Source organism: Mercenaria mercenaria, chromosome 6 (genome assembly GCF_021730395.1).
Source record: "Mercenaria mercenaria strain notata chromosome 6, MADL_Memer_1, whole genome shotgun sequence".
NCBI lineage: Eukaryota > Metazoa > Mollusca > Bivalvia > Venerida > Veneridae > Mercenaria > Mercenaria mercenaria.
The window spans coordinates 7,007,156-7,294,238 of NC_069366.1; the positions used below are offsets into that span (position 1 = coordinate 7,007,156).

The 287,083-nt window shown below is 34.6% G+C and overlaps 6 protein-coding genes and 2 long non-coding RNA genes across 13 annotated transcripts; 3 read left to right on the forward strand and 5 right to left on the reverse strand.

Moving 5' to 3' along the window:
- The first annotated feature begins 205 nt into the window (after positions 1 to 205).
- Positions 206 to 11,133, forward strand: LOC123549826 (uncharacterized). Of its 4 annotated transcripts, XR_006686094.2 has the most exons (6): positions 206 to 269; positions 1,964 to 2,036; positions 2,373 to 2,652; positions 4,123 to 4,259; positions 8,904 to 8,990; positions 9,503 to 11,133. It is a non-coding gene; the product is annotated as an uncharacterized LOC123549826 (long non-coding RNA). The 4 variants fall into 4 exon arrangements; XR_008371243.1 differs by lacking the exon at positions 4,123 to 4,259; XR_008371242.1 differs by lacking the exons at positions 4,123 to 4,259; positions 9,503 to 11,133 and having other exon boundaries at positions 8,904 to 9,162.
- A 4,611-nt stretch (positions 11,134 to 15,744) lies between these two features.
- On the reverse strand, positions 15,745 to 39,984 carry LOC123550353 (uncharacterized). The gene is made up of 6 exons (XR_006686240.2): positions 39,879 to 39,984; positions 35,251 to 35,802; positions 34,273 to 34,383; positions 25,128 to 25,358; positions 24,796 to 24,916; positions 15,745 to 20,031 (listed from the first exon to the last, which is right to left on the reverse strand). It is a non-coding gene; the product is annotated as an uncharacterized LOC123550353 (long non-coding RNA).
- A 14,632-nt stretch (positions 39,985 to 54,616) lies between these two features.
- Positions 54,617 to 77,920, reverse strand: LOC128557562 (uncharacterized). 3 transcript variants are annotated; one of them, XM_053545016.1, is made up of 5 exons: positions 77,593 to 77,920; positions 59,382 to 59,933; positions 58,882 to 59,126; positions 57,556 to 57,733; positions 54,617 to 55,986 (listed from the first exon to the last, which is right to left on the reverse strand). In XM_053545016.1, exons 1-4 carry the CDS (start codon positions 77,660 to 77,662, stop codon positions 57,560 to 57,562), a joined length of 1,041 nt encoding a protein of 346 aa, XP_053400991.1. In that variant the 5' UTR covers positions 77,663 to 77,920; the 3' UTR covers positions 54,617 to 55,986; positions 57,556 to 57,559. The 3 variants fall into 3 exon arrangements, with proteins under 3 accessions (XP_053400991.1, XP_053400993.1, XP_053400992.1); XM_053545018.1 differs by lacking the exon at positions 77,593 to 77,920 and adding an exon at positions 70,803 to 71,004; XM_053545017.1 differs by lacking the exon at positions 77,593 to 77,920 and adding an exon at positions 61,335 to 61,549.
- A 24,155-nt stretch (positions 77,921 to 102,075) lies between these two features.
- LOC123549828 (DNA topoisomerase I, mitochondrial-like) lies at positions 102,076 to 139,579 on the forward strand. The gene is made up of 17 exons (XM_053545019.1): positions 102,076 to 102,199; positions 102,466 to 102,499; positions 118,149 to 118,996; positions 121,315 to 121,406; positions 122,146 to 122,245; positions 122,587 to 122,806; positions 125,784 to 125,905; positions 127,661 to 127,783; positions 128,515 to 128,702; positions 129,365 to 129,428; positions 129,987 to 130,211; positions 130,770 to 131,024; positions 131,833 to 131,947; positions 133,158 to 133,285; positions 133,789 to 133,883; positions 134,370 to 134,519; positions 135,595 to 139,579. Exons 1-17 carry the CDS (start codon positions 102,158 to 102,160, stop codon positions 135,695 to 135,697), a joined length of 2,904 nt encoding a protein of 967 aa, XP_053400994.1. The 5' UTR covers positions 102,076 to 102,157; the 3' UTR covers positions 135,698 to 139,579.
- Positions 139,580 to 144,620: 5,041 nt separating this feature from the next.
- On the reverse strand, positions 144,621 to 153,510 carry LOC123549830 (trafficking protein particle complex subunit 2-like protein). Its single transcript, XM_045338266.2, has 6 exons — positions 153,386 to 153,510; positions 149,782 to 149,954; positions 148,302 to 148,389; positions 147,516 to 147,595; positions 146,401 to 146,479; positions 144,621 to 145,205 (listed from the first exon to the last, which is right to left on the reverse strand). The coding sequence occupies exons 1-5, from the start codon at positions 153,425 to 153,427 to the stop codon at positions 146,440 to 146,442; spliced, it is 423 nt and encodes a 140-aa protein (XP_045194201.1). The 5' UTR covers positions 153,428 to 153,510; the 3' UTR covers positions 144,621 to 145,205; positions 146,401 to 146,439.
- A 1-nt stretch (position 153,511) lies between these two features.
- LOC123549829 (FACT complex subunit SPT16-like) lies at positions 153,512 to 215,833 on the forward strand. The gene is made up of 25 exons (XM_045338264.2): positions 153,512 to 153,669; positions 180,272 to 180,370; positions 181,100 to 181,264; positions 184,882 to 184,941; positions 185,325 to 185,417; positions 186,057 to 186,203; positions 186,692 to 186,846; positions 187,656 to 187,828; positions 188,515 to 188,679; positions 198,395 to 198,507; positions 201,415 to 201,585; positions 202,154 to 202,269; positions 202,471 to 202,553; positions 203,562 to 203,632; positions 204,216 to 204,343; positions 204,862 to 204,997; positions 206,776 to 206,902; positions 207,356 to 207,474; positions 208,064 to 208,189; positions 209,104 to 209,292; positions 211,479 to 211,648; positions 212,135 to 212,264; positions 212,864 to 212,999; positions 213,437 to 213,511; positions 214,323 to 215,833. Exons 1-25 carry the CDS (start codon positions 153,601 to 153,603, stop codon positions 214,619 to 214,621), a joined length of 3,315 nt encoding a protein of 1,104 aa, XP_045194199.1. The 5' UTR covers positions 153,512 to 153,600; the 3' UTR covers positions 214,622 to 215,833.
- An 11,314-nt stretch (positions 215,834 to 227,147) lies between these two features.
- LOC128557937 (tripartite motif-containing protein 45-like) lies at positions 227,148 to 228,872 on the reverse strand. Its single transcript, XM_053546613.1, has one exon. It carries the CDS (start codon positions 228,543 to 228,545, stop codon positions 227,148 to 227,150), a length of 1,398 nt encoding a protein of 465 aa, XP_053402588.1. The 5' UTR covers positions 228,546 to 228,872.
- A 9,110-nt stretch (positions 228,873 to 237,982) lies between these two features.
- LOC123550355 (tripartite motif-containing protein 45-like) lies at positions 237,983 to 240,502 on the reverse strand. The gene has a single exon (XM_045338786.2). The coding sequence runs from the start codon at positions 240,342 to 240,344 to the stop codon at positions 238,938 to 238,940; it is 1,407 nt and encodes a 468-aa protein (XP_045194721.2). The 5' UTR covers positions 240,345 to 240,502; the 3' UTR covers positions 237,983 to 238,937.
- Between the last annotated feature and the right edge of the window lie 46,581 nt (positions 240,503 to 287,083).

Consider the following 287,083-nt stretch of genomic DNA (forward strand, 5'->3'; position numbering starts at 1 on the left):
CCCGGGTTCGAGCCCTGGATTAACTGCAAATTTTTCTTACTCTGACATTCGAACAAGTTGTCCGATTGGTTCAAACAAAAATAGATTTGCGAAAATAAAAATAGCAATCTTGGAAATCCAAAATATACAGAAGACGAATGTGAATGGGTCGTTCTCAGATCTTCGTTTAGAAGATCAAGTACTTTAGTCAGATTGGTGTCGCGCACTAAACTGTTTACGTATGCACCGGTTAACAAAATCGATGTGTTCCGGCACTCGCAGTCAGAAAGGTAAGTTTTATTTTTCAAAATATTCTGTTAAGTACTATTGTCAACGTATAAACACATGTTCAGTCCAAACTTACGATATCAAAGATTGAATTTAACCCGGATTTTTTAGCGAAGCCATTTGAAATCATTGATTTTAAAGGTGTGTAGTTCTGTTCTGTCATTCTCTATTCATGACTTGTGTTTACACGAATCTTCAAAATGTGCATATTTATGTGGGTTTCATTGGTGAACCAGTGGCGCATGGAAGCTAAATATACTGTTAATGGCAGTTGATAAGTGGGAATGGTCAATTATTTATGTTAGTCAAAATGTTAGTTTGACAGACGACAACAACAACAACTCGTTATAGTTTGTTTCAAGACATTCGGTTAACAGCTACACGATAGCAAACTAGAACAACAACAACAACAACGACATCTAGAAATACGCATCCAAAAGATTTGTTTAAGCCTTTTTATAAAATGAAAACAACCGAATTTCGCAAAATATTATACCATGAGTTTATACGAGTACATACTAGAGAAGAAAACGTACAACGTGTACGGTATATACCGGAGAGACAGCACGGCCATTAGGTGGCAATAAACAGTTTTTTTGCAGTCCCAAAACAAGTCGTGGCGCCCCAAATAACCCAACCGGTCTGTAACTGTAACGAAGCACACCTGAAAAAGGAAACATACATTTTTTGATTCACAATGACTGACTTCATTGAAAACATAGTCAAACAAATTTCCATCTGTCATCTTGGGTATAACTAAGGCTGGACCTCTGTTGAAAATGGCCGCGAAATCTGGTGACAAAAACACACAAAAATGTCAAACTTCAAAAATCCATAGGAAATTCCCTGAAAATGATAGAATCATTTAGTTTACTGCTCCAGAATTCCAAGACACACCAGAATCTGAAAATGTGTTCAAAAGTATGTGCCATCCGTACCGTTTTTGAGCTATTTACAATCTACTGAGGCCCCTGTCAAATGAGCGTCTGTTTTCCTGACTAGCTGAAAAAAGACATAGTTTCGCATTCACCGCCATTTCTCAGCAGGTACTCGCTATACAGCATTGACTGGCTGAACAATTAATTTTCAATGTCCTCTGATTCTAATGATTTACAGATAACTTTCATTCATTATTATTTACATGACCAATAATCTACCCAATTTTCTAACTTACCTTATATTTCTGATTTTGACCCTGGCCAATTCGACTGCAGGGCTGGAAACTGTTTACTGCCTCCTTAGAAGGCTTTGACGAAACGAAACGAAACGAAGAAAATAGAATAATAGAATCATTTTGATTTTGTTCGATGATACAAACTGGAGCATATTATGATCTGTTTGTTGGATGATTTTAACATAATGTTTAACTGAAAATTGTTATATGATACTAGAAAAGCGTATTGCAGTTTTTCCTTGAGTACCTATACTTTCGGATAAAATTATTTCGGATGTAATATTTGGCTACTGTAGTATTATGTTTTTTCTTATGTTTAAAAAAATGAGACATGCTGGGCAGTTTTCCTGATTTTATTTTGTTATAAGTTATACATTAAAATAATGTATGTGTCATTAGGATAAAATAGAGCTGCATTTGGAGCTAGAGTCTCCGAAAGGAGGTACATCAGATAGATACACAATGGAGTGTTTCATATGATAAATTACGTTTTAATTTTATTAATTACTTTGTATATTTCAGAAGCTGTGTGTTCACTGTTGGCACATTGAATGATTGACAGCATTGGATAAATAATGCTCTATTGGATAAATACGTAAGAAAATAACATTTTAATATTTAAGGCAAATGATTTATACATTTGAAAGGATATGTAAATTCAAACTATTTTAAATAATTTATAAATGACTGCCTCCTTTGTAAAACAAGATTTTATTTTTATTTTGAAACTGATTGTTACTGTTATACTCAACAGTTAATACAAGAGAATAAAAAATACATGTGATATCAATGTCTATTTGCGTTTGACCTACTTTTAAACTGCCAGTTTACTAACTTAAATATGGACGTTAAAAAAATTAAAACGGTGGATAGATAGTTTTAGGTAATAAGGGTCTTAAGTTTTAGATATGAAGATAAAACTATATTTAAGGTAAAGTACATTGGACAGCTGAGATTGTGGTGTGGACAGCTGAGATAGTGTTTTGGACAGCTGAGATTGTGACTTGAACAGCTGAGATTGTGGTGTGGACAGCTGAGATTGGTGTGGACAGCTGAGATTGTGGTGTTGACATCTGAAATTGTGATTTGGACAGCTGAGATTGTGCTGTGGACAGCTAAAATTGTGGTGTGGACTACTGATATTGTGGTGTTGACAACATATTGTGGTGTGCACATGTGATATTGTGGTGTGATGGTTTAAAGTAGCAAAGGTATAAAGCATGTATTATATTATTACATTTCATTATACAGTCGAGACTGCCTTAACGACCCCCTGAATTTAGTGACTCCCTGTCATATGCGACCCTATTTTATGCTCCGGACGCAATTTACTATTAAAAGAGTCTGAATTAAGCAACCCCCTGCCTTACGCGACAAGCGACTGTGAAATCAGGCTCCCAAATCGATATTTAGACCGTTTTCAGCGACTTTGAGACGCTCCCTCGCAAGACTTTACACGATAGAGTTACCGTTCTTTATCTCGCGTGAAGTTGTTTGAGACGAGAACTTATTTTGTTTACAAAAAATGGCTGATGAAAAACATAAAAAAGAACTGTTTTGACATTAGAACAGCGTGTTACGGCACTTGAATTGCTCGATTAGGGAAAACCAGCGTATAAAGTCGCTGAAGAATTCAGAGTCGGTGCATAAATTAACTTTATTCCTGGTGAAACAAAAATATGGCGGTATTTAACAGGAAACGACGAAGTAAACACAGATTAAAGATGCAGTCAATAATCGAATAAATGTCAATGAACAATTAGTACACAAAAATATAAATATCATAAATCTCATGAGCAGTGTGTAAATAGTTCAAATGGAACATTTATATTTTACTGCTCTCCTTTATTTTCTTGCCAGATCATGAGCTTAAATTTGTTTTATCAACATCATACGAATGATGCAAATTATTTGAAATTTATATTTTATCAATATGCAATTAAAGAAATAGTATTTAATCATTTTCCACTCCTACCTTAAAAGAGGCCAATATATAAGTATCCGATATTCATGTACTTTAATTGGAAAAATATATGAAACCAGCGTCATCCTGTTAAGTGAGACTGTTTTAAGAGACTCCCTGTCATATGTGACCTTTTTCGCTGCTTCCCAAAGTCGGTCTCTTAAAACAGTCTCGACTGTAGTTTGACTATACAAAGGAGAGCTTTTATACTTACCCTGAATTTAACAACACTTAAATCTTCTGCAAAGTACTCTGAGTTCTGTTAAAGTCACCGATGTCAATTGACTCAGTTGTAATGATTATTTGAAAATTGAATATTTAAAAATAGCTTTTACTTACTCCAGAAACAACAGTGTTAAACATTCCTGTCTGATGTCTCTCATATGACAAAACTATCTTTTAAAGGTAAATTTCAAAATTTAGTACTGTACGTTTCAAGAGTAGAATTATTAACTGAAAATGAAATATATGGCTAACCAAATAAAATGCCAAAGATCTAAAACAAATGAATATTCCATACTAATTATGTTAAGAAAGGATAACTAATAATTTAATTAAATATGTACACAATGTCAGTTTCAGTACATTTGGTTTTTAAGTCCACATGTGCTAACTTATACAGGGACATTTTTTTTTCAATCTGAATAAATTATAGGATAGATTGTTTTAGATAAGAAGGGTGTTAGGTTTTAGGTATGTAGATAAAACTTTATTTCAGGTAAAGAACGTTTGACAGCTTAGATTGTGGTGTGGACAGCTGATATTGTGGTGTGGACAGCTGAGATTATCATGTGGACTACTTATATTGTGGCTTGTAGAGCTGATATTGTGGTGTGATGGTTTAAAGTACTAAAGGTATTAAGCATGTATTATATTATTACATTTCATTATAGTTTGACTATACAAAGAAGAGCTTTTATACTCAGTTACTCACCCTGACTTCAACAACACTTAAATCTTATAAAAAGTACTCAGAGTTCTGTACAAGTCACCAATGTAATTTGACTCAGTCATAGTACTTATTTGATAATTAATTATTTAAAGACATGACACAGGAATAAGCAGTAACCTGAACCTGAAACAACAGTGTTAAACTTTTCTGTTTGATATTATAAACTGATAAGACAGATTATCATGTAAAGGTAAATTTAAAATAGAGCAATAGAATTAAGTGCAATTTAAATATAAGGCTGACTCAAGAGAATGATAAAGATCTGAAACAAATCAATTTTGTATACTAATTTTGTTAAGAAAGGATAGCAATCAAAACAATTTACAGTGTCGTTTCAGTATAGCTGGTTTTTAAGTCTACAACTGTTGTATATTGACAACATTAACAAAATCATATGTATTACATATATAGAATTATGTAAAAAGATTGTATTCATGTTAATAAGTTGAAACATATATGGGAAATTCAATTTTAAAACCTGTATTAGTGATATGATAAAACTATTGGAAATTAAATACTTTGAATAACTACAAATTTCTAGTTGTAGAACTAAAAAAAAATGTTACATTGTAATTAAGTTGCCCAGGACAAAGTTTACAAATAAATTTTATTTGTGTTGTCTTCCTGACAACTCTGATCAAACACACAAATGCACCATGATGACAACAAAAATATTTTATTTATTAAAAATGTTTCCAAATATTGAAATGTATGCTGTCATTTTAGTGATACACATAATTTATAGCACAAATGACATCTAGTATACAGGCCATGCATGGCAACCTGATATTCCTTTTATGATTTTAAAAAGAAATATCTGATTTATATAAAACCATTGCAAGTCTTGTTCTGGTGAAGGTAACTTCTTCCAATTTTCAGATTTGAATGTTTATTTTTGACTTTTTTTTCTTCAAAATTTGGTATTTTTAATTTAGAATGTTTTGCCACTAATGCAGGTTATGAAATTACTCATGTCTAATTCTTCAGTTGTGAAAAGTAATATTAATTATCACAAAGTAAAATGGTGAAAAGTGTGAGAAATGAAAAACTGATCCTTATGCTAGTGAGATAATTTATAAAACAGTAAAGAAAATGAGATAGATATGCATATTAGAATTAAGAAAGATATTTTGTTTGACTTTAATACAGCTTTTGAGGTACATTAAAAAACTTTTGAATTGCCAAAATGCCTGTGTCATACCAAGAGGTGCTAAATATCTTTATAAAATCAAACAAGGATTGTGCTAAAGTTCATGAAATTATTTGCTCAAAATTTGGAATTCAACCAGAAAAAGTACATGCAAAGAGCCTCTATGGCAAATTGAAAAGGGCTTTAATAAAAGCTAATAGATTGAAGAATTCAACACAGGAGGTGGAATATACCAGATTTCTTACATCATTCTTCAAACTACCTGAGAGTTGTGCACTTAAAAAAGATACTGAAGAAACCAAGAGGAAAGAAAGTTCTGAAAAAATGAAAACAATATTTGAACAAAATATAAAGATCAGAAAACTTACAAGTGATGTAATGCTGCTTAGACAAAGACTAAAATCAATAAATTTGTCAAGGCTTAATCAAAGAATTAAGAGGCAGTCATTAAGGATCAGAACACAAAACATCCTTATAAGTAAATAAATAAAGGAGCTGAAGAAGATGTTGAAAAGAAATCAGTCGACTAAGTCTACACAGTGTTACACTTTTAAATTTGAACTACAAGAAATAAAGGAAAAAATTGATGAATTAAACGAAGAAAATGAAAAAAATACCAGAAAAACATCTGAATCAGGAGTATTTGATTGTAGGACTGAAAGCACAGGCAAGCCCTATAAGGACATTGTAAGGGAAGTATATTATGATTTAATAAGTTTGAATGTAGGAGTAAATAACATTGAGAAAGTTATTTCAAAAGTGTTAAAATTAGTAAATGTTAAAACAAGCAATCTTCCATCTGAAAGGACAGTCAGAAATTTTCAAACTGAGTTGGGCATTTTAACCAAACATCAGTTGAGTGAAGTTATAACAGTAGTGAAAACTTAACAATGCATCGGGATGCGACCACTAAAAAGGGAAGACATTTCTATGGGGTAGAGATATATGGGAAGGAACAGACTTATACAGCAGCGTTAAGAGAAGTGCCTGATGCAAAAGCTGAGACATATGTTTATGTAATCAGTGATTTACATTCGGAAATTAATCAAGTCAATAATGAATCAGATTGCCCAGTTTATTTTCAAAAAGTAAAGAATTCTATGACAGATAGATGTGCAACAGAAGAAAAAGTAAACAAGATAATACAAACGGAAAACAATATGAAAATAAATTCTTACAGGTGTTCTGTTCATCCTGTGTTACAATTTCAAGACATTTGTGAAAAAGAAATCATTGTAATAGAAAAAGAAAATTGTGAAAATCTTAAGAAAGATATATCTACTGGAAATGTAATAAAGAGTACATCAAAGCTTTTTTTTCAAAGATGGTACAGGGGATCCAAAATTGGCAACACCTTACATTAAAAGTAAGGGATTTGAGAAAGTACCTATTGAAAATTTTAGAGGTAATCGCTTCAACACCTTTTTTTACAATGCTTTAGGTATCTTTTTACTTAGAGTACACATCATTGATTATCTCCAACAAACAAAGACTTCACAGAATTTCATTCAGAAGATAATTGTTGAAGGATTAAACAATAAGTTAATCATTAACATGCTCTGTGCTTTAGCTATAATTTACAAAGTGATAACAGAACCTTACATGAAAATGACAATGAGGAATGACTATAGTACTTTACAAATGGCTTCATTTTATCAAAGGTTGATTGATGTTTTATGTATCGGAGTAAATGATCCAAGGAGTATCATTATGAACAAAGTGAAAATAGAAGTTGGACCGCAAACGGAAAGTGATATACACATTTCAGATGAAATCCTTTCAGTAGCATCAGACAATGCTTTCATAGAAAATGTTGTCAAGAGATTTTCAAAAGTTTTAATTAACAAGTGTAAAAAGACCTTTGCAGATTACATTGAAGGTGGCAAATTTCAAAACCCTTCAGAAAATGTTATTAAAGAATCTGAATTTTGTCCACAAAATAATATTACAGTTGAAAGGCTTATGGCAAAATTGGATTCAGGACTCAATAAGGCACCTAATATTAATATAGAAAATTTAGAATCAAGAATAATTTATCAAAATAATAATACAGGACTGTGGATTGAAAGAAAAGATCAACATGAAAAATTCAAAATCATATCAAAAGCAAGAATGAAAAGAACTCAAGTTCAGAAAATAAATAATGATAAAAGAAAAGAAATAAATGAGACCTCTATTATAACAATTAATGAAAGAAAAAGAAAAAAATTGAAAGTGAAGAAAGAAAAAGTGCAAAGGCATTAAAACTACAAGAAGACATAAGTGTACATGGGATTGCAAATTGTGAAAAAGAAATAGAACAGAAATTAAATAACATGTCAAACAAAAAAGGAGAAACTTAATTATCTAAAAACACAAATCAACAATTTAAAGAATTCTATATTTCTGAATAATAAAACTTTAACACAATTTAGCAAGGCTAGAAAAGTGCTAGGTGTTGAGGAACTGAAAATCAATTTATTACATCTCTTAAAGAAGAAGGAATTACAATCACAAATATCTGACCCTCTGGAATGTGTAGGAAAAGGAATTTATCATATTTGGACAGAAGAAAATGGAAATGATAAGTCATATTCAGGGAAAATTCTGTCTTCCGACAAAGGAGAATTTAAGGTGATTTTGGCAATTCAGAAATTTATTAACTAATTGCATGTGTTCGTTTAATTTCACTGACAACAATGAAAGACAATGATAGAGGTTCCTTTATTTTTATCTTTATGCAATTAAACCTGTCATTACAAGTCAGGTAAAAGAGAGAAAACTGATTAGTACATTTGGCCAAATTACAAAGACAAAATTAAAAGCTGCTTAATGAAGATTTACTATGCTATTGCACAGATTTGATTGCATAGAAGGGCACAAACAATGCTATACTGATGAGCGATACTTTTTTTTAAACAAAGTTGTCATTTTCCCCTTAATTTTCATCTTTTTGTGTACATGTTCTTTGAATGGTAGAAGGCTTATAATAAGAACTTGGATACCACTCATCTGTTAAGTTTTCAATGAACATGATTGTATGAATTCACCTCACTATTAACTTAAAAAAAACTCTTTTTTCAATAACATTATGCACATTTGGTATTAAGATATTATACTGACAGATATAAACACAGATAATGTTTAGACTCACTTCCCTTCGGACAATGGTTTAATTCTGATGTTGTTTTTAATGGATAAAGATTCTAATCAAATTTTGAGATGTATCAGACATTTGTTTTTTTACTGTAAAATAGTAACAGTTTATGTATTTCTTCACCTCAATACCCAATACAATGAATTCAAATAAGTTTTTATCAGTTAATTATATTTCTAGTAAAACTGAGTAATGAATAACCATTCAGATGCTGAATATATCTTTATATGTGCATCTTATAATGTCTCATTTATTTTTCAGATTAAATATGAAGATCATAGTGTGTTTGATGTAAGCATTGACGAGGTGTGTGAGGACCTGAGAAATGGCACGCTTCAGTTCATATAGGTATCGTATAAGGGTTATAAGTTGACATTCGGATAACTTAGATAAGCAAGGAAACATCAACAATCCTCAATAGCTACCAGTAAATGTATGACAATAAAGTAGCCAGTGTGTTTTAATAACATTATATCATTTATCTGCAAAAGTAACATAATAAAACCAAAATTTATGCGTATTAAATAAATTATTTGAGCCGCGCTGTGAGAAAACCATCATAGTGGCTTTGCGACCAACATGGATCCAGACCAGACTGCGCATTCGCGAAGTCTGGTCAGGATCCATGATGTTTGCTTTCAAAGCCTATTGCAATTAGAGAAACTGTTAGCGAACAGCATGGATCCTGCCTGACCAGACTGTGCGGATGCGCAGGCTGGTCTGGATCCATGCTGGTCGCTAACGCATTATGTTCGTTTTATCGTGGTGCGGTTCATTTATAGAAAATCAATTTTTGTTAATTATTTTTGTATATATTTGGTGTTTATTTATTTAGTAAATGTTAATATATTCAATTTCAGATTTATTCCTTACTACCTTCCTGTCAACTATATCTTCCACAGCATGATTCAATCTAGTCTCAATCATTGACTCTGGTTACCTCACTAGATGGTCCGTCCACAGAGTCACAAGCAACAGATACTAAAACTCGTCAAAGTACATGTACTTCAGTCTTCCAGAGGATATTGTTAACAATGATGATTTGATGTCAAAAAGAAAATGTATTTGAATAGCTATATTTCTCTTGTGTCACTTGGGTGTCAAAGATCATTTTAGAGATTGTCCGGGCTGTAACTTTGCAACGCATAAACGGGCTTAAATGTTTGCCTCAGCTAGACAGTGTTGTGTTGAACTCACAGTCCTTTTGACCGCTGGCGGGCTCGACATGTTTCCTGTGGGCATTTAGTTTATATTGCATATACTTCAAATAGATACACATTTTAGAATACCGGTAGATAACCAAATAAGAAAGAAAACATTATTTTATTTGGAAAATTTTAACTTCAACTTTCACTGTTATATTATTATATAATCACTTATGATGAGTATGAATGCAATATAGACACTGTAGACAATTAATCCCGCATTTTTGTTCATATGAACATACAATATCTTGTTATCTATTATTGTCAATCATTGGTATGTAAGATTTTTGCCATAGGTTTGAATAGCTGACAAGCATGGTAGAAATTATTATAAACCATTAACGGGCTAAATGTCTATAATTAACTTGTCCATCTTTCAGTATGGACAGTATCATTAAATGAAAGGGATGGCCACCAAAACATACTGACTGAATGCAAACAGTGAAGATCTTGATCAGGCTATACGGATGTGCAGGCTGATCATGATCTACACTGTTCACAAAGGCAGAATCAATCGTGTCCAGCATGATAAGGGTTAAATCCGTTGTTTTTACTGCCTTCTTTTTTGGCTCATTATTGTACAAGTACATATACAGCATTGCTTTTCTTACCATGTAATAATGCATATGATTGGTTTTCAAAATAACGAAGCTCTTTCTCCTCTCTCACCATACTTTAAATAAGTTCAGTTTTAGAAAGTGTTTTTGGGCAAATTATATTCAAATCAATGTAGTCAATGAATGTGTGCAGTTTCAGGTGAATGGCTCAAGCAGTTTTATATCAAATTATATAGTTAATTTTGTCCCCTGTGCATCCTAGAAAGTGTGACATTTTCTATGAAGGGAAGTTTTCAACTGTGTTTTATTTTTTCTAACCAAGCATTATTGTAACAGCTTTAATTTTTTATGTAAGTCAAACTCTGCACATTTAAAGGAAAATACTTTTTTTCATAAACTACATTTTATTCTTACCAATGTTTCAAATCTTGTGATGGAACCCCCTTCACAAATAAATATGAAAAAAATACTAAATTTAAATGTTGGTCACTTAAATTTCATAACCCTATTGCTTTTCTTATGTCCTAATGTTTTACAAGATCTTAATATTTTCAGCTATGAAGATACAATTAATATGATTTTTTGTTTGATAAATCAATTTAGCAGAACCTTGATGAATGTCTATACACCCCAAAATGTTCCCTTTGCACCATTTTAGTTGTTAAGTGTCAGATATAATTTGAGCCGCGCCTTGAGAAAACCAACATGGTGGCTTTACGACCAATATAGATCCAGACCAGCCTGCGCATCCACACAGTCTGGTCAGGATACATGTTGTTCGCTAACAGTTTCTCTAATTGCAGTAGGCTTTGAAAGCAAACAGCATGGATTCTGACCTGACTGAGCGGATGTGCAGGCTGGTCTGGATGCATGTGATCCCAAAGCCACTATGTTGGTTTTCTCAAGGCGTGGCTCATTTTATTTTTAGAATAGAATGTTATTTTACTTTACTTTTTCCTTGAGAGGGAGTTACAATGGATATTAAAGCAGCTTTTGACTTCACATGTAAAAGATTGTTAAACATTCACAAAGCCAAAGCTGTGCATCCTTTTTTAACATTCTCACGTGAGGAAGCCATCCAGCTGGCTTACGGAAGGTCGGTGGTTCTACCCAGGTGCCCGCTCGTGATGAAATATGCACGGAGGGGCACCTGGGGTCTTCCTCCACCATTAAAGCTGGAAAGTCGCCATATGACCTAAAAATTGTGTCGGTGCGACAATAAACCCAACAAAATAAATAAATAAATTTTTTAACATTCATAAATTACCTTAGCATTACAGTAATATGTACTAGCAGTTCTATATTCTGAGCAATGTGTACACAATGGTTAGGCAATACTTAACGATTTAGAATTATGTAAGAAACCCTGGAAAATTTATAATTCATTCTTTGCTTTTTTGCCAAAGTTGTTGAGTTTCAAGTTAAAAAGTTACTAATACTACTTCTTAAGCTGTTAATTTAACCTCCATATGTTAATGGCCGCTAGTGAATATTGTGTAGTTGAAAGAATTTTGATTACTACTGATTTATTGTATAAATATTTTTGGCTGCAATTTGTCCCCTGTGTATCTTCTCAGTAACATTATAAAGTATGTATGTATTTTACTATTCCACAACATACATCATGTGCCCTGACTGCCATATTTGGTTAAATCAAGTTTTTATTGTTTTAATCATCGTTTATTTTAAGATTTACACTGATATTGAATATTTTTACTGAATTCTGTGTATGACAGAATATTTATGCTGAACCCTTTATATAACATAAGGTTTTATACTGTATTCTGTATATAGCAACATTATTTGTTTGTAAACTTTATTGCACATAAAATATCAAAAGCATTAAAATGTTTTAAGCTGTCAAAACTTGCTTTTAACTATTCCATTTCTATATTCAAACACAAAAATTGACTATAGCAAAACCAAGAGGTCATTTGGGTTAAAATTATGTTAAGGTTACTTCCCTTTGCAAAAAAAACTGTAAAGCAAGCTAGAGTTGCAGTTCTTTCTTAATCACAGGAATGTTTTGTTAGAAGATAATTTGCAATAAAATATTAATTCAATTATGATAGATTGTAAATATATTTTGCTGTTTTAAGTATACTGAAGGACTTCCAAACATATTTCTATATTTTCTAATCTTTAATTCTGCAGTTGAAAAAATATTGTTCTATCTCTATAAATTATTCATACTTTGAAACTTCAAGGTACATGTACTTATTACTATTAAATAATACAGTTATATTTGTTAGCTGTATTTGGCTGTTTTTCTGATAGAAAAACTCTTTAAATTTAAGTTTCGGTCCTGGTTCGCCTGCTGCGCGACTGTTTACTGATATATTTTATTCAATCTTAGATTAATATTTAATGTTAGGGCTTCCCTTAAATAAAAGAGCCCACCCGCTTAGCTCAATATGGAGAGCGCAGATCTACGGATCGCGGGGTCGCGAGTTCGAGTCCTGGGCGAGGCGTATGTTCTCCGTGGCGATTTGATAAAAGACATTGTGTCTCAAATCATTCGTCCTATACCGCTGATTCATGTAATTGAAACTGAAACTGAATAATTTGATTAAACGCCTATTTTTATACAATGATATATTCAATGGCGTTGTACATAATAATAATAATTAATATTAAAACAATATTAATAATGACAATAATAATAATAACAGCTTTATTGTAACAGACAGTCATGACCGCACCCCTCCCTTGAGGCCATTGTACCCCTATTGCGAATACTAGTGCTTAAAGCATCACATGGTTCGCTCAGACGAGCTGCATATAGAGGTTCAAACCACCCGGTTAATGATGCTATCATATACTATTTAAGAAAGAGATACTATACACTACCCAACCCGTAGAGCCTTGCCAACAAGTGCGTTTAATTAAACAAACCTTGGAAATATAAATGTTGAAATGTACCACCTTTTACAAAAAATTAAGAACTATCAACAGCTGTTTTCGCAAAATAAACAGTTATCAAATAATTTAAAACAATTCCGCGAAATCTCTGAAAAACAGTGTCGTAAGATTTTTTTGGAATATGTCAAGTGGTTTATTTTGTGTAGTTCTAACGGCAGATCATTCCAAAGTTTTGGACCAATAGTACAGAAACTTCTATCATTGAATGTTTTGCACTTGTTGTATGGAACAACATAACGACATTCAGAATTTTCAGACGATCTCAAACCTTGTCTACTAGGAATATACTCTAAGCAATTCTGTTAAATACAGAGGTGCTCTGTCAGTGTGACAGCTATATATGAAAGAAAGTATCTTGAATTCAATTCTTGCTTTCACCGGTAACCAATGTAAGTGATACAATGCTTGTTTAGAACTGTCAAATTTCCTCCTGTCTAAGGATTCATGTGGAGAAGTTGGCAATTACTTGTGGAGAACGGGTTTGTACTGGTACAGAACCCAGGGACACTGATTAGGTTAACTGTCCGCCGTTACATAACTGAAATACTGTTGAAAAACGGCGTTAAACCAAAAAACAAACATACAAACTTAAAGAAAAGTTATTTGAATTCGAAGGAACGTTGTTTGTAGTTTTTTTAACTTAGGAGTATTTCAACTTGGGAGCTACCAGCCTTTTAACTTGGGCGCTACCAGCCTTTTATAGGGCGCTACCAGCCTTGTCTTGGGGGCTACCGGCCTATAGGGTCGCGGCCTGGCCCTAGTATTGTCCACATATTGTATTCTCAATAATGATTAACAATATAGAATTGTATTTGGAGGACTTAGACCTCTGACTGTAGGCCCTTGGTATTGGTCTATTTATTTGCCAGTTACCCCACCCATGTACAGAACCGCGGGGGCACTACAATATTATAAATGGGGCAAAATTTGCTGTTTTATCAGGCAGTTATCATTCGGGACAGCCGTGCTCTTGGCGACGCCACCCGTTGAAATATTGCATATTGTGTTTAGGCAAAGATAGAAACATTTTTAAAATCCTCTACTGTAATACATTTGTATATCCGCCACTCGTTCACACCCTATCTCACAGTTTACTTACTCGTGGTACATCACTTGAAAATAAACATAATTTTATCAAAATTTCATAACGTTATGTTGCAACTGATAAAACAATACCGGTAGTCAGGCGTGGATAGATTTATTTGAAACTCAACTTGAAAAACTCGACCTGCTAAACTTAGAAGCGCATATCCTAGGAGACTTCAACATTAATTACTTGCCGGAAAATAAGTATGAAAACTTCACAAATAAAAAATGGCAGAATGTAATGATGAAATTTGGTCTTAATCAATTTATTAAGATCCCAACACGAGTAACAAAACTAAGTTCTACTATCATTGATCATATATATACTACACGGTGTGAATATGTAAGTGAAATATTGGTGCCAAACTACAATATTAGTGATCATTGCCCAATATGTTTCACGAGATCGATGAATCAGACTAATAGTCAGATAGTCACAAAACAATAACGTACAGGTCTTTCAAAAATTTTGATGAAGCCAGTTTTCGGGACGACTTATCAACTGCACCATTTTACTTAACAGAAACATTCTCTGACCCAAATAAATCATAACATTTTCTTTATTCTATTTTAAACAACATCCTGATTAAACATGCACCTATGAAAACGAAAAGGATAAAACGCGACATACAACCTTCGTGGTTTACAGAAGATATTAAAAAAAGTAATTGTTCAACGGGATAATCTACATAAGGTTAAAAAAATTTATGAATACAAGATTTTGCGAAACAAAATTGCATCCATGATAAAGAAAAGTGAAAAGAATATATATAACATTGCAATAAAAAAAAATAAAAGTCCAAGCTATTTGTGGAAAAATATAAGAAATATATCAAATAACAATACAGAAGAAAATGGCATATCATTGCCATCAAAACTGCTTATCAATGAAGAAATAATTGATGAGCCTTCAAAGATATTGATCATTTCATTAATATGTCAAATATCGTTTAAAAGACAGAATTTGTAACAAGCAATTTTTTAACTTTGGAAATGTATCTCGACAACAAATTGAAATTTAACACATTTAATATTGAACCAATAACGGCATTTGAAGTTTAAAAATTATAGACAAATTAGATACAAATAAATCAACGGGATTAGACGGCATTGGTCCTAAAATACTTAAATATTGTGGTGACTATATCATGTCTGCAATTGCATTTTTGATAATATAAGATTCTTTCACTAGCTGTAGGTGCAGATGGGAATATTTGGCTATGAGTAACTGTTTAAGCGGTAACGAGGCTCCTGCCGAGTTACCGCGTTAACAGTTACCCGAGAGCCAGATATTCCCATCTGCACCTACAACCAGTGATTGAATCTTTTTCTTGCATGCCATATTAAAAAAATAATAGTAAAAATATTATAAATGATTTTCTTATAGCACTTTTTTCTTATAGTAGCGTACTAACAAAGCGCGGGAACTTTACGTCCGTAAACAGGAAGTACGTCATGGTGTTAAAAAGTCGAAAACATCGTAATAGTTCTGGTTTTGTTTTATCATCTGAATTGTAACGTTATGTGATTTCGTTTTTTGAATCGAGAAATATTTTATAAGGAACAAAGAGAAACTATCAAGATATTTTATTTTTATCCCATTTTACGTAAAACATTATTATTACTACACAAATCTTCTGTACATATATAGTTCGTTATACGATATTTACAGCACGAGAGACATCTTACACCCCGGGGTGTAAGATAGAGTTTTCGAGCACCGGTTAAATCACCAGAAATCCCAGTCTGGTATGCAAGAAACAAGAGTATCGACACATGTACGTTCCCAGATTATTTAAAAGAGGCATTTGTTGTTCCAGTATTTAGACAAGGAAACAAAGAAGATCCAAACAACTATCGCCCTATCTCAATTTTACCGACAGTATCTAAAATATTTGAAAGACATATAGCGATTCAAATACAATCTTTATTTTTTTTTTTTTTTTTTCAAAAAAAAAGAATCAAATATCATACACGAAACTCAGTCAGGATTTAGACCCAAACATTCATGCCATACAGCTCTTACGCGATTAATAGATGCCTTGTTAAAAGACGTAGATTCTGGAAAATATGTAGGTGCTGTATTTCTTGACTCAAGGAAAGCATTTGATCTTGTTGATCACACTATTTTACTGCGTTAATTAAGATTGTATAAATTTACAGATAATACAATTAAATTATTCCAGTCGTATTTATCTAGATCCGAACAAATGACCATTACTTAAGGCGTTCCACAAGGGTCAATTTTCGGTCCCCTGTTATTTTTACTTTATATCAATAACATAGCATTATCAACAGAACAAGGTAATATTGATCTATACGCTGACGGCTCGACAATATATGAATCTGATTATGGTATGAAAATTGTGGAAAATAAACTCAAAGAAAACTTAAATAAAATTGAAGATGGTGTTTTTCAAACAACATGCTGTTACACCCATCAAAAACAAAATGTATGCTAATATGTACAAAACAAAAGCAAGCAATTGCAGCAATTTGAATTTAACTATTGGTGGATCTATCAAAGAAAATGTAAAACTTCAAAAAGGTTAAGGAATTTATATTGACAATACACTCTCGTGGGATATACAAATAGGTAAAGTATGTTAAAGTTAACTCAAAAATTGCACTATTGAACAGGATTGTTTATTTTTTTATAGAGGATATGAAAAGACTTTTCTACAACGCATATTTGTGTCTGTTTTAGGTTACTGCTGTACAGTTTGGTATACAGGAAGTAAAGGTTCATTAAATAAGATTTTTGCACTACAAGGAAGAGTTGCTAGAATTGTTTTGAATAAAGAACTGCAGACAAGTAAATCTGAAATGTTAAAAGAACACGGATGAATGAAAGTTTATGAACGATGCAAATACCATACTGGAGTAATGATATATAAAACTACAAAAAATCTTGTACCATCTTACATATCTGATATTTTAACATTTTCCAGCAATGAAATTTATGGCCTTAGATCAATTGTACATAACGATATTTTAATACCTAAATATCGCACAAATTATATGAAAAGGTCATTTGGCTATAATAGTGCTGAAGTATGGAATATCATTCCACAGAATATTCGTTGTGTGAATTCACTTTCTTCTTTCAAAAACAAATATAAAAAATACCTTTTAGGACCTGAATAAGCTGCAACTTTTTTTTCTGCCATTGCTATTTTTTATTTTCTTTTGAGTGGGTGAATGTTTATCTGAGTGATTTGACTTTTTTTTCTTTTCATATACAAGTAAAAATATTTTTTCTAATTAAATGGAGTGTTTGTCAAGTGTGGATGTTGAATTCAAACGTTTATCACTTAAATTCTGTCTTTTTATTGTAATTAGATAATCAGTATCAATATGTTGAACTGTTGTATTAATTTTACAGAAGGCCACATTGAAACTTAAGATGTTTAATATGTTCTAACACTGTTATATATCTTTATGTGTTACCTTCTTTAAATAAAGTTATTATTATTATTATTATTATTATTATAACTAAACATCATAATTTATCTCTGAAACGTCATGACGTCTTTCCTGTTTACGGACTTTTGTTTCCCGCGCTTTGTTTAAATATGCTGCTATAAGAAATAGCTCTAAAAGGAAAGTCTGTCGATTGATTTTAATTTTATTATTATATCTTGAATATGGTATGCACTGTAAAATATCTATCACTGGCTGTAGGTGTAGTCTGGCTACTGACTAGATAATGTTTTTAATTATTTTTTAAATCATTCCTCTTGTATATTCAGACCAATCTTTCCTGGCTCTGAACATCTAATCTGGTAAAATCTGCTCAGGGCTTGTGACCGATATTTCATGATAAACCCTTAGCTGACTAATCACAAGTATGGTACACTGCAATATAGTTCTCTTGTAGAAAGGGATCTTAATCAGCATTTAGTTAACAGGAGGTCAGCACATGCCTGAGCTGAGATTCAGTTTCATTTTTAAAATCTAGTCTGGCTAATAAAACGAAAAAGCATTTAATTGCCCAGTCATGTAATAACAATAATACTTAAATGAAAAGACATCAACAAGTCTTCTTATCGGTGATATTAATATATAAAAAGTATGTAAAAGTACATGTATGTTACCTTGAATATTAGTAAGTTATATCTAATAGTGGCCTAGCCAAGTCGAAAATTGGGCTCATCGGGCCAGGCCAGGCCAGACCAGAGATAAGAACATGCTCATCATATGTATGGGCCATTCCGTGAGAAAACATGTATTAGTGACAAAAATCAAAACTGAGATGACAAAATAGTCATGAAGGACATTATTTTCCCTTTCAAATATGAAAATTTGAAGTAATTATCTTCACTACTTCAAGAACTACAATGCTTTTAAATCCGTCTGCTTTTCCTGTGCTTTAAACAACTTATTATTTAATAGTTATGTCATGTTACTTTTTCAGGTTTTCTTAAGGAACGGCCCATATATCTAGTAAATATGTTGTTAAACAGATATTGGGATAAAGAAGGACATAGGGAATGATAAATACTTTAACAATGGACTCCTGTATATTTTATGTCTTAAAATATAAAAAGATAAGTGTAATTCGGTCATATCTGGTACCTATTGTGCACCAACAGGAAGTAGCAAAAGTCTGAGTTTTGAAATAACACCATTTGTTTATATATAATTTTTACAATTTTTGCAGCTGTTATTGTACTGTTGTTTTTGTTAATTAAATAAAGTGCATTTTCGCTATGCAATGAAAGCAAGTAAGCTCGATACGTGGAAAGTAACTGTTTATATCACAGCCACAATTTAACACAGTCTTACTCCAGAAGGGGGTTTACTTGCGGCATCATAAGTCAAGAAATATGTAAGAAATTGTCAACAAAAAAGAATCAGAGTGACAAATAAACTATACAGTCATATTTAGTCAGCTGAGCAAAATTATAAATATATGTCCACAATATAAAAGTCACATGTCCAGAGCTTGTCTCCAAAACATTATACCTGTTAACAATATATGAAAAATAATGTCAAACAGTCTTAGCATTTCCTAGTTTTAGCAACGAACTATTGCATTATTCTGTAGAATCTTGCATCTGTATAACACTTTTTTTTTCTATTACATATTCTTACATTTAGATTTCAAAAACATGATATGTAAAAGTATTTGAATTTTATGCAAGCAACATTATTTATCCACTACATAGCAGTTATCCATTAGGTATCCTTTGTAGTGCAACATGTTTTCAATAAAGAGTAAAGTACTGACCGCTAATCTACAAATCAAAGTTTTTAACAACAGGGTCTATTTATCACATGCGTGAATGGCATTAAATATCCTTGAATCATCAGTCCACATAACAAGATCATTATCTGCTGTAATAGCTTGACATGATTAAAAGTCGATCTCCAGGATTCATAGACCCAGTGTTTTGAGAAGAAAAGGGACATACTTATACAAAATTTGATTAGCCTCAGGAGTTATCTACTGTAATCAAAACACAGAGTCTGAACACAGACAAGCTATAGCTGCAGAAGAGAATATCCGGCTCCCGGGTAACTGTTTACACGGTAACTCGGCACAGCCTTCGAGGCCGGATACTCCCATCTGCACCTAAAACAAGTTATTCTTCCTCCGCTCTCGTGATCCATCACCTGAAAGTAAACAAGAAAAAAAGAGTATTGCAATGAAATATTTCAATAAGTAAAAGCCATCGTAAAAAAAGTTTTTAAAGTTAGTTCTGCACGATCAAATTTCTACAACTTAGATTCGACCAACAGTTTTTCAAAGTATCATTTTGACATGACATTAATTTAATTCTGTAAATTTAGAAAAATTCCTAGTCTTATATGTAGGTCCGTGTGCATAATTGAGACATTATTGCTTTGATGAATGACTGTTTCAGTACTTTCACTTTTAATCTTTTGAGAAATATTCTTACACAACCCAATCTGTTTTCCTATTTTATCATGCAACTACTATGCAAAGTGCCTGATATCACTTGCCTGATATTTGTTTTTGATATCACGTCAATGACCTGATATCAAAATTAAGCTCCTCCCATATAGACGGACTAGTTTTAACATCAGTTTCCTTCCAGATTGAGGTGTATTACATAGTCCAGTTGTAATGTTTCACGACTTTTTTCTAAACACATTCTGTAATCTCAGTTACTAATTTCTTTAACTATGACTGTCTCCACTTTTATCGCACAGACAATAGTACTTAATGACGCCATTGTGTAACGTTCATCATGACATCACAATGTTTACATCGATCGATTCTGGGTAAGGTTTCATATGGGAAAATTAGACCGATCGTGAAAATCACCACAAAAGCCGATAATAAGTTTGGCCAGGTAAATCTGCTGTCGAGACTGTTCACTAGTTTTCGGTCTACTCCGTATTCTAGGCCGACGTCTAACAAGTAATCCCTTCTTCGCCAATGTACCGTTACATTAATACTTTTGATCATATGAATTTAAGGAATATTGTCAAGTCTAATTTACAGTGATTGCAACGATATAGTAGAAAATAAATTGGAACTAATCGGAACCTAAATGGTATTTAGTGGATTAATCTGAATACCTTTATAGCGGTAGTCTCAACAATCACCGTATAACAGAAATATTTTAGTTATAATAGAAAAAAAAAACAAAATAAAAACAAAAAAAAAAAAAAAAAAACAATCACATTATTATAAAACCGAGCAATCACTTTGCAAAAATAATTTCTACTGTCTTTCAATCAGATGGAAGCTCGCTATTATAATACATGTACATTGTTTGATGATAATGATTATGAAGTAAAGCTTTTAAATAGTTTTTTTTTGTGTGTGTGTAATCAAATTACTGCACATTTATTATTATGTCGCGAGCGGTGCCCAACTAGCTTAGAATCTTTTGCCAGCTCGAAGATCGAAATTCAACTTCATAACTTGTCGAATTTTGATCCCAAGCTACCCCTGAAGATCGAAAAACGTCAAATTTCAAAATAGCTTTTAATTTTGGACCTACTCAATGATCGAAATTCATAATATTCCAAAAGCCAAATTTCGATCTTGTATTGAATAAACAACCTGTTCAAAGATTGATATTGAATTTTTTAAGTCAAATATCGAACAAGCAATTAATGTCGAGCCAGCTCGAAAATCGTACTTCAAATTTTGAAAAGCTGAATTTCAATATAATACTGAAACGGCGATCTGCTCAAGATCATAATTCAAAGATTAAAAATCGTGCAAGATATATCGAAATTCAAGTTTTTAAAAATCTAAATAGATTATTCCCGGTATTAAATTTCAAGCCTGCTCGAATTTTCAAAGCAATCGAATTTAAAACTGGGATTGAATGTGAAAGTAACCTTTGATACAGCTGAAATTCGTACTTGCATTAATTTTATTTGCGAGCTCGCTCGACGTTTCGAAAATCTACCGCTGCATGTCGAACAGTTCGAAAATCAAAGTCAAATTTTAAATCTGAATATCGAGCAGGTATTGAATTAAAAGCCAGTTTAAAGATCGCATTTTTTTTAAATGCCGATTGACTAGAAGTTCATGCTAGCTCAAAATACTTGAATTTCGATATTCCTGCTGGCTCTAATTTCAATTCTGCATCGAAATTCGATGATTTCTTTTGATTTTAATTTCGATTTTCAAGTTTGTGCGAAATTCAATGTAAGCGAAATTCAACGTCATCCTTTAAAAATTTGAATTTCGATCTTCTGCTTCTAACTTGCCCAAAATATGCCGCCTCAAATTTCAACGTTTTGAAACTTATAAGTCTTTTTTTCTTCTTACACGTTCGAAATTTAATTCAAGCTCGAAATCAGTTCCTTAAGATTTCCATTTTCGATAGACTCGATGTTCAATGCTGGCTTGCATAAAACACTGAACATTTCAGTTTCAAGCTTCGAGCATGATCCAAATTCGATGCAAACTCGAAATTCTTCCTTTTAAAATTTTGAATTTCGATCCTCAAGCTGTTTAAAATGGACTATTTGCTGTAAAAAAATCATATTATGGAGCGTCCACTAATTTATAAATCCGTACATGTGTGCAGTTTAGCGGGTGAGAAGAAATCAGTCTTTACCGTTAAGGAGCTTAAATTCCGGAAATATACGAGAATGTTCGAGTCTTTTCGATAACGGAAAAAAAACCTATACGCATCTGAAAAATGCTTAAAAAAGACCAATTTCTTCTTCACCTAGAAAACTGAAGTTAATATGAAACAATAGCTAAATAAATATAGATTACTAAGTCGTTTGCAAAGGTCTTCAAGGGCAAATAAGAATCTATTTATTCCTTATTAAACAGAAGAAATTTCAGCAAATTATCCATATTTTTCTATGTATCTAATTGTAGATAGACAGATATAAAGTATACGCAAAAAGACCATTTTCTTTTAAATTCATTTTAAAAATAAAATATTCATCAGAAAGACAATGCATTGAATATTATCACATCGTTTGCAAAGCTAAAATACCTATAATACTTTTTCCATAAATATAAATAAAGTAAAGGGCTCCTTCTTTGCGCTATATAACAATAATTTCACTCGTGCGAAAAAATCGATGGGTCTAATTTTCCCATATGATTAACGGGCACGACAGACAAAAATAACAGACAACTGTCTTTTGATATCACTGTTATAAGGCTTTGCAGCCTTTCCAGCCCATATAAACCTTGCCCTGATAACATCAATATATCAAAAGACAGTAGCCTGTTATTCTCTATAGAAACAGACGAATGAATTTGTGATGTTATTATGCGACAAAAGTCGATAGTCATCCGTGATATCGTGTTAGAATCGAAATAATATATCTCAAATTGAGTAAAATTGTATGTCGTTCAAACACGTATTATTATATCATCCTGTGACCTCGTGTTGTAATTCCTTCACATTTGAACTCCATACAATGACTTTATTTAACGATAAAATCACTTTTTGGTATATATTATTTCTTAGTATTCAGTCGAGTCATATTCTACAAACACGACTACTCTATCATATCCGGATAATTGACATTTAGCAATCCTTTGTAAATGTACCAAACGTGTAGAACTACCTAAACATGCGAAGGACAACCATTTACGTGTAAAGTTCGTTATTCATTATCAAAGTATTGCATAAAGTGTTCCGTTTAAGAAAAACATTACACCTTGCAAGTTGAAGAAGTGTCAAATTAGGCTCAATAATAGCAGTTAAATGTCTTAAAACATCATAATATATATACACAATGTACACACGTTTTGTTTAATAAGTTACAAAAATAGCAAAAGTATGATATTTGCAGTTGACATAAAATTAGTGGATAAAGATGATAACCTAGTATATGAACCCCACAAATTTTAAAGTAACTCTAATAATAAAAATCGTTTTTCTATAAACAGAAACAAAATAAAACTTATGCCTACTGTAGCTATACTTTTAACATTGTATTGTAACGATAAATGTATGTTCAAAGTGATATTGAAACCCGTTCATTTATATAATAATCTAAAGTGTTCGGTCTCTAGAAGTGTCATTCACGTTTTACACTGGAACCATGATTTAGCACGAGTGGCATTATCTTGTTACATACGTACGCTAATTCAATATCCAATGGTGCTCAAATGAGTAAAAGGACGGCCCTGAACAAAGAATCCAAAACATTTGATGATTGATATGTTGAAAGTGTGACTATGAATTTTGAGCTAGGATGTGATCTTGTACGTAACATGATGTCTGGCTATGGTAAATGTGCGTTAAAATTTATTTGAATATCCATCTATTTTTCACAATTGCGATTGACCGTTGAAAATTGCTCTAAGCGTCTGGTTGCGGTAAATGGTATTTAAACAAACAACATTGTAAAAATGCTTTAAATCGGATGCTAGAATCCTTCAAATATTATTTGTGTGTGTCTATATTTATTTTTGAGAAAGTTATTCAAATCTTTCATAAGAATGGTTTTTATGTCGTAGTGAATGTTCACTAAAGTCATTTTAACATCAATTCATACAGAAAAAAAATGAATAAACAGGAGATGAAACCCACATCTATTACCTTCGACTTCTACATTTTTGTATGTATGGCATTTAGCTGTGAGTAAGAAATGTAAAATATAGCATGAAACAGTTTGTATTAAGGTCACAGAACGGATACAAACAACCATTGAACAAAAATATCTATATGTGGTACCTCGGCCATTTAAAGCTATGGGTCTGAGTCTTGCACGTGACATATTGCTTAGTTAATGGTAAATGTTTGTGGAATATTATTTGTATATCTATTCATGCAGAAAGTAACAGACCAAATACAAAAATAACCTAAAATCTCTGACCTCTAAGAATGACCCTGAACATTCACCTAGGATGATCAGACTTGTGCTTACTTTGTTTTCGTCAAAAAGCGCTGAAATTGTACTTATCACAATTACCATTTTGTGCTGCCATGGTTTCACCACGTCTGCCATTTGCTTCTGTTAATAAATAATCTTGTACACCATTCCTGTTTGAAAAAGTAACTTCTCTACCATCGGAAGGCAGGGTATTATTTTCCTAAAATAAAAAGACACTTTGATTAATCAGAAGGCTAATGTTCATATCAAATTACCATTTTTCTTAATTTGGTATTAGTCACATTTTTCGAGTGTCTTAATACTCAATAAAGGGTGGTTCAACTGTTAACATTGCTATGAGAACTGAAAACCCAAATATGAAAAAGCAAATGTCAGAAACAATTTGTCCTTTCTCTAATGGAGAAACCTACCTGATTTGCCACATCTTTCAGAGTCGTATCACTTTGTTTGTTCAGGCTCATGATTTTTTTCAAATTTCTTCAAAAATTGCTTAGGTTTAATGCAGACTTTCAAAACAAGAATACATTGGAGTATGAAGGTCAATAGAACAAGGACAAACATCGTAGTGTTGTTAGATGTATAAGCACGCGAATCAGGCAGTTCATCTGAAATCTCAACATCCGGTTTGAACTGGTTAAAATCTGAAAATAATTAACACATTGGTTTAATCGTTCAATAATTTGAGGGGAAATAGTTAATAGTAGTACAAAGTAGCGGTATTGTTTGTCTGCTCTTCACTGCGGTGCTTGAATGGTTATAAACAAAATAGCCAATCATAATCAGTACATCAAACACTTTGAATGCTGTTACATTCATTCATTGAAATGTATAGACATGAAACATATTGCCCTGGCCATATATATGTGACTGTCAATTTGTAACTATACGTACTTCTATTTCTTTTTTCATGCAAATCATGTATAATTACCATCGTGGAAATACAATATAAAATCTTGTTTAAACTTGAAACTGTTTTTTTTCTGTTGTATAGCAATTCCCTAGGTTTTGTCAAAAACAAAAAACTTTCAATAGAGGCAATATTTTACCAGCTCTATATGATTTAAAGACAAACAGCTGATAGTATTTAATCAGTGTAAAGGCCTTGGCTATTAGCTAGAATCACACTGCCCCGGATGGACTTGCGGATGAGTTCCACTGCGAAAAAAGAGTTAATATACGGGAGTGTACGGGATCCCGTATATTACCCATATACGGGAAGAAATACGGGAAAACTAAAATACGGACGTGTACGGGGCTTGTATATTTAAAAGTCCGTATACTAATAAAATACGGATTTCCGTATACTATGAAATACGGAATTCTTAGTATACGATACCCCGTATATTATTGAAATACGGGAAATTCTAAAAAGGGTTATTCTGATCGTATACAACACCGTATATTCCCGTATATGTCTGGTGTACGGGAATACATAAATCCGTATATTACGAAAATACGGGACGTATATTTCCCGTTTATGTTTCATATACAACCCCGTATATTTCCCGTATATTCTGGATATACGGGATATGTATAGTTTGTATATTTCGAAAATACAGGGATTTATTTTCCCGTATATTCTTCGTATACAACTCCGTATATTTCCCGTATATGCCGGAAATACGGGATTTAAATAATTTGTATATTTCGAAAAAACGCACGTATATGTCCCGTATATGCTTGGTGTACAACTCCGTATATTTCCCGTATATGCCAGAAATACGGGATTTAAATAATTTGTATATTTTAAAAATACGGGACTTATATTTCCCGTATATTCTTTGTATACAACTCCGTATATTTCCCGTATATTCTGGATATACGGGGTATGTATAGTTTGTATATTTTGAAAATACAGGGATTAAATTTCCCGTTATTCTTCGTATACAACTCCGTATATTTCCGTATATGCCGGAAATAGGGATTTAAATAATTTGTATATTTCGAAATACGGGACGTATATGTCCGTATATGCTTGGTATACAACTCCGTATATTTCCCGTATATGCCGGAAATACGGGGTTTAAATAACTTATATATTTCAAAAATACGGGATGCAATCATATGTGTAGTGAAAGTTATATTTCTCCGGCCATTTCAACGGACAAACGTTTCGCATGTTTTCGAACTTGTACGTGTATGTAGAATGAATGCCAATATTGAAAGAAAGAAATGTTTAATACTAATATGACATGAACTGAAAAAAGCATTCACGGACCAAAACAGGTATAAATTTTTAAAATCAAACATGATGAATCCATCATTTCATCTAGCGCGTTCCCGATTTATTTTACATTTAATCTAAATAGCGATTGAGAAAAGAAAAAGGATTAATCAATTCATCCCTATTTATTTGTAGTGATAAATACATCCGTTGATCATCGCCATTGTAAAAATCTAATGCAAGCATAAAATTAACTGTTTTTCTGCACATTTCCAAACGCTTGTGCATACAATGCAATATTTATAGAAAAAAAGAGGAACTACATCCATTTATATTTTGTACTGAAAAAGTATATAAGACATGCATTGATACTTTACTTATGAAATCAATTCTAATATTTTACAGACGAAAAATAATCGATATAATGTGTCTGCGTCCAAAGATTCGAACAAACGCCTTTCATATGAAATATTTTACTTTTTCTGTGCGCACGTGTTAGCTACCACGTGCGTATGTGGTAATTCACACGTGTGCGGGTGATAACTATCACGTGCGCAAGTGACAGCACGTTATACTACCATGTGCCCATGTGATAACTAACACGTGCGCACGTGTAAGCTGATCAATGAAAAAGCGTGAAAGATCTGCAATTTTCTAATGGATGTCTTTCATTAAGGAAGTGTTATTTATGGTTAGCTGTAATTTACGAAGTAAGTGTTTCTTGTTTATGAAAAAAGGCTGATATCTCGTTAGTTTCGTTGGTAATATTTCACGTTCGCACGTGTCAGCTAACAACTGCGAACGTGATTAGCTATCACATGCGAACGTGTATGCTAAGATAGTTATTACGTGCGCACGTGTTAATCAACACATTCGCACGTGGTATCTAACATGTGCGAATGTGGTGCTAACACGTGTGCACGTGATAAATGAAATGTTTCCTATGTCCCTCTATTCCACTGTAGTATACACTGTGGCAGACTATTTATTTCTCGTGGAAGTAGGGTCCTTTAGTATTGACATAGCACATGTGAATATTTCGTATATTCCATAAATTCATTTTCAATGTCCAAACATAAATAGCGATACAAATATTACATATATAATTCTTAGTTGATATTATACTATCGCATGTGCAGGTAGCTGGGCGGCAAAGCGTTTAGCTGCCAGTATCAGGGTAGTGGGTTCGAGTTTTGGCCTTTTACCTTTTCCCCTAAATTTATTTGCAAACTTTCCATTTATTTGTCAAACGCACCGTGATATTTATGGTCCATTTATTAAAAGTTATCATATTCACCGTTTGTAAAAAAGTCAATTATTTAAAAATTATTCTAGATAAAAAAGAAAGACACATTACCAGTCACAAAGCGTACTAAAAATAAATACTTTAAGAGAAAAAATAAAATTATATAAGATAAAACAGGTAGCGATAACATCACATTACTTTACTTTAAAGCAATGATAACCGTGGTAAAGTGGATGGCGTGACACTGATTGACTGTATAAAATACAAATATTGCTTAAAATTAACGAAAACGCTCGAAAAATATTGGCAAAGATTAATGAGTGTCTTTCATTAAATCAAATGATATAAGCATTTACACTGATTTACCCATCTCCACGAAAATAAACTGTACATATAATTTCTGCCGAACAGTTTTACTGCAACATTATAATAATTGTATGCATATTAACTAAATCAGATAGATAGCCCATGTACCATAAGCCTGGTAACCCAGTCTGACAATTTCTAACATTTTTCTACCTGCAAATTGACAATATCAGAAACTCGATGAATGCAAATTAGCGCAAATTAATTGGGATCTTCAAAGCATACAGATATTACGTATCCAATCAGTTGAGAACACGCTTCGTCACGCTTCGCGCGTTCATATATCCCGAAGCGATAACATCTGGCTCAAGTGACCGCACGCGATAATCTGTATTGCATATTTCAGATGGAAAGGAAGTCACGAGTAAGTACTTATTTGATTTATATGTTTTAATTTTTTATAAACTGATTTTTTTTTGTGACAAACCAGACCATGAATTATATTTCAATTAATCGGAAACACGGGTTGCTTTTTATTGCTTTAACAAATTCAGAAGCGTCAAAAAGGTCAGTTTAATTTTGTAATCTTAATATAAAAAAGAAATTCAGAAATAGCCGTCAAGTAGTTCATTCATTCATTCATTCGATTGATCATTTCTTCACAACTAATCATTTAACTATTATTTCATTCATTCTTTCATCCGATAGTCTACAAGGATGTCAGTCACCAAATGTTGATGTTGCAAGTGTTTGGAATAAAAAAAATCATTTGATGAATACCATTGGGGTTAAACGAGATTAAAGTTGAAAGGACAGAAACAACTCCAGACAGAAGTTTTATTTCGTAGAAGCTAGGTAGCCGAGGCTAGCTTTAAGAATGAATAAGGCGCACGCACGTTCATTCATTCGATTAAAACTGGAATCTCGGAAAAGCATTAATAAAGTTAATAATTACAATCTTTTATTTTTAGAAATGGGTACCGGTAATCTGACAAAATAACGCTTTTTTCTAGATGGCACTTTTGCATAAAATTACAACATCTCTTGCCTCTGTCTAGAGAGAAAATGTTTTTCTCTGCGAAAATATCAGTGTCAGTATGAAGAAATTAACACTATTTCAGATTATTTTATCTTTACAGACTTTGTAAGTCTATGTAAGCGGTTGTCATGCGTATTTTTTTTTCAAAGTATTTTATAAAAAAAAGGTTGGTAATAATAACAATTTATATTATGTTAGAATTTGATTATTAATCTGAAAGTTATAAGAATTTTATAGTGACCTAAAATACATACATACTATAGATCTTTTGCATTACTAATTTTTAGTAACATCTTTAAAACCGATAAAGCGGGAGAACAAATAATCCAATTTGTCGATTTCCGTACAAAGTGTTGTTGTTGTAACACGAGGGTGGGGGTAGGGTGAATCGATAACTAATAGCTTTGGTCATTATATTTTTTTTATCTGATGCATTTACAGGCAAACGGTTTACTAACGATGTACTTGAATGAAGTTTAAATTAATATTAAAGTGAAATGCGGAACAAGTCGAATATGTATATAATACTTTATTTATTGTCAAAATAAAAGTAATATTTAGTAATATGAATATGGTATCTACCATATTTAAAATCGTTACATATTATACATCTAAAACAAACATTTACTTTCAGGACCATACATGTACAAACAATAAGTAATTGCTCAGCTTAGTCTGTTATTTTAAATCAATTTTCAACGGACCATTTTGACATTTTAACAAATTAAAGTTGACGATATTTCCGATTGACTGGTATTTTTTCAGTTCTCTGTTTTACGCCATTTTACAGCTGTAAATCTTCAAATATGACCACAAACGTCTTTTTTTCAGCAGGGCGCAAAATGATGTACTTAACAGGTTAACCATTAAAACCATAAATTTAAAGTACTATCACTTGTATAGTGGGTTATCATATTTTTATGACCCAGCTTGAAACAACACTGACCGAATATTTCTTATCCCCAGGCAATATTGTAATACACAATGAATTTAAAGGGTGATTAAACATTTGACACAATTAAATTATCTTATTTTTAGTGTAACTGTATGCAATCTTGGGGTTAAAATAAATTTAAGAAATAACGCAATGTTTAAACGAATACTAAAAAAAGGCACTGGCCTCCAGATCGTCCGACAAGAACAGAAATAAAATATATAACTGAGCCGTGCCATGAGAATAACCAACTATAACATAAGTCTTAGTTTTCGACCAGCATGGATCGAGACCCAACCTGCGCATCCGCGCAGTCTGCTCAGGATCCATGCTGTTCGCTAACAGTTTTTCTATATTCCATAGGCTTTGAAAGCGAACAGCATGGCTCCTGACCAGACTGCACGGATGCGCAGGCTGGTCTCGATCCATGCTGGTCGCAAACCCACTATGTTGGTTTTTCTCATGGCACGGCATTATATTTTTTTTAGATATATGGATATTAATGGTGTATAATTATGCTACGTATATGACAGACTATAATGTTGCGGAAAACACATGGAGAATTAGATGTTTTAACTAATTTTTACGATAAAAATTGTATATTTAACGCGCATTAAACCTAAACCCTCCCTTGCGTTATAATTGGTAACGACAGTGGAAAACTTCTTTATTGCCGCTGCGGTCAGGGTTCGTTTCCCGGCGCGACCACATGTCATTTTATTCGTCATAATTTTCACATCATTTAATAGATATAATTATCAGTATCCATGAATTGCAAGAGTCGATTTTTTATAACTTTTAATGCGTGCATTTTTTTTTATTCCAGGTTGACACAAGAGTTGTTTACTGGAATCAGAAAACGGGACGACTATTTATTTTCACGATAGAGAATATACTTATGTGTGAAGTTTCTACTAGTTTGATCAACAGATGCAGACAGACAGCCCGGATGAGCCATTCGTTCTCAGTGACATTCGTAACAACAGATAAAAGCTTTACTTATTGAGATCAGGAAACTGAATATTTCCATGTGGTTCATCATTTGTAACTGCTTACATATCGTGTTCCAGTTACAGAACCAACATGCGTCTTTTTAAAGTACATCTTCGGACATTAGGAGGGGTTGTACTGCTCTTTTTAGAAGACGGCAAATCGAAAAGCCTATAGCGGTAATCAGCATTCATGGGAATAACGAAAACATGTACAGACAATAGTAAAAGAAGTGATACTCAACTGATTTGTTGAGTCAACCGCGCAGAATTAAATGTGCGAATTGCTAGTTTTTCAATCAGAAATGAACATATAATAATATAAAGAAATGCTTGATGTTATTGATTGCTCACATTTTAATTCTGCTTATTTCATTTGGACAAGAAATGAAATGATTCATAACCGTTTGAAAAACTGATTTAATAAAGTATTTATGTTGAATAAAATGTTAGTTTAATCTGACATGTCTCCAATTAATAACAATATGATTTTTTTCTCATTACCCTGTCTTTGTCTTGCTTTTTTCTAACATACCGTATTCTGCTGTAGTATCACCGACATTCATTTTGTCATCTTTCAGTGTGTGCCCATATACAAAATCAGTTTACATAAAAGAAAAATACGGGTTTGTGTACTATACACGCATATACGGGGAAAAGTCTGGTAAATGTATCTTTTAGAAATACTGGTCCGTGAATTCCCCGAATACGAAAACCAAATTCAGTCTAAATGTGACACAATTATTGATCTGTTTACTCTGCATATCTTGCATAAACGGGGAAAAACTGGCCGTTATATCAAAAAACTCAGGTTCGTATATCCCGTATATCAGATGCAAATACATTCCGTATATGACACAAGTACGGGATCCGTATATTGCGTATACCATGCATATACGGGACTAGTCCGTAGCCCGTATAATAAAAAATACAGTTTCGTATTTTCCCCGTATATGACACAAGTACGGGATCCGTATATTGCGTATACCATGCATATACGGGACTAGTCCGTAGCATGTATATCAAAAAGTACAGTTTCGTATATGCCCCGTATATGACAAAAGTACGGGATCCGTATACTTAGTATATCATGCATATACGGAAAAAATCCGAAGCCCGTATATTAGAAAATACAAGTCCGTATATGCCCCGTATATTAGATGCAATCACAGTCCGTATATGACAAAAATACGGGATCCGTATACTACGTATATCATGCGTATACGGAAAAAATCCGAAGCCCGTATATTAGAAATACAAGTCCGTATATGCCCCGTATATTAGATGCAATCACAGTCCGTATTGACAAAATACGGGATCCGTATACTACGTATATTCGGAATATACAGGTCGTATACGTGTTCCGTATATTCTAAAATACGGAAAGTATACGGGAAAAAAAGTCTCAAGACCCTTCGAATACATGAAAATGAAACTTATGTTAAAGCAGGACACGAATAAACGCCATTTCTAGGGATTTTTTAGGAAAGTTCGTATATTGCATATATACGGGAAATATACATTTATGTATATTCGGCGTATACGGGATCCCGTATATGCATGATAAATATACGGACTTCCCGTATACTAGATGTTCCGAATACGGGATCGTATATTAGGTCCGTATATTTGTAATATACATCCCGTATACGCCCGTATTTTCGAAATATACGGGACCGTACACTCCCGTATATTGACCCTTTTTTCGCAGTGTTCTGGATTCCCATCCCCGGATTGCTTTGGATGTGTAAGAAAAATTGGGTTTTGCGAATTTGTTACGTTATAAATCTTTAACGCAACCGTAACAGAACCTTAATTAACCTTTTTAGAACCGGAATAAAACCGTAATAGCTCGTATTTTTTACCACTGTGATTGTCTTCCGGACTACGATCTTTTCAGAACTGTTAAGGATTTAATACGGATTCCTTTGAAAATTTTTGAGCATGTTCAAAACTTCGCACTCTTGCACCCGATTTCTGAACGGATACACCGGATGACTTACGAATGAGTTAGGAGTTGTATGGATGCGTTACGGGTGCTATCCGGAACTCACCTGCAAGCCCATCCGGGGCAGTGTGATTCAAGCTTTAGTTTTCGATCCGGGATAACACAGCTCTGAAATAAATCTTGAGTCTTGAAATTTCGGCCAGCTTTTTTATAGATCCAGTGGAAAATATATCATCTAGAGTGTTAACAATATGTTCTACCACTTGACATAATGATCCGGATATTAAAAGATGGCTAACCTTTGAAAATAATCTAGAATTCCTACATAAATTTAAGAAGTTTTCTATTACTTTACCTATTGACCTTGGTTTGATTGAAATAAAGTCCATTCTAACTTTTATCTTGACATCTTAAATTCTGACAAGGTTTACTTTGGATATAGTAGAAAAAAAAATTGCCTCCAGAGTGTTAACAATGTTTTCAATTATTTGACATTTGTGACCCAGTTTTTAACCGAAGAAACCCCAGTTTAGAACTTAACCTAATTTTTGTAAAGTCAAACATTATGGTCAGGTATTGTATGGATCCATTTGAAAATGAGTTGTTAACATTATTTTTCTATGATGACCTAGTGACAAAAAAAGGGAATTCTTTAACAGTAGAATTTAGTGAACTCCATGATCTGAAAGGACCAAATAGTAAAACTGAAATCTCACGTGTAAAATAATAAGAATATATATAATCAAGATTACAATGAATATGAATTTGACTTCCATAAACAAGAAGCCTGCGCAAAATTATTCCGAGTTTTACATTTAAAGAAGGGCGGATAAAGTGCAAAGTTGTGTAGAGCAACAGCAACAAAAAAGAAATATAATCATGTAAAATATCATATAATAATGCAAGTAATATGTTGAAAATTAACATACAAGGGCACTCAGTTTGGCATTATTCACACGGCATCTTTGAACATATGAAGCTACATCTGAAACACCCTGTGCCATTCCAGTACATGTCAGTACTACAGTAAAGTGTCGAATCTGTGGCAAAAGAAAGGTAAAATCATTTAATTATTTGCTACAGAAACTTTGGTTTTCTAACATTCCAATGTTAACTACTTTTACAGAATCTTGTTAACTAATTAAACTAGAGTATTCAATTACTCTTATTTGTATCTTATTTTAAGAAAAATAAGGATATTGATTTCAGATTTCTTTGCGAGAAATAATCAAATAGAAGCCAGTGGATAAATTTTGTGTAATACGTATATTTTTTACATGAATAAGATTAATGCATTTAGCGCATTGAAAACAAAATGTAAGTTAAACATTGAAGTAGCAATGGTCAGCTTAATTACACAAGTACGAAAGACCGGTGGTGACATTTCTATTTCAAGAATTCACGATTTCTGAGTATGAATTCGTGAAGTAGAAAATATGAAGTATTTAAATGAAATCGAGAATTCTTGAAGTGGTATTCGTGTAATCATGAAATCGTGAATAATTGAATTCTTGAATTTTTGACATGAAATATGGAAATCGTGAAATTATGAAGTTGTGAATTATTGAATAATTAAAATCTTGAATTATTAAATAACTGAAATGTTGAATTTGTGAAATTCAGAATTATTTCAATTATTCAGGATTTCAATAATTCAGAACTTCACAAATTCAACATTTCAATTATTGAATAATTCAAGATTTCAATTATTCAATAATTCACCACTTCATAAATTCACAATTTCAATATTTCATGTCAAAAATTCAAGAATTCAATTATTCACGAATTCAAGAATTCTCGATTTTATTTAAATACTTCATGATTTCTACTTCACGAATTCATACTCAGAAATCGTGAATTCTTGAAATTGAAATGTCACCACCGGTCTTTCGTACACAATTTATTACCTCGACACACTAGGTTTAGAAATACATCTACATTCTCATCAATATTTTCGTTTGGTTCAAGTACATGATGTTTATCCGTGGCGAGATTTGTCCAGAATTCAGATGGTGGACTTTTGGTTCCGTGAAATACGACAAACACCTTTCTCCTCTTTAACTCCCTAAATGCTTTTTCTTTGTCATCTATCTCTGACTTGTAATTAACAATGAAAAATATCTCTTCAGCTGCTGTCTCATTTTTCTGAAAGTTACTTATTATGGCTTCCTTTAAAGATTTGTATGAAATTATATTGTATTCGGATAGTCTTTGAGTAACATTAGTTGTACTGTGAATCCAGTCTTGCTTTTGGCCGTTTACTTTAATAGTGTCCATTACATTTCTTAACTTTTCATTTACCGTGTCCAAACGAATATTGGTTCCTTCAGGTGCATTGTTTATAATTTGTAGAACATAATGTACTTGAACATCAAATGTATCTTCCTCATTGCTTCGGTCTCAGATGATATGAGCCTTAAACGGCAAGCAAATTTGCTGATTATCACTTGGCTCAATCTCTGAAACAGACATTCTGCTTATTACAGGTATTACAACTGTTTTATATTGGAAAATGATCTTACGTATAACCTTTTAACTCTTGTTGACTGAAACAAAAAATAAGATAAAATCTAAAAATAGATGTCCTGACATTGCGTCACAATAACAGATAGAAGAGCATAGTATTTATGTGCTGGTCCAATATCTCTGCAGCTTTTAAACAACATTATACTCGAATACTATCGATGGCTTGAATATGAGGTGCAATAATCATTGACACGGAAAATTGGAAACGGTCATTGAATGTTTTTATCAAAGTGATTTTGACACAGTTTAGCTCATTTGCTCAAATTTTTGGTCTAAATGGTGGAGAAAGACCATAGGCACTCCACCTTGCACCACTGAACTTCCATAAGTAACCTGGATGGCTTCCTCACTTGAGGAATTACTACTCGTTGAAGATAACCATGCATGGCTTCTTTCACTTATATATCTTACATTTAAATATTTACTTCAAATGTAAAAAAAACTCTCATTGAATATATTTAACTTTATTAAATATATTAATTAATTGTGTATGCAGAGCTATTTCATAATTAGATGTTATTCACTGACAGCTAATTGTTTACCGTGTTCAGCCATGAATATATACAGCGTGTGCATTTTTAACCTGTTAATACACATAAACATGTTGATTTTATGTTTACATAAACTGTATGTAGTATTGTTTATGTATTCAAGTTAAGAAATGATAAGTTCCCAAACGCGGTTTATCGTAGAATAACCCGAGTTTTGAGTTCTTATGCGTAAGAATATATCACGAAGGCCGTAGGCCTGAGTGATATATTTTTTTTCGCATAAGAACGAAAAGCTTGGGTTACTCTACGATAAATCACACTTGGGGACTTATTATTTTGATTCTAACACGACATACTAATATCAAAAGTGTTAGAAAAAACTGGTAACTACTTTTTACGACCGTGCTTCACACATGGATAGGATGACGTCGTTGCACGCGAGTGGTTTATTGCAGAATAACCCGAGATAGATTTTGCTCTACATGTATGAAGGTTGTTTGCTTGTCGTGTTAGAATATGAAATAAATATATATTTAAACAGCTTCATATGGTTGGCTTATGCAAAAAATAGATTTTCCGGTATCCCGATCGACCTTGATAAAAGACAGCCAACATTTTTTTCTTTTCGTTTTTTTAAATGATGATTAAAACCTTTTTAACAAGGACTTACCCTAGTCGCAAAATCAAAAACGAGGGTGTCCATATTTGTCATTTCTTACACTGAAAAAGTCGCATAATATCCCAGTAAACAAAACAGATCAAGCAGTGACAAGGCCATCTCTAGCTGTCCCGTGGGACTGATAATACACCTGTTCCCGATACCATATAGACTCCGTAACTGTAGAGTTCAAAGTAAAATACACAAATAAAACTGTAAAAAGATCCTTTTGAAACAAAGAATGCAACCAAGAAGAATAATAGCAGACCGGTTTTATTGAGTCTGTTCATGAGAAGTAATGAAATGTGCAACCCTCTCACGCCCCCAAAGAAACCGGCTTAAGTGGAAACTCTATTGCACATAATTTTGAATGGTTCCATGATCCCAAAGGTCCAGAAAATATAACAACACTGAATCCAAGTATGGGGGACTTTTTTACAGCCGCCACACGGCACTTGAAGATTGATGCTGTGATGGTTAATAAATCTGTAAAATGATCCTTAGGAAGCAAAGAATTCAACCAAGAAGAATAAGTTCGGTTTGATTGAGTCTGTTCATAAGGGGAAAATGAATCAAGTGCAACACCTCTAAACGCCCCTAACAACGCTTTAAGCAGAACTCTTGAAATTATTTTGAATGGACAAAGAAAAAACTAAATGAATTTCTTATCATTCAAAAAATATGCTGGCATAGTCAGGTGTTTTTTATTTTATTGATTTCATCTTTACTTCCTGTATATATCTTGGGGGGAAGGCCATTTAACAGCTATTAAAACTGTACATTTTGAGTGGTGGATGAAAAAACTCTGCAGATTTCTTTATGGAATAGATAATATTTTCTTAAGGATGTGCAGGTGCTCTGAGCTATATTGTTAGACAATATAATCCACTCCAAGGCTCCTGGGGAAATAGCATGTAAACGTCATAAACCTGAATCTCCGCGGCAGAGGTAAACTCTGATACAGAGTGATCTCCGGAAAAACGATTTACAGTCAACTCGTCCCCTAGTCAACTCACCCCCTAGTCAACTCTTCCCCATTTTGGTCAATTTCGTATCCCTTGACGGTTTTAAAAATGGTCATTTCGACTGTTATGAAAAAATATGTTCTAAATACAATACATGAAAATTGTACTTTAAAAACTACATTTTTTTTTTATAAACACCTGATCGTATGTAAAGTGAAGAGTGCGTACAAGTTCATAGTTTAATTGTGCATTGACTAAATCGTTTTCGCCTTGAATTTAAAGACAGGACATCGCAAAATGCTGTAATGGGTATTTAAGTTTTAACAAATTAGAACAAAAAAAATAGTTTTTCCCAGGCTAAAGATAGAGAACTGATTCACCAAACACCGCAATATTGTCATATATGTTTAAATATTCTGAAAAGTTGGTTTTTGGGATGGGTTTTTTTGACCGGTTATTGTCTGGCGTCATGCATCGTTCGTGAGCATCTGCCTTGTTAACACTCTAGGGGCACATTTGTAAAAACCTTTATGGAACTTGGTCGGAATGTTTTTCTTGATAATCCTAGGTTAAGTTTGAAATTGGGTCAGTAGGGTCAAAACAAGGTCAAACGGTCAAATCAAAGGAAAAGCTTTTTACTTTTCTAGAGGCCACAGTTGTAATCATTTTATTCATGGATCTCGGTCAGACCCTTTTCTAAATTTCATTTAAAGCTTTGGGGGAAAATATTTATGACCTTTATATCAGATTTCCTTGTTGTTGAACGACTTTTAGTAAGGTCTTTGCGGTATGAGGCTTGTTCTAAAAAGGACTTTGATTATTTACATCTGTCTGATTAGGAAAATTTTATCCGATTTTGTTACATAATTATAGTTTCTTCCGGTAATTAGTTGGAGTTTTGGGTTTTTGAAGTGCCATTATTTTGCCACTGTGGTGGTTGAATGGTTATTTCATTCACAATCAAAAAACACTTTATCCTGTGATGTTCAAAATTTGATATACGTTATTAGATGTTGTGGCTGCCAGAAAGAATATATTGGTGAGACAGGGGATTTTTACGCAAACGAATAACTGTTCACCGACAACAGATAAGAGACAAAAACACACGAATGCTATATGTCAGTGAACATATCGACACATGTGCTGGACAAAGACAACCATCTTTTTATGATCTTTCCTTTGGGTAAAATTACAATCTACAAATGCGATTTTAAGAAAAGAAAAAGAAATATTCCTTATCAATATATTTAAAACCAGAGCTTAATTCAAGAATAAACTAACAAATGCAAATAACCAGTCAAGAGTAACGTCCCTTTATTTTGACGTCATTTGACGTCGTTCCTATGCAAACGTTATTGACGTTTTTTTCACTCCTGAAGATCTGCATAAGCATGAAACCGGTTGAGTTTCTTTTATATTTATTATTGGACAGAATCAAAAATAAACTGCATATGTAATATATGTGGATCTCCTTCACTTTCTTCTTTTTGTGTTTTCAATTTTTTAATTCTTCACAGTGTATGTAATAACATAATAACTTTAATATTCGTAAGACCTTGATTAATAGCAATATACATCAGATACTGTAAGACAACAAAGGAATGAAAACTCCGTTAAACATTTATTGTGTTGTGAAAATACACTTGCCATACATTTCATTTTTTCGTTTTTGGTAAACACAACTGTGTTTTCTCCACATGATCTCTTGGCTTATGGATGAATTTCGGTATAACAATTGCCTCTCATTTTATCCTATTTTTCATGTAAAGACCTTGTCTCTTTTAACTGTGAACAGTAATTTTCTGTTTTTTTTTATGTTCTATAATTTTATTGTAATTAAACGAGGCTGGAATGCATGAATGAATAAATAAACAAATAAATAAATAAGTACATACCTCTGCATGAGACAACAGTCACAATACATAGAAGTACAAATATCACAACGTTAAACATGGTTAATTAAGAACTCCCTCACACACACTAAACGCATGTCTGATAATAAAAGTTGTACATATTGACGATCCGTTTAGATAATTTTGCAATGATATGACTCAAAGGGTCATTAGTTATCAATACGATTATTGATTTTTGGATAAAAAACATTTTGTGTGACATCACTGTATTGTTATGGGTAAACACATTAAATTTAACACAGATATCAAATTCCGCAAAGCAGGAAATACCTTATTAGATATGCAGTAAAAGTGAGCCTGAATGATATTCAAAAAGAATGGTTTAGATATTTTTGAAAAATAAATAGTCGAAAAGTAAAAAATACAGATAAAAAATGTGTAGACTACCCAAAATGACAATGGGGATGGTTTTTTTAGTTTAAGATCGAAATATTTTCAATTAGTTTAAAGCAAATGTAATAAAAAAAAACCTGACGTTCCCCAAGTGAAAGATATATCAATCTTAAAACAAAGCATTTTGAAAACCATTTGCACATGTAAACCATTTAGTTTTGAAATAAACAATTTTTTTAGTTGAATACTTTGTTCTATCTAAAAAAAGTTTGAAGAACATTTCTTCCCAAACTGGATTTTCGAGTTTTGTATATCCATGCATTTTAAATTTCGAAAAGAGCTTCTTGATAAAGAAACTAAGTCATGGAAAAAGGGTTAGATGATTATTAATGACTGAATGGTTTGTGTTGTCTTTTTCATATTTAATACAATTTAAAGTATTTTTTTCTTTTAAATCTAAACAAATATCAGTGATTTCAAGTGTTTTGTTCATTATTTGAAATATCAAATATAGTTGTACAACAAATATATCTTCTATCTTGTTGAAGTCGCAGGCGATACGAGTCTTGAACGGTTTGCATGTCTGCTTACCATTTTTAGTTCGAATATTGTTAACTCCTGCAACAATTGCTGTATTAAGTTAATGGGGGCTTTATATTTTTCAAAAACATACGTAAACAGTGTTTCCATATGAATAAGAGTCCGTTTGCAGAAAATTTCTTTGAATCTTGAACTTGTCCATAACATTGACTTTACATCAGGTCTTGATTCCCCTTAAGCTTTGTTCAAATGCCAAGCTGTTTCCCCAAAACCATAGGTATACAATCTTTCCCCTCTTTGTGAAAAAAACCTGAATGCATGTATTGAAAATAATACAGAGAATATTACTGATGAAATTATAGTATGAACAAGCAAACGTTTACAGGACTGACAATTTAACCTTACTGACAAATACTAAACCGTTTTAAAAAGTACCAACAAAGCTTTTTTAATTTTACTAAACCCTAAAATACGAGTATAAACATAAATATAAAAAAAATGTTTTTATTCCTGTCTGACCTTGACATTTAAGGGCAGGACGTCGCACAAAACGATGACAATATTTAAGACGACTTTTAAAACGTTATAAAAAGTGAAATATTCATATTGTCAAACAAAATCATCAAACATCACAGTGTTATTATAGATAGTAGGTAAGACACAAAAAAAGTCTGAGAAACTGCATGTTAGATTTACAAGCTGTAGTCCGAAAAACGCAATGCGATGTTATTGTATTTGACCACCTGACCACTCATGACCTGTGAGAACTTGAAACTAAGATGATAAATCGATCATTTATCAAATTTATGACCACATAGTAAGGTGAGGCTCGAATAAAGCATCAACGGAAACAAAGAACTAAAATAGCCCAAACAAACAATGTCATAACCACTGAGCATGTCGTTTCTTTGATAGCTTGATAAGTACACAGCAAAAGTAGGATAGGAGATGCACGGAAAGCTCTATATGATAGAGAATTAGGAAATTAGAAATAATTGATCCCGATTACTATATTTTTAATATGTATATATATACTAAAGCTGATTCTTTAGACAATAATGTAGTTTTTTCCCATATCAGGAATTTGGCTGGTGTTCCACTATAAGGTACGGTCATTCAGACGGCAACCGTACTAGCTATTCCATGAAAAAAGATTCCTAAGCTAGGGTCAGGTAAAAAAGAAATACAAATTTTTTATATTACTATGGATTATTCCAAAAAATAATTTCGATCAATACTATAAGACCATGACTGTTTCTCCCTTCACTCTGTAAACAATAGCTATTTATGGATAGAACACATCAATATTTTGTTAGGATTAACCTTTATACATTTGCTGTGACTATAACAGAGTTGGTGGGCCTGTGAATATATACAGACTCCGGTATAAAGCAGGGCCGTATTCATAAAGCATCTTAAGTATAAGTTAAAAAAATTTATTATTTACTTAAGTATTACTTAAGTAAGAAATTTATTTTTCTTAAGTATATTTTGTTATTCATAAAACAACCCAATAAGTAATTTTTTGCTTTTATTGTGGACGAAAACGTTAAAAAACAACATTAATTTCAGATAGATACAACAGGCATAGTTATGTTTAAAGTGCTTTTATCTGAAAAACAACACTTTAATCGTACTCACGACACCATTTTGTTTTCTGACTTAAGTCATTCTTATGTTCTTTAAATTTAAGCTGTTTTATGAATAGGACTTAAACGTTTACTTAGACTTAAGCTGAAATCACAACAAACTAAATAATATATTTACTTCAGTCAAAATTTACTTAAGATGCTTTATGAATACGGCCCCAGATTAAAAATTTGAACAAATATCTTAAATGTATATATTTGTAACCATGGTGATACTAACCTTTTCCTTTAGTCAGTATATTATGCATACTATACACTAAATGCGTGCGGACATGCAAAAAAATGAGTAATTTTGCGTGCCCTGCAATTGATAATAATTCCGGGCATGCGCAGAAACGGCTGCACCAACTCTGCAATGAGAAACATTCTTATACACATTTAACCGATATTCATGTACAATGTATTGCACAGCAAATAAAGAACACTGTACATGCAGAATGCAATGCATCAGAATCTGATGCGTTATTTTAAATATCTTTTTTAAGGGATTGGGCAAAATGTATGAATTACCGCACTAACTATTGAACTGCGAGGTTATGGATATCTGCAAACCAGATCTGACCTCCAGTTCACGGTTTGCATGTCTAATATTAGTTATGGTGGTATGATAAGGAAGAAATAAGGTAGTATTTCGTATCTGTAATAGATCGGTCAGTCCTGGCCATTTAGCTGAAGACAATACTTGTTATTAATGAACTTGAACCTAGTTATGAAAGGAGGGACAGATGCGTTTGTGAAGGGTACTAGGTTTGGACATAGATGAATGTACGGTAAGGTAGTGTAAGTATAATCAATACTATGGTAGTTTGCCCTAGTTCAATCCTACAGTTGGGTATCGTGTTGATGTTTCCTCTTCGAAGAGGCAATAAAATGACTTCCTATCTCATGTTTAAAGGAGAAGTAGCTGTTTTTAGATAATTCATTAGCACTTTTTACCTTTGAAAGACTGAGATGACTAAAATCTGTTTACCGCCTCGGGAGCCTAGTGGTAAGGGGTCCGCTTCGAGTACGGGAGGTTTGTGGGTTCGAAACCCGGCCGATCATACCAAAGACGTAAACAATGGTACTAGCAGCTTCCTCGCTTGTGGGTCAGCATTAAGGGGATAGTGCTAGGACTGGTCGCCCGGTGTCGTATAATGTGACTGGGTGGGGTATCATGCCGCGTGTCTACGGGGTATAAAGTTGGACATTGTGCTCATTGCTACAAGTAGACACCGTCGTTTATATGACTGAAAAATTGTTGAAAAAGACGTCACACACACACACACACACACACACACACACTTAAATCTGTAATACACCAATTCAGACACCTTAATGTCATTTTCATTTCTTTGACATAAATCAAAAAGACTTTGCTTTTAATTGCTTTTGCTGTGCTCTTTACCGCTAGTGTGATAAAATTTTAAAAACAAAATCATTTTTCGAGTGAAGCAACCAGTACGACAAAACGCTAGTAAGTGCAAGAAGATACTGTTTTAAATAGAAATAAAAAGTGATGCCATGTATGACATTCCTTGTGTACATTTCTTGTGTTAAGATTACTAATGCCAAATGATAATTAGTTTGATCATAACTTAACAGTTTTACCCAATGTATAAAAATGTATTGTGTAAAGCAAATGTCAGTTTTTAGAAAACTCCCTTGCGACTCTCTTGAATTTTTTCATAGTTTATCAAAAAAGGTCTGCCATTCTAAAAACATAGTTTGAAAAAAGGTATGAGGTAATGGGTGGAATTTTCTTTGTCGTCGCGTGTACGTTGGTTAGATATAGTTTTGCTATAAAAACTCGTGATTAAAAAAACTACAGCATCAACGATGACGAACATGTAAGCTTGTCTGTATTTACACTTCCAAACTTACACTGACCATATAAACTGATACTTTAGAGGCTGTTGTCCTGAAAATCAATATGGTCAAATTCATTCTTTCTTGATGTATAAAGAGTCAGTCTCACTTAATGTGGAGTTGATTCTACAGTTCACCTTAAAAGGGAGTCCCATATAACCTACTCCCATATACCCCTCTCAAATGATTTATCTGTCCATATTTCCAAACAGAAAGACCACGCAACCATTGCTAATATCCCCAGCATCTTTTTCAGGCTAATACTGCTGGCACAGTACAGATTAGGCTACCACACAGTAAACACTATCATAATGAAGGCAGAGGTACTCATTGACTGAATTCTAGGAAATTCCTCTATTACTTTGAAATTTAGACCTGTTAGATGTCTTTAATAAAACTTTATTTCACGTAGTTTTATATGAGTTATTTTTTCTTTTTTTGCCAAAAAATATTTCTTCAAATATACACACTTTTTTTGGAAAAACGTCAAAAAGTATTGCATTTTTTAAAGTGGTGGCGAAATAGAATATTTTAATCGCAAAAACATTTATATAGTTTTTTTGTCAGTGAACAATGCACATCCGATTCTCAATAAAGGAAACAGACACAATTAATGTACTATGAAAAAACCCTCAAAACGATGAAAAATATTTATTCAATCATCAATTCCGTGCCGTTTCCCGTTCTTTACAAAGTTCATTTATGATTTAAATTTTTTTCAATGTTTCAAACTTTGGGTATGGACCTTCACATTGTCATAGTGTTTATAAATAAATAAACTGTTTCATGTAAAAAGGCGTATAGTGTAAAAAAATGTCATTTGTCATGGGAAATTACGTCTCACTCTAAAAGGAGACTTCAAGCTGAAACATTATACAAACTGTAAACTATAAACTGTACGTCTGTTAAGAATTCCAAAACCGCCGACAAAAAGCAAGCCATATGTTTAATGACGTAAAGAGAACGCAAGCTAGGTGTTTATTGCCGCTAAGAGAACCAAAACCCTTTCTTATTGATAAAAAAAAATGATTGTCAAGAATATTCTACATAAAAACTTTTGTTGCTAATAGAAACAATTTTATTCATGCATCTTTCTGTTGCAAATAAGAAATTTTTAGCCTACATAAATGCATTTTAATTTCTAAAATGAACAATTATCAAGATAAAGGTCTCCGTTTCAAAAATAATTTTGATTCAAACAAGTTCAAATCATTTATGATTCACATGTCACTGGAAAATACTAATGTACGAATTCACAAGGAATAGATGGGTTTTTTCTGTATATCACTTTTATAGTTTTTGATTCTGTAGGAAATAGCATATTCGCCGATCAAATATTTTTATCTTACTCAGTCGATGACTTGTATGTTTTTGCCGTATTTGTCTTCTTCTAAAGTTTCCAGTGAAATGTCCTCCTGTTCACCATTGTCTAGCACTGTTCCGTCGGCATCATCTTTTTATGCTGATTCTTCAGATCAAGACATATGATCAAAATAATAATAAAAATTAGTAAAACTGTCACAGTGATATAGAAACCAATCTCGATGAGAGATAAACGTACGAGACCACTGTTACTATCAGTTGCCATATTTGGAATGTCAGTACATCGATTCAGCCGTTCAAAATCTAAAAGGAAAAGATATGATTTTGCTTACGTTTTTTATCTAGACCTCTCATTATATTATCGAATTCAATATACATAAGTAGTTTAAAAATTAAATGTGTCGTTTTCGGACACAGAGGATCCGTTTTGTTAATACAATAGCAGGTTTACTGAAGGTTTAAACTGAGTAAAAGAAAAACCCATAGTAAACTGACAAAAGGCATGGGTAAAGGACTCATTATTTTTGGACAACTTTTTGACTTCATCTGCTAGGATTACATCTGGTTTGGAAATAAAAATCCTAAAATCATGTTTGTATACATATATCATATGCGGATACTTTTCACGCGGTCTTTAATGAGATGTTACTGTTCTCTTTATATGAACATAAAAACGCTATAAGTATGATATTATAGATGGTACTCAGAAAATACCAAAGTCGATAAATGAATTCAAGAAGCTGTAAAATAAATATTATGCCTACATAAATATTTTTAAAATACTGCGGACAAACATCAGTGCATCGGTAACAATAAGGAAAAGGATGAAAATTGGCAATCATTTTAATGTCGACATGCACTAGGGGAAGTTTACTTACATTTTTTTTTTCGTTGTTTTTTTCCGCTGTTTTGTCGCAAGATTCAGATATTAATTTTTCAGGGCAGCCATTCTAGTTTTTTAATGTCATACGCAAATTTTATTCTTTTTACTTCAGGTCATTAAATTCAAGTATATACCAGTACATAATTTAAAAGTACTTACAAGGACATGCCACCTGACAAAATTCAGAGGGTTCTGAGTACATAAACGAACATCTATAACACGTGCTGCTGTCTCGCCAATACTTATTCGTATCACAATACAGTTTCGAATCTGTAATAAGATATATACTTAAGGAGAAGTATCAGCTTTGTGAATTTTATTTATCTTTTTTTTTCATTTAGGTAGCATCTTGAACCTTTACCATTTAATATGTTGTAATGTCTTAGTTCTGATAATGCAGTAGAAAGATATAGGTCACTAAAAGGGATAAAGGTCGTACCTTTCTTCAAATTTTGAACAAGGCTTAGGTTTTGAATTTGTTTTGTTTTATTTTTGTTTGATTTTATTATGTTACCAGATTAGACTTTCATTCATTGTTTAAATGGTTTCTCAACAGATTTGCTCGTCGTGGCAAATAAAAACAATTAACATACTACAGTTAGAAAAAAAAACAGAAATCTGAAAGGGTGTAGTGTGTTTAAAGTGCTTCTTTGAACAATATCATCTATATGAGATTCATCTAATTGTCAGTATTTAAAATAGTTGCATCAATTTACTTTTGTAACTGTGATTATATATAGCAGCACCGAAGGATAAATAATTTATTTACAATGTTGTTATTGTTTCTTCAGAGAAATTTTATGGATGAAACGCGTACTTAGAACTATTGATTGACCCCATACCCCGCTCGGTTTTAGTTGTATGTACAATATTTTATCTTTTTTACATGAGCATTTAATCATCTAATTTGTACTACTTTTATACACTACGTTTGAATGTAAGCATAAAATCGAATAGTTTAGCATGAAATACGTTGACATTATCAGTCAGATCGACCCCATAGCCGACCGGAAGTGTGCTTTGTACTTTTGGCGCAAACAACTGTCCATTTACTGTCTTAAAGCGTGATATGTATATTCACAGTTCAATTACATATGTACAAAGCAGGATTTGTTTTCTAAAATTAAAGTTGTTGAACTAAGAAAAAGTAGAAGTGTTGCTTTTTGGTTCTTGCTAGTCATATATATGCTAAATTTCGTCTGCATTAAACGTTCAATAGGTAAAACCGTGAACAATTTCTTATCAATCTCATGTTGTATCTTGCCTAACTTTTAAACGAATGTTTTAATAAGATAAAAAAATATACGATGTTTTAAAATTGTTTCCTTATTTATACGGTCGTATCACTTTGTTTGATGCTGCTCTTAACTTAGCATTGAATTTTTACCCTGTTTGCGTTCTCAGTCTGAACAGACGGTCCGGCATTTGACGTTTCCCTCATAATGGTATAGTAACGAATATGTAGAAAGGTCAGATTGAGGGGTGTCTATTATTAGCGGTGACACCCACCCAGCCCATATTATCTTTCTATTATTATTTTACCCAGCGGTAAACTGTAACGGTTCTACATTAAATACACAAAAAACTAATATCGTTGAACTTGCCAAGATGATATTGGCACATTTTGCCAATTGATATATATTGACAATTATGATCCCTGACGAAATACACTACTCTTTAAGAAGTTTGTCAATTATAAAAAGGAGGTCATCAAATTATAAGGTCTACAAATGTGTCTTTTTGTCTAACCTATCACTTAGTCCGAGCTGAATACTGCTTTCGTGTGCAATATGCCAGAGTGCACACCGAACCTGTTCATTGGACGTTTTTTATATTACCTTTACAAACTTGCTCAAAAAATGTTCCCGGTCAGTTTGTCAATATTTTCTAGTGACAGTTCTTTGTCGTAGCAATCTGGCCCCAAATCATCGGTAGCTCTCTGTTTCTGCGAACACATATACGCCTTTTTTCCCTTCATCACTTTCTTTGTCCTTCTGTTTTTCTACTTGGATCTTCCATTAACAACAAGAAAAACTCTCTGCAATTCTCAGGACTATTGTTGTGAGATAATTATCAGAAACTTGGCCTCAGATGTGTTTATGGGATTTGGTGCCTTATATTTCCCGGTCTTATCCGACTATCAATTCACCCAGCTGGGAATTTGAATTATCCTTTATAAAATTATAGGTTCGATTTAATGTTGCGGCCAACACAGACAAACGTTAACGGAGCCGGTGACGATGCATTTATAAGTTTTGATATTTGTTGTTCTTTGATCATAAAATGAATCCATCATCCTATACATATCCCTGATAATGTAAGCCACTATTCGGTTCGCATTTATGTCGGTTTTTTAATTCTGAAAGTAAAAAATCATATAATAAACAATAACAGCTGTTCGTTTGTACAACCAAGGTGCGACTTGTTCATATCAACACATCATTTATTTTGGAGGATTTTTTTTGGATGAAAGTTCGAGACTGATCGACTAGTTAAACAAAACGAATAAGAGGGTTATAAATAGCGCTTTTTCGCTCCTCGGAGTTGTTGTTCATGATCATTCTTCAATTCAGCTATGAAACAGTTTTATATTTGAAATCAGGACCACCGTTTGTGGATTTTCAAATTCTGGTTCATAAGAAATCCCTACCCTAGATTAGTTTTTTGGGGCGTTTGTTAGGTTTAATTTCATGCTGTTACTGTACAAACGTCCTGCCCCCGAAGCAGTGGTAGGTCACAGGGTGTTACCCACTTTGGTAAATGTGGTCACAATTCATGGGGCAATAATTCACGGTTTGCAGTCTTAAGGGGGTTATAGCTCAACAAACATTGCATATAAAGGATTCATTGTTCTTGGCCATATACATTTTAGCTCGAATTTTCAAAGATTAGGTAGAGCTATCGGAACTCGTCGGTGCGTCGGCGTCCGCGTCCCGATTTGGTGAAGTTTCTGTATGGAAACTTGGTATTCCAGTTAACCTCTATTGGGGAATGGATTGAAACTTCACGATCTTATTCTCTGTAATAACAAGTAAACTGGACTTACATTGCACAGGTGTCCATTACTTTATTTTGCGTTTTTGACTAATTGTGCGCCCATCGACTTTTTGGTTAAGGTTTTCTATGTAGCTGGTTCTCAGGTACGCTTTAATAAAAACGGATTGAACTTCATACATTGTTCACTGTGATAATCTGACATGCACTGTTACAGGTCCAATAACTTTGTTTTGATTTTAAATTGTTACCCTTTTCGACTGCAGTTTTTGGTTAAGTTTTTGTATGTAAGCTGGTATTCTCAGTATCCACTATTGGGTTTGGATTTGCAATTCCACCACACTTGTCACTGTCATTGCTATGACATGTTTTGCGTAGGTTCAATAACTTACTTTGCATTTTACAAAATTATGACTCTTTCTACAACTTAAGCTGTTTTTGGTTAAATTTGTATATGTAAGTTGGTATCTTATACCCATTAATGGAATTGTTTGAAACTTCACACACTTGTTCACTGGCATGATCAGACATGCAGTGTCGCGTTCTATAATTCTGCTTTGCATTTTTACAAAATAATGCCCCTTTTTGACTTCTGTCATGAGCTGATAAACACTGTGCAGGTTATAACTCTGTTTCGCATTTGTACAAAATTATGCCCCTTTTTCGACTTCAATTCATTCAATTGACAAGGATGTTGAATAGACGAATAGTCGAGCGTTGCTGTCCCCCGACATCTCTTGTTGAACTTTGAGCATCACAAACAAAAAATCCACTATAGTGGCTATTTCAAGGGCCGTAACTCCGTAATTAGCACAACAATCTCAAGAAGAATGCCAAGTGTGCAAGGTCATATCAGGATAAAGACTCGCGCAAGGTTTCATGAATTTAAATCAATTACCATTAGGTGAAAATGTGCATTTTCGACTATATCATGGGCCTTAACTTTGGAAATACGGGAGTGAGCCAGGCGAAAAATAGAAAGTGTGCAAGTTTATATCATGATAAAAATTTCATGCAAATTTTCATTAATTTATATTAAATACTTTTTGAGATAGGCGTGTCACAAAATGAAAATGTACATTTTTGACCATTTCAGTGAGTGATTAAGAAGCTCACCCCGGGCACCTCTTACTCAAGTGACCTAAAAAGTTCCAGCTGTTAACATGTAGAGAAAAGCGACCACGCTCCCTAGTGACTATGTTTTTGCCAAATCATAAAACTTCGTGTACAGGTTGGTTTAAAAATAAGAGCAATTTCTCTGAAAGCATCGAAGACAGCAAGCGTCAACGGTGCCAAACACAGCAAGGCAGGCACTATATATACTGGACAAATATAGCAAAGAAAATAACAATCAACAAGATAATTTTATGATAAAGAGGCTCAGTAACACGATACCAAACGATACATAGCATATTAAATGGTATACTCCACAGGGTCAAATACTTTTATAAACTGTAATAAACTTTAAACTTTGAATATTATTATATGTCGTGCTTTCTAACACTTAACGTATCATCCCCCACCCACCCACCTTCCCCTTTTGAATGTATGATTACAGTATTGATATCTAATATTATTATAATTTCACTGTAAGAGACAAAAATACCTCTTTGAGTAAAAGCGTAAGTCCAAATCACTAGAAAACCTAAAATCATAACAAGTCTCATCGTAGCTTACAATTCGTTCTTTCTTCAAAGTAGACGACTAATAGTGAATAATTTCACAACCAACCAGGAAAAATTGCAAGTTCTGCATTTTTGAAATATCTTTTTTTAATGAATAAGAAAACTACAAAACACGCAATCGCTGGATTATCAAATTACCTTTTGTTCAAACAATATTGTATTGTACATATATATTTTCATACTTTCGTGCAGCCTTATACGAAGGGTTTAAGAAATGTAATTCATAGGTGTGCTCTAGAAGATGTAATTCAGAGGTGTGTGCTAAGAAATATCATTCAGAGATCTGAGTAAGTGAACGCCTTTACATAGCTGAAAAACTGTTGAAAAACAAATGGCGTTAAATACATGTCGCGCTTCACCGTCGCAGTGTCACCATCATACTGCTGGCTTCGCCTTTGCATTGTCGCGCTTCTCCACCGTAGTGTTACTATCGTAGTGTCGCGCTTCACCATCGCTCTGTCGCGCTTCACCACGGTAGTGCCACCTTCATACTGTCACGTTTCGCCTTTGAACTGTCGCACTTTATCATTGTATTGTTACTAACGTAATGTCGCTTTTCGCAATCATACTACCGCTCTACATCATCATAGTAGCTCAGCAAACTATTTTGGTGATATATCATCGTTGGACTAGTAACAACTCATAGCTGGCTAGTTGTTCTATGTTAAGCCGAAATTCGTTAAATGCAAGTTTGTAAAATTGATATTACCTCCCTTTACCTATCTTGGTTGGGCAGCCAGGATAGATACCAATGAATTAGAAAGCTAAATACTATTTTAAAACTTACCGTTCGGCTCAGATTATTATCCCCCGCCGATGAAATCGTACGTTTGTGTGCGTCCGTCCGTCCACAGCCATGTCTCAGTAACTAGCAGGTAGAATTTCATGAAACTTAAAATAAAATGAACAAACATACTGCGATGATGTCCGTCAAGTTTTTTTTTTTTTTTTTTTTTTTTTTTTCTGATTGGTTCCCTTAGAGTTATTGGTTATTGCCCATTATTTACTGAAAATGCCCTAAAATGTCGGTCCGCAGCCATTTCTCAGTAACTAGCAGGTAAAATGTCATGAAATTTGAAATAAAGATGAATCAGCATACTGCGATGATGCCCTTTAAGTTTTGTTTTGAATTGGTCAATTTCCCTTAGAGTTATTGCCCTTAATTTAATGAGAAATTCCCAAAAATGTCCGTCTGCAGCCATTTCTCAGTAACTATCAGGTAGAATTTCATAAAACTTGAAATAAACATGAACCAGCATACTGCAATAATGCCTGTCGATATTTTTTTCTTTTTTATTCAGTTTCCCATAGAGTTATTGCCCTTTATACATGTGAAGTTGTGTACCCACACCTGGTCACAACCTTGACTTGGTCACATCCCCTCCCCCTCCCCCAACCCCCCACAAAATCCTTGTATTTATTTATTTCAAACCATCCATGAATATTTTATTAACATACAAAGTTGTACCTTTTCCCCACCTCATTATCCACTCAGTCATGCCCACCACCTCAATCATGCATCCTTCCCTCCCAACCCCATTTTTATTTTGTTGTTGTTGTTTTCATTTTTATTTTTCCGTCAATATTTATAATCAACATGTGAAGTTTTGCCGTTCAGATGCTTCAGTATTTAACCACTCGGGCTAACGCCCTCGTGTTTCAATTCCTACGCATCTGAACTCTGAACCGTGGTAAATCAGCCGATAAACCACACAAAGGTCTTGATTATCTGATAAATCTTTAAAGATAATATATTTCCTGGTTTAACTGATCTTACATGTAAGTTAGAAGGGATCATATTATGGTAGTGTATAGCGGTGCGTATATGATACTTTTTAATAAAATTTCATCTTTTTAGAGTGGCAAAAGGAATAAGTAATGCAATAGAATTGAAAGACCTCTAAAACATTCAATATGATGTAAACATCAAAGCTAAATAACTCTAGTCCAAGGATGATATATCACCAAACTAATTTGCTGGTTACTTCCAATGTTGTTTTACAAGTTTAACGTAAATCTGGTATGAGCAATTCATTTATGGCATTCTTAAAACAGGAAATCTGAACCAATCAATAATAAAGCATTTTCAGAAGTAATCATTTATGATCGAGATACAGCAGCTACCACGCGGCTTTTAGAGACTAAAAACATGAAACTAATAATGTATATGTTGGGTGGAAACTTTCCAGTTTCATATCTGACTACTACAGCACCTCACAACTTGTATTTCGCAAGAGACTGAAATGTGCATTTTGTTGAATCAAGTATCCAGAGACAGAGAGACAGTGAGACCTCTAAAGAACAGAGAGAAAAAAAGCAATGAGGACTGATGTATTATGACAATAATATTGCTAGCATTAAAGAAACCCAAGCCTTTCTTTATAGTGACAAACATTATCTGAGGATAAAACTATTGTCGATTTCGAAGAAGGGCTGCACCAATGATCCATGTTGATAGGTTTTACTATTTAGGCTTGGGCAATCTGAATTCTGCGAAGATATTCAGACAATCAATTCTTTGAAAAATTCAGTTGTACTTAAATTTGATTTAGAAGAGAAAACACAAAAAATCCTAATCAAAGTAAATAGAGAAAGAAGAATCAAACCTATTGTGTATGAGCCTTTCCGGCATTTAATTATAAAACTGATGGTTACATGCCTAAACGAAATGAATTGAATGTTTTAAGAAATATCCTGTAGTTAATAGTAACAGTCAACATCCAAATACTCAAGTGCCGCCAAAATGTTTCCCATTACAAAAGTGTGTCATGGGCATCTAAGTACACTCATGTAAAGTGAACAGGACTGAAATATATTGCTATTACAAAAAAAGCTAATGTGACAAACAGTACAATTTATATAGTACAATTTATCGGACCACATACTTACAAAACAAGCAACTGCAGCGACGCAACAGGACAATGTCTTAAACGCTGTTGCCAAATTAGATGAAGAACATTTTGATGCAACTGAGCATATGCCTATATTTATACATAGTGTGTGGATTCACAATGGAATAATTATTGATTGACTTTATTGCATTTCACATTTTTTCGCATGATACATGCTAAATGGATGACATTGTCATACGTATTTAGAGAATGCTGACGAATTTAAAGCCTTAGTTTACATATACATATTTTTAGTTATCAAATATTTATTTGTAATGCTATAAGTCCCATTAAAAGATTAGAAATATCACGTCTCTTAAATTTCTGTTTGTAACTGTAATCGCACGGAACCCTATTCTTCGGAAAACATATCAGAATACATGTATTTTGTCCTAAAAGTGTCAAATCTAGAAAACGCGTAATAACTAGTTAATACGGAGATCATTCAAATAATGTTTGGTTTTTTATAACTTTATCCACTTTCATTATGTTTAACTAGTGATTAATTCGAAAGTACAAACTATAGAAAGAACGGTTGTCAAAAGTAAAGGGCAAAATTAAAGCAAGAACTGTGCAATATTCAATATTTATTCATTATAAACATCAAGTATTTACAAAGCAGGTATTCATCAATGTCAATCATCTATAATTACCTTCTATGAAACTCATTAATACAAGGTATATGATAACTACCTTTATGTCTTTTAAAAACTGAAAAACACCTGAAAATCACATTTACCTATTCAAATAAGGAGGGAGAGCAATTACATATTTTACATAATCTATAGCCCATAAATTATCTCCCTGTTTAGGAAAAATAGATTCATTTCACCACTGAAAAACAGGTGAAAGAATATGCATGTATTTATGAAAACCTAACGCACTCTTTTTGCTAATAACATATTATCAAAAGTTATGCTTCAAGAGATTTTCTTAAAAATTTAGTTGACTCCGATTTGAAACAAACTATAGAAAGTTGCATCTGCACAGTTCTATAAAAGCAATTGGGTTCTATGTTTCTATACTCCCTTAAACTGAATGACACTTCAAATGAAAAAGCACAAGCTTAAGTCAATCAAATTGGCGAAAATTCAAGTTTCGAGTTTAAGGTTTACTGAAAATCTTGAATATATAAAATGATGAAAATATCCTGACTAAAGAACAATATGTAACAATAAAGTATGACTCTGGGTTACGGAATGGCAAGTGACAATATATAATATGACATACATGTGTATATAATCTTTATAAGCTAAGAAGTTCGAAGCACACGCTTATTTGCAGTGAAAATATAAACACAGGTAGCATAAGCACACAGAGAAATATGAGCATATTTTGAAGTAATCGTTCAACGTACATGTATCATTAAACAAAAATAATTACTTCTTGAACTTGACTTCCTTGGTGATTCAAGGTGGTACTACGGATACCGTAGGAGTGCTGTGCGAGCGCCGTATGAACCCACGAGATACGACCGGGCTCCTTGCGAGCTACGCACAGCTTGTTTGTGACGTCCGTACGGATATCTTACTACTGCATCCTCGAAAGATCGTACGGGGTCCGTTGGTACTGCAATCAGACACTGCGATTGTACAGAGACCGTAAAGATTCTAAGATTTGTGGACTCGTACGATTTTTTTAAACCGTACGGACGTCGTACAATTTTGTGACCAAGGCATAAACTCTAAATAATTTGCTATTTACTACTGAAAATGCTTTATATACTATATTCTATTGTAATGACATTACATGTCTTAGGCTTTTTTTGATAAACAAACTATTGTGGTCGCTGAGTTGCGATACACTGTTGAGTTAAGATGTCAGTTTTATCTGCCTCCGGTCTTCTGTTTGCAAAAAAAAAGTATCTCTTCAAGGGAAGGATTTTTGACTTGATCCAAAACGCTTCCTTGTCGTTGTAGCTTGTTAAGGAACCCATACAAGTGCCTGAAATAAACATAAGTTCCGCTTAAGTAACACTGTGAGTTATGTTGTATTTTTATTGCAGTTGCTATCACCATAATAATGAGTCAGGGTGAGCATGATTGTTTGGTTAACATAGGCCATACTTCTCAGAGTACCAGCGAATGTAATTCTTTTAAGACATCTGTCATTAAGAGCTAACATATGCTTAATAAAATTGAAAATTATATATGTATAAAGAAAATAATCTGTGAAACAGTTGCGAAAGGAACACGAAACCAGGAAACAACGGTTGCTGAAGTCGTTTATGAATATGAGTAACTGCTAGGTGCACAATAAATGAGTAAAAGATAAATTCGGTTGATTTATATCCCTTACTAGGAACGACTCTCCATTTCAGTGAAACATGCTTCTCTTGCCAGCATTTCGATTCGCTGGATTCCCTAGCGGAGATAAGGAAAATAAACAATTTCTAACTTACACTCGCGTCTGTTAATTTTCATAGGTTATTAAATTCCCTTACTTTATGAATTCCATATTGTTTTAAAAGCCTCTGAAGAGGTAAAGTGTCAATAATTGGAAATCAAATATATGTAATTTTTTGTCTTCAGGTTTTAAGCTTAAGATTAATTCATGCCTCCTTGTTTGTCATTTTGCTACATGTATATGTTAAAATTAAGCAAAATCTATTAAACACCTGGTATGCCTTTTTCTAAGCTGCCGTGTTTCGATATCAATATACCCCTATAATATTTTCAAACTGGAGATTGACCTTTCACAGCCATTTTCATGTGTTATCCTATAAATTTCTGATGTAAACGTAGGGCATGTTAGCAAAATCATAAAAATTAAGCACACTAGACATCAAAGTAAGACATAAGTACAAATTAACATTTTGTAGCACAAAATGTTGCTGCTGACATTTTATTGGATGAAAATATCATTTTTGGTATTATACGCACAGACTTACAGGGGTATACAGGTGGAATAGAAGACAAAAGAATAAGAGCTTCTAATTATGACAGTAAATATATTTCGTACATTTTAATGGCATAAATAGATTGTCAAAGTCTATTCTAAACCTACTATTACTAATTAGAATATAAACACTTCTGGTATATTTATCTTTGCCATCTTCATATTTAAACTGTCACATATGCCAGATATCATTATTTCTATTAGTTAGATCGCAGAAGGTTGATTCCAGTAATACTTACTGGAAAGCAGCCTTTAAATCTGAATTCAAAAGGATTTATATAAAAAAAAATATATAGTTAAATACAAAAATCCAACATACAAATAATTATTGTTTCAGACGACAATTTAGACATGAATCTAACGGTCAGTGACATGAAACGAGATAAACTCATAATGTTTTTAGAAAGCAACCAATTAGATCGTACCAAAATAATGAAAAAGTTCCCTTCGACGATTCTGTTAATTTAATTCGTCATTATGGATTTATGTATGTCAGAAATGCTTACTATATTATAGTGCTCATTTGATATATTGGTGACATAAGGTATCTCTGGCTCCAGGACAGGACTTTGTCTACTTCGTTATTACGGATTTATGTATAGTAGAAACGCTTACTAGGTTATGTTTGTTCTCCATTGCCATTTTGTTGATTGATCAACGGATGTTCCTCTTGCTCAAAGTCTTGTCTTGCTATAGGAGGAATAGGTAGGTTGGATTGTCGTCCAGCTACAGTCATGTCGAGAATTTCTCCCTCCACAGTCGTACTGGCGTTTGCATCAAGACCCAATTGTTCCTGTAAAACATTTCGTATCTGTCTCTAAATTTTAATATCATGCAACAAAAAATGTTAAAATAAGCAATTCTATTTCAATGCTTGCAAAAATATTCAAATCACTTCCAATAAAAATTGTTTTTATATAATAAAAAAGAGCACCACTGTCCGGGGCAAAATACGCCAAAAGAAACGCGCCAAGGCTAAGGGCCATATGTAAATATCTTGAGAAGTTATTGAGCAGAAATTACTTTTGCAAACGGATGGACGACCAGCAACATGATATAATATTTCCAGCAAAACAAGTAACATGACAGTGGTTATGAACTTGACTAAGAAATTCCCAAATCAAAAGGAGTCATTGGTGAATGTTCTTTTAGTAATAATGGCCAGTTTGATTTTGCTCATTGGCTCATTTATCTCAAAATCATAACAGTTCATCTATTGGAACATGGGCAATGTACGTGCCAACTTTGAGGATCTAAGGCCGCGGTTTTCTTAAGGTGCGAAAACGATAGTTGTCCCACCGGTCACTGTGACCTTGCGTTTTGATCCATTGACTTAAAAAGTACCTGCTACAAGTGACATTCACTGACTATGATTAATACCATATCAAGTTCTAAAGTTAAAGCATTCTTACGTTATTGAACAGAAACATAATTACTCACAGATTAACGGACAACCCATTCCCACGGGCGTGTAAAATCTCAGCTTAAATGTATATCAAAAATACTACTTAACTGTTACACTATGTTCATATCTAGTGTTTTGTTTTTTTTATTGTAATCAAGTCTTTGTAATTTCTGTGATACTCCTTTGTATAAAATCAGTTCTAATGACTTAAATCTGTAGCAGATTTGAGACGGAAAAACCTGAACTAAAACGTAAAACTGACAACATTAAATGGAAAGACGTCTCTGTTTGTATTACGAGTTTCTTGCTGCATAATGTCTATTATAATCATCCGGTTATTACATAGAAGTGCAATGAAACATGCAGTCGGATAAAATTTCTTTGGATTAAACATTGGATAAAGTAATGTTAGTGATATGCAATAATTCACTGTTAAGAGGCGTGAAAAAAATCCTGGATATTTCATTTAAAACTCTGATACATATATTTTGATTTTTGCTATCGATTGTTGGCACATGAAAAGGTTTGTTACATACTTTGGTGAACTGGTTCTCATTCCTATCATTTAGTTCCTGGTCTTGTCCGTCTGCACTATGTTCTGCAACTGGAGTGTTATCTTTTCGGAAACATGTACTGCAAAGACTCTGCAAATTTCTTTTCACACGCTCATGCAGGAAGTAATATATGATCATCAAAACGATGATGATGCTGTTTATAGTTGAATGGACATCTATATGACAGTTACGATCGTCCATTATTGAGTCTGTGTCTGGTATAATATCTACAAATATGTTTCAGGTTTGGTAAATGTAAGTTATTTTACGGAAATATTAAAAAAAACATCAATTATACATGTACTAGACACAATAAAAACGTAAAAGTTTTCATTCAGCTTGATTTTGATTATTAAAGTTTCAGTCATTTGATGAAACGGTCTTTTACTAAATAAATGTATTAAATTTAATCTTAACTATTTCTAAACTAGCCATAGATGTATGGCAAGAAACGACAACAGGAATATTAAAATTAAAATTACCCCGACAAGTTTGAATTAGGATGGACTTTGCAGTACAATTAATGCTACCAGTGTTGTCCTCTAATATCACGAAATGGAAAATGTCAGTTGCAAGATCTGTCCAAACATGTTTTGATGTCGGTTCTCCAGAGAAAATAATCCATGTGTTTTTCTTTCTAAGCGCTTTAGCTGCTTCCTGTTTATCAGCTATTACTGAATTGTTATTTACTACTAAGAACACTTCCTCTGCCATTTTATGATTTTCGTTTCTGAGAATAGCGTCGCTGATTTTTCTTTTTGGGATAACATGTGTTCCAGAGTGCCCAGGTTTGTGCTGTACCAGTTGATAGATCCAACTTTGGTTTGTGCTTTCCTTTCTAAAACGCATTTTTGTGTTTACTTTTGCGCCAACTCTGACCAACGATACCTCTGTGCATTCAGGAAAATCAAGAATCAGTTTTATTATCAAACGCATTTGCTGATAGAAGGATGTATCATCTCCACCACCAGTATGCCATATAAAAATTGCACTGAATGGCATGCATGTAGGTAGAGTATCGGCTGACTGACCCTCTGAAATATATCAAATGCGTAGAAGTTTGAATTGAATACGGTAAAGATCGTTTTCAAAGGTTTTCTGACTATTACCGTTCTATTCTTAGATGTGAAATACTTGTAAACAATGTCAATTGAGGGTTTCTGTTTTCAAGGATCGAATTGGTTGTTCTTCATTGTAGAACTGACCGGCCGTTTATATGGGTAAAGTATACATTAGGCCTATGTTCAACGTTGTTGATTGTTAATTGTTCTAAGTATAGGGAAAAATATATGTTCTTTATTAAAATTTCCAAACATGAAAGACGCAATTTAAAGATCTTATAGCATATACATGGGTTGATATAAAACTCTTTTTAGCCTAACGGTCTAAATATCATATTATAATTCTAACATATGTTGTATTATATTTATCTTATTCAATCCTACAAAACGGTTTGACAATGTAGGACACTCATTCTTCAAGGTAAGCAACCTGTTTTCAATGATTTGCAAGTTATTGGTTTTCATACTTAGCTTTTCCTGATCAAATATATTTTACTTTGGTAAATATGTGAAATAACTATTTTTATAGAAGAACATTTACAATTAAATGTCATGTAAAACATTCATTTGTTAAAAACCTCCTAATTGATCTCAATTATACAGATGTTAGGTGCATACTGTGTTAACCTAACATGCAGTACTGTGTATACATAAAAATGTTACTTTTTTGTTTTTACATAAATGTTATGAAGTAGTTATTCATATTTCTAATTACATGTATGAATTTCGGTCAATTGTATCCTTAACTGCAAACATATCCAGTTTAAGTAGTGCTTACTTACAGTTTTGTTCCAGGATAATATTTGTTATTAGTTATTTTCAAAAAAAATCATAACAATAATTAAAGCAAACACCTGTTAAATGTAACAAAAAGTTAAATCAGGTCGAAAGAAAAAAAAAGGTAACACGCTTAAAACGATATCCGATATCTGCCATTTGAATTGTGTATTATAAAACCGAAAGTAACCCACAAACTAAAAAATGAGCATGCAATATTTCATCATTTAAAACTGTTATTGTGACCTCTTAACCTTTAGACTGCTGGCGGCATGTGATTCTGCCTTTGCGACCATTGTAGACCAAGATCAGCCTGCACATCCGTGCAGTCTGATCATGGTCTGCACTGTTCGCTATTCAGTCCGTAAATTTTCAGTGAACACCCTTTTGAATAATGAGTGGTACTGCCCACTTGAATGATGGACCAGTTCATTTTAGAAATTTAGCAGGCTAAAGGTTAACAAGATATGTTGGAAATAGCCAAAATACAGTTATAATATTGATGCAGCTAATTTTACCAAAAAGTTAAATGAAATGGCATCCCTAAAAGGCAAGTTAAATTTACATGTAAATAAAAAGTCAGAGATTAAAGAGTACCTGTGTCATTTAAAGTTGGAATCATGATCGTCAGAGAAAGAAACATTATAATCCAAATCATCGCTGATACCAACAAATTATTCCACACTTATACAAACTCTTGAAACTGCATATTCGTTATGTATAATATTCATTGATTAATTCGGGCACAACATACTATAAAATCTCTATCAGTAGAGGTAATTTCATATCCGGGTATACCTTCCATATTGAAGTGATCATGTAATGTAAACACTTGATCTATAAATAAAATACAGTAAGAATTTCTAATTTTAGACCGAATCGTGTTTTATTTACTTTTTAAATGGGGATTGAAGTGGGTATGTTTCGGGAGAAAATAGTTTAAGCTTATAGAAAAGTACAAACTCATTCTTTGAATTTAGGTTAGGGTGGAATCGTCTGTGGTATGGGAAGACGTAGATGGGGTTGGTGTGCAAGAGGACATGAAGAAAGAATACGTCGCAAAAGAAAGTGATATGTGTCTGCATGACAAAATATCTTTAGAAGATAGAGGAGGAAGTATCCCTAGGGGCACTGACCTTTGGAATACCTTAACCAAAGTTGTATTACCCTCCCCTATGTGAGATTTGCTGACATTAGTAGCTTTAGTTTAGAAACGTACTGTTACACACACCGTGCGTATCTTAACATAAATTGTAAATGAAACACTTATTTTTGATATGATTACGCTGCTTCGCTCTTGTCTTGACTAATGTGACCGATGATGGAGAAATAATAGTTTGAAACATCGTATGGTCCCAATATAAAATGATGGGTTTGCCCTAATCGAGATAACATGGGTAGAACTAAACAAACTGAAATTTAGAATAGGGATCTAAGGTTATGGAGCCTATATATGATAGGAACTGCCAAAAGACAATATTTAAAAAGCAGGCACCATATCCAAGGGGTGATTATACAATACCCAAAGTTATGAATGCGGAAATATTGGAACCACTCAGGCCAATAAACCAAACGTGTTTTAACTAATTTTCCTGAACCACTCCACCTTGAATCTAAGTTTCTGGATCGGAGACACCTACAAATATGAAAAAACACCGCAGCCATGAGATACTTACTTTTTAAAACTTACCTAGACCATAAACCAGATATTTACAACCTTAAAACTTTGTTCTTAACCTGAAATAGACCGGTGATCTGTCTCAAAGTTCTGTTTCTAACATTCTCCAAACACGTAGTGTAACAGATATATCAAGAGGATACAGAAGCCGCATCGAAAATTTATTATACCAAATTCCCAGTGCAATTATGGCTGAATTACTTTCTGACGCTTTAAATTTAATGTTATCAGGCTGAATTATAATATCCGGATTTAATATTGATGTAAATATTCAGTCGGTTGGTATTGTAAACTGGCTTGTCATATTAAAATCGGTAACTTTAAAACTTTAAAATTATTAATGATAAAAAGTTCAGAATAAGAATTTTGATACATGTCTCTCTAAAATATAACTCAAACAATAGACGATTATGTTAGCAGATAGTTTTGGAAAGGAAATGCAGGACCTAACGATGTTACTAAATGAAAAAAGAAATATATTCAGGATAATACAAACTTGCATTGAATTCTCTGGTTCAAACTTTCCCTATATATCGTACTGAATCCAAGTTCTCTTCGAAAATTAAAGGAAAGTATTAGTTCTATGCAGACTTTGGTTATAGCTTTTAACAATATCATTGTAACATTACACATTTTCTACACAATATATAACAAAATGATTACAAAATAAAACATGTCATAGCCACAAGATTGGGCACATATTTTGAAAGATTACACAGATCAATGCATAATGTATCAAAGTCAGAACTGATGACAACCAATTAAAGCTCTATACTCATTTTTGGATCCACAAATAACAAAAAAAAATAATAAAAAAAATATAAAGACTTAATACACTGCTGATTCTATGTTATGTACTTTTAAGAATATCTCTCTTCTTTTGACATCATATTTACCTGTAATAAAATACTACTTGCAGATATAGTGCTCTAATTGAGAACTTGTAAAGTTTATTTAATAGTTTTTAAATAGCATTCAAAGAATTCTTTGGAACTCTAGTGTGTTCTTTTCTGGTCATCGAAAGTTCTTGATTGTTTCATCTAAAAGCTATTAAATAGACATTTCAAGTGTTCGATTGTAAGCAGTTACGAGTTTTCTACCCTTTATACAAATTTACAACACAATCTCATACAAGAAATACTGGTGGCATTAATTAAGAAAGCATTTTCAAGAAAAAATACTTATTATAGGACATGTATCATACAGCTTGCGTAGTTGCGATCAGGTATATGAAACGTTGTGGTTTCTCTTGGGTAGCATTTGCCAATTATGCAATATAACAAAAAGAGGACCTCAGTGCTGATTTTTCTTTATAATGTAATGAACGCGTTTCCATTATTGTTCTGTCTACTGAGACTCAGTTTGAAATAAGTAATATTTTAGTAATTAATTGACAAAACAGCTCTGTTTAGGCTCAATGATCATGTAAACAAACACAATCTTCTACCAAAAACCCAATCTGCTTACAGGAAGAAACATTCTTGCGAATCAGAATTGTTACGTCTAGTAAATGATTTACTTCTAAGAAAGAAGTCAAGGCGCTAATTGCCATCGACCTCAGTGCCGCCTTTGATACTGTAGATCATGACATTCTTGTTGATGTGTTAAACAAGCAGTATGGCGTTCGTGGAACAGCACTGAGCTGGGTAGATTCCTATCTGCGCCCCAGAAGTTGCCGTGTAAGTGTCAATTCGGCCATGTCATTTCCACGCCAATTAAATTGTAGCGTTCCACAAGGGAGCTGCTTAGGACCCTGGCTATATTTGACATATGCGGGGACACTGTTTGATGTTATTCCGCCCTCGATTTCAGTTAACGGCTTTGCAGATGACCACACTGCTAATAAACGCTTTAAACCATCATCTCCAACAGTAGAATCCCAGGCAATACAAGAACTTGAACAATGTGCTAAAACAATCAATAACTGGATGAATGAAAATAAGCTCAAAATGAACACTTCAAAAACCGAGTTCATCATGTTTGGTAGTAGGCAACAGCTCTCTAAGTGTTCAATTGACAAAATATGCATTGTAGGTGATGAAGTGAAATCATTTAGCTTTATTCGATATCTAGGTGCATACCTGGATGAAAACTTGGATCTAAATGAGCATGTAAAACGAAAGTGTAGAGCAGCAATGCTCAACTACTTCAGAGTAAAATGTATCCGGAAATAACTCACCAAAGACGCTACCGAAACCCTTGTGCTATCATTTGTGATATCCCATTTAGATTATTGTAATGTCATTCTGTATGGTATTGCTCAAAGCGAAGTAAACAAAATGCAACGAATTCAGAACATGTGTGCAAACTTGTGCTAAATCGAAGAAAATATGACAATTCCAAGCAAGCGCTGTATGATCTTCACTGGCTACCAATCAAAGCCAGAACCACATTCAAAATACTCACATACATGTATATTTGTTCAGTTGGAAACTCTCCAGAATATCTTTCTGAACTTCTCATAAAACAAACACAGACAAGGAACTTGCGTTCTTCAAATTCCGTTACTGGGTGTGTCGTTGTTCCTTTCAACAAGCGCAAAACGTTCAGCGACAGAAGTTTTGGTACTGTTGGACCTAAACTCTGGAATGAATTGCCTCTCGAAATAAGGAACTCAGACACAATAGATGTTTTCAAAAAGAAGTTGAATACTCATTATTTTGGAAATTACTTTGCACTCATTTAGAGACTTTGTCTGTGAATTTTAAGAGATTGAATAACGTGAACTGGATGATTTTGTTGTGTAAATACATTCGAATGTGAACTATTTTATAACAAATACAAAAATACAGTTGTTTAAAATAATTTCTGTCGCAATAGCCCACTTATTCTTACTTAATAACAAACAGCCATCTTACTGTATCTTAATACTCTAATATCTTATTAATTGTATGTGATGCCTGATCTTTTCTTTAATGCTTACTAAATAGTTTATTCACAATGTTATTTATGCTCATTTATGTCATTTGTCATTTAAAATGTCTTACTTTTTGTCGTATTTTTATGTATTTGTAAAACGCCATTGAATATGTTTTACGTAAAAATAGGCGTTTAATCAAATAAAACAGTTTAAGTTTTTCAGTTTTTCAGTTTAGTACTGTTGTAAATTTAGCAGTCTTATTAAAGCTGATTTATTAATTGATTCTCCTGATGAGAAACCTTGGTCTCAGCTACTTGAGTTGTCATTCACCAGTTACCCTCATAAATTGCTTGGAACTGGAGTGTGTATGATTTTGTATCATTTTATCAGGGTATATTGTCATCATGTACCATTGTAAACATGTCTGGTTTGTTAGAGTTAGAGGGGATTTTCTTTTCTTTTCGCTCGGACCTTGAAAATACAGATCATAGGATCTAGAAACAAGAAATGTAATATTTTACAATTATAACAAAATAAGTGACTTCAGACCAGAGGAATGAGAGAATTATAATTTTGATGATTATATTTCCACCACTTAGACTATATCTCTAAATAAACTAACATGGAAAACTGTAACTGTAGTGTTATTTTATCAATGGAGTATAAACCCTCACCCCCGAACCTACGTTTTTCAACAGTACGTAGTGTACCATTCAATGCGAGGGAGAATTATGCTTACTGTCCCATCCAGTCAAATTGTTACTTTGAGAAACTGGATCAGTAACGTATGTTCTGTGATAAAATTGGGAGATTTTGGACAAGAAAATTGATATTTCTGTTATTAAGAAATTAATATCAATGATGACAGCATTTTTTTTCAATTATTTCTGAAACATTTGCGAAAACTGACGGCAAACAAAAATCATTATTAAAGTACGCTCTCTGAAAAAAAATTATTCTTTTCATGAGATCTCTGATACATTCATATAACATTTTTTCTGCCATGTACAAAATGTAGCATGAATCAGAATGAAAATAAATACCATATTTTACCGGTTTGCCCTTGTATATGGCCTAGTATTCATAAATTCATATATTTTATGAGTTCAGCTCAAACGACTAAGCTTGTCAGTTTAGGAAAATATATCGTTAATATATGTACAGTTGACTGACTGTCCATTCCACCCAAATCGTACATGACTTACTTTTCTTTGATGTGTGTATGAACCGCTACATTGTAATTTGCAATGAACGTGTACATGTATTTTGCCAAATAAATTTTGAAATAAAGTACTTTTACAGCAACCAGTCACAAGTTTCAATATCTCTAATGTAATATAAAATTCAATAAAATCCAATCAACATGCACGAATGTGTGATTTCCTCTGGCTAGCACACATCGTCCTTATGATTATTAAATCTTGCATTTTAGGCTATTTTTCTGGTCTTTTTTACCTTATACTATTTCTGCTTTACTGGAACACAACAATTAGCAATTTCCAATAAAATTGCTTGTAATACTTTGAAATGTTACATTTGATTTTACTAAAGTAAGCATATCCTTTGATGAGCTAACATGTTAAGATAAAAAATCAGAAAAGAACAGAAAGCAAAAATACATTTGAAACAAATGAGTCAAGTCAGAATAAGGTTTGTTTGACATACGGTAGAAAGTGGTTCGAGGTCTTAAACGATCAAAAACGAATGTATATATATAGTTGAAGTATATGAATTGCTGCCTATTACATTTTTGGATTTAAAAATCGAAAAACAAGACATCTTACAGAAACTGGCTGACTGAACCGAACACCTGACACAATATTTGTACGAATGACGTAAAAATGTATTAATATAAAAATGTATGGTGTTCATATGTGGAAGTTGTTCACATATGTAAGACAAACAAATATTATATGCATTTCATGCTTTAACTAGTATATTTCATCTGTTTTATTTCTTTATATATCAAGTGATAGAAAATCTTTTATATACTCTAATATATTCAACATTGATAAGCGTGTAGTAAAGCCTAATCAGCATCTCAAAACACTGGATCAAATTTTACTTCCCAGGTATTTCGGCAGTTCCTTCAATATAGCATATACTGTTTAATAAATTCAAAAGAAATATAAATGCGTTAGTGTCCTTTTTGCCTATTAATTTATTTTACTGTATTTAAATAAATTAAAAATCAAAAGGATAAAAATTCGTAAAGAGAATGTTATCTTATATTTTACAATCTTTCAAATCCTTACGAAAGCTGACGGAAGCTACTGAAAATCTTTAAACACATCCACAGGAGTCACTGTTTAAATTCGTTTTGGAGAAAATGGCCTATATATACTGGAGAAAATGGCCTATATATACTATATTACACTTGTAATATAGAACATATTGGTAATATTTCCTCAAGGATTCTTTCTTTTTACTGGGTTTTACGACACAATCTGAAATTAAATGGTAACTTTCCAGCTTTTAATGGTGAAGAAAGACCCCAGGTGCACCTTCATGTATTATGACATATTGGTAGAACCATCGACCTTCCCCTCGTGAAGACTTTTACCGGTAGCCTACAAACGAGGTGTTAGTTTTGGTTTTACTTTGCACAGACACAGTACAGGTTATACAGTGCCAAACAGGACTAAATATTGTGATTTCACATCCCGTTTACATAGAAATTAAAATATGAGGCATCACAAAGATACAACAAAACCAACTGGTCCGTCTCTTTTAATCGCCACTTATGAAACCGTGGTTACAGTTCTTTTTATACACAAGTACTCTGAGAACCACATGGGACTAAAGAATGTTTCGAACCCACAACGTTGAGGGTCAAGTGATCTGAAATCTCCGACCTTAACCACTCATGGACATGGACGCCCCACCCCATAAAGTTCAATGCAGTTTTAATACAGTACTTATAAAATTTTATACTATTCTATAAAGGCCGTTTTTCTCCAAGAACAACGTTTGATATCGGCCCCTATGGAAAACAAGAACAATAGTCCAACAGGAAAAGCCACATTCAAAGAACGCTGCCGCCCATACAGCACTCCACATGGAAATATGTGTATGTGCAACTGTGAAAATACATACAAATAACAATATGATATCCCCATGTAGAAATATTCTAAGGATTGTTGTCAATGCTTCACATGATGACACTTACCTTCTGAAACAGCCAGATGCTTTCTGGTTGAACCGAGACTGGTGATCTTTGTACTAGCTCTCAAAAACTTAGGCTTTTTTTTTTTTTTGAAAAAAAAAATTCATTTTTAAAATTAAGAACAGATATATAATTGTGTTTGCAGACAAAAAAGTTTTACAATAAGTTTTCTGTTTTCTATAAGTTGGTTATATATTACCCCTGGCCAGTGATTTTAGATTTGCCAATTTTTTTCTGTTGTGTATATTTCTATTTTAATGTGAGTAATGCTATTTTCTTTTTTTCCTGTTTAACCGTCATATGATTTGCCAAAACATGCATAAAATTTAGAAACAGGAAATAGTTACAAGTGCAAATTTTCCAAAGGCTCGGATCAATGAGAAGGCTCGGATTTACGAGAAAGAGGCATAAGTGTTTCATCCCTCTATATAAAATCGCATTTAAACATACTTAGAAATATCAAAGAAGGTTGTTTTGTAAGGTAAATAAATCAAATATTCATTAATATTTTAACGTTCTAAATATCATATTATAATTCTAACATATGGTGTATTATATCTTTCTTATTTAATCCTACAAAACGGTTTGATACATGTAGGTTTTTATCTTAAACACTCATTATTCGAGGTAAGCAACCTGTTTTCAATGATTTGTAAGTTATTGATTTTCATACTTAGCTATTCCTGATCAAATATATTTTACTTTGGTAAATATATGAAATAACTTTGTTTGTAGAAGAACATTTACAATTAAATGTCATGTATAACAGTCATTTGTTAAAAACCTCCTAACTGATATCAATTATACATATATTAGGTGTATACTGTTTTAACCTAACATGCAGTACTGTGTATACATAAAAATGTTACTTTTTTATTTTTACATAAATGTTATGAACTAGTTATTCATATTTCTAATTACATGTATGGGTTTCAGTCAATTGTATCCTTAACTGCAAACATATCCAGTTTAAGTAGTGCTTATTTACAGTTTTGTTCCAGGATGACATTTGTTATTAGTTATTTTCCAACAAAAACAAAACCATAACAATAATTAAAGGCAAAGAAAATCTACTATATAAGTGATACCCCATCCCCTCCCTAAAAGCCAGAAACTTTAATCCCCAATAAACAGGATCCTGTCTGGTCCAGTCTGATAAGGGCCCATATAACCAATATAGACTTGACATGTAGTCCATGTCAGATGATCATAAATTTCATTGATATGTAATGATAATTGCTTATTTCTAGTGCTATACATTTCACTGATTGAAATGAAACTGTTTTTTCAGATTATTCACAAAATTATTTTATGTGATTATATACTAATTGTAATTGCTCATTCTTGTTAAGTAATGTCCTGAGCAATTAGATTATAATTGTTACATCGAGACAATTCTCATATTTAATGAAAAATGAAATAATTATTTAAAACTCAATAAGAGAAATGACAAACATTTTTTGTCAATAATTAATTAATTATGACCTTTTTGTATCTAACTAACAAAATAAAAACAGAAAAACTGAATATTTCTGGATTTTATTTGAAACTAAAGAAGCGCTCAGTTGCATTTTCAATAAATGAAAAAGAAAAAAATATGGACCTTCATGATAAAATCCAGCAATAAACAGATATCATTGTTCAAAATACATATGATTTATTTATAGATGAATTATTCATTATTATCAAAAAGGGCCTGAATGCATATTTTTTATTTAATTATTATTTTTTTTTATAAAAATCAAGCAATAATGAGATATAATTGTTTATAAAGCTTGATTAATTGAAAAGTAAATATGCTGTTGTATTTTATCACTTTTTCTGTTTAGTCCCAATTTAACCAGGCTTTCTAAACTCCGTTATAAAAATGAGAACTGGTTTGCTGTAAAGGTGAAAAATATCACATGCAATCTATGTTCTGCACAGTAGCTATACAGTAGCTTAATATGATAAACAGAAGCAAGTCTATCAATCGTCCAGTCTTGTATATTGGCTCTTATTGCCATTACGTGGACCATAGGCCACATACCTTGCATATCAGAATCAGTCTCTTTAAAGCAAACACCTGACGTAACAAAAAGTTAAATTAGATTGAAAGAAAAAAATAGGTAACACGCTTAAAGTGATATCTGATATCTGCCATTTCAACTGTGTATTGTAGCGTACAAACTAAAAATGAGCATGCAATAGTTCATCATTTAAAACTGTTATTGTGACCTCTTAACAAGATGTGTTAGAAATAGCCAACATACAATTATAATATTGATGCAGCTAAGTTTACTAAAAAGTTTAATGAAATGGCATCCCCAAAAAGGCAAGTTCAATTTACATGTAAATAAAAAATCATAGATTAAAGAGTACCTGTGTCATTTAAAGTTGGAGTCATGATCGTCAGAAAAAGAAACATTATAATCCAAATCATCGCTGACACCAACAAATTATTCCACACTTATACAAACTCTTGAAAGTGCATATTCGTTATATACAATATTCATTGATTAATCAGGCACAACATATACAATCTCTATCGGTAGAGGTAATTTCATATCAGGGTATATCTGCCATATTTAAGTGATCATGTGATGTAAACACTGGATTTATTCTATAAATAAAATACAGTAAGAATTTCTAATTTTAGACCGAATCTGTTTTATTTACTTTTTAAATGGGGATTGTAGTGGGTATATTTGGGAAGTAAGTAGTTTTAGCTTATAGGAAAAGTACAAACTCATTCTTTAAAATTTAGGGTAGGGTAGAATCGTCTATGGTATGGGAAGACGTAGATAGGGTTGGTGTGCAAGAGGACATGAAGAAAGAATACGTTGTAAAAGAAAGTGATATGTGTCTAAATAACAAAATATATTAAGAAGATAGAGGGGGAAGTATCCCTAGGGGCATTGACCTTTGGAATTCTTTAACCAAAGTTGCATTACCCTCACCTATGTGAGATTTATTGACATTAGTAGCTTTAGTTTAGAAACGTACTGTTACACACACCGCGCGTATCTTAACATAAATTGTAAATGAAACACTTCTTTTTGATCCATTAAACGTGTATAATCAATTTGATTACGCTGCCTCGCTCTTGTCTTGACTAGGGTGGCCAATGATGGAAAAATGATAGTTTGAAACATTAACGTAAAACTAAAATGAAGCCAATAATCTTTAATGAAATCAAACAACTTGTGTATTCTTATAACCTTGATACAATGCGTTTCAAATAGCAAAAGTGAAAACTCCACAGATCGTTTAACACGACAAAAACCAAAATGTTGCAGGCTCGGTTTAATGGAGCCTGTCCACGGACGGTAGTGGAAATGGATGCTACCGTCCATGCCCTCTAGCCCCAGGTTGAGCAGAACTCAACATTTACATATGCAAGTACAAAATATAAATTAGAGACATCCGTAGATGTGTTCATACGGTGATGCACATGGAACTTTCGATGATACACTAGTGCGTAATCCCATGAAAATCAGCGTACTGTCCCCATATAAAATGATGGGTTTCCCCTAATCGAGAAAACATGGGTAGAACTAAACAAACTGGAATTTAGAAAGGGGATCTAAGGTTATGGAGCTTATATATGATAGGAACTGCCAAAAGACAATATTTAAAAAGCAGGCACCATATCTAAGGGGTGATTATACAATAACCAAAGTTATGAATGCGGAAATATTGGAACCACTCAGACCGATAAACCAAACTAATTTTCCTGAACCACTCCACCTCGGATCTAAGTTTCTGGATCGGAAACACCTGCAAATATGAAAATGCACCGCAGCCATGAGATACTTACTTTTCAAAATTTACCTAGGCCATAAACCAGATATTTACAACTTTAAAACTTTGTTCTTAACTTGAAATAGACCGGTGTTCTGTCTCAAAACTCTGTTTCAAACATTCTCCAAACACTTAGTGTAACAGATATATCAAGAGGATCCAGAAGCCGCTTAGTAAATTTATTATACCAAATTCCCAGTACAATTATGGCTCAATTACTTTCTGACGCTTCAAATTTAATGTTTTCAGGCTGAATTATAATACCCGGATTTAATATAGATGTAAATATTCAGTCAGTTGGTATTGTAAAAAATCAATACTGTTACCAACTGGCCGGTCATATTAAAACTGGTAACTTTAAAAGTTTAAAATTATTAATGATAAAAAGTTCAAAAGAAAAATTTTGATACATGTCTCTCTAAAATATAACTCAAACAATAGACGATTATGCTAGCAGATAGTTTCGGAAAGGAAATGCAGAACCTAACGATGTTACTAAATTAAAAAAAGAAATATATTCAGGATAATACAAACTTGCTTAAATTCTCTGGTTCGAACTTTCCCTATATATCGTACTGAATCAAGTTCTTTTCGAAAATTAAAGGAAAGTATTAGTTCTATACAGACTTTGGTTATAGCTTTAAACAATATCATTGTAACATTTCACATTTTCTACACAATATATTCCAGAATGATTACGAAAAACGCATGTCATAGCCACAATATTGGACATATATTTTGAAAGATTACGTAGATCAATGCATAATGTGTCAAAGTCAGAACTGATGACAATCAATCAAAGCTCTATACTAATTATTGGATCCATAGATTACACAAAACAAAAAGTATAAAGACTCAATACACTGCTGATTCTATATTTAATTTATGTACTTTTAAGTATATTTCTCTTCTTTTGACATCATATTTACCTGTAATAAAATACTACTTGCAGATTATAGAGTGCTCTAAAGTATTGAGAACTTGTAAAGTTTATTTACTAGTAATAGTTTTTAGATAACATTCCAAGAATTCTTGCAAACTCTAGTGTGTTCTTTTCTGGTCATCGAAAATTCTTGATTTTTTTATCTAAACGCTATTAAATAAACATTTCAAGTGTTCGATTATAAGCAGTAAAGAGTTTTCTACCCTTTATACAAATTTACAACAAAATCTCATACAAGAAATACTGGTGGCATTAATTGAGAAAGCATGTTCAAGAGAAAACAATTAAAATAGGACATGTATCATACAGTTTGTGGAGTTGCGATCAGGTATGTGAAACGTTGTGTTTTCTCTTGGGTAGCATTTGCCAATTTTGCAATATAACAAAAAGACGACCTCAGTGCTGATTTATCTTTATATGTAATGAACGCGTTTCCATCATTGTTCTGTCTACTGAGAGCCAGTTTGAAATAAGTAATTATTTAGTATACTGAAAAATTGTTGAAAAAGACGTTGAAAAAGACGTTAAACCCGAACATACACACGCGCGCGCACACGCACACGCACACGCACACACACACACAGACACACACATTATGAAATGTACCATTCAATGCGAGGGAGAATTATGCTTACTGTCCCACCCAATCCAATTGTTACTTTGAGAAACCGGATCAGTAACGTACGTTCTGTGATAAAATTGGGAGATTTTGGACAAGAAAATTGATATTTCTGTTTTTTAGAAATTAATATCAATGATGACAGCAAATCTTTTTTTTCAATTATTTCTGAAACTTGTGCGAAAATTGACGGCAAACAATGCCATGGTTGAGGAAAAATCATTATTAAAGTTCGTTCTCTGAAAAAAAAATATTACTCTTTTCATGATATCTCTGATACATTCCTTTAACATTTTTTCTGCCATGTACAAAATGTAGCATGAATCAGAATGAAAATAAATACCATATTTTACTGGTTTGCCCTTGTATATGGCCTAGTATTCATAAATTCATATATTTTATGAGTTCAGCTCAAACAATTAAGCTTGTCAGTTTAGGAAAATATATCGTTAATATAGGTACGGTTGACTGACTGTTCATTCCACTCAAATCGTACATGACTCTTACTTTTCTTTGATGTGTGTATGTACAGCTACATTGTAATTTGCAATGAACGTGTATATGTTTTTTGCCAAATAAACTTTGAAAACAAAAAGTACTTTTACAGCAATCAGTCACAAGTTTCAATATATCTAATCTGGTATAACATTCAATAAAACCCAATAAACATGCACGAATGTGTGATTTCCTCTGGCTAGCACACATCGTCGTTATGATTATTAAATCTTGCATCTTTTAGGCTATTTTTTACTGGTCTTTTTTACCTTATACTATTTCTGCTTTACTGGAACACAGCAAGTAAATAAAACTGCTTGCATTACTTTGAAATGTTACATTTGATTTTACCAAAGTAAGCATATCCTTTGACGAGCTAACATGTTAAGATAAAAAAAATCAGAAAAGAATAGAGCAAAAATACATTTAAAACAAATGAGTCAAGTCAGAATAAGGTTTGTTTGGCATACGGTAGAAAGTAGTTCGAGGTCTTAAACGATCAAAAATGAATGTATTTATAGTTGAAGTATATGAATTGCTGCCTATTACATTTCTGGATTCGAAAAATCGAAAAACTAGACAACTTACAGAAACTGGCTGACCGACCTTAACACCTGATACAATAGTTTCACGAATGACGTGAAAATGTAATCATATGAAAATGTATGGTGTTCATGTGTGGAATTTGTTCGCACATGTAAGACAAACAAATGTTATTTGCATTTCATGCTTTAACTAGTATATTTCATCCGTTTTATTTCTTTATGTATCAAGTGATAAATAAGGGATCTTTTATATACTCTAATGTTCAACATTGATAAGCGTGTAGTAAAGAGTAATCAGCATCTCAAAAAACTGGATCAAGTTTTACTTCCCAGGTATTTCGGTAGTTCCTTCAATATAGCATATACTGTCCTTTTTGCCTATTAATTCAATTTACTGTATTTAAATATATCAAAAATCAAAAGGACAAGAATTCGTAAAGGAGAATATTATCTTTTATTTTACAATCTTTCAAATCCTTACCAAAGCTGATGGAAGCTACTGAAAATCTTTAAACACATCCACATGAGTCACTGTTTAAATTCGTTCTGGAGAAAGGCCTATATTTACTATATTACAATTGTAATATATAACATATAGGTAATATTTCTTCAAAGATTCTTCCTTTTTACTGGGTTTTAAGACACACTGACACAATCTGAGGTCAAATGGTAACTTTTCAGCTTTTGATGGTGAAGAAAGATCCCAGGTGCACCTTCGTGTATTATGACATTTTGGTAGAACCCGACCTTCCGTAAGGCAGATTCCCTTCATGAAGACTTTTACCCTACAAACGAGGTTTTAGTTCTGGTTTTACTTTGCACAGACACAGTACAGGTTATACAGTGCCAAACAGGACTGAATATTGTGTTTTCACATCCCGTTTACATCGAAGTAGAAATATGAGGCATCACAAAGATTCAGCAAAACCAATTGCTCAGTCTCCATTAATCGCCACTTACGATCATGCTAGAGTAAAACAGTGGTTACAGTTCTTTTTATACACAAGTTCTCTGACAACCACATTGGACTAAAGAATGTTTCGAACCCACAGCATTGAGGGTCAAGTGATTTGAGGTCACCGACCTTAACCACTCATGGGCATGGACGCCCCTCCCCATAAAGTTAAATGCAGTTTTAATACAGTATATATAAAATTTGATACTATTCTATAAAGGTCATTTCTCTCCAAGAACAACGTTTGATACCGGCCCCTATGAAAAACAAGAACAAAAGTCCAACGGGAACAGCCACATTCAAAGAACGCAGCCGCCCATACAGCACTGCACATGGAAACATGTGTACGTGCAGCTGTTAAAATACATACAAATAACAATATGATATCTTATACATCTTGATATATGCCCTTTTCTCGTTATTCCGAGCCCCTTAACCGGTATTTCAGTTCTTGTCAGTAACAGATTTAAGTTTCAAAAGAGTTTTTGCAATAGTTTGATAATCCAACATCTTAACTTAAAAAATCCCCATGAAGAAAAATTCTAAGGATTGTGGTCATTGAATAATCACATGATGACACTTACCCTCTGAAACAGCCAGATGCTTTCTTGTTGAACCGAGACTTGTGATCATTTGTACTAGCTATCAAAAACTAAGGTTTTTTTTTTAAAGTTCTTTTTTAAAATTAAGAACAGATATATAATTGTGTTTGCAGACAAAAAAGTTTTAAAATAAGTGGTTTCTGTTTTCTATAAGAAGGTTATATAAATATCCCAGTAATTTTAGATTTGCCAAATGTTTCTGTTGTGTATATTTCTATTTTAATGTGAATAATACTATTTTCTTTTTATTCTTTTTAACTCTCTTATGATTTGCCACAACATGCATAAAATTTAGAAACAGGAAATAGCTGCAAGTGCAAATATTCCAAAGGCTCGAATCAATGAGAAGGCTCGGAATTACGAGAAAGACGCATACTAGTAAGTGTTTCATCCCTATATATAAAATCGCATTTAAACATATTAAAAATATCAATCAAAGAAGGTTGTTTTCTAAGGTAAATAATTCATTAATATTTTTAAGAAAGTATCGGCAGTTCAGGAAAACGGTGTTTGAGCAATATCAAAGAAAGAGTGATTGCCAAGACAGGTTATCTTTCAAATACATGACAAGTTGTTGGAATGGTGTCTAGCTGATCCCTCTGTTTATAATGCTATTCACATTAACCCTTTACTTCATGTGCCGCACAGCCTTACAAAATATAGAAGCATCAGTTAGTTGGCTGTGAAGACGGTGACTTATTTGAGGTTTGTCCAAATAATTGTACTCAGGAGTTGAATATCGTTATATATTTCTGACTGGTCGATATCCCCCTCCGAGACCTCAAGGTAGACAACATGAAATATCAGAATGTAAAATCGGTTTACCCGAGGTCTCATTATTTAAACTAATTTGAGGTATGACAGTAAAAATGTATCAGTGTGTCTGATTGTCGCAAAAGATAGCCTACTATACCAAGCGGGCCTCCGTGGCCGAGTGGGTAAGGTCACTGACTTCGATTTACCTGCCCCTCACCGATGTGGGTTCGAGCCTCACGTGGGGCGTAGAATTTTTCATGTGAGGAAGCCAGTCAGCTAACTTATGGAAACTCTGTGGTTCTACCAGGTGCCCGCCCGTGGTAAAATAATGCCCAGAGGGGTGGTGCACCTGGGGTTTTCCTACCATCAAAAGCGAAAGTTGCAGTTTGACCAAAGATTGTGTCGTTAAACCCCTCAAAAAAATGTACAAGTGATAGAAAAATAACAAGGTACCTCTGTCATTTGTAGTTCCTGGTGCGAACATCAGAAGGAAGAGGATTCTTATTCTCCAAGTCAACGCCATTTTAAATCCACTTTCGCTTTCACAAAGTAGAAATTTCTGGAATTTTGGATCCCAATCTAGGTCCGTATGATATAAAGAAAAAATTAATAATTGTTCAATTCAGCTGCATATCATACATATCATAAAGAATTTAGAATAGATCCAGGTATAAGACGTGTATTCATCCATAAAAATTGTCGGTAAATTGATCTGGGCTCATTAATCTCGTTGTTTTACGCGATATTTGTGTACACCGTTTCTTTCCCTATACCTTCCCTATATCCCAATATCTTCGGGTGTTTTCGCTATTTTACGCGATATCCTGTACCCTGAAAATATCTACATTCATTAAAATAACCGATAACTTTAGTCAATGGCACAATGGTGGTAGTGGTAAACTCTCAGCCTTCTACGCATGTTAGTATGGGTTCGAATTCAGTGCAGATATTTTTAATCAATGTTATGTAATTGTATATAAATTACTTTTATTCTTACAAAAGTTACTGAAACCTATCATTTGTTCTGTGTCTTGAATTGTCCGTCGAATTAACGAACACATGTCCGGTTCTGAAGATTTGTTGAGAAAGCTCTTAATCCATTTCAGGGTTTCGCCACGTTTACCATAGTCATGTGTTTTATACAGGACTTTCTCATGGCTATTTTATCGACAAGGTCATTTACAAGCATAATTAGCTGTGTCACACAGGATCTTTTTTCTCGGAAACCGTGTTGGAGATGGTACAGAATGCCAAGGTTTGTAAAATGTTTGTAATTGATGAGGACGCTATATGCTCTAGCTAGGGTTTTGCAAAGTACGCATGTAAGGGATATGGGCTTGTAGTTGGCTGGGTCTGACCTATCGCCCTTCTTGTATATGGGGGTTACATTTGCATTTTTCCACTGGGAAGGTATAGATCCCTCATCAATGGATTTCTGAAAGATGATTTCAAAGATTTGTGATAGTTCCTTAGATAGTGTTTTAAGAATGATGGGCTTGCTCTTGTGATATGGATGTTGAATCTTGTTTGGAGTGTTTGAGGAGAGAGTAGAATATTTTGGTGTTTGGCTTTGATGAAAGGGAGGCGTCAGACTGGTTCACATTTAGGATATGTTCAAGGTATTTTTGATAAGCCTCTTTTATTTTCTTTCACACAGTATGTCCGGGGGCCAAGATATATTTACGATCAGAGGATTTTTTGATTTCCTAAATTTTTTGAAGGCCATATCACACCTTCTGATTATCCTCTTAAGACTTTGACTTACCCAGGGAAGATGTTTCCTAATGGAGGACATTTTAGACGGAATGAATTCTTCTGATAAGTTATTTAGAGTGGATGAGAATCTTTTCCCATAGATCTTCAATTGATAGGGTGGAATATTTGCCCTCCTTTAACATTTCCTGACGGTATTTATCAATTGACTGTTTAAATCCTTCCCAGTTTGCTTTTTGTATAGCGGGATTTTTCGAGGCTATTGATAACAAATTTTGGCGGAAGTGTTTACTTTGACCTCAACAATGATATGGTCGCTGATGCCAGGGAAGATGTTAACCTGATTGACCAAAGTTGGATTTGTCGTGAAAAAATAGGTCTAAAATATTGTTTTCTCTGGTAGGTAGGTTTATCATTTGTGTGAGATTTGAATCATTTAGGGCCTCAGGATTTCTCTATAGTAGGTTGGATGTTCACAGTCAAAGGATGGGCTCATAGTATCCCAGTCCATCTTAGGTAGATTCAGATCCCCAGCCACCCATACATTAGAGAATCTTTTATTTACTTTAGCAAAAGATTGTGCAAATTCTACTGAGCTATATTAACATGTACGTAGAAGGATGTTGAAAAGTAGTGTATTTCTTTCAATAAATGAACTATAAATCATGATAAGTATGACATTTTTTCCGTCTGTTATGTTTACAGATGAAACAAAAAAAATATTGATATGGTCAGACAGAGGACTCGAACCCACAACTCCGAGATTGGTAGCTCACATCTATATCTACACTTGCGGCATAATGATGTTTCAATATCCATATTCATGCTGCAAATATGGCCAAATAAGTAGCTTAAAACTGGTAGTAGGTGGTCTATGAATGTGCACATCAATTTCTGCATACCAAAATATTCGTCAAAATATGTAGTTTTCAGAACTGCCTGATGCCAGTTTCTAGTCACTGGGCAAAGTCCTCAAATTCAAGATGGCCACCAATATGGCCGCTGATGCATGAAAATGATACCCAATGCATAAAATTGCAAAATAAAAGAATTTAACTGTTGTAAATTAATTTGTAGTTATTATAAAAATGTGAAAGTTATAAATCTGCAAAATTATATGCATTTATCGATATGAAATACAACTTTTTGACACCAATTTTATATGGACTAAAATGTGATGAATACTATTTTCCTGAACATACGGTCAATATACTTTGTTTGTATTCCTTTCTTTACTGTTATTCCTTACACAATGCAATCCCGTGTTGAACAAGTGATAATAAATTGTAATAACATTATTATTTTGTTAAGGATACATTTAAATTATTGATAATATATATATTTAAGTGGGTGGGGTAATTCAATATAGAGTATATCTAATAACAGGTAAAATAAAAAAAATAAATTGATAATCATCTTCACTTATGTATACATCCTACTATAGTTTCATTATCAAAACAATGTATAAAGTACGATATATATATTTAAACGAAACGTACCAAGTTTATTGAAAAAATGGCCGCCAACATGGCTGCCGCAATGTTTTTGCTATGACTTATATTTTATACCGGCAGCAACACCTTTGAAGACTCTGATATAGCTTTTTGATTTCTTTGCGTTATAACAGTCTTACATATGTTGAAACCTTAAAAATCCGTTCCAATTCTATAATTAATTCTGCATAGGAGATGTTAGGCCTACGTCTGATTGAGTTTGAGAAAAATTCTCCCGCCTTTCCGGAAAAGTTCAATTCTATATGAAATTTGCTCTGTTCTTCCCCCACTTATTATAACGTGCATATGTTTCAAACTTATGACGGAAGGTTCGCCAACTCGAGGTGCCGTCCAATGGTGGCAGTTTTGGCAGTTTAAAGTCTCTTTTTGGAATTTTCTTTTGGTCTTGCAGAAGTCCGTTCGTTCCGAAATTCTGTGAGTCCAACACCTCCCACACTAGATGAACAAGCTTGATGTACAAAGACCATTAAGAAAAGATTTTTTATGTGACTATCTTTATGGCCCTTTGATAGTTTTGCTAAATAGAATATAGAGAAAAATCTTGTGTGTCCAACTTCTCAAACACTATTGAAAGGATATGCTTGAAAGTTTCACAAATAAAGTACCTGCATGTGAAGATGACCATAAAAATGTACTTTTTTCTGTGACTATTTATTCTAGAAATGTGGCCCTTTCTTAATTTCACAAAACAGACGAAATTTGGTGTATACAACCCCTCATACACTTTTTGAAGGGATGGATTCAAAGTTGCTAAGATGCACAACCATACCTGAATACAATTTGATTCAAACTTTTAGTCGAACATCCTTCATGTGAAGTTTGTCTGTACTAAAAACCTTTGCTGTTAAGAGGATGACACAGTATGTGGGTGCATCCATGTCCAAACGACACAAACCTAGTTAATTCATGTTGTAATGTTATTGCATCCATGTTACTTTTATTCTTACATTATTTTTGAAGCTTATCAGTTTTTCTTGTGCACTGACGCCAGTTCCTTGAAGTCTCTGAATCTAGTCCGTCCAAAGAAAGGCACGAAATAGCTCCTTGGTGATTTTAACTTCCCTAAATTCTTCTAGGCCCACAATCATGTATCTTTAATGAAACCAGGCTGTGGTTCTTCTTTTATGACAATATTGTTGATATCTTAGATGACAACAATTTTACGTAAATGGCAAGCGAGAACACACGCCTAGGAAATACCATATACTTATTTCTGACATCAACTCTTACATTCCTGGCATTTCAGACCATTGTCTGTGCTTCTGTTAATATTAGACCAAAATTTAATAAACAAACCTCGCGTAAAATGCACCTTTCAAGAATGCAAACTGGGATCATTTAAAATCATACATTTACATATCCAAAGCAGACATTTTAGAAAGCAATACCCCATTCTTGATAAAAGTGAACTGTACAAGCCATGAAAATATTATCCACTCTGGCATCCAAAATTATGAACCAGTCAAAAATATAATTAGTAAAAAATCTCTGCCTTTGCTAAGAGCTGATTAAGGCCGGTGATAAGTTGTACCAGAAACTTAAAATCTACACAAGAAATACATATCCATCAAATCATTAATCAAAAGTTAAATAAAAATGTTACATGAGTCAGACATGGAAAACATATTTGACATTGCACAGCAAGAAAACAGTAGCAGCACTTTCTCAAACAAAATCTCTTCAATCAGACAATAACAGAAGGCCAACATACTAAATGATCAGTTGCAGTCTGTCTTTTCTTGTACGTCTCTGTTTTTTGTAAAATGTTCAGGGCAAACAAAATATCCATAGATGCAAGACAAAACGGAAAGGCGACAGAACGAAAATACGACGTTAACAGGAATCAGCCGCAATACTTTCCCTTTTTCTTAATTAATGTAACAACAAAAAATGAAATCTGGAATTCAGGAACATTATGTGTGTTTTTGACTGTGACACTAGTTTAGTTACCTTTTCTGGCGGAAGTGATAATTATGCCCTGTGTTGAACTACTACGGACTTCCAAAGAAATTTCTTATATATTTTATGAGCTAACATAGCAACTGCCGTGAGCCTCCCGGTACTTTGACTCAGTGTTGTTATATTTTCTGGTCATTTTGAATCATGCAGATCTTTCTTTGTTGAATTTAATGTCACAACGAAACAATTATAGGTCATATGGCGACTTTCCAGCTTTTCATGGCAATGGGAGGGTCCATGTGCCCCTCCGGGCATTATTTCAGGCACGAGCGTGCACCTGAGTATAGAACCACTGACCTTCCGTAAGAAAGTTAGATGGCTTCCTCATTTGAAGAAAATTGTTCACCCCATGCGAGGTTCTGAATCCATATTGAGAGGCAAGTGATTTGAAGACAGTGACCTTTGCCAACCAGCCCCGGAGGCCCCGGATCAAGGAGTTCATTCACAGAGTTCTGCTTAAGCCGGTGATAGGAGTGGAGGACTGGGAATGTTCTACATTTCACAAAATGCACCAGAGAGTTTTACATATACCCAGCTCATGATAATAAGATTCAATTCTTTATTTCTTAAAATGGACCTATCTAGAAAAACCGAAATTCTACTTCCAAAAATGACTATAATTTTCTGTTTACTCCCAGATTTAGTTACGATGACCTTTACTTTGATCAAATGGTTTTCATTTTTATCACAAAAAGATCTGTTTCGTTTGCGAGATGTAAGCAGTATTCAAGTAGGTATCACAAAATAGTGAAGAATATTGCTAATCCTTAATATCAAGATGCCGACCATTCATCTTAGCATGTGCACTGTTTAATATAATGACAGAATTGCTACTGCATACTATACTTGCTTTTTACACTACGTTCATTTAGTGGGGGAGGCATATTGATTTAGTGTTGTCCGTCTGTCTGTCAATTTGTCTTGCCGTCCGTCTGTCCGTCTGTCCGTAGCCAACGAATGAACATTTGTTGGGTACAGAGAACAATAGGTAACGGTAAATTCTGTTCATTCCGTAGTGTTTATTGGGTACTTTTTGTCGCTTATTGGGTACTTTTAACAAAAGAAATACCCAATAATGGTCCATCTGTGGGAACGTCCGCACAAAGTTTGTCCACGCAACTCCTCCGACACCACTGGATGCATTGTGCTTTCACCAAACTTAACAAGAGTGATCATTGCCAAGCCGCTATTTGTGCGTTACGTAAGCATTTTCTGCTTCGAAGATTTTCAGCGGAGTTATGGCCTTTGATTCATCAAATTTTATGATGTTTTGGCAACTTCTGTCATATCATTATGCGGATTTCCACCAAACCTGACAGGAGTGATCAGTGAAAAGCCTCATTGTGCATTTTGTTGGCATTTCCGGTCCGATAATTTTCAGCGGATGAATGGCCCTTGATTCGTCAAATTTTATGGTGTTTTGACCACTTCTCTTATATTACTGAGTGAATTTCCATCAAACTTTACAGGAGTTATCAGTGCCAAGCCTAATTATACATATGATCAACATGTTCTAGTTCAGTGATTTTCACCCTTTGTTTGTCAAAGTCTTTGCACTATACCACTGGTTAGAATTCCACCAAACTTCACAGGAGTTACCACTGTCAATTAGCCTAGTTGCGAAAGTCATTGGAACGTAATGGTTCAGTGATTTTCTCTGGAGTTAAGGCCGTTAATGTGTGGCATTTTGCAACTTCTTCATGGTAAGTGGTGGGACACATGAGTGTTTCATGAAAAACAATATTTAGTTATGCTTTAAAATGATCTTCTTATATGTGGTCCGGTGTTCTAGTGGTAACACGCTTGACTGTCAATCCAGAGGTCCGGGGTTAGTTTAGTTTAAATATATTTCATTTCAGAAATCCATGAAACATTTACAAAACATTAGTTAAGGAATGGACAGAAAGCTATAACAGCTTACGGTTGTCCCCTCCTTATTGGTACAAATACATATTTTCTCATGGCATAATATAACTGATTATACATTAATACAGTATTATATGAAGGAAAAAAGCAATGACATATTTCAACAAAACAAATATAAGGCCCGGGGTTCGAGTCCCGGTGCAGGCACTGGAAATTTCTGAGATGCTCTTGAGTGTCTCCCATCTACTTAAGAGGCATGTACTGGTTCTTCCCAGGAAAGACAGCTTCGCGTGTATAGGCGCTATACACTGGGCACGTTAAAGAACCAGACGAGCTAGACTAAGTTAGCTGGACAGGCCTGTATCTAAAAAGGATTTCTCTCTCTGTTCTGGGGGCTTTATCTCACACTCTCTCTCTGGTCAGATCGCTCTGTTTCTGTATTAATAGAGGATGAATTTCGTGCCTTGTGTGGTTGCGTTTGTGCTATGTAAAGCGCCTTTGAACGTGTTCATCATGAAAAGGGCGCTATATAAATCTGGTATGGTGATAATAATAATAATAATAATAATAATAATAATAAATAATAGTGTGGATTTATAATGATAAAAAAAATAAGTTGGGTAAAAGGTATGTGAAACAAATGCACTCTAAACTGTATCTAGTTTACAGAATATCAAAATATCTCAATGCTGATTTGAGGAAAATGTTTTATAACTCGCACATCGTACCAATTTTGCTACAGATAAATTATATGTGGAAATTCCACTTAAGGAAACATAAAAATCTTTAAAATTCAAAACAAAACACCAGCTGGACTGTTACTGAAAATTATACAATACTCTTTTCCGTGTACTTATGTGGTTAACATTCCCAAACAGGATTAAATACTATATTAGTATTTTGGTTTATTTAATAATAAAATGCTATGTTTTGTGCGTTTATGAGTATAAAGCCCATTGGGACTTCTTGCAAATCCGTTAATCGAGCTAGCGAAGTCCCAGCATACAGTTCTTATACTTATATATAAGCTTGCTACAAAAATAAGTCATTTGCTTTCAACCAGTACCAGACAATCAAACTATATGTCTGGATATCGATATTTTAAACATCTAAATAGAACAGCCAAAAGACCCGGCCAAAGTCAATTGTAATTCGCCTTTAAATAAAAATATAGTTCCTGTGATCATTTAAAATATTAATTGTTGTATCTAGTAAAAATCATATAGTTGTGTCGATTCAGATTTGATCTTCATCGTCAGAAAAAAAGTTTTGGTTCTATTTGAAATTTTGGCGTCAAATTTATTTTGAAAGAATTATTCGAATGACGCCATATTGTCTATATTTTTTAAATGACGTCAGATTTCGCGAAGGGCCATTCTAGACATCGTTATTATAATGCAGCCTTCTGAAACAGAAATAAAAAATGTATACGGTATACATTTTTTATTTCTGTTTCAGAAGGCTGCATTATAGAATGACTATGCTATGTTGATTTGTATGTGTAAGTATATTTATATAAGACAACTGGACTCACTGAAAATAAGATTTATAATGTTTGTGTGTAAAATTTAATGTGTTTTACTCTCTTTAAATAAAGAATTTATTATAATCATAGCTCTAATTAATTAATAAATTACAAAATATCTCTAAAGTCGTTCATTCTCCATCTTTGATAAATTCTTTAAAAATATGCTTCTACATCAGCCAGTGCTCTTAACCAATAATCTTAAATGTCCCTTTTATCCCAAAGTAGGTCAGTTATTTTTGGATATAACAAGGTGAGGCATTCCTCGAGAAATAAACATCCCTTTGACATCAACAGTTATGTTTTTGCTAGGCACTGCAGTGTTAATTAATACACGATTTTTATGTATTTATTGTGATTTTATATTAGAATACATGTATATTTCAGGTAGAACTGCAGTCCGCTTCGATAGCAGATATCGAAAATCCTCATCAAAGTCGAGGTTTTTATCATGTTCTATGGTGGCATATTTCTGCCACGAGATAGCTAGGTAGTATCACGATAATTTGTAAACTTTCCAGGAAATGTGTGCATTTTTTTATGAAAACATTTCAGCAATAAATAATATTTTCTAGGTCTAGATATTTTTATTCATTTCCTAAAAATGTTTTAGCGCAAAATTTCGCGTTAATGCTTGGAACTGCCACGAGATGCTCGGTAACGATCATGATATCATAAAAATTTTAACTTTCCAGCAAAGTTATGCATTTTTCTGAAAATATAATCGTAATAATTCTTTTTCTCGATATGCCTTTTATTTCCAGGAAACTTTAGGTTATTGCGATAAACTTTTCAGAAAAGTTCGAAATATTGAGATAATTTCTGAAAGTATCGAGAAAAGTAATCTAGCCAATAGATGGCAGTTGTGGGCACTTACAGTATCGAGAAAATAATGTAAATTATCGCAATAATATTTCCAGGAAACCTTCCACTATTGAAATAATCTTTTCAGAAAACTTCGCTTTATTAAGATAATTTTTTAAGTATCGCAATAGCTACCTAGCTACCTTGTGGCAGAAATATGCCACCGTATGTTTCATTTTGTGCCATTTCTTTCTAGATCATCCCTGACTTCACCATCTACTCCAGGACGTTCTTCTTCCAACCAGGTTACCTCTAAAATGTACATATGCTTCTTCGCAATCTTTTTTTTGTGGAGGTGTTTTTTTCCTGGAAGCAATTGAATCGACTGTATCGTTTGCATCTTCCTTCAGCTTTTACTTGGTGCAGTCAACATGGCTGCTATTTGACTAGTTTTTTGTCGGGTTCAGAGTCACAATTTTGGTCGTATGGCTCCGTTTCCCGCTTTTGACGATGGACAAAGATCCCAGGTGCCCCTTCTGACATTATTTCAGGCTTGACGGACACCTGAGTAAAACCACTGACCTTCAGTAAGCCTACTCTCATGAAGAATTATACACCTCAAGCAATGCTTCGAATCCTCATCGGTAATTAAGGGGCAAGTGATTCGAAGCTAGCGACCTTAATTAACTACTCGGCCACGAGGACCCCATAGGTCATTTACATTACCTAGAATGACTTGATTATTATTTATATTTATCTTGTTATCAGCCTGGCGTTGGGCCCAAGAACTAAATATGCCCACTCTTTCTTGTTCAAACTGTAACTGTCAGTGTCCTTCTCTATCCATTTTATATTATGTCGCATTTAAGATACGTATCCTCCAACGTCCCATATTACTTTACATTGTAATACCATCCGGGTCTTCAAGTCCAGGCAGGCCAAATAATTTACTGATAAGATAAGCCAGTGCCTTAGCCTTCTTTTGCGTTTGATTTACCACGGTTCAGAGTTAAAATAAGCAGAAACCGAACCATGTAATGCCCTATGACAGTAAAGTTGGTAGGCAGTTGGTAGTTGGTAGTTGGACTTCGAATAACCAACTACTTACAAAGTTTTGCCATTTTGTTATTCAAAATGTATAAGCAGTCTGATTACCTTTAAAAACATAATGATAAAAAATCATTCTAATCCATGTTTTGTTCTTTAATATTAACCCTTCATTTTTTAAAAATGCATTCAGCATCTCTAAAAGTACCTTGAGAGCCAGTTGCCAATTCGCGATATGTTTCAGAAAAAGCATTTTTCAGTCACAAATGGATAAAATCATTCATATGTATTTTATATTGTTTTTTCATAAAAATATCTGACACTTTCAACATAAAGATCATCTTGGAAACACTCAGGAGAGCCTTTGCCAATTCGCGTGCGAAAAAAACCAACTGCCTACGGGTAGGCAGTTGGGTTTATTCGACATTCTACTGACAGTCAGTGTTTGGTAGAACATGAAAAAAGATTATTCAACCCTTGTTTTTGGGTTGTTTTATGTTATTTATTTATTCTTTAAATACATTCAAGAGTTTTAAAATGCACCAGAAGGTCATTCCCAATTCGCGATCTGTTTCAGCAAAGCGGATTTTTCAGATACATATGAATAAAATAATTCAATTTTACATATATTTTGTACTTTCAAAACAAAAATCCGACACTTTCAACGTATAGGTCCGTCTTGAAACACTCAGGAGAGCCAGTTGCCAAATTTCCCGCGTGCGAATAACCAACTGCCTACTGGTGGGCATTGGTTATTCGCATTTTACAGACAATCATAGTTTTTGGTCGAAAATGATAAAAATATCAATCTATCCTTTTTTGGTTCTTAATGTTAATATTTATTCCTTTCAATGCATTCAACAGCCCTAAAAATGCACCGGGAGAGCCAGTTGCCAATTCGCGATATGTTTCAGAAAAGCCGATTTTTCAGACACCTATACATAAAAAAATTAAATTTTTAAACATATATTTTGTACTTTCATATAAATATCCGAGACTTCAACGTATAGATCAGTCTTGGAAACACTCAGGAGGCCAGTTGCCAATTCGCGTGCGAATAACCAACTGCCTACTGGTAGGCAGTTGGTTATTCAACATTTTACTGACAGTCATTATTTTGGTAGAACATGATAAAAAATTCATTCTAACACTTGTTTTGTTCTTTTATGTTACTATTTATTCTTTTAAATGCATTCAACGTCTCAAAATGCACCAGGAAGCCATTGCCAATTCGCGATATGTTTCAAAAAAGGGGATTTTTCAGACACATATGCATAAAATAATTCAATTTTACATAATTTGTTCTTTCGTATCAATATCCACACTTTCAACGTATAGGTCATCTTGGAAACACTCAGGAACGCCAGTTCCCAATTCGCGTGCGAATAACCAACTGCCTACTGGTAGGCAGTTGGTTATTCGGCATTTTACTGACAGTCATTGTTTTGATAGAACATGATAAATAATTAATTCAAACTCTTGTTTTTTTTTTTATGTTAGTATTTATTCTTTTAAATGCATTCAAACAGCCCTCAAATGCCCAGGAGAGCCATTGCCAATTCGCGAAAATGCTTCAGAAAAGGGGGATTTTTCAACACATAGAATGAAATAATTCAATTTTACATAATTTTGTTCTTTCGTATCAATATCCGACACTTCGAACGTATAGGTCAGTCTTGGAAACACTCAGGAGAGCCAGTTGCCAATTCGCGTGTGAATAACCAACTGCCTACTGGTGGGGCAGTTGGTTATTCGGCATTTTACTGTCAGTCAAAGATTTGGTCAAAAATATAAGAAAATCAATCTAGTCCTTTTTTTCGTTCTTTAATGTTAATATTTATTCCTTTCAATGCATTCAACATCTCAAATACACCAGGAGACCAGTTGCCCAATTCGCGATATGTTTCAGAAAAGGCCGATTTTCGACACATATGCATAAAATAATTCAATTTTACATATATTTTGGGTTTTTTCTTTCATATCAATATCCGGCACTTTCAACGTATAGAATCATCTTGGAAAACACTCAGGAGAGCCAGTTGCCAATTCGCGTGCGAATAACCAACTGCCAAACTGTAGGCATTTGGGTTATTCAACATTTCACTGTCATCTTTGGTTTTGGTAGAACACGATATAAAATTCATTCTAACCCTTGTTTTGTTGTGTTTTATGTAGTAATTTATTCTTTTAAAAGCATTTCAACATCTCAAATACACCAGGAGAGCCAGTTTTTTTTTGCCAATTTGCGATATGTTTCGGAAAAGCCGATTTTTCAGACACAAATATTTAAAAAAATATTCAATTTTACATATATTTTGTTTCTTTCGTACAAATATCCAAACTTTCAATATAGATCATCTTGAAACACTCAGGAGAGCCATTTCCCAATTCGCGTGGCGAATAACCAACTGCCTACTGGTAGCATTGGTTATTCAACATTTACTTCAGCATGTTTTGTAGAACACGATACAAAATTCATTCTAACCCTGTTTTTGTTGTTTTATTTAGTTTTTATTCTTTTAAATGCATTCAACAAGTCTAAAAAAAAAAAAATACACCAGGAAGCCATTGCCCAATTCGCGATATTTTCAGAAAGCCGATTTTTCAGCACTATAAATAAAATATTTAAAATTTTACATATAATTTGTTCTTCGAACCAATATCCGACATTTCAACGAAATAGGTCAGTCTTGGAAACACTCAGAAGACCCCAGTTCCCAAATTCACGTGCGAATAACCAACTCCCTACTGGTAGGCAGTTGGTTATTCGACATTTTTAACTGACATTCATTGTTTTGATAGAACATGATAAAAAATTAATTCTAACTCTTGTCTTATTCTTTAATGTTAGTATTTATTTTTTTAAATGCATTCAAAAGTTCCAAAATGCACCAGGAGAGCCAGTTGCCAATTCGCGATATGTTTCAGAAAAGTCTTTTTTTCAGACACATATAATAAAAAATTTCAATTTACATATATTTTGTTTCTTTCGTATCAATATCCAACACTTCCAACAATAGGACAGCCCTTGGAAACACTCAGGAGAGCCAGTTGCCAATTCGCTTGCGAATAACCACTGCCTACGGGGTAGGCAGTTGGTTATTCGGCATTTTACTGACAGTTCATAGTTTGGAAACATGATAAAAAATTCATTCAAACCCTTGTTTTGTTCTTTTATTTTTAGTATTTTTCTTTTAAATGCATTCAATAGTCTCAAATGCACCAAAGAGAGCCAGTTGCCAATTCGCGATATGTTTCAAAAAAAGCAATTTTTCAGACACCATATGAATAAAATAATTCAATTTTAAATATATTTTGTTCTTTCATATCAATATCCGACACTTTCAACGTATAGGCTAATCTTGGAAACACTCAGGAGAGCCAGTTGCCAATTTTCGCGTGCGAATAACCAACTGCCTACTGGTAGCATTGGGTTATTCGACATTTACTGGCACTCATTGTTTTGATAGAACATGATAAATAAATAATTCTAACCCTTGTTTTATTCTTTTATGTTAGTATTATTCTTTAAATGCATTAAAAACATCTAAAAAGGGCACCAGAAGCCAGTTGCCAATTCGCAATATGTTTCAGAAAAGCAGATTTTTCAGAAAAAATGAATAAAAAATTAAATTTGTACATAATTTTGTTCTTCATATCAATATCCGACACTTTCAACATATAGGCTAATCTTGGAAACACCCAGAGAGCCAGTTTCCCAAATTTCGCGGCGAATAACCAACTGCCTACTGGTAGGCATTTGGTTATTCGACATTTTTACTGACAGTCATTGTTTTGATAGAACATGATAAAAAATTAATTCTAACTCTTGTTTTATTCTTTTATGTTAGTATTTATTCTTTTAAATGCTTTATTTATTCTTTTAAATGCATTCAACAGTCTCGCCCCATGTGGTTCTGGGACAATCTGTGTATGAAAAGAATTGGAACCACTGCCTTACCCTTGCATGATCGTAAGAGGCGACTGATAGGGTCTTAACACTTGGTTTTGCAGTAATTCTGTGATTCCAGCAGGTATGCAAATTTTGATTCCATACCTCATGTTTTTATTTCAATGTAAATGAGATGTGGAACCAAAATTTGTAGTCCTGTTTGGCGCCATATAACCTATACTGTGTTGGTGCGCCGTAAAACCCAAGTAAATAAATAAATAAATAAATCAACAGTCTCAAAATGCACCAGGAGAGCCAGTTGCCAATTCGCGATATGTTTCAGAAAAGCCGATTTTTCAGACACATATGAATAAAATAATTCAATTTTACATATATTTTGTTCTTTCATATCAAATCCAACCTCTTTCGACGTATAGGCTAATCTGGAAACACTCAGAGACCCATTGCCAATTCGCGTGCGAATAACCAACTGCCTACTGGTAGGCAGTTGCTTATTCGACATTTTACTGACAGTCATTGTTTTGATAGAACATGAAAAAATTAATTCAACTCTTGTTTTATTCTTTATGTTAGAAATTTTTTCTTTTAAATGCTTTCAAAAGTCTAAAAATGCACCAGGAGAGCCAGTTGCCAATTCGCGATATTTTTTCAGAAAAGCCAAATTTTCAGACACATGTGCATAAAAAAAATTCAATTTTACATATATTTTTTTTATTTTGTATCAATAACCGACTCTTTCAACGTATAGGCCAGTCTTGGACAGTGATTGCCATCGTTTACCAAGGATATAAAAAAAATGATACCGTCATTGCTAAGCATTATTCGGATAGAACAGACTCTTTCTCAACTAGAAACCCCTCGCATGAATGAGATGTGGAATTGAACTCTAAAATTATTGAATTTTTGTTACGATTCACCAAAATTTAATTATTGTAAAATATCGGAAAAGGGTTTCCCATAAAATTACATTTGAACGAACTTTCTAAATGTTTAAAACATTCTGAAGTACCTATTTTCACGAAATTAAATCGAAAACGGGCTTCATACTAGTTTTTTTTCTTTTTCTTTTTTTTTTTTTACAAAGCTAAGTTAGTATTTTGAATGACTGTGTGAACAGTTTGAGGTATGTACTAGGGTAAAAAGTTAAAGGGAAACCGATAGTAACAGAAAAGACAACTATTCTTCAAGCTTTGAATTTTCAATGTTAAAATCATCAATGGAAATAAACAATGTACAGTATTTTTGTCCGTTTAAATATTGACCTGGCAGTCCCTGAATATTCCGTGTATTTCCGTAAATTAATGTCCGGTGTCAGAACCTATATAGCGATATAACTATTACATATCATATATTTCTTAAATGATATACTGTCGCATGTGCAGGGAGCTATGCGTACAAAGCGTTCCGCTGCCAATATCAGTGTTGTGTGGTTCGAGTCCTACGTCTGACCATATCCCCAACACCCGCCCCCTGCTGCAATTTTAGTGCAAACTACCACTTATTGTATCAAACGTATAGATCTTATATTTATGGTTCATTTATCAAAAGTTATCATATTTAGATTTACCCGTTTTAAAGAAGTGGAATAAAATTGTTTATTTAAGAAACTTTGATAAAAAACAAATTACTTGACACCCAGCGTCCCAGAAAAGAAAAAACAATTAAAATTTATGAAATATGACCCCAAAATAATGTAAATATTGCGTAAATCAATGAAAAAGCCCGGAATATTTGAGAAGATTAATAGTGCCAGTTCAATACTTTGAACAATCGTGGATATATTGTCCGAAGTATTGACCTAGCTGTCATGTATATTCCGTGTATTTCCGTAATTAATTCTCTGTGTCCGAATCTAAAAGCGATCTAATTATTGCGTAAATAATATCGCTTGTGCAAATAGCTACGGGACAAAACGGTTAGCCACGATCTCGGGCTTTTGGGTCCGATCCTCATTCTGATCAACGTTGGTTTTTTTGTTTTTCAAATTTCATCTCCAAATTTAAAAGGCAGAAAATTGATACATCTATCTCATCAAATTTTATGGTTCTTTATTGAAAGAAATACACTTGTATTCAAGATATTATGTTATGAAATTTTGTATTTTTATTGATAGGCATTCAAAGCGAAGGAAGGAAAAATGCCGAGACACTCGGAACTGGGCGTTGCACAAAAATGACGTCAGGGCCATGTTTTCTAACACAATAGCAAAAATCTCGAACAATATGGCGACAAAGTAAAATCGGGAAATCAATCGCATATATCCTGAATCTTTTACAGTAAAAAAACTTACTAACGGGTTGTTATTTATTTTATAAAATGACGCAAGATTTTGGTTTTGCTTTGATTTTTCAATAACTAAATATCGAGTTGAAGTGTTTTTAAATTTTATGATTTATATATATTCTACATATCATAATGAGGCCGCGCCATGAGAAAACCATGAGAGCCGCGCCATGAGAAAACCAACATAGTGCGTTCGCTAACGGTTTCTCTAATTGCAATAGACTTTGAAAGTGAACAGCTGGATGCGCAGTCTGGTCTGGATCCATGCTGGTCGCAAAAACACTTTGTTGTTTTCTCATGGCACGGCCCAAAATAACCTGTTTTTTTTTAAAAACATTCCTTCTAATTAATTTTCACACACTGTCCAGTGTAATTACCAAAGTTGACCACTGCCGTAATCTATAGTCCCGCTGCTGAGTGTTAATGTCCATTTTATTGACTTGGGAGTAATATTAATGACATGCATCGTCTTAGCAATCTAAACCTGATATATGATGTAGTAAATGCACTTCCGAATTTAACCTATTTATACAAGACATAACTACTCTATATAATGAACAATCCACTACGCCCAATTTTTTTTGTCAAGTATCCGCTTTATATAAAGAAGTACTTAATTAATGTAATGTATTTGAACGAAGTCCGTATAAACAAATATGTACTATATATAAGGATAAACCACTTAATATAAAAAAAAATGTTTTCACTTTTAAAAAATGCCAAATCACTATATGTAAAGAAGTGTGCACTTTATATAATAACCCTAATCACCCTATATATAGATGTATGCTTTTAATATAATAGCACAAACAGACCCTACAAATGCATTTCACCAAGATAAGAACATGTCCGCACTATATTATATAAATATTGCATTCCTGAGAGGGTGGTATGAAAAATGTTCACCGCGAGATATATGAATATCGACCGAGGCGCCACCGAGGGCTATATTCATATTTCGAGGGGTGAACATGTTTCCTATCACCCCTCAGGAATGCATTATTTATTTTTTATATCGAAAGGATATAAAGGTCAAAACATTTAATGGAAAATCAACATAATAATTTTGGCCTAAATGATTTAATTAACAAATTTAAAAAATTTTTTATTAACCAAAAAAAGAAGACAGAAATTTAGAAACTTTTTCTTGTTAGCACTGAGAAATTGTGGCGACATTTCTAAATTTAAAGACTTCTTTGAACGATTTAGCCGAGACGTTTACATATCACCCCTACATTTATGCTCATATTCAACATTGCGTCAGTGCGAAATCGACAGCATAACATTCGAAAAACGGCGATAACTTTCTTATTTCTAAAGGAAAGACATAAGTGTGACCATTCATTTTCTGAGTTAGATCATTTCCATTCTGATGGTAGAGCTAATGGGTTTTAATTTCAATATTTGATAAAAAGTTGTTTTCGAAATTTTTGGCACGTAAACAAATCATTAAAAAAGAAGATCGGCCGGGTTCACACATGCAGGGAAAATCAGAAAAGGTAATTTGCTGAATTTCAGTCTTTTAATCAATGCAAAGTATCATTATCTCAGCGGGAGATATGAAAAAATAATATCACATGCGCCAGAAAAATAAAATAGCGTTTTTGCGCAGTGATTGAAAGAGTAGATATTTATATGTAAAAAAAAAGTTAAACGTTAAATTCAATGCTTCAACCCTTTTAGCATGTTTTTGGGAGTGAAAAAAATCGAATTGCAACTGTTTTCCTGGTCCTTACGACGAATGCATGCATTTAAACGGTAAAAGTTTTAAACATTTCAGAACAAACCAACGTTAATTGAATGATTTTTTTCATTTTTCAACAGAAAAACAGATATTTTGAAAAATTGTGAATGGCAGTTGTTATCCAAAGGCGACTTTTTTATAGGACCGGTAAATACGAAGAGAAATAGGTACTTTAGGTTGGATTAATTTAGAGTCTTCGAAACAATCAGAAGACCCAGATGCCAATTCGGTCGCGAATAAGAAACTGTCCACTAACAGTTTGTTTTCGGCATTTTTCAGGGAAGACCAGTTTTTTTGTTTATTTATCCTTTTTTTTTCTTTTTTTCGTTTTTAACATTTTTTCCAATTTGGGAAAGGGAAATTTTCTCCTGGGTTGAGCACTGATTTTATCGGCCTTTAACTGAAAATCTTTCAAATTTACAATGCCTTTTAACCTGTTCGAAATGAACTTAGACATTTTAAAACCCCCGTTTAGATGTTCGGGCCCTGATGAACTCTGCACAATGTTTACATTCCGATGCGTAATAACCCCATTTGCCCCAACCGATTTATGACATAAGATTCCTCGTCCAGCTTGACTTATGACTTGAAACTTCTTGAAACTCGATCTCATCAACGGGGTTATTAAACTTGATCTGCAGCTTTGTTTTCCGGTGACTTGCTGCCATGTGAATATATCTACTGGTAGGCAGTTGGTTATTTTACATTTGTCAAAAATTCACTATTTCGGTCGAAAGTCATAGAAGTATTCAATTAAATAGAAATATCCATTTAAACATTTAGTGTTTACTTACAAATCAATATCTGACACGTTCATTGGAACATTCAAAGAGCCTGTGGCGTGCAAAAAAAAACAACAACAAAAAAAACTGCCTACTTGTAGTCGGGATTAATCTCACGCATTGAGTTTACGCATACATTGAATGTACACTAGTAAAACCTATGTTAAACCTAACCATAACCTTTAGTCAGTATATAGAACACAATAGAACACACAATAGGGGCGTATATTAAATATAGGCGATTTAATGTTGACGCGTACATGTAGCAGTAAGATTGTTGTGCCATTTACAGAAATTCATTTTTTCAGGGCGAAAATTAAATAAAAATATTAATCCGTTTAAATACATTTCCTAGTCTTTGCAAGACCAGAGAGCAAGTTCTCGTTCATAAACAATTTTTTCGGACATAAGGCGTAAAAAGCCGATAACCAACCGCACTGGCTCTCTGGAGTGTTTCAAAGACATTATCCGTTGGAAGTGTAGGATATTGATATCAAAGAACGAAATATTGTAAAAATTTAATTATTTTAATGCATATGTGTTTGAAAAATCGGCTTTTCAGAAACATATCGCGAATTGGCAAATACTCTCCTGGTGCATTTGAGACTGTTGAATACATTTAAAAAGGGAAAAAATATTAAACAAGGACTAATTGATTTTTTTATCATTTTTGACCAAAACTATGACTGTCTGTAAAATGCCGAAAACCAACTGCCTACCAGTAGGCAGTTGGTTATTCGCACGCGAATTGGCAACTGGCTCTTCTGAGTGTTTCCAAGACTGACCTTTATGGGTTTAAAGTGTAGGATATTGATACAAAGACAAAAAATTGTAAAATTGAATTTATAAATTAAACGAACTTACCTGTAAGGTGAAGTTTGATTTCAATTCTGTCGGACCAATCCACTGAGAATTATGGGGTGAACTCGCCTGCTGTCACGTGACCTACCTCAGACTTCAGAGTATTATACTATATTTTTGTGAACATGGAAATAAGAAATTTGGGGGGGTTTCGAAAAAGAGGGGGCCTATAATTCTCAGGGATTGGGCCGACAGAATTGAAATCAAACTTCACCTACAGGTAAGTCTCGTTTATTTATCAATTCTATCGGACCAATCCACCCTTTTGAGAATTCTAGGAGTTTTTTAGAGTCCATGTCCCCAAAAAAAGTATTTTAACTAAAAGGGTTTTTATCAGAAAGAAACAAATGAGTTGATGAAATCCTGTATTGCATAATGTCATTGTGACAATTGATACATTTTAAAAAAGCTTGATTTATCTTGAAATAATATTTCAGTCATACTAAACTAAAATAAAGCAATAAAACACAAATGACAAATTAATTATGTTCCATGCATAATAAAATTCATAATTGTTTCAATTAGTCATAAAATGCAATTAAAATCATATAACTATACACAATTTCTCCAGAAAAAACCCAATTTTTAATCTAATCTATGTAATATCCCAAACCTAGTACTCTTGAGTTTTTGCAATAATTTTGCACATGAACATGACATGTATGCATTGTCTTATTAATCATCACTGTACTTAAAATTGCTTTGCTATAGGATAATCATTACTTATTGTTTGTTATAAAAAGTTCTGAATGTACAATCTCTTTTCCAACCTGCTGTTTTTAAAATTGTATTAATTGGAATAGATTTTGATGCTACTGCACTAGTAGAAGCACCCCTTGTACTGTGTGCAGAAAAAGTAGAAATGTTTATTCCAGCTAGTTTAAGGCCTAATTTTATCCACCTTGCGATAGTATTTGATGTCACTGCACCATGTGGCTTTTGCAGAGTAATGAATAATTTTGATGTATTTCTTAGAGTATTAGTTTTTTCCAAATAAATTCTTAATGCCCTAACAACACATAATTCACTATCATGACAATACTCTTCAATAAATTGCTCTGCTAAATGAGCGCTTAAATAGCCAAACGCCTGAATGACGAACCGTGGTAAATCATACGATAATTCACAAGAAGGTATACGAAACATTACTCTTCGGGTAAATGAAGTCCAGCATAATATTTATTAAAATATGTCAATGAGCATGTCAGAATAAAAACAAACTATGCCTTCTTGTGATTGATCGTCTAATTTACCACGGTTCATCGTTCAGATTCTTCAGTATTTATCCACTCGGGCTAACGCCCTCGTGGCTTTGTTTTTTTCGTGGGGGAGGGTGTGTGTGTGTGTGTGGGGGGGGGGGGGGGTTAACGCCGTTTTTCAACAGTAGTTCAGTCGTGTAACGGCGGGCAGTTAACCTAATAAGTGTTCCTGGATTCTGTACCAGTACAAACCTGTTCTCCGCAAGTAACTGCCAACTTCCCCACATGAATTATCAGAGGTGGAGGACGAATGATTAAATTCCTACGCATCTGAACTCTGAACCGTGATAAATTAGACGATAAACCACTCGAAGGCCTTGATTATTTGTTAAATATAATTGATCTTGATTTTATTCTTGTATAACTTGTCAGAATTTGTGATATTTTCTCTCGTCAGAGGTTTAAATATATTGCAGCATCGTTTTCTTTTTACATTAATGTAAATGTCAATTGTCTGAGACTTTCATAAATGTTTCTGTCGTATAGACATCTCTGAAATCGTTTAACCATACTTGTATCTATAGGATATAGGCTGGTTCCATTCACTACATTTTCAATATGTTATACACAGCCTATTTTTAGGATATGTCTATTATCAGAAATTTTTAAGGTACGTATCAGTTGTTCCAGCTATTATACAATAAATACTGTTGCTCTGGATCTGAAGGACTGAGTGAACCGTGGTAAATTACTCGAGCTCATACTTTGTAAATTCATTCTGAGTTATTTAGAAAGGAATAACATCTTGACAAATCTAAATCATGGTTTTCGTTCTGGGTATTCCACAGAAACACAACTTCTAGTCACCATGTAGGACCTAATGAAAAGCTTCGATCGTAACATACAAATGGACATAGCCATATTAGACTTTTCAAAGGCGTTCGACACTGTCCCACATAACAAACTTTTACACAAAATTGAATCATATGGAATCACTGGAAACATTCATAAATGGTTAAGATCATTCTTGAAGGAAAGAAAAATGAAGGTACTTGTAGAAGGAGAACATTCCAAAGAAGTAGATGTCTTATCAGGTGTTCCTCAAGGCACTGTGCTGGGACCTTTAATGTTCTTATGTCATAAAAATGACCTATCACATGTAGTAAAATCACAAGTACGTTTATTTGCAGACGATTGCTTACTGTATAGACCAATAAGAAACCAAAGTGATCACCAAACCCTACAGAACGATCTATCCAACCTAGAGAACTGGGCAAAAGATTGGGGAATGCGTTTTAATGCTAAAAAGTGCTATATACTAAGCGTAAAGTCACGCTCTTCATTTCAATCAACTTGACAATACAATTCTGAAAGAGGTTGAAACAAACCCGTATTTAGGAATTACTATCTCAAATGACTCACAGTGGTGCACCCATATAAGAAACATCTCCAAGAAAGCAAATTCAACCCTTGGGTTCTTAAAAAGAAACTTGAAGCATGCTCCTAGGGATAGTAAAAGATTAGCACATGTTGCATTAATTAGGTCAACACTCGAATATGCGGCTATTGTATGGGACCCTTATAAACAAATTTTAAGTGATATTACTAATCTTGAAAAAATTCAACGACAAGCAGCTAGGTTTAATAAAAATGGTTATAAATCCCGATACGATGGTTGTGTAACTGAAATGCTTGATGAACTTGGTTTACCACCTCTTCAAGATAGAAGGAAAGAAAAACGACTTATAATGCTATTCAAGATCGCTAGGGGTATGCTTATGGTACCAGCAATCAATGCTGACAAGTTCCTTAAAAAAAATCCAGCTAAAAGGCAAATCAAAGTGAAAACATTGGACGATTTTAAAACCAGCAATATTGTGACCAAATTCCAAACAAATAACACTCAGTGCTATAAAGTTGAACTTGCCAAACAATAGTTTCTTTTTAAAAACAATACCCGACTGGAACGCCCTTAATGACAGTCAATACGTGCAGAGACACTAAACGGCTTTAAATGTGCCGCAGAGAAAAGGGACTAAGTTCCCTTCGCGCAAACCCGTAGTTAATGTGCCAGAATTGGACTTCTACTACTTAGTACGTACATATACAGTACAGATACAGACAGAGTGTCAAAGATTTTGACTAATTAGGCCTAAATATTTGTTTCATTCTACTGTAACTATTTTACTCGAAAAGCGGCCGAAAAAATGCTACCGACGTAAACTGCCCGACCCGACGGTTATGAAGTGTTAGCGCGCGACGCCCCTGTAATGAAGTATTTCGACCCCCATAGAATAATGACCCCCGGTCATTATTCTATAGAAAAAGTGACCCCCGGTCATAGTATTATGACCTCCAGATCATAGTACTATGACTCCCCCACGTGAAGTAAACTGAACCTCACGAAGAATATTGACTCCCATAAAAAAACGACCCCCGATCATTTGGTCAAATTTAGTGATAACTCGTGTATCTAAGGCCTAATTGCTGCATTTTATGCCCCCACTCGGGGGAGGGGGGCATATAGATTTGCCCTTGTCCGTCCGTCCTTCCGTTTGACCATTAGCCCCAGATACCATCACTTGACACAGAAATCAGAGCATTCCGCAACGGGAAAAGGGATTCTATTTCTAGACGCTGTATCTTGGTGTATACATTTTTTTTCAGGAAAATAACAATTCACAATACGTTCACAAAATACACCAGTGTCAATATTAATCCCTGCAAACTTCGGTATGAAGTAATTCTTCAGAAAAAAACTGCACAAGAAACTGCTAGCATAGAACTTAGTATTAATAGAAGTTGCAATACTTAGCAGTGGCAATAAAGTAAGGTAATGGCAACAATAGAAAGTAGTAGTAGTAGTAGTAGTAGTGGCAGTGGTAGTGGCAGTTGCAGTAGCAGCAGCAGCAGCAGAGGAATAAGTGACAGCAACAACAACAGCAGCAGGAGAAGAAGAGGTAGATGTACAAGACGTATTAGTGGAAGCAGGTATAGTAGTATCAGTAGTAGCAGCTGTAGTAGTAGTAGTAGAAGTAGTAGTAGTAGTAGAAGAAGAAGAAGAAGTACATGTAGTGATAGCAATAGAAGTAGCGGCACCAGTAGTAGTAGTACAATCAAAATGTTAACTATTGGCAATGTAGGGTATTAGAGTTGTAGATCTGGTAAAATTGTCCGTTAGGTTTGGTGGGGATCACTTTTTAATAGATATTATCGTCGAAAGTCTTTATAGGAGCCGGTGTTTTACACGGAAAGAGTAACTTTTTTCAATAGAATAATGACCGGGAATCGATATTGTATGAGAGTTCGAATGTAGTAATTTCGGCAGTGAGTATATTACATGGAAGGAGTCACTTTTTATAGAATAATAACCGGGGTCGTTATTCTATGAGATTCGAAGGGAGTCATCTTTAGGGAGTCAGTATTTTACTTGGAGGGGTCAGTTTTCTATAGAATAATGACCGGGGTCGTTATTCTATGGAGTTTTCCAAGGGAGTCAGTTTTTTATAAGGGGAGTCAATATTTTACAGGAAAGGAGTCACATTTTCTATAGAATAATGACCGGGGGGTCGTTATTCTATGGGGGTCGAAATACTTCATTACACCCCCAAAACCCACCACACACACACGTCACCCGCTTCCATGTTTGATGCGCCCCCGCGTAAGCACTAAACAGCTGTTGACCTCCTTTGACCCGGAATATATGACGTCATCACGCATGCGCAGAAAGCAAATTAAAAACTTAGTCGCCGCACAGATATTTTGCTGAACAATCGACTATCATTGAACAATACACTTTTGTTACAAAATGGCAGAAATCGAGGTGGAACGGGCATCAGGAAGCGCCGATGTAAGTATTTGAATTCCATGTCACTTTCTGGATAATTTTAAATAAAATCATTCAAGATTTACATAAGTTTATCTCAAAAAATATTCGACGTTTTTTGTCTTCAAATTTTCTAAGTCCAAGATGGCCGCTCAAAATGGCTAAGTCCCACGCCGCCACTAAAATTTAGCGCGATTTGAATGTGAATATCTCTGAAATTTGTGAATAATTATCTTTTATAATTGAATGTACGATTAATTGTACTACAATGAACGGTTTCTGATTTTCAGGGAGCTGGTGACAGCATGGATTCAACAGAATCTGGTAAGGAAGTTGGCCTACTTTTGTTTATTGTGAGTTCACACTTAGAAAATTTTCACTCACGAGGTCAAAAGTTGGTTAGGGTTAGGGTTGTTGATGGAAACAGTAGGTTGACATGAATCAATCAAAATAGGAAGTTTTTCTCGTTGTCAAAGTAAAACAAGATTATTGGTTAGTTTAATTTTAAATTAAATTTAAAGATAAATGTAAAACAGGGACATAGACTGTTATAAGTAAAAGGCAGTGGGGATCCAGCAACCAGACCTCTAAACCCGGAGTCTAGAGGTCTTGTAATCAATATGAGTACTGAAAATAATATTTGAGAGGAGTCGTCGGGCAAAAAAAAGGTCCGTTTCCAGTCTCCCTACCTACCCTCTTTATTTTACTCCCTACCCTACGGGGATAATTTATTTCCGCCTTTTGATTTTTAAAAAATATTTATGTTCATTTTATACCTTTTGCGTCTTTTCGCTGAAATACGCGATTCTGATTGGTTGGCAGTTATATCAAAGATGGCAGCAACGGTGAATGCCGGCTTAATCAGTTTTTGGGCTTTGATTTAAAGCTTGTTTGCATTATAATATACAGGTCAGAGAGATGGCTTGTTTGCACCTGGCTGGTTCATTTGAACCAGGGTGGTCCAATTGACCTGTGACAAGACATTGTATACATAGGCCTAAAGAACCATAAATCATGTGCCGCACGGTTTCTTGGTTTTAGAAGAGAACTTGCAATTATTGTGTGGATATTCGCATCATGGCATGGGCATTTTATGGTTTACTGAACTTTTACTTATGCAATGCAACTAAATTTCAGTGAGTTTGACACTAACAACAACCTGTGAATTGCTTTGCAAACAGGTGTGTTATTTTGTACACTTAAGTCACCATAGAATATTACAAAATTTTTAAAATAAAATAAGGTAACTGTTGGAAAATCTTTATTTAGGCCATTTGTAAAATCCGAGAGATAAAGGAATAAAACATACTGACTTCCGCTGATCTGAGATGCAACCGCATATTTGTATCCCCCTGCATCCGTAACTAAACTGTGCAGCATTCCCACTGACTTTTTGAAAAGTGGGTACATGTACCCACATACTTTAGAAAATGTGGGTACATGATAAAAAAGTTGGGTACAAACCATACAAATTGAAAAAAAATGTTCCAACTGAAACAAAATTATAAAGTAAATGGGAAGTGACACTTTTATTCAGCCTGTGTTAATGACAGTGGTGTTTTACATGCACCACAGGGATACAGCTAAAAGTCACTTCTCCTTATAGAAAAGTGGAGAGACTTCTAGTTGAAAAATAGAAATTTATGAACATCATTTCTAACTCAGTATACCCCCCCCCCCCCCCCCCCCCCCGCCCCCACACACACACCCAGCAAGCTTGTGAAGCAATTTGAAAAGATGGCTATAATTTTCTTGTTTCAATATGGATAAAACCTATTGATGTGACCATTCATTTTCTTAGATACATCATTTTCCATGCAAAGAGTTTTTCTTTATTCCATAATTCTGAAAAAAAACCTGTTTTCAAAAATTCAAGCAGACGCTGATAAGTATCACCCGCTGAGTTTTTATAACATTTTTTGCTGCTATATCTTGCTGCAACATCATAGCAACAAAAAAAATGTTATAAAATAAAAACTCGGTGGGTAACGCCAAGTTTTTATAACATTTTTGCTGCTATATCTTGCTGCAACATTATAGCAACAACAAAAAAAATGTTATAAAATAAAAACTCGGCGGGTAATACTTATAAATTTAGCATGAACAGTATCGGACTCGAATAAAAATGAAAAATTGCCCGATGAAAGTCAGTCCGCAACCGGTCATTTTGTAAATATTAATAAACAAGCATGCAGCTTACGAGTCTTTCTTTTACAATGGAGACCAAATAATTGTGTAGTGGATGCCAGCTGACCGCTTAATTATTCAACAACTTGTTGAAAAAACGTCCAAAATCGTTGTTTTTGCACTCGCTCATGTTGACAGTTATCGGTAAGTGTCAAAGATGTAACTGCGTCGTTGATTGGCTGAATACTATCACGTCTAGTTTTACAAATTATTTGATTCGCTGTCACAGTTCTCGCGAAAATCTCACAAGTACCTGGAGTAGGCGGAGCTTAAATTATGCCATCGGCATGTAAATTCAACTCGTCTTGACATGTAGCAAATTGTCAAAAGTGTGTATTGCGGTAATTTGCGTGTACGGATCAAAAATAATGCCTGGTTACTTGAATTTCGGCTCTTTGTCGACGAACAGTGTATTTTCTGTCAGATTTTTTACGCGTGCATTGTACAGTGTGCGACATTAACGGTAGCCCGATCGCCAATGGCTACGAAAAATCGGCTCGGGCGACAGAAAATCGGCAGACTGTAGCCTGCGGGCCATGAAAAATTTCTGAGGAATAAATTTACAAAAAAGTTCATTGCAAACGTGGGAGCAAAACAGTTGCTTTGAAGCTTCAAACTTCGCTCAAATCCAATCTCAAAGCGAATTCAAGTCGCCCGAATTGTTTTTTTTTTTGGATGTGCACTCGCTAATCTTTTGACAATTTGCTCCTGTCATAATGTGCGTCGAATACACATACACACTCGCCGATAGCATAATTTAAGCTCCGCCTACTTCAGGTACTTGTGAGATTTTCGCGAGAAGTGTGAAAGCAAATCAAATTATCGGTTTCACCAGAGGCAATTGTAATAGGCCAATCAGCGCCGCGGTTACGTCTTTGACACTTAGCATTTAATTGTCAACACGTGCCAGTCGTTTTCTAAAGAAATTGTCCGATTAATTGGAATTATAGACACAATTATTTGGTATCCATGGTAAAAGAACGACATGTAAAGTATTAACTTCGTAAAACTAACTTGGATGAATTGATTTGGATACCAGTATGTATTTCAAGGTTTGACACAGTTTAGTTTCCGTTTTATTTGAATGAAAAACTGTTCACACAAGTGGTGACTCGGTATAAATGATAATCCCCTTTTCATCCTGCATTCATATATTACATGATATAGCAACAAAAAAATCGGCGTGTTAGATACAGCACCGACTTGAGCAGAAAACATTTTTTTCTTAGAATTTTGTATTGAAACAATAATCACTGTGTATGGTAAAATTGATGTAACCAAGAAAATGAATGGTCATTGAATCAATTCACAGTGTCGAGGTAGAAATATAAAAATTAATGGAGTCTTCCAGCTTCTCCCTAAAGTCTCTCCACTTCTCCTTAAATCAGTCGGAGGGAGAATTGACTTCTCCCAAAACAATAATGGGGCTAGCAAGACCCCTGGTCTGTCTACTGCCAAGCTTTGTCTACAAAGCTGTTTAGATCTCTTTTCATGACTCAGTGTCCTTGACTTTCTGCACAACTTTGTGAACACTGTTTCAGATTTCGAAATCAATTCTGAAAAACTCGTACAAATTTCTGAAATATATCAATATTCACCAACCTACAGCAGTATATTGAAAGAAATTAATAATTGCTTAGAATGAAAGTCTTGTTCATTCTTGAGCAAAAAATTAGTGGGGCTACAAAAAATTCTGTCGGGCTACAAAAAATTAGAAGTCCGTAGCCCCATTGGCTACGGTGTTAAAAAGTTAATGTCGCACACTGATTGTACCTGTGGAATTTTAAAACTTGAGTGCAAGTGACTTTTTATGCGTGAATTACGCGGATTTTTGCGTGAATGGGAATGCTGCTGTGGCAGCATTTATCTCCCTTTATACTATTTCAGTTATCTCCCTGCTTTCGCCAGCATCAAATGGCTACTTTCAGTCACATGGTCATAATACAGTTGGAAAAATTGCAAAATGGCAATGAACTGATGAAACACAGCAAAATGATGTATAAAAGCTGAAAATTACCGTAAATTTGATGCAAAAAGTCATGCTTTACTGACAATTCTAATTTCTAAATCTGTTCCATATTCTCTTCGTTCTGCGGCAAAAATCTAGTCAAGACAGCTTATATAGCTTGTCTGAGTACGAAGTGCATGCTCAAAAGTAAGCGTACACGCCAAAACAAGATTGTGTATGTGTTTCTAAGCGCATATTTTTACAAGTTTTTCATCACAATTTGATATTTATGACAAATATGGTTCATTAGGCCAATGTGTACATGTCTTGTTATGGGTCAACTGGACCAGCCTGGTGCAAACAGGCCATCTCTCTGACCTGATATAGAATGGTCAAAAACTTACTTACAGCTGTTCCAGATCACAAATTAGTTGATGACATATATTTCACCAGTGCATGTATCATGATTTACCTAGCAGCTCTCTACGTTGTCGGAGAAAAAAAAGATTCCTACCTACCTACCCTCATTTTTTTCACAGAAGACCGGAAACAAACCTTTTTTTGGCCAGACTTTAAGTTAATAATTAGGCCATGCCAAATTAATCTCTTGGTCATCGGATTTTTTCAAAAGAAATTAGGAGCGGGCCAGCGAAATAAAAATATTTGTTTTTGGATTTCACCTATTTTTGGAGCGGGCGAGGAACAATTTGGAAATTTTTTTTAAAAAACTTGTCATAAGAATCAACAAGCACTGCAAAAATATATCAAAATGGCTTGAAAATACATAAAAGAACCAAAGATCTTTAAATGTTGCAGGTTTAATGACAAACTGTTCCGAAAATACATGGCAGCCACTCAACACCTGACTCAAATATATGTTTTATGTTTACCGGGTCGTGTTACATTGTAATATTTACATAAACAAATTGGAGGGACAACAGGCAGATACAAAAAAATCTGGCAATTAGACCATATTTCTAGTGTATAGAACTAATGTGTCCGCTAAGTTTGTATCCTAGGCAAGCCAGTACCCTGGCCATATAATGGGTTTCGCCTTAGATTCTATGATAGATTCTATGTCACTACTTAAGAATAAGAAAGCTGTTACTCTCATGTAGTGTATAACAGAAATCTCACCTCACCAGTACATTAGGTACCCATGACCTATATATCATAGTGTCTGTCAACTTTCGATGCAATTTCACCAGATGCCAGGAAATCCATCATCCACTGTTTTGCCTTAGATTCTATGTCACTACTTAAGAATAAGAAAGCTGTTACTCTCATGTAGTGTATAACAGAAATCTCACCTCACCAGTACATTAGGTACCCATGACCTATATACCATAGTGTCTGTCAACTTCCAATGAAATTTCACCAGATGCCAGGAAATCCATCATCCACTGATGGCCCAATTCGCTTGTAAATTCAATGACAAATTTTGCACTTTCTGTTGTTCTTTGATTTCACATTTAAAAATTAACTTTAGCAGATAAGGAAAGACTTATTTTTGATAATGCAAGTCTTAACAATAAATGCATTATCATCCTCAGTTTCTTTTTGATAAATAGATCTGATGGTATACATGAAACAAATCTGAAAAAGGATCTATAAACAGTTATATAATATTCTTGTATTTCAACTCTACTTGAAAACTAAACAAGCAAATTCAATGAATTGGTATCCCCCGCAGAAAGGGTTTGTGGTGAGGAATGGCAAAAAATATACCCGGCAAAAAGTTAAGGATTTTACTAAGAAGCAAATGATTTCATTAGTCAAAATCATTCTAACAGAAAATGAATGCCTCTTTTTGGGGGGTGGGGGGCGGGTAGCGTGGGTGACCGGGTGAGGGTATAAAAGTTCACATGTTGATTATAAATATTGATGGAAAAATAAAGATTAAAAAAAATTGTGGGAGGGGGATGCATGATCGGTGTGGTGGGCATGACTGAGTGGAGAGTGAGGTGGGGAAAAGGTACAACTTTGCATGTAAATAAGATATTCATGGTTGGTTTGAAAAAAAAAAAGGAATGATTTTTTTGTTTTTTCTTGGTGGGGGAGGGGTGTGACCCAGGCAAGGTGGTGACCAGGTATGGGTACACAACTTCACATGTTTATAAAAAAAATTCATGGAAAAGAATGAAAGAAGTTTAATGAAATTCTACCAATTGGTTGGTTTGTTATGTACAATTTTTTTTAAACAATTCAAGGGCAATAACTCTAAGGGAAACTGAATCAAAAAAAAATTGACGGGCATCATCGCAATGTGCTGGTTCATGTTTATTTCAAGTTTTATGAAATACTACCCTATAGTTACTCAGAAATGGCTGCAGACTGACATATTTGGGCATTTTTCATTAAATCAAGGGCAATAACTCTAATGGAAATTGACCAATCAAAAAAAAAAGACTTGACGGGCATCATCACAGTATGTTGGTTCATCTGTATTTCAAATTTCATGAAATTCTACATGCTAGTTACTGAGAAATGGCTGCGGACGGACATTTTTGGGTTGTTTTTTTTTTTTAAGTAAATAAAGGGCAATAACTCTAAGGGAAATTGACCAATCCAAAAAAAAACTTGACGGGCATCATCGCAGTTTGTTGGTTCATGTTTATTTTAAGTTTCATGAAATTCTACCTGCTAGTTACTGAGAAATGGCTGCAGACTGACATATTTGGGCATTTTTCATTAAATCAAGGGCAATAACTCTAAGTGAAATTGACCAATCAAAAAAAAAGACTAGACAGGCATCATCAAAGTATGTTGGTTCATCTGTATTTCAAATTTCATGAAATTCTACATGCTAGTTACTGAGAAATACTACGGACATTTTTTTTTTTTTTGAAGTAAATAAAGGGCAATAACTCTAAGGGAAATTGACCAATCCAAAAAAAATTTGATGGGCATCATCGCAGTATGTTGGTTCATGTTCATTTTAAGCAGGGCCCTCTCTACATTTTGGGGGATTGGGGCCGGGGCTCTTGGAGGGGGGAATTTCGCGTCGTTTTCAAGGGAGGGGGGAATTCATTCTGGAGATATGACATCTGATCATAACCCCTTAAATTAAGGTCAGTTGAGTATTACAGATATCAAACTAATGTGAATATATCTGAAGTATTGTACAGAACATAATCTATTGAAAACAGGCAACTTTTATTTTCTTTTATTAAATCAATTATGTGACATCCAGTCGAGGTTCACATGTCGCTCTTTCGGTACTTTAGGCCTTTGAAGTGGTTAACAGCCTTCTACAGCTGACGCTCTGTCAAATGGCTGGCCCTGGAATGCACAACCCTGATTGTATTGTCCAAATCTATCTTTGCGCATTTCGCCCCTGTTGCATCCGTGATCTTTTTACGGTATGATTTTGCATTATGCGACATTTTTTTCAAAGGGAAGTAACTTTGCATACACGCTTCCGGAGAACTGAAAAACGCGCGTATTATACGGATCAGTAAAACTTTATCAGGGCCATTAAGTTACGAGACGCTCCTAAGACTATCGGGTATTGATTTTTTTCTTGAATTTTTTTTTCTTTCGATGGGGAATTTTTCTATACTTTGGGGGGGGAAAAACATACTATTTCGAGGGGGGAACGGGGCCGAATTTCGGCCCCAAAAATCGGCAAACAAGGGCCGTGTTAAGTTTCATGAAATTCTACCTGCTAGTTACTGAGAAATGGCTGCAGACTGACGGACGTTCCTGCATATGGATACTTATGTGGCTACTCTTTTGTTCTCTCTATTGTTCTTTAAGTCACGTAAGAGAAAAATAGCCACATAAAAGCCTTACGGAATGAATGACATCAAAGAAAAAGTACAGTTACCTATTGTTCCTATAGCCACCTAAGTATGCAAATGTGAGCTCGGACGAACTGACGGACGGACAACGCCATTTCAATACCCCACTCCCGATTTCATCGGCGGGGGATGTAAAGTAAGCCTTTAATGCATGTTTTCTTGGATTGTGAGTTTGTAAGCTCTTTAGGATTCCTTTGCCCTAATAAAGTTCCATGTGCGTACCCCGTCTCCGCCAGAAATTGTGTTCATTTACACAGCTGATAGAAGCAATTTACCAGGGCTCACGCTGTCAGTCGCCATTATCGCCATTTGCGATTATTTTATTTAAATGGCGAATATTTTTTCATTTTGGCGACAGGAACTGGCGATTATTTTATTTAAAAGCTACATAAATAATTATGCCAAGTGAGACAGTAACCCGCGGTCTGCTAGTGTAGAAAATCAATAGAGCGGACTGTTTATTACCTCGTGTATTCCAAACACGTGTCAACTATGCCGATAACATGATGCAGACGACAATTAAACCGATTATAACCGGAAGTTAATCTTACTTATCTAGCTATCAATCAGATTGAACTGGCAGGCTACTTTTTTGGAACATTTTAAAACGCCAGCGCAAATTTTCTTCAACTCTATATTCGGCAGACGACAATTAAACCAATTTGTACAGGCAGTTTCCTGATGAAATATTAAATTGCCATCTATAGTTACCGTTAATTTAATTATAATTATAAATCTTTAAAAACATATTATAAACTGACCTAACTGTCGACGGTTTCAAAATGTATTTAATCAGGATCTAGGTTAGATATGTATTTTTAATCTAAAATGAAATTGTTCCAAGCAAAAAAAAAATTTTTTTTTTCGAATTTTCAGAATTTGTAAAGAACGTGAATTTGTTGAAATATTACAGGCCAGATATTTTTAATAGTCTATTTTTTTTTACCAAGACAATTCTGGCATAATAAATGTTTTTTGTTTTGCACATTAATTAAAAAAATATCGGAAAACCCAGTCCTGTTTCTATTTTTAGAAACATGGCCGATACGGGCTCACTGAAAAACAACATATAAATGTGCTTGCATACTGTAATTAGCGTAAGTAAAAACATTCTAAAACACTTAAAAATTAGTATATTCACTGAATAAAGCATCAAAAACTTGTTGACAAAAAGCTGTAATTCAATAGTGTGCATAGATGCCAAATATCACATATTTTTCGCGACTTGATTGTTTTGTACTTTTCAAGCAATTTAAGTGCAGTTATGGTCAAAAGAATCATGAAAACACTTTTGTATAAAGAAAAAGTATAAACATGAATGATACTCAAAGACTTGGTAAACTTTCCATTGTGTGCAACTGTGTCCTTATTGTATGTGCATGAATGGGGCTAATTGAGCCATTGCCCAGTCCATAATGTCAGTCAATATCAACAATTTCAGCTGCCTTACACAAACTAACTATGTGTCCTGTAAATGCCTTCAAAATCCATCAGAATATAGCATTTTAAACTGTTATAGTGGGACCCCACCACCAATATTAAGAGGTAATTTCCCTGAATCCCCGATTCCCACACCCCATGTTGGGGCCTGCTACTTTTTAAAGTAATTAAGAAGATATATATGTTGAAATTTATCATTTTTATTTTTATAAAAATTGCATGCAAAGATCCGCATTAATTTTGGCTATTAATTTTTCACAGGTTAAAAAGTTGGCTATTATTTTTTGGAGGCCAGTGTGAGCCCTGAATTTACCATTCCTTAAAATCAAAGTTATTTCAACAATACATTATTTTATGATGTAACACTGGATGTGAAGTCCAAACTGAATTATACCGCCTGTTCATCATTTAAGTTACTGCTGATATATGTTTATAATTTTAAGGATCGAAGCAAAACGTTGTTCTAATCACCAGCCATTATTACATGATACTGTTTTAAATAGTGAGATATTGATGTTCATCTTGAGAAAAAATGTTTGACAGAAACTCTTCTCTTCATCATTTCGGCTGTCAATTTTGCAAACTGGGTCTACACAGGTCCTCAGATATGTTCTTCTTGTGTTTTAATGGACAATCATGATTAAAAGTATTAAATTTTATGAATTACTGTTGCTTCACAGTGACAAAAAGGCCCCTAAACAGTGGAAAAAACGCCCGCCCTGAAATTTTGAAATCGGTCTGCAAAAACTGGAGCGAGCGGAAGCTGATTTTAAATCCAAAAAAAGAAATTATTATCCTTTAATCCCGAGAAAAACACAATCTTAAATGCGATTAGTTATTAATAGTAATTTGTTTGCTGTAATGGAAGCTTTTATCAAATTTGTCTTTTTCTTGAGATTGATGGAGAAAAATAATAAACTTAATGTTTTTAGCTGGATTATTCGAAGAATAAGTAATAGAAAGAGCATTGAAACTCGAGGGTAAACGATTTGTACGAGGGGGCATAGCCCCCGAGTATAAATCGTTTACCAGAGAGTTTTAATGTTCTTTCTGTTTTGTAGCATAGCCTTCCATATATGGTAGTTGTAGGCGTTCCTCATTTCCATATACAGCAGTTCAGTGAGTACTTGAAATCCTTGCTTTACAAATGTGTAAAGCCCAGGTAAAATAAACCAATGCGAGAGCAGAAAATCAATAAAATACACTTCGCTGTCTACTATTCCAGACACGCTGGCATACTTTCCTATCCAACAGTGCGGTAACTAGCGTGCGGGTATTAAATACCTGCACACTTTTAGTTACCGCACCCTGTAGTCAGTGTATACGATTTACCTGCAGCAAATTTGTTAAGAAAAAACACCGAGCTATGATACAAGTAGAGCTATCCTACTCACCACGGTGGTGGCGTCACACCTTGGTTTTTCATACCAGTCCACATTTTGACAAAGTCTTTTGAGATAAAGCTTTGAAACTTTCAACACTTGTTTACCATCACCATGTCCAGTTATAGGCAAGAGCACATAACTCCATCAAGGATTTTGGCTGAATTATGGCCCCTATTGACTTAGAAATCATGGTTAAGTTTTTCGTACCAGTTCATATTTTGACAAAGTCTGTTAAGATAAAGCTTTGAAACTTTCAACACTTGTTTACCATCACCATGGCCAGTTATAGGCAGGAGTACGTAACTCCTTCAGGGATTTTGGCTGAATTATGGCCCCTTTCGACTTAGAGATCTTGGTTAAGTTTTTCGTACCACTTCATATTTAGATAAACTCTTTTTAGATAAAGCTTTGAAACTTTCAACACTTGTTTACCATCATCATGTCCAGTTATAGGCAAGAGCACATAACTCCATCAAGGATTTCGGCTGAATTATGGCCCTTTTTGACTTAGAAATCTGGGTTAATATTTTGTACCAGTTCATATTTTGACAAAGTCATTTGAGATAAAGCTTTGAAACTTTCAACACCTGTTTACCATCACCATGTCCAGTTATAGGCAAGAGTACATAACTCCATCAAGGATTTTGGCTGAATTATGGCCCCTTTTGACTTGAAACTTTTATCACCTGTTTAGTATAGAAGTCTCTATCTGTAGGAAAGAGAACATAACTCTGTCATCTATTTTGGCTGAATTACGGCCCTTTTTGGACTTTGAAATTGGTTCTGTTTTCATACAAGTCCATGTTTTGTCAAAACTATTTGACATATGGCTTTTAAACTTTTAACACTTGTTTATCATTATGATTTCCATCTGTAGGCAGGAGTACATAACTATTTTGGCTGAATTATTGCCCTTTTTGGACTTTGAAATTGGCTCATATATTGCCATTTAGTGCAAGACTTCTCGAAATCAAAGTAATACAGGAACATTGTTTGCCTAATCTATTTATTTCTTTTGTCTGAATATCCGTGGAAATATTTTGACCCCATTCTTCAATCAATTCTTAGTCGAGCGCGCTGTCATCAGACAGCTCTTGTTTTTTTAGTATTGAAGACTTTGGTTAGACTTTGATTGTGTTTATAAATTCGTTCTACTGTTTGATTAAATAATGGCAACTAACAAAAATCTCTATTACACTTCCATGTTCAATTTGTCTCCAACCCCGAGTGAGAGCTTTTTATAAAAAATATTTTCAAAAAATGACAACTTTGTGACAACTAATCATACCTTTTCCACAGCAAATACCATATACACTGGTAATAGTGTATATTGGTTGCCAGACTTCTAGACTCCAGGTCTAGAGGTCACTAGCCACTTCCTAAGCAAAATTTAGGCAGACTTGGCACATCTGGTGGATAGGATAAATTACTCGTCAGGGTAATGTACCCTGGTCCAGGTAAAACACGAACAGTGGGAACTTTTGTGATCACCCTGTGTCCGTCATCGTCCGGTCAGAATATTACTCTCAATAAAATCTTGGACAAGTTTGATATTGGGTCATCTGGGGTTAAAAACTAGGTCACCAGGTCAAATCAAAGGAAAAGCTTGTTAACACTGTAGAGGCCACATTTATGACTGTATCTTCATGAATCTTGGTCAGAATGTTAATCTTGATGGTCTCAAGATCCAGTTTGAATCTGGGTCATGTAGGATCAAAAACTAGGTCACCAGGTCAAATCAAAGGAAAAGCTAGTTGACACTGTAGAGGCCACATTTATGACCATATCTTAATGAAACTTGGTCAGAATGTTGATCTTGATGATCTATAGGTCAAGTTCAAATCTGGATCAGGTGGGGTCAAAAACTAGATCACTAGGTCAAATCAAAGAAGCTTGTTAACACTCTAGAGGCCACATTTATGACTGTATCTTCATGAAACTTGGTCAGAATGTAAATCTTAATGATCTTTAGGTCAAGTTCGAATCTGGGTCATGTGGGGTCAGAAACTAGGGCACCGGGTCAAATCAAAGGAAAAGCTAGTTAACACTTTAGAGATCAAATTTATGACCATATCTTTATGAAACTTGGTCAGAATGTTAATCTTCATGATCTTTAGGTCAATTGGTCAGGTGAGCGATACAGAGCCTTCAAGGCCCTCTTGTTTTTTTTAAGTGTGAAATATTTTTACTACAGTTATATTTCATCTTTACAAACATGAATATGTACAGTTTTATCAGTTTTACTATTGTTAAAAATTGTTTAAAATCTTAAACCTTTACAACCAAACTTCGTAAATTTTATATTACCATAATGTTAATTGCTTAAATCAAGAATATGAGCAATAGCAATTTCGTAATAAAGTTGTCAGAAATTTGTACTTTCGGGCAAATTCCTATTTTCCATGTTTTACCCCAATCTGGGTATATTACCTCATTTGTGCGGCGACTAAAATTTGTAATCTTCTAAATTGCCACGTTGTTTACACTGCTCAGTTTAATTCCAGACTTCGCTGGCTGTTGTTTAATAGGAAGTAACAGTTCCACTCGTATGTACGTTGAAAATATCATGCACTGTTCGAGCACCATAATATATGTTGCAATATTGAAAAAAGACGTGTTACGATAGGGAAAATAAGTGCAATTTTCTATACTGTGTTGGTGCGCCGTAAAACCCAAATAAATAAATAAAAGTGCAATTTAAGGAAAGGGATAGTTTGCTGATAACTTCAATGTGTTCAACACCTTGAAATTAAATGTGTATTGGTTCGCGCTCAGGTACTCTTCAGTGCTGGCTCCTCCTTTTGGTTACAGATGCAAGTAGACCGATGAAACTTGACAACATATGATATATAGGTCATACAGTTATAAAAAATTCTTTCCAACAAGATCAGTATAATGACTTTCAAATCTTTAACTTCTGTAAATGTTTAAGGCGAAATATAAGGTGCATGCCCACTTTCAGTTTGAACCAGTCCTATTTCACAACTTGCAAATATCTTCACTTGAAGAAATGTGTTTGGTCTACAAATTGACCTGCATATGTAAAAAGTATAACCATTTCCGAGTGGTACCTCATTGCCTGTTTTTAGCTCGACTGCTTGAAGAATAAGGAGGGCTGTCTTACTCACCATGACGTCCACGTCACAGTATTCACAGCTTGGTTAAGTTTTCATACCAGTCCACATTTTGAGTAAACCTTTTGACATATTATAGATTTGAAACTTTCAGCACTTGTGTACCATCACCATGTCCAGTTATAGTCAAGAGTACTTAGCACCATGAAGGATTTTGTCTGAATTCTGGCCCCTTTTAACTTACAAATCTGGGTTTAAGTTTTTCGTACATATTTTGTGTAAACTGTTTGACATTGACATACGGCTTTGCAACTTTATCACTTGTTTATTATAACAGTCTCTATCTGTGGGCAAACGTACATAACTCTGTTGAGTATTTTGGCTGTATTATGGCCCTTTTTGGACATTTGGAAATTATTTTGACCCAATACTTACATCAGTCCTTTGAATAGTCAAGCGTGCTGTCTAAGACAGCTCTTGTTTGTGCCCCCACTCCCCAATTTTGTTTTAGAGGGGTACTTATATTTGCTCTTGTCGATACTGCATCTGACTGTCTGAATTAAGTGTCAGGCGTATCTCAAAAAGTATTTGACCCAGAGTCATTGAGCCTTACAGGAAGTTATAAAGCATGAGAAGTTGTAAATTTCACACAGCTAGACCTGACTTAGTCAAACCTTTGCATACAGTGACATAGATCAGGGACACTGGTGTCATATGAACACCCAGGTCTTAAATTTGTTACAGGAAGTGAAAAATCAACTTGCCTTTTGTCTTTGTTTACATTTCTCATATTCCGGGTATTAGCATAGCCTTGGAAGTATCAGTCATTGGCTCTTCTTTCAACTTTCCTCCAAAAAACAGATTAAGTCATGGTTGATAGGCTGTGGATTATTTTAAAATTTAAGTTTTATTTCATTCGTATATAGATGTAGGCTTACTGAATGCAGCTGATAATTTGCCAAAAGTTGCACTGTTGTCACTGTGTGCAAGTATATTTTTGTGTCATATTTCTGTACAGAAATGAAGTAATGATTTATACAGGAAGTAATCATAGTTATTTTCGAAGAATAGTCCATGCTATTCTACTCGTGCACCCTGGTGTCGGCCTCACACCTTGGTTAAAGGTCCAATACTAAGGAAAGTGAACATTTTAATTTCTTTTAAAAAGCACAGAAACTATTTCATTTTATTGGAAAATGAAAGTTGGTATGTAGAAATTCGAAATAAATCGCAGTATATGTACAATTATTTTTCTATGAAGTATGAAGAAAGTTAAAAAGACCTGGGGGGTTCATTCTGTCGATTCATTGAAATTTCAACATAATACACATACATTTCTTTGAGTTCCAAAGACCTTCTGTAAATTTTGACCTGCCAATCTTCATTATTTAGTGTCTTGCAGAAGTCTATGCACTGGCTATGAAAAAAATTGCCGACTCACTTTCCCTTAGTAATGGACCTTTAAAGTTTATCATGCAAGTTCATACAGCTATCATTTAAAGGCATGTAGCTTTGAAACTTACTTTTTCTTTTCGTAGGTCAATTAATTACCAACCTCACTGAGTCAAGTCCCATAACTGTGACAAGTGTTTCAGCTAAATATGCCCCTTTTTGGACTTAGAAAATCCTGGTTAAAGTTCTGCATGCAAGTACATATAGCTATCATTTATAGGCATATAGCTTTGAAACTTATTTTTTCTTTTTCTAGGTCAATTACCAACCTCACTCGGTCAAGTCCCAGAACTGTGACATGTATTTTGGCCAAATTATGCCCTCTTTTGGACTTAGACAATCTTGGTTCAAGTTTTGCGTGCAAGTTACTATCTCTGAAACTAATGCAGATATTGAATTGAAACTTCACATGTCTCTTCAGGTTTATAAAACTAGGTTAATAGCATCAAGTCCCTTAACTCTGACATGTATTTTGCGAAATGATGTCCCTTTTTTAACGTAAAAAATTCTGGTTATAATACTAAGTAACTATCTCCAAAACTAATGCAGATACTGGATTGAAACTCTATAGATATTTCCGTCTTCTGGGACAACAATTTGAATAGTCAAGCATTGGCTTTCTTATTTACAGCTTTTGTTATTGAAATAATATCTGTTTAATTGAGAATTAACTTCTGTTTTTAGGGATGAATGGAGATATTTTGAACCACATTGATCAGAACAAGCAGAACGGCTACCCAGAGAGTGGTAGCGAAGGACAAGCAACTGAAGAGTCCAGTAAATCAAAGGAACATCGGGACAAAGACAGAGAAAGGGAGAAGTCAAAGCATAGTTCCAGTTCAGACAAACACAAGTCAAGCTCCTCAAGTAGTTCAGACAAACACAAGCATGGTTCGAGCTCCAGTAGCTCAAAGCATCATTCCTCATCATCGAGCTCAAGCAAGCATAGAGACGGTCATTCCAGTAGTAGCTCTCACAAACACAGCAGTTCGAGCTCGAGCTCAAAACACAGAGATGGCCACAGTTCGAGCAAAGATAAACACAGCTCAAGTAGCAGTCATAGCAGTAGTAAGGACAAAGATAGGCATAGTTCCTCAGATAAGGGCAAGCATAGCTCGACCTCAAGCAGTAAACACTCGTCAACGTCGTCCTCAGACAAACATCGGGACAAAGATCGAGAACATAAAAGCAAGCATAGCTCAAGCAAAGATAGCAGCTCTAAACATAGTAGTTCTGATTCAAAAAGCAAGAAAGAAAATGTTGACGTTGATAAAGAAAAAGAGCGTCAAGAGCGTAAAGAAAGAGAAAGACGTGAGCGCAAAGAGAGAGAGCGTCAGGAAAGGAAAGAAAAAGAAAGGCAGGAAAGGAAAGAAAGAGAACGTGAAGAAGAAGCACAGAAAAAATCAGAAGAAGCTGCCGTGAAAAGTGAACCCATGTCACCTGTGAAGAGAGAATCCCATTCTCCAACAAAGACCAGCCCGGCTAAAGCAGTAAAGGATGAACCAGACAGTGATGAGGATGATGTACCATTAGTATGTATAATGTAAAATATCTTGTTAACAACATCTCTTTAAAACATTTACCTGTAAATGCAGATTTTTTCACTCTTTTCTAGCGAGGAAAGACCAGGGTATCCCAGTAATAGTTCACATAAACTTTTTCCCTGGGGAAGACAAGCTACATACACCGTCACATGTGGGCATTGTGATTACATAAACTACATATATATTTTTACAGTTGTATGTAAGAAAAATGATCTTAGTGTCTGCTTTTGCAGGCAGGTGTTTTCAGATTTTCCCAACCCTCTGTATGTTTTTCCAAATCTCGCTATCACTTGTTTTCTCATTCCTCGTAATTCTTCATGTTGGGAAAACTCTGGCAGAAGTAAAATTCTCAAATTCGTACACAGTCGGGGAAAGAATCTTAAAAAAGAAACTACTAAGATACCAAAGTACAACAAGCAATATTTTAATCTAAGAGATTTTCACTGTAGAGGTGTTGCAATTTAATATACTTGTCTTGAAGGTGACATTTAAATTCCATTATCCATGCTTAAATGTTAATATTCCAGTAAGGTGTAGAAATAAATTAACGTATGTACTTTACTACTTTTTTAGCTCACCTGTCACAAAGTGACAAGGTGAGCTTTTGTGATCGCGCGGTGTCCGTCGTCCGTGCGTCCGTAAACTTTTCCATGTGACATCTCTAGAGGTCACATTTTTCATGGGATCTTTATGAAAATGGGTCAGAATGTTCATCTTGGTAAATTCTAGGTCAAGTTCGAAACTGGGTCACGTGCCATCAAAAACTAGGTCAGTAGGTCTAAAAATAGAAAAACCTTGTGACCTCTCTAGAGGCCATAATTTTGAATGGATCTTCATGAAAATTGGTCAGAATGTTCACCTTGATGATATCTAGGTCAAGTTCGAAACTGGGTCACGTGGGGTCAAAAACTAGGTCAGTAGGTCTAAAAATAGAAAAACCTTGTGACTTCTCTAGAGGCCATATTTTTCATGAGATCTTCATGAATATTGGTCAGAATGTTCACCTTGATGATATCTAGGTCAAGTTCGAAACTGGGTCACGTGGGGTCAAAAACTAGGTCATTAGGTCTAAAAATAGAAAAACCTTGTGACCTCTCTAGAGGCCATATTTCTCAATGGATCTTCATGAAAATTGGTCAGAATGTTCACCTTGATGATATCTAGGTCAGTTTCTAAACTGGGTCACGTGGGGTTAAAAACTAGGTCAGTAGATCTAAAAATAGAAAAACCTTGTGACCTCTCTAGAGGCCATATTTTTCATGAGATCTTCATGAGTATTGGTCAGAATGTTCACCTTGATGATATCTAGGTCAAGTTCGAAACTGGGTCATGTGGGGTCAAAAACTAGGTCAGTAGGTCTAAAAATAGAAAAACCTTGTGACCTCTCTAGAGGCCATATTTCTCAATGGATCTTCATGAAAATTGGTCAGAATGTTCACCTTGATGATATCTAGGTAAAGTTCGAAACTGGGTCACGTGCGGTCAAAAACTAGGTCAGTAGGTCTAAAAATAGAAAAACCTTGTGACCTCTCTAGAGGCCATATTTTTCAATGGATCTTCATGAAAATTAGTCAGAATGTTTACCTTGATGATATCTAAGTCAAGTTTGAAACTGGATCACGTGGGGTTAAAAACTAGGTCAGTAGATCTAAAAATAGAAAAACCTTGTGACCTCTCTAAAGGCCATATTTTTCATGAGATCTTCATGAATATTGGTCAGAATGTTCACCTTGATGGTATCTAGGTCAAGTTTGAAACTGGGTCACGTGGGGTCAAAAACTAGGTCAGTAGGTCTAAAAATAGAAAAACCTTGTGACCTCTCTAGAGGCCATATTTCTCAATGGATCTTCATGAAAATTGGTGAGAATGTTCAGCTTGATGATATCTAGGTCAGGTTCGTAACTGGGTCACGTGCGGTCAAAAAATAGGTCAGTAGGTCGAAAAATAGAAAACCTTGTGACCTCTCTAGAGGCCATATTTTTCACAAAATCTTCTTGAAAATTGGTGAGAATGTTGACCTTGATGATATCTAGGTCAAGTTTAAAAGTGGGTCACATGCCTTCAAAAACTAGGTCATTAGGTCAAATAATAGAAAAACCTTGTGACCTCTCTAGAGGCCATATTTTTCAATGGATCTTCATGAAAATTGGTCAGAATTTTTTATCTTGATGATATCTAGGTCACATGTGCTCAAAAACTAGGTCACTATGTCAAATAATAGAAATAACGACGTCATACTCAGTTCAACACTGGGTCATGTGGGGATAGGTGAGCGATTCAGGACCATCATGGTCCTCTTGTTTCAGTCTGTGAGACTAAAACAAGAGCAAATTGAAAAACCAGTGAAGCGGGAAAGAGAGGAGTCTGAAGATGACGATGATGTTCCTCTCTCAGCAAGGTACAGTATACATTAAAAGTAATTTCATGGGTTTGGGGAAACACCTTTGCAGCCTGAGGCAGTGGGGGAAGGGGGAAGTATTTAGAACTGTTAGAGGCTGATGGGATTGGACCTACAGTTTTAAATGTCATTCCTCATACCATATTTGGAGAAAATCTTTCAGATCTACTGAAGTTAAGATTTCATTAACAGGAATGACTGATAATGGTGGCCACTGACATGGTTTTAGGTTTATACATTGAAATCATGTATAGAACATAGTGCTTTTTGATGATTTGGATAGTTTCTGAAGAAACCATTTATAAAACTTTGCTCTTGTTTGACAATATGGGGTAGTTTCTGAAAATGGGGGTAGAAATTCAGCTTCTACTTTGTAAGTTTACATTTTTACTGTGAAATCATTATTCTTAGGGAAATGTCTCATAGATTTTGTGGTTGTGTTAATCTACAAATAAATAAATCTTAAGGAACCCATAAATTACTGTTTCATTTCTCATAGGAGTTGCTTTGGCTGAAACTGCAAAATTTATTGAAACAAAAACAATGTCATAGTGCATTTTAAGGGTAGCAAATGCAGATTTTAAGACCCTGATTGGACTGCTTGTTAATCTCTATTTGAATATGTAATACTGATCTTATTTAAAGCATAAAGTTAAATTCAAACAAATTACCTTTGGAGTTAACTCACTTTGAATGCGAGTTTAGTAATTATTGCCAATATGAAATATGCCATTTCTAGGATGGAACAGGTGAAGAAGGTAAAAAAAGAAAAGAAAGAATCGCCACCGTCAGGTAAAAAACGTAAAGCTGATCAAGATTCTGATGATGAAAAACCACTGGTAAGATATTTACGTTTTAAAAAATATTCATTTTATTTGACAGGCAGTGTTGGCCATGCCACCAACCAGATTTCTGGCTCTTTATCAGCATGTTCTGTTAGTGAGAAATGTTACCATCTGCTGTTGACAATAGACTTTTTTCAAGAAATACCTGATTAGAAGTTGTAAAACTTTGAAATAAGGCATAATTTGACAAAGGAAGGGACAGCTGGAGTGTTAATACATATATGCATAATTTGATCTAAGTTATTTCAGTTTAACCAAGGTTTTGAGGTTGTTGTAATGCGTTAATAAATTCCTTTCTGTTCCTTTTCCAAAGAAAATTGATTTAATGATTTCAGAAAAAGAAGAAAAAGGCCAAGCAGCAGCCAGTAAAACAAGAAACTACGACATCGCCGAAAAAGAAAGGGAAGGGAGCACAGGAGACACAGGAAGTATGGAAGTGGTGGGAGGAAGAGAAAGGCGACAGTGATGAGAAATGGAGATTCCTTGAGCATCAAGGGCCAGTGTTTGCACCTCTGTACGAGCGTATACCGAAGGATGTCAAGTTTTACTATAATGGTGAGAAGCTTTTATGTATGGATTTGAAAGAGATTTTAATGTTTAAGAAAGCTGAATGACAGTGTACATTTAAATCTGTAGGAGGCTTGATGGCTCATGTTGATGAGAATCAAGGTCTTTGTTGCTGTGATATCATTAAATGCATACTAGATTCAAGTTTCATATTTGAAAATTTAAACAGTTACCAAATGATTTTAGATTTTGTAAAACATAAAATTAACTGTTAACTGAGTTTAAATAGTACACTCGTAGAATATATATATAGCTGCACACATTGAAATGAACTACCACTAAAGAAACTGGAAGCTTTTTAGCTCGACTATTCAAAGAATAGTAGAGCTATTGGACTCACCCATGCGTCGGCGTCGGCATCCCAATTTGGTTAAGGTTTTGTATGTAAGCTGATATCTCAGTAACCACTTGTGGGAATGGATTGAAACTTCACACACTTATTCACTGTGATAAACTGACCTACATTGCACAGGTTCCATAACTCTGTTTTGCTTTTTTACAAAATTATGCCCCTTTTCGACTTGGAAATTGTTGGTTAAGGTTTTGTATGTAAGCTGGTATCTCAGTAACCACTTGTGGGAATGAATTGAAACTTCACACACTTATTCGCTGTGATGAACTGACCTACATTGTACAGGTTCCATAACTCTATTTTGCTTTTTTACAAAATTATGCCCCTTTTTCGACTTAAAAATTCTTGGTTAAGGTTTTGTATGTAAGCTGGTATCTCAGTACCCACTAATGGGAATGGATTGAAATTTCACACACTTGTTCACTGTCATGATCTGACATGTACTGTGTAGGTTCGATAACTCTACTTTGCATTTTTAGCTCACATGTCACAAAGTGACAGTGTGAGCTTTTGTGATCGCGCAGCGTCCGTCGTGCGTCCGTCCGTGCGTGAACTTTTGCTTGTGACCTCTCTAGAGGTCACATTTTTCATGGGATCTTTATGAAAGTTGGTCAGAATGTTCATCTTGATGATATCTAGGTCAAGTTTGAAACTGGGTCACGTGCGGTCAAAAACTTGGTCAGTAGGTCTAAAAATAGAAAAACATTGTGACCTCTCTAGGGGCCATATTTTTCACAAGATCTTCATGAAAATTGGTCAGAATGTTTACCTTGATGATATCTAGGCCAAGTTCGAAACTGGGTCACGTGCCTTCAAAAACTAGGTCAGTAGGTCAAATAATAGTATGAAAGTTGGTCTGAATGTTCATCTTGATGATATCTAGGTCAAGTTCGAAACTGGGTCAGCTGCGGTCAAAAACTAGGTCATTAGATCTAAAAATAGAAAAACCTTGTGACCTCTCTAGAGGTCATACTTTTGAATGGATCTTCATGAAAATTGGTCAGAATGTTTACCTTGATGATATCTAGGTCAAGTTCGAAACTGGGTCACGTGCCTTCAATAACTAGGTCAGTAGGTCAAATAATAAAAAAAACCTTGTGACCTCTCTAGAGGCCATATTTTTTATGGGATCTGTATGAAAGTTGGTCTGAATGTTCATCTTGATGATATCTAGGCCAAGGTCGAAACTGGGTCAACTGTGGTTAAAAACTAGGTCAGTAGGTCTAAAAATAGAAAAACCTTGTGACCTCTCTAGAGGCCATATTTTTCACAAGATCTTCATGAAAATTGGTCTGAATGTTCACCTTGATGATATCTAGGTCAAGTTCGAAACTGGGTCATGTGCCTTCAAAAACTAGGTCAGTAGGTCAAATAATAGAAAAACCTTGTGACCTCTCTAGAGGCCATATTTTTTATGGGATCTGTATGAAAGTTGGTCTTAATGTTCATCTTTATGATATCTAGGTCAAGTTTGAAATTTGGTCAGCTGCGGTCAAAAACTAGGTCATTAGGTCTAAAAATAGAAAAACCTTGTGACCTGTCTAGAGGCCATACTTTTGAATGAATCTTCATGAAAATTGGTCAGAATGTTCACCTTGATGATATCTAGGTCAACTTTGAAACTGGGTCACGTGCCATCAATAACTAGGTCAGTAGGTCAGATAATGAAAAAACCTTGTGACCTCTCTGGATGCCATATTTTTCATGGGATCTGTATGAAGGTTGGTCTGAATGTTCATCTTTATGATATCTAGGTCAGGTTCAAAACTGGGTCACATGAGCTCAAAAACTAGGTCACTATGTCAAATAATAGAAAAAAAGGATGTCATACTCAGTTCAAAACTGGGTCATGTTGGGACAGGTGATCGATTCAGGACCATCATGGTCCTCTTGTTTTCAAAATTATGCCCCTTTTTCGACTTAGAAGTTTTTGGTTAAGTTTTTGTATGTAAGCTGGTATTTCAGTATCCACCTATGGGAAAGGATTGAAACTTCATCCTCTTGTTCACTTTATGAGCTGATAAGCACTGTGAAGGTTCTATAACCCTTTTTCCCATTTTTACAAAATTATGCCCCTTTTTCGACTTTCGTATTGATTCATTTGACAAGGCTGTTGAATAGTCGAGCGTTGCTGTCCTCCGACAGCTCTTGTTCTTTTTAGAATTGATTGTACTGTGTAACATTATGACTGTAGCTGTTCATACACAGTTTATTCTGATGTTCAGTAAAGTTAATAAACCATTTGCCCCTCATCGATGTGGGTTCGAAACCTCATTTGGGGCGTAGAATTCTTCATGTGAGGAAGCCATCCAGCTGGCTTACGGAAGGTCGGTGGTTCTACCCAGGTGCCCGCTCGTGATGAAGTTGTACACAGAGGTGCACCTGGGGTCTTCCTCCACCATTAAAGCTGGAAAGTCGCCATATGACCTAAAATTGTGTCAGTGCGACGTTAAACCCAACAAAATAAAAAATAAAAAAAGTAAAGTTAATAATGAGGGTTTTCTACATTTGGAGTAAATATCAAAAGATAGAATTTTTAGCGAAAAGGGGACGTTGGATAACTACAATGATTATGACTGGCTAAGTTTCATTGACTGGTCTACTTCTGTTTAGGTGAAACTATGTTACTGTCAGAGGAAGCTGAAGAGGTTGCTACATTCTATGCTAAGATGTTGGAACATGACTACACATCCAAGGAGGTCTTTAACAAAAACTTCTTTAAGGATTGGAGGAAGGTATTAATAAACTTGGTTATTCTGTTTCTTTTAGAAAAGTGTGTATTATGTGTAATAAGTTTCTTCAGTCATTTAAAGCACGGCACAGAAATGTCATCAGTAGTTTTTCGAAACTAGGGACAAAAAATTGAATAGTGGAATAAGTTTTAAGGTGTGGTATGTCTGTACAAATATTCAGTTGCATCTGAGGCAGATCAGTTAAAATAAACTTGTATTTACAAAACCCTCTGTACTGTTTGTTTGAATGTGTCTAAGGTAATTTGTGAGCTCTGCTTACCTTATTTTGGTGTGTATTGGTCGCGGTAATGTATAGTCCGCATCTAATTTTTGCTCTGGAAATGGTCGGAAAATTTAACTTCTAGCGTATTAGTCGCAGTTAAATTTCGGATTTTTTCCCCAACAATATTTAATATTTACCGGCAAAAAAGTTATGGCGGCGGCCATATTGATGCCGCGGACTGAATTATTATCAGAACCTGATTGGTGGAAATCGGACAGTGTTGTTTTCGTTCCCAACCGTTTCGTACCAACAGTAGTATCGGTAACAGATTATATCAAAGAAAAGCGGCTTTTTGACACTAATTGGCAGCAGACGGTTTGCATTTACATTCTGTTATCATGCAAGTTTAAGTGTGAATTGTTTGCACAGCAATTATAACACCTTTCCTTGTCATGTAATTAACCGCGTTCTTTTGATTCTGAGTAAAAAGATTAACAAAATATCTCTTTTTGGATTTTTTTCTTTTATTTAAAAATCAAAAGTAAAAAATTATCTTTCAAGTTTTTTTATACGCTAAGAATTAGTATAAACAATGTTTGGAATGGAGGACGGATCTGTCCAGATTTTATCCAACCCGGAGTACATGTCAATGGCGTCCAGTAAAACGAAAGTAGAAACAAACGTAATTCAGACTGCAAAAACATCTTTGAATTAAAGTCATTCGTAATTTTAATAGTCTGTATGGGTTATTTACGATATATTTTATTGAAAGTAACCGCTATTGGTTGAAAAGCCGCCGATATTGATATTTTTTATCGATTTTGTTCGTTCATAACAGATGCACGTAATTTCGCGAGAGCTACGGTCAGAAAATTGGCCGAAAAAAAAAAACTGCTGGCAATGTTCTGTCGTATAGGTCGCAGGAACTTTTTCAGGCAGCAGAATGGGTAGAAAAAGTGCGACCTATACACACCAAAATACGGTATGAAGAGGTTAGGTCAGGTTTTAATTCCACCGGCAGATTCTGTTAAGTCAAAAGTCTTAAGTTTCAGACTCAAGATATTGGTGAATATGGGTCCCGTACTTTTTAACCCTTACACAACTGTTTCTGCCTTTGCGACCAGTGCAAATCTTGATCAGCCTGCACATCCATGCAGTCTGATCATGATCTGCACTGTTCGCTATTCAGCCAGTATCTTTTTGGTAAGCACCCCTTTAACCAGTTAATGGTACTGTCCAAATTTGAAGATGGACAAGTTCATTGTAGAAACTTAGCAAGGTAAGGCTTAAAAAGCTGAAACTGTATATTGTGAAATCATTAATACTGGTAATTATGAAGGACTAAATTTGATAGTTAAGCAAATCCTTGATATTAAATCAAAAAAAAAAGGCAAGTTAAATTCATATTCATGTCGTATTCCAACTTTGAACTCGTGAATTCAGTACACCACAGAATGGTTGTTTTGGTCCAAACAATGAAATTTCTTTCTCATGAAAATAGATTATTTTACTGTACTTAAATCTGTATTGATTAGGTAATGACCACAGAAGAACGTGAAAAGATCACTGATTTGAAGAAGTGTAATTTCCGAGAGATGTGTGAATTTTTCAAGGAGGAATCTGAAAAGAGGAAAAATAGAAGCAAAGAAGAAAAACTGGTAAGACAACTTTTTGGCAGAAAGAAAAAGAATGGATAACAACTACAATAGTTGCTTTTATATCAGTTACCAAAATGGATTTCATGCAATTTAAATGAGATTTTGTATTTAGTACTGAACTCTATGTATGGTAATTCTTGACAAAAATATCTTCTAAAAAAGTTTCAGTTTTTGATTGGACTTGAAAAATGTGTCTTGTTTCAGTTATTGAAATCATTATAATTTCATAAATGTTTGCTGGACACTGATCAGCTCAGGATCAGCTGATGATTACCAGTGCCATGTTATATAATTGGCATTCAACAACTGCACTTGTAAATGGGATATATTTCTGAATATCACAACATACTAGTAGAAGCTCACATCGAGAGTTGGTTTTATTTTTGTTATGGTATAGGATTTTAATTGAGAAATATGCAAGTACTCTGAAATAGTGATATTGTGCAATATTTTGTCAAAGAACCAGTACATATTTCTTGATGCAAAACTTATGATCAGTAGATGATGTAAATATGTTTTTGACTGGTGTAAAATTGAAAATATCTTCATTAATGAATTTTGTAAAGCATTGTGGGGCATTAACATGATATACACTGGATAAGAAATATGCACATCAGTATGGAAAAATATTTACATCTTAGGTCCTGAGGTTGAAATTATGTATGCAGTATAGTCAGAATTAATGCTTTTTCATAACCCCAGTATTTAATATTGTTTTTTCTACTGCACAGAAATTGAAAGAGGAGAATGCACGTTTGCAAGAGGAGTATGGGTTTTGTATCATGGATGGGCATAAAGAAAAGATTGGAAACTTCAGGATTGAACCTCCAGGATTATTCCGAGGCCGAGGCGACCACCCAAAACAAGGAATGCTCAAGAGAAGAGTTCAGCCAGAGGATGTTATCATCAACTGCAGCAAGTAAATGAATGTTTATCAAGCTTTCGTTTCTGATTTTGTGCATCTGTTGTTGACTGGTTTAAGTTATTGACATTTGATGACTTGGCCCATGCTGCTGTTGGTTCAAAACTCGGCTTGAGGTTTAGAGATGGCTTGTATGAGGTCATTGGTTCTACTGTGGTGAATGTCTATGCCGAAAATAATGAACAAAGTGGCTTTTTTTTGGTCCAAGGGCATCATTAAAGCTAGAAAGGTTCCATAATACTATAGTCATTGTTTCATATCGATGCAACTTAAAATGTAGTCTCTATTAGTAAAAAAATGTTTTTAGCAAGTGTTTAAATTTTATGAGTGCAGAAAATTGTTATATGAAAGGTTTCTTAAACTTCAGTCTGTTGGTAGCCTGTTAGTTTAGCTCAGTAGGGATAGTGCCGATCTATGGATGGCATGGTCGTGAGTTTAAATCTGCCAGCGAGATCTATTTTCTCAGTGAAGTTTAGATGAAAGACATTCATCCTCCAACTCTGAATCATATGGAGAAGTTGGCAGTTACTTGTGGAGAAAAGGTACCTGCCTGCCAGTATATAACTGAAATGATGTTGAAAAACAGAGCTCAACCCGAAACAGATAAGTCTCCTGGTAGTAATCAAGTGGTAATTTATAGACTATCATATTTGTTTTAGGGACTCCAAAGTTCCTCAACCTCCAAAGGGTCACAAGTGGAAGAAAGTACAGCATGACAATAAGGTAAAGTTAATGTTATATATTCAGCTTATTCATGATACATGAAATACACCATCAGGGATGTTATTCTGCCTCTTTTCAGCTGGTTTCCTCATTTTGAACTGAAATGTTTGAAAAAAAGTTTTGTTTTCAGATTTGACAAGATAAGTGCAAAAATTAAAATATTGTTGAAATGTATAGGGGTTATCCTCTTATTTCAATGGGCAATCACATCCCTGACATTTTAATGTGAAAAATAAAGTTATATACATGTACAATGAAGTTTCTAGGATTCCTGAAGAAAACTTCAATAATATTCATTAAACTGACTCAAAAAAAAATATTTGAGCAGGTATATGACATCTTACAATTGGAAAAAATTGTGCAAGAATCTTGCATTGATTTCAGTCTTCTGTGTGTAGTAAAGTAAGAAAAGTAGCTACTGAAATTTTTGTACCATGTCATTCATGCATGAGAAGACAACTGTTTCAAGCCTGTTAGATGCTTGTTGCAACTTTATTAATTAAAGAAATAAAGTGACTGTTCAAGATTTAATTCAGTTCTTTACCCAACACACACTAGGTAACATGGTTAGCCAGTTGGAATGAGAACATTCAGGGCCAGATTAAGTATGTCATGTTGAACGCCTCATCGAGATTGAAGGGAGAGAAGGACTGGCAGAAATACGAGACAGCTCGGCGACTACACAAGTGTGTCGACAAGATTCGAGCCAACTACCAGGAAGACTGGAAGTCAAAAGAGATGAGAATCCGACAGAGAGCTGTTGCAATGTACTTCATTGATAAAGTAAGACCTTGTTCTCTGTTTGATAACTTATTAGAGAGATGTCCCTGACTGAGTTATCATGGATGATGTGGTTGCTTCTTAACACTGTAAGTTATTGCAACATTGGTGGATCAGCTGGCTGCTTTAAGGCTGCAGGTTTCCCAGATTCCAGCACATGCCTGGAGTAATGCCCACACATACTCCACTTTAAAGCTGTAAAATTGTGTCATAACTATAACTGTTTCATCACTGACTTTAAGGAGAGATGTATAGTAAAATTTAGAGTTATTTATAGAATTAAATGGTTTGTATTTGTTCAAATTTAAAGGCGTTGAATCCCAAGCCTGAAGATGTATGTTAGACTGGCTCTTTAGTTGAATTTTGTTTTGCTGTATTTATGCTCATAAGCGACAGAAATCATTGAGGAATCAAACATGTTTCTATCAATATAGTTATAGTATACCTTTCCATTCAAGAAATTGCTAAAAGGAAAAGACCACTCACAAAATTTGTGATTAGAATTTTGTTGAAATGTAACGTTTTGGTCCTACCATGTAAGTGATGTTTGTTTAATTATAGCTTGCACTGAGAGCTGGTAACGAAAAGGAAGAAGGTGAGACTGCGGACACCGTCGGTTGTTGTTCCCTCCGTGTAGAACACATTACTCTCCATTTAGAGAAAGACGGCAAACAAAATGTAGTGGAGTTTGACTTTCTGGGTAAAGATTCTATACGATACCAGAATGCCGTTCCAGTAGAGAAACGGGTCTTCAAAAATCTTCAAATGTTTATGGACAATAAACAGCCTGGTGATGATCTGTTTGATCGACTTAATGTAAGTACTATAAAATTTGTTACCAAACTGTGTGCTCAAAATGATTGTTTGTAAATTGATGTAAAGACAGTTATAAAAATTATACCATCAGTAGATTGCATGTGTTCATGTCCCGGAAAATGTAAGACATTACAAGGTTAACAATTAAGGTATTACAACATAATGCTTTGATATAAATGATAACACAATAGTCTTTCAGCAATTTCATATTAATAAAATATCCAACTAAATAATGATCACAGCAAGAAACAATGAACATTTCAGAGGATTTCAATACGGCTGGTTATTGTTGAAGTAGATTTAAGTAGATTTTATTTAATGTTTAAGAAACAATATATCTCATCCAGTGATTTGTCGTTGAATAAATCATTGTTTGGAGTTCAGATGCGAAGGAATTATATCACGAGGGCGCAGCCCGATTGATATAATAATACGCATCTGAACAACAAACAATGATTTATTCAAGAGCGAATCACTAAATGAGATATATTTTTTAGATTCTAACACGATACCAAGGATTTTTAAGTACATCCTTGACGATATTCATTAAATATTTGCCCGTTTTCAATAGGTTTCTTTTCCAGCGCGCCACTATGCCATTTGACACCATGACGTACTAATTGTGACGTCAGAACAGGGATTTATTGTATAATAATTCACTGTTTTCTGCCTTTTTTGTTTAATAGGAAAATGAATCGGATCGTGTTAGAATGGATATTTTTGCACAATGTCCTCTAATTTACATGCTTTTGATGAATAGAAAAGAAGGTATGTCTGGAAGATATATTCTAGTCATTTTATATTGTAGACGGGCATCTTGAACAAACATTTACATGACCTCATGGACGGTCTGACAGCCAAGGTGTTCCGTACCTACAATGCCTCCAAAACTTTACAAGAACAGCTTGATCTCATGACAAATGGTAGGTTTCCTCAGTATATTATATGTGCTCAACTAATGAAACGTTCTTTGCTGCCCTTCATAAAACACATTTTAATAAGGCCATTATAAATTAATTGCTAGATTTTCATCCAAATTTTTTCCCAAATTGGGGTGGGGGGTGACTTTTTACTTTTCTTAGCCGACGCTTTTATGGTTGAATATGTATCTGTACTCTATATCTTGCTATAGGGACTGTACAGATCAATTATTTCGATTAAAAAAGCAAAAATATGTGTTAAGTGTACATGTTTGTCACTTTTGATACTTAGCTGGTAGGTTCGAGGCATTCTTAGATGCCGATATAAGAATGGTAAAAGCGTCCGTTTTGGTACTTTTCTCAGCGTCTGCACTGGACTCATTGTCATTTATCACAAATGTTATATACAGTCCAAGAAATGAAACCACATCTGAAAGTCTAGTCGATAGGTTACACTCTGTTTGGTCATGTTTACTTCCACCAGAAAACACGGATACAACTGTTGAAATCATCTGAAACAGACGTCTTTCTATCTAATTTTCCCGATAAAAAATTGTTGAATAGATCAAGCAACGTAACATGATTATGTATTTACTTGGAACACTATGACGAAATCACTTTTAAGTGGTAGTTAAATGTAGATATAGTAATATTTCGGACCATATATTTCAGGTAGTTATTCATGAAAACATGTGAATTCAAAGGGCATTATGATCTTCTATCATATTGCAAAATAAAAGACACGAGAAAATTGCGCAATCTACATTTGAGTTTGAATACATGTAAATCTACGAATATTCAGTAGCTAAGATGTTTTCTTAGTATCTTTGACTGTGTCTTTAAAAGTTTAGAACAACATACTAAAATGTGTAAAGATAAAAATGATCTTAATGTCTGCCTGTCTTACAGGCAGACATTGTCAGACACAATAGACATGTAAGAATCATTATTTTTCTTTCCTGTCATGTCATATTTTTGACTTTATAATACTATTTGTTTCAAAAATCTGAATAAATCAAATATAGCTGGTTTTCCAATGCCTCTTAATAGTTTTGAATTTCGGCCAAACTAAACCATGAAAAAAAATTGAAAAATCAGGGGCTCGTGAATAGTGCTGGTACTTTCTTACCAGAAAGGCAGGAAGTATATATCACTAGAAGGGGGAAGTATTCATAAGTTTCTGAACTGAAGTTAATATCTTGTGAATTTTCAGAGGAGGACCCTGTACCTGCGAAGATGTTGTCCTATAACCGAGCGAATCGTGCCGTGGCTATCCTGTGTAACCATCAACGTGCAGCTCCGAAAAATTTCAGTAAACAGATGGAAAATATCATGGCAAAGGTATGTCTTGATCACTACCTTGAATACACAGGAAACATTGTCCCAGTTAAGTTTCTTGTATATGTGTGTTTGAGAGAAGAGACCAGTTTCCCTTTTAATGCTGAGCCCCAAGCAAGGGAGCTACTGGTACCATTTTTCATGTCTTTGGTATGACGTGGCTGGGGATCGAACCCACGACGTCCTGTACTCGAAGCGGACGTTCTACCACAAGGCTATCAAGGCGGTTATGGAAAACTCAAAATACTGCTTTTGAGTATTAAAAAGTTATGGATTTACAGTAACATAAGCTGATCCTGACCAGGGTGAATTTTGAGGAAAGTCTTTCAAATGTTTGGATTAAATTCATTTGAAATTTCATATTTTCAGAAGTCTGTTTTCAGAGTTTCTTTTGGTATTCCATTTATTTAATTTTATTGTTTATTTAATAAATTATGTTAAAGGAAAAATACATACTGTATACTGGTAAGTGTATTAAAGCAGCAATATTTTCCATTTTCCAATAGATTAAAGACAAGAGGGCCGTAGTGAAGGAAGCTAAGAAAGCTTTGAAAGAAGCTAAAGCAGCCTTTAAAGCACAGAAAAACCAAAAGAATAAAATGTGAGTTCTTTTGTGTGGTTTTCGTGAAAGTTTAAGAAACAGTACTTTATATTTGTTGATATGCTGTGAATGAATGTAGTTAATTTTGCAAAATATTGTCATAGATTAACTGGTAAATATCGGTCCTTTGATTAAAGTTTTACTTTGTTGTCTAGAACAGTTATTGTAAAGACAATATCAGGTCGATGAAAAGTATTGTAAACTAATTTTATTCAAACTTCAGATACGTCTTTACACAATAGTCACATCTTTTTTAATACAGTATAATAGCAACATCTTAAAATTGGAAGCCAACTGATTATATTTAGTGTGGTAAATAAATAAATAATAAAAAGTAGTGTTAAAAAACGATTTTAAATAGGCCACTTTTATTTGTAAAAGAAAAACAGGTTTTTACATGTGATAATTAATAATTTTTGGAAAAATGGATCTAAAGCAACAAAATGTTGGGAAAATTTGTGTTGATGTGGATATGTTTTTAATCAGGTTGTATGAGAAGAAAAAAAAAGCTTATGAGAGGTCAGAAGAACAGTTGACAAAACTGGAGGTGCAGGCGACGGACAAGGATGAGAACAAAGAAATAGCTCTGGGAACCTCCAAACTTAATTATTTAGATCCTAGAATCTCCGTAGCATGGTATGTTCTCATTTGTTTTCTTTATAAACAATGGTTAATGGGAAATGGGTTTACTGCTTTATTATCTAAACAAATAAGGTTGTTGGGGGGGAAAGGTTCACCGCTTGAGCCTTAAATGTGTAAAACACAAAATGGTTAATGGGAAAAGGGTATTCTGCTTGACTGTGTAAACAAATAATGGGTAACGGGTTTACCACTTCAATTTAAACAAATATTGGTTAATGGGGAAAAGGTATATACCCATTAACTGTGTAAACAAATTACAGTTAATGGGTAAAGGGTTTACCTCTTGACTGTAAAGAAAGATTGGTTAATGGGAAATTTGGATATACCAAAAGACTATATGTGCACAATGTTTAATAGGGAATGGTTTGCCACTTGACTGTTTTAATAATTAATGGGAAAGGGGTATACCCGTAGACTGTGTATATAAATAATGATTAATATGCAATGGGTTTGTCACTTGTCTGTATAAATAAATAGTGACTAATGGGAAATGGGTTGACCACCTGACTGAAGTCGAAATTAATAAATTTAGTTTTAGGTATTTTCATGTTTTTGTCACTTCAATTCCATGGAACTGCTTAATCGTTAGCCTGCTGGCGGCAAGTGATTTTGCCTTTGCAACTACTGCAGAGCAAGATCAGCCTGCACATCCGTGTAAGTTTATCTTGATCTGCACTGTTCGCTGTTCGCTAAATAAATCCAGTCGTTAAATTTTCAGGGAACACCCTTTTGAATAATAAATGGTACAGCCCAAACTGAATGACAGACCAGACCATTTTATGAGGATTGGTTCAATATAATTATGCCATTTTCCATACATCCAGATATTCTGTTTTGCAAGTCATTCATTATTACTAGGACTGATTTCAAGTCTCGAGAAATGCTGAGCCAGGAATGTGCAGAAAAGGGTGTTTTTTGCAAGGGCTTTAGTTCCTAGAATTATGGTTTGTTAATTTGTTAAATAGAAGGAAAAAAAACTTCGATATTTTTGCTTTTTTTTTAATACTAATTTTAAGACAAATGTGCCATTTCTTGGTATTTTTAACTTAAGTGTTTGTTATTTTTACAGGTGTAAAAAGTGGGAGGTACCAATAGAGAAAGTTTACAACAAAACTCAGAGAGACAAATTCCGTTGGGCTATAGACATGGCAGGTGCAGACTTCCGATTTTAACGCTAGTGCATGCTTAGGGATTCCTCATTTACTCATTACGTGTAAATATCTTCATATCTATACTGTGTCGTGTGATCGATACATTCTCATGGTGTTTTAAGGAAACATTGCCTCATTGTGTTTCCACAACTAATTTGATTCATCTCATATTTTATCAGTTGTTGAAAAGTAAGTGTGTGTTGTTTTAATCATGATGAAATGAAATGAACTGTTGATTTTGTACCGGTTAATCTCCTAAGTTATTCATTATTTTATTCATTTTTTTGGAAAATCATTAAGGGATCAAATGTTAACAGTTCACTGGTATGTGGTCTTCAATATGTACTCAATTTGTTCCTCATCATGGTGTCATTTTATCCTGTTTTATAAATATGTAAAGAGTATTAAATTGAGTAACGGATATACAGGACTTAATAAGATAGGAATCTTTTAGATAATCAGATGTGTTAAATTGTTACCAGAGTTCTTTCATATTTAAAATTATCTCAGACCAAATTGGTATTGCCTTCAGATTCTAAAATGCTGTGTATCTTTAACATTGATAGTCAAGCTTTAATCCCACCTTTGCTGGAGTACTTCTCTTTTACACAGATAGTCGGGCTTTAAATCCCTGAAGCTTCTCCTTGCTCTTTACTTTCTGAGATATCTGTGTCTTCAACACTGTTAGTCATGCTTTAAGTCCACCAGTGTTTAGTTTCGCTACTTATAAATGCAGTATCGAAGTTGACTGTAGGCAGTACGCCAACATTACAGTATACTGACTAAAGGTTAGGGTTAGTTTTAACATAGGTATATGGTATTTTACTGCCACTAATAATATCAGTACTGCCTTTAGTGCTAACCGTTTAGTTCTGCTGATGTTAGGTAAGAGTTTAACTTACCAGCTACAGTAAGGGAGCAGGTGTGAGCTAGGAAATAGTATCAGCTTCCATAGCTTCTTTATTACTCTTCCATATTACTGAAAACAGTTTTCTGTTATTAATCAAAACATGGAGTTAAGCTACAAAAAGTGGGAAAGAAATTAGAAGGGCAGTTTGTTACACATATTTTTTGTTTTACTCTATCTAATGGTTTGGTACAATTATGTCAAGTAGTTTAGTAGGGATTCTCTGTAATATGCTGTCAGTTTTATAAACTGATTGTTACTCTACATTTCTCCAGTATTACATCATGTTTTCATTAATCTTTTTTAGAACAACAAAATCCGTCCTGAGCTTGACAATGTATAATTATAATTTATAAGTTTTATGCTAATCGTTCATTTCTTAGAGGTCTATATAAGAGAAGGCTTCTTCCATAGTCACTGATTAACAAAAAATACTGAACCTCTTTTGAATTTCCTTCTCTGGTATGCAGATCTCTTAAAATCAAACAAAAGTGAACAAAGCTTGACTTGAGTATATTCTTATTTTGTATCTTTGCTTCCAGTAAGGTTTTCTTATAGGCTTGCAGTTTCATTTTCTTGTAATTTTAAGTAATTGTTAGGGGCAGTTGTGGTCTATAAAGCTTGGTATTTACAGTGAATAAGTCATGTGTACATGAAAAGTTTTGTTGTCAGTTGATAATAATACATGCCAATATAATGTTATACATGTATGTTCTAAATATTACATGCGAAACTTGTATGAATACAAAAAGGCCATTTGAATGTTGTAAAAGTTTTAAGAACTTTACACAAAATGTATGTTTTTGTGATAGTATAAGGCCTTCTTATCCCTAATGAAACAAGATCATGTTGGAACATTTGCAGCTAATATTTTATAGGGATGGGGAATTGGTAGGTCACTTGTTTTGTAAGATTGACAATTACTGTAACACTTGACGGGTCATTTGACAGGTAATCTCAGATAATTTCAGGAATTGTATAGAATTTGTACATCCGACAGTTGTGAATAAACCTTTAATTTATAAGAAAACCAGTATGTATGCACAAATGATGCTATTTATTTTGTAACAGTTTATTTATTTTCATGCATGTCAGATTATAGGTTACGAGCCAGGTGGCTTTTAGGTTTGTTTGAGCTGTTTTTTTAGTTGGTCGATGGTCTACAACAGACAGGTGTTGTTGTGTGTATATAAAACGTATAGCAAAAACATGATATACAAGACGGATAGCACCTTCTGGAGATCAGGATGACATTTTATCCAAAATGAAGTACAAACACCATGAATGAAAACAAAAAAATACTATTGTGCTATATGTAGTTTAAATAGTGACTTTTAATGATGTAGAGTTTAATCTAGTCTGATTATACACTGTAAACAATCCTTTCGGAAAAAACTTGCATGCCTCTGTATATACTAAGGTAGTCGGAGAAAAAAAGGTGAATTGCAGTTAAGTTGTAAAGTACATGTAGCCGATGTTGCTCCTAGAAATGAGGTTAAGGCCATGTGACTCTAATCTGTGTCTGTATTTATTTTGCTGCCAGGTTGGCTTGAATTGTATGTTTGTATTAAATGAGCTGCCATTTGCTGTAAATACTTCGAAAAAAATTGTCAGGATATTATAATAAAATGTTATATTACTTACAGAAATCTACTTGTGTGGCATTACACTGCTCATGAAAATATGGATTAAATTAAATATAGTTGATTGTGTAAAAGATTGCTGTTCATTGGCATGCATGATAACATACATGTAGGGGCAATCTTTGATTAGGATCATAATTGATAAGCTGATTGAAATGTGATGCAATAGAAGTGCATGTGTTGAGCTTGTTATTTGATGCTGGTTCAACACTGCATAAAAACCATAAAAGACCAAACTTTGCTTGTACCTAGTCTTAAACATGCAAGATTCTAAGTTTCATTTGAAGAATTTCATTGGTTATGTCATTGCACAGTGGACGATTGTCAAATTCCTCAGTGATGATGACGGGCCTTCCATGGCGGAGAGGTTCAGGTCGCTGTCTTGGAATCAATTGTCTTGTCAGTAGTGTTCTTTCGTTTAAAGAAGCCATCCAGTTGGCTTATGAAAGATGTGTGGTTCTACCAAGATGACCGTCAGTGCCTGAAATGCTCTTATTGGCACCTCAGGTCTTCTCCAATGAAAAGCTGGAAAGTCGCCAATGACCTATAATTGTGCCGGTTTGATGTAAACACAAATGTAGCAAAGTCACATAAAAATCCAAGTAGGCCCAAATGTTGTCATCATTTTACAAAAATTGCTTTCTGCTATTTTCAGAATTATGTTCATTTCAGAAATTGAAACATTTCATCGCTTATTTTTGTGAGCAGTGTATTGCTAACAGTACCATTTTCAAACGTAAATCCTTCTGTACATTGTACCAACTTGCATTTCAGTTTTATTGTGTTTTAGTCTTACCTGGTGTATGTAGATCATATGTCTTTTGTATTAAGATTGTAAATAAAACAGTTGTTTTACCTTCGGAAATTCATTAAGAATACTTGAGACTGTTGTTTTACCTTCAGAAATTCATTAAGAATACTTGCAGAGACGGGCATTTTTATAATTTTAAGAAGTACCTTAGAGCGATCCATTTTTAGTTCTCTGGTATTTTTATAAGTACTAATGGATAACATATGAATGTGAATGCAGGATTAAATGCTAAAGGAAAGTATTTTATTTGATTTTATATAAACTTTTGGAAACGAAACAGTAATACAGAATGCCTTAAAAGACATTTTATCAGGTCTCGTCAAACGAAATTGTAATTAAACACATTTTCCTTGTGTAAAATGAAATTATTTGCATGAAAAATCTACTTTGAGTTTGAACAGTACCATTGTTATTTTATGAACTTTAAATGTAGTATTTGTTTTTTAATTTGAAGATGAAATATATGTTCTTAACCGTCTATGGTGCGGTACATTGAACATGTTGTGTCTTGAATGAAATAAAAACAGAAGTGAAAATATGAAGTTTTGTTGTTTTATGCAGAATTAATTTATTAAACAAAAAGAAGCTTTGCTGCTTGTGACATATTAGGAAGTAAACCATATTATTTAATGTTCTTATGCATTTTCAGCAGTGATTAAGGAATTGAGTGTTGTATATATTACCATGTGTTCTGAGTATTTCTGTTGCCATAGCTCTTGGTTAGTCCCAATCACCATGCAATAATATTGTACCTAATATGCCCATTGGGGTTGTGATAAAACATGACAATGAGCCATCTAGTCTGGATAATTACATAATAGAACAAAATAATATGATTAAAAGGGGCCTGTGTGGCGAATGGTAAAGGTAGCAGACAGAATTTCTTGGCCCTGACCAATATTGGTTTGAAACCTCCCATGGTGTGTAGAATTCTATATGCAAGGAAACCATCCTGCTGGCTTCAAGGTCTGTGGTTCTATCCAGGTAGCTGGGCAGAGCTTGGAGAAAAGCATTACCAGTAAAAGACCATTTATGAGATGACAATCACTTGTCTATTTGCAGGCAGTTTTTTCCCCAGTTTAAAATACACTATAAGATTTTCATATTCAAAAACATCTTGAAAAAAGGCAATGAAGAAGTTGGCAGTTACTTGCGGAGAACAGGCCCCGTGTTCACAAAACATTTTTCGGTCTCAGCTGAGTTTGAGTTTGAAATTTTAATATCAATTTTACTAAAACTTCAAGGTTTAATTCCAACTGAGACTGACCATCCTTACTGAATAGTTGCTTGAAAATGGTTATGAAATTGAAATTTAGTTTTAATCATGCCATTTATATATAAATGACAAATAAAGTTTCGTTATCAAACTCAGCTGAGACTGAAAATGTTTTGTGAACACAGGGCCAGGTTTGCACTGGTACAGAATCCAGGAACACTGGTTAACTGCCAGCTGTTATATAACTGAAAGACTTGTAAAAATGGTTATAAACCCAAAACAAACATTCAAATGCAGGTGTTCAAGAGCAAGTTTTTGATTTGGGATCTATGCATCTGTCTTACATTGCCTTTTCAAGATGACTGGAAAAATGAAGACTACAGTCATGAAGTGTGATCAACTAGTCTTGAGAGTTCCTGGAAAATATTGTCTGCCTTAGTTCTTTCTCTTAACTATTAAGATAGAAAGATGCCATAATAATCATATTGTCTCTGTATACCTTTAAAACCTTAAAAAACAAAAGAATATCTGTCTTTGTAGCTGAAGTAAACAGCTTAAGACTGGCACCTAAAACTGGTTAGTTATATTCTCAACCAGTGTATTTTATAAATACAATACATATTTGAATCCGCTGTCAAAAAACCGTTGTTAATAGTCTATGAATGTCGGAGAGATTTATGTAAAATGGAAGATTTGACAGGTGCCTTATACTGTTTCAGTTGCATTACATTTCGAGTCCATCAAGATCTATGCACCAAGTGAAACTAAAATGGTACTAGAGTCTTGCAGTATTTACTGCACTGTAAAATCGTGGTGTCTTCAGTGATGTCATAAGCAGGTTTGATCAAGGTCCATCAAGTAATGGTAGAGAAGTTGAGCAAAACTTTTTTGTGATGGAAAAAGAAAAAAAAGAGTGCCAGACTCGTAATATGTCCATCTAAATATTCAGTTACGTATCATGAAGGTAATAATGTTGATGTTGTATGCCTTGTTAACCAAAAACCTTGTTTGACCTGGTGATGTAGTTTTTGACCCCACATGACCCAGATTCGAACTTGACCTATTGATCATCAAGATTAACATTCTTACTAAGTTTCATGAAGATACAGTCATAAATGTGGCCTCTAGAGTGTTAACAAGCTTTTCCTTTGATTTGACCTAGTGACCTAGTTTTTGACCCTACCTGACACAGATTCAAACAGGACCAATAGATCATCAAGATTAACATTCTGAACAAGTTTCATTAAGATATGGTCATAAATGTGGCCTCTACAGTGTTAACTAGCTTTTCCTTTGATTTGACCTGGTGACCTAGTTTTTGACCCCGGATGACCCAATAGCGAAGTCTTCTAAGATTTTATTGAGAGTAATATTCTGACCAAGTTTCATTAAAATTGGGCCAAAATTGTGACCTCTAGTGTTCACAAGCTTTCCTTTGATGTGACCTAGTTTTTTACCCCAAATGACTCAGTATCAAACTCATCCAAGATTTTATTGAGGGCAACTTTCTAACCAAGTTTCATTAAGATTGGGCCAAAATTGTGACCTCTAGAGTGTTAACAAGCTTTCCTTTGATTTGACCTAGTGACCTAGTTTTTAGGTGAGTTTTTATGATCGCTCGATGTCCCGCGTCTGTCTGTCTGTGGTCTGTCTGTCAACATTTAGCTTGTGTATGCAATAGAGGCTGTATTTTTCCATTGATCTTCATGAAATTTGGTCAGAATGATTGCCTTGATAAAATCTAGGCTGAATTCGAATATGGGTCATCTGGGTTCAAAAACAAGGTCACTAGGTCAAATAAAAGAAAAACCTTGTGTATGCGAAAGAGGCTGTATTTTTCAATTAATCTTCATGAATTTTGGTCAGAATGATAACCTTGATGTTTAGGCAGAGTTCGAAAATGGGTCATCTGGGGTCAAACACTAGGTCAAATCAAAGAAAAACCTTGTGTATGCAATAAAGGTTGTGTTTTTAAATTAATCTTCATGAATTTTGGCCAGAATGATTGCCTTGATGAAATCTAGGTCAAGTTCGAATATGGGTCATCTGGGATCAAAAAGTAGGTCACTAGTTCAAATCAAAGAAAAACCTTGTGTATGTGATAGAGACTGTATTTTTCAATTGATCTTCCTGAAATTAAGTCAGAATGATAACCTTAATGAAATCTAGGCCGAGTTTCAAAAATGGGTCATCTGGTCTCAAAAACTAGGTCACTAGGTCAAATCAAAGAAAGACTGTGTACAGGCTATATTTTTCAACTGATCTTCCTGAATTTAAGTCAGAATGATTGCCTTGATGAAATCTAGGACAAGTTTGAATATGGGTCATCTTGGGTCAAAAAGTAGGTCACTAGGTCAAATCCAAGAAGAACTGATCTTCCTGAATTTAAGTCAGAATGATTGCCTTGATGAAATCTAGGACAAGTTTGAATATGGGTCATCTTGGGTCAAAAAGTAGGTCACTAGGTCAAATCAAAGAAAAACCTTGCGATAGAGGCTGTATTTTTTCAATTGATCTTCAAGAAATTTGGTCAGAATGATAGCTTTGATGAAATCTAGGTCAAGTTCAAATATGGGTCAAAAAGTAGGTCACTAGGTCAAATAAAAGGAAAACCTTGTATGAGATAGAGGCTGTGTTTTTCAATTGATCTTCCTGAAATTAAGTCAGAATGATTTCCTTGATGAAATTTAGGTAGAATTTGAATATGGGTCATCTAGGGTAAAAAAGTAGGTCACTAAGTTAAATCAAAGAAAAACCTCGTATATGCGATAGAGGCTGTATTTTTTTTAAATTGATCAAGAAATTTAAGATGAAATCTAGGTCAAGTTCGAATATGGGTCATCTGGGGTTAAAAACTAAGTCACTAGGTCAAATCAAAGAAAATAATTGTTTATACTAAGATTTTTGCTCCAATTTTAATGATAATTGGTCAAAATATTTTTTCCATGAAATCACTAGGTCAAACATGTTAACATTGTTATGGTGTGTCTCTCAGGTGAGCGTCCTAGGGCCATCTTGGCTCTCTTGTTGACCCTACCTGACCCAGATTCGAACCTGACCTATAGATCATCAAGATTAACATTCTGAACAAGTTTCATTAAGATATGGTCATAAATGTGGCCTCTACAGTGTTAACTAGCTTTTCCTTTGATTTGACCTGGTGACCTAGTTTTTGATCCTACATGACCCAGATTCAAACTGGACCTTGAGATCAAGATTAACATTCTGACCAAGTTTCATGAAGATACAGTCATAAATGTGGCCTCTACAGTGTTAACAAGCTTTTCCTATGATTTGACCTGGTGACCTAGTTTTTGACCGTGGATGACCCAATATCAAGCTCGTCTAAGATTTTATTGAGTAACATTCTCACCAAATTTCATTAAAATTGAACCAAAATTGTGACCTCTAGAGTGTTAAGCTTTTTCTTTGATTTCACCTGGTGACCTAGTTTTTGACCCCAGACGACCCAATATCGAACTTGTTCAAGATTTCATTAAGGGTAACATTCTGACCAAGTTTCATTAAGATTGGGCCAAAATTGTGACTTCTAAAGTGTTAACAAGCTTTTCCATTGATTTGACCTGTGACCTAGTTTTTGACCCCAAATGACCCAATATCAAACTCATCCAAGATTTTATTGAGGGTAACATTCTGACCAAGTTTCATTAAGATTGGGCCAAAACTGTGACCTCTAGAGTGTTAACAAGCTTTTCCTTTGATTTGACCTGGTGACCTAGTTTTTGACCCCAGATGACCCAATATCAAACTCGTCCAAAATTTTATTGAGGGTAACATTCTGACCAAGTTTCATTAAGATTAGGCCAAAATTGTGACCTCTAGTGTTAACAGTCAAATTGTTGCAATCGGATGAAAACTGTTTGGCTTCAGAGGGAGGACAAGGCTAAATTCGCAGTTTTCGAGTAATTCAAGGGCCATAATCCAAGAGTGCCTGGGGCAATTTGGCTGGTTATCGAACTTGACCATGATATTATGCCCACAAACATTGTCAGTAAGTTTGGTGAAGATCGGATGAAAACTGTTCGACTTAGAGAACAGACAAAGCTAAATTCGCATTTTGTTGAGTAATTCAAGAGCCATATTCCAATAGTGCCTGGGGCGATTGTCTGGTTATCGAACTTGGCCGAGATCTTGTGCCCACAAACATTGTCAGCAAGTTTGGTGAAGATCGGATGAAAACTGTTCGACTTAGAGAGCGGACATGCTTTTGGACGCCGCCCACCGCAGGTGTTCACATAACATGCCCAGCTCTTTCAGAGACGGGCGTATAAAAACAACTCTTGACTGATTTCAACTCTCAGCTTTGAAATGAGAATGGACATAATTTACTTGTATACAAAGAAAACTTCCAGTAAGTTATTTATTGCACTTTTTGTCTTGTAGATAACATTACATATACACAACATATACATAGATATTTTGTACATACCAGTAACATACAGACTTATAAAAAACGACAGCATACAAATATATAGCACTTCCTTGATAATTCATGTTCAGACTTTTCTGACGGCAAATTATGTAACCAGTACTGAACTTGTGAAGAAATATTTGCAGGCCACCTGGGTACTTCAACCATTTGAAATTTTCAGTGGCACTTTTAATGAAATGAAAACAGTTATTCTGAAAAACAACATCTTGTTTTAGTGACGACACAATGCCTTGTACAGTATGTAGACACTTTGCTAATATGCAAAGATATGAAAAGGTTACGAAATTAAAAATAATTAGAAATCATCATTATGGTTAAAAGTCAGTGTTGATGGAAGATAGCATTAAAACTTCTTTATCGTAGTCTTGTTCGTCTTCAGCTCCCTTTATGTCAAACTATGTCATTATTATTCCAAACTTGATTACACATGTATTTCACTGCTGGATATCTGTTTCACTATAAAGGGTAGAAGTTGTTTTTCTACAACCTGATCTTGTTCCTGAAATAAAATCATTCAAGAGAACCATGTAATGTTGTAAAGTAGACTACTGATCATGGAGTTTCAGGTTTTTTCCATATTAAAAATATACTTGCCCTTTTTGGAATGGAAAAAGTTCTTTCAGACAAAACCATGTAATAAAAGTCAAGCTAAATTAGAAATTCTTCAATAAGATAATCTGAAGTGAAGTTCAAAGAGAAAAGTTACTGATGCTTGACATCATGGGACTGAAATAAAGCAATAGAGTGAAAGAATATATTAAGTGAAAAAATTTAGTACTATCTTTATGAACATACTATGGACATTATATCTGAATTTGAAAGAGTTAATTCAAACAGTTCATGCAAGTTAAAAATTTAAAAACTCCAATGTTTGCACAGTATTTTCTGAGATTGTGGTGGTCAATATATAGTTTATGACAGTTTGAATTCACAAGTCACAATGGACATCAACAGCAATCATAAATATCAACCATCATACAGTATTAGTTGATGGAAAGAAATAACTTAGACATAAATCCATGTTTATATACAGATTCAATTCCAAAATCCCAGCAACATCTTTCTTTGCAAGTATGAAAATAATATGTATTTATTTTAACTCCAAATTCATGGTTTTGAGTGTGCAAAATACATAAGACACTTGAATTTTCCAAAGATTTTCACCTCGTAAACTGTGTGTGGATTATACACAGAGAAACAGTAAATAGAGGATATTTGTTTGTCTTGGTGCAAGATCAAAATATATTTCACCAAGTGAACGCTATTAGAAAATGTAAATTATGGTGTTCACGCATGAAATATATTTCATTCTTACACTGAAACAAACAAACTGTCTATTTATTTTATGTATTTTTAATGGTTTTAATAAAATTATATCCAGATTTTCTGCACAACGTCATGACCTCATAATGTTGTGAAGTCAGAAAATCTTTGTAGAAAATCTGTAAATACTTCTATTACAATTCCTGGTTTCTTTTACATTCTATTATGATAAAATGTACATATTCATGATCCTGTTAGTATTTTCAGTTTCTTTACAAGTCTGAATGAGTTTGTTTTTATGGCAAGTTGACACAAAAAGGTCAAATATCTCTGACTTATAAAAGTGTGTGTCAGCGTACTATCCTCTAAACACATACAATATCGTGCCAATATTCAGTGCCCAAAAATGTGCAGAAAATGTAATTACTTACCAGATACACTATTTTAACATACATCACAAACTTGGTACTTCATTCTTGCATCATCGATATCACAGTGTTGTTAAATGTTCTGAAACAGAAATATTCAGTTAAACATTTAACATAGCGATCCAAAGTGAACCTTTTGGAATTATTTAAGACAAGGGCAAGCCCCTAGGAAGAATCAGCAGGACTCTAACCCAGAAAGTTGACAGGCTACCTTTATTTTTGTTGACACGTTGATCTGTAGAAGTTATTAGCTACTTGCAGAGATAAGGTAATTACAAGTACAAACAAGAAGCTGCGTTCAATAAACGCTTGATGCCCCCAGTGGCATCCTTGTCGATACAAAGCAACCTAAGTCCAAAACGAGGTGAAGTTCAAGGTCAAACTGAGGTCAGGTGATGTCTGAAGATGAGGAATGGTCACAGGTTACATCTGCATTAGTATCAAGTCATTCTAGTAAGGGGTATTGATGCTAGACGAAACGGTCCCATTTGTTTAACCAAGAGATGGCCCATATAAAGCAACCTAAGTCCAAAATGAGGTCAAGGTCAAACTGAGGTCAGGTGATGTCTGAAGATGAGGAATGGTCACAGGTTACATCTGCATTAGTATCAAGTCATTCTAGTAAGGGGTATTGATGCTAGACAAAACGGTCCCATTTGGTTAACCTCGTACGGACGGACGAACGAACGGACAATCACTATATGCCTCCCGCATCAGTAGATGCCGGGGATATAAAATTCCAAAAACACATCAGGTAAACTGAAAGCAGATATATACTGTGAAGTCATTATCTTTCTCGTGGGACTAATTTCTGCAGGTTTTGTGGATGTCTCGGTCCGTGAAACTAAATCCCAACAAAACAAACCCGATTCCCATTCTTTTTCTTCTAAAAAGCTGAAATTAACAAATTCATATTGCCATGAAACAACAATTTTGCCCAAAACCACAGAATACAATGCTTCAACAATAACTGAAATACTTTTCATAAACACTGTTAACACAGAACGTAACTGATTTAATGTACCCAAATCTGGGTAATACTTCTTATGAATCAATGTATGTTAACCTTTGTCAAGATGATGGCCAAAGAAACATTATTAAATTTCTCAAAAACTTACTTCGAGGTGATATTTTCACCAGGAATGTAAAACGGATTACACAGCATATCTACATAGGCATTATGTAACTTCCGAAACATCTGAAATATAGCGAGAAAAACACTGACAGATCTTAAATTTCACATTTCGCACATTTTTTTGAAATAGGTAATGCTGGTTTTATGTAGTACAGCCACTGTATTTAATATAAAACTAGAATGTGAGGCAGCAAGCAAATTTAGTATCTGCTGCATCCTTCCCTTTAACGACAATAAGATGAGATATTTATTAGCCCTATTTAAGCATACTTTTTGAGGGTTATGGAGATAACACAGTTGGCAGGAAAGCAGGATTTTATATTGCTATGTGCAGTCACCACGTCCTGTGTTGATGTGGGTTCAAATCCTCGCTCGTACTTCAATGATTTACTTACACTGGCAAAAAATGAGCATTGAGCTAAAAAGAAAACCAACAATATATCAAATGATGCTGAAAACTACTTGTATCAATATCATTTAGCCCTGGGCCCATATTCATCAAATCTGAAACCTTGACCTCAAGGTCACAAACATTCAATTCGCCATGATTTTGTTGACAGCTTTGTATTGCTACAATTTTGCTGAGCTTTCTGTAGCTGCAATTTCAACAATATTGCAAAGCTTCAATACTCTGTCATAATTTCACAAAGACAGTGCAAAAAGAAAATATAGCAGTTTGAAGTCAAAGCTTAAATTTCTGACTGGCTGAAATGTGTACAGATAGAGCATCAGACTATCCTAATTCATATTAGAAAGGGAAATAACTTACACTTCTTATTTCGTTATCACGCAAGGTCGTATTGGATGATTCTACCACAATCACAAACTTGATCTTAGTATTAGTTACATATCCGTATCTGTGTGGTGTTAAGTATTAAATGAATAATTATTCATACTAAACTTGGTGACACTTTTCAATATTTAACCTTAAGAAAAAGCCAGAGACTGGTTTACTATCAACATTATTGCCAGAGACTGGTTGCCTGTTATCATTACTGCCAGAGACTGGTTGCCTATCAACATTATTGCCAGAGACTGGTTGCCTGTTATGAGTACTGCCAGAAACTGGTTGCCTATCAACATTATTGCCAGAGACTGGTTGCCTGTTATCAGTACTGCCAGAGACTGGTTGCCTATTATTGTCAGAGACTGGCTGCCTGTTATCAGTACTGCCAGAAACTGGTTGCCTGTTACCAGTACTGCCAGGAACTGGTTGCCTATCATCGTTATTGCCAGACACTAGCTGCTTGTCATCACTACTGCCAGAGACTGGTTGCTTATCAACATTATTGCCAGAGACTGGTTGCCTGTTATCAGTACTGCCAGAGACTGGTTGCCTATCATCATTATTGCCGGAAACTGGTTGCCTGTTATCACTACTGCCAGAGACTGATTGCCTATCAACATTATTGTCAGAGACTATTTACCTGTTATTATTATTGTCAGTGAATGGTTACCTACTATCATTATGTTACTGTAACATATACATTCAAATAATCCTTTTTATGCTGCTTCAATAAAAAAAAGCAAAACACTGGCCTATTATAGTGTAATAAAGTAAAAATCCAATAATTCCGATTATTATTATTATACTAGATTTATATAGCGCCCTTTTCATGATAAACACGTTCAAAGCCACTAAATACATATAGCAAACGCAGCCACACAGGGCGCGAAATTCATCCTCTACTAGTACAGACACAGAGCAATCTGACCAGATGGACAGAGTGAGATAAAGCCACCAGAACAGAGAGAACAGAGAGAGATACAGGCCTGTCTGGCTAACTTAGCCCAGCTCTTTGAGAATAGACAGTCTGGTTCTTTAACGTGCCCGGTGTATAGCACCGATACACGCAAAGCCGTCTTTCCTGGGAAGAACCAGTACAGGCCTCTTAGTCAGGTGGGACTCAAGAGCATCTCAGAAATTTCGTTCCTGGACCGGGACTCGAACCCCGGACCTCTGGATTGGCAGTCAAGCGTGTTACCACTAGACCACCGGCCCACCACCGCAAAATAGCCATTTGGTCCAGGAAATTCAATGATTACAGTATTTCACAGGCTGCACATGTGTCATTATAAATAAACAGTGCATAAAACACATTGAATCCCACTTTAATTTCAGTGCCAATACAAAAGTATGCCTCTTTAAAGGACAGTCATTTGATTACATCAGGTTTCAGTGTGAATTAAAAAAATAATTAAGAAACCAAAAAAAATTATTGAACTTGTTGTGAAGTTCCAAAGGATACACTTTGTAGTCTTCTGTAGGATAAAGTAATCCCAGATAGAGTTCCCGAAGCTCGTTGGCATTTTTACCAGAGGATGACACTTTCTCTTCAATAACATCAAGAGATGTGTGAACTGTGTAATAGAACTTCAACTCACTGTCGGCTGATGCAGCTTTAATATATAATGGGTAATTCTGGAAGAAGAAAATTAATGTTTATGCAAATATGTAGGAAAAAGCAGAACATCCAAGACAAAGTTCAAGATCTTTTCAAAAACTTTCAAGGAATTTGCAAGTAATTTGATTACTTTTTAAGAGCTATTTTTCGCAAAACAATATCTTGAATCTTAGTTCCAACAAACATTATCAACTATTTCCAAAACACAGTAACTGTTATAGTAGCAATTGCTAGCTGTGTAAAATGTGATAAAATGCTGCCTTTTAAGACACCTACTGGTGCATACCTAACTGTTAAGTGACCAAATGGCATTATTTTCCTACATAAGAATCTTCTTTTATAAAATTTATTCTTTCCACAAAGGCCATTTTAAAAGAATTTGGTTGACATTCAAGCATTTCTTATTCAAAATTCTATTACTTTTTTAGTTCTGTAAGGGTTTTAGTCATTTTCAAGGAGTCTTCAAAGATTAGCAAAAAATTCAAGAATTTTTCAAAGTCTGTGCTATCCATGAACTAAAAAAAGAACATCAGCTTTATAACACTTCATTGACAAGATCACAACAATTGCACAAGATGAAAATAAAACCAAAACTTAATTAAAGTTTCAAGGTGGGTGAGAGGTCCATACTCATCGCCTTGGGTTCACTTTCTGTTGTGGGTAATTTTTTTCCAAATATAATATTTTTAACTTGAGATTATGTCACACTATTAAAAAGACATTGAAGGAAAATATATCATAGACACCAGCATCTTAGTCCTCTTGATCATCACATAATTTGTTTTCTGTGGTGAGTTTATCTGTATCCAGGCTTAGTTTGTAAATTTCACAGCACAACACCGACCAAGCTCAGACTGATTCTCGTATATCATGGACAAAGAGATTGTGTTGAATCATTTGAAGTATTAAAGTTGTCTTTCCTTCTTTACGCAATGATAGTAAATGGAATTTTTAACAAGAGCTGTCTGATGACAACGCGCTGGACTATTTGAAGCCCTTCCACCTAATACCAGCATACATGCAAAAGCTTTAAATAGCAAAATTTTCTAATTAGGAAACAATTTGGCTCATTGTCACAGGGGCAAAAAAAATCAGAATTACTTTTTGGCATTTTTTTTTCTTAGAAAACGTAATAATTGTAATATATTCAAGCGTATAAAGTTCATGGACCCATACTGTATCCTAGGTACGTTACTTCCACCTGTGTGTATGGGTGGGGAATCGGAAAATATGCAAATTCTGTCTAAACCATACGATATCCGAACTTATAGTTACTCTACATCTACATCTACATCTACATGATACTTCCAACAATCATTAACGATTATGACTGGAAGGCGCTTGTCTGGGCAGTGTTAAAAATGAGAAAACTCATTAGGTGCAAAGAATAAAAATTACTACAGGTGCTAAGTTAAAAAAACATAGTGAAGGAAGTTACTGCAGATGTACAGTGGCCAGCCGCTCAGCAAATATGTTGAGGCTGGGGCTGGACTGTACATATTGGGGAAGGCCATTCCATAGTCTGATTGTACGGGGGAAGAAGGAATTCATGTGGTATTGAGTACGGGACTGTGGAATTAGGTAGTTCAGGTTTCTGGTCGGAGTTAGATGGTTATGGTCGACGCATACATGATTTGTTCGGATTTTGTAAAAATAGATGAGAGAAGATTGTATGCGCCGTTGTTCTAAAGTTTGCCAGTTTAGGGTGTTAATCATCTGGGTTACACTGCTTGTATAGTTATAGTCGTTAAAGATAAACCGTGCAGCTGATCTTTGCACTTTTTCGACTTTGTATGAGAGGGACTTTTGCCAGGGGTGCCAGATGGATGAGCAATACTCGAGTTGTGGACGGACATAGGTGTTATAGGCTTTCTCTTTGACCTTTTTGTTTGTTGTCTGAACATTTCTTTTGATGAATTTAAGAGAGTTGTTTGCTTTAGAGGAAATAGTATTAATATGTTCAGACCAGTTTAAGTCTTTAGTTAGTGTAACACCTAAGTATTTAGCGGTATCGGTAGATTTCAGTTCCTTGTCATGCAGGGTGTAAGGAAACATGACAGGGTTTCGTTTGCGAGTAATTCTCAGCACCTCACACTTGTCTGGATTGAATTCCATTGACCAGTCCTGTTCCCACTTTTCAAGGGCGTACAAATCTTTTTGTAGTGTTTGGGCATCAGATGAGGACTTGACTGTAAGGTATACTATGGTATCATCTGCAAACAGTCTTGCCTTACTTCTAATAGAATCTGGTAGGTCATTAATGTAAGCCAGAAAGAGACAGGGCCCTAGGACGGATCCCTGAGGGATGTAATGTAATGGCCAGTTAAGCTTTACTTTATTATTATGACATGTTCATACTTAAATTATTATTTTATTTTAAAGAGAAGAAAGAAAGGAAATTGTAATGTAATGGCCAGTTAAGCTTTACTTTATTATTATGACATATTCATACTTAAATTATTATTTTATTTTCAAGAGAAGAAAGAAAGGAAATTGTAATGTAATGGCCATTCAGGACATAGTTATAAAGTAATATAGAAACAGTTCAGTATTCTAAAATATTGCTTCTCCGAAATATTATACATGTATAATTGTATATTGCTATCCTAAGGTTAACAAAGTACAGTTCTTCTCTGTACCAGGCATACAGGTAGCCAACTGGACGCTGGCATATTTCCATTATACATTGCAGTTTCATGCAGATTCAGCAGTCTGCAGAATGTTGTATCACCATATTTGTAATAACGCTCGGACATGATAGCTGATTACCAACAATGCTCTTGGGTATATTTCCTATATAACTCTGATGAACGAGAGAGAAAGGAGAACCGTTGAGAACGGCACGGATAACCGAACTGAATAGACTCTATTAGTTATGGGTTAGCTATCATTGTCAGTGCGTCTCACTTTTCCTTAAGAACCTGGGTTGAACTTTAAATAAAAACTGTTGACTTTCAAAGTGTTGTTTACTATTCCTTTGTCACCAGAGTTTATTACGTGACAAGGGACACCGGACAGGACAGGCAGGGTGTCAGAAGTGCAGCCGTCTACAACTACTCTTTGGGTTCGACCCTTCAGAAATGACTTTATCCACTGTGATACTAGAGGGTGGACACCCAGCTCATTAAGTTTAAATATCAATTTATTGTGATCAACCTTGTCGAATGCTTTACTAAAATCCATTACTATTACATCTGTTTGTTGACCTTGCTCAAGGTTGTCGTAAACTTCTTGTGTAAAGCTGATCAGTTGTGATTCACAGCTATGCTTAGATCTGAAGCAATGCTGGTACTGGCTTAAGAGGTCATTATTGTCTGCTATTATAAAATTTGACCCTTAAACACTGGTAAAAGCTATTAAAATGAATTTAACAAATAAAAATCATATTTACTGCATACAAAATGATTAAATATCTACTTATACTGAGCGAAAATTGAAATTAAAAAACCTCTTTAGCAATGACAGCCACACAAACAGCCATTTTGGACATTTCTGTTGTGTCTTATCCAATCAAATCTTTTCCTCTGACTGGAAAAACCCACATTTGGTTCTCGGCATTTCTTCCTCCGATTGAGCCAGGTTCTTCTTAATACCCACGTGATTAGGTTTTAGCTCGCGCCATTTTGACAACAATTGCGACATGGAATAAAAAAATCGCTGACAATGTCTAACATTCATGTTGATAAAGACGCGTATTGGCGTAGAATTAAAGCCCTGTATTCAGCTTGGGGTGTAAGTATCCTAAAATTTATATTTATCAATTATTTTGTGTTTTTAAACAATTTCAATGTGGTAGATCTCTAGTGAAAAATAATTATATCGATAATTAAGTTTTTTTACTAGAAAGGTACTGTTTCCATACAGTATTGGCTAACAACATATTCATGTGGTGTAAGTGATGTCTGTCTCAGTAATACTATGCATTAAAAAAAAATAAAGATCGTAAGAAAAATAAAGACAAGAAGCTATAAACTAAGAAGTGAAGTGGTAGAATAGATGGAGGAGCAGATCAGATATTTTCATTTCTTGTTATCCCTACGACCTGGAACAACTGATACGGGGACTGGAAACCGGCATTTATCTTATCTTATGCTGTCGTCCAATCGAAGCGTATGCCGTATGTTATTCTGCTATTACACAAACACTTACGCCTTACAGTTTAACTCGTCCTTTCAGTGAAAATCTGGGAAAGCATTTGTTGAATTATTTGTTGAAAACAAAAGTTCTGCCATTAAATTATTGCCTGCATCTGTTTTTAAATGGAAAATATCTACATTAATGTTACTTTTCGCCCTGTGAAAATGGCTAAATCTAGACTTGTCTTACCCAGAGAGAAAGATGTCGTTTTTTACATGATATTTGCCTTGTTGATTCAGAGTATTTAGAACAAAAAAAATTAGGACATATTTTAATGAAAATAGCAAGTCAAAACTGTAAACTGTTGCCTTAAAATATTTGTTTATGATATTGCTCTGTTCTTCACCATCTAAATGCGTGTTAAACCTAGATGATTTTCTGCAGTTTTATCTAAAAGTTCGGAATACTAAATGTAACTTCGTTGTCGGCCTTTTAAAAAAAATATTGTTATTTTAATTTAAATACATTGTATTTTTCACACATCAGTTTTAAGATTAAATTTATTAAACTAATTTTTGGAGTTTAAACAACAATTTCGTTTGAAACATTCCCTACGTTCAAGAAGAATGTTTGTTTCTGTATGTAGAAATCTGACATTATAAACAATAATTATAATTATGGCTCTACAAGATTAAGAAAAGTGTCAGCTTTCTGTTATTTTCCTTTTTAGCTCATCTGATTTTTTGAAAAAAAATGATGAGTTATTGTCATCACTTGAGCGGTTGTCGGCGTCGGCGTCGGCGTCTGCGTCGGCGTTGCCTGGTTAGGTTTTATGTTTAGGTCAGCTTTTCTCCTAAACTATCAAAGCTGTTGCTTTGAAACTTGGAAGACTTGTTCACCATCATAAGCTGACCCTGTATAGCAAGAAAAATAACTCCATCTTGCTTTTTGCAAGATTTATGGCCCCTTTTGTACTTAGAAAATATCAGATTTCTTGGTTAAGTTTTATGTTTAGGTCAACTTTTCTCCTAAACTATCAAAGCTATTGCTTTGAAACTTGGAATACTTGTTCACCATCATAAGCAGACCCTGTACATCAAGAAACATAACTCCATCTTGCTTTTTGCAAGAATTATTGCCCCTTTTGGACTTAGAAAATCAGTTTTCTTGGTTAAGTTTTATGTTTAGGTCAGCTTTTATCCTAAACTATCAAAGCTATTGCTTTAAAACTTGCAACACTTGTTCACCATCATAAGCTGACCCTGTACAGCAAGAAAAATAACTCCATCCTGCTTTTTGCAAGATTTATGGCCCCTTTTGGACTTAGAAAATATCAGATTTCTTGGTTAAGTTTTATGTTTAGGTCAACTTTTTCTCTTAAACTATCAAAGCTATTGCTTTGAAACTTGCAACACTTGTTCACCATCATAAGCTGACCCTGTACAGCAAGCAACATAACTCCATCCTGCTTTTTGCAATAATTATTGCCCCTTTTGGACTTAGAAAATCATTTTCTTGGTTGAGTATTATGTTTAAGGCAACTTTTCTCATAAACTATCAAAGCTATTGCTTTAAAACTTGCAACAGTTTTTCACAATCATAAGTGGACACTGTACATCAAGAAACATAACTCTATCCTGCTTTTTGCAAGAATGATGGCCCTTTTTAGACTTAGAAAATCATGGGTAGGACAATATTTCTATTATACAAAAAAAATCAGATGAGCGTCAGCACCCGCAAGGCGGTGCTCTTGTTTTTTTTGTCAGCAAAAAAAGAAAACTCGAGAAATTACCATGCCGGATTTGTCAATGTTAAAAGAATAATCACGAAAGTACCACAGTGATGTGCTATTGTTTTTTGGACTGATAAATAGAAAAAAACATGTCTTTACTACAGTTAATACACAAGAATGGAAGACGGGTGTTCTTTATTTAAAATAAGCTCGCAATTTAATACGACGTATCTTGCCTCCAGATCCTCTGAATTTGAGCGTTTGTCTGTCTGTCTGTGAAATGAGATGTCTGTTACAGCTACTTGTATGCCCCTGATCTGGGTTGTTTGGAAGACATTTTACAGACTTAAATAGCAAAAGTATAAAATGGATTCATCTACGTACACATTCATATATTATAATTATGGTACTTGTAGGTACACCCCATGCAGGGACTCCATGAAGGGTCTAAGTTTTAAATAGTGTCTAATATACTTAATAGTACGCTATCATATGTCCATGTATGGGCTACCATGGGACTCTCTGGAGGACGGACCTTTGTTTTAGACTGTATCCAGGCCCTATACCTGTATGTCCATTTGTAGGATGCATGGGTACAACTTCGATCGTAAGGGCTCAGACAATGTCAAAACCTTCCAATTTCAAACATTACGCGAACTGTCCTCAGCTTTCGAGATACACAAGGTACCCGGTCATGGTCTCAAATTGGTAGCAAAGTGTTTATGCAGGGTATGGCTATATCTCCTTCCCATAGCGTTCGAACTTGGTTGGAAGCCATGGTTAAATAGTGATACTTTTTAGCTCATCTGATTTTTTGAAAAAAAATGATGAGTTATTGTCATCACTTGAGCGGTTGTCGGCGTCGGCGTCGGCGTTGCCTGGTTAAGTTTTATGTTTAGGTCAGCTTTTCTCCTAAACTATCAAAGCTATTGCTTTGAAACTTGGAATACTTGTTCACCATCATAAGCTGACCCTGTATAGCAAGAAACATAACTCCATCTTGATTTTTGCAAGATTTATGGCCCCTTTTGTACTTAGAAAATATCAGATTTCTTGGTTAAGTTTTATGTTTAGGTCAACTTTTCTCCTAAACTATCAAAGCTATTGCTTTGAAACTTGAAATACTTGTTCACCATCATAAGCAGACCCAGTACATCAAGAAACATAACTCCATCTTGCTTTTTGCAAGAATTATTGCCCCTTTTGGACTTAGAAAATCAGTTTTCTTGGTTAAGTTTTATGTTTAGGTCAGCTTTTCTCCTAAACTATCAAAGCTATTGCTTTAAAACTTGCAACACTTGTTCACCATCATAAGTTGACCCTGTACAGCAAGAGACATAACTCCATCCTGCTTTTTGCAAGATTTATGGCCCCTTTTGGACTTAGAAAATATCAGATTTCTTGGTTAAGTTTTATGTTTAGGTCAACTTTTTCTCTTAAACTATCAAAGCTATTGCTTTGAAACTTGCAACACTTGTTCACCATCATAAGCTGACCCTGTACAGCAAGCAACATAACTCCATCCTGCTTTTTGCAATAATTATTGCCCCTTTTGGACTTAGAAAATCATTTTCTTGGTTGAGTATTATGTTTAAGTCAACTTTTCTCATAAACTATCAAAGCTATTGCTTTAAAACTTGCAACAGTTTTTCACCATCATAAGTGGACACTGTACATCAAGAAACATAACTCTATCCTGCTTTTTGCAAGAATGATGGCCCTTTTTAGACTTAGAAAATCATGGGTAGGACAATATTTCTATTACACAAAAAAAAATCAGATGAGCGTCAGCACCCGCAAGGCGGTGCTCTTGTTTGTAATTCAAATCCAACCAAAACCGGCCCTTTGATAAAGGTTTGAAGTTACGTGGTAAAATACTTCTTCAGGGAAGTGAGCTCGAGTTAATTCATAATAATTAAGCATATCACCACATGCAGTCGCATGCTGTTTTTGCTTCAGAAACCCTTTAGATCAATCTCTGATCATCTAATTATCGCCACTTAACATGTGACTGGTAAACCCTTTGAACAATAAGTGTTATAGCTCCATGATTAACATGAAGTAATATGCTAATTACACGCTAATCGATAGTGGCGAAAACAAAATATCGATCGCTAACGACTGGTCGATATTTACAAGTATGGACGACAGCATAATACAGATAAATGTATTGATTTATACGGAGTTTCTACTCCCCGTATTAGACCTTCCTGCTACGACTTGCATTTTTCGACGGACATATGTTTGCGACGATGTCGGTATTTCCCGTTAATTTGCATATCCTGTGAGTGTCAAGCGGTGATGATGTAATATTTTGGTATAATAAATAAACAAAGTTCTACAGATGTCCTCATGCTAATAAAGTAAATCAATAAATTAATATCAACACTGTACCATTTTATACATCTTTTATTTAATCCCAAAATTGGTACTTCAGTGACACTCTCATTTAGTCACTTAGGTCAGAGTTCTTTGATTTTTCGTTACTCAGACCCGCCGACCCTATTTTCCGTCATTTTCAAAAAAAATAAAAATTGAAATTTCAAAAATTTCAAAATTATTTCGGGCGATGATCGAGACGACAACGTCGATATTCGTCAGCTCATTATCCGTCAGTGTCATATAGGCGCAATTTCCGCTCAAATGGAAGCGTCTCCCGTACGTAAACAAAAACTTGAGTGAAATTTAAGATTGTCTTTGAACGATTTATGCGTGATGGAAAAGCGGTCACACATTAAACCGGAATCCACCTAAAAACCGGAATACACCGGAATACACTTTGCATAACCGGAATACACCTGTATTTTTTAATTTAAAGGTATTTTTGAAGTGTTTTTGATATAATTCAATCATATTTATCATAAATAATTAATATACGAAAGGAAAATAAAATACGTTCATGCAAAATAATTTTATACGAGATTGAAGTTCGGCATCCGCGCCGGAAATTTCCATAACCGAAATACACCCGTATTTCAATAATAAATGGTATTTTTGTAGGGGCTATTGCAGAAAACATTCGAGTATAATATAAAATAATTAGTTAACAAAAGGAAAATGAAATACTTTAACCCAAAATGATTTTATACGAGATTGAAATTCGGCGAGCTTACGGAAATGTTGCAAGCTTACGTCGCTCTTACTAGATACCGGAATGTTGATTATTGGAAATTATTTAATAGTTTCTTCACATTTCATTTAAAAAAATGAAAAAAAGAAAATAATTTATGATAAAAAAATATATGCAGCGTAACAAACACGTGTCTCTAATTAGTCCCGATAGAGTTTGATTGGATTATCACACCTATTGATAATCAATTAATCAGTATATTTGAAAGAACACACAAGTGACATGTGACAAATAATGTGTAACGAGGGAAGTGCAGTTAAATATGATAAGCTTTTATTTAATTTCATTTGTCGATATTATTGCAAATTGAAAAATTGAAGAAAAACAGGTACATTCAGTATAATTTTTATTTTTGCACACGAAAAGCTTATACAACCATATACATGTATACTTAAACGTATCAACACTTACTCAATGTTTTACTAAAACAGCGATGAATTGCAGATTTAATCATACGTAACATTGGCCGAATTTTTTTACGAGTTGACATTCCAGATACACCATAGAAGGCACATTTATATATTAATGCATATTGCTCTTGGTATGATTTTCCAGGCGTGTAACGTAACTGTCACCAAATATTTTTGTCTATGGTTAATATATCATATTATTGAATGAAGCATATTTCCTCGACGGCAGATTATTTTGACAACGAAAAGCTGTAAAAACATCTTTAACTTTCTTTAAATATTTTGATCGATACTATAGCAATCAGTGTCCACTCAACATGCTCAACTTGTTGATTGACATGTGACACTCGAATAACATGCCTGTTCGTTATTAACAATTATAAGGTACTTTTAACAGAATGATAAGCAATAAGATTTAAAAGTACCGTAGATACCCATGTATAATGCGCAGTTTTTTGACCCCCGGGACCACCCCCGAATCGTGGGTGCGCATAATACACAGGTATAGACAATTTTCCAACTTCAAAACAAGTTTGTTACCGATGTTCGCCATTTTGGTAAAGGGAAACTACTCCCCGCGCTTACTGTCTCCGCTAAAATCTAAGATTGCCGTTATGTTCCGTAAAAGATCGAATTGTTTATTTTTCTTTCAAACAAAATTAATTTCATATAAATTTAAAAGTATTTTGACGAAAGAAATGTTTATAAATCACAAAAATTATGATACTAATTAAAGATCGAGAATTATCTTTAACCGAGATCAAACTGTGAACAACATAACTGACATGAGGTGACACGTTAATTGCCGGTAATTACTGGCTTTATGATCGTGACAAAAAGACTATCACACCTTTTGTTATCAGTTTGAATTGAGAAGCTCATGTCATTTTGAAAGATACCATTCCGAAATATTGAATCAGCTGCTATTTATTTATTCAAAATAGTGAATTAAAAAAGGTAAAACAACAAATATAACAATAATTTACTGGTTTTATTTTCGAGAAAACAAAAATCGATAGTACCGTGAGACCGATGCTGCTCTCCGCCGCGGAGATAAAATTTATTACCGGTGTCGATGTAAACTCTTCTTTCGTTTTCCATCCACCTCAAAATTGACCAAAAATGGTTTTTTTTCCCAGGATTTTGGACTAAGATCGGGGTGCGCATTATACACGGGTGCGCATTATACATGGGTATCTTCGGTATATTTCATACTGGTTATTATTAAAGTTCAGTAAATAAAGAGTGGAGGAATATCATATTCGCATAAAAAGATATTTTGAAATAATTTGAACTAAAAAATTGAAACTTTAAAGAAACTTAGCTACCTAAGTTGAAAGCTAAGAAAATTATGGCGATTGTGGTTCATCCAAGAGTGCGCAAATTTCCCGTACGCTCAACAAATTTTCAATCCCATATAAAAACGTTTTGCGCGTTTTAATTTGCTTTTGTAAATTAATTATTCATTTTAGATATGATTTAATTCTGTCATAAACCCTAAAAATACGATTGATTTAAGAAATACGGGTGTATATTACAGAATTTTAGGACATGGAAATTCATTCACGAATGCGCAAATTTTCAGTGTGCACGCCGATTTTCAGTCGTGTACAAGATGTTAATATCCTTTCGAAAATTAATTATTTATGATAAATATGTTTGAATTCAGTCATAAACCACTTCAAAAATACCATTTGTTGAAGAAATACAGGTGTATTTCGGTTATGGTAATTTCCCGAGCGGTCGCCAAATTTCAATCTCGTATAAATCGTTTTGTGTTAAGTATTTTATTTTCCTTTTGTAAGCTTATTATTTATATTAAACACGAATGATTTCTGAAAAAAAAAAACACTACAAAATACCATTTATTAATAAAATACGGGTGTATTTCGGTTATGGAAATTTCCGGCGCGGTCGCCGAATTTCAATCTCGTATAAAATCATTTTGCGTGAACGTATTTTATTTTCCTTTCGTATATTAATTATATATGATAAATATGATTGAATTATATCAAAAACACTTCAAAAATACCTTTAAATTAAAAAATACAGGTGTATTCCGGTTATGCAAAGTGTATTCCGGTGTATTCCGGTTTTAGGTGGATTCCGGTTTAATGTGTGACCCGAATATTTGGTTTGTGATCTATTATATAGACAATAAAACAACGAAAAACAAGTTCTGTAAAGGTTACGGTCAGTAACGGTGTCTCAAAATGCTAGAAAAATATAGATTTACCAGACGTAAATAACAACGGCAACATTGAATGTGAATTTGACATGCCTTTGGCAGTTATATAAAGGGGCCCAGGCCTGTGATTTGGGGCAAAAACAGCTCGGTGTTTGGGCAAAGGGGAATAAAAAACCTGATTTAAAGTCAGTTTTTGGGGAAAACTGCATAATTTAAAAGATATTTTCTGAGGGAAGGACCCTATTATGAAGGGGGATTAAACCCTGTGATATGCTTATGAAGACATATATATATATATATATATATATATATATATATTACAAGTTGCCTGATTGGAGGTATTTATCTATATATTGTTGTTGTTTTGTCTAGCAATTGTCCGTCTGTCCTCTATATATTTAGTGTTATTTCTAGAGCGACACAGCGGGGCGCCCCGCCCTGCCCTTTTTAATTGCCGCCACGCTGCCCTTATAATGTGCCCGCCTGCCTTTGATCTTCTGCTAAATCCCGCCCTTTATCCTGTAGACATGCCTCGCTGGTATTTTGATCAGCAAATTGCGTCACGGCGAGTGCACACAGGTAACGAGAATCAATGAGGTGTTATGATTAATTGATAAAGTATTGATTATGTGTACTGTCAAAAAAGCGCCAATTAATAAATTATCCGTAAGCGGCCAGCTGATTACCGAGCACGTGAAAAGCGCCCTGTAAAATTTCTTCATGCAAGCTTTAAATTAAACCATTGTTTAGTATAACAAGAATATATCTTTGCAGTCTAATCCTACCTTCATTTTTACTAGAAAATCCACAAATTTTAATGAATTTCGAAAGCAAAAATAAGTTAAAGATATCCGTTCACGATTCTAATTACACCCGATGTCGTATGCAAACAACAACAACAACATGCAAATTTTCAATTATTCCTTCAAAAAAGCTGAATATCACTGTTATTTTTTATGATAAGTATCATCATAATTTGAGGAATTATCTCTGGTTTACCTTAGTGAGTCAAGTAAACAGAATAAAACCCACTTTCACATGTCATTCCGAAAGTGTACCAGTATCCGGATAGTACATTTTGGATACATTTTTTTACAAACTTTTATAGCACTTTTCTGTTAATGAAATATTGATGAAAGACCTAATTAATATGACATAAATTTTGATGCATGTTAGTTTACAGTGTGACCTGAAACTGACCTATTTATTATGTTGTAACATGATCTTGGCTTAAAGCTTATTAGACACATATATAACATATAAAAACCCTCCACTATATCATAATTATCCATATGAATAAGTTGACATCCTTGGTAACATTTTTTGAGAAAAAAGCTTAAATGAATGGTTTGACAAAAAATATAAAGTAATGTTAAACTAGGGCTGTCATCGATAGAAACGATATCGATGTATCAACTGTATTTTTTGGTCGATCGATTATCGATTCCCATTTTCAAAAATCGATATTTTACAGAGAGAAAAAACAACTGTCTAGATAAACACTCAGACCCTCTAAAACAACTTTTTCTGCCTGCAAAAATGTGCCGAAAGTAACGGAAGTTGTCAAAAAAGGTCATGTCTAAACTTGTACCGTAGCAGTCTTTTCCCACTAGCCGGCACTACCTATATGGGTAGAAGTAAAAAGGGCTCAACTTCAGAATCTATTTGCAAAAAGTTACGTTGTCCTGTCTTGAAAGGTCGCTTCGTTGTTTGTGCATGTAAAAACATAGAGTATATATACTGTTTCTACGTCAGTCTTGGCTTTTTACTTGTTCGCGTATAGCTGATCACTCAGTAAAAGGTACAGAATTTATCTAGTGTCCGTAACAATAGCAATCAAAGATGGCCGAAGAGGAAGCCGTCGCCGGCTTAAATAGTGGAAAAACAGTCAAAAGACGGAATGAAAAGCTTTGTTTGGGTTCGTAGAAACACAGGTTGTTGCTTAAACATGCCTTTCAGTACAACAAACAAACAGTCAAACACTACAAATTTGAGGCCCATTGAAAACTTGGGCAGAAGTTAAAAAAGAAAACAAAAAAAAAACAACAAAAAAACACGCGGTGCCAGTACCTAATCCGAATGTAAACTTGTGCAAGGTAAAAATTAAGACAGGGTATGAAACAGGCTAAAAATAAATAAAAACATTGTAAATAAATAAATTAATTAATTTAATAAATAAATAAATATCTGTGGAAGAGAAGTGCAGAATTTTAGCTGTTTGAACCCCAACTCCAGTGCCTGATATTATAGTTTACTAGGTTGTAAAGTAGGATAAATGCAAAGGAGGAGTGAAGGCACAATGAAGATCTATAAAAGATTTCATTAATTTTCATTTATTTTATTTATTTCATAGATACAAATACAACACAATCAAACAGTAATATAAAAAGTAGGCAAAAAAAAAAGACATAACATTAACGAGAAGGTATATAGCATGCCCATAAACAAAGAGATTGTTAATCTAACTTAATAATCGATATATCGATGTATCGTCGATATTTGTCTTCCGATATATCGGTATCGTCGATATGCAAAAGACCCAATCAATGACAGCCCTATGTTAAACCCTTTGTAAACTCTGTTACTGGTTTTGGGAACATATCTTTTACCACTTTATTCTGTGATTCAAAAGTATGTGCACAAAAATCATAAGTGTGATAAATACATAACTATAAACATCTAGAAATGTAACTACTGCTGCGGTAACTTTCCAGTTTAAAACGGCACCCTGCCCCTTTTTGGCAGCACCCTGCCCCTTTTAGACAGCACCCTGCCCTTTTTGAGCTCTAGAAATAACACTAATATTCCATTGCATACAAATCCTTTTCAGGGACCTATGATCTATGTAGCTACTTACGCTTTCAGTCATTTTCTGGCCATTGAATATAAAATAATGAGTGGCCTGACTTTGAATCACTTGCCCCTAACCACTGTGGGATCGAGCCCCACTCAGGTCATCATGTGAAAAAAGATATCCAGCTGGCTGACGGAAGTAGGCCATTCTACCCAGATGCCAGTTCTTGCCTGAGTTGATGCCCAGAGGAGTACCTGCATGGGGTCTTCCTGCACCATTTAAGTCTGGAAAGTCACCATATGACCTATAAAATTGTGTCAGTGTGACTTATAACACAACAAATAAATATTAAAATGTATTAAATAAAGATCTTGGTCAGAAAAGTTTATGAATTAAAAATAAAAGAATGCACATGCTAAAAATGAAACCAGCCGATCAGACCATTGAAAATTGCTATTCAATCATCAATTTAATACTCGCCGGAGATGTTATAACCAAAGGCAAATAGTACCCAAGCCCAAAGAGTGATTTTGTTAAAGTTTTTGAAATCATCAATTTTATGTTCAAGATAATAAAAAAGTTAAACATAGAATGGCAGTTTTCTTTGTATTACATGTTAAATGCGTATTAAAGTAGTGTTAAAATCCTTTCAGGCAACACATTTGAAGTGATCGCATATCGTCTGTTGTTTTAGTAAATTTTACCGCCTTTTTATTTTTATTTTTGCCCTCCTCCTGTCAACATTTTTCTGCCCAAAATCAGAGTAACAAAAAATAAAAAAAACTCTGGCCTTAGAAGCATATAAATATGGTTTAAAAGTTCGTCTGCAGACACAGCCATCTTTGTTTTTATTGATCGTGTAATGATTTTTAAAAAACCCATGCCATACAGTAAAAATACCGCGATCTGATTTATATGACCCTCTTGCAGAATAAATTAAGAATGTTAAGGATATTCTTTAATAAATACTTACATTACGCATGTACTTGTTAAAAAATTTTATATTACACATGCTAATTGTTAAAAATTTAGTTTTAATATTGATAAAAAATCCCATCAACATTGTTAAATGGGTGTTACTTGATAAATGTTATGGTTGGGTATAGTGATTTCCCGATTGTCACCGACAATCGAATAATCGTCATTAATTTTTCCAGGTCGGCGACAATCGATTGTGTGAGATGCAATCGATTGTAAGGTAATAATAGATCTATTTTTCCATGTATTAATTTGCTTAACCTACTGAATAGGGCTACAAGTATTCAGAACCCGATTCTGACGACGGGAGTTGTTCCACCATTTTACCAAAATTTTTGGTCAAGGAAGAGCACTCGTTTGCATTGAAATACCGGGAACTTGGATAATTTTCTGTTCCTGTAAGTTCGGATAGTATGTGAAGCAATTGTTTACCAACAAAAAAGTGAGAAAAATCCAGGGGAAATATAATAATATTCTTGTTTAAATGGATTTGTCACACATCACAAAAGATAGATAGAATCAACTATTTGACTGATCGTAAGATGCTATCATTCTGTCAATTGCGTATGTAACAATCGTGAATTTATTACAATCATAATTTCTCAAACAATTTTACAAACAAATATCTGGAACAACTGATACGGGGACTGGAAACCGGCATTTATCTTATCTTATGCTGCGTATGCCGTAGGTTATTCTGCTATTACTCAAACACTTACGCCTTACAGTTTAACTCGTCCTTTCAGTGAAAATCTGAGAATGCATTTGTTGAATTTTTTATTGAAAACAAAAGTTCTGTCATGAAATTATTGCCTGCATCTGTTTTTAAATGGAAAATATCTACATTAATGTTACTTTTCGCCCTGTGAAAATGGCTAGATCTAGACTTGTCTTACCCAGAGAGAAAGATGTCATTTTTTAGCCCACCATCATCAGATGGTGGGCTATTCAAATCACTCTGCGTCCGTGGTCCGTCGTCCTTCCGTCCGTCCGTCCGTCATTCCGTCCGTCCGTCCTTCCGTTAACAATTTCTCGTTATCGCATCTCCTCAGAAACTACCAGGGGGATTTTGACCAAACTTTGTCAGAATGATGTATTGGTACCCTAGTTGTGTCCCCTTGAAAATCAGACTGGTTCAACAATTTTTGAATGAGTTATGGCCCTTTGTTTATTTCTATAATTTACATAGATTTATATAGGGAAAACCTTTGAAAATCTTCTTGTCCAAAACCACAGAGCCTAGGGCTTTGATATTTGATATGAAGCATCATCTAGTGGTCCTCTACCAAGATGATTCAAATTATTTCCCTGGGGTCTAATATGGCCCCGCCCCGGGGGTCACATGGTTTATATAGACTTGTATAGGGAAAAACTTTGAAAAACCTCTTATTCAAAACCACAGGGCCTAGGGCTTTGATATTTTGTATGTGACATCATCTAGTGGTCTTCTACTAAGATTGTTCAAATTATCCCCCTAGGGTCAAATATGGCACCGCCTCGGGGGTCACATGGTTTACATAGACTTATATAGGGAAAAAACTTTGAAAATCTTCTTGTCAATAACCTACAACATTCAGATTTGGACCACATGTATGGTTTTGAGTGGCAAGATGAACCTTGACATGAGTTGACCTTGATTTTGACCTAGTGACCTACTTCCACATTTATGTAGCTACAGCCTTCAAATTTGGACCACATGCATAGTTTTGTGCACTGAAAAAAACTTTGACCTTGACATTGACCTAGTGACCTACTTTCACATTTTTGAAGGTACAGGCTTCAAATTTGGACCACATGCATAGTTTTGTGTTCTGAAATGAAATTTGACCTTGATTTTGACCTGGTGACCTACTTACACATTTCTCAAGCTACAGCCTTCAAATTTGGACCACGTGCATAGTTTTGTGTACCGAAACAAACTTTGACCTTTACATTGACCTAGTGACCTACTTTCACATTTTTGAAGGTACAGGCTTCAAATTTGGACCACATGCATAGTTCTGTGTTCCGAAATAAAATTTGACCTTGATTTTGACCTGGTGACCTACTTTCACATTTCTGTAGCTACAGGCTTCAAATTTAGACCACATTCATAGGATTGTGTACCGAAGCAAACTTTGACCTTGACATTGACCTAGTGACCTAATTCACATTTTAGAAGGTACAGGCTTTAAATTTGGACCACATGCATAGGTTTGTGTTCTGAAGTGTAATTTGACCTTGATTTTGGCCTAGTGACCTACTTTCACATTTCTCAAGCTACAGCCTTCAAATTTGGACCACTTGCATAGTTTTGTGTACGGAAATAAACTTTGACCTTAAGATTGACCTAGTGACCTACTTTCAAATTTCTCAAACTACAGCCTTCAAACTTGATGCACATGCATAGTTTTGTGTACAAAGAACTTTGTCCTTGAAATTGATCTAGTGACCTACTTTCACATTTCTCAAGCTACAGCTTTCGAATTTGGACCACATGCACAGTGTTGTGTACGGAAATGAAATTTGACCTTGAGCTAGTCATTAAGTCTTGAAATTTGGAACACTCAAAAATGGCACATTGGTGGGCGCCAAGATCACTCTGTGATCTCTTGTTACATGATATTTGCCTTGTTGATTCAGAGTATTTAGAACAAAAAAAAATAGGACATATTTTAATGAAAATAGCAAGTCAAAACTGTAAGCTGTTGCCTGAAAATATTTGTTTATGATATTGCTCTGTTCCTCACCATTTAAAAGCATGTTAAACCTAAATGATTTTCTGCAGTTTTATCTAAAAGTTCGGAATACTAAATGTAACTTCGTTGTCGGCCTTTTTGTAAAAAAAAAAATTTGTTATTTTAATTTAAATACATTGTTTGTTTCACACATCAGTTTTAAGATTAAATTTATTATGCCCCCCTTCGAAGAAGTGGGGTATATTGTTTTGCAGATGTCGGTCTGTCGGTCGGTCGGTCGGAATGTAGACCAATCCGTTTCCGGATGATAACTCAAGAATGCTTGGGCCTAGGATCATGAAAGTTGATAGGGAGGTTGGTCATCACCAGCAGATGACCCCTATTGATTTTGAGGTCTGTATGTCAAAGGTCAAGGTCACAGTGACCATGAATAGTAAAACGGTTTCCGGATGATAACTCAAGAACGCTTGGGCCTAGGATCATGAAAGTTGATAGGGAGGTTGGTCATGACCAGCAGATGACCCCTATTGATTTTGAGGTCAATATGTTAAAGGTCAAGGTCACAGTGACCCTGAACAGTTAAACGGTTTCCGGATGATAACTCAAGAACGCATAGGCCTAGGGTCACGAAAGTTGATAGGGAGGTTGGTCATGACCAGCAGATGACCCCTATTGACTTTGAGGTCAGTATGTCAAAGGTCAAGGTCACATTGACCAGGAACAGTAAAGTGGTTTCCGGGCAATAACTCAAGAACGCTTGGGCCTAATGTCAGGAAAATTGATAATAAGGTTGTTCATGATCAGCAGATGACCCCTATTGATTTTGAGGTCATTAGGTCAAAGGTCAAGATCACATTGGCCAGGAACAGTTAAAAAGGTTTCTGATCTTCTTGTCTAAAACCACAGAGCCTAGGGCTTTGATATTTAGTGTGAAGCATCATCTAGTAGTCCTCTACCAAGATGATTCAAATTATTGCCCTAGGGTCTAATATGGCCCCGCCCCGGGGGTCACATGGTTTATATAGACTTATATAGGGAAAAACTTTGAAAAACCTCTTGTCCAAAACCACAGGGCCTAGGGCTTTGATATTTGTTTGTGACATCATCTAGTGGGCTTCTACTAAGATTGTTCAAATTATCCCCCTAGGGTCAAATATGGCCCCGCCCCGGGGGTCACATGGTTTACATAGACTTATAGGGATAAACTTTGAAAATCTTCTTGTTCAAACCACAAAGACTAGGGCTTTGATATTTGTAATATAGCATCATCTAGTAATTCTCTACCAAGTTTGTTCAAATTATCCCCCTAGGGTCAAATATGGCCCCGCCCTGGAGGTCACATGGTTCATATAGACTTATATAGGGAAAAGTTTTTAAAGTCTTCTTGTCAATAACCTACAACATTTAAATTTTGACCACATGTATGGTTTTGAGTTGCAAGATGAACCTTGACATGAGTTGACCTTGACCTTCATCTAGTGACCTACTTTCACATTTCTGTAGCTACAGCCTTCAAATTTGGACCACATGCATAGTTTTGTGCACCGAAAAAAATTTTGACCTGGACATTGACCTAGTGACCTACTTTCACGTTTTTGAAGGTACAGGCTTCAAATTTGGACCACATGCATAGTTTTGTGTCAGATTAAACCAGAATGGTAGAACTTTTGTTTACAGTGAGCATATAATTTCTGTTCCTTGTGCAATTACTAAATGCATCAAGGGGGGCATTTCGTGTTCGACGAGCTCTTGTTAAACTAATTTTTGGAGTTTAAACAACAGTTTCGTTTGAAACATTCCCTACATTCAAGAAGAATGTTTGTTTCTGTATGTAGAAATCTGACATTATAAACAATAATTATAATTATGGCTCTACAAGATTAAGAAAAGTGTCAGCTTTCTGTTATTTTCCATTTTTAGCTCATCTGATTTTTTGAAAAAAAATGATGAGTTATTGTCATCACTTGAGCGGTTGTCGGCGTCGGCGTTGCTTGGTTAAGTTTTATGTTTAGGTCAGCTTTTCTCCTAAACTATCAAAGCTATTGCTTTGAAACTTGGAATACTTGTTCACCATCATAAGCTGACCCTGTATAGCAAGAAACATAACTCCATCTTGCATTTTGCAAGATTTATGGCCCCTTTTGTACTTAGAAAATATCAGATTTCTTGGTTAAGTTTTATGTTTAGGTCAACTTTTCTCCTAAACTATCAAAGCTATTGCTTTGAAACTTGGAACACTTGTTCACCATCATAAGCAGACCCTGTACATCAAGAAACATAACTCCATCTTGCTTTTTGCAAGAATTATTGCCCCTTTTGGACTTAGAAAATCAGTTTTCTTGGTTAAATTTTATGTTTAGGTCAACTTTTATCCTAAACTATCAAAGCTATTGGTTTAAAACTTGCAACAGTTTTTCACCATCATAAGTGGACCCTGTACAGCAAGAAACATAACTCCATCCTGCTTTTTGCAAGAATGATGGCCCCTTTTGGACTTAGAAAATATCAGATTTCTTGGTTAAGTTTTATGTTTAGGTCAACTTTTTCTCTTAAACCATCAAAACTATTGCTTTAAAACTTGCAACTGTTGTTCACCATCATAAGCTGACCCTGTAAAGCAAGCAACATAACTCCATCCTGCTTTTTGCAATAATTATTGCCCCTTTTGGACTTAGAAAAATCATTTTCTTGGTTGAATATTATGTTTAAGTCAACTTTTCTCATAAACTATCAAAGCTATTGCTTTAAAACTTGCAACAGTTTTTCACCATCATAAGTGGACACTGTACATCAAGAAACATAACTCTATCCTGCTTTTTGCAAGAATGATGGCCCTTTTTAGACTTAGAAAATCATGGGTAGGACAATATTTCTATTATACAAAAAAAATCAGATGAGCGTCAGCACCCGCAAGGCGGTGCTCTTGTTTTTATTCAAATCCAACAAAAAACGGGCCTTTGATAAAGGTTTGAAGTTACGTGGTAAAATATTTCTTCAAAAAAGCAGGGTTTTCCCTGACGCACAAATCCTGCGTCATAGTCGCACTTTTCTGACAAATGACCCGTAAAAATAAATTCTGTACGTCACAGTGGACGCAATTTCTTGAAAATCAAAATCAGGCCAAGTTTGTTTACAATGAGCGATTTTCTGAAAATGTACTTTCAGTTTTGTAATTATATGCAGACTGTGTCACCAATTTTCTATATTTGCGTCGATTCACATTTCACAAATTTAATACCCAGTCTGATACTTTGATTGATTTACACTTTGTAACAGTTGTTATCGCTGCTCGCTACTACTACCAGTAGTACCAGTCTGCTGTTTACTAAAAAACGATGGTCAAAATCAAAGCAAGCTGACGATGTTTATGACATCGTCGGCAGGAAGTACAGTAGGACCCAGTGGTTCAGATCGCCTGTTTCTACTATAATACTGCCTGGTAAAAAGTACTAAAACCTATTTTAGCACATATATAAATAAAAGTCAAACATCAGCTGTTTTTATCATTTTATTCAGTGACAAATACGAGGAAAGACTTCAGTCTGTATAATCACTAGTATAAGATTTTAAGAAAAACAAAGTTTTATTCAAAATACTAATTTTAGTATCTCTGTATGACCCCCAAAATTTGAAAATGACCCCCACATGTGAAACACTGGGGGTCACAATGACCCTTATTTTAAAAAGCCAAGGGAAAACACTGGGGAAGTGAGCTCGAGTTAATTCATAATGATTAAGCATATCACCACATGCAGTCGCATGCTGTTTTTGCTTCAGAATCCCTTTAGATCAATCTGTGATCATCGAATTATCGCCACTTAACATGTGACTGGTAAACCCTTTGAACAATAAGTGTTATATAGCTCCATGATTAACATGAGGTAATATGCTAATTACACGGTAATCGATAGTGGCGAAAACAAAATATCGATCGCTAACGACTGGTCGATATTTACAGGTATGGACGACAGCATAATACAGATAAATGTATTGCTTTATACGGAGTTTCTACTCCCGGTATTAGACCTTCCTGCATATATTAATTTCAGTTTCAATCTTTTTTCACTGCAATAATCTTTTCAATCTGCTCCGAGGATAAAACTACACTGATATTTCACAAGTCAAATAAATGTGTCAAAATATTACACAAACAACATTTTCTTACCCTAAAAATTTATAAAAGTTAAAACATTCTGTTAATCCAATAACCCTAACTGGCGAAAGAAATTCATAAGATTCGTTATATTTGCAATACACAGTGTTATCGCATAGTGCGGCAATTTTCCTTTGATCTTTGCAGCATGTTATACATAGTAACACACATTATTACTACAAAACTGTGCTGATATCTTACAAAACTGTTGCGATATATATCAACACGGAAATCTCTATAGAGTTTGATAAGAAAAAAAAGTGTTCCGATATATATCAGCACAGTAAAACTGTTCCGATATATATCGGAACACTTTTTCTCTATTGAGGTCCTATCAAGGGAGTATAATTTTTTCCTTTCAAAGAAAAGATGATTTTAGCTCCAATTTACAATTCACAGAGAAAGAATTGTCACAAACACCTACATTTATAAAGTAAAAGAATAAATAAACTAGAATATTTCAAAAACTTGATAGTTATTGCCAAATTCAGAAATACATGAAATATATGAAATTCTGAGATTTCTCAAATGTTTCTATTTCTTTGATTTTTTTACAAACAAAACAACAAGTTTTACAATATGTCTGGCCAATGAAATGCAAAGATTTAAAACCAATGCAGAAATTTGCTGGGTACTTTTATCTGGGGAACACATTTTCTAAAACAGAAGTTTTAGTGTTTCAGTCAGCGAGGCGCAGAAAGGGAATCAAAATAGTAAAAATAATAATAAACAAATTTAAATGAAAATAATATATAAATTTTAATGATAAACTATGCGATAAAACAGTTATAGTATGTAGTGCTCGTGTGTTACCAGGATATATCAGAGCTAGGGGTACATCGAGGGTATTTTTCTCTTCACATATCTGTCTCGGCCTACCGGCCTCGACGATATGTGCAGAGAAAAATACCCTCGATGTACCCCTAGCTCTGATATATCCTGGTAACACACTCTCACACATACTATAACTATTACTTACATCATACCCAGATGTAACCACTTCTACCTGTCAATCAAAATTCGCAAACTTCAAACACTTACAGAGTACCACTTTGATCTTTGATATGAATGTACTGCTGATGTTTACTATTCTTTTGATATCTCTGTAGGTCACTTGTGGTGAGATTTAAAAAAAAAAATACAGTGGACTCGTTGGCTTTTACAAGCAGAAATATAATTCATGGAGATATATGTGCCAACAGCTAGTGTGTGGCCCTTTTTATTTCTTTTGTTTGTTAGCCCACCATCATCAGATGGTGGGCTATTCAAATCACTCTGCGTCCGTGGTCCGGCGTCCTTCCGTCCGTCCGTCCGTCCGTTAACAGTTTCTCGTTATCGCATCTCCTCAGAAACTACCAGGGGGATTTTGACCAAACTTTGTCAGAATGATGTATTGGTACCCTAGTTGTGTCCCCCTGAAAATCAGAATGGTTCAACAAATTTTTAGTAAGTTATGGCCCTTTGTTTATTTCTATAATTTACATAGATTTATATAAGGAAAAACTTTGAAAACCTTCTTGGCCAAAACCATAGAGCCTAGGGCTTTGATATTTGGTATGAAGCATCATCTAGTGGTCCTCTACCAAGATGATTGAAATTATTTCCCTGGGGTCTAATATGGCCCCGCCCGGGTGTCACATGGTTTATACAGACTTATATAGGGAAAAACTTTGAAAAACCTCTTGTCCAAAACCACAGGGCCTAGGGCTTTGATATTTTGTATGTGACATCATCTAGTGGTCTTCTACTAGGATTGTTCAAATTATCCCCCTAGGGTCAAATATGGCCCCGCCCAGGGGGTCACATGGTTTACATAGACTTATATAGGGAAAAACTTTGAAAATCTTCTTGTCCAAACCACAAAGCCTAGGGCTTTGATATTGTAATGTAGCATCGCCTGGTGGTTCTCTACCCAGTTTGTTAAAATTATCCCCCTAGGGTCAAATATGGCCCCACCCTGGGGTCACATGGTTCATATAGACTTATATAGGGAAAAGCTTTTAAAAACTTCTTGTCAATAACCTACAACATTCAAATTTGGACCACATGTATGGTTTTGAGTGGCAAGATGAACCTTGACATGAGTTGACCTTGATTTTGACCTTGTGACCTACTTTCACATTTCTGTAGCTACAACCTTCAAATTTAGACCACATGCATAGTTTTGTGCACTGATATAAACTTTGACCTTGACATTGACCTAGTGACCTACTTTCACATTTTTGAAGGTACAGGCTTCAAATTTGGACCACATGCATAATTTCGTGTTCCGAAATGAAATTTGACATTGATTTTGACCCAGTGACCTACTTTCACATTTCTCAAGCTACAGGCTTCAAATTTGGACCACATGCATGGTTTTATGTACCGAAACAAACTTTAACCTTTACATTGACCTAGTGACCTACTTTCACATTTTTGAAGGTACAGGCTTCAAATTTGGACCACATGCATAGTTCTGTATTCCAAAATAAAATTTGACCTTGATTTTGACCTAGTGACCTACTTTCACATTTCTCAAGCTACAGCCTTCAAATTTGGACCACTTGCATAGTTTTGTGTACCGAAATGAACTTTGACCTTAAGATTGACCTAGTGACCTACTTTCACATTTCTGTAGCTACAGGCTTCAAATTTAGACCACATGCATGGTTTTGTGTATCGAAACAAACTTTGACCTTTACCTTGACCTAGTGACCTACTTTCACATTTCTAGCTACAGCCTTCAAATTTGGACCACTTGCGTAGTTTTGTGTACCGAAATGAACTTTGACCTTAAGATTGACCTAGTGACCTACTTTCACATTTCTGTAGCTACAGGCTTCAAATTTAGACCACATGAATAGGATTGTGTACCAAAACAAACTTTGACCTTTACATTGACCTAGTGACCTACTTTCACATTTTTGAAGGTACAGGCTTCAATTTTGGACTACATTCATAGATTTGTTTCTGAAGTGAAATTTGACCTTGAATTTGTCTTAGTGACCTACTTCCACATTTCTCAAGCTACAGCCTTCAAATTTGGACCACTTGCATAGTTTTGTGTACCGAATTAAACTTTGACCTTAAGATTGATCTAGTGACCTACTTTCACATTTCTCAAGCTACAGCTTTCGAATTTGGACCACATGCACAGTGTTGTGTACGGAAATGAAATTTGACCTTGAGCTAGTCAGTAAGTCTTGAAATTTGGAACACTCAAAAATGGCACATTGGTGGGCGCCAAGATCACTCTGTGATCTCTTGTTTCTTTTACTGTAAATATTTTTGTTTTGTGTGTGTGTGTACAAACACTTGGGAGGAATAGAAAATAGAAGTATGAAATCACTGTTTTTGTTTTGGAAAAATCTCCTCTTCAAGATGGTTTTTTTAGCCCACCATCATCAGATGGTGGGCTATTCAAATCACTCTGCGTCCGTGGTCCGTCCGTCCTTCCGTTAACAATTTCTCGTTATCGCATCTCCTCAGAAACTACCAGGGGGATTTTGACCAAACTTTGTCAGAATGATGTATTGGTACCCTAGTTGTGTCCCCCTGAAAATCAGACTGGTTCAACAAATTTTTAGTAAGTTATGGCCCTTTGTTTATTTCTATAATTTACATAGATTTATATAGGGAAAAACTTTGAAAATCTTCTTGCCCCAAACCACAGAGCCTAGGGCTTTGATATTTGGTATGAAGCATCATCGAGTGGTCTTCTACCAATATGATTCAAATTATTTCCCTGGGGTGTAATATGGCCCCGCCCCGGGGGTCACATGTTTTATATAGACTTATATAGGGAAAAACTTTGAAAAACCTCTTGTCCAAAACCACAGGGCCTAGGGCTTTGATATTTTGTATGTGACATCATCTAGTGGTCTTCAACTAAGATTGTTCAAATTATCCCCCTAGGGTCAAATATGGCCCCGCCCAGGGGGTCACATGGTTTACATAGACTTATATAGGGAAAAACTTTGAAAATCTTCTTGTCCAAACCACAAAGCTTAGGGCTTTGATATTTGTAATGTAGCATCGTCTAGTGGTTCTCTACCAAGTTTGTTAAAATTATCCCCCTAGGGTCAAATATGGCCCCGCCCTGGGGGTCACATGGTTCATATAGACTTATATAGGGAAAAACTTCTTGTCAATAACCTACAACATTCAGATTTGGACTACATGTATGGTTTTGAGTGGCAAGATGAACCTTGACACGAGTTGACCTTGATTTTGACCTAGTGACCCACTTTCACATTTCTGTAGCTACAACCTTCAAATTTGGACCACATGCATAGTTTTGTGCACTGAAATAAACTTTGACCTTGACATTGACCTAGTGACCTACTTTCACATTTTTGAAGGTACATGCTTCTAATTTGGACCACATGCATAATTTGGTGTTCCAAAATGAAATTTGACCTTGATTTTGACCCAGTGACCTACTTTCACATTTCTCAAGCTACAGCCTTCAAATTTCCGAAACAAACTTTGACCTTTACATCGACCTAGTGACCTACTTTCACATTTTTGAAGGTACAGGCTTCAAATTTGGACCACATGCATAGTTCTTTATTCTGAAATAAAATTTGACCTTGATTTTGACCTAGTGACCTATTTTCACATTTCTCAAGCTACAGCCTTCAAATTTGGACCACATGCATGGTTTTGTGTACCGAAACAAACTTTGACCTTTACATTGACCTAGTGACCTACTTTCACATTTTTGAAGGTACAGGCTTCAAATTTGGACCACATGCATAGTTTTGTATTCCGAAATAAAATTTGACCTTGATTTTGACCTAGTGACCTACTTTCACATTTCTCAAGCTACAACCTTCAAATTTGGACCACTTGCATAGTTTTGTGTACCGAAATGAACTTTGACCTTTACCCGCCCGCTTAGCTCAGTAGGGAGAACGTTGGTCTAAGGATCGCGGGGCCGCGAGTTCGATCCTCGGGCGGGGCATATGTTCTCCGTGACGATTTGATGAAAGACATTGTGTCTGAAATCATTCGTCCTCCACCTCTGATAATTCATGTGGGGAAGTTGGCAGTTACTTGCGGAGAACAGGTTTGTACTGGTACAGAATCCAGGAACACTGGTTAGGTTAACTGCCCGCCGTTACATGACTGAAATACTGTTGAAAAACGGCGTTAAACCAAAAAAAAAAAAAAAAAAAAAAAAAGAACTTTGACCTTAAGATTGACCTAGTGACCTACTTTCAGATTTCTGTAGCTATAGGCTTCAAATTTAGACCACATGAATAGGATTGTGTACCGAAACAAACTTTGACCTTGATATTGACCTAGTGACCTACGTTCACATTTTTGAAGGAACAGGCTTCAAATTTGGACCACATGCATAGATTTGTGTTGTGAAGTGAAATTTGACCTTGATTTTGACCTAGTGACCTACTTTCTCATTTCTCAAGCTACAGCCTTCAAATTTGGACCACTTGCATAGTTTTGTGTACCGAAATAAACTTTGACCTTAAGATTGACCTAGTGACCTACTTTCAAATTTCTCAAACTACAGTCTTCAAAATTGATGCACATGCATAGTTTTGTGTACAAAGAACTTTGTCCTTGAAATTGATCTAGTGACCTACTTTCACATTTCTCAAGTTACAGCTTTCGAATTTAGACCACATGCACAGTGTTGTGTGCGGAAATGAAATTTGACCTTGAGCTAGTCAGTAAGTCTTGAAATTTGGAACACACAAAAATGACACATTGGTGGGCGCCAAGATCACTCTGTGATCTCTTGTTTTTAGATATTTTGTTGATTTTTGGCTATTTTCAAGTGGAAAAAGCTCTAAAACAAGAATGGTGACCAATGTATTTTATTTCATATTTCCATTTTTGAGTCGGCTAAAGGCTGAAAGCCTTTTGACGAGTCCTTGCTATCCAACGATTCTCTAAATGGACCGAATAACATGTGAAGGGATGTAGTTCCATTAGATTTCTCAAATTTCAAACAGTTCACTGCATGAATGAAGTTAAGTTGTGTCAATTCCTTTTGCTATGACCAATATACGATGTAATCTGTCATATTTATGACTTGTAATTGTGCAATTCTCGAATGTAACTCATTAAGCATAAATGTGCATTTTAAGAATTGCGCAGGCTTACAAAGCTTGGGTAACATCCAGCGAAAGACAAAAAATAGTTCCAGCAGGGCTGCAGATAAGATGCGTATTAGCGTAAATTACGTATAGAAATAATGCAAATACGCATGTCTAATAATTTCTAAGCGTATAAAAACGTATATAAAATTACAGAAACGCACACAATGCTTTTTAAAAACAAAATCTGAATCGCTGGATGCGTTAGGTAACATAGCCGATCAGCCTTAATTCTCCCACATTGAACGTAAACACGCATCGTATGATTTCTATAAACTTTGCGTGGGTTGAATTTTGCAGTCAGTAAACGGATAAATTATCGGAAGAAGAAGCTGTTACTGGTTTGTTTAGTTACTACTGATATTAAAAATGATTTTAAATTCTTATTTTTTCGAGAAATAAACAAATCGGCGAAACATTAAATTGTATTTTCTTGTAGTTTTTGAAATCGAAAGTAGATCGTCTATGTTTGGCGAAACGAAACAGCTTTTTTATGAAAAGATTTAAATAAGAGGTAATTTAACCGTAAACTTCAATGTCAGATACTGCCAATTGCTGCTAAATGTCTTCGTATCATCACAATTTGTAAAATATATCGTTCAAACTGGAGAAAAGTGTAATCGTATCCGGATATAATATTTTGGGTAAATATCGAGCTGTGTTATGAAATTTTAAGAAAAAAACTAAAAACAAACTGAAACTGGTAGACTATACTGTCAGTACATCAATCATTAGCCGACTCAGGCCATTCAGGCCTTTGATAATTATTATTCTGAGATAATAACATCAATATACCAAGGTTGAAGAAAATTGTTAGTTCAAACGTGTGACAATACAATTTTACAGACAAATATTGATTCTTGTTGTTTTGAATGTTATTCATGTCATTACATGTACATTTTGTATACATTTCAACTGACATAAATTAAAGAACAATATATTGTCATTACTGTTCTGGAGTATTACTGTTCTGGAGTGTAGACGGTGATGAAACCAATTAACATTACCATATATAATATATATGAGTGTTTCGATTCATAATCAATCGATTGTATCCTTTCGATTTAATTTGATAATCGATAGCACTTTGGGTTTGATTATGAAGCACTAGTTGGGTACAAAGGTCAACTTGAGTGTCACCGAGCAGGGCCAATCTATGTCAGGTCCCCAAAGTTTAACAATCAATAATATTTAATGAACGCAAATTGGATAGGACCTACCAATAACTTACTGAAAATGTATTAAATAGCGTTGAATATGGTTAAAACATTAAAATGCAAAACAATATCTATTTCACGCGATTGGTGATGATTTGTCTAAATTCAATGTTCGGTATAGATTTTAAGCGTGATTGGCGGGAATCGTCGAATACGTAAGTCGCAAAGTGCAAGCAGGTGCTTTCAACTAACTTCAGTTTTTATCCGAAATGAACTTGCAAAACTCAGAATTCCGGATAATAACCACCCACAAAGTGAAGGTTTTGTATTGTTTTGTCGCTTGATATGTAAAGTAAACATGCCTTCTGGTACGAGGTAGTAATTCAAACTAATTCCCCCGGATATGCCTCTGAGGGGCTTTAGGGGTCTTCCTCCACCATCAAAATCTGAAAAGCCGCCATATGACCCATCATTGTGTCCATATGACGTTAAAACAAACGAAAACAAAAAGAAAAAAGTTTTAAGCATGTTCAGACACAAGACAGCCAGTCAGTGGACTGGTCTCAAACTTGGTTTTTGTAATGTTGACCCAGAATTTAGAACAGATCAGTCTTTAAAGATATTGATAATTCATCAAGTTGTGCAATATACAATCATGTACATACTAGTTTCCCTAATTATTCTGTTCTTAAACACATTACATCACCAATTTTATTTTGAAAGCATGACCCGACTATAACAAGCCAATGAAAATCACTGAATTATAAACAGATTAAACCTGAATTCGGCATAACATTGTACACTTCTGTACTACTGCCATTGGCTGTGCTTCCTCTGCCGCCACAATATTGAAGTGTTCAGTGTCATATTATCATCATATGCAATGTATCCATTAACGTTCATTCTGCATAATCGATCATGTAATTACAGAAAGCACCTGAAAATGATGGCTATGGGAAAATGGATGCCCTGGTTGTTGCCATGGGACAAGATGAAGAAGTTGTGTACTCGAAAACTACCTCTATACAGGTATTTGGATTTATATTAATCGATGCAGTTTTTGTTCCTTGAGATATTCCTGAAATACCCATGTATAATGCATCTGTATATAATGCGCACATCCTAATTTGAGCCTTAAATAACGGGGAAATTTTTTGGTTACTGTTGAAAAACAACTACTGAAAATGAGAAGAATCTAAACATCCAGTGATCAGATTTATTGCCTTAGCTGTGAGGTATAAAAAATACTAACCAACAGTTGAACTTCAGGCCTTACAATTGTTTCTTTATGGTAACCCAACCCTGTTGATCTATAGCCCCCTTCCCTAGACATTTTTTCTCCATTTTTGAAGCAATAATTTTTAAAGGGGAATAAATGCAAATTGACACAATCTGTTAATACGGTCATGTTTTCTATTTAAAAATTCTAGGTTTATAGTTTCTGACCTATGTAACTTTGACATTCCTTATACCCTATCCAAAAGAATGCCTACATATAAATTTTGAAGACGTTACCTTAAACAAACTATTGTTAGGCCTTGTCAAGCATAATGCATCTTACAATCAGTCAGTGAGTTATGCTTCATGTAATAGATCTCGAAAGAATTTTGATTCAATTTTGTTTGTAGTGTGAAAATGAAATAGTTACACAAGTTGACACGTTTTTAAGTAAGGAAAATACGGACTCGCTACACTGGCTGAAGGATATAGCTGCTCTGATTTTACCTGATTTGTATCATTATTTAACTCATTTTACAGACATGGTTGTTTGGTTACGAACTAGCTGACACGGTCATGGTGTTGTGTGAGAAGTACATCTACATACTTGCTAGTAAGAAGAAGATTGATTTCCTAAAACAGGTAGAGGCAGGCAAGGAGAATGAGAATGGCTTACCTTCTGTTAGATTGCTGGTCAGAGACAAGGTTAGTAACATTGCCAGCAGTGTTTCATGTAGTTTTAAGCACTTTTTATCAAATTCTTTCATTTCTTTGTCTTTGATAAAGTTAGTGATATTATCATCATTGCTTATGTAGTTTTGATTACCTATTACCACCAGATGTTTCAACACTGTATCTTTCCAATCACTTTTCTCCAAGCCATCTTCCAAATTGAATTTAACTGTTAGCTCAGTAGGAAGAGCACAAGATTGAGTAGAGAGGTCGCAGATTTGATACTTAGGAAAGTTGTCAGTTACCACCTTACTTTATAATGTAAGTACTGTTGAAAAAGTGTATTTAAGCCATTTCATACAGTAATGTTGAAAAAACTTTTGACATTATTATCAGGGTGGCCACCGACTCTGGAAAACAGGGAAAACAGGGAAAAGGTCTAAAAAAAATTCCCTGCATGGAAATTTCAGGGAATTTGAAAATTTTGAAAAAATTCAGGGAATTATCAGGGAATTTTGAAAAAATTGAAAGAAAAAATTTAAAAGACTGTATAATTATGTCTTGGCTACTGGTGGTTTCTCTTCTTCATAATAGTTACATTTATTTTATATAATACAGAATACTATACTTAGCAAATGCACTCACTGTTTGATGATTCGAAAACTGTTATTCATCAACTATAAGAGATATGTTTTGATTTCTAAAATGGAGAGAAGCTAAAATGGAATTGAGCAACCATTGCCCCAGAGCTCAAATACTAATACATTGTACTTTGAAAGCAAGCAGAAGTTGTTACACAACTAAAAACTAAAATGAATTGAGTGTCAATATATTACTGACATTAACAAAATGTATACCAACATTTGAATCATGCATTAGAAGTACCTGTGTATTGGTAGTAGTTGCTTGTTAGACATTGCTAGTTATTAACAAACATTTACATTAGTCTTGAATAGCATAATTATGAAATGTATTATAAAACCTAATAATTAGCAACTTATGAGAAAACTCTTTGGCTTTGAAACCAGTAATGGAATCAAGACTAGCCTGTACATTCGTATCTGATCAGGATCCATGTTGTTTTGTTTGTGCTCATTAACTGTACCCAGCCATACTTCAAACTTTAGGGAGAGCCCTGTAGGTCTTTAAAGTTAAAATGAACAGGATGGTTCCTGATCAGAGAGTACAGGCTTTTTTAATCCATACTGGCCACAAAGTCATTATGCTGGTGTCCCATGTCATGACTTGAGTTTTAAACTCAGTTTACCAGTGAGATGAAATTGTTGTTATGAATGCAAGGAGGTGTTGACATTTGTATGCTAATTTAATGGACTAATTCATTTTCGAAGAAACTTTTATGTCAAATCTTGAAGACCATTAATTAATTTTGTCTAGATTTAATATTTTTCTTTTTAAGTTAAAAAGTTAAAACTGCAGGAAAAGTTATTTTCCACTGCCTCCTATTAGAAACTAAAGTGCTGGATTGTTTATATTATTATGTAACATCCTGTTTTGATTTACATAATTGTACTAACATTAATAGTGTTTAAAATTCAAAGTGAAAACTGCAGTTACGGTAGTTTTGTGAGTATAGCTTGTTAGAAACCTGAATGGCTAGAATGTTTGTGATGTAGAACATTGATAATGTTTAGAAAGTTATATATTTGTAATGCTTAAAGGCTTATTTTTAACCTTCTGCTTTAATATGCAGTATGATTATGAAAATTGTAGTGTCTTTGTGGCATTGTAAAGGAGAATGTTAAATCAGGCTCAGTTCATTTACATTAAAACATGATAACTGATTAAAGGTGGATAATCAGATTTTGGCCATGTAACGGATTTGTTGGAAACTTTAGCATCTGATCATTTACACTCATTTATGTTCACTTAACACTTAATACAAATTAGATTTTCACTGGAGGTATTTTTAAAATTTCATTTTCCTATCCTGGTTGCCCAACCAAGATAGAGTTATTTTATCATAAGTATAAATTTGATAAACATACTTTGCCTAAGGAAATGTATAAATATTAGACCAGGGTTCGAATTTAGCCTGATTTTCTACTTGCATTTTTTAGCAAGTGGTATTTTTTTAACTTGCTAAATGAAAAACAACTTGCATTTTCCGCGACATGTTGCTTTATTAGAACATTAACACAGACATCCACGTGACAAGTCCAGCCAATCGTATTTGCGCTATATAAATAGTAACTTATTAATAGATTACCAAAATAGCCACCGGATGCGGTAAATGTCATCCAAATTGGCGCAGGTACTTGTCAGCAGTTGAAAAGACATGCGCACGGGACATGTATCGAGTGTAAATGTCCTTTTACGACGAAAGATGAAAGAGTGCTCCGAAAGAAAGAACAGTGTAAGATCGAGACGACCGTTAGAAATGCACATTATTCGGCCAAAAATTTTCACTCGCAAAAAAATGCTGGTGTCTGAAATCTCACCTTGCAGTTTGAAATTTTCACTCGCATTTCGCGAGTATGCTAGCTTAAATTCGAACCCTGTAGACATATTGTAATATATTTGTAGAATATTTGCATTAAAAATTATGTATTTAGATGGAATTCATTAGAAATGCAAGTTTGAAAAATTATTATTACCTCCCTTCGCCTATCTTGGTTGCGCAACCAAGATAGATTGGAAATAAATGAATTCAGAAGCTACACACAGCTTTTAAACTTGCATTTTGGTTCAGATTGCTCAATAGTTGATATGTCTATCAAATGCAAATGTAAAACTAGACATTGTATCGAAATAAAAAGAAATACCCAGCTTTTTATATACTTTCATATTAAAGGGGAGTAATTACAAAATTTAATAAAAATAATAAAATATATATTTCAAATAGGAATCTTACTCTATGTAATCGGTCTTTTTGTTCCTTAAATAATTCTCTACCAGAATATACAAAAAGTAAAAAAAGTCTTTAAATGTTGTTTTAAATGTGATTGACCACCTTTAAAGCTGTAATCACATGTTGATTTGAATAATCAATGTTATAGCAATAAAAGACACTGGAATTAGTATCACAACAAGTTACAAAAAAATAATGGTATGTACATGTATGTGAAATGTAAGTCATTGCTGCTGAAGTATTGAAGTTTTCTTTTTTGAGTTGTTTTGAGTTGTTACTTACCATGCTTACTACTCATACTGAAGTTGCTCAGTGAGATATTAAATTACCTATATAATTGATTATTCAAACAGGATTCTGAAAATAAAATAAATAATGAATATATTTTCAAAATATAATAAATAAATATAATTTCATATGTATATAAAATAGATGTAAAATAAACAAGTTTATTGGTGGAGAAGGTATGGCTAGAAGAGGAGGATGGAGGCCATAATATTACTACATTTATATTCACAATTGTTGTTACGCCGAACAAAGTATCAGGGAAACTGACTAACCTGTCAGGGAAAATTCAGGGAATTATCAGGGAAATTTACTTCAGATTTTTGGTGGCCACCCTGATTATGTCTGTCAGTGTCTTTGTGTAAATTTTCTTTAATCAAACAGCTTATGTAGAAAAAAGTTTTAGTCAGTTTGAATACATATCTGTTGATTTCTGAAATTCATTAAAATGCAAATATCATATAAATACACTTGATCTTTTGTATCTTTTACACAGGCAGACAAGGACAAGGCAAATTTCAACAAACTGATCGAAGCTATAAAGAAGAGTAAAAAGGTAGGGCAGCAGATGGTAGAAGTTATATATCAGGATAATAGATACATTCATTTAGTCACAATTTAAGCAATTTAACCTTGAAAACAAACATTACACAAGATTTCTTGAATGATGTTAGGAGTTCTGAATTGATGAGTTGATTCCTGGGCTGTCTGAATCTTGACAGACAGTGATATGTCTGATTGTCTGAAATTGTTTGTACTCTATCTCGCTGATTAATTTTGGGAAGTGGAGAATTTCTTGTGAAGAACATTTCAGTACTGTTGCAGATTCAATCCGGTTTCACTGATAGAGGAAACCGGCTGCATTGATGTACATGTATTAAAATGATACTGTTGAAAAGTGGAATTATAACCAAAACTACTTTCATACATTGATTTCAGGGGAAAACTATTGGTGACTTTTCTAAAGATAAATTTCCAGGTGATTTCATGGATGCCTGGAGGTCTGCTTTGAAAGGAGCCAACTTTGAAAAGGTAAAATTAACATTTTATTGTTATAATGTTTTATATAAGGGGTCCCCATGGTTGGCCCAAGTTTTTAAGGATGCCGACTTTGAATCACTTACCTCTCAAAGCTTGTTTGGAATCTCACATGGGTATAGAATTCTATGATGTGAGAAAGTCAGCTATCTAGTTTATGAAAGGTTGTTGGTTCTACCCTCATGTCCATCTGTACATACACTGACGACCCCGGCAGAGCACTAGGGGTCGGCCTACACCATCTTAAGTGTGGATGTGACATATAATCCAAGAAAAGAGTACTTAAAATATTTAATATATGCCTCAAAGTTGTGCATATTACAATAAATGAAGAGAGAATTGTTTTCACTTTGTAAAGTCGTACTCAAGATTAGTAGAGTCAGTTTCCGTAGACTAATAATTAGCTTGACTATTCAGAGAAGCATTGGCTGTCTTACGGACAGCTCTTGTTTTATATTAGAGTGAATAATTGAAATGAACAAAACACCTCATGAAAGTTAGAAAAAGTGAGTTTTTGGAATGAGCTTGTCTACTAGGCACGGGGAAAATATTTGATGTATTCAGAAGAAGGGAGTATTTATGATTGACACCTGTGTTTATTTAAAAAAAAAAAAAAAAAAAAATGGATTTCAGGTTGATGTGAGTGGAAATGTGGCTGTTGTGATGTCACCAAAGGAAGAATCTGAACTAAAAACGATCCAGAAAGCTTGTGTGGCCACTTGTGATGTCTTCTCTAAATATCTTAAAGAACAAATCATGGAAGTCATTGATGCTGATAAGGTAAATTTTACATGTGAGATCCAAGGGCAGAGGAGAATATCAAGTTGGTTATACATTGTATGAGTAGTCTTCCCATGGCATAAAGTTCTTAAATTGTACAAGATTGGCATTATATGCCAAGTTCCTTTTAATAATTTTGTTGACTGCATGTCATTGAACTATGCATGTTGATTAAATGTCATGTTGAGGTTGATTGAATATTCCATATATGTTGAGCACTACAAATAGTGCATGTATGGTGACTTAATTTCATAAAATCATGCTATTTGTGGGAAAAGCATCAACCTTGATACAAAAGTTAATTGGTGTTATCTGAATAAGAAAATGAAAAGAAGTTGCTGTAATAAAACTGACGGCTAATATCCAAATATTTCTTCCAATAATCTGTTATCATGGTGTTGTAGGGTGTTACTTAGAGCTGGAAGGTTTTGTCAGAGTTGATACTGTAGTTAACAAAGCAATAACTTTATTGATATTTCTATTTTTAGAAAGTGAAGCACTCTAAGCTTGCTGATGGTGTGGAACAAGCATTAAAGAACAAGAAATATTTACCAGCTGGCATTGATGCTTCACAATTAGACATGTGTTATCCAGCTATCATACAGAGTGGAGGGAAATACAGCCTCAAGTTTTCTACAGTCAGGTGAGAAAAGGCAGGGTTTTCTGTCTGGACCTCAGCCAAAACAAGACGTCTTGCAAAATGCAGTTATGTATGGCCTTTGCATATTTGCTCTTTTAAACAGTTGATATAAGCTCCCTACCTTTTGACTAATCAAGGATGAATATTTAATACATGTAATGTATTTTTGTACTGTGATGCATGTATATAAGGCTAAAAATATGCCTACAGGTAACAGTTATACTTAGATTCAGGTGTCTAAGTCTGAGTCTGTAGTTACACAGCCAGGTGAAAACGATGCTGTCTTGCTGACAAAACTGGGTGCTTCAGTGAAATAGAGAACTTGTAAATGGCATATAAATTGGGAAATATTTTCAACACCAGTGTCAAGGCCTCTGTGACTGAGTGGTTTAGGTTGCCGTCTTTGAATTACTTACCCCTCACCAATGTGGGTTCGAGCCTCACTCAGGCTTCATGTGAGGAAACCATCCAGCTGGCTTACAGAAGGTTGGTGGTTCCACCCAGGCCTGGGCTCTTTTACCACCATCAAAACTGGAAAGTCCCTGTATGACCTATCGTTGTGTTGGTGCAATGTTAAACCCAACAAAACAAACAAACAAGACCAGTGTCAGTAATTCAACCCCTGATGTAAGTTACAGTTTACTATCTTTCACGCTTTGAAGTGTCTATTCACATGGTGGAGAAGTTATAAAGTTTTTGCATTACTGGTATATTTCAAAATGTAATTTTAAGAAGTGGAGAAAAAACAACAACTTAGATAGCAATTATAGTTTTGGTGGGAAAGAACTCATTTCATGTTTTACTGCTTGCAGTTCTGACGAGAGTCTACATTTTGGAACAATTATCTGCTGTATGGGTTTACGGTACAAGTCATACTGCTCTAATATTGTAAGAACATTGATGGTTGATCCTACAGACAAGATGCAGAAAGATTATGAGTTTCTCCTGGAAGTTGAAGATGAAATCTTGAAGAAACTGCAACCTGGTATGTGAATTAGTCTCCTAGTTTTAGATTTTAATGGCCTATTTGTCTTTTGTAGCCGAGATGTGACAACTGTTCAGGTTATTTACATTTAGAAATCTTAAGTAGAGTTCTGGTTCTGTACTATATGTATACTCGTAAAATAATATACCAGAAAATCTCATTATCTTTAGATACCTGGTGCATGCATCTTTAATTTTAGATAATTATACTGGTACATTTGTAATGTGAAGCTATTTAAAACAAAGGACTGAGAATAGTATTTTGTTGTAATGACTACATAGTGGACAATACAACAAATATTTGTTGACTTTCACATGCAAAAGAATGTATGATGCTCAAAAATACAACAAAATACATAACACTTAGTACAGATGAATAAGGTGTGGCATAATTTCTTCCTCTTGCATGAAAACTTTGCAAATGGCTTAACCAAGACAAGATCAGAATCAGTAAATAATAGCGATACCTAAAGTTATGCAACACCAGTTATAACCAAGAGTTGGATCTTGTCATAAAAAGTGTATTGAATGAATATTGTGATGCTGTTGTTGAAATACTGTTAAATATAGTGACAGTCGTGCAGTAAACACGATAGAATATAAAGAACAAAATACCTACTGGTAGATTCAACATTGTTTGGTTTATTTCTTTACAAAAAATAATGGCAGTTTTCACCTTTTTTTCAGGAACAAAATTGAGCGCTGTTTACGATTCTGCTGCAGGTTATGTGAAATCAAAAAGACCAGAATTGCTTGATAAAATGACAAAGAATGTTGGGTTTGCTATGGGCATAGAGTTTAGAGAGGGCTCTATGCTGATCACTGGAAAGTCACAAATTCCTGTGAAAAAGAGTAAGTATATATGGTGGTTTTTGTTTTCCTTTTTCTCAGAAAGATTAATGTTATAATACTGAATTAAGAAAATGAATGGTTTAATAGTTAAATGAGTAAAGTGAAGATTTAAAATAGTTGATCTTCAGTGTGGTTCATTTCAAGATTTGTATAATGATGATTTTATATTTGTCCAGTTGTCATATGTTCAGTTTATTATGACCCCCATCGAAGAAGGAGCGGTATATTGTTTTGCGGATGTCTGTCAGTTGGTATGTAGACCAATAACTCAAGAACACTTGGGCCTAGGATCATGAAAGTTAATAGTGAGGTTGATCATGACCAGCAGATGATCCCTATTGATTTTGAGGTCAGTAGGTTGAAGGTCAAGGTCACAGTGACCTGACACAGTTAAACCGTTTCCAGACGATAACTTGAGAATGCTTGGGCCTAGGATCACGAAACTGGATAGGGAGCTTGATCATGATCAGCCGATGATCCCTATTGATGTCAAAGGTCAAGGTCGCAGTGACCTGGAACAGTTAAACGGTTTCCAAATGATAACTCAAGAACTCTTGGGCCTAGGATCATGAAAGGTAATAGGGAGGTTGGTCATGACCAGCAGATGACCCCTATTGATTTTGAGGTCAGTAGGCCAACGGTCAAGGTCTCACTGACCTGGAACAGTTAAACCTTTTTCGGACAATAAGTTGAGAACGCTTGGGCCTAGGATCACTAAACTTAATAGGGAGGTTAATTTTGACCAGCAGATGACCCCTATTGATTTTGAGGTAAATAGGTGAATGGTCAAGGTCACATTCACCCAGAACAGTAGAACTTTTGTGTACGGTGACCAAATAATTTCTGTTCCTTGTGCAATTACTGAATGCATCAAGGGGGGCATTTTGTGGTCAACGAGCTCTTGTCTAAGTTTGTGTTAATTTCAGATCAGCAACAGGCTAATATTGTTAAATCATTAATATTCACGGAGACTAATTTTTGTGGATTTCTTGGCCGTTTCAATCCATGAAATTTAATCCAAATGAATGAACAAAAAACCCAATTATTATATCTTTAAAATTTCAAACTCGGCAAATTCTTGTCCCCATGAAATAGCATTATTTGACCTACAGCCTTTGAACCCTTTAATCTTCATAGAATGATTGCCTGTGGTCTATGGGTGATTCTTTTGTTGAAGGTTTGTACATTGACTGTTAAGGAGGTAGGTTACCTTAATATTTGTATGTGGGCATGCCCAACCGGAAGCTAACGGGACAATTTACGACGACGTTTACGACAAACTAAATGTGTTTGTATATCCATTCTTCTGAGAATAAATCATGAACCTATCTCCGATCTGACGCTTCATGGTTTAATAATCCAGAAATAAAGAATAAATTGCTGCAGAAACACTTCAAAACAGTGTTGCCTTAAAATGACGTCATTGACGTTACATGTCAGTTACCGCGCAAAATTAATAGCTTTTATTTTGAAAGTACGTAATTCAGTGCATTTTCTTTATTTGAACTATTTTTAAACAGCCATTATTTGCTGAAATATTTTTTATTAGTCTTTTGCTCTGAATAATGATCAATATTTTGCTTCTTTTATGTAATTATATTGAAATGTTTTGCGGAATGTAAGAGAATGGATGATGGTAACTGATGTTACTGGGAATATAGCTGGGTGAAAGGTTACTTATTATGGCCATTTTCAAATAGAAATTGGGCAGTTTGATTTGTAATACCTATATTTCAGTTTCTTTTGATAATTTGTTACTTATATACTAAAACTAAGCTCTAAAATGGTTCAAATTTCAGTAGAAAATTGTGGTTTCTTGAATTAAATTGATATTACCGTGGAAACGAAGCCCGTGACCTATATATCTAAATGTAAAATTCAAAAGCGTTGCTTTAAGGAACACAGCTTCGGCTTTTTATTTGCATTTCAACAGTATCCGTGAGAATAATAGCAGCATGCAGAACGATTTTTCCATAAAAAATGTCAGACGAGGGGTACTGGTGTAAATATTTTAAGCTGTAAAATTTGTTTAAATAAATGCAAATAACACGAAAATATTACTTACGTTAGAAATAAGATATTAAAAGCTTCATTTACAAGAAAGATAATTGTACCTACCGAACAACTAAGTTGTAAGGGGGTGTATACTGGTTTCAGGTTTGTCTGTCTGTCCGTCCGTAGACACAATCTTGTGCGCACCATCTCTCCTCATCCCCTTGACACAATTTAATGAAACTTCACACAAGTGATCATTAGCAACAGTAGTTGTGCATGGGGCATGTTAGGTTCTTTCAGAAATTTTTTTGCAGAGTTACGGCACTTTGTTTTTTGTAATCCCCCGACGAAAGTCGGAGGGATATAGTTTTGGCGTTGTCCGTCTTTCCGTCCGTCCGTCCTTTCGTCCGTCCGTCCGGAGCCATATCTAGGAAATGGTTGGGAATATTTATTTAAAACTTCATATACATGTTCACCACAATGAGTTCTTGCGGCCCGTCAAGTTTCAGTCAGATTGCCCAAGTAACACCAGAGTTATGGCCCTTAAAAGTTTCTAGTGTTAACTATATAGGGTACTATAAATATGGCAATTTCTGCATCATAACTTTTGATATATTTGACCTAGAACTATGAAACTTAAACAGAATTTAGATCACCATAATGTGGTTGTGTACACACAATTTCATTTGGATTTATTTGTAAATTAAGAGTTATTGCCCTTTAATTGTATAAAAATCCACATATTTGTACATAACAAACTTACCATTTGGTAGAATTTCATTAAATTTCTTTCATTCTTTTCCATGAACATTTATTGTAAACATGTGAAGTTGTGTACCCACACCTGGTCACCCCCTTAGCTTGATCACCCCCCCCCCCCCCCCCCCCCCCCCCCAAAAAAAAATTCATTCCTTATTTTAGATTTTTTCCAAACAAACTTCATATACATGTTCACCACTATGATGTTATGGGGCCCATCAAGTTTCAGACAGATTGCCCAAGTAACACCAGAGTTATGGCCCTTAGAAGTTTCTAGTGTTAACTATATAGGGTACTATATCTATTGATATGGCAATTTCTGCATCATAATTTTTGATATATTTGACCTAGAACTATGAAACTTTAACAGAATTTAGAGCACTATAATGTGGTTGTGCACAGACAATTTTGTACGGATTTCTTTTTAGCTCATCTGATTTTTTGAAAAAAAATGATGAGTTATTGTCATCACTTGAGCGGTTGTCGGCGTCGGCGTCGGCGTCTGCGTCGGCGTTGCCTGGTTAAGTTTTATGTTTAGGTCAGCTTTTCTCCTAAACTATCAAAGCTATTGCTTTGAAACTTGGAAGACTTGTTCACCATCATAAGCTGACCCTGTATAGCAAGAAACATAACTCCATCTTGCTTTTTGCAAGATTTATGGCCCCTTTTGTACTTAGAAAATATCAGATTTCTTGGTTAAGTTTTATGTTTAGGTCAACTTTTCTCCTAAACTATCAAAGCTATTGCTTTGAAACTTGGAATACTTGTTCACCATCATAAGCAGACCCTGTACATCAAGAAACATAACTCCATCTTGCTTATTGCAAGAATTATTGCCCCTTTTGGACTTAGAAAATCAGTTTTCTTGGTTCAGTTTTATGTTTAGGTCAGCTTTTATCCTAAACTATCAAAGCTATTGCTTTAAAACTTGCAACACTTGTTCACCATCATAGGCTGACCCTATACAGCAAGAAACATAACTCCATTCTGCTTTTTGCAAGATTTATGGCCCCTTTTGGACTTAAAAAATATCAGATTTCTTGGTTAAGTTTTATGTTTAGGTAAACTTTTTCTCTTAAACTATCAAAGCTATTGCTTTGAAACTTGCAACACTTGTTCACCATCATAAGCTGACCCTGTACAGCAAGCAACATAACTCCATCCTGCTTTTTGCAATAATTATTGCCCCTTTTGGACTTAGAAAAATCATTTTCTTGGTTGAATATTATGTTTAAGTCAACTTTTCTCATAAACTATCAGCTATTGCTTTAAAACTTGCAACAGTTTTTCACCATCATAAGTGGACACTGTACATCAAGAAACATAACTCTATCCTGCTTTTTGCAAGAATGATGGCCCTTTTTAGACTTAGAAAATCATGGGTAGGACAATATTTCTATTATACAAAAAAAAATCAGATGAGCGTCAGCACCCGCAAGGCGGTGCTCTTGTTGTAACTTCAGAGTTATTGCCCTTTAATTGTCTAAAAATCCACATATTTGTACATAACAAACTTACCATTTGGCAGAATTTCATTAAATTTCTTTCATTCTTTTCTTACATTTATTATAAACATGTGAAGTTGCGCACCCACACCTGGTCACCCACTTGCCTTGGTCACACCCCCTCCCCCCCCCCCCCCCCCCCCCCCCCCCCACCCAATTTTTTTTTAGCTCACCTGTCACAAAGTGACAAGGTGAGCTTTTGTGATCGCGCGGTGCGGTCCGTCCGTCGTCCGTCCGTGCGTCCGTCCGTAAACTTTTGCTTGTGACCACTCTAGAGGTCACATTTTTCATGGGATCTTTATGAAAGTTGGTCAGAATGTTCATCTTGATGATATCTAGGTCAAGTTCGAAACTGAGTCACGTGGCGTCAAAAACTAGGTCAGTAGGTCTAAAAATAGAAAAACCTTGTGACCTCTCTAGAGGCCATAATTTTCAATGGATCTTCATGAAAATTGGTCAGAATGTTCATCTTGATGATATCTAGGTCAAGTTCGAAACTGGGTCACGTGCGGTCAAAAACTAGGTCAGTAGGTCTAAAAATAGAAAAACCATGTGACCTCTCTAGAGGCCATATATTTCACAAGATCTTCATGAAAGTTGGTCAGAACGTTCACCTTGATGATATCTAGGTCAAGTTCGAAACTGGGTCACGTGCCTTCAAAAACTAGGTCAGTAGGTCAAATAATAGAAAAACCTTGTGACCTCTTTAAAGGCCATATTTTTCATGGAATCTGTATGAAAGTTGGTCTGAATGTTCATCTTGATGATTTCTAGGTCAAGTTCGAAACTGGGTCACGTGCCATCAAAAACTAGGTCAGTAGGTCTAAAAATAGAAAATCCTTGTGACCTTTCTAGAGGCCATATATTTCACAAGATCTTCATGAAAATAGGTCAGAACGTTCACCTTGATGATATCTAGGTCAAGTTCGAAACTGGGTCACGTGCCATCAAAAACTAGGTCAGTAGGTCAAATAATAGAAAAACCTTGTGACCTCTCTAAAGGCCATATTTTTCATGGGATCTGTGTGAAAGTTGGTCTGAATGGTCATCTTGATGATATCTAGGTCAAGTTTGAAACTGGGTCACGTGTGGTTAAAAACTAGGTCAGTAGGTCAAATAATAGAAAAACCTTGTGACCTCTCTAGAGACCATATTTTTCAATGGATCTTCATGAAAATTGGTCAGAATTTTTATCTTTATAATATCTAGGTCAAGTTCAAAACTGGGTCACATGAGCTCAAAAACTAGGTCACTATGTCAAATAATAGAAAAAACGACGTCATACTCAAAACTGGATCATGTGGGAAGAGGTGAGCGATTCAGGACCATCATGGTCCTCTTGTTTTTCATTTCTTATTTCTTATTTTTTTCAAACCTTCCAAGTTGTACCATTCCCCCACCTCACTTCTCCACCCAGTCATGCCCACCACTGATCATGCATCCTCTGCCTCCCTCCCTACTCCCCCCTCCAACTTCACCCTTTAACCTTTTTTTTTTTTTTTTTTTTTTCATTTTTAATTTTCAATCAATATTTATAATCAACATGTAAAATTTTGTTTCTTCTCCCGTTCCCCTGCACCCCCACCCCCTAAAACAATAAATATATACATATATCTATATATAGATATATATATTTCCATTCCTTTTTTTTTTTTTTTTTTTTTTTAAATGTTCAAACCTTCAACATGTTAAGTTGTGACTGCACAAACCTTGCCCTCAGCCATGTTCAAGATATCTTACCTGTGTTCTCTTAAGGACATCTGATCTTTTAAGTTAAATGTACATGTAAAACAGCAACACCTGGTGCCAAACCACTCAAAGACAATATTTCATTCCAGTTAAACTTAAAGCTCATATTTCAATTAACTGCATTTAATTTTAAAAGCTTAGCTTATTACAGTAAGCATATCCCAATCAAAATAAATTCTTTAGTCAGGATCAAAGTATCATACATTTATTATGTACTCTTTAATTAAACGTTTGTTTTCTGTTAAATTGATTTTGACTAATGAAATTATTTGCTTCTTATTAACATCCTTAACTTTTTGCCGGATATATCTTTTTGCCATTCCTCACCACATACCCTTTCGGCGGGGGATACCAATTCATCGAATTTGCTTGTTAGCTCACCTGTCACAAAGTGACAAGGTGAGCTTTTGTGATCGCACGGTGTGTGTCGTCCGTCCGTTCGTGCATGCGTGCGTCTGTAAACTTTTGCTTGTGACCAATCTAGAGGTCACATTTTTCATGGGATCTTTATGAAAGTTGGTCAGAATGTTCATCTTGATGATATCTAGGTCAAGTTCGAAACTGGGTCACGTGCCTTCAAAAACTAGGTCAGTAGGTCTAAAAATAGAAAAACCTTGTGACCTCTTAGAGGCCATATATTTCACAAGATCTTCATGAAAATTGGTCAGAATGTTCACCTTGATGATATCTAGGTCAGGTTTGAAACTGGGTCACATGCCTTCAAAAACTAGGTCAGTAGGTCTAAAAATAGAAAAACCTTGTGACCTCTCTAGAGGCCATATTTTTCACAAGATCTTCATGAAAATTGTTCAGAACGTTCACCTTTATGATATCTAGGCCAAGTTCGAAACTGGGTCACGTGCCATCCAAAACTAGGTCAGTAGGTCAAATAATAGAAAAATCTTGTGACCTCTCTAAAGGCCATATTTTTCATGGGATCTGTATGAAAGTTGGTCTATATGTTCATCTTGATGATATCTAGGTCAAGTTCGAAACTGGGTCACGTGCCATCAAAAACTAGGTCAGTAGTTCTAAAAATAGAAAAACCTTGTGACCTCTCTTGAGGCCATATATTTCACAAGATCTTCATGAAAATTAGTCAGAACGTTCACCTTGATGATATCTAGGTCAAGTTCGAAACTGGGTCACGTGCCGTCAAAAACTAGGTCAGTAGGTCAAATAATAGAAAAACCTTGTGACTTCTAAAAAGGCCATATTTTTCATGGGATCTGTATGAAAGTTGGTCTGAATGTTCATCTTGATGATATCTAGGTGAAGTTCGAAACTGGGTCACGTGCGGTCAAAAACTAGGTCAGTAGGTCTAAAAATAGAAAAACCTTGTGACCTATCTAGAGGCCATGTATTTCATGAGATCTTCATGAAAATTGGTCAGAATGTTCACCTTGATGATATCTAGGTCAAGTTCGAAAGTGGGTCACATACCTTCAAAAACTAGGTCAGTAGGTCAAATAATAGAAAAACCTTGTGACCTCTCTGAAGGCCATATTTTTCTTGGGATCTGTATGAAAGTTGGTCTGAATGTTCATTTTGATGATATCTAGGTCAAGTTCGAAACAGGGTCATGTGTGGTCAAAAACTAGGTCAGTAGGTCTAAAAATAGAAAAACCTTGTGACCTCTCTAGAGGCCATACTTGTTAATGGATCTCCATAAAAATTGGTCAGAATGTTCACCTTGATGATATCTAGGTCAGTTTCGAAACTGGGTCACGTGTGGTCAAAAACTAGGCCAGTAGGTATAAAAATAGAAAAACCTTGTGACCTCTCTAGAGGCCATATTTTTCATGAGATCTTCATGAAAATTAGTGAGAATGTTCACCTTGATGATATCTAGGTAAAGTTCAAAACAGGGTCACGTACCTTCGAAAACTAGGTCAGTAGGTCAAATAATAGAAAAACCTTGTGACCTCTCTAGAGACCATATTTTTCAATGGATCTTCATGAAAATTGGTCAGAATTTTTATCTTGATAATATCTAGGTCAAGTTCAAAACTGGGTCACATGAGCTCAAAAACTAGGTCACTATGTCAAATAATAGAAAAAACGACTTCATACTCAAAGCTGGGTCATGTGGGAAGAGGTGAGTGATTCAGGACCATCATGGTCCTCTTGTTACTATACTATATACATAGGCACAATCTTGTGCGCACCATCTCTCCTCATCCCCTTGACACAATTTAATGAAACTTCGCACAAATGATCAGTAACAACAGTAGTTGTGCATGGGGCATGTTAGGTTCTTGCAAAAAAAAAAAATTGCAGAGTTATGGGACTTTGTTTTTTGTTAACATAATATGTACATATAGTCTGCATATGAAATCTTGTGCGCGCCTAATATTCCGAACCCTTGCACACAATTTAATGAAACTTCACGCAAGTGATCAGTACCAACCCTAGTTGTGCATCGTGCATGTTACGTTCTTTTAGATAAATGTTCTGCAGAGTTATGGGACTTTGTTTCTTGTTAACATACTATGTACACACAGTCTGCATATGCAATCTTGTGCGCGCCTAATCTTCCGAACCCTTGCACACAATTTAATGAAACTTCACACAAGTGATCAGTACCAACCCTAGTTGTGCATGGTGCATGTTACGTTCGTTTAGATAAATATTCTGCATAGTTATGGGACTTTGTTTTTTGTTACTTAACTATACTGTATACATACAGTCTATATACATACAGTCCACATAATTATGCAATCTTGTGTGCGTCAAATTGCAGTGTACTGTGTCAGTGCATGCGGGGGATACATTCATCACCTTTAGTGATAGCTCTATTTTTATTTAATATTTTTATAAGAAATTACGATAAAAAGCAAGATATAAGCTATATTAAACATCTCTGTTGCCGTGGTTACTTTAAATAGGGTACCATGTAAAATGCTTGGTATTTTGCTAATAATGTTACCCAAATAATCCATGTTGGTCATTAACAGAATGGCACTGAAGCCATCGAAAAACCCGTTTTCATACATAGTTGTTTAAAAATGAGAGAAAATGCATTACCATGGAAACACGAGCGCCGCGACATGTACATTTTAAGCTTATATTAGAAAGCTAACGCGCATACTAGTAAAATTATCAATTATGCAGACTTCTGCGGATAACAATGAAACCAAAATACACTGAAAAGTGTTAAATATCTGTATTTTCCTTCTTCTTTCAATATAAAATACCTTTGGAGGGTCATGTACTTCAAACCTTGATAAAAATTGAAGGGACAGAGATAAACGAAATTGGGATTGTAGCAGTTAAAACATTAAATTACACGAAATACAAAAATTTGCTGCGGTTCAACTAATTTGAATTTACCCTGGTATGAAACAAGGTAACCTACCTCCTTCAGGTCATAGTGATCTTTAGACTCAAAATTGTTTCTTGTCAGTAACGAGAGCACACCATGACCTTCAGCCTTCAAACTTAATGGAATGATTGCCTGTGGATTTATAAATAAAACGCCAAACTGATAATGCTCATTTTTTTAACAGTGTGGAAAAGTACATTTTTAGCCATATAATTGACATTATTAAAGATACTTAAAAAATTCAAAAAGATCCTACTACCATCACCCTGGAAGCTCTTCAGTGTAATATATTTTTTGTAACTGGATCTTGCAAAATAGACCTACAATTCGCAAAAAAATAGTGTTAATGGATTTGTTTGATCAAATTGTCATTGCGTTGTAGATATGGTGTTTAACATCAATGTTGGATTTTCTGACCTGGAGAATAAGGAAAGCAAGGACTCTGCAGGAAAGAAGTATGCTCTGTTTATAGGGGACACAGTACTTGTGAGTGAGGTAATGTACCTAAGTACCTGGTTTTAATCATTTATTGTTTTACCATCATGTACAAAATATGACTGTAAAATTGGAATTGTCTCCCAAGTTGTAAGTCAAATTTTCACCATGACCCCCAGTCAAACAGTGGGAGGGAAAACCCTGAACTATGCAGATTTCGGCTTTTAGAAAGTCGAATCTGCTGTACTTGTTACTTTTATAATGATCCTAAATACTTCGTTTTATAGTGAAGCACTGCTTGTTTAAGTATCAGTGGGTCAAACAACCGGCTTAAGCACTTCATGTTGTACTGGGCCATTTTCCTTATATAGTTTAGGTTGCCCAAGTGATCCCCTTAGTTAATAGACAATCTACCTAAAACAACCCTGTTTCATCTATTTTCTGTTTGGATCGCTCGAAATTAGTGAATATTTTGCTCATCTGCTTTAGACCTTGAGCAGTCTGTTAAACTGCTACTGAATACGAATCACTTGCCCCTCACCGATGTGAATTCGAGCCGTCTAGCTGATTTACAGATCAGTGGTTCTACCCAGGTGCCTGATCGTGATGAATAATGCACGGAGGGGCACCTGGGGTCTTCCTCTACCATCAAAAGCTGGAAAGTCACTATATGACCTATAATTTTGTCAGTGTGACATTAAACCCAAAAACAAAACAAAAACTTTAAACTAAAAGGCAGTTGTTTTAAAACGGCATTATTATGAAAAGTTCCTTTTGAGTAAGGATAATTATATTACCAATTAGCAGTAAGAGAGGAAGGGGTCTGGGCCTGTTGTTTTTTAGCTCACCTGTCACAAAGTGACAAGGTGAGCTTTTGTGATCGCGCGGTGTCCGGTGTCCATCGTCCGTCCGTGCGTGCGTCTGTGCGTACGTAAACTTTTGCTTGTGACCACTCTAGAGGTCACATTTTTCATGGGATCTTTATGAAAGTTGGTCAGAATGTTCATCTTGATGATGTCTAGGTCAAGTTCGAAACTGGGTCACGTGCCTTCAAAAACTAGGTCAGTAGGTCTAAAAATAGAAAAACCTTGTGACCTCTCTAGAGGCCATATATTTCACAAGATCTTCATGAAAATTGGTCAGAATGTTCACCTTGATGATATCTAGGTCATGTTCGAAACTGGGTCACGTGCCTTCAAAAACTAGGTCAGTAGGTCTAAAAATAGAAAAACCTTGTGACCTCTCTAGAGGCCATATGTTTCAAAAGATCTTCATGAAAATTGGTCAGAACATTCACCTTGATGATATCTAGGTCAGGTTCGAAACTGGGTCACGTGCCTTTTAAAAACTAGGTCAGTAGGTCAAATAATAGAAAAACTTTGTGACCTCTCTAAAGGCCATATTTTTCATGGGATCTGTATGAAAATTGGTCTGAATGTTCATCTTGATGATATCTAGGTCGAGTTCGAAACTGGGTCGCGTGCGGTCAAAAACTAGGTCAGTAGGTTTAAAAATAGAAAAACCTTGTGACCTCTCTAGAGGCCATATATTTCATGAGATCTTCATGAAAATTGGTCTGAATGTTCATCATGATGATATCTAGGTCAAGTTCGAAAGTGGGTCACATGCTGTCAAAAACTAGGTCAGTAGGTCAAATAATTGAAAAACCTTGTGATCTCTCTAGAGGCCATATTTTTCATGGGATCTTCATGAAAGTTGGTCTGAATGTTCATCTTGATGATATCTAGGTCAAGTTTGAAAGTGGGTCACGTGCCGTCAAAAACTAGGTCAGTAGGTCAAATAATAGAAAAACCTTGTGACCTCTCTAAAGGCCATATTTTTCATGGGATCTGTATGAAAATTGGTCTGAATGTTCATCTTGATGATATCTAGGTCAAGTTCGAAACAGTGTCATGTGCGGTCAAAAAATAGGTCAGTAGGTCTAAAAATAGAAAAACCTTGTGACCTCTCTAGAGGCCATACTTATGAATGGATCTCCAAAAAAATTGGTCGGAATGTTCACCTTGATGATATCTAGGTAAAATTTGAAACTGGGTCACGTGCCTTAAAAAAACTAGGTCAGTAGGTCAAATAATAAAAACACCTTGTGACCTCTCTAGAGGCCACACTTTTCATGGGATCTGTATGAAAGTTGGTCTGAATGCTCATCTTGATGATATCTAGGTCAAGTTTGAAACTGGGTCAACTGCAGTCAAAAACTAGGTCAGTAGGTGTGAAATTATTTAAATCTTTTGACCTCTCTAGAGGCCATATTTTTCAATGGATCTTCATGAAAATTGATCTGAATGTTCACCTTGATGATATCTAGGTCAGTTTCGAAACTGGGTAACGTGCGGTCAAAAACTAGGCCAGTAGGTATAAAAATAGAAAAGCCTTGTGACCTCTCTAGAGGCCATATTTTTCATGAGATCTTCATGAAAATTAGTGAGAATGTTCACCTTGATGATATCTAGGTAAAGTTCAAAACAGGGTCACGTACCTTCGAAAACTAAGTCAATAGGTCAAATAATAGAAAAACCTTGTGACCTCTCTAGAGACCATATTTTTCAATGGATCTTCATGAAAATTGGTCAGAATTTTTATCTTGATAATATCTAGGTCAAGTTCAAAACTGGGTCACATGAGCTCAAAAACTAGGTCACTATGTCAAATAATAGAAAAAACGACTTCATACTCGAAACTGGGTCGTGTGGGAAGAGGTGAGCGATTCAGGACCATCATGGTCCTCTTGTTTTTTTGTGGGGAGGGGGGTGGAATTGGGGAGGGGTGAATGTAAGTACTTAGGCGAATAAAATGGGGAAAAAATGCCACTGTACAGTCAATTTTAGGGGAAAACTGCATAATTTGAAAGAAACTTTCTGAGGAGAAAAGGTCTGTAAATAGCCCCAATCAGAAGAAAAAACATTGATTAGGGCATGAAATTGGTATGAGACTTTTGAATTATAGGGATCACCAGCATCTGTGATGACAAATGCAAAGAAGCGAATGAAGTATGTAGGAATATTTCTGAAAGACGAGGATGAGGAGGAGGATGAAGAGGAAGAAGAAAAAAAGCCACAACAACCAGAGATGTTAGGGAGAGGAAGGAGGAATGCTGTGTTGGAGAACAGAACTAGGGTATGTAACTTTCTCAGTGTATATTTGTAGGGAGAAGGAATTGTTGTAACTGGATAGGAAAATTTCATTGAAACCAACCATTGATTGTGCCCTCCTTCAAAAAAGTAATATTGAATGCTTTTGTTTGCTGGTCCATCCATTTGTAGACCATTTGGTTTCTGATCAATAACTGGAAAAAGTCTTAAGCATGCAGGCATATGGGAATACAGGCACTGCAAAAGTTGATTGTCTGTGGTCAGTAGTTCCTGGTATTGTATCTACAGAATGCCTGTGGTCAGTAGATGACCCATGGTGGAGTGACACATTGTAGAGTCATTAGTTCAAAAATACTTGCATGGTTTTCATTATTCATTAAATTAGATGAAAATTGCAAAGTAGTGAGTTTTCTTTATTTACTACTAAGTAGAACTGTTTAAAATGCTTTTACCCCAACTACCAATAGTTTGAAAAAATAACAGTGAAACTGGTACGTCAGATACAAATTCTGCATTTAAATGAAACTTATCCAGACACACAATAAAGGCAGCAAGAAAATTATACCTGAACTTGATTCTGATCTTTTGAACAGCCTGATGCTACCACGGAAGAAAAAAGAATCAAACATCAAAAAGAACTTGCCGAGAGACTGAATGAAGAAGCAAGGGAGAGAATGAGGGGATTGAAGACTGGCGGTGATGAGAAAAAGTAAGTTCTTTTGTTCCAAAGCTTTGTGCTCTCCCTTTGGATGGTAAATTTGAATATCTTCTGATCAGATACAAAGAGTTTGATATAAAGTTGTCACAAAGGTTTAAAAATGAGAATAAATCTCTATTGAATTCCTGGGATCCATTGATTTAATAGACTTTGTTAAAAAATATAATCAAAATTGTCTTGTATTTTTTTAAGGATGAGAAAATCCAATGTTTCCTACAAGACTATCTCACACCTGCCGAGTGAATCAGAGATTAGAGAACTGAAGCTGTTTGTAGGTAAGTTATAAGGCATTTATAAGTTTTTGAAAGGATTTGAGGTAAGAGTTTAGAAAATCAACTGTCTTGAGAATGAGACTTGGGACTGGAGGACTTCTTACGGTGCTTTTTCATCTTGCATGTATAAGAACAAAGAAAAGCCTCTGATATAGGAGCATCTTCTGTATCTCGCACTACACTTTAAAAGCTAAAATGACCAGTGATCTGAATGGTCAACTATATGGGCAAATAGACTTGGGACAAATTACTGTTCTGAAGGGATCAGCCATATAAACAGGGAATATACACATTGAGAGGACACTGTTCACATATTTATGTTTATTAGGATTAATTTTTCTGATATTTTTATTATGCCCCCAAAGGGAGGCATATTAGTTTTCAACTGTCCGTCCGTTAGTTCGTCACAACATTAACTTTTTGCATGAAGAACAAGGTTAACTTTTTGCATGAAGGCACTTTACTAGCGAACCACTGCACCCAGGACCTTCAAACTTCACATGCTAATAGTACTTATTGAGTACACGACCCCTACTGACTTTGGGGTCACCAGGTCAAAGGTCAAGGCGCTGCCGGGGGCATTTGTCACCATTAGTGACAGCTCTTGTGTTGTATTTATTATGATTTTAAGTTGATATTAAGATTTGTTGACTGCATAAATTGCTAGCTTGCCCAGCTGCTACCTGGGTAATGACTTACAAACCAGGTCTTGAGAGGGACCATGAGACAGTTGATGAAAAGACACAAAGTTTTAGTTCATGTGTACACTTCTGATTCATATGTTGAAGATCTTAATTATAGAGAACAAATTAAGGCTGTTTTGAAATCATGGAAAACTGATATAATATCTCACCAGTGAAGGTTGAGAGAAATAGTGTCAAGCTCATTTAAAACACATTAAATTTCTGATTCAAAAGGTTTTCCTCCTCATTTTCATATATAAAATTTTACTTGAAATAATTCGTTTTGATGTTTTAGTTGTATTAACGAAAGATGTTTATAATATTTCAGATAAGAAGTACGAGACAATTATCCTTCCAATATTTGGATTACCAACACCATTTCACATTTCTACTGTCAAAGTAAGTTCCAAAATAAATAGATATTCTTGCAGCTTCTTGTAGACACCACAAGATGTTGCTCATAAAATACGTTCTTTGTTAATTTGGAATTTAGTAGAAAAAAGCATGTATTTTCTCACATACTCAATGTCTTTTTTTTTTTTTGAGAATTTATCCTCAAAGACAACCTTTGTAAGTGTAATGAAGTGTGGCCAATGCATTCCATCAGAAACAATGCCCAACACAAAATATTTGTTCATGTTACATAATGCTTTTATTTGTTAGCCTGCCCAGTTAGCACATTAGGTAAAGGTTGCAAGTTCAACCCTTGGGAGTGGCGCATGTGTGTTGGGACAATTTGACAGAAAGTGTGTTTTGAATAAATAGCCATCCACCTGCGATTCCGGTTGAGATGTTGGTGACTTGTGGTGAATGGATCGGTATTGATTCTTAGTTTAAATGACAGTTGTTTCACACAATTGAGATGGTTTTGAAAAATGGAATGAAACACCATGAAATAAAGTATTTGTACCCTCTTGCTAACCAACCACACATCAGTAGTGTATTTGCACTCGTTTTATGATTTTTTCTCTGTATTTTCCAGAACATAAGTCAGTCTGTGGAAGGAGACTACACATATCTTCGTATAAACTTTTTCCATCCCGGCTCAGCTCTTGGAAGAAATGAGGGAAACACTTTCCAACAGACTGATGCTACTTTCCTTAAAGAAATGTATGTAATATATTATAAGTAATAGGCAATTGTCTGATGTATTAGCGTATTTAAAGTTTCATGTGGGGTAAGGAGGGGAGTTTGTAAGCATATAATGTATATCAGTAGTAGGGAATTTCATACAAGTAAAATATCATTAAAGACTCATTAGACAGTTCTGTTGTTTAATTGGCTGTGTTCAAACCCATTGCACAGAATTAATGTCTGCCAGTTCAAAATAGAAAATTTGGCGAAAGTTGGTTAAAGACATAAATAGAATACTATGTAATCAATGGAATTTATTTAGAAAATATTGAGAAATATTATAAATGAACCTTTTTCAGTTCTCACTACCTTACTATTTAACAGCAAGTCCTGTATGAATTAACAGATTTCACCATTGTAGGAGATGTTGGTTTATGGCAAATGGCATGAACCCTTGGCAAAATTTACCAAGAAAACACATGCACCTTCAAGACTGTTGACTAATTTGGGAGAGGAATGATGATTATATTATCTAATTGTTTTTTGCTTTACAGAACTTACAGAAGTTCCAACACAAAGGAACCTGGAGAACTCTATGCTGCTTCGTCTAACCTGAACACTGCCTACAGATTGATCAAAGAAGTACAGAAAAAGTTCAAGACTAGAGAAATGGAAGAGAAAGAAAAAGAGGTTCATAATTTTTTCTACTCTTGTGCTGTAAAACTGTCTTGAGTCTCTGTGATCGGCTGCCTAAATACACAAGGTCTAATGTGATTTGTGCTACACCATTTTACTATGTGGAGTAGTCTGTAACTTGTGAGTCTTTATGCATATGCCATACTGAATATTTTTAAGTTTGCTTAAATGAACAAAAGAACATAAGAAGTATTTAATTTGAGATGATATTGCTTAGTTGCTATATACATTAGGGGTTACATATTATCCAAAAAGTGTGATGAAATGCAGGACTTTTGAATTATCAAGTACTAGTTGAAACGTTGGAGTAAAACTTTTTAGCTCACCTGTCACATAGTGACAAGGTGAGCTTTTGTGATCACCCTTCGTCCGTCGTCCGTCGTGTGTGCGTCCGTCCGTCAACAATTTCTTGTCTGCACGATAGTGGTTTCATTTATGATTTTATTTTAACCAAACTTACACACAACTTGTATCACCATAAGATCTCGGTTCCTTTCTTGAACTGGCCAGATCCCATTATGGGTTCCAGAGTTATGGCCCCTGAAAGGGCCAAAATTCGCTATTTTGACCTTGTCTGCACAATAGCAGTTTATTTATGATTTGATTTTTACCAAACTGGCACACAACTTATATCACCATAAGATCTTGGTTCCTTTCTTGAACTGGCCAGATTCCATTATGAGTTCCAGAGTTATGGCCCCTGAAAGGACCAGAATTAGCTATTTTGCCCTTGTCTGCACAATAGCAGCTTCATTTATGATTTGAATTTAATCAAACTTGCACAAAACTTGTGTTGCCATAAGATCTCAGTTCCTGTGTTGAACCGGCCAGATCCCCTAATGGGTTCCAGAGTTATGGCCCCTGAAAGGGCCAAAATTAGCTATTTTGACCTTGTCTGCACAATAGCAACTTCATTTATGATTTGATTTTAACCAAACTTGCACACAACTTGTATCACCACAAGATCTTGGTTCCTTTGTTGAACTGGACAGATTCCTTCATGGGTTCCAGAGTTACGGCCCCTTAAATGTCCAAAATTGGCAGTTTTGGCTTTTGCAGCCATATAGAGACTTCATTTATGGTTTTATTTGATACAAACTTCCAAAATATCTTCAACAACAATAAATCTTGGATTCCATGACAAATCAGATCCATTCGTAGTTTCGAGAAATATTTTATATCTGATTACCTCCCCTGATTGTAGTTAAAATGGATTTATATCAGTAAGTACTTACAGGACTTATTTGAAATTTCATTATTGTCATTAGTTGGACCGAGGCAATCAGGGTAGATAACTATGGACTGATTTTATGTCAAATTACCTCCCTTTATTTTTGAAATTAAAATGGGTATATCTCCATAACTAGTGAAGATACTGATCTGAAATTTCATTTATGTTAACAGATTTATTTGGCAGATCCTTCTTTTGTTATCTTACAATAATTTTCTTTTGAATTACTTCCCTTTTACATTACTATAAATAGCCTATTTTTAATAACTTTTTTATTATTGGCCTTAGGGAAAAACTGAGACCACTTTTCTGTGGTACAACATGGATGGTACCTCCAATGTTTAGGTGTATTTTGACATATCTGTACCTTGTAAGAATTTAGTTTTTCTTTTTTGTTAAATTTCTTTCGTTTGTTGTTCCTGTCCTTTGGACTTAGATATTTTTTCTGAGGACCTTCTTGTCCTCAAGTGCAATGATAACAGGTGAGCAATATAGGGCCATCATGGCCCTCTTGTTTAAAGATCTGTTTTGTTGTATTTAGGGTATAGTAAAACAAGATGCTCTCATAGTAAACCCAAACAGAGGTAACCCCAAGCTGAAGGATCTGTATATAAGGCCAAACATTGTCTCAAAGAGAATCTCTGGCTCCCTGGAAGCACATTCTAATGGTAAGTTGAAAGAATGGTCATATTCAGATGGAATCCCTTTGATTAAATTTGCAAAGAAAAGCAAAAAGTAGTAGTCCAGTAATATGCAAGAAAAACATTGCTATAAAAGTGCTTTAATGGCTCTTCTAACAAGCCTTTAAAGACATGTAATTAACTGGACTATGGATCCAGGGATTGCAAGGATGAGCTAAGATCGCAAACAGTCTTCATGAAGAGATTTTAAATCTGTGTCTTATGTGAATGTTTGACAGTTAAAACATTAAGGAACAAGAAGACAGAGTGGAATTGCAAGTGTCTGGTTTATATTCCACTGTTTTTCAAATCCGAAAATGACAATCTTTCTGCTGAATTATCCATACAAGTAACTTGAGATGACTTTAAGATTAATTAGATTTAGTTGACCTGTTCAGTATGTAATTGTAACCCTTTACTTATTGACTGCCATGTTTCCAGGTTTCAGATTTACATCAGTTAGAGGAGACAAGGTAGATGTTTTATACAACAACATAAAACATGCCTTCTTCCAGCCATGTGATGGAGAAATGATAATTTTGTTACACTTTCACCTAAAGGTTAGTACACAATAAAAACACCTCCAATTCGAGAGAACAGCAAACCCATGTAATACACTGATTTAATGAACACCTTGACTGGTTATTGTTAAAGCCGTGAAATAATTCTCTATGCTAGTTTGTCTAAGCTGTATCAAAAAATGGAATCCATGTGTTTTAATCTAGGATTGATGTGTTGCAGTGTGGCCACAATGTGGGGATGTGGTCAAAAACATCGTGGAGGATGAGTGACCTAAATACTACATTTACACTTCCCATTTTAAATTCATTTTGAAGTGGCCTCAGTAGCCAAATAGTAAAGGTTGCTGACTGAATGACCGGCTGGCCTTCAGCTCTTTGGGTTGGAGCCCTCTTGTTAGACAGCCATGCAGCTGATTTGAAAGTGGGACTACCCAGTGCGTGTATGAAATAATGCTCACAGGATCTGCCTCAACAGTTGAAAAGCTGGTAAGCCAACTCACAACCCCATGGTTTTGTGGTCTGACCACTGGACCACTTTGTCAGGCCATGTGGACCGATATGCAACCTGAAATAAGTAGCATCTTATGTGAAAGACGGTTTATATATAAGACTGTAATGTGTATTTCAGCATGCTATATTGTTTGGCAAGAAGAAACATATAGATGTACAGTTCTACACGGAGGTGGGAGAAATCACGACAGATTTGGGTAAACATCAGCACATGCACGACAGAGATGATTTACGTGCTGAACAGGTACTTTCTTGTAGTATTCTGTGTTTATGGTGGAATGGTATATTTGTAACCAGGGCTTGGGATAAGATGATTTTAATGTATATAAAATAAAGACCAGCCATTGAAAGCTATTAGCTGTGATTTAGATTGTTGAGTACTTGAATTTAGCTTTGTCTCAAAACTTTGAAATGAGAAAGTACTGGAAAACTTATGTATCCATAATTAGACAGCACTTAGAAGCCACTAGATTTAGGTTAAGGAGAAACTTTAAGCAAAGTATTGCTAATCTATTTGTGGATATTCATGAAACTTGGTCAGAAGCGTAGCCTAGGTCAGCCGTGTGGCTCAAGGCCATTATGACCCACTTGTTTTTTATGACTCGTGAAGTTTTATGAAATATAAATGTTTGTAACAGTGGTCATAAGTAAATTTTACTGCTACAAGTGTATTCAGGACACCGACATTCTAAGTTGGTTTTATTTTTAGCTCAACATTTCGAAGAAAAAGTAGAGCTATTGCACTCGCCCCGGCTGGTTAAAATTTTTGATAAAGTCAGATATCTCTGTTACTATCAAAGCTTTTGACTTGAAACTTAAATAGTTATTTACTATCGAAGTCTACACCAGGAGAAACAATCCCCATTACTCTGATTTGAATTTTGACAGAGTTGTGCCTCTTTTTAACTTAGAATTTTTTGGTTAAAGTTTTATATAACGTCCAATATCTCTGTTACTTTCAAAGCTATTGACTTGAAACTTAAAATAGTTATTTACTATCAAAGGTTTCACCAGAAGAAACAATCCCCAGAACTCTGATTATATATTTCATTGAGTTAAGCCCCTTTTACTGGCAAAGCTCAAATTCAGAGTCAAGCACAGAAAAGTCGAGCGTGCTGTCTTACGGACAGCTCTTGTTTCAAGATCATTTCATTATAGGCTGAGAGAGATATGAGACAGAAACTGAAGTCGGCCTTCAAGAATTTCTGCGAAAAAGTAGAAAGTTTGACCAAAAATGAGGTGGAATTTGATACACCATTCAGAGAGCTTGGTTTTCATGGAGCTCCATTCCGCAGTACCGTGCTCCTTCAGCCTACCAGTGGTTGTCTGGTTACCTTAACAGAATGGGTAAGTAATGTGAGAGACATTGTTTGAAATATCTAAATAATACAAGAGTGCTTAATCTTTTTACGCTGATGCCTGATGAAAAGATTTGACTTCTATTAGCTGGACTTTTGTTGTCATCTTTCGTCAGTGTTGGTGTGTGCATCTGCGTCAAAAAAAATTGCATGTTAGCAGATAATGAAGAAACTACTACTACTAGGCCAAATACTTTCAAAACCTACACAAGACTTTGGCATCATAGGTGATTTCCCAAGACAAATTACGTAAAGCTAGCTATTATTTTTGTGCCCCCACTATGAGTGGTGGGGGCATATAGATTTGGTCTTGTCTGTCTGTCCATGCATCCGTGCATCTGAAAAAAGTTTGTGACGCGCCTAGCTCAAAAAGTATTTGATATAAATTGATGAAACCTTGCATAAGTCTATATCATGATATGAACTTGCGCACCTCCTATTTTTTGTCTGGGTCCGCCCCCTATTTCCAGAGTTATGGTCCCTGAAATAGTCAAAAATGCACATTTTCACCTTGTGACGTGCCTAGCTCAAAAAGTATTTGATATAAATTGATGAAACCTTGCATGAGTCTTTATCATGATATGAACTTGAGCACCTCCTATTTTTCGTCTGGCTCTGCCCCCTATTTCCAGTGTTATGGCCCCTGAAATAGTCAAAAATGCACATTTTCACCTTTTGACGAGCCTAGCTCAAAAAGTATTTGATATAAACTGATGAAACCTTGCATGAGTCTATCATATGAACTTGCGCACCTCCTATTTTTCGTATGGCTCCGCCCCCTATTTCCAGAGTTATGGCCCCTGAAATAGTCAAAAATGCACATTTTCACCTTGTGAAGCGCCTAGCTCAAAAAATATTTCATATAAATTGATAAAACCTTGCATGAGTCTTTATCATGATATGAACTTGTGCACCTCCTATTTTTCCGTCTGGTTCCACCCCCTATTTCCAAAGTTATGGCCCCTGAAATAGTCAAAAATGCACATTTTCACCTAATGACGTGCCTAGCTCAAAAGTATTTGATGTAAATTCATGAAACCTTGCATGAGTCTTTATCATGATGTGACCTTGCACACTTGGCATTCTTCTTGAGAATTTAGCGCTAATTACAGTTGCGGCCCTTGAAATAGCCAAAATAGTTGATTTTTTGTTTGTGATGTTCAAAGCTCAAAAAGTATGTGGCCTAGAATAATGAATCCTTTATTATACACCTGAAGGGACGTATTATGTTATAGCCCCAGTGTCTCATTTAGCAATTTCGTGTCCGCTCTGTAACTCTTGACCCCCTTGAAGGATTTCAAGGAAACTTGATACAAATGTTCACCACATCAGGACGACGTGCAGAGCGCATGTTCTGGATGGCTCGCTTCAAGGTCATGGTCATACTTAGGGGTCAATAGTCATATGAGTATATTTCGTGTCTGCTCTGTAACTCTTGAACTGCTTGAAGGATTGTAAAGAAACTTGGCACAAATGTTCACCACATCGAGGCGACATGCAGAGCGCATGTTCTGGATGTTTCACTTCAAGGTCACGGTCACACTTAGGGGTCATACCTTAGGGCGTATATTGCTCCGCATTGCGGTGCTCTTGTATAAAATGTTTGTTGAGGTTATAACCCTTTAAGACTGCAAACATTTGAATTATTGCCCCTTATTTGTGACAAATGTACCAGTGGGGGTACACCCTGTGTCCTACAGACACATTCTAGTTTCAAAATTTGGTCCCCGTTTTCATATTTACATTTTGTGAAAGTTTTCCATGTAAGCATGTTTCTCTGAAACTACTAGATCAGATATTTTCAAACTACACTTACTTTGGTTTCTTCTTGACAGAGGTCTTTAACATCACAAGATGACCTTGCAAGGAAAGTTATATCTAGCTTTTATTTTGGCAAAATTTGTTAAATCATAAACAAAAATAATCTACCACTGGTTGTAGATGAAGGTGGGATTATCTGGCTCTCGGGTAACGATTTCGGTGGCAACTCAGCAGAGCGTTGTTACCGCCAGTTACCCTCAATCCAGTTATTTACATCTGCATCTAAAACCAACATGAACTGTGTCTGACTTTAAACAAAATAAAACAAACAGAAAAAGAACATCCAACAAATGACCTATGCTATTCTCCCAATAAAACAAAACAAACACTAAAACATTATCTTCATTTTTACAGCCCCCATTTGTTATCTCCCTTGATGAAGTTGAACTGGTCCACTTTGAGCGTGTGTCATTCCATCTGAAGAACTTTGACATCGTGTTTGTGTTTAAAGATTACCACAAGAAGATTGCTATGGTGAACTCTGTTCCAATGCAAGTGCTTGAAAACGTCAAGGAATGGTTAAAGTAAGTATCTAGTTTTTGAGACCCATCGGCAGGCTGGGCAGATTAATTTACTTCTGTATAATCTTAAAAATCTGTTGGAAAAGCTGTTTTCCTTAACAAAATTGTATCACACACCAGAAGATAATTACTTAATGGCGCATTGTCTTGTATTTTAATTGGTTTACATAAGTTTTGGGGGAAAAATATTTTAAAAAAAAATAATGGAACTTTTGTCAGATACCGGGAATTAAAAGTAGTGAAGGACAGGTAATTAGAAATCAGCAATCATACCACCCAGCCAAGGAGGCAATCCTGCCCCTGATAAGATAAATTAAAAGAAACGTAATATTTGGCCACTCATCATGGCAGTTTTGAGGCCTTGCCACATTAAAAACTTTGTAACACTGTTTTATTTCAAATGTTCTGGTAAAACAAATAGTGAAAAACTTGTGCTGTCAATGTAAACATTTAAGAGCTAAAACTGCATGTTCCTGACTTCATTTCCAGTTCCTGTGACCTGCGTTACACAGAAGGTGTACAATCTCTCAACTGGACAAAGATTATGAAAACTATCACAGATGACCCAGAAGGGTTCTTCGACAATGGTGGTTGGAGTTTCTTGGATCCTGAGAGTGAGGTAAGTAACTTTAATTCTCACTAGAATTCCTGTTTACGTGTATACATGCTTGCAGAATAATTGCAGGATTATAGAAGACGTACACTTATTTGATTATAACACAGGATTTATGTTGGCTTACAAGTTTCAGGAGAAGGTTGTTTGTCAGCCAGAATTTTCATAAGTTTACAACGTATAAATGCAGTTCTGAAATGCAAATTATTTTTGGGGCTAAATTTCAATATGAAGCTTGTACAAATCAAGTGGCAGAGTCAGTTTTGACAGCTCATTTGTTGCTAAACATTGTCAGATTTAAATCAAACTGAGCGATGTAATGTTGTTAATAAGGAGCAGGGTGCCTCTTTGGCTGAGTGGTTAAGATTGGTGACTGAATTACTAGCCCCACACTGGATGTATTCTAGTGAGGGTTCCAACTGGATTGTGACAGGATCTGTGGTTCTAGCTTCGTGTCCACTCAGGCACACATGCTCTCCCTCCCAACATCTCAGTTGGAAGATGCCCCCATGTTACCTAAATTGAGTGTTATATGACTTAAAATCCTGACAGTATAAACTGTTTTGTCAGTTTAAAGCTAAGTTGGAGCTTATTTTTATGTCTAGGACGAGGGAGATGATGATGAAGATGAAGAAGATGAGGAATTTAATCCGTCAGATGACTTCAGTGGTAGTGAGGAAGAAAGTTCTGATGACTACAGTGAGGAGAGCAACTGGGAGGAAGAGGAGGAAGATGATTCAGGTATGTGTGTATACTTAACCTTTACCTTGCTAAATTTTTAAAATGGACTAGTCAATCATTCAATTTTGGCAGTATCATTTATTATATAAAGGGGTGTTTGCTGAAAATTGACTGACTTGATAGCGAACAGTGCAGACCAAGATCAGCCTGCATGGATGTGCAGCCTGATCTTGATCAACACTGGTTGCAAAGGCAGAATCACTTGCCGCCAGCAGTCTTTAAGTTGTCTCATTGTTGATAGATGGGATTATCCTATACATGACTTGCAGTAGGCTAACAAATAGCTTGAGCAGTTTTAATAGACAAATATTCTCTGATTTAAGTCCATTTCTGTCCTCTTCCTGTTGCAGATTTGGTGTTCTATCAATAATGTTTGAATGTTGATAATACCATCTCCCTGACTTAAAAACTGGATTTTGACTTTGTGTTTTTATCAGATGAAGAGGAGGATCTTGGTTCTAGTGAAGAGAGTGGTAAAGACTGGGATGAACTGGAAGAAGAGGCCAGGAGAGGTATGTTTACCATTGACATTCTTAAGGGTTTGGATGAGCTTTTCCGAATATGCTGGTGACCCTATGTCAGTATTTCCTTCTCATTAACTGCTTGGTGGAAGTTCTCGTATATATTCAAAATAATGAAACTGATGTTGAACCCCTCTTACAGCAAGGGGTTGTGACCTTGGAGGTGTCGGAGGCATTTGGTTATAAATGAATATTTCTAAATTATTTGATGGAATACAACCAAATATGCAATTAGTGCTATGGATTGAAAAGCGTACAGCAGTATTGTCTGCAAAATACAAATTACAATAGTAATGAAATGGTGCTGTGAAACAACAGGAATTTAGCTGTTCTTTATAGCTTACTCCAAATATATGTATTAAGATGAAATTAACACTTGATTTTGAATATTTAAAAGAAGTTGCAATCTACCCACTTAGCTCAATAGGGAGAACGCAGATCTTTGGATCAAGGGGTCATGAGTTCAATCGCCAGGCGAGGCATATGTTCTCCCGTGATGATTTGATAGAAGACATTGTGTCTGAAATCATTTGTCATCCACCTCTGATTCTTGTAGGAAAGTTGTCAGTTACTTGTAGAGAACAGATTAGTACTAGTACAGAATCCAGGAAAACTAGTTAGGTTAATTGCTTGGCGTTACATAACTAAAATACTGTTGAAAAAACGGCGCTAAAAACAAAGCAAACAAATAAAGGAATTAGCTGTTTTGAAAAAGTTGTCATTATTATTTCAAACCTTGAGGCATGACCCTTTAAATAATGATGAAACATGAATTACATGCAGTATAATGCCTGACTTTCAGCTGATCTGGAGTTAGACGAGTATGGTAGTGACTCGAACACAAAACACAAACATAGTAAGAACAGACCTTCACACAAATCGTCACACAAGTCTTCATCACACAAGTCACCACACAAGTCTTCGTCACACAAGTCGTCGTCACACAAGTCGCCACATAAGTCCTCGTCACACAAATCACCGCATAAATCGTCTCATCATCACAAGTCGTCACGAGACAAAGACCGCCACTCTGCGTCTCCGAAGAAGAGAAAGCACAGCGGTGATGATGGCGGACGTGATAAGAAAAAGAAGAGGAAGTGAGCAGTAGATAAAACAACAAAAAAAAAACAACATTGATGCTACATAGCCGAATAACATTTTAGGACTCTGACAATGATTTGAAAGCAGTCTAGATACATCTTCACTACTTACAATTAGCACTATCTAAAAATGCACAAAAACTGTTCTTTACAAGTGGTGTAAACACAGTTGGTGTAGTGAACATGTCGTGTATACTGATCTAAACTATGTTTCAATGTGAAATCGAATATATTAGTCAGCTGAACAATATCGAAAGTGTGCTTTAACTGGCAAATTTTGCTTGAGCATTCTTGATCAACCTTGACTTCTTCATGTTTAACTTTCGGACACGCCCAATACTCGGAGGAAAATATGAAACTTTCTTGAAGTTAGCTCTGATCTAATATTGCAGGATCTGCTGGAATTCTGCAAGAGTTTTTCAGTGTTTATTTGTCTTTGTACATTTCAGTTGTAAGTGTATTATTTGATGAATATTGTACTTGTGTTGGTAATGCCTTGGTAGTGCATGATACATATTACAGAAATCTCGCCAAGAGTTTTGCACTGAAAATGTTTTTTATTGTGTTTACTATCGCAAAAAGTGGCATTGTCAGCGAGTGATCACATTTTTGAAAACTGATATATGAATTTATTCTTAATTCTGTAAATATGTGACTCAAAATTTTGCTTCTCTAGCCTCTATATGATTTGTAGAAACACAAAAAAATTGTAAATGAACAATTGATTTAGCATTTACTATTTGAAGAAAAAAATAGTTTTCTTTTACTTCCTTATCATTTGTTTAATATGTTTAAAGTGTAGATATGTAAAATTGTGTAAAAAATAGGAAATGTTGTGTAACTGAAGAGCTATATTAATTTGACATGTTTATATAAATGTCAGGAGATTTTCAGCTTGAAAGAAAAAAAACCTTGACATAATCATAATTTATATTGTTACTGTTCAAACATGGATACATTTTCAGTTGTGGTTATAAAAAGCTCTTATGATAATGTTTTTAGAAAAAACTGTTCACTGTTCAAACAACTCTGATAATCAATTTCGTAGAAAGAAATGTTCACTTATATGATACCCTTTCATAAGTTAGCAGAAAGAGTTGTTCACTGTTTAAACAAAAACTCGTGATGCACTTTCACTGTTAGCTTTGTAGAGAGAAAAAGAAATATCACTTGTTCCAGTTTAGAATTATAAAATTAAAGATTGGGAAAAGTATTTTTAGTTGTTTTTTTGCCCATAATTACGTTTTCAGGTTACCAGAAGCTAAAGAAAACAAATATATCTGTGTTGGATATATTACAGGCCTCCCAGGGGGGCCTTTAAAACCTTTAAAAATCTGTAATTTTGTACAAATTCTAAACCTTTAATTGTGCTGAAAGCCTTTAATTTACATCTTGGAACATTTATTTTCTCAGTAAGCTTTTGTAGCGATTACAGTTGTTTGGAAAGTGGAAAAATTATTGAAATAATTACCAGTTCAACAATTAGACTGTGTGGACGGCCGGACGGTGAGCGATCACAATAGCTCACCCTGAGCACTTTGTGCTCAGGTGAGCTAAAAAGTGACCATCCCCCATGATTCATTTTTTTCACTGAAACTGAACGCATACATGTTCACCACCTTGAGACGGATTGTCATGCGCAAGAACCAGGCCCCTAGGTCAAGGTCATACTTAGAGGTCAAAGGTTAAATTTAAGAATGACTTTGTCCGGAGCATTTCTTCTTCATGGAGGGATTTTGATGTAACTTTGCACAAATGTTGACCACCATGAGGCACCCTTGTTTTTAGAATTGTGCGCCTTTGTTTTACTATAAATAAATTATATTGTACCTTTTTTTAGCTCACCTGTCGCATAGTGACAAGGTGAGCTTTTGTGATCACCCGTCGTCAGTCGTGCGTGTGTCCGTCAACAATTTCTTGTCTGCACGATAGAGGTTTCATTTATGATTTTATTTTAACTAAACTTACACACAACTTGTATCACCATAAGATCTCGGTTCCTTTCTTGAACTGGCCAGATCCCGTTATGGGTTCCAGAGTTATGGCCCCTGAAAGGGCCAAAATTCGCTATTTTGACCTTGTCTGCACAATAGCAACTTTATTTATGATTTGATTTTTACCAAACTTGCACACAACTTGTATCACCATAAGATCTTGGTTCATTTCTTGAACTGGCCAGATTCCTTTATGGGTTCCAGAGTTATGGCCCCGGAAAGGGCCAAAATGAGCTATTTTGACCTTGTCTGCACAGTAGCAGCTTCATTTATGATTTTATTTTAACCAAACTTGCACACAACTTGTATCACCATAAGATCTTGGTTCATTTCTTGAACTGGCCAGATTCCTTTATGGGTTCCAGAGTTATGGCCCCTGAAAGGGCCAAAATTAGCTATTTTGACCTTGTCTGCACAATAGCAACTTTATTTATGATTTGATTTTTACCAAACTTGCACACAACTTGTATCACAGTAAGATGTTGGTTCCTTTCTTGAACTGGCCAGATTCTTTTATGGGTTCCAGAGTTATGGCCCCGGAAAGGGCCAAAATTAGCTGTTTTGACCTTGTCTGCACAGTAGCAGCTTCATTTATGATTTTATTTTAACCAAACTTGCACACAACTTGTATCACCATAAGATCTTGGTTCCTTTGTTGAACTGGCCTGATCCAATAATGGGTTCCAGAGTTATGGCTCCTGAAAGGGCCAAAATTAGCTATTTTGACCTTGTCTGCACAATAGCAGCTTCATTTATGATATGATTTTAACCAAACTTGCACACAACTTGTATCACCACAAGATCTGGTTCCTTTTTGAACTGGCCAGTTTCGTTATTGGTTCCAGATTATGGCCCCTGATAGGCAGATTAGCTAATTTTGACCTTGTCTGCACGTAACCTTCTTATAGGATTTGAAATTAATCAAACTTCGCAAAACTGTGTCACCATCAGATCTTGGCTCCTTGATGTTGAACTTGGCAGATCATAATGGGTTCCAGATATGGCTCCTGAAAGGGCCAAATTAGCTATTTGACCTGTCTGCACAATGCAGCTTCATTATATATATTTTAACCTAACTTGCACACAACTTGTATCACATAAGATCTCGATTCCTTTTTATACGCCAGAAGGGAAGTACTATGTTATCACCTCAGTGTCCGTCTGTCTGTCTCTGTTGGTTAGCAATTTCCCTTCTGCTCTGTAACTCTTGAACCCCTTTAAGGATTTCAAAGAAACCTGACACAAATGTTCACCTCATCGAAACAACGTGCAGAGCGCATGTTTCAGATGGCTCACTTCAAGGTCAAGGTCACACTTAGCGTCAAAGGTCATATGACTTTGTTTTGTGTGTATATTGCTCAGCCTTTGCGTTGCATTGCAGTGCTCTTGTTTTTATTTGGCAGATCCTTCTTTCGTTCACTTACAATAAATTTTTTTTAATTACTTCCCTTTTATATTACTATAAATAGCTTATTTAGTAACTTTTTTATTTTTGGTCGTAGGGGAAAAATGAGACCACTTTTCTGTGGTACAAGATGGTACCTCCAATTTTTAGGTTTATTTTGACATATCTGTACCTTGTGAGAATTTTTTTTCTTTTTGGTTAAATTTCTTCCCTTTGTTGTTCCTGTCCTTTAGACTGATGACTATATAGAAAACTGATTTCAAAACAATTTTACACAAGACTAGTGTTCCTTGGTAGACCCTCTACTATATTATTCAGCGAAAAACATGGCCCCCAAGGGGTTTTGCTTTTTTTCCCTATATGCACATATAAAACTTTGAAAATCTTTTTGTCAGAAACTGCTGGACCGTTTTCAAAATAATTTTACACAAATGTTTCTTTGGTGACCCTCAACCAAATTCCTTCAAATAATTTTGATTCATTGAAAAAGTGGCAGCCTCGGGGAGGGGCTCATTTTCCCATATGGCTATACAGAAAACTTCTTGTATGAAACTACTGGCCTGATTTGAAAATAATTATGTCTCCCCCCCACCCCCTGGGGGAGACATATTGTTTTTGCCCTGTCCCTCCGTCCGTACGTCACACTTCATTTCCGATCAATAACTGGAGAACCATTTGATCTAGAACCTTCAAACTTTGATCTAGAACCTTCAAACTTCATAGGGTTGTAGGGCTGCTGGAGTAGATGACCCCTATTGTTTTTGGGATCACTCCATCAAAGGTCAAGGTCACAGGGGCCTGAACATTGAAAACCATTTCCGGTCAGTAACTTGAGAACCACTTGACCCAGAATGTTGAAACTTAATAGGATGATTGGTCATGCAGAATAGATGACCCCTATCGGTTTTGGGGTCACTCAATTAAAGGTCAAGGTCACAGGGGCCTGAACATGGAAAACCGTTTCCGATCAATAACTTGAGAACCTCTTGACCCAGAATGTTAAAACTTCATAGGATAATTGAACATGCAGAGTAGATGACCCCTATCGATTTTGGGGTCACTCCGTTAAAGGTCACAGGAGCCTGAATATGGAAAACAATTTCCGATCAATAACTTGAGAACCACTTGACCCAGAATGTTGAAACTTCATAGGATGATTTAACATGCAGAGTAGATGACCCCTATTGATTTTTGGGTCAGTCTATTAAAGGTCAAGGTCGCAGGGGCCTGGTCATGTAAAATCATTTCCAGAAAATAACTTGAGAACCACTTGACCTAGAATGTTGAAACTTAATAGGATGATTGAACATGCAGAGTCAATGACCCCTATTTATTTTGGGGTCACTTGATCAAAGGTCAAGGTCACAGGAGCCTGAACAGTGACTTGAGAACCACTAGGCCAAGATTGTTGAAACTTAGCGAGATGACAGGACATGCCAAGTAGATGATCGCTATTGCAGCCAACCATCAGTGTCTCTTTGACTTTCGCTCCTGACCCCTACTGACTTCTTGCCTATACGACTTTGCATTGGGGGAGACATGCAAAAGCATCTTCTAGTTTTATTTGAAGTAACTTTAAGAAAATTTCAACTATGTTTTCTCATAATTCTTTTGATTGATCTTGATTATGATTTTTTGACCTTCTTGTCCTTAAGTGCAATGATAACAGGTGAGCGATATAGGGCCATTATGGCCCTCTTGTTTTTACTGACCGTAGGGAAAAATCGAGACCACTTTTCTGTGGTACAACATGCATGTTACATCGAATTGTCATGTGTATTTTGACCTATCTCTATCTGGTAAAGACTTTTGTGTGGACTTTTTTAGGATTAATTTCCCTTTGTTGTCACTATAAATAACTTATATGATAACTTTTTTATAATTGGCCAAAAATATTCCATACGAAAACAACTGCAGGTTGTTATACATGCAAGTTTTAATCCAAGTGTTTTGTTATAACACATTGTATATATAGTACAATATTGTTTATACATCATTGACAGATCACAGGCGCTTGAAGCTCTATCAATAAATATATGCATTACCATATCCCACCCACCTAATAGTCTATATTGATAGAGCTTCAAGCACCTGTGGACAGATATCAGTTCATTATGTTATACTGCAGTAGAGAAAATTAGTTGCCTTCCAGTAGGGGACTTTGTATTGCATGGCAATACTTCATTCACTTGTTTTACATAGACTTACTTGTTTTTGAAGCAGTGGCAAAGAAATTTGGACCACAAGCATAATGTTCGATACAGATTTCAATATTCATCTTGAATTGTCTTAGTCTTGACCTACTGACCTACTTTCTTGTTTTTGAAGGCACAACATAGAAATTTGGACCACGTTTATAATTTGATTCTGATTTCAATACTCATCTTTAATATTCTTAATCCTGAACTACTGACCTTCTTTCTTGTTTTTGAAGCTACAGCAAAGAAAATTGGACCACCAGTTTAACTTTTAAACAGATTTCTGTAGTAATCTTGAATAATCTTTACCATGACCTACTCACCTACCATAGAAATTGGTTTAAGCAAGCAACTAAACTCAGGTGAGCGATATAGGGCCATCATGGCCGTCTTGTTTCATATGCATGTTGGTGGAAGCTGTAAAACTCTTTATCAGAAACTGCTAGCCGAATTCCAAAATGATTTCACAGTTTACTTTGGATATTTTTCAAACTATTCCGATAGACACTAGGGATGCTTGGAAACGTTTTCTTATATGTATTTAGTGAGAACTTGGATGACTACCAAGAGATTTTAAATAAATCAAGATTTATGAAAAACATTTGGCCAGCGATGGGAGTCGTCTCATTTCCTTTCGTGTATATATAGTAGAAACTTTAAGAATTGTTTTCTCAGAAACTGCTAGCCTGATGTTGAAATAGTTTCAAATAAATGTACCTTTGGTAACCCTTTACCATGATTATCTCCCGCCGATGAAATCTGGAGGTGGGTATTGAAATGGCGTCGTCATTCCGTCCGCAGCCATTTCTCAGTAACTAGCAGGAAGAATTTCATGAAACTTGAAATAAACATGAACCAACATACTGCGATGATGCCCGTCAAGTTTTTTTTTTTTTGGATTGGTCAATTTCCCTTAGAGTTACTGCCCTTGATTTAATGAAAAATGTCCGTCCGCAGCCATTTCTCAATAACTATCGGGTAGAATTTCATAAAACTTGAAATAAACATGCACCAACATACTGCAATGATGCCCGTCAAGCATTTTTGGATTGGTCAATTTCCCTTAGAGTTATTGCCCTTGATTTAATGAAAAATCCACGTCCGCAGCCATTTCTCAGTAATAAGCTGGTAGAATTTCATGAAACTTGAAATAAATATGAACCAACATACTTTGATGATGCCTGTCATTTTATTTTTTCAGTTGGTTAATTTTCCCTAGAGTTATTGCCCTTTAATTGTTTAAAAATCTACAGATTTGTTTACATAACAAACCAACTAATTGGTAGAATTTCATTAAACTTCTTTCATTCTTTTCCATGAAAATGTATTATAAACATGTGAAGTTTTGAACCCAAACCTGGTCACCACCTTGCCTTGGTCACACCCCCCCCCCCCCCCCCCCCCCCAAAAAAAAAATCATTCCTTTTTATTATCATTTCTTTTCAAACCTTCCATGAATATTTATCTGCATGCAAAGTTGTACCGTTCCTTCCCCCACCTCACTCTCCACTCAGTCTTGTCCACCACCCCGATCATGCAGCCCCATCCCCACCCATTTTTTTTTCATCATTAATATGAAATTAGGCGCTGCCTATCTGACGGGAAAACCTGGTGATAGTGATACGGATTCTTTCTTTTTTCTGCATTAAATTGTTCTTTCAGATATTTTCTGTTTGGCTTTCAGTTTTGACAGTAAGCCTGATGGTTTTGCTATTGTTATAAAAATAAGAAGAGGAAATGTTTTAAAAAGTTTTGTTTAAATGAACATAGATCTAATCATTTCTTCAAATGTATCAAGACTAGACAGACAATGGAAAATAGTGTTCATGAGTTAAAGATAATAGTGATATTTGGGTGCACAGAATCTAGTCCCAAAATGCACCATTAGTTGTACTGATGATAAATAGAAAAAAGTGGAAACTTCACATGTCGCTCAACACGACAAAAACGAAACTGTTGCATAAACCCGGACAGATAACGGGAGATTTTTGACCTGTCACTTTTTTATTTCTGCAAATTGTTTTCATTTATTGGTATCAAAATAATGCTTTTGCTGAAAACTTTACATAATTCAAATTTATATCTAGTAAGCAAATTTTAACTCACACGAAGTGAGCGCCGGAAAGGGGTATGTAAAATGGGGGCTGTACGTACATTGATAAATTCGAACACTTTGTCATTTACAATTTTTTTTTTCATAGTATTATATATGGTGCAACAGTCATTCAAAAGTGACCCAATATCAGGCCTTTATGTGTTGTCAGTGAGCATGCGTAAAACACACTCTTCCTCAGTAGTTTTGGATAAATATTTCATTATATACAGATAAATGCAAGTCATTTATTTATACATAATATTACCAATTTTGTTTCTGTTTACAACGATCATGTCTTTGCTATCAATTTGTTTCTCTAATACAAATTTCTGAATCCGGAAATGCACATATTCTTTTCAGTTCATTTGTTACAAACAAATAGTTTCTAAAAACGACAAAACAATCCAAAAAATAAAACACAACAGTTTACACATTATGCCTGCGTAACATCACATTCAATATCATCTTGTTCTGATATTCTTTTGTAGTATAGATACTGGAACTTACATAATCCTGCTATCCTAAACACGGACTATTTTAATTCTTTTAAATACCATTATTGTCAAATGACACTCTTTTATGACAAATTGTGTTCCACTAATACAGCTATGGTAAAACTCGTGTATGTGAGAATGACAAACAACCATTTACTTGTGAAATTTTTATTTCAAATTCATTGTAAAAAGTTCTTGACCAGAATTTTATATATAACACAAACACTCTTGGACGAAATTCAATTTAATTTACATAACTGCTAACAGTCTGGGACCTTTTTTTGAATATGATTAAGGTTAATTTCCTAGCTTGATAGTGATCGTAGTGAACCTCTCAAGTTTATAGCCAACATTTTTTTCCAAGTGTAATTACTTAAACTCTAGTCAATGAATTGACTTTTAGAAAGTAGTTGCAATGTATGTGAAAGATTGTGGAAGGGAGGGGAGATAAGTAATATCGATATATGCTTTTCCATGCCTTCGAATATTTTGTTCAAAATTTACAAACAGAACATTGGTTAACTATACTTATTATTGATTTGTGTTCCAGTAATTCCAGTAATTGAAAAAAGTATGATAAATATAAAGAAAAAAATTAGATTGGGCCTAAGCTAAAAAAAAAAAAAATTCAAGCATCTTACGAGATTCGAACTCGGACCTCGCGCATGGAAAATATGTGCGCTAACCACTGCACCACAGTGACTTGTGACATAAATGTGTGATAAAATTATGTATATAAATAAATTTTGTTAGGACAGCGTGTCTATATTCGTTTTATATTGACATTTTTGAAATTATTGGCTTTTCTACATTCAAAGAAATAAATATACAATGGTTTTGTTATTCAAACAGTGCAGTAATGTAGCTTACATCATAATTCATTATTGGAAACAAAAGCGGGCCGCTTGAATCATCCATAAAACTCGTTTCATGAAAAAACCCGAATAACACCGATTTCTATTGATACCGCGAATTTTCAACTGGATAGAATAATTTGTTTTAATAATGCGGCGCCCGATCCTTCATAAGAAATTTTATTTTATCAAATGTCGTCCTGAAAATTATTTATTGCGCAAGCACGGCAGCAGGTCCGGTAGAATTATGGGAGAACAACAACAACAAAACCGGTGAAGGTATAGAACATATTCCCAAGTTGAACGGTATATAGGTTTACTTTGACATATATACACGTACACGTTATCTATAGACGGAAAAACCTTCGGTTTTCCCGTATTAATTTTCCATCAATTTTTATAATCAACATGTGAAATTTGATACCCTCACCTGGTCCAAGGGACATGTTTAACCCCCCCCCCCCCCCCCCCCCCCCCCCCCCCCCCCCCCCCCCCCCCCCCCCCCCGCCCCCAAACAAAAACATTCATTTTCTGTAGAACATTTGACTAATGAAATTATTTGCTTCTTAGTAACATCCTTAACTTTTTGCCGGATACATTTTTTTGCCATTCCTCACCACAAGCCCTTTCGGCGGGGGATACCAATTCATCGAATTTGCTTGTTATTTTATTTGTTAAAAACACGGATTTTTTTAGCTAAAATATAAAAATCTTTAAACAAAGTCTCCAAAATCTCTCCTAGTCAGATTTTAAAATAATTTCACACATCTTTTGGTGCCCATTTTAGCACCGGTCATTGTCGTCGTGCGGTTCCGTCGTCCGTCAACATTTTCCTTGTTAACACTCTAGAGGCCACATTTGTGACCCAATCTTTATGAAACTTGGTCAGAATGTTTGTATAGGTGATCTCTAGGTCAAGTTTGAAACTGGGTTATTTGGGGTCAAAAACTAGGTCACTAGGCCAAATCAAAGGAAAATCTTGTTAACACTCTAGAAACCACATTTTAAGTTTGAAAATTGGTCAGAATGTTTGACTTGATGACCTCTAGGTCAGTTTTGAATCTAGGGCATGTGGGGTCAAAAACTAGGTCATTCAATCAAATCTAAGGAAAAGCTTGTTAGCACTCGAGGTCACATTTAAATTTTATGACCCTATCTTCATGAGACTTGGTCAGAATATTTGTCTTGATGACCTTTAGGTCAAGTTCATATCTTAATCATTGGAGTCAAAAACTAGGTCACCCGCTCAAATCAAAAGAAAATCTTGTTAACATTCTAGAGGCCACATTTATGATCCTCTCTTCATGAAACTTGGTCGATTGTTTATCTTGATGATCCTTAGATCAAATTCGAATCTGGGTCATGTGGGGTCAAAAACTAGGTCACCCGTTCAAATCAAAGGAAAAGCTTGTAAACATTCTAGAGGCCACATTTATGACCGTATCTTCATGAAACTTGATCAGAATGTTTATCTTGATTATTCCTAGGCCAAGATTGAAACTGGGTCATGTGGGGTCAAAAACTAGGTTACCCGTTCAAATCAAAGAAAAAGCTTGTTAACATTCTAGAGGTCACATTTATGATCGTATCTTCATGAAACTTGGTCAGAATGTTTATCTTGATGATTCCTAGGCCAGGATTGAAACGGAGTCATGTGGGGTTAAAAACTAGGCCACACGCTCATATCAAAGGAAAAGCTTTTTAACATTCACAAGGCCTTATTTATGACCTTATCTTAATGAAACTTGGTCAGAATGTTTGTCTTTATGATCTCTAGGTCAAGTTTGAAACTGGGTCATGCGGGGTCAAAAACTATGTCAGTAGGCAAAATCAACTCTGGTGAGGATATAGGGCCATCATGGCCCTCTTGTTTCTTTTTCTAGATCAATAACCAACCTCACAAGGTAAAGTCCCATAAAATAGGTCATAGCATCAAGTCAACTTTTGGTAAAGTTTTTCATACAAGTAACTATCTGGTGCAGATACTGGATTGAAACTACAGATACTTTAACATTTAGGATAATATATCTGCTTCTGGGTCAACAATTCGAATAGTCTTACGGACAGCTCTTGTTTTGTGGGGCAGTTATTTCCACTTATAATTGGTCTACTGGTATAAAGGACTTGTGAATTATCAGGAGATGATAGAACCTTGCGGTTAAACATGTCCCTTGGACCAGGTTGTTGAAAAGTATATCGCTAGTTTCTCTCTTGTCAAGTAATATGAGGTCAACTACTTTATTGAGGTGTCTCTCTCTAAGACCCCTGTTTTGTTTGACAGAATTGTTTACTGTTCAATTGGCTCATGGTTTCCTTGTATTAATGTTTGCGATTCATGAAGATTATGTCTGAGCCTTTGTCGGCTCCTATTTAGGTATATTGTTTTGCAGATGTCGGTAGGCCGGTCGGTCTGTCTGTCCGTAGACCAATTCGTTTCCATATTATAACTCAAGAACACTTAGGTCTAGGATCATGAAAGTTGATAAGGAAATTGGTCATGACCAGCAGATGACCCCTATTGATTTTGAGGTCAAAGGTCAAGGTCACAGTGACCCAGAACAGTTAAATGGTTTCCAGATGATAACTCGAGAACGCTTGGGCCTAGTTTCATAAAAGTTGATAGGGAGTTTGGTCATCACCAGCAAATGACCCCTATTGATTTTGAGGTCAGTAGAATAAAGGTCAAGGTCACAGTGACCCAGACCCAGACGATAATTTGAGAACACTTGGGCCTAGGATCATGAAATTTGATAAGGAGGTTGGTCATGAACAACAGATGACCCCTATTGATTTTGAGGTCAGTAGGTCAAGTTCACAGTGAAATGGAACAGTTAAACCATTTCTGGACGATAATTTGAGAACACTTGGGCCTAGGATCACGAAACATTGTAAGGATGTTGATCATGACCAGTAGATACCCCTATTGATTTTGAGGTCAAGGGTCAAGGTCACAGTGGCCAGGAACAGTTAAACCATTTCCAGATGATAACTTGAGAATGATTGGGCCTAAGATGACGAAACTTAATAGGGAGGTTGATCATGACCAGCAGATGGCCGCTATTGATTTTGAGGTCAGTAGGTCAAACAGTGCACAGTTAACACACCATTTCTGTTCCTTGTGCAAGTACTGAATGCATCAAGGGGTGTATTTCGTGTTCTACGAGCTCTTGTTCAAACAGCAAGCCATTATAATTGGAGAAAGAAGTATATAACCTTTATTAAACTGCTGTACATATTCATTACAATATGACTTTAGTGTAGAATAAAGGTAGAACTTAGATTGAGCTTCGAGTGGTGTGTTAAAACATGTATATGGATTGACTTTAACCATCACACACAAATATTTGTAAAAATACAATTCAGTTTTCTTTTATAAAACAGTTCTTTTGTTGAAGTAAAGCAACATAATCTTAGGATTACATACCCTTCCACTACAACTGAATTTAATTATTTGCTAACATTTACAACTTCTTTCAATGTTGCCTTCTTATTTCCTTTTAACAGGAACACGCCATTCTCTATCTTCAACATTAGAACCATAAAATTCTGTGTCAAAATCGTCCTCAAATTCTTCTTCAAATCTGTCCTGTTCGGATTCTTCATATTCTTGTTCTGTGTCTAGTTCCTTACCTTGTTTCACAGTTTTCACATTAGGTTCATCATTATCCGGCTTTTGGATATTTGAAACGTTATCTGAACTTTTGACTGCTTCTAACCATGAGTTAAATTTCATTATTCCTTGACAAGTAGGAATTTTGGCATCAGAACATTTCGTTGAAATACGGAGACAGTCCGCTATTTTCTGTTCTAGTTCATTACAGGCTGATTGTTCTACCGCCTTAACAATTCGTTTACTCATTTTGTCATTGAGACATCTGATTTTACCTTCGTGCCTTTTTATTTCGTTTCTCAATATCCTTTGTATAAGAAACAAATGGAGAGGTTGACCAAATTCTTTCGCTGTCTCCATTTTGTCCGTCGAAAGTTCCACTTCGGATTTCAATGATTCAATTTCTGTCTTTTGAAGCCCACTTTCCTTTAGGATCAATCTACTTTTTTCTTTGAATTCATCACATATAGCCTTTTCCATTTCACGGAAAGCATCATCAATCCGCTTCTTTATGTCTTTGAGTTTATCCTTCAATTCATCATTACATGCTGCAATATTTGACTGGTGCTGATCTTCGTACTCGATTAACTTTTCCAGATATTTGGTCAGCTCTGTTAATCTGTCACTTGTGCCTTCGATTGCACTTTCTGTTTTGGCCTGCTCTTTGGCTATAGAGACCATTTGATTACATTTTCTATGTGACACAATTGCGCATTCATTACAACAAAGTTGGTCATGATCAGTGCAGATGTATCGAACTTCTTCCGAGGGGTGCTCTGGACATCTTGTGAGCGACTTTAAAAGTTCAAGTTTAGCAACATCATCCTGTTTGTTTTCAATATTACACAGTCTGTGACCTGATAAAAGTTTTACTTTCTTGTGTATTGCTGTACATTTCTCACATAATTTCTCAGAACACTCATAACAATAGACGGTCGCAGATGTTTCCATTTTGTCACTTAGGCATTGGTCACATTTATTTCCTACATTAGACATGCTCATTTTCTTGTTTCTTAAAATTGAAACTAGCGTAAAATTAATAGGTAAATTCTCCACCCACTTTTTTACATTGCCGACACGCTTTAAGTCCGCTCTACATATAGGACAATTAATTGTTTGTTTTCCCTCATCAAAGGCTCGCTTAGTGTATCCGACTAAACAAATATGACAGAACGAATGTAAACACGGCAATGTTCTTGGTTTATCATATAATTCCAAACAGATATAACAACATAAATCTTCCTCGTTTACAACTACTTCCTTAGACGCCGCCATTTAAACGTAAGTGTACACCCAACATTCGATCGGACTATCGGATACAAATGAGCTATGTTTCTGTACAGAGAGAAGCTGGTTTTATCAGTGATAGGCTTTAAGCAAATGCTGACTAATTGTACTGGATCTATAAATAGCTAAAGCAGACGATGGATTTTTACAGAAAATATCCTACCTTTATTTAGGTCAGTTTGAAAAAATAACTGTAATTACTGCACTTCTCTTAGAGAGTCAACAAAGTTAAGCCAAATTTCAGTCCACCAGTTGTATGTTTTCCGTTTCAGAACTTTTGTTTAATTTTTCTCCTTGAGAATGTTTCATTCCAGTCAAGTGTTGCAATGTTAGTTCTGAACCTGTATGCATTTTCAGAATTTTTATTTCGCTTATCCTGATATTGCAATAATGCATTAGCAAAACTTTCTACATAAAATGTATCCATGCAATGTACATAATCACTTGTTGTTTTATAGATCTGAATGCTTGTAAGAGCATGTGTCAATAACTTTTCAGCTTTTTGGTCTGTGATAATAGTTTTGCTGCTTTCATAATTATGCCCCCCTTTGAAAAAGGAGGGGTATATTGTTTTGCAGATGTCGGTCGGTCGGTCGGCCGGTCGGTCTGAATGGAGACCAATCCGTTTCCGGATGTTAACTCAAGAACGCTTGGTCCTAGGATCATGAAAGTTTATAGGGAGGTTGGTCATCACCAGCAGATGACCCCTATTGATTTTGAGGTCTGTATGTCAAAGGTCAAGGTCACAGTGACCCTGAATAGTAAAACGGTTTCCGGATGATAACTCAAGAACACTTGGGCCTAGGATCGTGAAAGTTGATAGGGAGGTTGGTAATGACCAGCAGATGACCCCTATTGATTTTGAGGTCAGTATGTTAAAGGTCAAGGTCACAGTGACCCTGAATAGTAAAACGGTTTCCGGATGATAACTCAAGAACACTTGGGCCTAGGATCATGAAAGTTGATAGGGAGGTTGGTAATGACCAGCAGATGACCCCTATTGATTTTGAGGTCAGTATGTTAAAGGTCAAGGTCACAGTGACCCTGAACAGTAAAACGGAACACTTGGACCTAGGATCATGAAAGTTGATAGGGAGGATGGTAATGACCAGCAGATGACCCCTATTGATTTTGAGGTCAGTATGTTAAAGGTCAAGGTCACAGTGACCCTGAACAGTAAAACGGTTTCCGGATGATAACTCAAGAACGCTTAGGCCTAGGGTCACGAAAGTTGATAGGGAGGTTGGTCATGACCAGCAGATGACCCCTATTGATTTTGAGGTCAGTATGTCACAGGTCAAGGTCACAGTGACCAGGAACAGTAAAATGGTTTCCAGGCAATAACTCAAAAACGCTTGGGCCTAGTGTCAGGAAAATTGATAGGTTGACCATGACCAGCAGATGACCCTTATTGATTTTGAGGTCATTAGGTCAAAGGTCAAGGTTACATTGGCCAGGAACAGTTAAATGGTTTCTGATCTTCTTGTCCAAAACCATAGTGCCTAGGGCTTTGATATTTGGTATGTAGCAAAATCTAGTGGTCCTCTTCCAAAATTGTTGAGATTATTTCCCTGGGGTCAAATATGGCCCCACCCCTAGGGTCACATGGTTTGTATAGACTTATATAGGAAAAAACTTTGAAAAACCTCTTGTCCAAAACCACAGGGCCTAGGGCTTTGATATTTTGTATATGCCATCATCTAGTGGTCCTATACTAAGATTGTTCAAATTATTCCCCTAGGGTCAAATATGGCTCCGCCCTGGGGGTCACATGGTTTACATATATTTTATATAGGGAAAAACTTTGAAAATCTTCTTGTCCAAACCACAAAGACTATGGCTTTGGTAATTTGTAATGTAGCATCATTTAGTGGTTCTCTACCAAGTTTGTTCAAGTTATCCCTCTTGGGTCAAAAAAGGTCCCGCCCCAGAGGTCATATGGTTCATATAGACTTATACAGGGAAAAACTTAGAATCTTCATGTCCATAACTTACATCATTCAAATTTGGACCACATGTATAGTTTTGAGTGGCAAGATGAACCTTGACATGAGTTGACCTTGATCTTGACCTAGTGACCTACTTTCACATTTCTGTACCTACAACCTTCAAATTTGGATCACATGCATAGGTTTGTGTACTGAAAAAAAACTTTGACCTTGTTATTGACCTAGTGACCTACTTTTACATTTTTGAAGGTACAGGCTTCAAATTTGGACCACATGCATAGTTTTTTGTTCCAAAATAAAATTTGACCTTGATTTTGACCTAGTGACCTACTTTCACATTTCTCAAGCTACAGCCTTCAAATTTGAACCACAAGCATAGTTTTGTGTACTGAAATGAACTTTGATCTTGAGATTGACCTAGTGACCTACTTTCACATTTCTGAAGATACAGGCTTCAGATTTGGACCACTTGCATAGTTTTGTGTTCCGAAATGGAATTTGACCTTGATTTTGACCTAGTGACCTACTTTCACATTTCTCAAGCTACAGCCTTCAAATTTGAACCACAAGCATAGTTTTGTGTACTGAAATGAACTTTGATCTTGAGATTGACCTAGTGACCTACTTTCACATTTCTGAAGGTACAGGCTTCAAATTTGGACCACTTGCATAGTTTTGTGTTCCGAAATGGAATTTGACCTTGATTTTGACCTAGTGACCTACTTTCACATTTTTCAAGCTACAGTCTTCAAATTTGAACCACATGCATAGTTTTGTGTACCGAAATGAACTTTGATCTTGAGATTGACCTAGTGATTTACTTTCACATTTTTGAAGGTACAGGCTTCAAATTTGGACCGCATGCACATTTTTGTGTTCTGAATTGAAATTTTACATAGATTTTTATCTATTACCTACTTTCACATTTCTCAAGCTTAAGCCTCCAAATTTGGAGCACATGCATAGTTCTGTCTACCAAAATGAACTTTACCTTGAAATTGATCTAGTGACCTGCTTTCACGTTTCTCAAGCCACCGCTTTCAGTTTTGGACCACATACACATTGTTTTATACCTAAATGAAATTTGACCTTGATTTTGACCTTGAGCTAGTCTTGAAATTTGGAACATTCAAAAATGGCTCAGTGGATGGCACCAAGATCAATCTGTAATCTTTTGTTAGGTTAATAGGTTAAAGGTCAAGGTCAGATTAAACCAGAATGGTAGAACTTTTGTTTACACTGAGCATATAATTTCTGTTCCTTGTGCAATTACTGAATGCATCAAGGGGGACATTTCGTGTTCGACGAGCTCTTGTTTACATCTGTCTTGCACCTTGAAGTTTCATGACACTTCTCATGGTTGCCTTTATAATTCTCAACAATGTTGAGTACGCTGGATCGTAGCTTGTCTTCTTTACCATCACAGTTTTTCATAGCCCAATAGACATGCGTTTTAATGCTGGCTGCTTTGTCTGATAACTTGTGGTGCCAAGTGGACCCTTTTTAGCTCATCTGATTTTTGGAAAAAAAATGATGAGTTGTAATCACTTGATCGGTGTCGGCGTCGGCGTTGGTGTCGGCGTCGGCGTCGACGTCGGCGTCGGCGTTGCCTGGTTAAGTTTTATGTTTAGGTCAGCTTTTCTCCTAAACTATCAAAGCTATTGCTTTGAAACTTGGAACACTTGTTCACCATCATAAGCTGACCCTGTACAGCAAGAAACATAACTCCATCCTGCTTTTTGCAAGATTTATGGCCCCTTTTGTACTTAGAAAATATCAGATTTCTTGGTTAAGTTTTATGTTTAGGTCAACTTTTCTCCTAAACTATCAAAGCTATTGCTTTGAAACTTGCAACAGTTGTTCACCATCGTAAGCTGACCCTGTACATCAAGAAACATAACTCCATCCTGCTTTTTGCAAGATTTATGACCCCTTTTGGACTTAGAAAATATCAGATTTCTTGGTTGTTTTATGTTTAGGTCAACTTTTTTCTTAAACTATCAAAGCTATTGCTTTGAAACTTGCAACACTTGTTCACCATCATAAGCTGACCCTGTACATCAAGAAACATAACTCCATCCTGCTTTTTTCAAGAATTATTGCCCCTTTTGGACTTAGAAAATCAGTTTTCTTGGTTGAGTAATATGTTTAAGTCAGCTTTTCTCATAAACTATCAAAGCTATTGCTTTAAAACTTGCAACACTTGTTCACCATCATAAGCTGACAATGTACAGCAAGAAACATAACTCTGTCCTGCTTTTTGCAAGACTAATGGCCCCTGGTGGACTTAGAAAATATCAGATTTATTGGTTAAGTTTTATGTTTAGGTCAGCTTTTCTCCTAAACTATTCAAGCTATTGCTTTGAAACTTGCAACAGTTGTTCACCATCATAAGCTGACTATGTACATCAAGAAACATAACTCCATCCTATTTTTTGCAAGGATTATGGCCCTTTTTGGAATAAGAAAATCATGGGTAGGACATTTTTTCTATTACGCAAAAAAAAAAATCAGATGCCGGTCAGCACCCCCAAGGCGGTGCTCTAGTTTATACTTCGGCCCTGAACAGACAGTGTTACTTCTTTTGTGAGGTTTTCTTTTGTTCCGTGCCAGGTGTCGTTTGTTGATATGGTTCCAGTGCGTTCTGTTTTGACAAATTTGTTAACACTCGCATTTTTGTCATGACAGTGTACATATATAGTCTTACTTGAATATTTTTATCTTCGTACATGTAGTTATCAAAATAGTCATACAGGTTTTTGGTTCCGATCAGTTCATGTTTTTGAGAAGATGGTGAGTCCTTTTTGGTTACATATACAGTTTTAAGTACTTACGTGTATTTGCTCCTGTACGCACAACATCTGTGTGGTATGAATTCTTCTGGGTGCGATGCCTGGCATCAGGCAAAATGTCAATATATCCTTCTCCGGGATTTGTTTGTATTTCTGACTGTATTGTAAGATCACATGATTCTTCAGTCATTTCGCTGACTACTTTGCTGTAATTAGAAAAAAACTTCATGAATGTAATTGTCTCCAAGACATCCTATACCTGCAGCAGTGTACATTGAATTGAATTGATTAGGTAATGTTCCTGACACATAGTACCCATGTAGCATTCTCAGATTAGCCAAATACTTTTGTCCCAAATACTGACTACTACTCAATGTCAAGATGTGTTTGTTTTTGCAAATAAATTTTAGCGCACTCACATGACCAAAGTATTTAGTTGTTGATAATGTGAGTTGTTCTTTACATTAGCATTGAAGCGCTTTTCAATCACAGCTATTGGGATTTTATAATAGTGACACCGACACAAGAGGAGGAAACGTTATTATCTTCATGTTCCGATCAGATGATTTTTCATCGAGTTATTGCCCTTTGATTATTTAGCAGTAGTATACTATAGTACAATTCTTGTCCGGAATATTTCTCAGCGACCACTGGTTGGACTTAAGCCATACTTTATAGGAAGCTTTATTAGTACTGATTACACCAAACAGGAAGTGACTACTCAGTATTAATTTGAAGTAGTCCACAATGTAGTTCCATGCTGTTGATGAAATCTGGTATAATGAGTCATATGAGTTATAGTTTTGGCTTAGTTTTATTGCTTACTGCATTGAGAAAAGGTCTAGACCATTTTCATTGTGAATTTCCAGGTATAAGATTTATTCTTTGAGAAAATGTCTACATACGCGTAATTGCGAAACGGCTATTTTCATTGGAGCATTTTTAGAGGGTGATGTTTCTCAGAACAGATTTTTTTTGTAACATAAGATGTCAATATTTTTCTATTTTTGATAACAAGACATGTCATACTAAATGTACATGTATGGTTTTCGTATCATTGAAATGCTCTAAAGTAGTGAAAATGAGGTCTGAATATTTCATTGTTTATATGAAATAAAGAAGGGACTGAATTGGTAGAATATAACCTACTAACAAGAGGAGATGCGCAAATTTTTGGATGATTTTCACTGATTTATTGCCCTTTGATTATTCAAAATTAGTAAACTATAGCGTCATCATAGTCGGGAATATTTCTCAACAACCACTGCCTGGAATTCAGCAAAAAATCATAGGACGCTTCACTCTCAAGAGGAAGTGTGCTATTTTTTCATTATCCTTTGGAATGAGTTTACAGTGAGATATTGCCCTTATATGTGCCCAGTCAGTAAATTCCACTTTTGTTCTTTTAATATGCAAATTTCGGGGAGCATCCATCGGTTTTACCGATATTTCTTGTTTTGATTTGTTAAAAACACGGATTTCAGATCTAAAATATAAAAATCTTTACACAAAATCTCCAAAATCGCTTTAAAATAATTTCACACAAATGGTCCTTTGATGACCTTTTTAATCATTTTAACACACTTTAGTATACGTGTGCCTGTTCTCACAGTTATTTGGCATGTATATTTCTAATATAACTGTTTGAGCCTCAGGTGAGCGGTCTAGGTTCATCATAGTCATCTTGTTTACCTCTGTCCTTTGAAAATGTATGTATAATTACTACAGACAGGTTCGGGTTTAGCTTTAATTCATCGGTGATGAGCAGTTTGAAAAGAAAAATATAAGTAAAGATCAAGTTAAGAGATGCTTTGGGGAAATTGTGACATTTTCAATAGTGAGATTGGTGAAAAAACCAAGACATTTACTTTTAAAAAGTTAAAACCCACAAAATTTCACAATGAAAGCTACTGATGGAAAGAGAAAAGTCTCTGTCACCTATATATGTGCATCAAAGTATGGGACATAGAAAGTCATATCTAGATATATGAGAAAATCAAAGAATATTTAAGGACTGTTAGATGCATAACTATCTTATCATCCTTTGTTGCAGGTAACATAGATATATTACATTTCAATTGTATTGATATACCTTTGATAGGGTTATGGTTGAAAGCAAGTGTTTATACTTACCAGTTTACTTTCTATAAACAAGTCTGTATGGTGTTGAAGACCAAAGGGTCGGATTGTTAAAAAAAACTCGGAAAATGTTCGAAATTCAACCTTTATTTTAGCCCAGAATTGCCTTTTTACAAAAAAACAACATTTAGAAAAACTTTATTTTCATCATACCCTGCAAGTGGTATAGCTATCATTTAAAGGCCTGTATAATAGGTTTATTTAACTGCATAATTGGGGAAAATCAAGACTTTGATGGAAACATGTACTAGTAGTCAGAATATAAGTGAAATGGCTGAGCATTCCCATTCTATCCTGAAATATTGATCCCAACTAGGAGGAGAGTGCGGTGCTGGTGGATTAATGGAATTCTCTTTTGCGTTTCAGGTTCGTGCTTTTTGACTCGTCTATACAAACAGGGAAAATTGGCCATGTCCCCTGGCGGCCATGAACAAAGAATAATTTGAACAATCTTTGTAGAGGGTTACATAAGGGACCATTTGTGCGAAATAATTTAAAATTGTACCAGCGGTTTAGGAGAGGTTGTTTGAAGATTTTTTCAATTTTTAGCTCAGGCAGCTATTTGAACCACTGGTAGAGGAACATCCAAAAAAAAAACAAAGACAAATATCAAACAGGGAATGCCACGCACCAAAAACGCAGCCTCCCTAAAACGAAACCCACAGCACGCAGACGCGCACACCACCCGCACACACACACACATACACGCGGACACGCACAAGGCCAATACACCACAAACACACACACACACATACACGCGCACACACAAAGCCAACACATTAGGACAAAACGAACAAACAAAGGGACACCGCCTTGGAACGGTCAGTGGCAAAAACACCACTGGGGAGCTTAAACCGGTTTATAGTGCGCACCCAACCTCACTCTTACCCCCACCATGTTCCAAAGACACGGGACAGTGTAAATAAAAGTAATCCCCTCCAGGTGAATCTCTAACACACGTAATGGAAACAAAAAGGCATGGCATGTAAAACACAAAAATGCTCGTGTATAAATATATAAAAAGCAAACCTTTAGAACCAAAAACGTATGTACTCAATGCCTTTTCAGAAGACAGAGCAACAAGAGAAACACCCTTAAGGGCCCGACGAAACAGGCCAGAAGACAGATATCAAAACAGTTCAGTCCTGGCAGGATTTAAAAACTGCTTATCATAGAGTCCTCCCCCTCTTCCGTCAGACACAATCAAAGAGGAAAGCGTAGTGTCCAACTGTAAACGGGTTGAACACTAAACATGCGGTATGTCTCAAAACAGTTGGGTCGTAACCTCGTTTAATAAAACGTTTTATAATTTTACCAAATACATTTGGAAAATTACCAAGACCCAAGATCTTACGAAGTTTGTAAACCACATCCCCATGAAAAAACGGGTTTAGAAATACCTTCTCGCAGAAGTGTCTTTAAATTACTATTGAATTTTAAAACTAAATCAGAATTACGATAGTAAAATTTAGCAAAATATTTACGCAATTTGTAATAACGGTAGCCTTGCTGAAGAAGTTTACTTATATATAGTAATATATTGATTACGTTCGTTGAAATGCTTGACATGACTACACGCTCTGGCTGAGTTTCATCAAAATTCAATCAGCAGTTTTGGAGATGTTGTTTAAAGAAATGAATAACGAAGGACAGACACAGCATGATCACAAGAGCTCACCACGAGCATTTCGTGCTCAGGCAGGCTAAAAAGAATTTTGGTAAATCAGAGTAGTTTTCTATCTTGTTTAAAGTGTGTGGTATCTTTGATATATGATGGAATAAGATAATATATTCATCTGCTAAGCTACTGATATTTTAGCTCGACTATTCGAAGAATAGGCCGAGCTATTTACTCACCATAGCGTTGATGTTTCAAAGTGTTTAAAGTTTTGCATGCAAGTACGTAAATCTATTATTTAAAGGCATATAGCTTCGAAACTTATTTTTTTTTTTTTTTAGATCAATGACCAACTTAAACTTCACAGGATCAAGTCCCATAACCCTTTTGAACTTACCAACTTCTGGTTAACGTTTTGCATGCAAGTTACTATCTCCAAAATTGATGCAGATACTGGATTGAAACTCAACAGATACTTTAACATTTAGGGTAATATTTCTGCTTCTGGGTCAACAATTCGAATAGTCGAGCATTGGCAGTCTTATGGACAGCTCTTGTTTTGTGGGCGGGGGGCAGTTATTTCCACTTATAATTGGCCTACTGATATAAAGGACTTGCGAATTACCAGGAGATGGTTCTACATATGTCCCTTGGACTAGGTTATTGAATAGAATAGTATATCGCTTGTTTCTCTATTGTCAAGTGATAGGAGGTCAACTAATTGATTGAGGTGTTCGTATTTCAACTGGTAGCTCAAAAAATCTATAGGATCTAGGTTATGTAGCTGACAAGGTTAATGCTAAGTCTCATGGGGTAGCATACCATATTCTGGGTAGCATTGCAGCTTTTTGGTGTCTCTATGAAAAGGTTATTGTTTCATATAGTGGGATGATAGATCTAGTAAGAAAAAAATATAGATCTAGTATGTAGAATTAATTCTTGTCGGTTTATTTCGCACAAAAAGTCACAACAAATATGTGAGAAAGAAATATATACAATTATAGCCTTTTAGTGAGGTAGATATATGGATTTATCGACCTAATAAAAGCGACTTCGCCCTCGGTCGATATCGCTTTTATCAGGTCGATAAATCCACATATCAACCGAACCTAAAAGGCAACAATTGTTTTATCATTAAATCCAGCCTATTATAAGTATAAAAATTAAATACAAATATATGCAGCCTTTGGTAATTTTTCATAGTAAATTGTGTATGACGTCGCATAGTCTTGACGTCAAATCATTGTTGTTTACGTATGACGTCACATGTATTCGTACCTAAGCGATTTCGCACGTGACGGTTTTCGGTGCGGTCAATATGTACTTTAGGCCCAGCCCACCAGTCAATATGATAATTTATACATAGAAAACTGAAACTGCGTTATTGTGCAACAAAACTGCAGTTGGTACGTCACAGCGTCCCATACCATAGCGGCGCGCTGGAAAAGAAACCAACACAAAACAGGCAAATTTTGGTGGATATCGTCAATAGTAATAATCATTGAGAAGTGATGTATCTCAAACAGTGATTTTCTATAATCATTGGTTGTCGCTCAGATGCTCATAATTATATCACCCGGGCTACGCTTCCTTCGCATTTGAACTCCAAAGAATTTTGTCATTGACGAATCACTTTTTGTGATATATTGTTTCTTAGACAAAATGTAGAACTTAGTTTGAGCTTAGAGTGGTGTACTAAAACGTACGTATTATGAAGTGACTAAAACAGTCACCACCGAATTTTGTATAAATTACAAATCAGTTTTCTTTTATAATGTTGTTTGTTTTGTAAAAATGAAATAACACAATCTGAAGATACCAAACCCTTCCGATTTAACTGAATTCAATTATTGCAATTACAACTTCTTTGTTGGTTTTCTGTTTACTTTTCGCAGTTCTCTCTTTTCACGTCTTGAGTAGGCTTTGACTTTAACGGGAACCCGCCATTCTTGATCTTCAACATTAGAACCATAAAATTCTGTGTCAAAATCATTCTCGATTCTTCATAATCTTGCTCTGCATCTAGTTCCTTACCTTGTTTCACAGTTTTCACATTTGGTTCATCATTATCCGGCTTTTGGATATTTGAAACGTTATCTGAGCTTTTGACAGCTTCTAGCCATGAGTTAAATTTCATGATTCCTTGACAAGTAGGAATTTTGGCATCTGAACATTTCGTTAAAATACGGAGACAGTCCGCTATTTTCTGTTCCAGTTCATTACAAGCTGATTGTTCTACCGCCTTAACAATTCGTTTACTCGTTTTGTCATTGAGACATGTGATTTTACCCTCGTGCCTTTTTATTTCGTTTCTCAAGATCCTTTGTATAAGAAACAAATGGAGAGGTTGACCGAATTCTTTCGCTGTCTCCATTTTGGCCGTCGAAAGTTCCACTTCGGATTTCAATGATTCAATTCCTGTCTTTCGAAGCCCACTTTCCTTTATGATCAAACTACTTTTTTCTTTGAATTCATCACATATAGTTTGTTCCATTTCACGGAAAGCATCATCAATCCGCTTCTTAATGTCTTTGAGTTTATCCTTCAATTCATCGTTACAAGCTGCAATACTTGACTGGTGTTGATCTTCGTACTCGATTAACTTTTCCAGATATTTGGTCAGCTCTGTTAATCTGTCACTTGTGCCTTCGACTGCACTTTCTGTTTTAGCCTGCTCTTTGGCTATAGAGACCATTTGATTACAATTTCTATGTGACACAATTGCGCATTCATTACAACAAAGTTGGTCATGATCCCTGCAGATGTATCGAACTTCTTCCGAGGGGTGCTCTGGACATCTTGTGAGCGACTTTAAAAGTTCAAGTTTAGCAACATCATCTTGTTTGTTTTCAATATCACACAGTCTGTGACTTGATGTAAATTTTACTTTCTTGTGTATTCCTTTACATTTCTTACATAACTTCTCAGAACACTCATAACAATAGACGGCCGCAGATGCTACCATTCTGTCTCTAATGCACTGGTCACATTTATTTCCTACATTAGACATGCTCATTTTCTTGTTTCTTAAAATCGAAACTAGGGTGAAATTGATAGGTAAATTCTCCACCCACTTTTCTACATTGCCGACGCGTTTTGTGTCCGCTCTACATACAGGACAGCTAATGGTTTGTTTTCTCTTATCAAAGGCACGTTTAGCGTACCCGACTAAACAAATATGACAGAACGAATGTAAACACGGCAATGTTCTAGGTTTATCATATAATTCCAAACAGATATAACAACATAAATCTTCCTCTTTTACAACTACTTCCTTAGATGCCGCCATTAAACAATGTAGTTCAAGTTCAAAGTGCGCATTATCGGCGCAATATATATTGGCTTTTTCATAAATTGTAACTGCATTTCGAATTTCGATTGATAAAATACCTATACTACTTTTCGGAAATAGAACTTTAACTCATATAAAAGTCCTCAAAAAGAGCCATTGTCCATATTTTCAGAAAAATGTGATTTTAAGCAATCATAACTTATTTTTAGATCACGATATCATATTGAGGTTAGAATATTTAGCTATTTCGATTAAACCAGATATTTTAAACTTATTCAATGCCAAAGCGCACCACCGCTTAGATTATTTATCATACATGCACCCATTTTACAGATATAAACATTTTAATATCAATGGCTTAAATACGTAGGAAGGTTAAGAACTCGCCGTGAGTACTGCATGAGGTACACAAACTTCTCCAACTTTATTTTATTAACTCTTCTGATTTTTTTGGGGGAAAATGATGAGTTATTATAATCGCTTGATCGGCGTTGGCGTTGGCGTGGCCTGGTTAAGTGTTATGTTTAGGTCAACTTTTCTCCTAAACTATCAAAGATATTGCTTTAAAACTTGCAACACTTGTTCACCATCAATAGCTGACTCTGTACAGCAAGAAACATAACTCCATCCTGCTTTTTGCAAGAATTATAAGCCCTTTTGGACTTAGAAAATATCAGATTTCTTGGTTAAGTTTTATGTTTAGGTCAGCTTTTCTCCTTAACTATCAAAGCTATTGCCTTTAAACTTGCAACATTTGTTCACCATAAATAGCTGACTCTGTACAACGAGAAACATAACTCCATCCTGCTTTTTGCAAGAATTATGGCCCCTTTTGGACTTAGAAAATCAGATTTCTTGGTCAAGTTTTGTGTTTAGGTCAGCTTTTCTCCTAAACTATCAAAGCTATTGCTTTAAAACTTGCAACACTTGTTCACCATCAAAAACTGACTCTGTACAGCAAGAAACATAACTCCATCCTGCCTTTTGCAAGAATTATGACCCCTTTTAGACTTAGAAAATATCAGATTTCTTGGTTAAGTTTTGCGTTTAGGTCAACTTTTCTCCTTAACGGTCAAAGCTATTGCTTTAAAACTTGGAGCAGTTATTCGCCATTAAAAGCTGACTCTGCACAGCAAGTACCGTAACTCTACATTGCTTTTTGCTAGAATTATGGCCCCTTTTGGACTTAGAAAATCATGGGTAGGACAATATTTCTATTATATAGAGACAAAAAAATCAGATGAGCTTCTGCACCCTTGTTTATAATATATCTGGCCAACTTTCAGTGAAATTCAATTATTCATATAGTTACGGTGTTTATTCATCCGCCTCTCTTCTAACCTGTACTATGTTTTCAAAAGGAAGAAAAGAAACTGCGATAAAAATGTTCATATGTTTTATTCCAAACTTGCTCCACCAAAAGCGAAAACCAAATAGTGGCTTTGGGCGGGAAATGTTTGTTATACAGTTTACTCCCTGGCCTGCAAGCCAATGAATAAATCGAGAAACAGACCTGCATTCGTTACAATCAAGGCATTTTTATGTAGACTTGAAGTTTCGTAGAACAGACTACTCATGTCAAAGTGCCTTATTCGTATGCCCTTTTGATATTCTCTGGGTCTGTGCACCACAATTATTTGTCAGCTAATTCTTAATGACATGTCTCAGTTTCAGTCATTATGCCATCTTGAATGCGTCTGTATGCTTTACACAGAAACGTTCCGGTTAATGGAGGGTAATTATGTCGTTAAGTTAGCATTTCCCGTCCCTACGTGTAAAAGTCTGGTTGCAGTATCTATGACAATGTCGTTCTCGGTGACCCGAAACGCCGAGCTTCGCAATCAGTAGATGGAAATGTTTATGCTTCTGTTCTTGTCGCAGAGATCTAGGTGGTTCGATTCCTAGATACAAAGCTAATAGTCGCACGGTGGTACTAAATTCTGTGTGGACCAGGCCTCCTCTTTTAGGACCACTTATCCCTGCAAGCGGCTGCGCTCCATTGCTAAATAAAAAGAGTAAAAGTCAAAACTGAAAAGAACGGGTAACACGCATCAACAAGACAAGAATAGACGGAGTGATTACTGTAACGTTATTGGTATCTTTAGGATATTCATCACCACAAGGGTATGACAAAAGAGATACCATTTTCCCTTTAAATGTTGATCGTCAGGCAAGAGAGCTAATGCACGTGGAAGTTGAGATGAAACTTGGCCTGTGTGTTCCTCAGACAGTCCTCTTCCAAATTTGTTTAAACAATTCAGTTGGTTGCAAATCGGGGCCACCAGAGCTAAAATTTGAAAAGTATTCAAAACATAGGTTCGATGTTAAAATAATTTCGCACAACTGTTTTTATGGGTGACCCTCTACCAAGATTATTCAGATTATTCGGATTCTTAAAAAACATGGCCAGCAGAGGGCGCACCTTTCCTTGCATAGATAAAGTGGAATAATATTTTCTTTTCACAAACCGCTTTTTCGACATCCTTGTACAGTCAATCCTGTCTTAAGCAGTCACCAAGGGGACATGACAAAAGTGGCTGCTCTATGGAGGTGACCACTTAACACAGGTTCATAAAAGCGGTCAATTGTGAGGATTGTCAATGTATGTACATGCACAATTGTGCATGTAACTTAAGCAAAATCGGATCAGCGGTTTAACAGATAACGTTCGAGATTGTCTCAATTTTAGCTGTTGTGACAATGTTTTGTTGTTGTTTTTTCGACGAAATGCAACAATTTGAATAATTTTGTCAATAATTTCACACAAATGTTCCTTGGTTGACTCTCCATCGCGTCAAAAATATGACCGCCAGGGGCCTAGGCCATTTTCCCAAAGATTTAAAAAATGGAAATTCTTGTAAGAAACTTCTTAAAATACAACTTTACATAAATGGTTTGATCTTTGGAAAACTCACTATCACGGGTGTTCAAATCATTCCGATTCGTCAAAAAAATATGGCCATTTTTCCCTATATGAGTATAGTGGAAACTTTAAACATTTTGACAGAAACATCTGGCCCAATTTAACAATAATTTTACATGATTGATGCCTGTCTGACTCTTTACCAAGTATGTTCAAGTCATTCTGATTTGTAAAATTAAGATGTCCGCCAAAAGGGCTTAGTTTATATTTCCTTTATTTATATATAGGCTACTTCAGAAATTGCTAGCCCGGATTAAAAATAATTTTACACAAGACTGTTCAAACTGTTTTTATTTACAAGACTGTTCAAACTGTTTTTATTTACAAGACTGTTCAAACTGTTTTTATTTACAAGACTGTTCAAACTGTTTTTATTTATTAAAAACATGACCATTCATAATCATAGTCTTTCCTTTCAAGGTCGATAATAGCTCCAGCTTTGAGTATTAGTTCCAGAGTTATGTGCACTTAAATGGGCATATTTCATTATGTTTACACTCTGACGCATTCACTCCCGCGCCAGTCCTAATGGAATTTTAATTGGCTGTACTATACCCGTAGGGTCTCAATCAGATTTATTTAGGAAGTGCATATGTCAAGGTTTCAGAATTGTATACCTCTGCTTATATAAAAATTGTGTTTCACTATGTTTACACTGTATCTACTTGAATTCTTCAACAACCCTAATCATATTTAAATTTTAGATATAATGTGAATGGATATTAAACCATATCGTCAGGTTGCATCATGGATCGGACAGGACAGGTCTATCAAGAGTTTTTACGTGCCCTTGATTTCGCAAAGACGTTCTGCTTAATCACGCGTCCACTGTTAAATGTGCTCTGTATCAAGGTAGACTTTTCTTAAGTCCGTGCAATTTATTTTAAGCACATTTGATTTAGAAATAAATACCACGTAACGTATTGGTCCGTTACGTATTTATAACCGTCACCGACATCGTTTTGTTAGGATGTGCAACCCAACGGCTCTTAAGTTTTCGGCATCAAAAGAGGACATTACAAGAAAGGAAACAACTCTAGCTTATATTTTGTCATCATATTGCCTTTTTAAAGTAAAAGATGTTGGTGAAAGTTTTGCATGTAAGCCGGTTCAGAATATACTAGGGCGAATGCCTTCAAACTCCACACATGTGTTTGCAAATCATGGTAACATCACTCCAGCTGTTATTTTCCGCTTTTTAACGTAGAAAAATTGCATGTAAGCAGACTACTTCGAAACTATTTAACTGAATATTTTCAAACTTATTGCAGGTCTCTGCCATCATGAGATAATTCTACCTGTGTTTCATTACACTTGTGTACATTTTGCCAAACTTTTGCCTGCGAATTGTAGTGTAACGCAACAACAATTCTTTTAAAGTTTCAATATAAATTTATTTTCACAAGTGAATCAAAAGTTCATTAAAATACCAATAAAACCGTGTAATAAACTGACAGAGTACTTTTTGTAATAGATGACCTTAGCCTATATCTAGCTATTTCTCCGTCCTAACCTAACTCTAACTGATTTTTAATCTAAATATATACGTTTATAAAGAGGAAAATGCTAGACAGGCCTGTGCAATATTACCTTAATATCCGTAAACTTCCGGGGTTAATAATTTAGGTCCTTTTCCGTAAATAAATCGAATAATAAACAGATAAGACCCTGTGGCATTTGATTCAATGACATTTTGACAAGTACACTCGTCCTTTTAAGAATTTTTAATTTCCTAATAATTCACTTGAAATTATTGAAAGAAATTAAATTATTTTATATCCCGAAAACCTATTTTTAAAACTAGAATTTAAAACAATAAACTAAAGAAGTTAAACTATTTATGTCCCAAAAAACCTATATTAAATTAATAGAAAAAACCCTATTACGCTATAACTCCTTTCTTTCCCCATAAAAAAAATAATAAAAAAAAGATCGAAGTTCGGTATTGGTAAAACAATAATATAAATTCTTCAAGAACTTAATAATTTTATTTTTTAAATAATGATGATGTAAAAATTTATTTCTACTAATATCAAAAATTTATTTACTAAAAAAAGAAAACAAAAAGATCTATGCGTAATTATCGCATCAGGGTCTTATCAATTTTTAATTATTTTAAGTGTAATTAAGAGTATGATATGGCGCGGAGCACCGGCCGGAAATTTCTTTAGTTATATAATTTTGAGATAATTGAGCTGATATAGAGTAATCTTGCACATATATCGGAAACAGCTAATTAGAGAAGCCGGTAGCAACTCTGATTGTCTGTCACCTAGAAGTTGCACTTTGCAATAAAAGGCAACTAACCCCAGGTGGCATCAAATGTTTTCTAGTGTTCAAGAGATAAACAACAAGCAAATCAAGAAGTTTCGGACAGGTGCAAGCTAAAAGAAGGTAAGTACTTATTAATATTTTCGTAACATAATTAAAATGATTATCAAAGTGCGTATAGTAACAATATGTAAGAAATCACCTAACGACCTTAATACAACAGAATATACATAGGAAACCACATGAAACGTTAGTACATTAATTATACATAAATTTAACACTTTCTTAAGTAACAGTTTGATATAATTCTAGTCACTGTATTGTTTAATAGTGTCACATATTAAGAGTACACAATTGTATTTTCGAATCTGAATGTGTTTCCGTGCACCTTCCGTTGAAGTCATGGATGCCATCGCACTGAGTGATTTATTAGTTGTAAATCTGAAACGAGAAACGAATATTATATACAAGCAAAACAAGTTTATGTCTATTTAATACAATGAAAATTAGTTTTCGAATTTTGATTCCTAATAGTTTATTTTACATATTGAAGACAAAATGCAAAACCTAAAATACACCTGCTCAAAGCAGTGTTCCTATGCTTTGTAAAAATAAAAGCATGAATACTATGAATTATTACAAAAAAAACATGAATATCAAAAAAAAACTTAAACGTAATGCATTCGCTCAAAGCAGAATGTCATTTTTTTAAAGTGCCTCAGTGCCTTGTTTCAGGAAATAATGAAATACATACATGAATAACTAAAGATTTAAGTAAAACATGAGAAATTTAAAAATATAAAACTTATACTTAAGGAAAGTAAAGGCAACATGAAAATTTCTGAAACGAAAACCAAAAATTAAAACATAATAAGAATGCGACCTATTTATGTAAATAAAATAAATGTAACAATAAATGTAACATTTATGTAACATTTTTGCCTTTAATTTCTCTATTTTTTTTTTTTTTTTTTTTTTTTTTTATTATTATTATATTTTTTTTCTTTTTATTTAAATAAGTAAAAATTCCAGATCTTTATCGATCAGATATATAGTTTAACAGTAACAATTTAAAATTCCAGATCTTAGACGATCAGACGTAAAAGTAAAAATAATAAACAATGGAAATTGCGATAAGATGAAATCATAAAATGTGAAATTCTAGATCTTCCGATCAGTATTAAGGATAAACTACTTAACAAATGCACTTAATACACTTGAAAAAAAAAGACTACCAAATTCATAAATTTTCCAGCGTTCTTAAAATTAGTAATGTTTAACCATATTTTACAAAAAAAATATAATCTGACACATTTTTTTTGTTTTTTGTTTTAATTCAGACCAAATTTATAAATTTTTCAAGTGTTCTTAATGTTTAACAACATTTTACGATTTAGTACAAAAAAAAACCTGACATTTATGCCCAGTCCTCTTCTTGTCGGCAGGCATCCGGGAAGCCGCTCGACCAGTCCCACAGGCTTGGGTCCCGCCGTTCTTCTTCTGTTATTTGCAGAGTTGGTCCGGAGGCTTGGTAATTTTGATGGAAACCGATTTTTTCACAGTGCTTTTCTGTCGTTAGACGTCTCCGGGCGCTGTGGCGACATCACCGCATGTAAATCTTCGGCCAAGAAGGTCTGTCAGTGAGGTATTTTTGAATGAAGCTCCTTTGAGCCCCGCTGCAGAAATAAGTGTACCACCAAGTCTTTCACAAAGTGCTTTCGTGGCGGCACGAATGCAAGTTCAAAGTTTTTTAATATAGTCCTCGGGGGCTTTTTCTCGTGTTAGGTAGCCGGTCAGGGTATTTTCTTTGGGGTTGCGTTAGATATTCCAAAATAAAATTCACAAAGAATTTAAAAAATTCAGATTTGTCCCATCATTCTGAATATAAATATATAATGTAATAGAAAATCACCGAATTTGCGGAAATGCTATTTTGGAATGAAAGGACGAGTAAAATTTTCTTGGCTAATATAAGTGATCTTCAGTTTTACACATAGGCGGAAGTGGAGCCAACGCTTCAAAAGGGAGGAAATCAGTTTCCATATTTTTGAAGTAAAATATGCAAACATTTCGTAATGTTTCTGTAAGGTCCTAAGCATTGAAAAAATTTGCAAGGTTTTTGACGCTAAATGATTTGTCAGTTTCATTGCTGAAAGGTTAAATCGATTTTTCTTTTTCAGTTGTTATCTAAAGACCATCCTGTCAATCATTGAGCCCTTTGGGCACCCGTGGATACAGTCTGCTGAGAAAGACCCGGAAGCTACATCATTGTTTCCCGTTTGCTGTTTTGGTGGGCGTGTGTTCCATCCATCTGGAAAGTTGTGACGTAGTCGTTCTGCTCACTTGACTTCAAGCTGGGTAACTTTGGCGGTGAAATAATGTTTTATTTTGCTTGCCTTTATTCTTTCGAGCACATTGTCTAAATTTAAAGTAAAATACCACCACAGAAAGGATACTTAAAATGGATATCCCTATCAAGATGTAATACCAAAGAGGCCAACCTTGCTGGACATCATCAAGTTGCATACGACGTAAGTGATTTAACCTTTCGATCAGTTGATCCATGGGTATTTCTTTAATATGCTCTAGTTGTTTTGGGATAGCAGTTTTTAAGTCTTTGTTAAAGTTTTTATGAAGGGGTGACCAAATATTTTGATATTTGTATATTCGGAAAGTAGGAAAGGTCGTTATTGATTTCTATGTTCTTTTGACTGACTTAAAAACCATCATTTAAGGATAGGTGTTCATTATAAGCTCTGCATTTTCATTTCTAATTTTATAAAACCCATAGAGGTGTAACCACTAATTCGGACTTTTGTTTACCAAAATGCATAACAGATAACAACAAAATCTTAGATGTATATTTGTTGCAATAACCCAGTGACCTTTATATAAATATTTTGCGAATGGTAATTTTGTATTTGGTTTTAAACAATGGTTTTTTACAAAAGCTTGAAATTTTCATCTCGTTTTTGTAACAAGCTAAAAGCAGCGCTGGGAAAAGAAATTTTGATACATAGGTGAACGAATCTCGCAGAATTTGTACTGGGTCGCTACATTTTTCTAATTCAACTGGTGTAGGGTAGCAAATTTTGTTCTTTCGGTATTTAAACATTAATGCAGTTGTAGTGAAATCAAAATTTGGGGTCATGGCCATGCTTGAGTACTGTGAGCTGAAATTAGCATTAGAATCGTAATAAGGTATTTCCAAATTATGAATTTTGTAGACTTTTAAATTTTACCACTAAATCCAAAAGGGGTAAATGAACGTTTTATGGCATTTGATTATCGTAGAGGAAATGTCACACTTTAGAATTTGTAAAAGTCCCATAAATTAGAATCAATATCAGCGGGAGAATGTAAGACGGGGGTACCTGGGTCATTATTTCATTTAACAAAGCTCTGAGATTTGCGGGTAATGGTAAGGGAGATAACCTTGATAGAGATAACATATTTAATTTGGGCTTTCAAAATGTTCTAAGTAAAACTGTGCATGGCGAGACAGACCTTTTAACCCCTCATCAATGTTTAAATTTTTAAAGTTATTGTACAAAGAGCGTACCTTTGCAAGTCATCAATTTTTTTCAAGTTTTCCCGCCAAACATTTTTTTTTTCATCAACTTCCCCAGAGCTGTAATAAAACTATTATAGATTGTCGTATTTGTGAAATATCATGCCTATTATATTTAAAAGGGACAAATTCGATTCTAAAACATGTAGGATAGTTTTTTTGGGTATTCGCTAGCCTTTTAACATTGTGTTTTCAAAGCTGAAACATCGGAATCTCTAGCAGTGCCGAAACAAATTGAAATAATCCAGAAAAGCGGAAGTAATGACCTTTCCTTACAGTATGAAGGGGCTTAAAAACCTATGTAACTTTCTAAAATTTGTTGATGCGTAGCTTTGATGAACTGAAATTTCATTCTTTAAGTTTCCTAGGGAGTCTAAAAATATAGAGCTAGCTGAATCACTTTGCGATTGCTTTTCTTGGTCGAATTACCAATCAACGAATAAGTGTCAATTATCTGGGTGGAAATATTTTCAGCAGAATTATACTGTTTCAAAATTTAAATCTAAAGCTTTTTGAAAGATAGAGACATCCAATAATTAATCCCAATTTTCCATTGTGATTTTGTGGTAGTAACTTCATTAATTTTTTCAAAAATAACATTTCGTGTACTTCTAAAGTACTTATAATGCCAATTAGGCAAAGCAAAATAACACCCCCTCTGGCTGTGTGTCTGAAAATATGACAAAATACACTTTTAAAATAGACTGTCTTTAAAACAGCATTTCTATCCTGATCGAAACAGAATAAAAAAAAAAAACAAAACAATCTTTGCATTAATTTACAAGGCACTGGCATAACGTATCAAAGTAATATATATATACACACACAAGACAGATAATATTATCTTTACACAAAATTTGAAGCCTTTATGGGGTTAATCAACGCCCAAAAAAAGCGCTAACCTGAATCGGGTAAGTATTTCCTTGTATCAATACTAAGAGCGTAGCTAATAAAGTTTGTTTCAGAAATAGCTAAAATATCTTTTGGCATTAAGCTTTGCATAAGATTATTGTTGCTTTCTAAAATCAGTTGTAAGCATTTCTGCTTTTCTTGTCTTGAGTAACAAATCGTCGGGGGGACTTCATTCGTATTCTCACTAGTTCTTTGTTCAGGTACAGGAGCCCTGCTACATAAGTTAACAGGCCTACTGTCTTAATTTAAATCAATTTCATATCACTTTATTTTTTTATTTCAGACTTCATTTTACAAGGGTTCTGTTCCCCTGTCGCTGTCTCCCATGACGAGAAGACTGGAAATCAGCCGATTCAGAATGGGACAACTCGTTAAGGAATCTAGATATGCAGATTTGATTTTCTACACAATTTGGTGAAGGAACAACTTTAGAATGTGTTGCTTGTTCATTCTCAAATAACTTTCAGACTCAACTTGGTCTTTGCTCTGGCTTCTTAAATGCTTTCTTAATTGTGCTAATGGAATGTTCTCTTTGGGTGAAGAGTCTTCTCTCTGAAGTTTGACTCTGTTTGCCTATCATTTACCTTAACAGCTTTATTTGTGATTCAGCATCAGATTCATCGTAACTGCTTGACGAATCATCTGTGGCACTACAAAGTTCGCCCTTCTCTTTGGGGAACCTTGGGGGGCATTTCGCTCTGGCCATTCTTCTATTTGGCATGCCTTATCTGATCGGCATGAACCCGGGACACGATTATCAAGCTGGCTTTTTAATCAGGTATGTTACTGGACCTTTTTTTTCTTTATTCTGAAGTGTGATTTCCAACGGTCTCAAGTTTTTTTTTTCTTTGACCTCAAACTTGATGTCCTTAGCCTCTTATCTATCTGTGCCTTATGTTTCCTCTTTGACCTCTTTAAATGTTTTTAAGCAAAGGGGGAATGACTTATGCTGTTCTTGAAGAACAATCTTATGATATCCTCGCCATGATATTTTGCCCCAGGCTTAAAAAGATTATCAATGGGTAGATAGGACTCGGTTATAGACTAGATAGAACCCGGGGTAAATTTTGAGCTTGAGGGCACATTGTGTCTTATCCTGCTAAAGAACATAATTAAGTGGGCATCCCATTCACGATTATTGCCTTGAAAATTTTCTTAGCTAATATGTCATGTAGGACTCTGTGCAATCTTTTTTGTTTTGCATTGCTTTCAGGATGATATGCCGTACAAGATACATTGTCTATATTTAATTCTTTCAGGGTTTCCGTAAAGGCTGAGCTTGTAAACTCCGACCCTCGGTCATGGATAATCTGAAGAGGCACCCATACCTAGGATAAATTTCATTCAAAAATAAGTCTATTATAGTATTTGTACTTTTGTCAGGGTTGGGAAAAGCTTCAGGAAAGCCACTGAACATATCAACGAAACAAACAATGTACGATTTCCACTAAGTGTTTTTCTCATAAGGACCACATAAAATCTATTGATACAATTGACCATGGAAAGGGGCAATATTTGTTTTCTCGCAGAGGGCCTTGACCTTGTCAGGTTCCTTGTTTGACATTCAACACAAGTAGATACATATGCGTATAGATCCTTAAAAAATGTTTTTGGCCAAAAAAACTTTGTTTTGATAGTTGCAAACATTCTCTGAGTTCCCGGATGTGAATCTTTTTGATAAATTTATTTATGACTAATGCTTTCAAATGACTTGGAACGTACAGTCTAACAAGGGCCTTCATCTGGATTTTAAATGTAGTACAAGACTTGACCAACTTCTAAAAACTTTTTGCATTCGGACTTCTTCGGAACACCATGCTTAAGTTGCATTTTAATCTGTTTCAATTGCTGGGTCTTTAACTTGCTCAAGTTTCCCTATCTAATTCTGCGAATTCTGCAACAGGTTCTACGAAAGAATCCTATTTTCATATTCCTTATTGGCCACTTGTTTTTGGGTCAATATCATTAGAATTAATGACATTAATACTTTTTTTGTATCTATATTTTGCAGCAAGTTTGTATGTATTATTGTGTATTTCGGGTTCGAACTCTGCCTCAACTCAGTTTGTATACTTTCAGATTCTGGCGGTCTAGAGAAGAAATCAGCGATGATGTTGTCTTTGCCTGGAAGATAAATTTGATTTTACAGTTGTAACCGCTTATAAAACAATGCCCATAATTGAATTTTTTGTTATTCATTTGGAATGTAATAAAGTGACCATGGCGGTGATCTGTAAATATTGTGAATTCTGCATCCCTTAAATACTGTCCATCTTTTGTAAGGCGTAGAAGACAGAAAAGCTTTCCTTTTCTATTACTGACCATTTCCTTTGAGATTCACTAAGCTTATAGATAAGAAAAATATAGGTCTTTCTTTATTTTCATCAATTCTTTTGAGTCCCCAACTCTGAGTTAAGCACGCGGCAAATGAAAGATCACTAGCGTCGGTATACAAAAATTTTAAGGGTTTGTTTATGTCAGGGTAGGCTAATAAGGGAATAGCAGTTAACCGTTCTTTGATATCAAAGCTCTTTTGACATTCTTCTGACCAAATAAAGGGTACTTTTTTTCTTGTTAAATTTATGAGAGGCCAGCATCTCTGAGAACGAATTAATGTACCTTCTTAAAACGAAAATCATTCCTAAAGCTCTACGCACATCTCTAACACATTTTGGAACCGGGAATGACCTAATTTGCTTTAACTTTATCAGGGTTTTGGGCTGATACCATCTTCACTTTTGAAAAAACCCAAGTATTCAGTTTTTGGCTGCATGACTGACATTTTTTCAACTTAAGTTTAAGTTTATGCTCCCTTAACCTTTTAAATATAATGTCTAAGTGGCGTTTATGTTCTTCTAATGTTTTTCTAAAGACGAGACAGTCGTCCAAGTACGCGACGGGGAAAATCTAAACCCTCTAAGACTTTAGACATTAGTTCCTGGAACACCCCCGGGCATTAACTAATCCGAAGCACATTACGTTAAATTCGAAAAGACCTCTGAAGGTGGGAAATGCAGTTTTTTTTTTTATCTTTTTTATCAATTTGTATTTGCCAAAATCCGGAGCGACAATCTAGGGTGGTAAAGTACTTAGCTTCGCCTAATAGGGCCAATAATCATCGATATGAGGGAGGGGATAGGCTGTTTGTTTTAAACTTTCATTGATACGCCTAAAATCCACACAGAAACGACGACTAATTGTCGTTTTTCTTTTTTAAACCCGTACAACAGGACTTGCATAAGGGGTATGAGACGGGCGTATTATGTTAGCACGCAACATTTCATCAATGGCATCGCTCATGACCTTTCTATCATTTAATGGAACTCTATAAGGCCTTTGTTTTATTGGTTCATGCTCATAAGTGGGAATTTTCATGGTAACTGTATCTGTCTGTGACAGTTCTGAATCATTATTTGCAAAAACATCTCTATGTCTTTAACTAATTTTTTCCACATAGGAAATGTGCTCTTTTGGTGCATTATCTCGTTGGTATCAATGGGCAATATCTGTATTTTATCTTTTGACAGTTTTGAGCAGTAGTTACTGCAGCTATGCACTTTCGTCAATTTGTTCTACCTTTGCAACAGCACAACCTTTCTTAACCTAATTGTCCTATTTGTAGAATTAAAATATCATGAAAAGGAAAAGTTCGATGCCTTATGTAATTTTTTAACAGCATTTGCTACCATAAGGCCAGGGTTTAGTACTTAAAATACCCTGTTTTTAACACTCCTCAACTCGTATGGGTTTTTAAAAATTTTTAAGTCTTATTTCTCCTTGTAAGTAACCATTACAATCTGAGTAGTTTGGGTTTAATTATGACATCCTCCTTAATCTAGCAACTGAGGCAATTGAATATCTTCCTGTAATGAGACATAAGTATTTCGTACCCTCAGGCATCCAAAGGGCAAAATAATCCGTACGCCATTTTGAGTTAAAACCCGTCACGTCCAAAAAATTTCTTTTTCTGTTCATATTTGAAACTACATAAAACTTAAAGTCCATTCGTGTTCCCCCTATTTGAATTTTAAATTAACATAACCTTCAACATTTAGCGAATCTCCATTTACAGACTGTAAAGAAATTTTATGATTTTGTATAAGATAGGCCTTTGATTTTAAATGATATAGTTTTTACGACTTATGAGCGAAACTTTCCCCTCCTGAATCAACTAATGTCATAATTTTTATTCTACCTATTTTTACTGTACAAGAAAATTTTTGGGTTTCCAGCAGCGCTATAAAAAATGTTGATAACCCGTTGTTCCTATCATTGGCTCTTTATGACAGGAACGTTCTAGTTAAAAAGGCCTAAAATTTTGTCCTGTATCTTGGTGCACTCCTACATTCGGTTTTTAAATGTCCTAATTTACCACAATTCCAACAAACAATTTGCTGTTTCCAGTCATTATTTATTTGTGGCCTGTTTTGTTGATATTTTTGTGCATTAATTTTGTTTTGTTTTCTAAGGCTACTGCATGAATTTGTTTTTGTCTTGTCCTACAATCCCCGATATTATTACCTAATCTTCGACAAAACTGACATTGTTTCTTTGGTCTAACATGTCCTACTTTCCATTGGGAAAATGGCCATCTGAATTATGAGAACTGCAACTTGAATTTCCAAACCTTAGATTAAATCGAGTTCTTAAATTTTGCTCATTTGTGGCCGAATTTATGGCAGCCTGTAAAGTGGGTTTGGGTTGTCCCGCATAACTTTCATTTTAAGGAAATTTTCGGATAATCCCCTACGAAATGACCAATAAGTTGCCTTTCTATGACTTCCAAATTTGCTTGATCCCGATTATGACCTTCAAAAGCCCTCTTCTGCTAATGCCATTAATCTTTTCAAAATAAGCAGGACATTTTCGCCAGGCTTTTGTTTAACGTTTTCGTAAAAAAATAGGAAGCATGCTGAGCATCATGAATTTCAGAGAACCTAGTTGAAATAGCAGTTTTAAGTGCTTCCCAAGTACATCCGCGATTGTCATTTTAAAAAACCCATAATAAAATCTGATACAGGCCCTGCGGCTGTTTGATAACATACCATTTTCTTTCGTTCATCATTTAACCCAGTAAGAAGAGCAAAATTTTTCTATAGATTTTATCCAAGACCTATATTCTTTAGAATTCCCATCAAATTTTGGTACAACTTGACCTACACCCTGAGTCCCACTGCGGTGGAAACATTTTTTAATTCAGTAGCCAAAACTTGAAAAACTTGCTGAATTTCAGCAAACTGCCATTTTGTTAAATTTTGACTAGCCCAAGCAACATAAATGTACTATTCACTAACCTTTCTTCGTCGGCCGTATAGTGGTGTTTCTTCGTTTTATGTGGCCGGGCAAACCCCAAGGGTTTTTGAATCCTGGTCACGGCACCAAAACAGAATTGTAGTGTAACGCAACAACAATTCTTAAATTTCAATATAAATTTTATTTTCACAAGTGGGTCAAAAGTTCATTAAAATACCAAAAATAACCGTGTAATAAACTGACAGAGTACTTTTTGTAATAGATGACCTTACCTATATCTAGCTATTTCTCCGTCCCCAACCTAACTCTAACTGATTTTAATCCAAAAAATGTAGAAGTTATAAGAGGAGAAATGCAGACAGCCTGTGCAATTATTTCCTTAATATCTCGAAACTCCGAGGTAGTTTGTATATTTTAGGTCCTTTTCCGTAAATAAATCGAATAATAAACAGATAAACCCTGTGGCATTTGAAATTTAATGACATGTTTGACAAGTACACTCGGTCCTTTTAAGAATTTTAACCTAATAATTCTACTTGAAAATATTGAAAGAAATTAAATTAATTATATTTCCCCAAAACCTATTTTTATAACTAGAATTTAAAACTAATAAACTAAAGAAGTTAAACTATTTATGTCCCGAAAACCTATATTTTAATTATAGAAAAACCCTATTACGCTATACCCTCTCTAAGGCCTTGTCCTTTGACCTACGACCCTAAAATAATAGAGGTCATCCTCTGACCACATGTGGATCATCCTATACAGTTTGACCATTCTGAGTTCAAGCAATCCCCAGTTATTGACTGGAAATCAAATGGTGTACCGGCAACGGTCAGACCGACCAAACGACCGACAGACAAACCAACCGACAATGAGCAAAACAATATATCATAATCCCCCCCTTCGTCGAAGGGGCCATAATTAAAGTTATTGATAACAATTTTGTAGTTTTATGTTCATGACTCAGTCATCATATTACTATTAGGTCTTATGAAAGTATGAATGCATAAAAGTAATGTATAAATCAAAGCTGTCCCCTTATGCAGTTTTTTAAAGTTTTAATACTATATTATTTATCGTGCAGTATATAAAAAAGATACATAAACTATTTTGAAATTACTTGACTTAAAGAGAATATTAAACAGTTTCGATATATCTTATTTCAAATTGTACATTTGGATACCATCCGGAGTGTAATGAAGCACTTTGAACTTGGTCTCACTGTTATCAAAACTAACACAAAGTCCATGGCCAGGAAGCTTTATTTCACGTAGGAGGTTCCCATTTCTATCAATCTTATGTATCTCCCCAATCCTCGGTATATAAATGTTTCCTTTGGGCATCGATTTCTGGATGCCAAGGACACTGTAAATTTTGATGACTGTATTCGAAAATTAATACCATCTAAGTTCACAGCCAGCCACCACTTTATTCAGACCAAAAGCTAATATGTACAACACGTTAGTAAACTATCAAAACAAATACCGACACATTATTCACAACTTTACACATTTCGGATGCTAAGGACCCGAGCCAGTTTAGTATCATCATCTCGAACACATCAATAGTCCCAGACATGGAAAGACCTATAAATTTGGCGTTGTAATTTGTTAAACGATATATCCCAGATACCACTGTCGGTTTTGAACGTATTCACCGTTTCAAATATCCCTTCACTGATCTTCATTAGCTCAATAGTGTTGTTACGTGGGTAACAAACAGCAAATCTTGAATCATCTACTTTTTTCAAAGACCATGGTTCTGAGGACACGTTTTCTGTTTTCTTGTATTTAAGTGATTCTTTATTTATATCAAACAGCTGAAGCTGATTCATCTCTTGCAAACCAACGACAACAAAATTGTCAATCCACAGGCATGCACATGCATAACCTGATGAAACTGTCAGTTTCATCTCGCTAATTAATATTGGCTCTCCGGTTAGAGAGACCTCGCATATTTCTTTACTTGAGGATACTCCAGCACTAGTGGTTAGCTCTTCAAGATGAAATCAGGAAGCAATGGTTTTCATCAAGATTTGTTCAGAAATATCATCTACCAAAGTAAAACATTTCACGCTTGAGTCACTTCGAATATTTTGAAGCTTGTCTTCGTGTCGTTTAAGTTCCGTTTTCAACTGCCTCTCAACCAGGAATAAATGAAGTTTTTCTCCATTGTTATGGGCAATACGAAGGTTTTCACGTGACCGATTAACCTCCGTTTTCAACATTTCAATGCTATCAAGTATATATCCAATATATTGGCGCTTTTGTCGTCAGCATCCTGTAAAATAGTTTGCTCCATTTTACAGAAAGCTTCATCTATTTTCTTTTTAAGTGCTGTCAGCTTATCTCTAATTTAATTATATGAAGATTTTACTGTAGACTGGTGCTTTGTTTCATATTCTATGAGCTTTTTGGAACCATCTAAAATTTCACCAAGTCTGGAATCTATGTCTTGGTCTGCAATTTCTAACTTGGATAGTTCGTCTGCTATAGAGATCGTGTGGTCACATTTCCGGTGTCTTACTATCGCACACTCATTACAACATAACTGGTCTTAGTCCTTGCAGATGTATCGAACCTCCTCTGTCTAATGCTCAGGAAACTTTGTGAGTGACTTCAAGAAATCAAATTGAGCAATATTTGATTCTCCATCGCCAAGGTTACAAAGTTTATGATTTGACAGACTTTTTATTTTCTTATGTAGCTTCACACAGCCTTCACACATTTTTCGGAGCACTCATAACAATAATGACTTGCCAGTACTTTTATCTCTTCCCGAAGACATGGTTCATTGTTATTTTGTTTGTCCGTCATTTTAGTTTTCTTATTGCTCAAAATCGAAACTAGGATAAAGTTAATAGAAAGGCTCTCCACTCGTTATCACAGCTTGTGTCTGCCCTACATAAAGGACAGCAAATTTCACATTACTACCGATCACCTTTTCAGCATAATTAACTAAACGCATACGACAAAAGGTAATGTCAGTTGATTAACATGCTATTCTTAACAAATAGAACAATATAAATTTTCTCCCTTCGATTCCGCCATTATAATAATAGAGATTTTCAGCTTACTTCGACGCGTACTGCGGACCACGGACTGCGAACTTACTATAGGGGTTTTCTCAAACTGTATATATATTTTTTATGCAAAACTGAACAGCGGCATATTTAGCATGTAATATTATCCGAGAAAAGACAGTTATAAGATTTATTAATATCCTTTGTAATGTATATTTGAATTACCGATTTACATGTATTTTGTCTTACAAGCATTCTTAACAGCGTGGATGAATTAAAAAAATTTCCTTTTATCTTTTATAGTCAGTTTCGTGAGGTTCTAGCCAGTATTCGCTAGCAGTGAAAACGGCTGATTATTCAACGATCAACATATCTTTTATTCAAGGATTTGAACCAATGACCATCTGGTAAGGAGACAGACCCGCTTACCCTGTGCCGCTAGAGGTGCGCCTTTTTTAAATCAGGGAATCAAAACAACATATGTTACAAGTTAGTTGAATATTTGGTATCAAAGAATGTATATAGTGATTTTGGAAACATAGTTTCGTATTATTGCACTCGGGTCGCTGAAATGCTATTGTACGACGAACAATTTTGAATATGCACGATACAAAGCGTGACAGTTTAATGCACCGCGGAGAAAAGTGTCTTATTTGGTATTATACATGTATATTCTGAACTATTTCAAACCCTACAAATTCATTTCAATACGGTACTGAATTAATTCAGTTTTCCCGGTCATGTTATCAGGATATAAAAGATGGCTACATTGTAATTTTTTAAACCAATATATACCGTGCGTTTTCATAAGTTTAAATCTTTGTCCAAGTTCCCCAAAGCCGAGTATCTACACATACCATATGTATGCATGTGTTCGAAAAGGTACCCGACTATAAAAAGGCTTTGTCAATAATGATAAAGGCTAGTCTCGACTACTAAGCTGGTTGTATCAAATGACCACACAGAATTGCTCAAATGGTGTCAAAAATATAATTTCGTTGACAATTCTATGCATGCACTGGCCATAAAACAGTTTTTGAATATGATCTGAATTTGACCTTGGACGCGTCCCATGCCTAATGTTCACAAAACAATTTTCGGTCTCCGCTGGGTTTTAGATCGACATTTTGACAGCCAGTTTTAATAGTACTTAAAGATTAAATTCCTGTTGAAACTGATAATCCATACTGAGTAGTCACTTTAAGATAGTAAATTTAAGATAACTTTTAACATGCAATTCTGATATCAGATTATGTAAATACGAAGATGCTGTTTCCTTTGTTTATTTCCAAACATGCTGATACACGACTAATTCAGGATGTTTTAGCTGAAATACGGTTATTTATTGGGTCTCGTTTCGGCGGGGTTGAAAGATACATGTATGAGAACTTCTTGTATGTTTAGACAAAGTGTTGAACTAAATCATTCAAGATATTTCAATAAAACTTCTATTTTATCGAACAGTAGATACAATTATCAAAATTAATGAAAAACTTTTTCGTACAGAACAGAACAGAACAGAACAGAACATTTTCTTTTTGAAGACACAGATTACAAAATACAAGTATTCTGCAATAACATGTGAGCAAATAATTATTATAGGTATATATATTATGGGTATGGACAATCGGTTGTGGAATATCTAAATAGTAATACATGATAAAAACATTTTCACTTTATCAATTAACATGTCATATGGGTATTGTTGTAGAAAATTAATCTTTTAACAAAAGAGAAGAGAGTTATACCATTTACAATGTTTTCTTAAGTTCAATACAGAGTGACTACAGAAGTACTTTCGCACGAGAATTTCTTTGTATTAGACGATCTACTTATATGAATGAATTACAGTCGCGCGATTTGATTGGCTAAAAATACTTTTTCAGAATGATTTAATTCATGAAAATGCGATACACATTTACTATGGATAATGGATTTAAAAAGAACTTGAGTTAACGCAATTTGTTAAAACCTTCTAAAATGTTAAATCAGATCTTTAACAAAGTAAGCAAGATTTGTCAAAATAGATCCCCTTGTACTTGATAATAAACCTTTAAACTTGATAATATTCGGCCTTTGATAGAATCTTTTTGGTATAAGCTTTGATCTTTTATCAACAAAGAAGGGACATTCTAATAAGTAGTGCATTTCATCACCAAGACTGTTAAAGTGACATAGTCGACATTTGCGCTCTTCATGTGGGACAAATGACACAGAAGTCTACGAGAACACGGTATTTATACTGTGCAACAAAAATTAAACGGACTTTCATTTCATTCAGAATGTTTTTGATATTATATTATTTTTTATTTTTTTATTTTTTTATTTTTTTCCCCAATAATATTTTGTACCGCATTTTTTCTTATTTTGTTGTTAAAAATAGTCTAGGAATTGTATTGACGGACACATTAAAACCAGGAATCGCCATTATCTTCAAATCCATGTTTCAAGTTATATTTTTAATGCATGAACATATTAAGGTAAGGTATTATAGTAAAGTGGGTTCGAAACTTAGCATGTCATATCGTTCGATTCGCGCGGAGGTTAAGTAACGCCAGAAATGTCTCAAAATATAAAAACGAAATGTTAAAGCATACGGATAATTCAAGATCCTGCTTAGCGCAAGTAAAATGCGACAGAATATTAGATGACATCTGAATATTGCGATTACGTGTTTTAAATGTAGCCTGTTTACTGTCCATATATTTTCAAACGTAGGTATTGCATAATAGCAGATAATTGTATCACAATACACTAATTTGTACAGAGAAGGCAAATGTTACTACACATATAGGTAAAAGAATCATATATACATCATATATAGTATGTTTTCTTTTTTGCGAACCTTTAAATATTTTGAGAAAACCCCTGCTGTAAGTACGCAGTCCGCTGTCCGCAGTCCGCGTCAAAGTAAATTGAAAATCTCTAATAAAGATAGATAAAGACATGATAAAGACCTGATAATCAGCCTCACCGTCAGGGTGTATTTTGCAACAAAATTCTATCCTGTTCTAGTTTAAATTATAAAGAAAACAAGATATAATCCCGGAAGACTTTAATGTATGTCATTACCGAATAAATACCTTTATGTATTCCAGCACTCTCTACTACATAGAGGGCAATTCATAATTATGATATCAGAAAAGGTAAGATTTGTATGTAAATACCAAACATCCGGTAACATATGGTAAAAGTATGCTTTCCAATCGAACAAATGTAAACTGCTGCATTTATTATAATTGTCTGTACTGACTACCAAAATACTAAGAGACCAAGTTTATAGATTGCTTTAAAATGTTTCCTTGAAATACTGTAACACTTTATCAGATTCGCGTAAGTATCATTAAACAACAACGTACATTTGTGTCATCAATAGTACATTCCATGCGCATAAAAAGTGGCTAAAGCAAAATTTTGTATTTGTGGTAAGTAACGTCATTTGCAATTAAAGGCACTGACCTCAGAATTTGGCTTAAATGATCTTTCTTTAAAATTGAAGTTTGGTTAATTGTGAACATGTGAACATGAGCTTTTCTTTATTTAACTAGAAGAAATGCCAAATCAAGGAAAAATGCCCGAGTCGGGAATCGAACCCGGACCGTTTTATAATTAAGGCAAGTTATCTCCGATACCACGTTACAAACGCCGGAAAAATTAATAAAAACAATTAATTCTTATGTGTTTCCATAACATAATAATCTGTCAGTAAAAAAGTTTCAAAGCTTTCTTTAATTATATGATATCTAAAAATGTTCTCTTTTCTTTTTGTTGTCGTACGATCTGGAGGTCAATGCCTTTAAGTGAGGGGTGTCGTATGCAAACGTAGAAATGAAGAGAGCAACTCAACAATGGTTCCAATGGTTGAATCTAGCTTCAGAATAAATTTTAGTATACAAAAGTCTGTTTCGGCGACCCGGGCCGTTAAACTAAACACTAACACCGACCGGTACAAACGCTGGTGGGAAATGCTGAAAATATGCGACCAAGGCCACCGAAAGTATGGGACAATGTTGTGTATTTGCTGTCACGCACTGACGAAATCATCATCATTAGACAACGCCAACAGATAAAATAATTTCAAATAAATTTCTGCTATTTCGGACTCTAAAATACAATACCGTAGACGAGATAAACAATCCAAAATCTTCAAATGATCGATGGTCGGACGGCCCCTTTTGCAAGGGTTGAAATGATTCAACAATCAAGTAGAAAGGCCTGTGATAGCTTAATAAGGATTTTCATCAGGTGCAGTCATCTGGGATGTTATATAAATTAACCACATAAAAACAGAATCTTGATTTAACTTGAGCTGTCACTAAATGTGACGCTTAACCCACTAAAAGCTTTGACTGAAAATATTATTATCGTAATAAATAATACTCCTATCATCGTGTTTTGAAGTTCAAATGCAGTACCTTCATTGATTTCTTCATTTTTTAAAAATATTCCAAGTCAAAAGGGGAATAATTTTGTCAAAATACAAGAAGAGTTAGGGAATTCGGTGTGTAAACTTACATTATGAGTTTAGACGTTTGTGTGAACTTTCGATCAAAGGTATGAATACGTTTCAAAAATATTGAAAGAATTGCCAATAATTATTGTTGGGAAACTTTCCAAGTGAAAAGGTTAGATAATCTGTCAAAACAAAAGGTCAGAGTTATGGAACCCGGTATATGAACTTGTCATGCTCTCCTACAAACATACATACAAGTTTCAACATGATATCCGTAATGGTTCCCTACACATGACGGAACAGGACAGGGAAGGGTGGCACAAAGTGATTCCTGTATAGCACGACCCCTCCCCAACCCCCGCAAATCAATGATGCTGGTATCACTGTCCTTATAGAAAGGCCGCACCAAATTATTTTCCAAAAAAAATAGGAGCGGGCGAGCGAAATAAATTTTGTTGTTTTTTTGTGTTTTGTTTTTTTTGTTTTGTTTTTGGATTTCACCTATTTTTGGAGCGGGCGAGGAGCGATTTGAAGAAAATTGTTTTTTAAAAAAAACATTGTCACAAGAATCAACAAGCACTGCCAAAACATATCAAAAAGGCTTGAAAATACATAAAAGAACCAAATATCCATAAATATTGAAGGTGTAATGGCAACCTGCCCCAAAAATGCATGGCAGCCATTCAACACCTGACCAATATATCTTTATGTTTACCGGGACGCGCTACATTGTAATATTTATAAACACTGAGAGATGTAAACAAGCTGAAAGGACAACAGGCGGATACAAGAAAATCTGGCAATTTAACCATATTTCTAGTGTTTAGAACTAATGTGTTGGCTAAGTTTGTATCCTAGGCAAACCAGTGCGGCACTGACCTAGCAACATAAACAAAGGGTTTCTCCTTGGATTTTATCTCACTACATGAGAATAAGAAAGCTGTTACTCTCATGTAGTGAACACTGCAATCGCCTCCGCAGTACATTAGGTACCCATGATGCAATTTCGACAGATGCCAGGAAATCCATCATCCGCTGATGGTCCAATTCACGTGTAAATTCAATGACTAATTTTGCAGTTTCTGTTGCTCTTTGTTTTAAGTTTAAGACTTTTAACATTTAACTTTGGCAGGAAAGGAAAGACATACTTTTGATACTGCAAGTCATAACAATAAATGACTTGAAAATAAAAAAGTAAGCCTTTAATGCATGTTTTCTTGGATTGAGAGTTTGTAAGCTCTTTAGAATTCTTTTGCCTTAATTAAGTTCCATGTGCGTACCCCTTCTCTACTGGAAAATTGTGTTCATTTTACATAGGTGATAGAAGCAATATACCATTCCTTAAAATCAAAGTTATGTCAACAAAACTTTATTTCTTACAAGTTATGAGGGTAAACAACAGGACAAACATAAACTTTTGGAATAGGTAAATGTGCGGATGTCAAAGGCTTGAACCCTAAATAAACTCAAAAGCATGTATTTTACAAATGTCACATTGTATTACACAGAATAATGTGTATTTCTGATGATAGAATCGTTATTACTATAGCTGTCTGAAACAATTACTGTTGTATCACACATATAGATATAAATTTCAATAATTTGGTAGCAGTTAAATCATGAACAGGTGGTATAATTCAATTTGGACTACATATCCAGTGTTACATCATGTATATATGCCTTTTAAGGATCGCAGCCAAACTTTTGTTCTTATCACCAATTATTATTTGATGACACTGTTTTAAATAATGAAATGTTGATGTTCATCTTGAGAAGAAAATGACTCGCGAAAACTCTTCCTAATGACCTTTCCCAGATTTATTTACACAATCTAACTGTCATATCGGCTGTCAATTTTACATACTGGTGCAATTGTTGAGACAAATACAGAGGCTGAAACATGTTCCCCTGATGTTTTAATGGACAATTATAATTAAAAGTATTAAATTTTATGAATCCCTAAAAAAGGCCCCTACACAGTGAAAAAAGGCCCGCTCTGAAATTTTGAAAACAGTTCTTGCCTGAATTTACATCGGATAAGCCACACAGGTGCGGTAGGGTAACTATTAGGTTAATTACCTATTAGGTCCAAAGGCCCGACATGCGCATAATTTATTATATTAATAATTCCAAAAGGGGGGGGGGATTATATATCTCCAAATAACTCCGAAAATTTCAATGTCTCGAAAACATTCACCACCGGGCAATCAGATACTACCTAGGCGTCCATCGTTTCGCGCCTGTACTTGCCATCACAGGAGACGTCGCATGGCTCCCGCGAAACTATATACGGTGGATTAATATTATCTACAGACTATTATCGTTTAGTGAGAACCGACTGACAAGGAATGTTTTTGATATGGATTATAATTTGTGCCCAAGAAATGGTAACCTTAATTGGTCTGGCCGAGTCTTTTAACAACAAAACTGTTATCAATCTAGACTTAGCACTTCCAAAGATTAACCATTATTATAGTTGTGTTTGGAAAAACGGCATTGACAATGTGTCCAAATTGTGAACTTATATTTCATTCAAAAAAAGAATTTGAGACAGAAAACTATGTCAAATTAAATTTGAAAAGAAATGAACGATCACTTCTTGCTCAGCAGCTAAGACGTGGTATTCTACCACTACGTATTGAGACTGGCAGGTATATTGGGGATCGAGTAGAAGACAGAATATGTCGGTTTTGCAATGAAACGAGACACATTTTGAGATATGTTGCTCATTCTATAGACATATTCGTTATGAATATTTTCGAGAACTATATGGTACTACTAGTAGTATAGATATTACAGAAGCTGGGCCAGATTATGAAATTTGATTAAAAAAAATAATTTATAAAAATCAACAATTTTCATAAATTATTTTTTTTAATTAAATTTAAAAAAGTATACCATACCCTGTAATATCTATACTACTATTAAAACGTATATTTTTTTAAAACAACTTTTTAATTTAAAATCAACAATTATATTTTTTTTAAAACAACTTTTTAATTTAAAATCAACAAGTATATTTTTTTAAACAAAATAATTTATAATTGTTTGTTCGTTTGCTCTTTGATTGTTAACTTTTAGTATTTTATACAATAAATCATACAACGGTACTTTGTCTTGTAACATTTTAATGAAAAATAAAAAAATAGTAACCACAGAGCGCACTTGATTTGTCTTGATATTGAGCGTTGTTATATTTTATATATTTTATTACCTCTTTTGGTGGAGGAAGTCCAAATGGGTCGAAATATATATTATTTAAATAACAAACCCAATGTGTTCCAGGTCCAACAGAGTCATCTAAATTTATAATTCCACATTCATTTTTATTTCTTATTTTTAATAAATTATTTCTGCTAAATACACCCCTAAAGTTTTTAATTTTTAATTGTTTTACCCATTGTTCAATTTCAAAGTTAGAAATTGGTTTGTTTATAAATTTTATTTTTTTTTTTAATATGGGAATTCGTCTGTAAGGTCTTCTCTGAGAACCAATTTGTATACCCCGGCCTTTTCCCTTACCAGTTAACAAAGATGTAATCAAAGGTATTCCTAGACTAGCAGCCAACATACCTAAAAACCCACCGTCTTGTTTTTGTTTTTGTGTTAATTTAATCACTCCATAGCCTAATAGTTGCCTTTTTTGATTAGGTGTATTATATGGTATTATCATATTTCTGTTATCATTAGCTACTGAAATCATACCATTCCCAAGTAACTTACTAACACCAGTACTGGCAAGTCCTGATAAAGCACCGATGCCCAGAGGAGCTAATATTTTTGGAGCTATTTTTGCTGCCATTGGAAGAATTGTTTTTCCTAACAAACCAGCCAAAGCTCCTAAAAATCCACCATTTTGACCTTGACTGGACATTTGTTTTTTTGAAATTGTAATTTCTAACCCCTTTTTATTTCTAATAGACTTTTCAATTTGATTAATTTGTGTTTTTGTTAATAGTAAAGGGAAGTTTCCACGTAATTGTTCATGTTTTAATCTAAAATTATATGGAGTTTTATTGTTGTAGGCTCGGGCTAAATTTTTCTTTTGTCCATCTGTAAGACTAACCCTATATTCAATATAATTTGATGACATTATATACTTTATATTTATTTTAATTTTATTTAAACAGTAACAAGTTCATTTCCAATAGTATTTATTTCAACTGTTTCTTCATACAATACAATTGCATAAACACGAATATTAGCTGTTGGTGGAATATTTAACTTAACTGTTAATGTAATATGCTTAGGATCTTCTGTTATTACTTCCTTTTTATATTCTAAGTTAAAATGAACAAATCCAAATAAACTGAAAAAGTTTGATCTATTTAGCAGACTTCCAGTAGTCTTATTATTTTGTTTATAATAATAATTAATTACATCATCATATATTCTTGATATACTTGTGTATTCTGTTTCTGGATAAAAAACACCATTACCAACTCCAAGACGACAAGAGCTCAAAGTGCAATTATTATTTGCTGCATTAATTTTAAATGTATCTAATAAATGTGGATTATGTTCTTGTGGATCACTTTTATCAGGTCGTTGTAAATAAACAAATACATGTTATGGTTTTGTTACACCAGCTGTTATTCTAAAGGTTATATTACTTTGTTGTGTATCAGTTGATTGTGTTATCATTTCCCGAAGGTATGACCATCTTGCTTTTGTCAATCTTTCAGCAATTAAATTAAGTCCAAATTCATTAAAAACCAAACGTGGAACCCATAGAATTAATTTTGTTACAATTACTCTACCAGCATCAGCAGCATTAGCTCTAAAAATTAATTCATCATCATTTGTCAGCTGTAATATTATTTGAATTGACTTGGAGGTAAAATATTAGTTTCTAAACCCTGAAAAATGAATAATTATTTAGCGGAATCTTAACATTTTACCCCTTACCACCCTGGATTGATAACTTCTTGAAGCAAAACCTTTATTATAATCCAGCTTGGTCATCCCTACTTTCGGCAACAGCAGTAGTATCTAAAAAGATAAATTCATTTGTTCCAGTTGATTCTGCATAATCATAAGATAATTCAATTAATTTTTTTACATTTATTACTTTGTATAAATTATCACAATCATATACAATTTTCCCATTTTGTTTAACCGTTAACTGATAAATTAATGAAGCTGCATTATTAATTAGAGCAATTTGATCTCCACCAGCATAATCACTACCATTAGCAAGTTTATTAACCATAAAACTTACTTCAAAATAACCATTAAACCAATCAAAATATGAGCTTCTATCATTAATTGTTAATTGATATCCGTTTTTTTTGTTGCTTAACACCATTTCCCAAGACAGATATTAAAGCTGTATCTAATTGAATAGGAGTTAGTTCATATCTCTCACAATATTGTTTTGTTCTAAACATGTATATATTATATATTATTTTATTTTTTATAAATTAATCTGTTAATACGTTTTTGTCGAGCTGAATTCCCCGATCCTGACAATATTCTATTTATTCTCGTATGAATATCCACCTCATTATTTTTACTGTTATTCTTTTCTTGTAATTCCTTAGCAATTAAATTGCCAACTGCCGGAGCAGGTTTCTTTTTAAATTTTTCAACAATTTTATTAGTATCTCCAGTGAAGCTTCCAATAAGCTTCGCTGCAGCTAAATTTCCAACTTCTGTTCCAATCTTTTTTGTTCCACTTTCTAATGCTGCTTTTCCTGCTGTTTCCAAAGCTTTTTTTCCAGCTGTGCTAATTGAAGATGCGGCTGAACTTGAAAGCAATTTCGTTAAAGTGTCAAAGATACCTGTTCCGCGTATAATTTCTTCTCCTGTAAGAGCATTAACATAAACAAATATTCCTTTATTTTTATCATAAACTTTTTACTTCATTATATAAAAATAAAATTTTAATTAAATTTCTTTTAAAATTAATGTAAACTTGTTTCAACCACCATTAAATTAATTATTCTACCAAATATGTCTGTAATATATATTCTTATTGAATTTATCATAGTTTTATTAACTTCAGAATATCCAATTATCCAAGGTTCTTTTGTAAATGGATAACCTCTTGTAAGATCTGCAGTACTTAAAGCATAGATAATATCACTGAAATTACCATCAACAAGTGAATTATCAATAAGATCACAATGAATATAGATTGTATCCACAGAGTTAGTTATATTTGGTGTTGTAGTTCCCCATTCAGTATTTTTTAATGCTTTTTTCTCAAATCCAAGCAATGTATGAAAATTTGACATTCTTAAATCCAACATAAAATTATCTTTAATTGAAATCAAAATCTTAAAACTACTTAAATCAAATTCCAAACTTATTGGAGCAATGTCTGATTTATCAAATTCATAATCATCATTACTTATTAATGTTTCCCTTATGTAATTATTAATATCAGTGTAACTGTAAGAACCATTTGTAAATATAATATCTTTCCAATCCTTACCATTATTATAACGAATTCTTTTATTGTCATATTCATCACTAATATTATGCCAAGAATAAGTCATAGTGTTAATACTACCCAAACCGACAACATAAGTTTTATTTTTATCTAAAATTAAAGAACGACCAAATCTGATTGTAAAATCACTTGGAGTATTTTTATTATTGTTTTTAACTGTTTCAGAACTTAACACAATTTTTTGTTCCATTTATATAATTATTAAACATATTTTTTTAATAAATTCAAGAAAAATATTTTGTATATAACATTTCATGTTGTTCTGGTAAGAGTGAATTCATTTTTAATAATTCATCAATTATTCTAATACCTTCATTTTTTAGTTCTTCATTATTATTTCCAGCATCAATCGAACCACAAATTAACTCCAAGTCATTAACCAATTCTTCTGGATTACACGGACAAACGTCATCACCCTGTCCTCTAATTACTTTTTTTAAATTTCATAGATCTTTTATTGATAGGTAATCCTGATTTTTCTGTTAATTCTTTAAATATTTTTCTAGAATGAATTGAATATTTTTTATTATTGTTATATCTTTTATTAATCAAATTAATTAAATCATTATCTACTTTAGTGTTAATTACTTCCTTTCCAGTTATTCTATCCTTAGCAATTAATTTGTTTTGACTATAAAGTTTATTTAAGTTAATAATTAAATTTCCATATTGTCCATTTGGTGAAACTTTATATGGATTCAGAACCTTTGGTTCTTTAAGAAAACTTTGTTTTCGATTATGATATCTTATTCCTTTTCCAAATACCTTTGACTCTTTAAGCATTCTTGATAAGCGTTCACCGTATATTTGAAAATTTTTTCTGTATAATTTTAACTCTGAAACATACTCACCCGCAGTCATAGGTTCTGCATTTGTAAATTCAACTATTTCATCTGGTTCTTCTTTGCTATATTTATTTATATCACGAGTAAAGCCCTTTAATTTCTTGGTAACCTCTTTTCTTGATTTTTTCCAAACGTCTTTATCTTTACTTTTTGTTAACTCTGATAATGTAGGCAATCCATATTTTGATAATATATCTTTATCGATATCTACATTTAAATTTGGATCTTCTGGTTTATCAGTTGTTTCAGTGATTCCCATCTTTTTTCTTCCATAATCTTCTAATATTTTAAATTCATCTTGAGGAACCCGTCCAGCAGATTCATCTCCCCAATCTACTGATTTTAAAGCTTGTTCTCTTTCATAATCTTCCATCGTTTTTTCAACTTCTTCTTCAGAAGGTTCTTCCCCTACTTTCCTGTATTTTTTATATTCCTTCGCCAGTTCTTCAGGAGACCATGTAATTGGCGGTGGTTCTTGGAATAGCTGTGGTAAACCCTGATATGTTTCTATATCTTTTATTTCATCACCTAATAACGCTAATTGCTCTTTAATTCCAGGTAATGCTTTTAACTGACTTGATAATTGTTCTTTTTGACTTTCTATTCCTTCAGTAATTGGCTTATAAATTTCAGTGTACATATCCCGATTTCTAGCTTTTCTAATTTTTTCTCTCATTATTTCTTCTCTAAGAGCCCTCATCTTCTGCCCGACTAAGTTTTTTCTTATTCTTATTTCATTAAGTTTTGATTGCATTTATATATAAAATGTAAGATAATGTAAAATAATGTATAACACAAAATAGATAATGTAATAATACAAAATAGATAATGTAATAACACAAAATAGATAATGTAATAATACAAAATAATAATGACAAATAATATAATGGAAATTCCAAATTATGATACAAACAAGCATAATAACTTTAAACAACATTATCCCTTTATGCCGGATTAATGTTTTAGAATGTTAATATGTGGATCTTCTGGGTCTGGTAAAACAAACACATTAATACATATGATTAGAAAACCACTAATATATTATGATAAAATATACTTATATGCTAAAAATCTAGAACAATTTAAATACCAAGATTTAATCAAAATTTTTAACGAAATTGCAGAAAAAATTGAAATAAATCCTGATGAAATACTCGAATATTCAGCTGATTCTGACCAAATTGAACCCTGTGAGAATCTTGAATCAGAAAAACAAAAAGTAGTAATATTTGATGATTTTGTATGTGAAGATAAAAAGGTTCAAAATGAAATAACAAAATACTTTATTCAAGGACGTCACAAAAACTGTTGTGTTATTTATTTAAGTCAGTCTTACTATAAAACACCAAAAGATATCGGTATTAACTGTTCACATTATATTTTATTTGAAAGTCCAGGTAAACGAGAAAATGATATGATTTGTAATGAACAAAATATTAACCCTAAATCACTCGCTAATGCAACAAATCAAAAATATGATTTTTTATATATTGACAAACCGAGGAAGTTTTTAAGAAAAAACTTTACTGGTAATATATAGATGGGAATTTTTAATGATGTAAAAGAAAGAAGTGAACCTGACAGTATAAGTAAAGTTAAATTTGATATTGATTTAAGTGATTATGCTACTAAAAAACAATTCAAAAAACTTAAAAAGGAAACGGAATCGTATCTTCACAAAAATAAGGAACTTGATAACACAATGAACAGAGCATTAGATATGGGAGGTAATGAAATAATCAATCTAGGAGATCCAGATAAACCCAATGATGCAGTTTCAAGACGATTTGTGTTTAAAAAATTTCAAAGTGTAATAGATGACTATGATCTTGAAGACATCAAATCTATAAAACAAACACTAGAAGCAGAAGTAAAGAATATTGAAGAATTAACAAAAGATTTAAAAAAAAAAATCATTATTAATAGTTGAATTACAAGGTAAAATTGAAAAAGAAATGAAAGCTATGGTTGATTCTATTAAAGAACTTGAAGAGAAATCTGATTTGACAGATGAAAACATAAAAGAAGTATTTAAAACAAATTTTGAAAAGTTATACACTCAAGTTCAAGAATTAAAAGATAGTATGATTAAACATGAAGAACTAAAAGACAAGATTATTGAAGCTGAGAAAAAGTTACAAAATATGTATCAGTTAGAAATCAGAACAGAAATAAATAAACTAAATACTGAAACTGAAAATAAGCATAAAGATTTACTCGATACATTTTCAAATAAATTTGCAGAATATAAATCTGAACTGGAAAAAGCAGCTTCAAAAAGAGGTGATGATCACGACACAGCATTAGATAACCTTAAAGAAGAGCTTAATTCTAAAATAGATGAGTTTAAAAAACAAATTCGAGTGTGGATTAGTACTGTTGACAACCGTCATAATTTAAAGTATGCAGACTTAAGTAATATTACAAAAAATTACAAGAAGATATAACGCAGTTTAATGCTAAAGTTGAAGAACATAAAAATGAACTGGACCTTGTAGTTGAAAAATCAACTAAACAAGGAGGAGCAATTAACACAATTAATGGTCAGCTAGAAAATTTTAAGAAACAACCCCGGATCTTGATTAGTACTGTTGACACGCGTCATAATTTAAAGTATGCGGAATTAAGTAAACTTACAGGTTTATTACAAGAAGATATCAACGAATTTAATGCTAAAGTTGAAAAAAATAAAAATGAACTGAACTTTGTAGTTGAAAAATCAGTTAAACAAGGGGTGTTAATTACTGCTAATACTAAAGCAATTTCCACCAATACTGATGCAATTAATATAATTAAAGATCAGCTGGATGCATATGATAAACAAGACGTTGTTTTTAAAAAAAGAATAGACAATATATATCATGAAAATAAAAGTTCTGGTGAAGCTACAACAAAACGAGTTGATGATTTAGCTAAAGTAATTCTTGAACATGAAAATAAATTTACAGAATATAAATCTGAACTGGAAAAAGTAAAAAAAACGTGAAGTGTTTCTTTTTGAATATAACAGTGGTCTTAATTTTGGAGAACCAATACATTCATATATAAAAATGAAAAAGTATTTTGATCGCCACGGTGTCTGGATATATTCATTATATGAAAATGTAATTAATAATGATGCAGGCTATTTTGGTGTATTTAATTTGAATCCTGGTAATGACGTAGATTATAACGATTTTATAAACACAAACCAAGAATATAAACTAGCTATACCGGATGTGCTATTAAAAAATGTGTTTTCAACCAAAAAGGCTGGAATTTATATAACAGATATTAGGTTTTATATAACGAAGTTTTTTGGTCAGACGGAAAAATGTCAAATATCACATTTTCTTTTTAGGTGGTGGCAAGATGGTTTTACAGGTAAATTTCCCGGCGGGAGTGTAAATATAACACCCGAGATAGTTGAAAGAAGACCCCCGTAAGCATTACATGTAGATATAAAAAAAAATTAAAATTTATTTAACAGAAAGTACAATGTTTGATATTCATCCTTATGACGATTCATCATCTACACAAGTATCATTTAATCTTAAGAAGGATAGTTATGCCAAATTCTACATATTGGAGGAATATGTAAATTATAAAGAAAGTAAACTTTTGAATTAATTACTGTATTTTTTATTTAACCGGAATAATTAATATAATGGGAATATTCAATAATATAAACGAAAAAGTAAGTAAAATAGAAAGACAAATAATAAGAAAACCTCCATTGTTCTTAACATGTTATACCGAAGATACTGATAGTGGATTATTTCAATGGAAAACTGTAAATGCTAGTCCTGGTTTAGTCCAAAATGGTAATAATATAACAATTAATTTTAATTCTATTTTAATTATTCTTATTGATGCAATTAAATTAGATAAAGGAGAAACTAAATTACAACTAAAAAACAAAGAAAATGTAATTCTTCAAAGTTACGATACAAACACAAAGAGAAAAAATGAATCTATTTCAATATTCAATTAACAATTTATGGTTCTATTATTTAAGTAGAAACTTATCTTTCTCCTAAAACAATTATAAAGAATCACATCATAAAGATGCTTAAAAAATCAAAAAGATGCTTAAAAAAATATCAAAAAGATGCTTAAAAAATACCAAAAATCACATTAAAAAAGATGCTTAAAAATATTAAAAATCACATCAAAAAAAGATGCTTAAAAAATATCAAAAAGATGTTTAAAAATACAAAAAATCACATCAAAAAAGATGCTTAAAAAAATACATCAAAAAGATGTTTAAAATTTTTTTTTTATTTTTTGAGTATTAATTCATAATATATTTTTTGAGTATTAATTCATAATATATTTTTTAAGATATATTTTTTTATTTAAATGCTTCGGTATTAATACCGTCATTTAAAATATATCTTTTATCATCATAACATGATAGTGATGTTTTATTTATAACATAACTGGAAATGATTTTTTGATTTTATAACTTTAAATTTATGCATACTTTGTGACGAGTTAAACAAAGTATCTTTATAATTTTTATGCGTTATTGTCTTTTTGACAACGCCTTTTTTAATTCCTTTACATTTTTTAGTATTTGCTTCATTTTCTAGCAAATAAGAATACATTTTGCTCCGTAATCCAACAAACTCAACTATTGGAATGCCGGCAGTTTCATCTTTAAATTTTCCAATTACTTTTTTATTTTCATTGAAATAAAATTTTGAATTACTTTCATAATCACTATTATCAAATAATTCTTTATCTTTATAAAAGTCTTTATACGCATCTTTAGTTTTAATTTCATAACACAATGAGTCTGTGTCAGTAAATAATAACTTTGCTGAATCTCCATATTTTTCTTTTATATAATTGTAATGGAAATCATACATTAAATATTTTGATAAATCTAATATACACATTCCAACATAGCTAGGTCTATTTAATAACAGACTTTCTTTTATTCTATTTATTCCAAATAAATTATCATTAAATTTTGTTGCACTTATAAACGATGGTTTGGCAACATGTTTCAATAAAAAATTTTCGTCATGGGTTAATTTAATGTTAACCCTCTTGCGCAGATTTTCCATAGTCTTACCGAATACAGAGTTATTCATTAATTTAAAGAAATCCTTTTCAAAGGAATTCTTAGACTCAGATCTTTTCTGAGTATTAAAGTCAATATATTCTTTTAACCAATGACTTTCATCAAAGGTCAGAATTCTATGAATTTTTGTTACTTTTAAACCCAACTGAGTATACAGTTCTAGGTTTCTATAATGAACCACATAATTCTTCTTTTTCTTCAAAGTTGGAACCAACTTTTTTACATTGCTTTTTCCTATTTCAAATTTTTCTGTAATATGTTTACTGTAATTAGATAACCATTCATCTGGTATAATAATTTTTTCTGGAGCTAGTGGGTAATCATTATGTAAAGAATGTAATTCTTCTGGATAGTCAAGATCACACTCAACTATAAAATTGATTTTACCCTTTGCTATTAATTTCTTAAATTGTTTTTCGGTGGTCCATTTAAAATTACCAGATGGTAAAGACTGGCTCATGGCCCAACCATATAAATTATTTGCATCTAAATAAGTAATATACTTACTTTCTTCTTTTTTATTATAACTTTTCATGTATTTATTATTTGCCTTACTGTAACGGTTAGCTATATAGCTAATACCACCTCTAAGACCTTTTTCTATAAATAACTGCATGTCAATGTCAGTTATTAAGTCTAATTTTATTTTAGTCATTTTTAACATAGCATCCCAGGCTAACCCAGGACTGCTAAAGTAATGACATGGATCCAATTTATAGTATGATAAACATAATTTTCTAAAATTCTCAAAGACGTCTGTCAAAAGCAGTACGTCTGTTTTTAAGTACAAATCATGGTATTCTCCCATTGTTTTTATTTTAAATTTTTTCCAAATATTTTTGGCATGCTCATATTCTTCATCAGAAATATTTTTTTCATTTAATGAAGAATAAAATGCCTTTTTGGAAGGTAATTTTTTTTCTTTGAATTTTTCAAATGAATCCATATAGTCATACGGATAAACTCCTTTGACTTTTAATAATTCTGTATTTTTATTAAATTCCTGATTTAAATATTTAAACTCAGTAATATTTTTTACTAAATTATCAAGTGACTGAGACATAAATTGAAATGAATCAATAAATATCAAGTCTCTAATCATGAACGCCATGTATTTTTCCATATTATTAGGAATGACGTTAATTTCTTTTTTAAATTTACCAATTTGTTGCATAATAAAATGAGAGTCATAACCTCTTAAATTATGAAATACAACTGGTATTTTCTTTGTTAAAATAAAATTAATGTTACACTCTGAATGAGCGCTTCCTCTAAATTTGCCAGTTATATGGCAATGGTCTCTTACTGGTGTTTCATTTTTCTTATATTCTTTTCCACAGATGTGGCAAGATTTTTGTCTTTTAAATTCTTTTTCTTCTTTCGCGGACATTCTTAAATCTTTATTAAAATTATTTCTTAATACTTCTTTACAATTTTTTTCTTCCTCAAGCATTTTTTCTATGAATTTAAATACTGCATCAGGTCCTCTATAGACCTGAGTTGGCTTATGATATTTGTCGTCATAACAACAGACGACTTTATACCCATAACCACAGTCAGTGTGTTTCTGATATTCCTCGGTAAATGAGGAGTCAGAAGTAGGCTGTGCTGTGGACACCTTTTCTGTTAATGCCTCAAAATCGGCATATATTACAAAAGGCGCTGCCAACTGTTTTTTAAAATTTTTAAATTCTACTTTGCTACCTTCAGGTGGCATTTTAACACCCTGAACACCGTTAATAGATAAACAATTTTCTTTATGATTATCTAAAATTCTTTCTTGGGTGAAATGCTGAAGACAAGACTTACAAAAGAATTTTTTATGCTTGTCTTTTGTAACAGTACTCATTAATCTATTAAAGTCCTTAATCCAGACATAATGAGTTTTACTGTTTTCATTTATTAATAACATATCACAATGGTCGTCAAAACCATTCTTTGATATGTATAATGGGTAGACACCAGAAGGTTCTTCATACCCAAATACATTAAATGAAATACCATTTAAATTTTCTATTTTAGGTATTTGATTTAATGTAACAGGAAACTTTATTCCTGTGTAATCAACATTATTAATATACTTTTTATAATTAGAAACTCTTTCAGAATGTTTTTAACAGGAAATTTAGATGCCAAATGACACCACCTGAAACATTCATTATCATTGTTTTTTATGTTAATTAATCCTTTCATTGGATTTCTAAGTAATTTTGGCAATTCTAGATAACTAGAAGCGGCTAAAGGCTCATATTTATATCTGTTTATATAATGAGCGTCGACTGACTCTATTCTCCAGCCGCTTCCTTCAGATATCCAGTTACCAATTCTATTTATTATTTCGTCAAAGGCTTGACGCAAAGTTTTTTTTATTTCGTTTTTGTTAATAACTTCTAAAGCCTTTGATTGGAAATAAGCTGATTTATATATTTCTTCATTTTTATTCATTTTTACAAAAGTTATTTTTAAAATAACGTTTATTTTTATACCTTTTAATTTTTTAAGCTCATTTTTAAGTATTTCATAAGAATCATTTATAGTTAAATATAATTGATTCTTTGGATCTTGTCTATATGTAATTTTAATTTCAAATTTCGTATAATATTGTTTTTTTGATCTCTCTATTTCCATCTATATATTATATTTAGAAAATAAATCTTTGGACAAAACGCACCCTCGGTAAAAACTTATATATATTTCAATTTATATTTTTCTCCATCGTTTTTTGATCTTCCAAATTTTGCCCTACCTCTACCTTCACAACAATTTGCTATCGTTCTAGAATTAATATTAAGATCTTTAGATGTTTGATAAATAGTTTTATATATTTTTTCCTCGTTTGTACTACAATTTATTGCAATAACTTTTTTAGGATTGTTTCGATAATTATTTGGTCTGGGGCAATCACATAACCTTTCAGTATTTTCTTCTTCGGTTAATAGACAACCACATTTCCATTCAAATAATTAATTTTTTTCTGATAGATAAGGATCAATTAACATTTTGTAATTTATCAATGACATGATTTTTATATTCATCGCTAACTATTTGATTAAGTTTTGATTTAATAACATTTCTTCTTTAAGAACTTTTATTATATGAATTTTTATCTGGATTCATTATTTCTCCTAAAGTGCTAGTAATTTTGACATAATCATTCTATCTATCTTTCTATTAACCATTTATATAATACTTATATAAACAAAATCTTTACACAAAAAAACGCACATTGAAAACTTATTATTCCTCTTTGTCTTTATATCCGTTAAGTTTAAATTCTTTCATATATCTTTCAAAGGGCATTAAATAATTTTTTTCTTTCTGCATTTCTAACAGTATTGAAAAAATATCTTGAATAACTTTTTTCTCTTCTTCTTTTCTAGGATCTTTAGGGTTATGAACAGCTAAAGCCGCAATCCGTGCTTTTGTTATTAGTTGTTTTATTTTGTGATGATGTGCTTTTAAAATAAATTTCTTGTCGTCAAGTTTTAGTCTATTAGTAAATATGGTAACTACTGATGGAACAGCACCAGCAACTGCTATAAATATAGGAACAGCTGGAACAAGTGCTAATGCAGCCGAACAACCAAAGATACCTGCTGTAATCTGTAATCCTGTATTTACTCTCCCACACAATTTATAACTTTTTCTGTAAGCAGCAGCTAGTTTATTTAAGTGAATAATTAATTGATCTATTGTTTCTATTCCATTATTAGAAATTAGATATTTATGACTCATTTATATAATATATTTTTTCAATTTAAATTTCTTCCAATTCACTAAATGTACCAAACCATAGGTTCGTTAAAGAATCGAAGATTCTGGAACCCAACTATTAAATTTTTCATTGTAACCTTTCCATTTTACTAAAGCTTGTTTTTTCTTATAGTCTCGTCTAATAACTTTTTCTATTCTAAAAACTTCTTGTGTAGTAGGTAAAAGTTCTTGTTCATAAAATGAACCTTGAATTATTTCATCATTTAAATCTTTAATAGTGTATGTTCTAGGATTTGTATTATTAATTCCATAAATTATAAATATTTCCTCTGTCCAGTTTGGTGTATATCCTTTTTCAAAATGTCTTTTAAGTTTGCTTAAACGAACACGATCACCAATTTTAAATTTTGCTGTACTCTTTGGTATCTTTAAACGACCATATAAATTAAAGTAAACAGTACCTTTATTTAAGTTTTTACTAGCTTCGGTTGGTGTCATTTTTATACTAGATGTTTTGTTTTGTTATATTTATCAACCATATCCTGCAAATTATCTAAATAAGTATAAGTATTATTTGCTGTAAAATATTTCCACATTATTCTTTTTAAACTTCTATTAAATCTTTCAATAACTACAGCCTTCCCTTCATTAAATGTATGATACGTGTTAATCTTATTTTTATTCAAAAATGATTCAAACTTTTTATTATAAAATTCTTTTCCTTCATCTACCCATAAATTTACTGGTAATCGTCCTTCTAAAATTATTTTATTAAATGCTTCAGTAACAGGATCTGTTGTGATGGGTATAAAGCTAACTGGACAATCAAATAACTCAGCGGCATAAAGCATTCGCCATAGCAAATGTGCCATGTCCAAGAACTTGACCACTTTAAGATCAAGGTCACAATAAGAAGAAAACTATTTGATTTTCCTTGTCCATTCTATAACTTTTCAATGCATGGGTTGGTATTAAAAACTTGTCATTTAAATTCACCCGAATAGGAAAACGTGACTTGTAAGACATAGAATCCAGCTTATATGTCAAGGATGTAATACTTTGAGGTATTTTAATTAGGTGATTTTTTGTCTAGTAGAATCTATATAAGTTTTATATGGCACAAATGTTTTTCATAACGAGAAAATTTGGTAGACGCACTAGCTCAAAGGTCAAGATCACACTCGGTGTCAAAAAAATGTGTGATATCTTGTCCTGTCTATATCTGGAATTCAAATAACTTGACATTAAGTTTTACGTAACAAGGCGACATGCATGTAAGAGACGGACCTCAAGATCTGATAAAGGTCAAGGTCAAACTTAGAAGTAAATGTTGTCCGGTCTTTAGCATTTTTATTGATGGATATTGAAATAATAAATATTTACAATATATTTATAAAAAGAGCAGATGTTTCATACATAACAGGGGAATGAGCACCTTTAAATAGAAGTCAAAGTTTCTAAACTGTTGAATCCATGGATGGAAATTCAAATAACTAACCAACTGAAGGCTTCACTTTAGCTCAAAGGTAAAGGTCAAAGTTTAACAAATACATTTTAAATATTACGTTTTTCAGGTCTTGCCTGTGTTTGTATCGGTGGATATTCAGACAACAAAGATTTACCATGATGATAATACCAGCTGCTATGTATAGGACTAAAACTACTAGCACAAAGAAAATCTTCTTTATATTAATAATAATAATAATAATAACTTTCTGATATATTAATGGATTTACGAAACAATTTCAAACCATGTGTAATGTGAAAAACTAAGACCCTTAGCTCAAAGGTCGTGGTCAGACTTAAAGAGGACAATGCCTTAAATATTTAAGTTGTTATTGTTCCTATTTTCCTTTGCAGTACTTAGACACAAAGGTCAAGGTCACAGATGAGAGGATTTTGCAGTATAAATGGACGGATGTTCAAATAATTTGACTTCATAAGAGAATGAAACATTTGCTATTAACAAATACATCTCATAGAGATTAACATCATAATAATTAATTCTATTTTTATTTCATCCCTCCTTCACTTGGCTCCTATGGCATTTAATGTGGAAATAAGTATCAGGATACAGGCAAGCCATTGGTCAATTTCAAGAATTAGATCAGAATCATCCAATCAGATGCCAGTTTTAGACTCGTCTCAATAACCAACCAGTATGGGACGATGTATTCACTTGGGCTTCGGCAGACGTTAATACACAAAACAAACGTGTATTGTCGCTATTCTTGCATAAAAAAACATAACACGACGACTAACTGTATTGTTTTCATATGTGATGACATTACGATTCCGGTACATTTTTAACTACCATTCTGTTGTTCTTGGTAAACATGTTTTAAGTATCCATATAAAATAGGTTAGTATTTGAAAAACCTGGTTTTACGTTCGAAAGACCTGGTTTATCGAACGTAAACCTAAGTTCACGCTCGTATACCCAAGTTCACGTTCGTAAACATAGGTTCACGTTCGAAAATATAGGTTCACGTCCGTAAAGTATGGTTCACGGTCGTAAACATAGGTTCACGTCCTTAAACATAGATTCATGGCCGTAAACCCATGTTCACGCCCGAAATTCATTGTTGATTCTATAATCCTGATATATCGACCGTAAACCGTGGTTTACGTTTGATAAACTAGGTTTCTCGATTGAACTAATAAAAAGTATGAGTTTCGGTCGTTATCCTATGTTTACGATCGTTATCCTACGTTTACGCTTGAAACCGCGGTTCACGCTGGTAAACCATAGTTTACGAACGTGAACCTATGTTTACGACCGTGAACTTGGGTTTACAATCGTGAACCTACATTTACGAGCGTGAACTATGGTTCACGGCGTTATCCTATGTTTTCGCTCGAAAATATAGGTTAGTATTCGAAAAACCTGGTTTTACGTTCGAAAAACCTGGTTTATCGATCGTTAATCCTAGTTTTTCGACCGTGAACTAGGGTTCACGTAATAATTGGACAATTGGCGTGCCATATGTTCACGCCCGAAATTCATTGTTGATTCTATAATCCTAATATATCGACCGTAAACCGTGGTTTACGTTTGATAAACTAGGTTTCTCGATTGAACTAATAAAAAGTATGAGTTTCGGTCGTTATCCTATGTTTACGATCGTTATCCTATGTTTACGCTTGTAAACCGCGGTTCACGCTCGTAAACCATAGTTTACGAACGTGAACCTATGTTTACGACCGTGAACTTGGGTTTACAATCGTGAACCTACATTTACGAGCGTGAACTATGGTTCACGGCGTTATCCTATGTTTTCGCTCGAAAATATAGGTTAGTATTCGAAAAACCTGGTTTTACGTTCAAAAAACTTGGTTTATCGATCGTGAATCCTAGTAGTTTTTCGACCGTGAACTAGGGTTCACGTAATAATTGGACAATTGGTGTGCCATATCCATAACCAGGGCCCAGATATCAACAACACTACAAAAAGCACGATATGAATTTAGGGTTTTAAACATTTTTTTGTCTCTCGTTATTAGAAACATGACATTACCAATATTTTTTCATATTACTTAAAAATTTGGTAAACAAGAGCACAATTTCAAGAATAATAACTTTACATTCCAGTTATTTTGAGTACGAGCACACTTCGAGTACGGATGGGTACGAACGTTAAATGACAGGCTTTCAAGCTTTTTATATGAATTCTTCGAGAAATTAGATTAAAACATACCAACTGATACTTACCAAAATCATTAATATGATTCCTTAAAACAAACAATCGCACAAGTTACACGTGATTCTTAAACATTCATGGTTATCTACAAAAACTGAATCGACGCCGACTCCTAAAAGGAGAAGTAAGAACATCGTTAGCAGTGCATTTGGCGTTGGTAACTGATACAGCAAAACATACTATTGATGAGACTGCATCTTTTATGCTACAAGAAGAGATTTTTGTAAAAGAAACAAGACGCAAATACCAGATGTCAATCCGCGCAGAAATACATATACGTCCCTGGGAAAGCATTTCAAAAATAAACCTGAGCGGATCGAGTGAAAAATGTAGTTTTTATGCAAGAATTCATTTTATTATTGTTCTGTTATCAATACCTGGGTACGATATATCATCAATACTTTGTTAATTTACTAATTTAACTTTTTGTGGAGGAAAGGGCATGAAACTGTAATATTTTATCATTCGTGCCGTTTTGATCACTCCAGACATTGGAAATTGTTTCCATCCTCGTGGTCAATGAGCAGGACTTTTGCCCTTATAACTTCTTAGCTATATATGGGACCAGCTGACAACGGGCTATCACAGCAGATCTAAACGTTTTGAAACGTTTCCAATTAAATGGTGATCTTAACCTCTGGCAGCGGCCCCATAGCAACAAGGCCTTGAAGGGTCATATACTGACCACAGTATTGTGCTATGAAGTTCAACAGCAATGGGCCAAGAAACCCTGCATTCCTTAACTTTACGGCAAATACTTGTGCAAAGTTAAAATCCAGTCAGAATTATTAGTTATGGCCCCCAACACTGACAGGTCATATGGCATACTAGAAGGTGTAAAGGACGGGACTGGTAAGGTCGTAATGCGCAGATGCTGAAAACTCATCTGAGGGAATTTTCCATCCCAGAGTACTGGTTTTGCTTTGATATGTGCTTAACACCATTTTTCAACAGAATTTCAGTGATGTATCAAACTTTAGTCGTCTTCATTTTTTAACCATATAGTGAGGTATCATGTAACGGTAGTCAGTAAACCAGTAAATATTTTCTCTCAGAACTTACAACTTCCCCACCTGCAGTAGAGGATGAATGACTTTGTTGTGGGCCTACTTTGCAAATGCGTGGCTCTGAGACTGTGTTTGTGGTGCTCTGTGCTTCCGAGAAATCTACCCTTACCCATTTTCTTTTCTGGTGATGTTACGAAAAACAGTACATGGCCTTAGGTTCGAACTCTATCGATTCATGGCGTTTTGGTAATGGCGGACATGCAAGAAAACAGATAATGAGGGCGAGGTGTATAAAACACCGAGCTGCTTTACGCTACATCAGTTCTTTCCCAACCTTTGGTATAAACTTTTGCATAACTAAAGATGCTTTTGAGAAAAGGGCATGTCTCCCACAACTGCCCCTATGAAAAATGTCTAGTGTCTCTAGATGGCTTAGATGAGTGGATCCAATTAGATGGTCTGGACGAGTGGATCCAATCAGTAATTGAAGGGCCATAAATCAAAAAAGCCTGGGCGGATTTGGCTAGTTATCGAACTTGGCTAAGGTCTTATGGCCAAACACATTTTGTTCAAATTTGGTGAAGTTCGGATGAGAAATGTTCGACTTAGAGAGCGGACAAGGGTAACAAGAGGGCCATGATGGCCCTGTGTCGCTCACCTGAGTACCATTGCTCAAAATGATATGATCGTTTCAAACCAGTCTCATTAGAAGCTGCTAAGGTGTATTCATTTAGATAAAAAATAAAGGAGGTAATTTGTCATAAATTCAGTCAATATGTATCTTCACTGATTGTTTAAGTCCATCTGTTGACATAAATGAAATTTCAGATCAGTATCTTCATTAGTTACGGAGATATACACATTTTTATTTGAAATAAAGGGAGGTAATTTGACATAAAATCAGTCCATAGTTATCTACCCTGATTGTCTCAGTCCAACTAATGACAATAATGAAATTTCAAATAAGTCCTATAAATACTTACTGATATAAATCCATTTCGATTACAATCAGGGGAGGTAATCAGATATAAAATAACTCTGGAACCTACGATTGGATCTGACAGGTTTGTCATGGAATCAAAGATTTATTGTTGTTGAAGATATTTTGGAAGTTTGTATCAAATCAAACCATAAACAAGAGCTCGTCGAACACGAAATGCCCCCCTTGATGCATTCAGTAATTGCACAAGGAACAAAAATTATTTGCTCACTGTAAACAAAAGTTCTACTGTTCTGGTTCAATGTGACATTGACCTTTGACCTATTGACCTTAAAATCAACAGGGGTCATCTGCTGGTCATAATCAACCTCCCTATTAAGTTTAGGCCCAAGCGTTCTCAAGGTTTCGTCCGGAAAGGGTTTAACTGTTCCGGGTCAATGTGACCTTGACCTTTAGCCTACAGACCTCAAAATCTATAGGGGTCATCTACAGGTCATGACCAACCTCCCTATCAAGTTTCATGATCCTAGGCCCAAGCGTTCTCAAGTTATTGTCTGGAAACTGTTTAAATATTCCGGGTCAATGTTACCTTGACCTTTGACCTACTGACCTTAAAATCAATAGGGGTCATCTGCTGGTCATGATGAAACTCTCTATCATCTTTCATGACCCTTGGCCAAAGCGTTCTCAAGTAATCGTCCAGAAACCGTTTAACTGTTCCTGGCCAATCTGACCTTGAACTTTGACCAAATGACCTCAAAATCAATAGGGGTCATCTGCTGGTCATGATCAATCTCCCAATCAATTTTCCTGATCCTAGGCCCAAGCATTCTTGAGTTATCGCCTGGAAACTGTTTTACTGTTCCTGGTCACTGTGACCTTGACCTTTAACCTACTGACCTCAAAATCAATAGGGGTCATCTGCTGGTCATGATCAACCTCCCTATCAACTTTCACGATCCTAGGCCCAAGCAATCTTGAGTTATCATCTGGAAACCGTTTAACTGTTCCGGGTCACTGTGACCTTGAACTTTGATATACTGACCTCAAAATCAATAGGGGTCATCTGCTGGTCATGACCAACCTCCCTATCAACTTTCATGATCTTAGGCCCAAACGTTCTCGAGTTATCATTCGGAAACCGTTTAACTGTTCTGGGTCACTGTTACCTTGACCTTTGACATACAAATCTCAAAATCAATAGGACTGGTGTCATCTGCTGGTGATGACCAACCTTCCTATCAACTTTCATGATCCTAGGCCCAACCGTTCTCGAGTTATCATCCGGAAACGGATTGGTCTACATACAGACCGACCGACGGACCGACAGACATCTGCAAAACAATATACCCCTACTTCTTACAAGGGGGGCATAATGAAGTCTCTATATGGCTGCAAAAGCCAAAATAGCCAATTTTGGACCTTTAAGGGGCTATAACTCTGGAACCCATGATGGAATCTGGCCAGTTCAAGAAAAGAACAAAGATCTTGTGGTGATACAAGTTGTGTGCAAGTTTGGTTAAAATCAAATCATAAATGAAGCTGCTATTGTGCAGACAAGGTCAAAATAGCTAATTTTGGCCCTTTCAGGGGCCATAACTCTGGAACCCATTATGGGATCTGGCCAGTTCAAGAAAGGAACCGAGATCTTATGGTGACACAAGTTTTGTGCAAGTTTGATTCAATTAAAATCATAAATGAAGCTGCTATTGTGCAGACAAGGTCAAAATAGCTAATTCTGGCCCTTTCAGGGGCCATAACTCTGGAACCCATAATGGAATCTGGCCAGTTCAAGAAAGGAACCAAGATCTTATGATGATACAAGTTGTGTGCAAGTTTGGTTAAAATCAAATCATAAATGAAGCTGCTATTGTGCAGACAAGGTCAAAATAGCTAATTCTGGCCCTTTCAGGGGCCATAACTCTGGAACCCATAATGGGATCTGGCCAGTTCAAGAAAGGAACCGAGATCTTATGGTGATACAAGTTGTGTGCAAGTTTGGTTAAAATAAAATCATAAATGAAACCGCTATCATGCAGACAAGAAATTGTTGATGGACGGACGGACGCACAGACGACGGGTGATCACAAAAGCTCACCTTGTCACTATGTGACAGGTGAGCTAAAAAGGCAGATTTTTCAGTAATTCAAGGGCCGTAACTCCAAAATCCCTGGACCGATTTGGCTAGTTATCGAACTTGGCCTAGGTCTCATGGTCAAACACATTTTGTTCAAGTTTGGTGAAGATCGGATGAGAAATGTTCGAATTAGAATGCGGAAAAGAGTAAAAAGGCCGATTTTTCAATAATTCAAGGGCTGTAACCAAAATGCCTAGACCGATTTGGCTAGTTATCGAACTTGGCTGAGGTCTCATGGTCAAACACATTTTGTTCAAGTTTGGTGAGGATTGGATGAGAAATGTTTGAATTAGAGTGCGGACAAGAGTAAAAAGGCCGATTTTTGGAAATTTAAGGGCCATAACTCCAAGACGCCTGGACCGATTTGGCTAGTTATCGAACTTGGCCGAGGTCTCATGGTCAAACACATTTTGTTCAAGTTTAGTGAGGATTGGATGAGAAATGTTTGAATTAGAG

Coding starts and splice junctions, on each gene's coding strand:
- LOC123549828 (XM_053545019.1), top strand. CDS start 102,158: ATGGCAGAAATCGAGGTGGAACGGGCATCAGGAAGCGCCGAT. Junction 118,997..121,314: donor ATGAGGATGATGTACCATTA/GTATGTATAATG, acceptor CTCTTGTTTCAG/TCTGTGAGACTAAAACAAGA. Junction 129,429..129,986: donor AAGTACAGCATGACAATAAG/GTAAAGTTAATG, acceptor AACACACACTAG/GTAACATGGTTAGCCAGTTG.
- LOC128557937 (XM_053546613.1), bottom strand. CDS start 228,545: ATGGCGGCGTCTAAGGAAGTAGTTGTAAACGAGGAAGATTTATGTTGT.
- LOC123549829 (XM_045338264.2), top strand. CDS start 153,601: ATGTCTAACATTCATGTTGATAAAGACGCGTATTGGCGTAGAATTAAA. Junction 204,998..206,775: donor TGGAAGAGAAAGAAAAAGAG/GTTCATAATTTT, acceptor TGTTGTATTTAG/GGTATAGTAAAACAAGATGC. Junction 213,512..214,322: donor GGAAGAAGAGGCCAGGAGAG/GTATGTTTACCA, acceptor CCTGACTTTCAG/CTGATCTGGAGTTAGACGAG.
- LOC123549830 (XM_045338266.2), bottom strand. CDS start 153,427: ATGTCCAAAATGGCTGTTTGTGTGGCTGTCATTGCTAAAGAG. Junction 149,955..153,385: donor TGGCTGTCATTGCTAAAGAG/GTTTTTTAATTT, acceptor TTCTTCTTCCAG/AATTACCCATTATATATTAA. Junction 148,390..149,781: donor CCTACAGAAGACTACAAAGT/GTATCCTTTGGA, acceptor AACACCACACAG/ATACGGATATGTAACTAATA.
- LOC123550355 (XM_045338786.2), bottom strand. CDS start 240,344: ATGGCGGCATCTAAGGAAGTAGTTGTAAAAGAGGAAGATTTATGTTGT.
- LOC128557562 (XM_053545016.1), bottom strand. CDS start 77,662: ATGGCGTTGACTTGGAGAATAAGAATCCTCTTCCTTCTGATGTTCGCA. Junction 59,127..59,381: donor CCTAATTCAAACTTGTCGGG/GTAATTTTAATT, acceptor ACATATTTGTAG/ATATTATACCAGACACAGAC. Junction 57,734..58,881: donor ATGAGAACCAGTTCACCAAA/GTATGTAACAAA, acceptor AATGTTTTACAG/GAACAATTGGGTCTTGATGC.